Below are 287401 nucleotides of genomic sequence, written 5' to 3' on the forward strand. Positions count from 1 at the left end.
AATATAATTCCCCATGCAACAATGACATTGGGAGGGGGAGAAGAAAAAAAGGAAGAAAAAAAAGAGTAATTAGAGAAGAGCTAGGAAAGAGAGGTGCAAATGGAGGGAGAGTGAGGGCGCGTGTAGAAGGGAATATATCCCTTGCTTGTGGGAGGAGAGAGAGTGGGTCCAGAGCTTTTGGGGGTCCACAAGTAGTGTGCTCTTTCGGTATGTGTTCTTTATCGAGGACCCAAATATTCCCAGCTTCTGTCACTTCACTTCATTCGGACAGAACTGTAGTGGGAAGTGTGTTTGTGTGCATATCTTGCTCTTGTCATTTCTAACTGACACTCAAAATTCTCTAACCTCATCAACTCTACTAATCTAATCTTCCAAATCCCCATGCCATCAACGGCTATGCTTATCTCACTCATTCCCATATACCAACCACTGGCACTAACTGTGGTAGTGAATATTTATTTGTCTATCTGGTCAAGCTGAGCTAAGCAGTGGGGTCACCATATTTAGGGCTGGGCCCACTATTTTGTCACCGACGACGGGCTCTCTAACATATGAGTACTACAACAACATGTCTGCTCACCTCACCTTTTTCTTCCTTCTTATTCACTGTCACTTCCCAAGTAACACTCACATTGTCGCACAACACAACGTACACTGTGCCCCCCCTCTCTTCACCTACACTTCCACTTCCACCTCCTAGTTAGTTAACCCTCTAATTCTTTCTCTGTTCCATGCTGATTATGCATTACTACTGCTAGGGGCACCGAGATTGTTCATCACAAGAGAAGAAGTGATAAGTTCCCAGTTGCTGAAATTTTCTTCTAAATGGGTTTTTCCTCTCTCCACGTCTGCATGGACTCATCAGATCACTGGATGCAGGTTTACCACATGCATATATCAAAATAAAATCTTTTTGCTCTACTTTTCAAACTCTTCTTAACCATATTGATATGCTTATGTGCAAATTTAATTTTAGTGGGGAATAATTAATATTTTGGATATATATCCTATCAGTGTAACACTCACCATTTCTTTCTATATTTTTCTCTTTTTATCATATCATTTTATTTATTATATCTACGCTTTCCCTTTTATCTCTGTTATATTTTTCTCCTTTTGTCTTATATTTTTTATATATTCTATATATACTTTTATCTCTTCTATCTCTGTTCTCTTGATGTCTACTAGTATAGAATAATGAATTCCCTTCAGTTCTCACACTTAACAACACAGCAGTGAATTACAACGGTTTGACGAGAGTTTTAGCTTATCAAAGTTTGTAATTAGAATTATAAAGTAAGCTGCTAGCTAAGCTATATATATAGTGTCACAATTATTTGTTTCTTATTCTTTTAAATTAGAATGTTTTCTTTTTCTACACGAAAGGGGGGAAAGTGGAAAAAATACAAGGGGGAGAGAGAAGGAGTAGAAGAATTAGCAGAAGAATAAAAAGAAAAGGGAAATAGTCCAAAATGAGATAAACATGAGGACACTATGGCAGTACGTAATAACGTAACACAATTTTTTCATATTCATTAATCATTTGTTTGTTTATACAAAATGTCAGGGCACAATTCACGAGGAGTGTGGGGTGGATAATTCTTCTTCACCATCTGGCGAAATGCTTCCATGCTCGAGGCCAATGACAGAGAGTAGGCTAAGACCCCCCCAAGAGCAAGCCCTCAAGTGCCCTAGGTGTGAATCAACACACACCAAGTTCTGCTACTACAACAACTACAGTCTCTCCCAGCCCAGGTACTTCTGCAAGACATGTAGAAGGTACTGGACCCAAGGGGGCACTCTTAGGAACATTCCTGTTGGTGGTGGTTGCAGAAAAAACAAGAAAGTTTCTACCAAGAAACACAATGACCAACACCAACCAGCTGTTAATCAAAACCAACCTCACCCTGGACCCTCTTATCTTCATAATCACAAAGATCTTCAACTTCCCTATCTTGATGTGCAATTTCCCCACCTCAACAATTTACTTGGGACTAATGCTGGGGCACTGCAGGGAAACCCTAGTTTTATGGAGAGTAAGTATAACATGGGCATGCTTGAGAACCCTAGGCCTATTGACTTCATGGAAAGCAGGTTGGATGGTATGAGTATGATTAGGGGTTCCACTAGGAGTTTTGAGCTTCTTGAAAACAGTGATATGAGTGTGGGTGGTGGTGTTGGGTTTGGTGATGTGAGTGGCTACAATGGATTGCCATTGAATTATCAAGGTCTTTCGTCTTCAGCATTTGGAGGCATGTCTCTAGATGGAAGCATTAACAATGTTGGAACTTATATAATGGACTCTTGCCAGCGACTTATGTTGCCCTATGATGGAGGTGACAACACCCTCAATGGTTCAATTGATGTGAAGCCAAACCCTAAGCTGTTGTCCCTTGAATGGCAAGATCAGGGTTGCTCTGATGCTGAAAAATTGTCACTGGGATATCTTAATGGTTCAGGATCATGGACCGCCTATGGATCTTCCACAGCAAACCCTTTGGTCTAGAGCTAATTCATAATTAATCTCACTTATTATCTTATCATGAATTAATCATGCAGATATATGATCAAAGGTGGTGATAATTATGCTCTCTTCAGGCTTGGGTAATATGTTAAATGAGCTAATAATAAAGCCTTTTGATGGAAGGGTTCTTTGTATTTATCTTTGATAGTGTTTCTTTCTGCCAAGTTGGTCTTCGTTTGGTATTGACTTAACAAAAAGAGTGTGAATGGGGAAGCTCCAGTGTCCAAAATGGACTGCTTTGGTGCATTACCTTTAGATTCTTCTTGTCTTTGTGTGCGCAGCAGCTCTCTGAAAGCTTTAGGATTTGTTGTAACTTCGAGGATGATATGGTAGTTCTTTTCATCTTGAAGAAAATGCGCAGCATAGTGCTATATTATATTTATTTTCTATGTTTGTTTTGTAGGGTTCAGTATGCGTCCTTAATTATTCATGTGCTAACTCCTTGTAACTATTAATGGGCGGGACTTCTTTTTGAATTGCATTATGAATATTTAATGAATTTGAATTATTAAGAAATTTTAATTAGGGAACGTATACTATTAAAGTGTCATTGTACGAGTAAAATTAAATTCAAATCATTTAAATAACGTCTTCTATTTGGACTTTTGAGCTTTCAAAAAATGCAGTGAAAATGAAATTTAACTAAAGATGATTAGCTTAACTAACTAAGTTTTTTTTAAAAAAAAAATAGTAAATATTTCATACTAGTGATGGAAAAATCGACAAATATATGTTAATTAAAAAATCATAACTTAAAAAAAGTATAATCATAATTAAAACATTACCTAAACAAAGCCAATTTTTCCTCTTACATATCATCCCTTCTTGTAAGAAGATCTCCATTTTAAAAACTTTCGGGACTTAATTGGTTGTTGTATCTCAGTGCAACTTGAATCTTTGTTGTTGATCATGTCCTGATACATGAGTAATTGCTCTCACTTCATCAAGAAACTCCAAATCCTATCTAATTGATTTTTCCCCATCCAAGGATTAATTAGGTTGTGGTCTGATGACATATGCCCATGTCGCATGATCCATATGTACTAAGTAAATAAATAATATTTTTTTTTACATCATAATATTTTTTTGGTTACGTACTAAATAAAATAGTATGATATTATATATAACTAAATAAATAATAATGTATACTTGTTAATATTATATATTTTAATGATAATTTTGCTAGCTTAATTTGTTCAAAATTAATAATTAATAAATATTCTTTTATAAAAATTTTATTTTTTATTTGTTACTTTAATAACTGAAATGAGATATTATTATCAGTGTAATAATTTTTCATTTCACTAAAAGTCTTGTTAAATTTACTTATACTTCTATGAATAATTTTCTACAATAACCTTTTTAATTTTAGTATCATATAATTTAGAATATAAATATACTTCTATATTATTTACAATTTATTTAAGCCTCAAAAATTCAATTTTATATTGCATTTTCTTTCTTTTATCATATTCATGTTCATTAATGTTATATGGAATATATTTTATTATCTATATTCAAAGGAGGTTATGTGGATTAATGACTCTCATGAGTCATGATTGTCCAAAATATGCCCTAACCTTGAGGTCTTCACTTCAATCCCAAGATATTCATTTTATGAAATTTAGTTTGAATGTTTATTTTTTATTTTCATTTTATGAAAACAGTTTTCATTTTCACAAAATCAAATAGATTCACTCATAACCCAGGATTTTATCAAATAAAATTTCTTTCTTATGCTATTAATCATACACATTTCCTTCTTCTCCTTGGGTTGTAATACAAATTATATCATTCTTTAACAATGAAAAAAAAAGGTATTTGGCAACAAGCATGTAGAGGGAGGAGTTTTTCTATGTGTGCAACTAGGTGAGCGTGAGTAAATCATACGAATCAAGTTGATCCGTATGTTGATATTACATATACGGATCAAGTTGATCTGTAAGACTTATACGAATCACCTAGCATCACCCGAAAATGTTTGATTTGGTGTAGTGCGATGAATCTATGCACACTTGCAACTCTAATGGACTTGTGTGCACTTGCACTCTGACAGATTTCTGCAACACTTGCGGTGGAGGTTTGTGTATGGTCTCAAAAGTTGAAGGACATAATTGGTACAATTGAAAATAGAGGAACCCATATGCATTGCATATAAGAATGTTTATCAGATAAAATTGATTTTTAATCCTTTAAAATATTTCAAAATGTTGGTTTTAATTTCTTAAAAAAAATTAAATGTTTTTAGTTCCCACATTTACTAAAAGTGTGGTTTTAGGAACTAAAAACTTATACATTTTTAAAGGAAATAAAACCAATTCTGAAATATTTTAAGAGACTAAAAATATATTTTACACATGTTTGTTAATGTACACACATTAATTTTTTTTCAAATATAAATGTATAAACAAACTATACAATTAGTGTATTTAAGACAATCATTAGTTATTATTTGCTAACACATATATGCAAAAAATCAAGCGTGTACTTTGATAAATCTCACAAATATTCACTAGTATACATATACATACTTGTTTTTGTTTTGTAGTGTGAAGTGTTAACAAGTTATATTGATATATTTTAAGATAATCTCTAATTATAATTTGATACACATTCATACTAAAAAAATAAGTATGTGTATGTTAGCAAACCCCATTAAATAAATAAGTTTGTTTCATTTAGAAAAAACGTTCATTCAATAAGTAAACATTTGTATAAAATCAGGAAATAGAAATAAGCAAATATATTTTCTGTAATCCTAAAGTTAACTACAAAATTTGCTACCTAAATGTGAGAGATAAACAGACGATTAAAACGTTAGGTCCTTCTATCGAGCAACCTAATGTAATTAGGTATTTTTTTTCTCTATTTAAGATTGTTTCTGTGTTCTATGCTGAGGGCAACTACCCCAAGCCACAATTCCTCGCATGAATGGACTAATTCTAATTAAACCTTGTTCTCGGATCTCTTGTCGAACTTAGCCTAAACAAATTCCATTAAGATTACAACATATTGGAAACTAAATCCCTGTCCTCCGTGTCCAGATATACAGTTCTCTAGCCTGCTCTATTAAGTTCTAAGGATTTAAAACACTTTTCAATGCTAAAAATCTTAACTTTACACACACATGGGTGATCAGTCCACAAGCATATAGGAATTAAATGCAGATAGAAACAATGAACACATAAAAATAACTTTTAATAGGTAGTAAAGAGTTTTACATCAAGGCTAGCAGAAATTCCCAACTAGAGCTTTAGCCTTCCATGACAAGTTATCACCTTTCAACTACAATAGGGGGTTTTAGAAGCAAAATTCAGATTACATGGTGGTTAGGATGTTTCCTCCACCTCTAGGAACCTAGAAATCATTCTAAAACCTAGAATCCTCTTGAAAGCTGAGATCTTTAGTGCTTTCTTGCCCTGTTTTTCCTTTGATGCGTCTCTCATGTATTCCTCTTTCTTCCAAAAGCTCTCTCCTTTTTTCGCCAACTTCAGCTTTTAAGGGTTTTCTGTCCTCAAAGGCTCGTTTAGTGCTAAGCGTGAGTTAGTGAATTTTGGCTTAGCGAACAGGGTGCGCTGAGCGCCAGAAGAGACAGATGACTCGCTGGGCGAATTGATGATGCGCGGAGTGCATGAATGCTTTGCAGATTCTCTTCCAGATTCTCCCAACCCATTAAGCGAGCTGAGTGCCTCGCTTAGCGGATGTTACTCACTAAGCGCATATGCCTCACTTAGCGAGACACCAACTGATTCAACCTTCTTATTTTTCATCTTTTCACCTGAAACTGAAGTTGAACCACATTAATTCACAATATAGGGAATATCTACTAAGCAAAAATTAAGCTAAACATAAAAATATGTACAAACCTACAAAATGAACTATAAATTGGGAAAAAGATAAATTTTTAAAGTTTTTCAATACAAAAGTCAGTCGTAAATGACGACTAACAGCTATCTACGCAGAAGAGATAAGAATAACATAATTGGTCAGGTATACAATGGAAGAACAAATAGTGGAATAGAATATGAAAACTACATATTACAGATGGAAGATAATCCTAATAATGCGAGAAAGCAAGATCTAGAACTAGTGTCATGGATCATCTTCATTATTAGAGATGTGTTTCCATTCGTGTCTTTTCTCATTGTAAGTGGATCAAAATAACTTTTTTCTGGAAAATATTTGAAAATCAGTAGACTATCATTTAAATTTTAGCCAAATATAATAAAAGGCTTACAATTTCTGAAGAAAACTTATTTAAATTTTTAACATAAAATGAGTGGCTATTTTACAACAAAAATTAAATGTTTAAGTACTTTTATGAAGAAAACCTATAAATGATTCATTCTTTCATTCAGTACGTGTATATTTTTTAAATTTAACAATATTCAATCAAGTAAACACAGAGAACTGAATATTATTTACACATCTAATTTATCCAAAAAGCTGAATGAAACAGTAAAACCATTAACCCAAATGTATCATAAACTGCATACACTTTTCCAGCTTGAATTTATCGCTGTAAGAAAGATATAATTACAATTGTCAGCTCACCTGGGCAATATTGTATGAAATCATTCGGAGAAGAGAGAGTGATATATCTTCAGGTCTGTAATCATCAAGTCCCTTTTTTTCTGAGGTAACCTTACCAAAACTTGAAGCAATGGTAGAAGCCGATAGGCCAGTCTATGGTTATTTAATACCGGTAAATACTAAGTCGTGATTGATAGAAAAAAAAATCAAATGACTCATCAATTTGATCCAAAAATTAAGTAAATTTAGAGCATTTTTTTTATATCGGATAAATATCATACAGAATGAGCAACTGCAAAATTTACCTTAGAATAGTCCATGCCACCATAAATGTCCCCAACAAGCATGTCAGTATTACTATTATCTCCTTTCTGACTCAGCTCAAGTAATTCATCAAAGTTGGAACTCATTTTAAGAAACCCTTTGGCAATAGTTTAAATATAGCAGTAGATAAAGAGGAAAAAAATGGAGAATTATCAGAAAACTTACCTCTCACACTTTGTTAACAGCCTTCCCAATCCCCAATAAGTACCACCACCAACATTAGTCCCATTGACCCTCTCATATTTTCCATCCCCATCAACCTGTGTTAACCCAGATTAAAATAATGGATTACCGACAGTTTGTCTTTATAAAACATAAACCAAAGATATCAGCAAGTTAGATAAAAAGAGGAAACTAAACAAATATACCTTGATCATACTAACACCAGATCCAATATTAACTAGAAGATAAGGAAACAAATCATTAGTGTCAATTTGAACAAACTCTTTCTGACCCTCCATGTGTGTAAAAGCTTCACGACGAATTGCCTACTAAGAAGTGGTACAACATCTAATTAGCAATTAGCAATGATCAATATAAGTCAGCAAGAATGAATTAATGGCATAGTCACATGCTCCAAAGTATAGATCTTGTTTATTTTAACAGAGAAGAGCTAAAATAGATCTCAGTCAGATCTTGGTTAACATTAAGAAACATATAATGCAATAATGCAAGAAGGAAACGGAAAAAAAAATAGAGCTGTCAGCTATGACTATATAAAAATTATGTGGAAAATTAAACTTTAGTCATATTTTCCTTCAACAATTCACCAATAAAACAATGCATCAATGAGTATGAATAAACTATATATAATGGTTTTCCCACACTCTAGTGGATTAGTGGAAGTAATAGCATTCCAGTCTTGGCAATTGATTGGCTCTTTTCCTTCTTAAACAAGGGGGAGCACTATAATTTGTCCAAAGAAGAAAAGTAAAAAAAAACATCTTTTTTCTTCAATTATTTATTAGAATAGTGAGTAAGTTGCAATTGGTCATATCTCTATGATATTTTGTAATGAAAGGAAGTAGTACATGAGATAAAGAATTGCACAAATATTTCAACTCGCAAGATGGTCTTTTAACTATCAAGATAATTCTTAAACAAAATACAAGAGAAAACAGATAATTCCAAGAGTTGGATCCACCTTCAGCAAGAAATTTGCTCCTGCTACAAGGCAGTTCATTTCATCTTCTTTGTCAAGACTAAGTCCGAGTCTTTCTTTGAAAAGGTCAGCAAATTTGTGTGCTCCACCACCAGTAGCCTTGTCACAAAATGAAAATCCATTAACAGAGTAGTTCAATGGAATAAACACTGAACAAGAAGTGATGAATTACACAATTATCTATAATAATCGCAACTCTTAAAATTGTGTTATAAACAATATCAGTGAGATATAGAATAAATGGGAGCATTGTTGATGTTGTTATTATACAAAAGGGAAAAGGGACTCAGCTTATTATCATTTTCACAATAACTACTTCCAAATTTGATAGCTAGACATAGATTATGGTGCTTGTGCATGCAAGCATCAAGCTAAAATAAAACAACTAGCATTTTGGATATTTGATATATCCCTTCAACAAAAGAAAAAAAGAACTCAAGCTTCTGAAAATGTAAAAATAGTCAGAGAAAGTTACCTTAATTATGGCATTTGAATCAGTCGTGGCATCAGAATAACGTGATTCCCCTTCTGTAAACAACAAAAAGTCCATAGTCTAGAATTAACAAAGAAACAGAAAAATCACAAAATGATATTCAAAATCAAAACATGCAGTACTGTTTTAGCAATCCAATGTGGTAGTGAAAAGACAGATAAAGCATAAAAGAAGTAAATCGAACAAGACAGTAAATACCACCACAGTGAAGCTGCTTTGAGTTAATGAAGTCTAGGCACTCGTTAATCTTGCTAGTTTCGAACTTCACAAAATGAAGCCTTCCACCAAGAATAGGATAGCTTCTCCTGTTACCATTGGGCGGAAATCCCAGTCGATTATTCACATTTATCATCCTTTTATCATAGGTTGATTGGTCTCGGTGTCTTGAAAAGTACACCAACTTTATAAGAGATCCTGCCCATATATTTTCAATCATAAGTTCCAACCATATTTCAAATACTACCAACCTTTTCCTCTGAAATTAACATGCAAATTAAGAGTCACACGTCATTGAGGGGAAAACCTGCCATTGCTACTATTCAATCCTATTTTCTATATTTGTTTCCCCCTATAATATAACAAAGAAAGTTTTGGGGGGATTATCAAATCCTCCACACAGGATGGGAGATAATCCTGCTCGGAGCAAAGTCGAACTTGGTTCACCAAGTTGTGGAAGACTAGCCCCTTCCGTTAGACCCAACTCCCATTGGTTAACATTATTATTCTTTATATATATTAATTTCAGCATCCAAAAGTTTATATAAAAAAATGGTCATCATCAAGGCCATAAAACATAGTAAGCCTTTGACAAAAAAAAGAAAGGTTGAAGCCAGTGTCATGCTTCCACCACCATAGGAATAATTAATAAAGAAAAAAGGAGCGAGAAAGACGAATTAAGAATCTGAAATTGTTGTTATACCTCCAATGTCAAGAGCGAGGTGAGATATATCATGAGACTGATTGGGTAACAAAATGGTTGGATACTTCTCTTCGAAGTTTCCTTGAATTTCTGCTTTGCTGAGATCCAGCTGAGGCCGTGAACTGGACCGGTGCATTGAACTGTGTTGCCTGTGTGCGCCATCTCTCTCTCTCTCTCTGAGTCTCAAAGTTTCAAGTTTCAACGTCAAATCCAATAATGGAATTCACCAAACCCTCCATTTTGTAGAAAATTCATTCATCTTGACCAAGCTAATCAAACATCGCAAGCTTACGTGCTCAATGCTCCACTGCATCAACAAAGGCGATGCAGATTTCACCCCTCCCAAACCTAATTTAATTTCTGGTAAAAATTAAATAGTAGTTATTTTTAGTTACTAATTAGTAATAACAAATTATACAAGTGAAGTCTTTTGCAGTAACGGATAGTAAATTTGTCTGACTGAATAATGCATGAAACGTGAATATAAAATATAGATTGTTGAGTAATTTGACCCAAATACATGACAGACCAAAATCCACATAAATTATTTCATGTCAGCATGGATGGGGTGGGAGATGGATTTTAGAAAACGAAAAGGAGGACTGGAGGACAACTTTATCTTTTAAATAAAAAGTAATAATTTATTATTTTAATAGTTAAATTTAAATGTACTATTTTTGTTACTTACTTTTTATGACTTATATAATTTATTTAATGTTTATTTTACCTAACATATAAAATATGATTAAAATTAATTTGGGCAAATGCTATTTCATTTCTCATTTGTTATCTTTTTAATTATATAAATTATAGAAAATTTTCTCTTATAAGTGTAAATTTAAATTTTATATACATTCATATTAAATATAAATAAGCTAGTATTGAAATTATAAATAAAATGAAAATAATGAGAATGAGCACATATTCTTTTATGAAATCAAGTAAGGAATTTTTTTTGTGAGTGTTCCATTTCTTGAAATCACGTTAACATTTAAATCGTTAAGGTTATATTAAATAGAGTTGATGGAATGAAAAAAATTTATAAGATAAATTTGGTGAATTTTGCATTTAACACACAATAATGAATAATTTATCTGAAATTACATTAATATTTAAATTATTAGGATTAAATTTATTGTTATAATTTCTTATGACTTAAAGATTTTATTAAATGTTTTATTTTATGTAAAGTATGAGTAAAATGTGTGTCTAAAATTTATTTTTAGACTAATATTTTTTTTCTTATTTATTATCTTCTAATTTATGTACATTATGAAGATTTTCTCTTACATGTATAAATTTAAAATTTCTTTTATATATTGATATCTATATGTCAATTTATTAATATATAAAATTCTATATAAAATAAAAGTTATGGAAATGAACATGAGTTTATGAAATCAGGTAAGAAAATTTTCAATTAATTAATTCACAGGAACGAACAATTGATCAGAAATCACATTAACAACTAAATTATTTTGGTAAAGTTATTTTTAAAATTCATTGTTATAATATTAAAAATAATTTTAATATATATGTATTTATTTATATAAATTTATATAGAAAAAATTATGTTTATCAACATTTTTTTACACAAATTATATTCATTTCTTATTTAAATTGTTGAATATTTTTCTTACGTAAATTTTAAATTTCTTTTATACACTAATACCTATATATGTAAAGTTATTAATATAGAAAGTATTTATAAAATGAAAAATCATGCAAATAGATAACTGCTTAAACAACATGAATCTCGATGTTGCATATCCAAGCAAAGCAAGAAAGCTTTTTTAATCTCATCACTTTTCTAGCGCTGGATTTTGTTTTCCATAGGGGGTCTTTTTCTTTGTTTCGGTGATAAGCATAATAGCTTTTGTCTATTCCTTGTCTGTGTAAATCGTAATGGCCATATGTTCTTACCTTAGTTTCAGTACTTCTTGTACTAAAACTAAGTTTATTAATATATTTTATCTTTGGCCTTTAAAATAAATTGATTTCAGTCATTTCACGATTAAAAATCAAGATTAGGGTTTAACTTATGCACAACCAGCATCATTCGCAACAACTTCAAAGATGCTTATTTGTAGATTTTTGGATAAAGAGTTGATGGATGATGAGAATGTCTAGATAAATTCAACTAATACATTATTAATAGGCTTGGTTTAAAGTGTTTATTAGAACAAACATTATGTAGAAAAATTTACTGATATGGTTGCTGAATTTTTAGTTTGTTGTTTTACTTCACTTAAATTTAACTTTTAATTGATGTCTGCTCATGTTTTTGTATGCTACAAAAATTATAGGCTAAAATATAATTTTTATTTCTCTATTTTTTAAAATACGTTTATTTTTATTTTAATTTTTAATTAAGACATTTTGTTATTCATTTTAAAAAAAATTATATTTTAATCTTTAAGAGGAATTCAAACGATAAATATATACTTTTTATTTTTTTTTTGGCAAATTAAACTTATCAATAATTAAATAATTAAAAAAATTGTCACGTGATTAATAAAAAGAATGTGTCAGTCAGTTAGTGTTAACAAATTACACAATCAACCTTTGAATTGAAGTTGGTTATAGGAATTAAAATAAAGATTTTTTTAAAGTGGAGGGTCATATGTTTCATTTAAAAAATAGAGGGACTAAAATTATATATTTAAAAAAATAGGAAAATAAAAATTGTATTCTAACCAAAATTAAAAATTATTCCCATTGTTATAATTTAGTATCAAAGAATATAATTTTAATTATATTTTCATACAACTAATTAACAAAATGCCAATAATTTGTTTAAATAAGTTATTTATGTCCCCTGCGAATAAGTTATTTATAAGGAGACCTTATTTCTAAAATACAGGTATATATAAACAAAATTTGATATTATAATATCCAAAAGATGTTACAATTTTATATGCTACTGTGTTAAAGCATATAGAAGTAATTATTGTTTGCAGTAGATAGAGGTTCACGATCAACATATTTGAATCAAACATGGAGCACATTGGGAGGAAATTGTCCTTAAAAAGCATATATAAGGAAACACTATCAAGTGACTATCCTAATATATATACTGAATTCGCTTATTGGGTGGAAATTGTTGTTGGCAGTAGGTTCACGATCAACATATTGAATTATGATGGTTGTTTTTCTGCAACCGAAATATGTCGTGAAAATGAAATCTTGAAGATGTTTTATCTTGCTAAATACGTATCTTTATGTGATGAGGTTAAATATGTTGTATTATATAATGTTACATAATTTATATTATCATTTTAGTTAAATAAATGAAAATTTAATATACTTTTTTTAGGAAAAAGCAAAAATTACTGCGGAATATTCTGCCAAATAAGATGCAGCCATGCTGTTTCAACAACTTAGAAGTATAATTTCATTGATTTCTATGATTAAAAATCAATTTCAGCAATCAACTTCTGCACAACTAACATCTTCAACAAATTTAAAGATGCTTATTTCTAGAGACTTGGAATTGAATGAAGAATTGATAGACGATGACAACATCAATTCACATAAAGATCTCTAGAGAAATTCCACTGTTAATTTATTAATAACCATACTTTCAGGTCTTTATTATAAACAGACAATATATCTTTTTTTAATGTGTTATTGACATGCTTGCAGAATTATTATTTTATTGCTTTAGTTTAGTGTCATCTAACTTATATCATACTCTAATAATATTATTTTTTACTAGATCGTAAGAAAATACATTACTTTATTTTTTTATTCACTTTAACAATTATTTCAAGTGTCACTACTTAGTATCAATAAATATATTTTCAATCATATGTGCATAAAACTAATTACAAATAATACAATAAAGTTTTTTAAAACCTATACATGTTTCGTGTGACGTAGGAGTCCAAATACTTATTTCATGTTAGTGTAGGAGTTGGATTATTTTTCATGTCACCATGTGTGGGAGATGGATTTTAGAAAATAAAAAGGATGACAACTTTGTCATTTTAAATATTTTTTTAATTAAATCATTTATATATATACCCCATTTAACTTTGAATATTTTATTTATTTTAAGGAATATTATATAATTTTTGTTCTGTAATATTTTTGAACATGATGGATGTAAAGGGAATTTTAACATGTGGCAACCACCTCCAATAAAGAATAAAAGTTGCATTCACTTGATCAAAATCAAATAAGGTAAAAGATGTGAACTTAGATTAGACTTGTACTTATAAGCATGAAATGTCTTCTATTCTATAAGAGAGTTAGTAAATGAAAGTAATTAGACATGACAACGGGGCGGGTGGAGATCGGATTTTGCTTATCCCGTTTCTGTCCACAACTCCCCATTTTTCCATCGTTGCCCCCAAAATCCAACGAAGATATAAATTTATCCCATCTTTGTCCTCGATAGGGTCGGATTTTCCTTGCCCCGCACTGCCCTTGATATACTTATAAAATTCTATAAAAAATAATTTTTTATAAAATGAAAAATACAATTTTAAATAGCAACCATAACATATTTTTATATTGTACATGATAACATAAAATTCAATCTAATAGTTTTATGTTTTAGTGTATTACATATATGTAATGATATTTTTGTAAATTAACTATTAGCGAAGCGGGTTTGGATAAGGTATTAACAATCTCATCCCTAACCCCAAACCCGACTTTGGCTATAAAGACAAATCTAAACCTGATTCCAATCTTGATCAACTTGAGTTTTTTTCTATCAAAATTGGGCAGAGTGCATGAATTCAGACCCTATTGTCATTCCTAAAAGTAATTATGTAATTGTTGTGGATCATTAGTCACATGGCAAATTCCAAGATGGTCCATAACAATTTTAAAACAAGTAGATAGGCTGATAAAAAAGTATATATATATAGAGAGAGAGAGACAAACAAATAGGTAAATGCAAATAATAGTACAACTTCATGTTTTAGTTTCAATTATTTTTTCAATTGAAATATCAAATATGTCATTTTAAGCATTTCTAAAAATATTGACATAACTTATTGTAAATCACTACAACCTACAATTTATTGGTTGATCCATAAACTCAATCGAGTGAAATTAGGTTACACCACATTGAAAACATGGAGAATCCAATTAGAAGCAAGAATGATTGTACCACTGATTCTCAGTCCAATTGACTAGTCCGAATTGATTTTTATATAGAAAAAAGTGACTTTACATGAGAAAAAAGAAGGTAACTTTAATAAGTAATAACAATCACAAGATATGCCTTATCTTTTAGCATTCTTTCTAAATTTACGTTCTTACTTTTTTTGTATTATTTACATTTTTTAGCACTTCTTTTAGCAAATGATGATTATTTGCAACAATACTAAGAAATAGTTATAGTATTTTTACTATAAAAAAGTTTATCCATATAAAATTAAATCATTTAAATCATTTGCTACTTTTTTTAAGAAACAAATGGTAATAATAAAATATAAATTAATCTGTATAACTTATCACAGATTGGAGATGCTGTTAATATTCATCCTAAAAAAAATTAATTAATTAGCACAAATATGATATTGATTATAATATTCAAAGCAATTGCATGCATGCTACTATATAGCAAGAAATGTTGTACATGGGTTTAAGACAAAATTGTGAAAAGGAAAAATATACACCATTAAGAATTTTGTGATGTCAAAGCATAAGGAAAAAAATCGTATTTAATCGAAAAATATAAAATCATTTTTTAAACATAAAAGATTCTTAAAAATTAATGTCAAAATTAGGAAGAATAACGTTTTCTTGTTGTAATTGACGATAAAATCATTAAACTTTTATGACAATAAAATTAAGTTATAAACACATTATTGGTGCACGATAAATGCTTTTTCTTTTACTAAGACAATAAATGTTTTAGCAGCTTAGTTTTCTTCTTAAACTACTGATGTTTTACAAATTCATTCAATAATGTCACAAACAAGATTTATCTATGATTCCGGGGAAAGAAAATGTAGGAAACCAAAAAACACTGAATAATAATTAAATTTTATAAATCTCTTCAAGATTTTTAAATTTTAAGAAAGAGATTTAAAAAAATAAATAAATCGAAAAAAAATCCTCGTTTTCGTAAAAAAACTGAAAGCAAAACAAAACCCTGCTCCTTAAACCATAAACCCTAAGCAACTGTCTTCAAATCACAGGAGCGGCAGTTTCCCAATGGAACCCCTCCGACTGAAGACCAACTACCGCTGCGTCCCCGCTCTGCAGCAGTTCTACACCGGCGGCCCCTTCGTCGTCTCATCGGACTCCTCCTTCATCGCCTGCGCCTGCGGCGAGTCCATCAAGATCGTCGATTCCGCCACCGCCGCCATCCGCTCCACCCTCGGCGCCGACTCCGAATCCTTCACCGCCTTGGCTCTCAGCCCCGACGACCGCCTCCTCTTCTCCTCCGGCCACTCCCGCCAAATCAAAGTCTGGGACCTGTCCACGCTCAAGTGCGTCCGCTCCTGGAAGGTACCGCACCGTATTATTCCCTTTCACTTCAATGAATAATGTGTTGTGTTTGCTAATGTGCGCGTTTGGTGTAGGGTCACGAGGGTCCGGTTATGTGCATGACGTGTCACCCTTCTGGAGGGTTGCTTGCTACTGGTGGAGCTGATAGAAAGGTTCTTGTGTGGGATGTGGATGGTGGTTACTGCACGCATTACTTTAAAGGTCACGGTGGTGTCGTTTCTTGTGTTATGTTCCATCCCGATCCTGAGAAACAGCTTGTGAGTACTCTGCTTAATGCTTTTATTTAATTGTGTTGTGCTATTGAGCCATTTTACTGTCTGAACCGATTTATATGTTTGTACAAGAGTGAAGTAATGAAGTATTAGTCCCTGTTTGTATAAAATTCACAACAAATACTTAATAAGATAAGAAAATAAGAATATAAAATGAATTAAACTTCTCTCACAAGTTAAAATTAGCTTATGCACTTCAACTTTTATAGAAATGCTCTCATCTAACTTTCTTCAAGAGTTGAGGTGCATAAGTTTATTTTAACACGTGGAAGAAGTTTTTGATTCATTTTATCTTTATTTTCTTCTCTCGTAAGTTTTCATCAAGAAATTTATCTCTTAGATCATAATTTTGGACCACTGTTATATCATTTGTTAAAATCTGAGCTTAATTGAATGATGGCTGGACTTCTTCTCCTGTTTTTCCAATGGAGAAGTCAAATACTTTTTTATGGTGTAAAATGACACAATCCAATGGTGTGAATGTCAAATAAGTGCACTGAACAGAGTGATTGATGATGGCAGGGAAGGGGGGTTAATAACACCCACATAATGGAGTTGATACAATTGTTTGCTTTCAGTCCTTTTAATGCAAATGTGATTTTGTTTATTATCCCTACCCTATTCCTTGTTTTTAACTATTCCCAAGTGTTGATTTCACCTTTCTTCATTGGTGCACTCAGCTTTTTTCTGGCAGCGATGATGGTGGTGATCATGCAACTGTAAGGGTTTGGGATATTTCCAAGACCAAGAAAAAGAACTGCATTGCAACACTAGATAATCATAGCTCAGCAGTGACTTCTTTGGCATTATCTGAAGACGGATGGACACTGCTTAGTGCTGGAAGAGATAAGGCAGGCTCTATAAGTCTCCATCTTATTATTTGTTTTACTTTACCTTTTTAAATGAATATAGTCCACTAAATTGACAAAATGTTGTGCGGATTATTTGCAGGTTGTAACGTTGTGGGACCTTCATGATTATAGCAGCAAGAAGACTGTCATTACAAATGAGGCAGTTGAAGCTGTTTGTGTACTTGGTTCTGGGAGTCCTTTTGCTTCATCTCTGGATTCATATCAGCAAAATTTAAAAAAACGTGATGGTTCCCAAATATTCTATTTCATTACAGTTGGTGAACGAGGCATTGTACGCATATGGAATTCCAAAGGGTAATATATGAAGACTTCTCAATCACCATTATAAATATTTCTAGTTCTATGACATTTTGCATTATTGGTTCGCTTAAGCTTTAATAAAGTGGTTTTAAGATAGTGTAAAAAAGTGATTTATTTTTTAAAGATTTTATGTAAAGCAGAAGTTATTTTTTGTTTGATGACAATTATAAACAATATTTTTATTTATTTTGAAAGATGATATTATTTAAATTCTGATATTTTTCAAAAACTTAAACTTACTAAAAATATTTAAAATGTTTTTTTTTTTCAAAGAAAAGTTATTTTTTTAATGAAAAAACAAACAAGCTCTTAGTTGATTATGAAATAATTTTTGGAAGTTATGCAATGATTTAGGTTAAAAACTTGGAAATTGAATATGTGTTTGCCGCTGGATATTTATTCTTACGGGGGCAGTTGTAAACATTATAACACACTTAAGTTTCTGACTTGTGATGTAAATACTTTATACTGAAAAAAATGAACGGCCTCAATTTCATACCTGCATCAATCAAGATGCAATTTATGCACTACCTCATTAGTTTTTTTTTTTTTTTTTTCCTATTGACAGTGCAGGTTGCATCTTTGAGCAAAAAACTTCAGATGTTACAGCCAACATAGATGAGGATGGCTCACGTAGGGGTTTCACTTCTGCTGTTATGCTTGCCTCAGATCAAGGATTGCTTTGTGTGACTGCAGATCAGCAGTTTCTGTTTTACTCTCTGGAATGCACTGAAGAGTTGTTGCAATTAAATCTAACCAAAAGACTTGTGGGATATAATGAAGAGATTGTTGATATGAAGTTTATTGGGGATGATGAAAAATTCCTTGCTCTGGCTACAAATCTTGAACAGGTATGGCTGTATGGGGATGTGCATTTTTATCTGGAATTAGTAAACTGTTGTGATTCAAGTAGAGTTTGGCTTTTTTAGTAACCTGGTCAATATGAACATATCAATACGAAAAAAAGGCAAGTTTTCTTTACTGTAGGATATTGTTTTTGTTTAGTGCACAATTTTGTAGTGTTTGTTCCTGTCACTTCCCTCAATTTGATTTGTTGTCTTCTTGAAGTAAATGTAACTACTAACAGGTGCTGAATATGATAATTGTTCATGATCCATGTCTCTGTTTATATGGATGGAAAATAGTGATCATGTGGTATGGATTCAAGACTGAGAATATAAGCATTTTTAGATATTTTTTTATAAATATAAAATTTGTGGATGAAATTCCATTTATAGAGATTAAGATTCCATTTATAGAGTTTTTAGAATTTGAGCTGTGATGTGATGACATATGAAAAGCTCATTAGTTTTTTAGTTTGTTTTGTCTTTTGGACAAATGCCATGTTTAGAACTAGAAGGATTAAAATATTTTGTTGGGTGTCCATTTCCGATTTTGTTATTGTCATTAGAGCATTTTGCGATATCTCACAATCTTACATTTAGATAAAACAATAAAACGTATTTTATCCTTTTCCAAATATTATCTAATTGTATCTGAGTGAATCTAATCCAAGTGATTTGACACATAACTGTAAAAGGTAAGAAAAGAACAGGAAAAAAGAACAAAAATGAAATCTTTGTCTTGTCAGCAGTATGTTGCAAAGACTTGCATGATCACGGGAGCAAACAATATGTCTTAATTTTTTGAAACAATGATTATTGAAAAAAAGAAAAATGAAACATTGAATCCTGTTAAGTTGATGAATATAAAATGTTCAGCATTTGATTCTTTAACCTTCAATTTGTTGTGCTTTCCATTCTATAGTCTAGCAAGAGTGATATTTAAAATTTTGGTATTTAATGTGCAAACCTACTGGAGCCTTGCAGGTTCGAGTTTATGACCTTGCATCTATGTCATGTTCGTATGTCTTATCTGGTCACACTGAAATTATTCTATGCCTTGACACCTGTGTATCAAGTTCTGGGAAAACACTGATTGTAACTGGAAGTAAAGACAACAGTGTAAGTTTTCTCCCCTTTGATCTTAAGATTGTTCTAAAGGCTTTAAATTTTCTTTTATGGGAAAAAGTGCTTGAGGTGCTTCAGTTCAATGCTACATAGTTAACAACAGGTGCTCTATTGAGTTCATAATATGTGTGTAGTGCACTATGTTCAAGCATAGGAATTAGTATTTACAAAACAAATGTCTGCTTGCCAAATAGGTTAGGTTATGGGAATCAGAAAGTGCAAACTGCATTGGAGTTGGTATTGGTCACATGGGAGCTGTTGGAGCCATTGCCTTTTCAAAAAGAAAGCAAGATTTCTTTGTTAGTGGCAGTAGGTGAGTCTTGATGTATTTATTTCTCTGTTTATTATTAATTGAAAGAACTTATCTATTTTTTTACTCTCCACAAGTTCCTGTATTTTTTATTCCCTTTATCTGGGTTTTTCTAATGTTCAACCTTTTAGTTGCTAAAATATTTACTATTAATTAAAGTTGTAACAACAAGTGTTATGTCAAGGGTTTTGTATCTATTCTCAAATATCAAATGATAATGTTACAAGGAAGGAAGACAATTAGTAACCTTATCTGTCTTTCAAACTTTTTCTTCTTGTGTTCTCATAATAGCATTTGATTTAACACCAATAAGAAATTTGACTTTTTTTTTATCAGCAAAATTAATATTATATTATAATTAATTCAGTACAAGGGGTACTGATGAATGTACCGATCTTGAGCCAGAAAACAGAAATATGGTATCCTAATACAAGCTATATATCTCAAGAATTAGGAGACCCTATATCTGACAGAATCCTTAGCTCAAAACTACCCAGTGTCCATATACTTATCCCTCCCTGGTTACAAAAACCATCCCTAATATTACTGAACCAGTGGTGAAAAGGTATGTCAAAACCTTTTTCCAGATTTTTTAGCCACGACCAGCACAAGAAAATAGCACCCTCCATCAAATTACTAACATTGAAACTTTCATTTAAAAAGACAATCTTGTTTCTATGCTGCCAAATACTCCAAGTTAATGAAATCCACCAAATATACCAATGTGCATCCTGATACCAGCAGACCTCCCAAAAGCATGTTGGAGGAAGTGTTGTCTCGGATTTTGCGGAAATGCACCCCTGATATTTATCCAGGATATCGATTCCCACCAAAGTGGCAGAATTTTACTGCAACTGAAAAATAGGTGTGCTGCGTCCTCTTCCTTGTTTCTGCAGAATGGGCACGTAGAATCAATACTTTCGATATTTCTCCTGCGTAAGTTCATCTTTGTTGACAATCTGTCCCGAATTAATCTCCAAGCGAAGAAGGAAGCTTTGCTTGGGATCTTTAATTTCCACAGTTCATTAAGTGCTCCATCTTGATTCTCATCTGTGTATCTCTCATAAGCAACATGAACTCAGCCGTAGGGCTTCCATTAACCAATATTGAGATGGAAGCGAATTTGAGGCAGCCTTCAATCCAAGTGATCCATTTAGAGCAAAAACCCATCCTCCTCAGCATGTACAACAAGAATTCCCAACTAACTGAGTCATATGCCTTTTCATAGTCAACTTTGAACACCAGGCATGACTTGTTACACCTGCTTCCTCAACCGCTTCATTAGCAATAAGAACGCTGTGTAACATATGCCTGCCCTCAATGAAGGCAGTTTGTCTTTCATCTATGATTATAAGAAATTTGGCTTAAACTAGTTAGAAAGCAGCATTCAAATCTTTTGGTGTTTTAATTTCTGTCTTCCACTCTTCCTGTTCTGCAACAGTGGTAATTTGATTTTACAGGTTAAAAATGTCATGATTGACCTTTTGTGTGCTGTCGTCTCTTTTAAAGATAGTGGAAGTGGAAACACCAGCAAACTTCCTATGGTTACTAGTATAATTGAATTCACCTCAACTTGTTTCAGCATTGGAATCAATATAAGAAAATTTGTGCTGAATTTAATCTCATGTTGCTTCCCTTTTGTGTTCATTGAATCCTGCAAGGCAGCTGCATTTATGCTTTATTTTATATATTCTGCTAGCCATGGGTCATTTAATTTAACCCAAGCATTACAATTTGGCCTTCCTGTTCATTCTACTCTATGAACTGAATATTGTAATGTTACTGAGTTTATTGTTGAAACTTAAACGCATTGATTTTAAACATGCAGACTTTTAGATAGTATTGTTCAAATTTATTTCTCATCAATCTTTGTCAATGTTTTTTCAGTGATCATACTCTTAAGGTGTGGAGTATGGATGGCCTCTCAGACAATATGACAATGCCAATTAATTTAAAAGCAAAAGCTGTTGTTGCAGCTCATGATAAAGATATAAATTCCGTAGCTGTTGCTCCAAATGATAGTTTAGTATGTAGTGGTTCTCAGGTTGGTAACTATATCTGACTTGCAGCTTTCTTTGGGCTTTTGAATCAAGTAATCTAATTATTTGTAGAAAAAAGGACTGCCACCTTAGTTGTATGTTTCTTGTTTTCATCTGACTTCCGAGTGAAGAAAGAAAAGTCACTAGATACTTCACTGGCCTTCTTTCCTTTGCTTTTCGTTTTATTTTTGGAAAATTAGTGCTTTCACTGTACTTTATCATTATTATTATGTTTTACTTGTATCCCATCAGGATCGTACAGCTTGTGTTTGGAGACTTCCAGATCTAGTATCAGTAGTTGTATTTAAAGGGCATAAAAGAGGAATTTGGTCAGTAGAATTTTCTCCTGTTGATCAATGTGTAGTAACAGCATCTGGTGATAAGACAATAAGGATATGGGCTATATCTGATGGCTCCTGTTTGAAGACATTTGAAGGACACACGTCAAGTGTGTTAAGAGCATTGTTTGTTACTCGTGGAACACAAATTGTTTCTTGTGGTATGAGGCTATCTGTAGCTGATTTTGTTCTTTATAACATTTTGGTTGCATGTTTGATCAACTTAATGTTTCAGGTGCTGATGGTTTAGTAAAGCTGTGGACTGTAAAAACTAATGAATGTGTTGCTACTTATGATCATCATGAAGACAAGGTGCCTGTTGATCCTTTGATATATTTCTTATTTTCCGATGATTTTTCTTTCTACTTAATATCATACTTCTTTTCTACTTTCTAGATGTATATATATGGAAAAACATGGTTTAAATTTGTTGCTTGCTTAATGTTCTCCAAAGGAGTTCTTTTATTATTAATAAGAAGCTTACGTTTTGACCTAATTAGCTTTCAGTCAGTGAATTATATCAGCAGATGCTGACTATACTAAAGCAATCCAAATCGCATTTGAACTGCGCAGGCCTCATAGGCTTTTTGAGCTATTTGCAGAACTTTGCAGGTTAGTGATAATTTATTTTGTTGCCTGCATCTTTTTGGCATACACTTAAACTAATATTTCTGCAGGAAGAGAGAGGCTGAAGATCATATGGACAGAGCACTTAAGGGCTTGGGTAGTGAAGAGCTTCGTATATTATTTAACTATATTCGAGAATGGAATACAAAACCAAAGCTTTGTTATGTTTCTCAGTTCGTGCTTTTCAGAGTTTTCAGCATCTTTCCTCCAACAGATATTGTCCAGGTGCTTTTTTTACCCTTTTAAGTTGAGAGGTTTGGTGCTTCTAATCATGCATTTATTGCATATTATGATGGTTTTTAACTTCTTATGTTTACTGGTTTTGGCATTCTGCTGTCTGTTTTATGGCTGCATATGCTGCCTCAGGTATTTTAGTTAGACTTTGATATTGATTCTGTTATTTGGCCAGATGGTAAGTATTGTTCACTTTAATGCATATAAAAAAATCTTTTAGAAATATATGATAGTTGGCACTAGTCAAATTGTATTGATGTTCTACAAGCTGATATTAAATTGAATTCTGGCGCTAAGATTTTGGCCATGCATTTACTTTTTATTTTTATATTTTTGCAAGGATTTTGGCCTGTGTGTGTGTTAATTAAATTTCATGGGATGGTTTTTGAGGAAAGGAAAACCCCCCATGTTTAACTGACATTTTTTATGGGTCATTTCAGATTAAAGGGATTGGCGAATTTCTTGAAGGTCTTATCCCATATAGTCAGAGGCATTTTGGCAGGATAGACAGACTTGTTAGAAGCACATTTTTGTTAGACTACATTCTATCGGGAATGTCAGTTATTGAACCACAAGTTCAACCGACAGAATCAAAGGCTGAGTTACTGTTGCAGTCTGAAATTGACATTCCAGACAAAGAAAATGGCATCGAGAAGAAAGATCATACTCATGAAATTACCGCTTCAAAGAAAAGGAAATCAAACAAATCAAAACATGGTTCCCATAAGAAAGTTAAGAATGTAGCTTACAACAAGGTCGAATCTATACAATTACAGGCATAGGATTGGTGCTTTCATTATCTCATGTATACATATGTTGATTGATCGATGGAAGAGCTGTATTGATTCATCCAAATTTTGAAATCTTGCTGTCATTTGATAAAATGTAAGCCAAAGTAAGTTTTTTCGGTCCTGCTCATCACGTGATGTAGAAATGATTCTTCAGCTGTCTTAACAAAAGAAAGTTATTGTGATTGAGAGACTGCTGAGGGGCTGCAAGATAGCATGAGAACAACAAACAGTTCTGTAAACTAAGTTGTGGCAATCGTAGCAATTTTGACCCACATAATTGTCAATTCCTTGTTCTTTTAACTTCCTTTTGGTTTGTCTTAAATTTCAAATATAAGCAAAAGCTGTATATTACAAAAGAGATAATATTCATTTCCTTTCTTTTCTGAATGTGTCGTGCGTGTTCTGGACAATATCGTGTTATCAGCTTCATTTGTTGTTTCGCTGTTACTAACTTGGGTAAAAACTTGTGTCGAGCAGTAACGTGGTTCCAGTGCCAGCTAGGCGAAGATTGTAATGGTCACGGTTCGTGTCCTGTTTCATCAACATACACTGGTATAGATGGATGGTATGAGGGAAACTCTATTGGTAAACTTTGTATGCAGATAACAGTTACCATTAGTTGAAATCTTTTAGTAGTTGAAACCTTATGATATTAAAAAATTAAATACAATTCTAGTAATTGAAAACTTGTAATACTAAAATTTTAATATTTTCATTTTTTATGTAATATATTTTCATCTTTGATATGTAAACCTGCAAGCAACTCTTAATATTTGAATTATAAGAGTTTAATTTTAGGATTAATCAAGTTTTTAGTTGTCCAATTTTTTTATATTATAATTTCTTATTCTCAATATTTTTAGTTTTTCATTAATTCTTTATCTCATTTTTTGCTGTTTTAAATTTTTTATTTATTTTTATTACTTAAAAATAAATATAAATATAAAATAAACAAAAGACTAAAAATTGATCAAACAAAGTCAAAAGTCGAAAGCTTCATTCAACCCTCGTAGAAATCGACCCCACCACACCCTTACAACAACAAGGCCCTTTCCACTGCATCATCTACAAACTCCACACCCCACACTGGAAAAACCAACTCCAACAATTCTCAACTAAATACCCAACCACCGTAATCATCGACCCACTTGCAAATTTCCCTCGAAAACGCCACTGTTGGGGTTCCCAAGCAAGTGGTCGTGAACGAACCCAAACCCTTCGATTTTCACAAATTCCAAGAACTGGGCTTGCGGTTCCCGGTAATTGCGAAACCGTTGGCGGCTGACGGCGGCGCCGGCTCTCACGAGCTGCGCTTGGTCTTTGACGACGAGGGGCTCCACACGTTGAGCGTTCCGACGGTGCTGCAAGTTTTTGTGAACCACGGCGGGGTCGTATTCAAGATTTACGTTGCTGGGCAGCGCGTGAATTGCGTAAAGCGCAAGTCTTTGGGTGACATAACCGAAGAGAAGCTGAGAACGTTGAAGGGGTCGCTGCCATTTTCTCGTATGTCGAACTTGGGCGTTGAAGATCAGGATGGCGCCGTTGAGAACGCTGAAATGCCTCCGCAGGGTTTGGTGGTTGAGGGAGGCATTGGGACTTAACCTTTTCAACGTTGATGTGATTAGAGGATGCATTGGTGGATAAGGATCAATGGACAGGATGCACATGAGAAACAAATAATTGGGAGAAGAAGATTTTCAATCATTTCATCACTAGACCTAATGTTTTGATTGATATGCAACATGGGTTAATTATTAATTTGTGTATCACTCTTCATTAAAAAAAACTTATGGTAAGAGAATATAAAATCTTAAAATTATAATAATTTGAAAATACTTTTTTATAATAAATAAAATAAAATAAATAAGTCTTTATATAAATAAAAATATTATTATCAAAATATAAGCATTTAAACTAAATAAATACTAAAAATATATATGAAATTATATGTATAATAATAATTATATATATAATAACTAAGACATATAATATTTGTAATATTTAAAACATAACATATTGTATGTACACATTAGTCTTGATCCTAAAGGTTAAAGTATATATTCATTAATACAATAATAAAACCCTTTAGTAATATATATATATATATATATATATATATATATATATATATATATATATATATATATATATATATATATATATATAATCTTCAAGAATTCATATCATTAAGATTTAGAAAAAATTATTTTACTTATCTTTTGAAATAAGAAATTTATGTTCTTTGTTATTCTTTTTTTTCTTTACCAATTATATTAAAAGAATTTTATCATTTTCTTTCTTTTTCTTAATCATAATTCTAAAAAAAAAATTGTCTATAAGTAATCTAAAATTTATTTAATCGATCTTTCTTTATTTATTATTTTTAATTATAATTATATTTAACCAATTTAATATATTATTATACTAATATTTTTTCAAAATAAAAATAACAATATAATATTTTAAAATAATTTAATCTCTCTTTTATCTTACTAAAAGATATATTTTATTTTCATCAACCTCATAATCCTCCTATGCAGAAACCTCATTTTTATTTTTAAGAACCATATATGCCAGTCTTAATAATCCTTAGGCATCGGTTTTCTTAGGGTCCAGTTTTTGCCTCTCAAGGTTTGTTTGGTGGACAAAGAGAAAAAAAGGAAAAAGAAATCATTAGTTATATTTCTCCCACTAATAAAAATAATAAATTAACAACTAACGTTAGCTTAAAAAAAAAAGCGATGTGTCCACTATCAAAACATTCATGAACAAATTTTGGGATTTATGAATGAACCAACTATAAATTATGAAGAATTAAAAATTGTTGAATATGGATGGTGCGCTCGTCTTCTAGGCGGTGTCTTTCTTGATATAGTACCATCAACTCGGACTAGCTTCAGAATCTGGTTCTGAGCTTTGGTACTACTTTTATGTATAAGCTTTATTCTACTACAAGATTAACAATTACCATGAATTTTCATTCGTCTATGATAAAAAAAAAAGAAAATAATATTTTTGTCATGTCTGCACTTAATTGAACAATTCCACATCCCCCAGGTGGCGGCTATCGTTACTCATTACGGATCTTTAATTTTCTCCGGTCTTCCGGCCACGCTGTAGGCAAGAATATGTTCCATCACGCATTAATACATTAAAAAAAGGCTAACCATATTTTTTTTATTAAATGATTTAACAATTTTTTTTACTGTTAGTGGATAAACAACTATATTTTACTCCACCAAATAATCACCACTTGTCTCTAGTTAAATTCTAGGTTTTTTTTTTTTTTTTTTTTTAATTTGGAAATAAAACATTTGCTCGCATATGTTAACACAAGGGTTTTTTTGGTTGATCACCAAAATGGATTCTTCTATGTAGGCACATTGTAAAGTAAAATCTGTAGTATTTGAGACTAATTTGGACACATCTTGATTGATTAGTTTAAAATTAATTTTATCAAAATCAATTCTACTCAATTTTAAAACAAAAAATATAGAATACCCTTACACTTGAGCTTCATATCTTGATACTTACCCCTACAAAGTCAAGGACGCGTCATATTTTCATTTTAAGATAATAAAGTCCAATTGCAAATTCACCAAAAGAAAAGGAAAAATAAACAAATACATTGCAAACATAGGACTGCAGAAACAAAATTTGTGAAAAATATCATGCTATTCACTTAATTGTTATGGAGAACTTTCTAACATTCCAATCTGCTTTATTATATGCGTATACAGTCAATGATGGACTACTACTAAATACAAACCCAGTAGCAGATAACAAACCATAGCCGGCATTTCAAATATTTACTTCGCATGATGTGAATACTCTCTAGCTATAACTAAGTCCAACCCAAAGTCTAGTGAAGGTGTTCTTCAATGAGCAACTGATTAACAGAATAACAGACAAACAAACAAAGGGTTGTTTTCATCATTCTTTTTATACATGAAAGAAATCATGCAATGGCAGGCTTCTCTCCTGTTGCTGCCTCTCCGCTAGCAGTTGCCTTAGCACGCTTAGCTTCATAGTCTTTAACGGCTGCTTTGATGGCATCTTCAGCAAGCATGCTGCAGTGGAGCTTAACTGGTGGAAGTGAAAGATGCTTTGCAATTTCACTGCACGACATCGATTATTCGCCACATCAAGATCTCATAACAACAGACCAGAACCATCCATCATGAAAACATAACCAAAACTAGAACTATTTGCTATGATGCCTAAAGACGATATGTATATCTGATACAATGCGTCTGATATGATTATTCTAAAACTTTATAGGGTACCATATGTGTAAGATACATATATAAATATGTATAAAAATTCATAAAACATAATAAATACCACTATATAATTGCAATTCTAAAATACAAATAAAAAACATACTTCTTGGATATTACTAAATAAAATAAAAAATTGTATATCATTGTCTTGATAAATCACTTCCTATCGCCTACAAATAGGAATAATATCAATCTCATTCCTTTCTTGAAATTATCCTTAAAGAGGACAATTTCCTTTGTTGATTCATAAAGGGACAGTTTCCTATGTTTCTAATCATAGATGCTTCTATGTCTTGTATGTAGTATTGAATTTTCACAACATTGAAGGCTTGGATACTTCACAGTTTACATATAGGTATCGGTGAAGTATCCAAGAGTATTGGTATCAAATACATATTGGATGCAGATATATGAAGCAAATTAAAGTATTAGTGCTTGATAGACTATCTGGCAGTACTAAACCCCTAAAGCCAGTACATAGGAAAGGACCAAAAAACAAAACAAAAGGTGTAAATAATTCTGAAATAATCTACAGGCAGAGACAAAAGTGACCAACACATTTAAAAACACAACATCTTCAATCATTAACCCATCACTCCACAAAGGTTTTTCTTTTATACAAAACATAAGCTGTGTGTTCTGTTGCCTTACCCAGAAAATTAGCATAACATAAAACAAACATGGATGAATATAATATGAGTTTAATGTCTATGTACTGGTGTTCTCACGGTGTCATCCAATCACATATGACTGTTTGAATTACTTTAAAATAATTATTTTAAAAGTTAACAAACTTGTCATACATGACGGCTTGTGATTGGATGGTTATCTAAAACTTTTTAGGGAATATTAGTGTATAACCCTTCTTCCTCATAGTGAGTATATAAGAGTTACTTTAAAAAAATATAAAACTTTACCCTATCCAGTGTTATATTGGTATCCAATGCATCATCAAATATCATATTATGCGACATTGTATCTTAGAGAAACGCTGCATAAGTGCATAATGTTATGCATACTTACGTATTTTTTATAGTCAGAACTTCCTCCATTTGCTTTCCCTTCACCCACTCAGTAGCTGAATCATCAGAAACACGCTCAATGAGGATAAAATAGAACAAATTGAAAATCAGAAAACAGAGAGCAATGTTTTCATTAGTGATTACCGACGGAGGAAGAAGCAATGGCGGAGCCACAACCGAAAGTCTTGAATCGAGCATCGACGATTTTTCCGGTTTTGTCGTCGACCTTAATCTGGAGCTTCATCACGTCGCCGCACGCCGGCGCCCCCACCAAACCCGTCCCCACGCTCGGGTCGTTCTTGTCTAACGATCCAACGTTCCGGGGGTTGTCGTAGTGATCCACAACCCTCTCGTGGTACAGCCTCGCCGGAACCCTAACGCCCAACGACGTCGTTCCCAAAAGCCTCTTTGCGCCCACTCTCAGCATCTTGATTTGGTTTTCGCCTTCACCCGACACGAGAGTGACGAATGCCACGAAAATTGGAAGGAAAATAATAACAATTCGCTTATTTTTATTGTTTTTATGCTCGAGGGATATAAATAAATTATTAAAAATAAAATTGTGGATGAGGACTAGTAACTAGTAAGCTGGTTTGCGGTTGCATAGAGTTGTGTTGGGCCTATTCTGAATCACCCAATGGGCTAGGCTCTTCCACGTTCCTAATGGCTAAGGTTTTTCTTTGCGCACCCCGATAATTGCTGGTAAGTGGCTGATACAATTTTTTTAAATATTTTTTTCAAAAATATGTTTTACGAACTAATTTAAAATTAATGCTTCAGGCATGAATTGAATCTATGACTTTCATGTTATTAGCATAACACTCTAACCAATTGAACTAATAGGTCAATTATGTTATAAAACAATTAATGTTGTTATATATAACTCTAAAATTTCTAATGTATATTTAATACACATGTAAATTTACATAATAAATTTTGTGACAATTAATTTTGATCTAATAATTAATTTCTTTAGTATATAAATTGTAAAGAAAAATCATAAGTTTAATAAAAATTTATGTATGTAAAAAAATAAATTATTAACATAAATATACTAATGTATTTTTTGACCTTATTACAATTAATTTTAATCTAATAATGTATTTTTTACATATATAAATTTTAAATAAAAAGCATAGGTTTCATAAAAATTTATATATGTAAACAAATTAATTATTATATCAAAATTAATTGTCACAAAATTTATTATGTAAATTTACATGTACATTAAATATACATTAGAAATTTTAGTGTTATATATAGTGACATTAATTATTTTAAAACACAATTGGCCTACTAGTTCAGTTGATTAGAGTATCATGCTAATAAAGCAAAAGTCACATGTTTGATTCCTGTATCAGGCTTACGAATCGTCAATCCGTATTGGACTTACGGATTGTCAATTTGTATTAGACTAACATGCACAATCTGTATGAGTTTTATGAAAGAGCAAAATTGAAATTGTGCATGTTGCGCTGGGTTACCAGCAATTTACTGGTGTGCGAAGAAAAACCCTAATGGCTAATGGGGCGTGATGGGTCCAGAGTTGCAAATGCTTGTTGACAAAGAAGAAAAAATATGTAAATGTTTTTTTTTAAGGGAATGCCTAAAATTTAGTTTGACCCTTTTCTATTTTTATTTTTAAAGAAAATATAAAATAAGAATAAAAATAGTGTTTGCTTACAATTTAGAAAAGGTTTTCTTTGAAAATATTTTCAAAAATAAATTAAACTAACATTTTTAGTTTTTTCTGAAGAAGTGAAAATACAATTATACCTTAGAATACTTTTTTCTTGATACATATTTTTTGAATCTTGAAAATTTTAAAATGACTTTTTTTTTAAAAAAAAAAAATACTCAAACGTCACCTAAAGAATTGCAAATGCTTGTTGACAAAGAAGAAAAAATATGTAAATGTTTTTTTAAGGGAATGCGTGAAATTTAGTTTGAGCGTTTTCTGTTTTTATTTTTAAATAAAATATAAAATAAGAATAAAAACAGTGTTTGTTTACAATTTAGAAAAGGTTTTCTTTGAAAATATTTTAAAAAATAAACCAATATTTTTAGTTTTTTCTGAAGAAGTGAAAACACAATAATACCTTAAAGTGTTTTTTTCTTGATACATATTTTTTTGAATCTTGAAAATTCTAAAATGAAAATTATTTTCAAAAAATAATAATAAAATTACTCAAACCAAACGTCACCTAAATGTTTTGTTAAAGGGATGACTTTATGACTTCTAATACAGAACATCGTGATCAATCAAATGGAAGATACTAGACATATGAAAAATAGTAATGATGATTTTAACAATATAATTAAACAAATAGGATTTGAGAAGACAATGCACCTATGGTAAAATTCTACAACAGATAATAAATTCGAGTGACAATTAGATGTACATGAAGTAAATTAAGGTTTTTTTTTTTTGTTAAGTGATAGAATAGGAAGACACCTTAATACTATTAAACAAGACACCAATAACATGTTATGACTTTATGCAAAAACTCACCTAGAAGAAGTAATTGGGATGTTATATATTCATGATTTTCCAGGTGTATTAAACTTGTATGTTCCATTCGATTTGGTTAACGTATCAAGGTTACAACAAATGAATTTTATATGTTGGTTTCAGAATTATATATTCATTGTGTATATCATCACACCTTAAGGCCATGTCTAGAGAAGTAAACAGTAATGGTCCAGCTCCAGCTGGAATTCATCGTCAAAATTGTTTCTAAAAAAGCTCAAGTATGACTTTCTTTTATCTATAGCTCAATTATGACTAAACCTACTAAATGCTACTATAATTTTAGGCTTCATCGAATTAGAATCCATGTAGTATCTTCGAAAGTGTCTTGCCTTAATATGTGCTTTATCAATTTGCCTCATCTAAATGTTAGATCACTGTATCAACAAGCAAGCGAAAGCATACGTGTACGCTTTTTCCACTGCATTATTACTTCTATCCACTGATTGGTATTTCCTTACATTTATGATGTGCAGCTAGCTTTCTCACTTAACCCTGATATGTTAGTTATTTGCGCGTGGGATACATTTTTACAATGAAAACAGTCAATTTTCAAAATTAAATTAATATTTTACACTTTATCAAATACTACCTCCTTTCCCGTACAAGACTCCTCTACTGTATTATTTGTCTTTTTTTTATTATAAGATTTTCTTCTTAAATTTGATGCATTAATTATTTATATCCTATATTATCTTTAATTAATTATAATATTATTTCTCCAAACATTAATTACTTAATGATGAGAAATAATTAAGTGAAGTGTGAAATAAAACATAATTTTAGAAGAACATTATAAATAATTAATAAATTTAATGTAATTAAATAAATAAAGTATTTTTAAAGAGTGTGAATTAATTGAAAGAGACCAGACAAAGGTAGTAATTATGTACAAGCAAAATCTTCTCAAATATCGAAGATTTAAGTTGGTTAGATTTAATTTTAGTTCAATTATTTGAATCGGTGTATATTTATTAATAGTAATTTTGTTTGAGTTGAATAAAATTATTATAGGTGAGGAAAAAATTTCTTTGAATATTTAAGTACGGGCATACTTAAGATTCAAATTTTATATCACTTTTAAGTTATCAGTATGAAACTATATTAGGTGTGAAACATAATAATTCTATTTGTCTGGAGCAAAGATTGCTTTTTGTAAAATATATTTGTGGTCTTAAAAAATTAAAATCATCCATCAAGTTAAAATAACCCTAACTAATTAATCCAACCCTCAATGGTGTTTTTTATAGTATTTCAGTTCTTATTAAGTCTTCTAATAGTAATCAGAAATATTACTACTACAAAATTAAGACTAAGATATAATTTATAAGTTTCCTATTTTATTTAATTTACAATTTTAGTCTCTTTTTTAAAAAATAGAGATATTTAACTTTTCTATTTTTTAAAATAAGACTCTATCAATTAATTTTAAGACATTGATTGTTAATAATAAAAAATTGTTAACTAAGAGACCCAATTAAAAATATATTTTTAAAGTTAAGAGGAATTAAATCTATATGTTTTAAAAACTTTGAGAAACAATTTTATTAATATAAAATTACAGGAACCTTAATCACGTTTAATATTTTTTTCCTTTAATATGTAAGTCTACTACATAATATTAAAACCAGTGGTGGGTGTGCATATGTATGATGTATATGAAAGCATCTATGGCTCCGTTTCCAACACTCAACCGGTGGCATATGTATCTAACGGATAAAACATGCTCTAGGGCTCCGTTTCTAACACTCAACTAGTGGCATAAGTTTACTAAGTGTAAGTTTGATTTTCTGTTAAAATCACTGTAACACACATTTTATTGCAATCCAAGTATGAAAGGGAATCCAACAGATAAAAATAAAATAAATGTAAAAACAAGAGTGTTGATTTTTTCGTGAAAATATTTTTATCTCAGAGATATTTTTTAACCTAATTTTCAAACATGCTTATTGTGTTTCTCACGTCGTCATTCTTTCAGAGTCCAACAAAGCTCATACCTGGATGAAAATAACCCTTCCCTCGAAACTTTGGACTTGAGTCAAAGCAATCAATAGTAATAACAATTCCCAATTGACATCACATACGCCATTAATCTGAAATATTTGTGTGGAAGCGGAACCAGTTAGTCCCACTTTCCAATTTGAGCATTCATATTTAAAATTATTGGCTGACATCTAGAGACATGTTTAAGTTTATATGGAAAGCACTGCAGAACTTGTTTTTTTTTTATTGAAAAAGTAAATATATTTAATTTTAAAATTTAAATTTAAGTAATACTAAATCATCTTATTATATGTTATGGTAAGTATTGAATAAAAAGTAAAAAAAAAAAATTGTCTTAGAAGTATAAAACATATTTGAAACTTATCATAAAAGGTAGAAGGAAGGTTTATAAGAAGATATAATTGTATGATTAAAAATTATTCTAATCTTAATGTGTTACACTTGCATTCATCCACTAATTTTTGTTCGTGCATGCATGTGTGTATAGTATTCTTTTTCTTAATTATAATGTTTTTATGGTACGAGAAGATTAATAAAACTATTAAAATACTCGAATAAATTATTATAACTATTTTGAGTATGAGTGCATTAGGTAATTGTGCTCATCATCACCTAACTTATATTGTTTTAAAAAGTCACTTTTTCAAGATGTTCATAATTACAGTACAAATTACCATTGTTTTCAATTAGAGATTACATGGAGATCGAGTCCTGTTAGATTAGATACGTTTCCTATTTTTAAAATCATAGTTGATAGAGGAACTTTATTTTTTCCCCTGCTGATAGAGGAACCTTTATGGCTTGGAATTTAGGCCGAAGAGGGGAATTGAATCCCGTATCTTCATATTTGATGGGATTGGAGAACAACGGAATCAAATATATTTTCTCATTTTTTTGAAGACTTTAGTTTGTAATTTTTAAGCATGGATATTGTAAATTATTAGTCAATTATAAATCATGATAGATATCACTTTTAAGGAATTAATGAATCCTCTACAATTACCCGTGGATGAAATCTTAGCCCTTCAATAAGTTCTATTAATATAATATATTTCTATTACAAAATAGATGTTTAAAAGAATTAATGGTGAGATATAGACATTTCAGAATCTCAAGTTAAACTTTTGCTAGTGGAGATGATTTTTTTTTTTTTACTTTTAAATAATTATTATAAAAATTAATAAATTTATTTTATATATATATATATATATATATATATATATATATATTAGTTTATGAAAGGATAATAATATAAATTTTTTTATATTGCTTGGTACATAGATTATTTTCTTAGTTTTTGAAAAAAAAAGCACATAACTGTTATATGATTTTTACTATAATTAAATGATATTGTAAAAGATCTTTATAGTGTCATTACATTTAAATTATTTTTTTTAATCACTTCAATTGAACAATGATATTAAGTAGTTATTTTATTGAGAAGAAAACAAAAGACATAAAAAATGAAATCAGCAAATTTGATTTCAGAACAGCACTTGAGCTACCGCTTATTTTAATTTATTTATTTAATTTTATCCATAAGAATAAAAAATAATATCAAATATTTTTCAATCAATTAAGCTAAATATCTTGATTATATATCTCTTATAAAAATCAATATTTTTCAAAGTTAGAAATATTTATGATATGATAAATTAACTTTTTTTAAGTAGAGTTTATTCTTTTCATACGCTAGGTTTAAGTTGGAGATCTTAATGTTGTGTTTGGTATGAAAGACGAAAATATTTTTGGGAAGACGGAAATAACTGCGCCTGTTTGGTACGAAAGAGAAACCAAAGAGTTAATTTGGGAAATTGTCTTTTTTACCCCTACTTTGTGCTTGCATTCCGGTTAGCAACACAAATCTCTGTTCAATGTACGACGGTGAACGGAGATTCAGCATCTGCGCGACCCTTTAGAACCAAACACACCTTAAAAGAATAATGTGTGTACTGTAAAAAAAAATAAAAAAATGATGTGCGCGCTTACATAAAAAAAGAGTGAAGTAGGTATTACCTTTGTCAGTTGCATTTTTCTTATTACAGAATTTTTTTTACTTGTTAGAAAATTGAAAATCAAACCTAAATCTTCCATAAACAACAGAACCTCACGAAACGTGTGTTCAAGTGACTGGTATCTGCTTTGGAAGTTACTGATTTTTAATCAAAATTAAAAAAAATAAAAAACTGTTTGGCAGGAGATTCCCATTCCATAGATTTATTATGCGATGCGCGTTTTCACAGATACGTATCGGATATTCGTATTTGGAGCTTCGTTTTCAAAGGCTCTCTTTTGTACGGCTTACCTAATTTTGCAGCCAGCAAGAACATCTCATTATCTGACCGAACTTTGGAAGCTTTTGTTGTAATTGTAATTTGAAATTTAAAACATAAAAAATACTATTTTCTGTTATGAGTTTAATTTATGTGCATCATAAATATTTAAGGGTCAATGGTGTTGGCTTTTCAAGTCTACACTAATATGCATTGTTGTTGTGATATATATAACTTTTTCAAGTGGTTACATGATTTTTTTTTAAATCAGTGGAAAAAATAGAGAACAAGAAGAAAAAAACTACATCCTAACAAAGGTAACACTTAAGACATCAACTAACAAAAGATCCCTAAACTTAGGAAGGCAAACATCTCAAGATATAGAGTTGTTTGTGGATGATGATCCACAAAGGGGCAAGCTAATTCGCACACTGGTTCTCCTCTCTGTAGACATGAGAGAAATTGATTGCCAACTGTGATCTATTGATGATGGAACGAATATGGTTGATAATTGCAACCAGTGGCGGAGCCAGAAAAATTATAAAGCCTGGGCAAAAATTTAAACATAGCAAATTCACATTGTATATAATATGTAAATAGTAATCAATCAAAATAAAAGAGACTCGTCATTTTGTCAACAAAAATATAGTTTAAAATAAAAGAGATAAACATAATCTTACAATAGCGGGTTAAATAAAATTACGAGGCAAGTGTCCTTTCCGAGACTTCTTTGCGGTAAATGTTCGAATAATATCAATATCATCAAGTGACTTGAATATCTTCCGCTCGGTGTAACATACCATCAAGTCATTGAACCACACATCGTTGATCTTATTGCGCAATTTAGACTTGATAATCTTCATTGCTGAAAAAGCTCTTTCAACGGATGCTGTCGACACCGGCAATATCAAAGCTAGCTCAATAAGTTTATAAACCAATGGAAATACCAAATGTTTCTCAGTTTGAACCATCTTCATAGCCAAACTTTGAACATCTTCACAAGTGGAAAAAGAAGCATTTCTTCTCACTTGAAGCACATAAGTTTCAAGTTGATCCCTAATTGTTCCTCGGTCATCATCAGAAAAGTCTGCATGATAAATATCAGCAAGACGAGCAAGCTTATCAACATCAAACTTGGAGAAAGAGTTCTTGGGGTCAAGACATGAGAAGCAATCAAGTATAATGTTACTTCCTCCACTAAAGCGGTGATCCATCTCCACACATATTTTATCAATAGCAACATAAAAAATCTCTGCACGGTAATGATGAAGATTAGTGATAGTCCTCCCTTCTGCTCTTGAACGACCCCGAACTGGTATTTCGTCATCCATATTTGGTACCAGAATACTTTTAGCAACACAAAATCCTTGGACATCGGCAAAAAAATTATTTCAGCCATTCTCTCTCATTGTGCCCAACCGAGCTTTGACAACATCAACTAATTCCATGGCATTCACAATATTAAGATCTTTTCTTTGCAATATATTTGAAAGCTCGTTTGTGATACCAAACAACTTTAACATTAACCTCAAAATAAAAGCTTGGCAAATGTGGTTGCATTGGACCCTTCAATATATATGCCCTCCTCACTTGATCTTGAATATCCGGAGCATACTCATTAATTTGTTTCCTATGACCTGGATCACGCACAATCTCATTTGGGTTAAACTCATTAACCACATTAGGTGCCGGTTCTAATTCGGCTTCTTGTTGTACAACATTCACATTCTCAATACTTGCTCTATCAACCAAAAATCTCCTCATCTCTGAAATTAAATGATCTTAAGTTAATACTCAATTAACAATTAAAATCATAAGAATCAAAATTTAAATAAGAATAGTTTTTCAAAATAAAAGTAATCTCTTATGATTTATAAAGAGTAGGAACAAGCATTATATTATATTCAATTAAACACCATTATAGAAACTAATAAAATTAGATAACCAAAAGAAACCTTTATTGTAGATAATTTATCTATCAATAAACAAATTTACAAGTGGTATGATTCCACTGTAAAAGATCTTTTTACTGCTATTATAAATAATACTATATGCTTATAATATTACTAGATACACACTTTAGTTTGACTTATCAATAAAACTTTTATAACCAATGAATCTTGCTGTGTAGTAGCTTAATCTGACACTTAGCAGCACACAAAATGACAAAATATATTATAAAGTAAATATTTTTTATAATAAAATTTATTGAAGTTATCAGTATGATACAATATTATAATTTCACCATATGAGATTTTAGATAAACTTGAAAAATATGGGAGCCATTTTCACAATGTTAGTACTTCTATATAACATAAAATATTTAACCTTTCAAAGACAAACCCAAATTTTTCTTCTTCTCTGTGTCTGCTACTACTAGGCGGTGCAAATAAACCCAAATTTTTCTTCTTCTTCTCTGCTACCTTTGTGTTAATTGTTTCAATTTAAAACCACAATCAGTTGAAATTAAACAATTACTAACCGAAAAAAAAGGGGAAGGCGGTAGTCGGAAAAGAACCAGTAGGTGTCGATGGCGGAAGCTTTAAGGTTTCTACAGTGTTGCTGCGGTGACGAAGCTTTACTTCTTTTGTTTCTGTTACCTATATTTTTGCTCTTTTAATTTTTAACTCTTACAATTGTTTTGCCCTTTCAATTTCTTGCCCTTTCTTTAATATTTTTCTTTTAATTTTCTCCATTTTTATGTTTGTGTAAAATTATTTCATAATTTATATATAAGTATTTATTTATTATAAATTATAAATTTTAGTTATATAAAATAAACATTCACTAAAATACTAGTAATTGATAAATGTACAACTTAGATTTATAGAACAACATCACATGATATTTGCTTTAAGCTCATAGTAAATTTGTGAAAAAGCTGACCAATAATAATGAATTCATGTGATTGGTGTTTCTATAGTTGTTATTACCCTATTGCATGAATTATCGTAATTATTGTTTACAAAGGGTAAATAAATGAAAAGGAAAATTCTACCAAGAAAAAAAAAAAAAGAGTGAAGGATAAGAATACACAGTCCACAAAAAGGGTTATGCCAGCTAGTTCAACTAACTATTTAACATCAATATACTTTTTGTTGAATCTGCGTGCTAAACATGATAGTTGCCCGTTTAATTCATTAATAAAGAAAAATAATAGTACAGCACCAAAAAAAAAAAAGAAAAATATTAGTAACATAAAATTAAAAGGGTTATGCCAGAGCCTGGGCAATTGCCCAGGGTAGCCGGGACTTGAAACCGCCTATGATTGCAACAAAAGGATGTAAATCATTATGGCCCTTAATGATAAGTTGGAGGGCCATCAACAAATCCGATTCACACTGAACATGCCTAAATTCCACGCAAGAAATAACCCAGTGTAGATTGCATGTAACTCAACATTGATGTTTGTTGTAAACCCTTATGAACCTCAGAAGATGTTAATCCATTGGCTTAGAGAGTCTCAAATCAAGCCGCCAAAGCCAGAAGCCCTTGAGTTCCCAAGAGAACTCCCATCAACATTAACCTTCACAAGAGAACCCCTCAGTGGTCATATGACTATTAACTAACTTTTAATCTCCACTAACTTTTCATATATATTATTTTTTTAAAAAATTTATCTAATTTAATTTATATTTTTAAAAAAATTTAACATGTTAAGTTGGGTGGATCAAATTGTCTCAAACAATTTTAACAAACTCAACCCAATCTGACCGTTTTTTAATAAGTCTAAGTTCAAATCACTATAAACTCAACTTAATCTAATTCATGTGAAAGAAGATTACATAGATGGTTGCTAAGGGGTAATAGGAGAGTAAAAAATGAAAAATTATAAATAAAACTATTAAGTAAGATTTACATATCAATAATTTGTTTATAAACATGATTTTTAAGAAAAATAATAACTCATTTCAGTCATGTAATTTATCTCATCTAAGGAAAAACGACTTGGTTCACTATTAGAAATGTTAATATAAATGTAAGAACCGTTATAACTTGGTTCACTATTACAAGATGTTGTCAGTGTGAAAACTGTTTTTATATAAGAACCAATTCTTAACTATTAAAACTTAAAAGATAATTAAGACTCATTTTTATAAAAATATAAAGACACGTGATAATTTGAGACCCATTTGATGTTCTTAAAGCGTTACGTCATTAAAATGAAAAATTACTAAAATTCTTTAAACTGATGTGATTTGGTAACATCCATTTTAAAAAAGTTAAGAACCTGCAATGATGTTTGGGGTTGAAGATGCTCTTATGCTATAAACACTCTTAGTTGTCGCTGCATTGATTGGAAAATTTTAAGTAACTTCAATTAAATTTGAGCAAGTTATTTCGAAATTAATATACCACCAGTGTAAAGTGTCAGAGTAGGTCCAAAAATGAATGCATAAATATTTAATATCACGTCCTCTTAAAAAATATAAACGATTTATTTTAGGAAATAAAATATCTTTTTCATGTATACCTGTGTTTACGTCACACTTCCATTTGCGGTTTTGATTCGTCTTATCGCTACTTCCACTTCGATTTTCATTCAGGAATCAAAACTATATATGCATGAGATTGCTTAATACACATTCTCACATGTCACACAAAAGTCTTCAAATTGCAGCGTGCGTTTCTTTGCGTACTTCCTAGTTCCTAGTTACTCATGCTTTGCTCGTTCACTGCCTCGGAAACTGTTAACTCTCTCTCCTAAAGTGCTTTCAATTACAGTCTTAGAGTGCGTGTCTGAATCTTATTTACCTTAACCTCTTCACTTCTTTATTAGTACTACATCACTTTAATGTAACTGCAATCTTTTTTTCTTGTCAAAAGAAAAAGCTTTTTTGATAACATTTCTCTTTCCATTTAATGTCCAACTTGTCACAAGTATTCTGAACCATTCCCATCATGGTTTCAGTCATGGAATTTCGTTAATCTTGCCACATAAACCCATCTGAGTCTAGCTCTGTTTGTGTTCTGTCTCAAGCGTTTGTGAGTTGTAACTAATGCAGCTTGCAATGATGGGTTTCCGTTAATTTGTTTGTATTGTTCTCAAAGGCTATACCTTTAGAACTTAAATTTCAGTTTGAATGTAACAAGTGTGTCAAACTGCCATGTAACCGGAACGTTTCAGTTGGGGTTGCTCACGTTTGTTCTCTCAGAATGATGATTATATGGAAGGTTTCTGTGGTAAGAAAGTGAAAGAGTTTTTTTTTGGATCTTGGCTTTGTCATGGTTGAACTCTACTCTTCATTTTCAGCTTATAAGAGTGTTTGTTTTTCTGGCTTGGTAACTGAAAACAAAATTCTCTTATACTCTTGAATTCCACCTACCCGGGAGTTTTTTTCATTCTTTTGCTAACTTAACTCATTCTTTGGTCATTCATAACAATATATCTAAAACATTTTCGTTGTAATTACAAATGTGAATTCATCGTCCGGATTCGTTTATTCGTTTTCTGGCCTGATGTGCTTCTACATCCAAAAGATGGACATCCATTTTTTCCTGCTGTCCTATTTAGGAAGATTAAGGCATGTAGGTTTATCTTCTCCCTGCTCAAAGTTTGGTTATGGATACTTTAACTAAGCAACTTTAATCATAATTTTCCTCTAGAGTCCCTTGAAGTGATTCACCATCTTCCATTCATATCTTCTGCTCCATTTTTCTATAAACAAAAACTTAGACCAGTATTCATCCCTTGATATTCTAATACCTTCATGGAAGAAACATTTGTTCCCTTACGTGGGATCAAGAATGACCTCAAAGGAAGACTTGTGTGCTACAAACAAGATTGGACTAGTGGATTCCGGGCAGGCATCAGGTTTGTGGTATAAATTTGCAGATTCTGATATTTCAATCCGACTATGGATAAACTTCTCCATAAGTACTTATAGGAAGAAACTAAGATGGTAAAATGAAATAAATTTATTCTATAAGTTAAAATTAACTAATGCATAAACTAATTTTTGGAAGCTCTTGAATTCCCAAAAAAAATAAATAAATTAGAAGCTCTCCAATTAAGCTTTTCCAAATGCTTATTTTATTTCATGCATAAGCTAATTTTAGCTTATGGGAGATTTTTTTTTCATCCTACCTTCTTATTTTCTTGTCTTATAAGTGCTTATGGAGAAGTTTATTCAAACAAGCTAAGCTGCCTCAAGTTTGGAACCAAAAGCCACCCGCTTCCAAGAAATTACAATATAATACATAACTATTGCTAATGGCGAAGATTTGTCAAACATTTAATTATGATGTTGTGTGATATAGGATCCTGGCCCCAACTACATATATATTTTTTGCTTCAGCAATTCCAGTTATCTCTTTTGGGGAGCAACTAGAGAGAAATACAGGTACAGTACTTTTGTGATTCACAGTGTCCCTTTTGGTACTTTGGTGTTTTTTTGCTAAGAAATGCTTCATTGGCTATACTTTGTAGATGGAACTCTAACTGCAGTGCAGACCCTTGCATCAACCGCACTATGTGGCATTATCCATTCAGTCTTAGGAGGGCAGCCCCTCCTCATACTAGGCGTAGCCGAGCCAACAGTTCTGATGTATACATTCCTGTATGACTTCGCAAAAGGTAGAAAGGATTTGGGGCACAAACTATTCCTGCCTTGGACTGGATGGTATCTCTTTATTTCCTTGAGTGGTTAGTTATTTATTAAAAGGAAATTACTGTTGAATTGAACCAATTTTCTCCACCTTTTGATTTTTAGGGTGTGTGTTTGGACCGCCGTGTTGCTCTTCTTGCTGGCCATTCTTGGTGCATGCTCCATAATCAACAGATTCACACGCCTTGCAGGTGAACTATTTGGTCTGCTAATAGCAATGCTCTTTATGCAGCAGGCTATAAGGGTGAGTATGCACCAAACATGAACAATTTTTCTTAAGTAAAATGAAAATTGGAGATATTTGGATCATATATAGGTGTCCTTTATTTACAATTACCAAAATAAAAACTCCTGTTTAATAATGTCAGTAATCTCTTTCTTAAAGGGACTAGTGGAAGAGTTTGGTGTGCCCCAGTCCCAGAGAGAAGGTACCAATCAGATTGCACTCCAATCCTCTTGGCTGTTTGGCAATGGAATGTTTGCTTTGGTTTTGTCATTTGGCCTGCTGTTTACTGCACTTAGAAGCCGTAAGGCTAGATCCTGGCGATATGGGGCAGGTATTGGTTATACTTCTGAATCCTGATGTTAAGTTTCACCAAGGAATTTTATACATTACAAGATATACTAAAGTTTGTTATGACTTAGATAAACCAGTTTTGTGTCCTTGCGTGCTGGTTCTACAGTCTATTTCCATTTTTTTTACATTAGTTCAAAATTGCCTTTCTGCTGGTTAGTTTTTGCAATATAAGATATTTGTCTGATCAACATATTCCAAATTCTAATAAATATGATTATGTTATAGGATGGTTGCGGGGATTTGTAGCTGATTATGGAGTCCCACTATTGATTCTTGTGTGGACTGCTGTGTCTTATATACCAACCAATAAGGTTCCGATGGGAATCCCTAGGCGACTTTTCAGTCCAAATCCATGGTCTCCTGGTGCACACTCAAATTGGACTGTAATTAAGGTGTGTTTGATTATTTAATGTGGATATCATTCTCACAGTAGATGATAAATAATGTCACTTCAGGGAAAGCCAAGTGGAGAAAATAGGTTATGCAGTGACTGTGTAAAACAGTTTTACACTGTCATCTAATCACAAATTATTATATATGATATGTTTGTTAACTTTTATAATAATTACCTTAAAATTCATACTAATGGTGATTTTTATTGGTTGCTAGTGTAGAAATTTTTATATTTGGTGTGCATAGACATTAAACTCAAGTCAAATTCTAGCTTTCCCCCCTAAAAAGCAGTTCTTTGCTCATTTTTCTTGTATTGGGCAGGAAATGTTGAATGTGCCTCTCATCTATATTATTGGAGCATTTATACCGGCAACTATGATTGCCGTGCTTTACTACTTTGATCACAGTGTTGCATCACAACTTGCCCAGCAGAAGGAGTTCAATCTAAGAAAACCCTCTTCTTATCATTATGACCTTCTCCTCTTGGGCTTCTTGGTATGTTATTTCTCTGAAATATTTTGGAAATTCATTTGCAATACCAGTGGATGCCAAGAGGCAGCCTGGTGTATAGACATCTAGCAAATAATTTCCTTTTAAAATCTTATTTATGTTGTTTGCCAGACCATATTGTGTGGACTTATTGGAATCCCTCCATCCAACGGCGTGATTCCCCAATCTCCAATGCATACTAAAAGCTTAGCTACTCTAAAACATCAGGTAATATAATTTTCTTACATTTGATATTTCTATGGCGCAACTGTTAATCATGAATCCTTTTGGTAGATAAATAATTATTTTTGGCAGTTACCAGATCTAACCATCTCTTTCATTCAGATTTTTGGTTTTATAACCGTCTTGGATCCTGATTTGATTATACATGCTACTGATGAAAAGTAACAATCAGTTTCATTCTGAAACTAAAGTTATCTTAACCTTTCATTATCTCCTCCTGTAGTATCATTTCATTTCACTAGTTTTTCTATATGCAGACAAACTTGTATAGCCCAGTTTGCTAAGTTTTGCTTCATTATAGCTAAGCTAACTGCCAATCACTGCTATTTGTTTTGTTTGGAATAGCTCTTGCGCAATAAGCTTGTATCTGTTGCACGAAAAAGCAAGCAGAAAAATACGAACCTGTGTCAGTTATACCGAAGTATGCAAGAAGCATATGATCAAATGCAGACTCCATTAGCCCGCCAAATACCACCTGCCTTGGTAAGTATAATCCTATGATTCCCAATTGACTTGAATTTGTGATCTCTCTCTCCTTTATCCTATATCTTGTTCTTCAAGCAGGGGCTAAAGGAGCTGAAGGAATCCACCATCCAACTGGCTTCAAGTCATGGATACATTGATTCCCCTGTTGATGAGACTGTTTTCGATGTGGATAACGATGTTGATGACCTTCTGCCAGTTGAAGTTAAAGAACAGCGCCTCAGCAATCTGCTGCAGGCATTGATGGTTGCGGCTTGTGTTGCTGCTATGCCTCTTTTGAAGAAGATACCAACTTCAGTGCTTTGGGGTTACTTTGCTTTTATGGCAATTGAAAGCTTGCCCGGAAATCAGTTTTGGGAGAGAATATTATATCTTTTCACTGCTCCAAGTCGAAGATACAAGTATATCTATGCTCATAGTCAATTATATCATTTTCATGGTCCTAGGATTCATGGATTTAAATATTGTGTAAAATTTCTTCCAACACCAACTTACTAATTTCAGTGCATAAGATGATAAGAAGCATGCATTGTCATTTTGTAGAATTTCACTATCTGCATTTATTTATTTTTACTCAAATAATGATCGAAAGTTGTTGACCTATTGGGATGTGCTTATTCCAAGACTCCTACAACATATATCCATGTTGAGATTAATTAACACGTGTTTGCATGTTCATCTTTAGCATTATCATTACATCTTATAATGTTGAAGATATTGATTCCTTTTTCTTTTGTCTCTTTACTAGAGTGCTGGAGAAACAGCATGCAGCCTTAATTGAGACCGTGCCCTTCAAAACGGTTGCCATGTTTACCTTATTCCAGACAGCTTACTTGCTTCTCTGCTTTGGTCTAACCTGGATACCAATTGCTGGGGTCCTTTTCCCATTGTTAATCATGCTTCTTATCCCAGTACGCCAATATTTCCTTCCCAAGTTTTTTAAAGGAGCCCATCTTCAAGAATTGGATGCTGCAGCATACGAGGAAGCACCTGCTATTAGTTTCAACTTGTCATTCGATGTAGGTAGTTTGAACCATTATCAAACTAGCATAAAAGGTCTTTCTTTTAATTTGTTCCATTTACAAGTGAGAATGCACAAAACATGCTCCAATTTAGTCCTTATCATTAGCCATTAGGTTTGTGCATTGATTTTCTTTTTCAAACAATCATTTTCTGACTTGCAAAATGCCTCTCTTTGGGTACTTGTTGTGTGGAGTACAAACTCAGCCAGCTTAGACCACAAGAGATTCATATTCTGCCTAGAATTATATTACATGTATCTGTCAAAGAATCTCTTGTTCACAGATTAATGTTTATCCACCTCACAGGATTCAGGAAGTCAGACAACAACAGTCAATAATAATAGTGGGGAAATTCTTGACGAAATTATTACAAGGAGTCGTGGGGAGATCTGCCTCAATCAAAAATCAAGGTGTTCAACTCCAAAATCATGTGAAGACACTGTACCTGCTTATGGAAATATCTCAAAGGATTCACAGCTCTCGAGTAACTAAATTCAGAAGGAAAAGCAGCCTAGGATCAAATCATGATCATGGAGGCGATCAAGTTCAAGAAGAGTGCTAGTCCACAGCCAAAATTTCTTGGACAATATTCCAATGGCTTACCTTCAAGCTAATATGGCATCCTTAAGTCTGATGAAAATAGTTTTAAGTAGTTCACTAGAGGTCGTGAACTTGGTTTATGTAACAGAAGTCATTTTATAGATGTTTTTGTCTTTGACTCTTCTTCCTTTCAATATTTAACCATATTGATTACATACCTTAATACAAAATGAGCAGGGGTATTTTCAAGTTCATGGATAGATGGCATTGAATCTAACTGTCTTAGGTTTATTTATGTGTAGTTTATATGTAATGAACCGCAAAAAAAAAAAAAAAAAAGCAATGAAGGGATTCGGAAACAAAGATTCTGATAAATATTTATGTTACTATCTTTGGCTAAATAAAGCATTGCATAGCTGTGAATCATAAACCTTGCTTTTCAGCTGATTTGTTGCCAAATTTACTTGCATATGTTCTGTAACATATGTAAAAGGTTTAATTATAAATTTAGTCCTTACACTTGACACCACCTTTTGTTTGTCCTTACATGAAAAACTCTATTTTAGTCTTTATATGAAAAAAAATTACAAATTGATCCCCACTGTATACTAAAGTTATGATGGGGCTAAGAGTATTTTTCACGTGGGGACCAAAATGTAGAGCCTTTTTACATGGAAGGACCAAGATGAGGTGCAACTCTTTTTCATATAAGGATTAAAATTAAAATAAAAAAACAATGTCGAGTATAGAGACCAAATTCAACACCGTTGTAATTTCAATAAATGGCAGGACTTGATTTGTAAAATCTAAGGTATTTTCAAATAGGGACTAAAATGAAAAGGTGTCAAGTGTAGATATCACATTATTAAACCTATGTAAAACTATAAAACCAAATTGCAGACAACATTTAAATTTTAAAGTGCTTCAAGAAATGTACTTAATTACTTTTTTGTTTTCCCATTCATCATTGTGGTGAAAAGGGTGGTCGTAGGGAATTGGTGGTGAATAATTTCAACCAAGCATTTATTCATTTTTTTTTCACTATATAGCTTACTTTAAAAAGAAATAGAGTGACTTTGATGTCAATATAATATTTATGATAAAGCTTTTCTGAAAAAGTGCTGATTTCAACATAGTGACAATGATGCAAAGAGTTAGACTACGAATGTTAAACGTGCTTTTCGCTAGGCGTTGGCTTTTCCTGGTTGGAAAACTTGCGTAGACAGCATTAGTTTCAAGTTTGTAGTCCAAGTGAACCTCTGGTCCTACATCTGCCATCCAACTCATCCTCAAGTTAAGCCCCTCTCTTAAGTCTTTATAAGCACTATGCATTTCAAAGCTGTAGACAGACTTGCATCCCGTTCTAATTTTCAGAAATGGCTAGAGTACGTTAAATGAAGAGTTAATATGCGTACCTACTTTTGTTTGCATATAGTTGGCACATACGGTTCGAAATATCCTTAAATAATCATGAATACGTGAGGTTATGGCTAAATTAAAGGAGTAATGGGGTAGGTTCATTAAAAATCTACTAGCCAATATTTAATATTATTATCTTTGGGTTAGTGGGTGACCCTCATGCAAATGATTTTATCTCTCCCTTGTCTTCTTATATTATCCTCTATTGGAGCAATCATGTTTAAGCCAATAAGATTATTATGGATGACAAAAACTCTTCCTTCAAGTGACTACATACATAACTCGAATTCCAGGTAACTGATTAAGTTAAAAACCCCCACAGAAGTTGATTTACGCACACTTGGTGCTTGTCTTCTTATATTTTGATCATGTTGGACAGCAAGTGATTATCATTAAAATAGATATTTCATAAATAAACTTTATGATAATGAGTGAATGACTACCATGCCGAAAGGTTGTTTTACTTTTCTTACCAAATGTGAAATTTGCATATCTTTCAATTTATTACAGTCTAAGAACATTGCATGTTCATAAATTTGATCAATTTCTATGTGACACAAAGTTATATTTTTCAATTTAAGTGAAAGAATCAATAGAACTCAACAACATGTCACATTTGATCAAAATCATGGATTCATAATGGCCCCAAAGTTATACAGTAATTTCTCCCTCTTTAATGCCTTCTGACAGTGAATTATGATCACTATGGTTGTCTACTTTGTAATAGACGTGTTTTCATGGGGATACAAAAGATTGTTTCCACGAAGGAGATGAGGGATCGTGGCGCTCTTGAGGACATGATCCATCTAGTTAGATATGGAACATAACTTAGTGGAAATCAAACTCTCGTTGCACTGACCTCTTTGATACGCACTACTATCACCATGCATTATCAAATATACTGAAATTGGGTTCGATCAAATTGTAATGGTATCATTACTCAGTACGAAGATACTATGGGGAGCTCAAGAAAGTGATATAAATGGATGCAGCGGGAACTCGATGTGATTACTTTCTAATAAAGTAGTTAGGAAAATGTCTATTAAAAATTAGAACTTCTAGCACGTTTTAAATTATACTTTTTTTTAGTAGAATTGGAACTGTTCAGAATGATAGGGACAAAAGTACCTGCAAACTCCAACCAAACCAAAACCTAAGCAAGAATCATGAAAATTACAACCATGTAACTAAGCATAATTTAAAACGGGTCAATTAGGTACTTTAAATTTGAAGTATGGATTGATCAATCAAATTATGTAACCGGGTCAATTAGTTACCAATCAGTTGGACCACTGACCCACTATCTTGGTAGGACGGGAGATGGGATTGATAAAACTGCTCTTGACCCCAAGAACCTAGAGTAAAGACCAAAAATATCATTTTGCAATAACTAACACCACCATTCCCACCCCCACCACTCTTATCTCCTTCCCTTTTTTCATTCATTTTACTATTTTCACTTTTCCTTCTTTCCTTTTTCCCTCTCTTCACTCCTTGCCTCACACAACTCTCCTTTATCTCCTTTATGCAGGTATCATTTTCTGTGTTTGTAAATATAATGGAATAATGATTTCATTGTTTATTTTGTACAACAAAATTGTGATTCTATTTTTTGGGGGGATTTTGATAACACAATGAAATCACAATTATGATATATTACATAAGTTGTTAAATAACAAAAATGTGATTTTCTTGTGTTACATAAATTTTGACACAATGAAATCACGATTCTAAAGGATAATTGTCCCTTGTCTTCTGTTGTGCCACAATAAAAAAGATATTGCATATTCCTAATCTTTTTGTGACAAAAGTCTTACATGAAACAATGCAAACTTTCAACCATATAGTATAAAATAGAACTATACTTTTGTTGTGTATTATTTTCAGCATGGTTCCCTTATATATTATACAGTGGAATTTTCATTGTGCATACTTTATTAACTCCCACTTGCACAAAGGACTCATGCATTTTCCACGTAGCGAAAAATTTCATTGCAGACTTTTTTTGCACCACTAGTGTAATGAAATTACGATTCTTTTTTACATTTTGGGAAAGGATGTTTTCAGAAATTTTGGGAGTCAATAGCAATACCAAGGACTAATATGGGGATAACACAATTTTAAGAATCAATTATTATTTTTCTGTCCTTGAAAGGCAAAGTAGGACAGTTGAGTGTTAAAGTTGTCGATGAAACTGTTGGAAAGAAAAAAACATCAGTGTCTTGAGTAACTGGCAATCCATCCGTGTAAAACGTGGTTGGATTTGGGTCACTAATTATTGTACGGAGTACTATGAGGTAGCATTTTAGGTTGAAGCAGAGACGTGATTTAAGTGTTGAATGGTGTGGAACATAGAAGCACGTTGGCGTGAACACGATGATGAGGTCAAAGATAGTGTTGTTTGGAGACTCCATAACGGAGCAATCGATCCGAGAGAATGGATGGGGTGTTCCTCTTGCCAATGCCTATTCTCGCAGGGTAACCTTTTTTCTCCCCCAAACACTCTCTCATGAGATCCATTTTCTAATTAATTAATCATAAATCTCAGAATTAATGGCTTGCATTTGCAGGCTGATATACTTGTTCGTGGTTATGGTGGATACAACACTAAGTGGGCTATGTTCTTACTGGACCATCTCTTCCCTCTGGTATTTGATGCTCACCTAAATAATTTTTTAATCTGTTAGTGGGTGTACATTTGCCCCTATTTTTTAACCTCATATTTGATAATAAAATTAATGAAATAATCTTTGAAATTAATTGGGTCTCACTCATGTTAGACTAGGTTTTGTATGACTTGAAGCCAATGTGAGTTGACATAAGTGGTTAAGAATTTGGTACAAACTGTCACCTTCTCAATGGGTGTGGATTCGAAATCCCTAGAAGTCAGTTTCCTTGCTTAGTGGGCAACCCTCCTCAGGGAGATCGCTTAGTGCCTAGGGGTAGTTAAGTGGTTGCAACTGGGTATAATTACTTGTCGTTCGGGCCTGTGCAATAATCCTCTAGGTGGACATCTATCGCATTTATTCAACACCAAAACAAGGTTTTGTATAACTTGAAGCCAATGTGGGTTGAGATAAGTGGTTAAAAATCTAGTACAAACTCTCACCTTCCCAGTGGGTGTGGATTTGAACTTGCTTTCCTCGCTTGGTGGGAAATCCTCCCTAGGGCCTAGGGAGATCCCTTGATGTCTAGGAACTAGTTGAGTAGTTGCAACAGGGTAAAACTGCTTGCGGTTCGGACCTATACAATAATCCTCTAAGTGAGCTACCTCATTTCTTCAACAAAAAAAGAAGTTTTGTATAACTAGAAGAAATCAAATCCTTTACTTTTTAAATACACTTCATAATTTTGTTGTTGCCAATAGGGTGTCTGCATAAAATTGAAGAATGTAAGGCCAACATTGCTTTGAACAAAAAATTGCATAAGAATTTAATTAAGTTTTTTGAATCTGTAACTTACAAATATAATTTGTTTGTGCATTAAGTGTGAAGGCCAAACTAGAAAGCCAAATGTGATTAAACTGAACTTCTCATTCATTTACATTACAGTTTTGGAACAGTAAGGGGCCAGAGATCACCAGAGCCTCTGATCCCCCACCCTAGAAAAAAAAATCCTTCCCTACCTAGATATAGTGTCTTTGTTTATTTTTTGCAAACTACTCTATTAATCTTGAGTTCTTAGTGTATAGTTGTATGGATGGCTTCATTTCCAGGACTCAACTAAACCACCTATTGCTACCACAATTTTCTTCGGCGCTAATGATGCAGCTTTGTTAGGAAGAACCAGTGAAAGGCAACATGTACCTATTGAAGAATTCAAAGAGAACCTCAGAAAATTTGTTCGACACTTAAAGGTTACATTTTGTTCAATATTTTTATATTTAAACCTGACCAGTTTCCAGATTACCTGTTCAACATTTTAACACCAATTTTATGTGCATTATCTGCAAAAATTATGCTCCATTGGTTGGGTTTGCCTATGACCTTGTTTTATATTTTCCAGCAAATGGCTGGTTGTACACTTGTACTACCTTCCAAGGCAAATATTTTGAATGCTTTCTGGGTATGCTGGTTCAAATGCTCTGTAATGGCCTGGAAAATAAATTAAAAATATCAAGATTTATTTACTAGCTCAATCTCTTTTGGAGTCTTAAGAATTTTTATTTTACATATTGTAAAGTTAAAAAATTATTTTCTTTTGTTTGATAGTCTTCATTACCTAGAATGTTCACCGAACAAAATTTTGATTTCTTTTAAGCATTTCATGTTATTACTCTCTAGTCTTGATCAAATGATTCTGATGATGATCTCCCATCTTGTGCTTTCAAAGACACATGATTTCTTCTAGCTTTGTTGTTTTGCTTCTGGGTTAATTGCTGCATTGAGTTAAGGAGTAGCCTACTGTTAGTTGTCTTAGTACTTTTGTGTTGTTAAAAAAACTGGGCATAACATGAATTTTACTCTTATACCATTATGGGTATGTTAGGATAAACAACTTTAATCAAGCACTTGTTCAGTAAGCTATTATCACATTATAGATTATGTCATAAATTTTACCCTGAAACTTGTTGAAATAAACTAAAAAGAGCTTATAGGAGTCACTAGCCATTTTCATAAGTTCAAATAAGCTCTGTAGAAGCTCTTCCATGTGCCTCCTAAGTGCTAATTATATTATATCTGTTGTTAATTGTAACTGATAATTGGGTTTCAGGAATGCTCACCAACTATGGTAATTGTGCTTATTACTCCACCTCCACTTAGCGAGGAAGGACGCCTGGCTTACGCAAGGTATGATTCCTAATCTACCTTCCTTTATAGACACCGTCTTACTGCACTACTATGTATTTGGCTATTTATGCCACTTATCTTACCAATACCATCAAATGGAATTGTTCCTCCTGTTTGACTTATATGTTCTCTTTTTGGGTATATCCCTATTATAGTCTATAAGATTATAAGGGCAGGTTACTTAATTCCCAATTTTACAAAACCCTCACTTTAGTGGAACATGATTAATGTGAACGACATTTTGCACAATCAAGAACTAAAATGATCAATGTTTACAATCTCAGGGACTAAAGTGGGAGGTTTAGTTTTTTTTTTAAAAAAAATGCAATAATTGCTACATTCACCACAACAATTCTAATTGTTACCATTAGCGCCACTATGGCATCCACTACATTTGATCATTTATCCTCAAGTCATATAAATCTAAAAAGTCCATGGCATCATTGTTGTACTGAATTGCTATACCACCCGCCTGCTCTCACAGTATGCTAGTGATTATCAGTATCTAATTGTGAAAAACTTTGCCGTATTTCGCCATTGATGTGTGATTATTCCTAATCTGATTAAAAGCTTCTGTATTGAAACTTGTGCTACATTACTGTTTCATGTTATTGTTTTTGTATTACCTGGTTATTTTTTTTGGTATCACGCTTGCCAGTCCATGACACTATAATGTTCTGGCACAGCAAGAGAATGTTAGTTTGCATTGGCTTCTAATCATTCAATAGTAGTTAACTTCATGCTTGAGATGCTTTTGTTGGGTCTTGCAGATCCGTAAATGGTGAGAATGCTACCAAAATACCTGAAAGAACAAATGAAGTAACTGGTCAATATGCAAACGCCTGTGTTGAGGTAGCAAAGGAAATGGGCGTGTGGTATATCAATCTATGGTCCAAAATGCAAGAAACGGATGGCTGGCAAACAAAATTTTTGAGGTTTGCCACAACCTATAGAGAAATATTGACTTTGACATAAGTGTGACCCTGTTTTCTTGTTAAATCTTGAATGCATGTTTATTACATTTGACATTATAGGAATCACATTATTCTTTATTTATGCATATTTTATCTGTAGTAAAATCAATTCCAATACCTTTCTTGAAAATTATGGGAGATTCCACCTGACATTGATGTTTTGCTGTATAAGGGATGGGTTGCACCTGACAACAGAAGGAAATGCAGTAGTCTACGAAGAATTGATAAAGGTGTTCGATGAAGCAGGACTTTCTGCTGTTAACATGCCAATGGATTTCCCTCACCACTCAAAAATTGATTCCAAACATCCAGAGAGAGCTTTCCAGCAGCATGTGTGATATCCCATTGTAACTGATACAGGGGATCAATCACTGCAAACCAATATAAGGACAGCAACACAAACTCAAGCAACAACACAGACTCAAGCTACCACAATGGCAGCAACTCAGACTCAAGAGCAGGATGAATATACAGAGACTACAACAGAGCAGAGGGTGCAATTAGTAGCTAGGCCCAAGAGAGCAGTCATCAAACCATCTTACCTGAAAGACTACGTCTGAGGGTGAGATGGGAATTTAGCTTTGTAATTTTAGCTTTGTAATTTTCCTTGCTTGATGCTTGTCTGGTAGTGGGAGACAAGCCGAACTTTGATTCCCTTATTTCCCTTGCAAGCAAAATATCCCAATTCTGTTAGAGACACTTAGTACAAATAGCTATGTGAATAAATCAAGCAAGGCATGAATGAGAATTAGCTTTCCTTGAGTTCTTTTATTCTTTGATTGGAGGCCCTGGTTCCTCGAAAACCAGTTTTACTTATCCTTGCAAACCCGTATCAGTAACACACTGCTTAATTTGGTCTAGTCTTGCAATTTTATTCTACGTTTCTATTTGGTGATCGATTTTCTTCCAGAACTATATTGAGTTTAATGCTTTGATGAAACCATGGTGAAGAAATTTTTTTTAATGACGTGTGATTCACGTAGTTGATCTCATATAATGGGATAAAACTATTGTTGTTGTAATGCTTTAATGAAAACTATGATTGTTATATGATTCATGTGGTTAATCTCATATAATGGTATAAAACTATTGTTGTTGTAATGCTTTAATGAAACTATGGTTGTTGTGATCTTGATCTGGTATTTCTGTATGTGAGGAGTGCTTGGCGATTTCATGCAGCGGATGTGTATTAAAACCCGTATTGCTTAACATGTTACTGTCTAGAGGAGCGGGGGTGTGCAGGTTTAAGGTTTATTTCTCTGTTCTACACGTTTCATTAAAAAAAAGGAAAAAAAATGTATTTTTGTCCCTAAATTTTCAGTCAAACTTAGTTTTAATCCTGTATTTTCAATTTGATGAATAGTTAACCACTGAGAAAGGATAAATTTAGTTTAAACTACTCATAATTTCATTCGCCCAAAAAAATCATTAAAAAAATACTAAAGTTCTGGTTGGACTAGAATAAATTTGACTTTATTTTATTTGTCGAATGAGTGTTATTTTTATTTTTTTATATAATGGTCACACTGTGATTCAAATCCAAATCTATATCTTCGTGTATATCATCTCAACCTCCATCGTTAGACAATCCTAATGAATTAACGAGTGTTAATTTTAATCCATAGACACAAGAAATATTGTTAGGTTAAATAAAAAATTACTTTTACTTGCCTTGCCATTAATAAGGGTATCAAAATAGGCTAATCCATGTCGCCCATAGAGGATAGGTTGAATGGGATGGATTGAGTTGAATAAATCAATACATGATATGAATTACATTTTGAAAAGTGCTTTTTTTATGTACTTCAAAAATCTCAGCCTACACTTTCTTTTATTACGGAAACTTCTATCCGGAAAGAAAGTTTTACATTCTAAACATGATTTAGCAATTGACTGTACTTACAAGAAGGTGAATATTAGAAAGATTTGCTAAATATGTCCTATGTCCAATCATCAGCATCACAATATGAAATTTCTTCTAAAAATTCCTAGAATGAAATTACAGACTGAGGCCAAAACAGACAAAAGGACGGTCCATCTGTATTTATGGTGAAGCAGAAAAACTCAGGCAGAATTCAGCATCTTATACCTTCCATGTAGATTTTGAATCCCCTTTTTTTGCTGACCTAAGCATTTCATGTAATAATCCTGCAGAAAATTTCACAACAGAAATTAAACAAGACAATCAAATCAGAAAGCAATTGATCATGGTTAACTTTCAAGCAATTTACTATAAAAATGTTAAAGGGAAGAAAAAGAAAATACAAAAATATGCAATCCCAGCAAAGGAATTAGCCACTTCAACTATTTGAAACATGTTTCTAACTTTCAATGTCCATCTGCTTATGAGGTGGACAAAACAATAATGTATTGAGATTTGGTGTCAATATTAATAGCTAAAAAGTTCACATCTCATTTATCAAACACCAAGGATGCCAAAGGCCTATACGCTTCCCTTCTCAGATTATTTGTTCATTAGGGTAGTATAATTTCTATTAATTTGGCTTATAATCTTGCATTTATCATGTCTACTACAAAATTACCACTACAAAGATGATTTAAGACTTTTTTGAGAACCATCATCGTTTCGCCATCATAAAATACAGTTTTTTTTAGTAGTGTTAGCAACTTTCTTAATCTTTATAAATAATCTTAAAATGATATTATTTGGAAACACAATAATCAAGCTAACAAGCTATATATGTATATCTTACCCTAAAAAAGCTATATATGTATATCTTACCCTAAAAAAGCTATATATGTATTGGGGAGTTTTTACATCTTAATGTACGATACAAATTAATTATAGAGTAATGATATTTTGACATTTTAATATTTCAAATATCTTATCAATAACTCTTACTTCTCTCTATCTCTTTTTTCGATCACATCGTATCATCTATGATACCTATATTTTTCTCACTCACCCGGTGTCTATTAGCATTGGAGTGTTAAAATATATTTTTTCTTAATTATAATAACAAACACAGCAGTAGAGATTAATTAACGCAATCTTAACTGTGTCCGTCAGACATGTTTCTTTAATCCTTACACAGTTACACAGGTCATTTACTCCCGAGGCAAACATTCTATAATTAATATATATATATACATTTTTTTCCATTTACTTACTATTTAATTTTACCCTTTTATTGTTTTTTTATCTGATGTCATCTTCGAATCCGTGCTTTTCATTACAATGAAAAGATAATTAGATATCACCAAACCACAAAGTTAAGAGAGGAATTAGCTACCATTTTACTAAAACAGAAAATGCTTAAACTAAAACAAAATAATCAATCTCAACATATAGTGTTAATATTTTAGAGTCTGAAAGAAAAGCTGACAAATATTCCATCTTATATTATCACTGTTCAAACTGGTTGAAAACTTGAAATGTATTTTCAAGTACAAGCTGGAATTTAATTTATTGATCATAAAATATAACAATTCTCATTATTTATTTCAATTTATTATTGTTGATACTATTTCCTGTTTTCCTCCCTTTTCTGGATGGTAGAAAATCTCTGTATTTCTCTCTTCCATTGGTGTGAACGTATAATAGTAACAATATGAGAACTGAGTCCAAGCTCTCTATCCCTGCATCATTGTTATATAGGGAAAAAAAACGCCAACACATGAAACAATGAAATAAATCAACATGGTGAGTGTATACTATAATGGTTTCCATTCATGTGGGACATCATTTCCACGAAATCAAGTTCCTTCTTAACTTCAATCCCATTCGTGTGTGCCATCATCTCAGTCTCATGATGCACATCAACATCAACAACATGAACACACTGCATGCCACCCTGATGAGATTGTTTTCCCTCCATAGTAGGAGCACATTGCATTATTTTTTCATCAAAGCCTTTCTCATCCATAGTAGATGCACTTTGCATATCATCTAGCAGGGAATCAATGCTGCACCCCTCTTCAAACAAATTATCATCCAAACAAAAATCTGGGACCTCGTTAAAATCATACCTTGGCACCATCTGGCTATTGAGACAAAATTGATCTGAACACTGGGGCTGAGCTGCTGCTTTGCCATTGCTGTTTGTATTGGCATTAGCATTTTTGGCAGATTTTTTTCGATAGTCTATAGGTGGATTTTTGTCCAAGTTCAAGCTCTTGATGTATTCCTGAAGAAGAGAGCCTCTAGGGTACTTTGAACGACACTTTCTTTTGGAATATTGCCTTCGCTTTGTTGCGTTCCAATGGTTTTTGATTGAGTTCTCAGTTCTTCCAGGCAATTTTTTTGCAATCTCAGCCCACTTATTTCCTATCTCTGCATGAGCTTGGATCAGTATCTTATCCTCTTCTTCAGTCCATGTGTCCTTCTGCAAAATGGCACAAAAGTAGTTTCTTTGCTTTTTTAATACAAGGCACGATGAATTGCAAGAGTATAACATATTTAAGGAGTTTAATAGATATACACTATCTATATATGTGTGTGTGTTTTAATACTGAAACTAATTAAAAATCACCCTTGTATGACTTACAAGGTAGTTATTTTCAAAATCAATAAACTTATCATGAATTATGATATGATGACATGACAAAATAAAAAACCTTTACTAGTGCATGTACTAGTATTTTGTCATATTTAAAAGTACATATCATGGTTTTATGTTATGAGTTAGAGGAATATCTAGATTTCAACAACTGGATCAGGCATTTATCATTGATGTGCTTTTATATATAGACTCAGTACGTACTGAGAACTGTAACATAATATATCTTATATGACAGATAAATTGAAACCTTAATGTCTGGCCTCAAATGGTTATGCCATCGTTCTCTGCATTGTTTCCCTATTCTTCCAGGCAACGCCTGAGCTATATGTGACCACTTCCTCACTCCAAATTGTTCTACCAGTTGAATCAACAATCTGTTAAAGGAGGCAGTCAAAGCACAGATATGTGTTTTGTTCAACCCAAATATGCAAAATTCCATTATGTGAAAAGAAAAATGATGTAACAAGGCTATATAAATAGCCATTAAAAACAATATGTTCAATGGAAAGTATATATTCCATAAAATTATGCACCTGTCTTCATCTGATGTCCATTGCCCCTTCACTATGTTGGACTTCTTCCGGGCCTTGAATGTTCTTCTAGTGCTTGGAGATTCCCTGAGGTTTTTATTCAAGCCAACTCTCTTATAATAATTTGGTGGGGAAATGCATGAGACTTCATCTGGTACAACAAAGTTCAAAGGCTTGGTTTCAAGAGCATTAAAGGTCATATAACTTTGGTTTGCAACCATCAAATCCAGTTGATTCGTCCGAGGGAGGTTCAAACTGTAACCTGCATATTGGAAATTGTTCATAAGATGAGCATGTCCAATACCATTACTCTCAGCTAAGGGCTTGCACTCATAAGCTTCAAAATCAGGAGGTGCAGACTCACATGTTACATTTTGATCAAAGGGATCAAAATTTGGAGTTTGCACCCCAAAAATGGGATTGGATGATGAGGAGCCATTCACATGAAACTGATGATCAATATGATGAAAATCTTGCAAGAAACCCTGCGTGGAAGGAGTTCCAAAAGGAAGCTGATCTTCCATGCTTGGTTTCAAGTAGTTTTCATGCAAATCCATTGGCTGTGACTGTGAGGCACAGTTTTCTGTGAGGTTTGTTTCAATGTCCATGAGAGGAGTAACAGAAACTGAGGGCAACATCTGCGTTTCAAGCCATCTCCGTTTGTGTTCCTTAATAGGAGAGAGAGATTGAGAACGCATTAATTACAGGGCAATTGATATGAAGCATCAAATGGCCAAAGATTGTTTCACATCTAGAAACTTGACCATAAGTTACAGTTCAAGTATAATAATTTTATTGCGGTTACGTTATTTGCATGGTTAACCACATTATTGTGGTCAAACCTTGCTTTGTGACTAGATTTTATGCAGTGGTATGCGAAGGCCGTAGTCCATGCATACTACAAACTAACATCCATTCAGAATTTGACAGTAATTAGTTCATTTGGTTCTTCATTTTGTTTAATAGTGTATGAAATTGGTTTCAATTGTACAGGGATAATGTGCAAACCACTAAATGTCAAAAAGAAAAAAAAGAAAAAAAACACAGATACACCAATCAGACACCTACTAGACAAACTCCTGCATGAAAGTGTTTACAATTTATGGTCAAAAAGGTTTATTTGAGAATGTTCTGAGTACTAAACTACTAATCAGTCATTACTAATTTTAAATATCATTTACTTCAGTCAATGCATAACCTTCACTCAGGAGGAAAGACTAATTATAGTAATTTATGGCCACATTGGATGGCTTGTAAATAGGGGAGCACTTGATTTCAGTCCACTATTAGCTTGATAATCTTAATTTTCTGTTCAATTCGTGCATACTAATATTACCTTTTCCACTCTTTTGCTGGCTTGATGATTAAAGACTACGTACATGTTTGGAATAGATTAATTTTTAGGATTATTTAAAGAAAAAAATTTCTCTAATGTTTTAATTGGAACTTATTTTAATGCAAAATAAACTGATTCAAATATACAATGAAAATTTTGTTTGTGAACCTTTTTCTAACTTGATGAAGGGGAAATAAATCTAGGTCACTTGAAATGCAGTTAGTTAATGATATTTGTGTACAAAATTTACTAGACTTAATATAGAGTTAATTTTGAATTAAGCTTGAAACATTCTCAACAATTGAACACCCACCCCCCACCCCTGCTTTTCTCCCCAATACAAAATATAGTCATACCTGAAAAAGTCTTGTGAAGTAACTGACCCGAGTTAACAACTTCTATTTAATTTAAACGTTGGAACAAAGATAATTAATAGTAAAGGATCATTAAAGAAAATCACCAAAGAAAGATTTAATTTCCCCCAAAATATCTGTTTTTTTCTTTCTATTTGCATGTTATTTCATGTATGAAACAACCCAACAATTTGTCCATTATTTTACTTGAGACACAAAGTAGAGTATTTACAAGTAGGTTTAATTTGTATTTGGAAGAAAATAAAATCCGAACTAATTATTTTAATTGGTTTGGTTTTGTTTAAATTCCAGAAAAAAAAAATTTGTTCAACCCAAATCAAACTAACCTAGTGATGAACGAGTTGGTTTAGTTCGGGTCATTGGATATTCTACCAAAAAAATAAAATAGAAAATCAATTTTAAAAAAAATTAAAAAAATAACACGGCTTTGTCCCAAATTGACAAATGATGATGTCATAAAATGACATAAGCAACATATATTTGAATGTAATTGACTTATATCGGTTGAATAATAGTATAAAGGATAAATAATCACTTTTGCTCCTAAATGTGTAATTCGCTAACAAATACATCCTTAAAATATGAAAATACAAAATTTAGTTCCCGAAAGTGTAAACAGTGCGACAAATATATCCGGCCATTAACTTTCGTCCGTCACTGTTAATAAAATAGCCTACATGGCACAGAATGACGAATTTGTCATTGAAATGATTATCAATGTGACCATGCTGACTACATTGGACAAAAATATCAAAAAGATATCATTTTTGAACATAAATGTCAGCAAATTTTTGTTGGACGAAAATGTCAATAATTTTTTTTTTACCTAAATATCAGTACGTTCCATTGGACAAAAAATGTTAATAAGTTATGATTATTGGACGAAAATGTCAATAATTCTTTATTTGACCTAAATATCAATATGTTTCTATAGGACTAATTTGTTAAACCCGAAATTTCGTTTCATTTAAAGGTAAAATATAATTTTAAGATAAATTTTTGCTATTTTTTATCGTTACAAAACATAACATTATAATAATCACTTAAAAAAATATATTGGTAAACATAATTTAAAATAAACATAATAATAACAATAATATTAGTTATCAATCATAATTTGTCTGTCACAATGGAAATGATCCAAAATAAATATTGTACCAATTTACCAAAATAAAACATTCTAAGAGTGTACCAATCATTACAAATTTTTCCAAATTGTCCTAAAAGATAAATATATCTCATATTTCACTTCTTTGAATCTTGACTATTTCATTAACGGTGACAGAAGAAAGTTAACGATCAAATATATTTATCTCACTTTTTATAATTTCGGGGACTAAATTTTGTATTTTTATCTCTTAGGGACGCATTTGTTAGCGAATTACACATTCAAGAACAAAAATGACAATTTACCTATTCATATTCCCAAAGAATGGGAAGACGAAAAGTCAATAAAATATTAAATGACAAATATGTCTCTATATTGACAATTAGAGATGATCATGTTGGCAATCATTTAAAATGACAAATTCATCTCTCTATATCATATAGACTATTTTATTAACAATGATGGACAGAAACGGTCGGATATATTTGTCGCACTTTTTACACTTTCGGGAACTAAATTTTATATTTTCATCTTTCAAGAACACATTTATCAGCGGATTACATATTTAGAGACAAAAATAACTATTTACCTTAACCTAATATAAATTATAAAAAAAACAAATAATTGCTTGATTAAATCATAAAACTTCATCAATCTATAATAATAGAAAGAAAATAAATTAAATTATCCTACACAAACCTTGATTCTAAATACAAATCCAATGAAATGTAGTTAACTTAACTTGAGTTCGCTTTATTTTGTTAAGCAACCCAATCCTTACTAACTAGGCCCGTTTTGGCTCAATATGTCAAACATGAGTCGGGATGGCAGACCCATCAAATAATTATTTTATAAATGAATAAAAAATTAAAGTTTTTAATAAACATTTGAGATGCCAAACGTTAAAAGAAAAAAAAAAAACTTGAGATGCGAGATTAGGCATCCCTCATTCAAATGTATCCAATAACTTAATTTGCACATTTCGTCCTAATTCTAATCATTCTTTGCTCTGTGATATTTGTCCTTTATCAAAACAAAGGTACATTCCTTTTAAACAACAAATGACAGTGTATTAAAAGAAACTGGATGTGATACTTGATCAAAATTTAAACGTTGATAAAACTTTCTTGTAGCAGAACCATTAGGCATCACTAAGACATGTACAATAAAATTGGGGACCTAACTATTTTAAAACAAAAATAAATAAATAAATAAATAAAAGTAAAGGGTCAAGAACCCTCAATGCCTATCTGAACTATTAAGAAATGTAACTAGCAGGCGTGTCATGCAAATAGCAAAATTTTACGACTGAAAATTAAACTTTCTTTGGCTTAAGTCGCTTCACCCTGGAATACAGGAAAACACTAGCAAGAGCTATAGCAGTCCCTGCAGAGGAATAGCACATAAAATCTAAGCAAGAGATATGTAGGGATATGGTAAAGAAAAAACTTTAAAACACCGTTCTTCAGATTATACCATTTGGAACCAGGAAAAAAAAAAGAAGCAATTTTACCCAATGCGTTAATTGGTGATTGATAGCAGAACACCAAGAGGAAAATCACAAAACCTGCTTACCTGCAGGAGGATTATGTGTGAGGATTCGCTGGATCGTTGTTGGATAGCCTTGGTCTACTGCTTTTGGAATATTTCCTAGCACGCACAATTGCAATTTTGTTTTGTTAGTAAGGAATTTTCAGCATAAATAATCATGTAATCTAGCTTGATGCCATTGCACTCCAAAATCCAGCCCTATTCAATATTCCAGAAAAGAAAATGCGAACTCAAATGACAACATATATTCCTTTCAGATGGTTGTATTTCTTCTCTTCTCTCACCCTTTCATGCAATCATAGTTACAAGCTACCTGATTCAGGTTCATGTAGGTATGCAATTCGTTACTTTTTACATCCTTATTACAAGACTTCTTTTAAAGAAAACTTGGTATGCGACACATGATCGCAATGTTTTCAAAAATCGATGTTAAATTCAATTTTGGCGGCAATGTCAAGGGCTTTAAGCTCTCCACGACTGCATTGCGGTGACAATTGCAGCTGCATCAGCCACATTTGTCCGCAATTTCTCACAATGTTAAGGATCACGACAAAACTGTAACCGCGACACCAATTTAAAACCTTGATGATATGGTAAATTCAGTATACGAAAGGGTTATTAAGAGATAATTCTGTCACTATGGGTGGAATATGACATGCAGTGCAGGAGAGCCTACCAATTGAAAGAGGCCTCGGTAGCAGACGCCAGCGCCACCCCACCAACAATAGGCACAAGGGAACTAACCACCCATACAGTAGGTATCTGTAAGAAAAGATAAGTTACTAATCGATGATTAAGGTTGGAAACAATATAATATAACCATTAAACAATAACCGGCAATCCAGTATTAAACGGATCATAAAATTCGTTGAAAAGAAACAACAGCAACAAATGGTGTTCTAAGTTTTAAGTTCTAAGTTCTAACCTCTCCAAGGAACATAGCAGAAAGGAGCACCGAATAAAAAGGATCCATGGCTTTTATCGTGTGAGTGAAAGACACAGCAACCTGTCCGAGACTCATGTTGGTGAAAAGGTTCCCTAAAGTATGTACCAGAGCCAGTGGTAATATCGCTGCAACCCAAGAAACACAAACAAACATTAACAAACACACACACAAAAAAAAAAAAAAAAAAACGACAAAACAGAAACAGACGAAACAATATTATATGCAACAGTAACACAAACATGAACATACCTGAGCGCCACTAACTTTAGGTCTCTTATAGAAATTAAGACCCCACATGAAAGCTACGAAGAGGGTCCCCACTGCGAACTGAAGGGTGCTTACGGTTAAAGGGAAATGGTAGACCTTTAAGACCTGTTTGTTGTAGATGTTGAAGATGATCCAGAGCCCAAACAGGGCTCCAGGTTCCAGAGTGTTGCCGTCGGAGAACTCGCCGGCGCTTCTCTCCGGCACGGAGGCTGCTCTGGCATGGAGAAAGGGGTGAGAATGAGAGGGAGCGAGTTTGAAAGATAGAGAAGAAGAAGAAAAAGAAGCAAGAGAACATGGTTGACATGGGAATGAAGAGGAAGTGAGAATGACGTTGAGTTTGGAAGTGGAAACAGAGACACAGCGTTTGTGAGGTTTTGGGAGAGAGAGGGAAAACTGTGCTCTGCATTTTGGAGATCGCAACAGAGTCTGAAGGGAGTGATACGGTTCTGTCTCGCTTGAACGCAAGGGTTGACCGTGACGTGTTGTGTTGGACCAGGTTTTTAAGGCTGCGTTTAAAAAATTAATAAAATAATACTAATAAATAAATTATGAAATACTCCTACAAAAGAAGAACAACAACGAGTCATCATGAATCTGGATTCAAATGTGGGATATTCCATTCTAACGATGAACCATTATGGTATCACTTGTCGTTAGTTGTTACTATAATTAATACTATTGTCTTTCTCTTTCTCCTTGTTTGTCTTTTTAACCTTTGGGATTTGGACTTTTTAGCCCAAACTAATTTTATTATATTTTGTCATTTTAGGGGTACTGATCAATCATTATTGTAATTATAATATGGTTAAATTTTTAAAAACATGCTTTGTGTAAGACTAATAGTTAAAAAATAATTTTTGAGTTAAATGTATTAAATTGCATATTATTAGATTCACTTTCCTAATTATTTTAATGACAAATTTGATCCAATCTTATTATAATTCATCACATTGCAGACTTAAAAAAAAAAATCCTATCCAAATTTAATCAAAATTGGCCCAATCAAATAATAAAAAACTAATATAATTATACTTTTTTTAAAAAAGAATTTTACACTGAGAATTCTCACTTGATACATCATAATATATGTAGAGAGAAGAGAAATCAAACTACATCAGTATAACTTTGACAATCATTATACAATTTAATAACTTCAATCGGGTAATGTTTTCTTAAAACTCACCGTTGGATTGAAAGTTTCTTTCATATAGATCAAATACGCAAAATTTCATATTAATCAAAAATCATTTTTACCTCGTTCATATAGATTAAAATCAACGTAACATAATATTTTAAAATACACTAAAATATGAATCATCATATTACCTTTTTATTGTTGTTCAATTTTGACAAAATTTAACGTAGACAATATTGGTAATATATAGATATAATTCGACAGTTGAATCAATAAAAATCAAATTATATAACAAGTTATAAAAATTGTGTAATAATTCTCTCTCTCTCTCTCTCTCTCTCTCTCTCTCTCTCTCTCTCTCTCTCTCTCTCTCTCTCTCTCTCTCTCTCTCTCTCTCTCTCTCTCTCTCTCTCTCTCTCTCTCTCTCTCTATATATATATATATATATATATATATATATATATATATATATATAATGTATCATATGAGAATAGTCATCTTATATGAAAATGAGAATGAATAATCTCAACCATCAGACTAAAATAAAAGGTAAAGATTAAAATATTTTAAATTCAAATTAAAATTTCACTTAATCATAAAATTTACTAAACAGAACATTAAATATCTTAAAGATTTAATCTATGATGTCCTAAAATATCTTAAACCTATTATCATCGTTCATCATGTCCGTTTCCACCATAACTGTTAAGGTGTTAACTCATTGACAAGTGCATCAATTTGTTTCAAGTAGTAAAGTACTCGAAAGTTAGAGTATCAAATCGACATGGACTTTGTTTGTACTTGTGTTGATGTATATCCCAATTTTTTAGCAAGAGTAGAAGAAATGAAGAATTGTAAATGTAAAATTTGAAGAAAGTAAAAAATAAGAAAGATAAGGAATTTAAAATAAAGGATAAAGAGAGGTAGAAGATAAGATAAAGATTTAAAGTAAAAAATGATAAAGATAGAAGATAAAGATGATGATAATGTGTTTGAATACTTAAAGGTAAATTCAAAAATTTAAATATGTTGGGGTCTAGCATGCCTAACTAGCCATGATTCAATGTTAAGGTATTTTTCTATTTAACATTATTCCAATTTTCACCCACATCTACTAAAATACTCAACCCTGATCCCTCACGATAAAGAACCTAATTTATCTATTATCTCTCAAATTCTTTTGCAGAGATAAAAATAAAAATAGTAAATTGCATGAAGTTTGGAGATGTATGCATAAGCAAAACAAGATCACTCTATCCCTAGCAATGAGTTGTTTAGATGCTCTTTCTCAGTTCTTTATAAATTAAACATTTCCCAGTGGCCTAATTCCTAAAGAGATGCATGGATGTCAGACCATACAATACAAATAAAGCACAGGAAAGAAACAACAAAAATTGGCATTGCATTAAATAGATAATCAAGAAAGATTACATTAGAATGACATTTGACTGCTAGGTTCCCAACAATGGGGGTTTAGCATTTCATTATCATGAAAGACTTTACATTTTAGGGGTTGATGTGGATAGAAGAAGAAGATGGATGGATAGAGGAGGAGAAGAGGAAAATGGGCATAAAAAGAAGGTTTCCCCTATTTGAGATGGCTTTGAATGTATTCATTAGAGAGCTATGAGTCTTAGTCTTTCTTCTTTGTTTCCTACTCCTTCTATAGGCCTAATGTAGCTTAAAATTCACGCGACTTCGTGCTAAGTGGAACTTCTGGGCTTAGCGTGACGATGATCACACACTTAGCACATGATTCGTGCTAAGTATGTTTTTGGGCTTCTTCGTGGGTCTTCTTCATGCTAAGCTTGGGCTGACCGTTAAGCGAGGTGATGTGCTGGACTTATCTTGTACGCTAAGCGAGTTGTCCCAATCTTCAACTTTTTCTTCAAGGCTTTTTCTTTACGTTTTTTCATCAATCTTCCTCTAAACACTTGTAATTTTTCTTCTTTTAAATCCTGTTGGTAAAAAATTAACATGATATTAAATTCCTCATTATTTCATTAAAAACAATAGTAAATTAAAGGAATTTTAATCATTATTAGTCAAAATTGACTATCAATTAAACTTAAAATTCACAGTTATCACATGACCGCCACCGCAACACCACCATGATTATCAACTGTCGTCATCGTTGTCACTAATATGACTGTTGTCGTTATCATTGCTGCCACAACCACCATTGTGACCATCGTCATGAACATCGTTGTTGTACCAACATGATTGTTGTCATCACCATCACCACCATCATGGTGGTAGCGACGATGATGGTCATGGCGACAATCATGATAGTGGTAGTGACAACGACAATGGTGTATTTTATAACTTTCAATTGGATAATATTTTCTTAAAACTCACTGTTAGATTGAAAGTTTCTTTTACGTAGATCACATATGTAAAATTTCATATTAATCCAAAATCATTTGCTCCTTCATTCATATAGATTAAAATCTGCTTAATACAAATATTTTAAAATATATTAAAATATAGATTATTTGATTATCTATTATCTTCTTTTTGTTGTTCAATTTTGACAAAATTTGAGATAGACGATCTTGATAATATGTTAATATAATTATTAAAATTATATTGGTATGATATATATATGTGTGTGCGCGCGCATGCGCATTATGCGTGTGGTTGCAAAAATGAATCTTGGGTTGGGTTATTCAATCAATGACTCATAACAAGGCTAAACTAAGCTAATAATCAACTTTCAACTAAGTTACTTCATAATAAACATATGCACAGGGCAATTGATAAATGGGCTCCTTCTTATGGTTAGATGTACCCTTCTTTTGCATTTTTTGGTATATCTTTCCTCATAATCACTTTTGAAAACTAATTTTTATAATATTTTTGTTAATGGGTAAATGTTCCAAAAAAAATCAAAATGTGTTTAATGAATTTGGAAAACTAAATTTCAGAATGTGTTAATGAAATAACTATTTTGGCAGACAAAATTTTAAAATAACATCAACTCATATAATTAGGTATTAACCTTCTTCCAACTCCTTTTTTTTTTCTTCCTAGGATTCTTATTTGCATTGATAAGATATTGTTCTTTAGTACTCATGTTAGTGGAGGAATCTCTAGTGAGTAATGACTCACCACTGTAATGACTTTGTGTGCTAATGATGTCACTTTTTTTGTGTCAAAATTGAAGAAAAACCTACCTCTATGTAGATTTCAATACTTAGGTCAGAATTCAATAAAGTAATAATTAAAGTATATGAATTATGAATATTTAACTAAGGGTGTCATAGGAGTATTAATAGGCAAAAAGAAGTCCAGTGATTCTTTTATCATGAGTTTGTCACATCTCTTAGTGGAATTTGCTAAGAGATGTGATAAAAATATATTTTTTTACATGATGTTTATTATTATAGGTCTATTTGATTGACAACAAAGATTGTGTATTTGATAATTTTTTAGAATTATTCTTGATAATGAATGAAACACTTGGTTAATATGGGAGAGAGGACAAATCATTTTACTTAGTCAAAATTCAAGTAAGGTGATTAATCCTATTTTACCTCCAAAATACTTTTTTTACCATGTTATAGTTGTGTTATTGTAACTTGTAAGGGTTGAATACCCTTGTCCTCTGCATCAATGAATTTTCCTTTGTTGATACCAAAAAATCATGTTATAGTTGTAAAATATTTATAAATTTTATTGATGATTAATTTTTACTAATTTTTTTTAACTAATCATTCAAGTAAAATATCTTCTTTAAATTATATTTTTCCCATGCTCGAAATTTGAATATGAATCCTTGTTTTATTTAGATGAATGTAATGTTAGTGATACAAACAACACCTATTGTAGCTATTAATAAAAGAAAAAAAAATGCATTAGTAACTTGCAACAAGTTGGGTCTCATATCTTTATTTTAGATCATATAGTAAGCGATCTAGAGTGTAGGTCCAAGGCAGACGTTGCGTCACGTTTGAAAATAGAGATTAATAAACATTCACATATTTTTCTATTTCCCCTTTCCCATAATCCCATCAACAAAATATCATATGCTAACCTATTTGCGGCACGTGTATTTTTCATGTCCATACACAACAAAAATGGATAGTGGTTCTTAAGACTTGAGAGTTTCGGATACAATCCATAAACAGCAAGCTGATATACTAATTTTACAGCATAGTACGATCTCCATAATACCCTCAACCACACGCAAGTACTGGTATATCATGGTCGGAAATTGGAATTGATTTCGCATAAATAAAACGAAAGTATGTACCTCAAAATAACAATTTTGCTTATAAAAGTAATAAATATAAGCATAAATAATTAAATTCTTTTATAAAAATGCTATATTAATAAATTAATTAACGAAAGATAAAAAAAATATAAATTTAGTTTCGAATAAAAAAATGAGATAAATATGAATTTGTCCATTTACCCAGATAAATATAATGGCTAATTTGGAAAGTTACATTTCAATTTAACAACTAAAGCCGCGGAAAAGGTTCTTTGCGTTGTGTTGCGTTGCAGTAGTGAGGTACGATGATTTGATTTTGATTTGGATGGTTGCGCCAGAGGAATAATTAATAACACTAATAGGATAGGTTTGTGGGGAAAATTGGAAGCATCGATCGGAAAATGCAATCCTTATCGTTAAGTATGAGTCTGAGGAGTAGTAGTTTAGCGAATTTTCTGTTGCTGAGTTCAGAGACGAGAGTGAGAAGAAGAAGAAGGAGTGTCATCGTAGCGTGTGCTTTGGAGGGAGACAGTGGTAGCAGTAGCACAAGCTCCTTTCTCTCTCGGACCCAAACCTACGCCCTTCTTAAGCAACAATTGCAAGTGGCTGCTAAATCTGAGGTTAGTTAGTTAGTGTCTTGTTTTACCTCTTACTTGTGCACTTTGAAATTGGAGGTAAACATCGTTTTTTGGTTCTACTTAAGGATTACAAGGAAGCAGCTAGAATTCGAGACTCGTTGAAGCAATTTGAGGACGAGGAGCCTGTTTTGCGTCTGAGGAGACTATTGAAGGAAGCAATTGCTGAAGAGAGATTCCAGGTGTCTATTATTATGTTGTCGAGTGCTTAATTAATTGTTTATGCACTCGGGTTGTGCTAATTTAGTGAATGTTTGGATTAAAGCTTGCAAATTCGAGTTTGAGTAAAACTTACGTTTGCAAAAGTATCTCAAGCCTTGTTTCTCCAAAACTCAGACTTGCTTTTGGAGGGTAACCAAGCATAAGCTCAAAGTGGTTTTACTCTCAAATATAATTTTGAAACCATCCCAATGGAAATCCAAACATATGCTTAATTTTTTGTGTGATCGACCTCCATTTTTTCTAATCCAATTTCTTTCTTTTATTAGGTAAATTTCAGACTTTAATAATGACAATGCTCTGTTAGTATAAAAAATTTAGAATGTTGACAAATAAGAAATCATGTCTTGTAGGAAAATTATTGTAAAAGTAAACAAATTTACCATACATGGTGATTTGTGATTAGATGCGTAAAATTACTTTACATGGTTAGTGTATAACTTATTTTCTCTAAATTTCATGCCAGTCTCACCCAATAATTTGGGCCCACTCTCTGTCTAGTGAGACTTGTATGAAATTATTAGAGCATTTCGAGTGCAAGAATTCAGTTTGGGTTAATTCTCCCCTCACAAGAATTCACTTAAAGTTAAGAACCCCATTTTGATTTGAAAAGATTTTCTTTTAATGGTTAAGCAAGTTGCTTGTATAAGTAATTTTTATAAAAACTTATTTGCTCTAATGGTATTATCAAGTAGCTTAACTTCAAGAACCAATAAGCAACTTCGTTAGAGTTGGTTTTACTAGTGCTTTTCATATAATAAATAAGTTGGATTTACTGGTGCTTTTCATATAATAAATAAGTAAATAACGTGTTTCTGTGCTTGAGATGGCTATAGCACCACCTTGCTTGAATTTTGATTTGTCTTACTCATTCCTCTCAATAAGTTAGACAGGACAGATGACAAATTTACATTGCTTTCAGAATTTGTTGGACCACTGTTACGTCTGTGACCCAATTTTTCAAAATCCAATAAACAATTTTCTTTCAAGCTTCAATTCAACCACTAAATGGTGTAATAAGTTCATATCTCAACTTTCATACCTCTACATTCATTTTTCTTTCTAATCCTCTATCAGATCAGCACTCCTCACATCTTTCACCTTGAATTGACAAAACGTGACCTATATTTCTATGTGTGTCTTCTGAGGTATCATTCCCTAATTAATTTTACATTTTGACACCTTTTCCTCTCTCTCTTTCCAGGATGCTGCTAGTTACCGTGATGAGCTAAACAATATTGCCCCACACTCTCTTTTAAAATGTTGCAGCGATGCTACAACATTGGTATGATCCCTACTTTCAGTTAAATACGTTTTATCTCCGAGTGATGTAAGCTATCTCAAGAGAAATACAGTTAACAAGGAAAACAACTTCCCTTTTTTAAACAGTCTTTTAAGTTGATTGCACTGTTAAAAAAATTAGTTTAATACCATGTCTTCAGAAATGGAAATTCTGAGCATCTCTCTTGGAATAATTTGTCTTTGATGATTCTGCCCAAGTTTCAGAATAGCCCCGTTAGCTGTCTGTTGGTGAGAAAGAAAGGTTAGTGGGCTGAGATAGTGTGAATAAATAAGGCAAGTTGCCTATAAATAAATAAAGGGAGAGGTTGAGAGAGAGATTTATCTTATCATTTGAAAGGAAATTGGGGTGTTTGAACACAAGGAGGTGCAGACCCACAAAGATCTGCTTTGCTTTAAACGGAGAAGATTCTCCGTATTCTTTGTAATAGAATAGTAGGTTTCTATCTGCCCTTTTTACTAAATGTGTTCTGATTCTCTTTTCTTCTCTAGTCACTTTATGGTATAAGGCTATTATTGTTGTTGTGGTGACTTTTCTTCTCTGGTAGAAACCAATTTGTCTTCTAATTTGGTTTGCAAAGATCTGTTATAAAACTATAGTTTTTTTACTTCAAACTCTTCAAGGAAAAAAATTACAAATGCGTGTTTCATGAGATATTGGGTACTTTTACACAAAAATATCAGAAATTGTAACATTTAATTGTGACTTATTCAGGGAATCAGGGTTCAAGTTAGGAGTGTATATATAGAGGGCAGAAGTCAGCCTTCAAAGGGGCTATACTTCTTTGCATATAGAATAAGAATTACCAATAACTCAGACCACCCTGTTCAACTTCTTAGAAGGCATTGGATTATAACTGATGCTAATGGGAGAACGGAAAATGTCTGGTGAGTTAATTATTCTTCCCTTTTGCTATATTGTTGTCATGCTTCCAAGTGTTATTATTTTCCTTTTAAACCCATGGGGCACATAGTTAATGACAGAACACAATTACTTTGATTCTGGTAGTTAATCCCACTTAATAAAAAAGACCGTTGTTGTTTTAAACTCAAAATGAAATTCAACATAACTTTTGTATTTTATTTTCCACGTGACAGGGGAATTGGAGTTGTTGGTGAACAGCCATTAATACTTCCTGGAAATAGTTTTGAATACTCTTCAGCATGCCCACTGAACACACCAAATGGTAGAATGGTAAGATTTTTGTTGCAATTTCCTGGGGTAATCAGAATTGATTTGAGTAAGGTGGTACGCTTTTAAGTTATAATATTGTTGGGGATGTTTAGTAATTGATAATAATATTACCTTTCTATCAAATAGAAGCATTAGAGATTCCAATCAAATAGTAATATAATCACGGAAAAGGATAAAAGCACCGGATTTCGTCCTTCCTTTAATTTATGTATTCTCTTAAAAATGTCGATTGATTCGCTTCAATGAAATAAATTTTATACTTAAATTGTCAACATGGCAGAGCTGGATTTCTGTAAAAGATCTCATCAATAAACATACGTAACATTATTAGTTTTAGTGGATGCAATGCTGCCATGATTTCAAACCAAACAACTGTCATTATTTGCATTACCAACAGATCTTACCATGGGAAAAAGAAAGCAAAAGTAAAAGCCTTATTGAAGCCCACGTTTGACCATCTTCAGTGTGGGTGATTGGTTCATGGTTGCATCCAATTTTATAAGGTTTCATGAATACTTTTAATATTACTACAGAATGAGTTGGTATCATGATTTCAGCGATGCAGCACGCATAGGTTTTTCATCAGAGTGAAAATTGATGGAAAATTGTAAACTAAACCCTTTAGATTCAATGGTTGCATTGCTTGTTTTATTTGAGATGCATTTGTGCTTTCAAGGATTTCCAGATGCGCCTCCATCATATCCCACATAAAACAAGGTTTTTGTATCGTAATGCAGGAAGGTGATTATGAGATGATCCATTTTGAAAGAGTAGGCTCACGATCATTCAATGTGGCCATTGCCCCGTTTTCTCTCTCTCTGCTTGGAGATGATGAAGGTTGTGTTATTTGAAATTGAACTGCTGCATCACTTCTGCGACATGTAAATTATTATCATTCTCATCACCATTCCGAAGTATTAAAGCAGGCTATTTGCTTTATTAAGTGTAAAATATCTGAATGTTACGACCAAAAATGATCAGCATACATTTGTATTTTATTGAAATCAAGAAAGAAATCAATATCAATATTTGTAGAAACCAATAGCAGAATTGAATCAATTGATAAGGTAGTTTAACTGCGACGAACACGAGGCTGATGAGGTAAACGCTGCTTTGGGTCGGGCTTGTAGTAGCATTAGAATTTGATAGGTTTTAGGGGAAATTGCACTCACCTTTAGGGGTGTTTATCAGGATCAATTTAACGAATTCAACAATTCAAATCAAACCAATTTAATTAGTTTGAATAAATCAAATCAATTAAAATCCAATTTTAATTGGTTTGGATATCTTATTCACATCTTCCAAATTTGAACAAACTTGAATCAAATCAATTATATATTTTTTATTATTTTTATTATTTTTTAATGCTTAACTTATATATTATTTTCATTGTGTTTCAGTTTGTCTTTATAATTAAGGTCTGTGTTGGCTAGTTTGGCTTATTTTCTTTTTATTATCTCAATATATATAAAAAGATTTACCTTTTTTTTACCGTGCTTGCACTGCACCCTAGTTATATATAGATGGAGTTTTATTATTTAATCAATCAATCATGTGTTATTTTTTATAATTAATGCTATTATTTAGTTGACATAAGTTAATGACATTGAAATATGTTGCTTATATTATTTATGACATTATTTATCAAATTTGAGACATAATCATGTTATTTTTATTTTTTTAACATTGATATTTATTTTATTTTTTGGTCGGATATCAATGACTTGAACTGAATCAATTCATTCATCATTAAGTTGGTTTGGTTAGGGCTGAATCAATTCATTCATCATTAAGTTGGTTTGGTTAGGGTTAGGCAAAAAAAAATCTAAAATATAAATCAAACTGAATCAATTAAAATTAATTGGTTTGAATTTTATTTTCTCTCAGATCCAAACTAAATCGAAAAGTGAATAACCTCACTCGCCTTCCCTTTCATCTCTTTAGATGATGCCCCTCCAATTTTTACAAATAACTCATCACCTCTCCCTTTCATATTCACTCTTTTTCAATCATTAACTCAATCTTATAACTCCAGACATATTCATTCATCACTATTACATCTTATAATTTTCACCAATATATACTTCATCTGAACACTAAATAGTTTAGATGAAATATAAGAGTTGTGTGTCGCTTGAAAAAACAAATAAGGAAAACTAGCTTTCAATGTTTAGTTACGTTAACTTATTTTAAGAAAGTGATGAGTATTTTTACTGTTTTGTGAGTTTATGATAAAATAAGTTTGCAATTTTATATAATCAAAAAACTTTTCAAAAAATTATATAGTGTTAAAACCCGATCAGGTTAGCTTGAACCTACTTATATTCCTGTTTTTTTAATACCTAAGACTCAAACAAATTGAAATAGTCTTGCTTCAATTGATTCCGGTACATATATACCCTCAATTTAAACAAAAGAATGAATATGTGTCTGTATTTCACAAAATAATGTGACTATATATGTTTAAGAAAATAGGGCTTTTGTAATCCTGTGTCAGCTTTTGGGTTAGTATTGTGTTTTTTGGATAGGGCGGAAAATGTATCTAACTTGTACAGCTCAAAGAAGTACTTTTGCATTTTTTTTTAAATAAAATAAAAAACATTAACTAATTTCGTAAAAACATTACATTATCTATTTTTTATTTTAAAAAATATCTCTGATGAATGTTCATTTTCAAAATTCAATATCTTTTATATTCCAAAATTATAATATTAAGCAAGGGTATTTTCGGAACTACACAAATAATATTTTGAAATTATATTTACCAGATGCGCAAGAGAAACTCCAATCCGTCTTTTCTCATTAGGATTCTTAAGTAAGTTTCACATGTACATATAGTTCTTTTTTAACCTTTTTCAACTAAAGCACCCCATAATTACCCAATCCTCCTAATTCAGCATCTCCAAAAAATTTTACTAAATGGCCCCACCAATTACCCCCCACATTCCATTGTCATATGTCTATTTTTGTTTATTTTTTGAAAAATATTTTTTATAAAAAAAATGTTTTAGAAGGTTTTATAAAAAATTCCTCCAGAGTCTTATTAACTTCGATAAAAAAATTAGAAGTTTTAAAATTATGTTAATTTTTTTTAAAATGAAATAATATTAGATTATATTATTTGAATTGTTTAAAATAAACTAAAATACAATGGAACATGTTAAAAATACATTTTATTTTTTTCATCTAAAACTTTTCTTTCTCTTTTTTTTCCCAGTATAAGCATATGAATCGAGACTATTTTTTTATTTTTAATTTCATACCATCATAAAAATATTTTAAAAAATAAAATGGCAAAATTTGTCCTATTTCACTGTATTTTTTTATATTCTATTTCACTCTACTTACAATTAAATTAAATATTTAAACATAACCTAATGATAACAAGGAAATATCTAAACATAATATGATGACAAAAGAATATCTAAAAATAATATAATGACAAAAAAAACTTCTCATCTCTACAATTTTTCATATCTAATATTCTATGCATAGGCAGCATAGCAGAAGCGTGTTTGGCACTTCAAAACCAAACCCTTACCAAAAAATACCATCCTCCAGCTGTGAAGCGTAAACCCCCATATTTGTAGTCACCGCCCTACTACAAGTCAAGCCTGGTCTCACCTGTGGGCCCCCATTCTAGTTATCTCTTAATTTCAACAAATGCTATTTTTATTTCTTTTCATTATATTATAAAAAAAATAAGTTATACACATTTGTTCAAATAGAACTTCTCTAATTGGAAACACTTCTCTAGACACGGTGGCTGCTCTCCTTCATGCATAACAAGTCAATGATTTCATTTCTTCCCCAAATCAGCTTTTGATGATTGCCAACGTGTCCCTAATAATAGTAACAGACATTTTCTCCATTTGAATTATTAGTAATTCACGTTCCATATCATTGGTAGCAAACCTTGATCCTAACTATGATCCAAAATTTGATTAAATTTTTAAAGAAAGTAAAACTGAATTTTGAGATATGTTGGTAAATAAAAAATATATTTTACCTTTTCTTTTTTGCCCACTCATTCCTTTCTCTGGTAGTTAAGCACTTTATTTCTTTTTCAGCAAGACATGACTCATGCTAGGCAAAAACCATTCTTGGAATACATGAAGCATCTTAACTCCAAGCATTCCAATACAAAATCCAAATACAATTGTACCCTGTCCCTGGTCCCTTTTCTCTGTCGTTCTCACTGTCATTAAAAAAGAAATATAGTAAGATTCTTAACCCAAGAAGGGTTCTCAGAAACATGCATGTCTCTTGGGTCATATGACTCATGACTAGTTTAAAATTTGCATGCGAATACGGAGATCAAGGCTGCAATAGGATTTTTGGTTGGATAACAATAAAAGCGATAGAGAAGCTTGTGCTTCAAGCTCACCATTCTTTTCTTTCCATTCTCTCTCTCTCTCTCTAGTCTATAAGACTATTACCTTTAATAGTTTTCTATATACAAAAGCAAAGAAGCAAAGCATCTCTTCTCACTCCTCCACATTGTTTTGCTTTCCCTTGCAAGTTTCAATTCAACCTTTTCTATTACTTAGCTGCCTCTTTTTCCTTTATAGACCGATTAACATACAATTAACATTTGTCGGTTGCATCTTTATGTGCAAAATCCACCCAAAGTTTAGAATCTCCATCTTATCCAATAATTAAACGATTAGTTAATGTGGTTAAAATGGGTCAAGAGTTCAACCTTTTTAGTCCTCCCTGACCCAAAACTTTTGCAGCTGTTCGTAGTTTGATATGCATGAGAAATCCATGTCATGTGTAACTTTCTCATTAGGCCCCACTTTTGATCACAGAGAATAAGAGTGGTCCTTCCCCGTAACTCATTCCAATGTTTCAGTTCTATTTGGTTTAGACGTTTAGTTTAATAGCTTCTTGTTCTCTTAGAGCCATCATTACATTCTTTTTTTTTCATTCTTCAATAGCATTGGTTTTGTAACATTTTCCAAAGGGGAAGCATAACAAGTTAACAACACCATCTCCATCTCCACTTACCTGAGAGAATCTGAAGTAAAACGAAATGAGGTTTGTGACTGGCTCTCCCAAAGGCACGTGGCAACCCATTATGACTGCGGATACAACCACAGAAAGTTACTGGTTGAATTGGAGGGTTTTGGTTTGTGCCATTTTGGTTCTGTTTTCAGCTATCATTTCTTCACTGATTGTATTGAAGTATGAAGTTTCACGGAAGAAAGCAAGAAATGGTGACAAGGAAGGCCTGAATTTGAAAGAAACATCGTCAACTTTGTACGAGGATGAAATTTGGAGGCCTTGTTTGAAAGGAATCCACCCTGTCTGGTTGCTCGGGTTTAGAGTTTTTGCCTTTGTTGTGCTTTTGGTGCTTCTCATACTCACTGCTACCGAGGATGGAGGAAGCATTTTCTACTTTTACACTCAGTGAGTTTTCATTCCCTTTTGAATTTCTCTGTGTCAATATTTGAATTATGTTGAAATGGATTAATGCACATTATATGGATAGGGGTATCTCTGCATTATGTATATCTACAATCCAGTTTCTATAAACTTCTCAACAAACACTAACCAGAAAAAAGAAGAAAGTGACAAGTTAAAATAAATCAAACATGTAAATTGAAATGAATTTATGCATCTTAACTTTTTTTTTCTAGCCTGCGAGAGAAGTTTGATTCCAAACTAGGCCATCGTGTGTGTCTGTTTTAACTTTTAAGAGTCATCCTGCCTTGTTGGTATGGAACACAAATTTGAAAGCTTATTAAACTTTAAACAGAGTTAATTAATCTCAAACCAAAACGAAGCTAGTAGTTGCGCCAGATGAAGGGATTTGTAGGAGTGTAATTAGTCCTCTTCTCTTGGAATTAGTGAGGCTTTTATAAACCTTTTTGTTATCATTGGTTTGTGTGTCTAAGATAACAAGTGTTTTTTTACCTTATTTAAAATGCCAATTGAAGCTGCTACCATTCAAAACCAAAAAGCCTATTTCACCTCTTATTGTATTGATTATTGATTTTTTTGGCATTTGATTATTGATTTTTCTTTCTTTTGTTTTTTGTTGCTTTGAAACAGGTGGACTTTTGCCGCAGTCACCATTTATTTTGGGGTGAATACTTCTACAAAGGGCCTAATACATAATTTTTCGTTAGTTATGTTACTCATGCCTATAATCTATTATGTAATCTCGTACACACTAACATTTGTATGTTTGATGTTGAAGCTGGGATCTTTGCTCTCCATGCATGGATGTTACCAACATCTTAAAAAAGCTAGTGGTGATAAGGTTGGAAATGTAGATGGAGATGCAGAACAAGGAATTTATGATGCTTCTACACCCCCACAGGGTTCTAATCCATCAAACCATGAGAAAGGTTTAGGAGCTCCACAAGAACATCTTGTTCGCCAACCTGCAAGCACCTGGGGTTATATCTTTCAAATATTATTCCAGGTAAAGTTGTCATAGATCACACTGATTGAACTGCAAGGACTATTTCTTTAAATTAAATTAGTGATGAACTCCACTTTGGTATATCATTTTAGCGTGTTTGGAAACTCGTTAAGAAGTAATAAATCACATCAAAGATGTAGAAACTATAACCATGTTAACTTTTAGAAAATGTGGAACCAAGCATTTTTTACCCTTCATTAAACATTTTCAACCTAGCATCAAGTTAATGACAAATGAGATGACACATTTTTATAAAAGTGGGGGGTAGTACAGCTTTTGCCTTTGGCTACCTAAATTAATTTTTGTTTTTTTGTGCACAGATGATTGCAGGCGCTGTAATGCTCACAGATTGTGTGTTTTGGTTCATAATTGTTCCGTTCCTAACCATCAAAGATTACAACATAAATTTGGTAAGTACCATGTATGACTCAGCATATCTGTTAATTTTCTTTTATAACTCGAGCATAGATAGTTGTATTATACATGTGTTCCTTTTCTTACCAAAAAAAGAGGAGACATGATTGAGGGCTAAATCATAAGTCAAATTGTCATGTGGCAGCTAATAATCAGTATGCACACCATCAATGCTGTTTTCCTAATAGGCGATACGGCTTTAAACTCCTTGGTGAGTTTCTAGATTTTATTCCATTTAATTGTCCACTTCCATTGCATATGCACATGCGAATTCTTACCCTTTTTTTTTTTAATCTTCTTCAGAGGTTCCCTTGGTTTCGAATAGGATACTTTTGCATGTGGACAATCACATACGTCCTTTTCCAGTGGATTGTTCATGCTATAGTTAAACTCTGGTAATAACCCTCATTTGTTTTTTTAACACTGAAAAGTATGGAAAACATCATATACATCATTGTCTAATATATGTTAATTTCTTGTCCTGGAAAAACAGGTGGCCATACCCTTTTCTTGATTTGTCATCCCCGTATGCTCCACTATGGTATATAAATTATTATTTCTTTTCCATCTTATTTTATTTATGTTTCCAGTGCCTCTAAGGTATCTGATTCTGATAATTAACTGTTGATATATAGGATATTTTGATGTCTCTTTCTCACTGATTTGTAATTGATTTTTCAGTTACTTTTCCATGGCATTGCTGCATATTCCGTGCTATGGCATATTCGCTTTGATAATGAAGCTGAAGCACAGCGTGTTGTCGACGCGGTACCCTGACTCCTACCTATGTGTCACATAAACGGGCTTCAATTTTCAGAAGAACATCAATTTTCTGGTAGAAAAAAGGAAGAGAAGTAGTAGTAAGAAAATAGTAACAAAAGGATTATATTGAGAAGTTTGGATCCATATATTCAGGTGCACAAATATACATCAAACCAAAGTATATAGTTTTTTTTTTTTTCTTTTTTGGAAGATTAATGGTTGAACAGGCAAGGAGAATTTTGGCCGTTACTTTCTGTCGGCATGTATGTAATAGACCAAGAATTCTAAGAACTACTCTAATCCGAGTGCATTGATTTATTTATTCTAGGATTATCGTTAAGTGGTATTAGCTGGAAGAGCACTCGTGCAAAGGCACGGGTTGTAATTTGCATTAGGAGCAAGTAAAAGAAAAAATGATTTATTAAAAGAGAAAAAGTCAATCCAAGTCATTTGTCTAAATTTAAGGTAAAATCACAGATTTAAATTTTATGGATAAAAAATGATAGAAGCAAATATCTTACTAAAGATAGTTATTTTAGGAAAATGACCCAATAAAAAAAGAGAAAAAGAAGACAATATAGGAGTAACACCATTGAGTAAGATGGTAAAATCACACCTCATTACAAATTGAGAAAGATGATTTTTTTTTTTTTTACTGCAAGCAGCTTAACTCATTTCATAAACAACAAAAGTTTCAATGAAGGAATATCATAAAAAAACTTGACAACTAGCTCGTAATCTAGACCCCTTGCTAGGGTGTGAGCAACTTGATTTGCTTGTTGTCTTACCAAAATCTCAGGAGAATTATGAATCAAATTTAGACTTTTCATTTACTCACTAAAAGGACAAACTCAGTATCGAAGTGAGAAATGTTGGAGAGAATGACATTGTGGAGTTGTTTGTGGTCAATCTCGACGACAATACTGTGGAGGTCCATATCATGGATCCACGTGATGGCATATAAGAGAGAAGCCATCTCAGCTTCATTTGCAGGAAGAAGACCATGGCATAAAGAGGTTCTTGCAATGACAAACGCACCATCATGGTTTCTAACACAAGGTCCTGCACCATATAATCCCCGATTGGGGTAGAGAGAGGCATCTGTGTTGCATTTCAGGAAAACATAAGTGATAATATAAAATATTTAAAATAACAAATTCATTTTAAAATAACATGTCTAAGCTGCTCACAAAAAGGCTCATTTGCATTCCTCAAGTTTTGCATTTCTCCATTTTCTAATATAATTCTGAGATGAATTAAAGGAGATGTTTGTTGGCTTTGTGTTGTTCTCCCACTAAATCGTTCCTGTGCTTCTAGATACACCAAAGTGCAGCAATAAATTTACCTTTTTGACATCATCCAAGGATTTCAGCAACCAGAAGACACAATCCGCAGTTGTTGATTCTGTAAAAACAAGATTAAAATAATAAAAAAGATCATATTCAAAGTAGTAGAATTTATAAAAGTATCACCAAATAAATATTGAATTAATATGCATTTTTAGTTAAGATCATATATATAGTAAAGTATATATTTTAGATCATTGTTAAAAAATAATTATATTTAAAAATAAAATTCAAATATTAAAAATATAAAATAGAAAATAAAATAAAAATTGCTTAAAAATTAAAATTTAGACAAAAAGTACTACCTAATTATTAAAGCGGAACAACTTTTACATTATATGAATATAATAATAGTTTCTACTTAATTGTATAATTAATTATATAATTTAAGTCAAATATAATTTTTTTAATAGAATTCGAACCTTAGACCTTTGATTAAGGAATACAACTAAATCATTCACATTTTTATTAACACTTGCGTAAATTATTGTTGATAAATACAACTAAATCATATGATATGATATATAAATAATATATAATTATTTTTATATATCATTCACATTTTTATTTTATTTTTTTATATATAAACCCAAAATTCACACTTGAAAATTACAAGAGACATTGCCACTCTCATTTTCGTGTTAGAAAAATATTTTCCAACAATTAATCAATGTTTATTTATTAGTTCCATCAAAATCTCTACCAAAAAATAAATAAATTAGGTCCATCAAAACGCACAGTTTTAGTCGCCTCCAATTTCCGTTGGGCTAAAAGCCTAAAACCCTAAACCCAATATATCGCTGAAAGAACAGAGTAACACTATCAGAGCACCCTGCCATGGCGAACACTAGCGATGCTGGCGTCGAGGCCCTACGGCGGCTGAAAGCGACCGAACCACCGTTGTTCCTCGCTCCCAACCCGGCGCTGTCGGAAGCTGCTCGTACTGCGTCGCAATACTTGTTCTCTTCCCTGAATCCATTTTCCCCAAAATCGCCACTGGACCAACTCCTCGTGGACGGTTTCGACGCCGAACAGATATGGCAACAAATCGACCTCCAAACGCAGCCTCTATTATCCACCCTTCGCCGCCGCGTGAAGCAGCTGGTCGAAAATCCCGAAGAGATTTCCCAGCTGAAGGTTCCTTCGGAGGGTGGGAATAAGAAGGAGGAAAATATTCTAGACGAGTGGGAAGAAGAGAGTGACGGTTTTGACGAGGAATTGGATGAGGAAGAGGAAGAAGATGAGGAGGATGAAGAAAAGGAGGGAGAAGGAGAAGAAGATGAAGAAGAAGAAGAAGAAGAAGAGATGGAGGATGAAGAGGAAGAAGAAGAGAATGAGGAAGGTGGTGGCATTGAAGATAAATTCTTGAAAATAGATGAATTGACAAAGTACTTAGAGAAGGAGGAAGAGGATTTCGAGAATGGCGAGGCAGACAGAGAAGGTGAGGAGGAAGACGATGACGAAGGGGAAAGTGATGAGGTGAGTCTTTGCTTAGTTTGGTTTTCATTACCCTTTTTTGGGGTTTTCAAACAGGATCATGAGAATAACCTGGTCTTAATTGTTATTGCTTATTAACTAATTAATTGGTTTCTGACTCATTCTAATTATATTTATCTAGGAAGGTGATTTTGGGATTGGTGATGATGATGATGAAGATGAAGATGAAGAAACAGAGGGCATAGAAAATGCAAGGTGTTTATTCTTGTCCTGTCAGTCTCCCACTAGAGAACAAAAAAAAAAAAGATGTTCATCTATTTTAAGCTTGCAACTTAAGTTATTGCTTATCTCACACTCACTAATCTGTAATTTCACTTACGGGTCAATGAAATAATACAAGCTTTAAATTGCTTCACTTGACTTTAATGATCATGGTTCCATAAATATCTATTGATATCACATGTGTATGTCTTGTTTTTGGATAGAACTTTTTGTGGTGATGTGTGAATAACAATATCAAAGCATTACAAGCAGGAGGTCTAGGCATATGGTAGTTATCATTAAGTCATAAGTTACCCCAACATCAAAAAAAAATTGACCTTTATCATAAATTTATAATTATATTAAGCAAGCAGTAGGGAAAAACAATACAAATGGAGGATATATATATATATATATATATATATATATATATATATCAGTGTTGTTAAATGGCGGCCATGGCGGCGTCATGGCGGATTTAGGTGGCGGATTTGCGAAAAAACGCCACCGAATAGCGGTGGCGTGGCGGGTTTGGGATGGCGGCGCCATGGCGGCTGTGGCGGGGTGGCGGAAATGGCGGGATTTTGCTTGGTTTTTGTCCGCGGTAGGAGTTGGGCCGACCCGATCCAACCCTACCCGGTTATTCATTCAATTAAAAGCGACCCACGCACCTTGATTCAGAATAGCCCCTGTGTCCCTCCCGCACCTCTGCATCCTCCCTCACCCCGCCGCACCCAGCCGCCGCCGCGACAGGCGACACCCGCAGTCCGCACACCCAGCCGCCGCCGCCCGCGACACCCCTTACACGAAGACGAAGGCTGACTTCGTGACGAGCCCCGGCAAGGCACGAGCTCCGGCGACGAACGGCCTTCCTTCTGTCTCGCGAAGAAGACGAAGAAGCCGAAGAAGACAAGCTCGCGGGTCAGCCTTCATGTTTTTTTTTTTAATTTTGTTTTGGGCCTTTTGCTGTTTGACACCCCATTTTTGTTTCTACAGCTTTTTTTTTCCTTTTGCTATTTGACACCCCTTTTTACTGTTAACAGTTCCTTTTTTTTCGTATTTTTTTGTCCGCCATGACATCCGCCATTTTTCGCTACGCCATCCGCCATTTTTATGACGGATTTTTGACTTTCCGCCATGAACCGCCATCCGCCATTAACAACATTGATATATATATATATATATATGAATAGAAGATTGTATATAACATTTAAAAATTAGTGTGACTGAGGGGGTATGTGCCTCTAGGACTTAGTGTGTAGGCCTGTGCCTGTCCTTAGTTGCAGTTGCTGAGGTGAGAATGTTAGAATAGACCTACAAAACTAGATGAGGAATGGATATATTAGAGACAATATAGGAGTAACACCATTGAGTAAGATGGTAAAATCACACCTCATTTGATCATTGTGAGAAGAAGACCAATAGAAGCCCCAATAGAAAGAGTTGATTGGATTGATAGTAGCCTAATAGTTAAAATAGAGGAAAACCAATGAAAACTCAGTGTGAAACCATTTGAAGCATGAGGAAACTGAAGGAGAACAACTAATCTAACTCTATGCCATTTACGCTTAAGTTTTCTAGAAGCAAAGTAGTTTTTGTATTTTTGTCAATAGTAATTGCTGCAGGCTAGCAGGCTATTGTTGTTGTCTGGCCAACTGTATTTGGCTAAGTGATCTTTCCTCTTTCTTTAAGCTTTACAGTATTTATTTAATTATTATAATAATTATTTTGTGGTTTGTTTGTGGTGGTGTATTTGCTTTAAATATTAAGTCCTGTTCTCCTCGGTCATATGTTATGCAATTAGCTGGGTACTTTATAGTTATATTACTCCTTGTAACTTCTTACTAATTTAGATGGTTTTTCTCTATATCTATTTGCTGGGTTCATTTTTTTATTTGTTCCTGTCAGGTATGAAGACTTCTTTGGAGGTAAAAAGGAAAGGGGGTCAAAAAGAAAAGCTCAAGCACTTCAGGAATCTGATTATTCTGATGAAGATGACATGGAATTGGACAAGCAGGTCTCTCTCTCTCTCTTTATATATATATATATATATATATATATGGAGGGATCTAATTACTTAATCAACTATTACACCATTCTATAAGTTGATATAAAATGTGATTTTTATCGATTCAACCATTGAATTATATTTAGATATTACTAAGATTGTCTGTGTCAAATTTTGTCAAAATTGAACAATAAGAAGGTAATCAAATGATCCGATTTTAGTATTTTTTGAAAAGTTTATATTATGTCGATTTTAATCTGTATGAATGAGGTAGCAAATAATTTTGAATTAATATGAAATTTTATACATATGATCTATGTGAAAGGAACTTTCAATCCAACGGTGAATTTTAAGAAAATATTATCCAATTGAAGGTTATTGAATGATGCAATAGTTGGTCAAAGTTACACCGGTGTAATTTGATCCCTCATATATATATATATATATATATATATATATATATATATATATATATATATTTTGAAAACAACTTTCTTATCCTTCTTTTTCCACATGTATGTAGACGAAAGGGACTGCATCTGCCCATGAAAAGCAACTGGAAAAGATTCAGTCCAAGATAGAGCAGATGGAGAAAGCTAACATAGAGCAAAAAGCATGGACTATGCAGGGTGAGGTAATACAGTAGTCCCCCTTTTTTTTTACCTGATTTATTCGTTGGTTGCATTTGTTGGCCCTTTTAGCTAATATGGTGTTGCATTATTAATTGTTGAATTTATAACAGGTAACTGCTGCAAAGAGACCCAAGAATAGTGCATTGGAGGTTGATCTGGACTTTGAGCACAATGTGAGGCCTGCTCCTGTAATCACTGAAGAAGTTACAGCTTCAATTGAGGATATAATCAAGAAAAGGATTATTGAGGTAACTAATATGTTGAACTGATATGGTTTGGACTTCAACGATAATACATAAAGTTATTTACATGAATGGAAGCTGATATATAGATGGCAACCAATTCCTGTAAAAAGTTGGGTGTGTTGAGTTTATTATTTAACTGCTACTACTAAGTTATACATGAGACCACAAGCACCTACAAACATTATTTTGTTTCTAATTTACATTTGTGTTTACTATAGGGGCATTTTAATGATGTTCAAAGGGTTCCTAAATTGCCACCTAAAGGGCCTCGGGAAGTTAAAGAGTTGGTAAGCTTGTTTTACTGAATTAAATCAATTTTAAGGTTCAACTTCATGTCTTGCTATATTTGTATGTAACTAACTTGTATAAGTCATTTCATTTTTGCTATTAATACAGGATGATAATAAAAGCAAGCAGGGTCTTGCAGAAATTTACGAGGTCAGTATTTCTTAGATATATGTTTTGTAACATTGGAAACCTATTATTAATTCCTCAAGGAGTTGTACATTTTTCCCTTTGCTTGTGATATTCCTCAAAGGTTTTTTTTAATGGTTGACAGCAAGAATATGTTCAGAAGACAGATCCCACTTCTGCTCCGTTGTTATTCAAAGATGAACAAAAGAATGAGGTGCAAATCTCGATTGCTTTACTTTGTTTCTATTTATATTACTATTTAGTCTCTCATTTGTTATGTGCTTCATTCCCTTTTGTATTATGCAACGCTATGCAGCCATCCTTTTATATATTTCATTGTACATTGAATCTTGTAACTTGTATTTGTGATCAGGCAAGCATGCTGTTTAAGAGACTCTGTCTGAAGCTGGATGCCCTTTCTCATTTTAACTTTGCTCCAAAACCTGTATGGCATCAACATTCTTATTATCTCTTTTGATAGACAATATATTTGACACTTGAAATTTCTGTCTTCTTATTTGCCTTGAATTGAACTGGACAGGTTATAGAGGACATGTCTATTCAAGCTAATGTGCCTGCTTTGGCAATGGAAGAAGTAAAGAGCTATTTTTTTTTTATCAAATTTATGTTTCTGCTTCTTCCATTTACTGTATTCTGACAATGTATTATGCCTTCCCTGGGTAGATTGCACCTGTGGCTGTTTCAGATGCTGCTATGTTGGCTCCTGAGGAGGTATTTGATGGCAAGGGTGATATTAAGGAAGAAACAGAACTTACAAAGGCAGAAAGGAAAAGAAGGAGAGCTAATAAGAAAAGAAAATTTAAAGGTACCATAAGTTATGCGATAAAAGTCTCTTCCTGGTGACTGGTGTATAACAACATAGACATAGAGATTATGTTGTTCGATACTTCATTACCTGTCTTTATGCAAAGTTGCACACCATATGCATGATTGTTCTAGGAGGAAAGCTACCCAGCATTTCTTTTATACCAGACACTATCTTCATATGCTTTTCATTATTAATTAATAATTAACTAACTTTTATGGTTGCAGCTGTGGCAGTAAAAAGGACGAATAAGAAGGCACAAGAAGGTGCAATTCGTAGACAAGTTAATGGTAATTTCTTTATATATCTTTTTTGCACTAGGTCTAACAAATGTTACAGTAACCTCACTTTTATTTTTGAATGTGCCACAAAAGTCAATTTCTTGTTAGTAACCACATTGTTTAAAAAAAATAAAACTATTAACTATCATGATGTCTTTTCTATTATGAATTCCAAAATGCCATTATCCTGTTATCTCAGGAGTTGGCTGTATACCTTTTTCCTTTATTAATCTTGGCGGGCTTCTATAAAGTTATGGTAGAAGACACATCTATGAGTGGAGCTTGCTTTCTGTCATATCTCCCACCAAATCCTGCATAATATTGAAAGTTAGACATAGTATACCTTAGGTAGATTCAATTGGTTGTACACTGAGTCTTAATTACTTTCAAATTAAGGCTAACTGAAAAAAAAAATGTTTGTGAGAGGGTGGTACCTGGATACGACTCTACCCTTGTCTGGGTACAACTCCTTGTACTAGGTCTTTAGATATGATTAGTTTCCTACACATTGAGGTTAGTTGGCTGCCAACTGTGGAATGAGTAGCCAGATGTAGTCTAAAGAATTTTTCCAATAGATGATATTGTAGCTTCTCACCTTGAATCTCCTTGGATCTTTGCAGGGTAAACAACAATTCAATATTTTATATGATTGTTCACAGAAGCTGCACAACTAACAATAAGTTCAAGGGGAAGCCCATGGCAAAATGAAGTAAAATAGATATAGAAGAGGATTTTTGTTGGAGTCAACCATGATAAATGAGCAATGACATTCATATGCCTGGCAGTGGCAGATGAAAGTAACTTGAATGCACTTTATAGTTTGGCTGTTTTGGTTGTTCCTTGAATTCTTGGTTAATATCAGAACATGGAAAGAAGGGTCACTGTGTATTTACTTTTCCTGCTACTTATTGTTACAAGTTCGTTGCAGCGGTATTTATTTTGTGCTATATTTTGTATTCTTCAATTATATTTGCAGCTGATATGTAGTATTGGTCTGCACCTAACTAATGGCAGATAGTTGAACCTTCAATTCTCCAAACCAACGGGACATAAGAAAATTGTTGGAAAATTTTGCTTTTGATGTTTCTACTTGTAAAACTTTGATGGTAGATCTTGGTTCCCTTGAATACTTGATATGCAAGATACTGTTGTCTAGGGTTGGGCATGGGTTGGTAATGTCTGATTCAGTTTTTTTTTGTTAGGCTTTCTTCTCCTTGGAAGTAAATGTGCCTCTAATTTGCTTTTGTAAAACTTCATTTTCATTCAAATGAGTAGCTTTTACATTTAAGAGGTTTATTATTATTATTATTATTATTATTATTATTATTACTATTATTATTATTATCATGTAGCCAATTCTATTAGAAAGCTAAAAAATATTGAACCAAACGATAAGGTTGGCTATTGTGTCCTTTAACTCCTTGAGTCGTTGTACATTAAATTGTCGTGTTCTGTAAGAATTCTTTTTTTCTCCTTTGAATAACCCCCTCTCCCTACTAAACTGTTAATGAATATTTATAAAAAAAAATTAAAGTTGAGCATCAATGCCTCATTAATGTTTGGTTAAAAATAATTGCTAAAAGGATATGAAGGACTCGCCTTCGAATTAAATTCAGATGTGATAAAATGTGTAGTAGTGTATTACTAAGCAACAAGCCCGGCATGGACTTGAAGCATGGGACTTTCTCCTATGCAGCCTTCTAACCTACAGCAATCAGCTTCTCTGTCAGATAAGTAAAAGATGATAATAGAGAATAGTGCTTTTTATGAGAACAATGTATTTCATAAGAAAGCCCCAGAGCAGAGCTGCTACAAAGGTATAACCTTAACTGAATACAAAACTACCTCAGTGGCTTCCCTCACTAAAAGGAGCTACCCGTAATTCCCCTCACTCTCAATTATTTCTTCTGTAATGTCCTCCGAAATCATAACTAAGCTGGAACGGGTTAACTAGGTCCCGCGGCTTGACATTATTAATCTGCAACGTTCTTCCATTGATAACAGACCAAGTGGCTTAGATTGTCTGCATTAGTTGACTCGTACTATGATATTACCACCACTTAAATATTTTATTTTTTTGGGCTCTGAGCTACTAGAATAGTTGAAATCCAAAGACATAAGCACTTTAAGAATATGCACACTACTAGGTACTGACCACCTAGACCGAAAGCATCATAGCTGAATCCCATATTGCGCAATAAAGATGAAAATTCTTGAGTAACACGTTCAACTAAATTATCGAATTATCACTTCCTCCATAAAAAAGGGCATGAACGCCATTCAACCCCCTTAACTCAAAGTTACCCCACTTCTCTGAGAAAATAAAAATGACAATGCGTACTGGCCACGAGAGGGGTATCACACCTAATAGTAGCTTTTCATTTACTTAAATTTCCTTCAAGCCTCTCAATTGCAGCACTAACCCCACTCTTCACTTCTCTCTGATCTGAGTGTGGATGTGCAGCTGGATTACCTTCGTTAGCCATTTTTACCAGCTTCAGATGGATCCAACCTGCCAAACAATTAATGGAAACAGAATGTCAGTAAATAGCCATACATCCACAATGCATATATGCAAGATAAATTTTAAAAACAATTGAACGAAGAATTTAGATTGTTTCCTTTTACTCACTAACAAGACTACTCAACAAATAATAACAACATTACCAAGAGGAAAGCAAATTGCTGCTCCTAGCACTGCCCTAGTGCCATATTCCTTGCTCGCCATCGGAGTGATCCTGGCACTAACAGAAGGACGGAAAACAAATATATCAACACAATAATTGTGACATTTAACCATATTTTATGTTATCTCAAAAAATTTCACCCTAAAGAACATTAGTTAAAAAGCAGAACAGTTAACTGGTGTCATCATCCGGCCCAGGTAACAATATAGAATGTACAGTAAGTGTATGATTTCTTACTGATTAAACCAAAAGCTGAAGCAGTCGCTGATCCAGCTCCAACATCATTAAAAACATCATGAACACCTCTCTTCTCAGCGAGCAGATTTCGTATGCCATAAAATGCAGCAGTGAACATTCCAAGACGTACCCCTCCAACTATTGAGCCCCGTGTAACTCGAATGAATCGTTTCTCCATTGCATCTCTCATCAATCGATATTGCTCACGTTTGTCTTCAGTGCTCCCAAGTTTCAACATAACTTCTGCATCCTTGCTCTAGTAACATGTGTGAAATTCCTTAAGATCACCACAATTAAATGGGATAATCTAGACAAGCAATGTTTACAATAACATGGTTGGCAAGAAAAAGAACCTATAATCTGCTAAAGAAAAGATAATTCTTGGGAACCACAAATTAAATAAATAACAAGGAATCATATCCTTAGTGCTGGACTTAACTCATCATGGTCATATCTAAGAGTAAGAAAACCAAACCAAACTCACACACCAAATTACAGAATATGCAATTCGGTCCTGTAAAGAAAATGATCTTTACTTATCCTCTTGTCTTTACTTTTAATGACCTTTTCTGTGTTGAACATAGTACACTTTCAAAATTCTATATAAAGCAGAGTTTTGAAGCATATTTTTACTCATAAACTTACAACAGAAGCAGCTGCCTCCTTGCTACCGCCATATAACATGCCAGCAAATACTCCAACAACAGTTGCTGTGCCCCAGTTAACTGTTCCAGCTAGACTTGGAGAATTCTGATTAAGGAAAGTATTAGAATTGCTATGAAGTTAAATGAATCCAGTATGGTGAAGTCCAGCACACACTTGATAGCAACATTTTCAGAGATCCATGAGGGAAAAAGAAAGTTTTCTCGTTAGATCAATGCAAGGTCAATAAGATAAACATTCAATACATTATGAATTATGATATGTACAGATTTCAGGAAACACACTCATTAATTCAATACTCAATAGGTATGTACAGTTAGATAACCAGCATTCCATAAAAAAATAAAATTCAAACGGCATGAGAATTGAGAAGCCTCTGCATCAAACCTACAGAATTGTAAAAGTGATTAGCATTATATTTTGAAACTTGTATGAGATTCATGACTCACCACCTCCTGAAATATGTGTGTATGCTCGCCATTAATCCAAGTTCATATATCATAACAGACACCTGAATTATTTTTTAGAGAGAAACTTATAATGCATCACAGCACATAAAAGGTGAGACCTAAAAAACACCTAGAAAACACAAAAGCAAAAGACTAAGGGTGTTTTTGATTTCCATTTTTCAAAACTGTTTTTAGTTTTTAGAAACTAAAAAATAGAAAAATTTGTTTGATGGGTGAAAACAGTATTTAGTTAGATTAAAATGGAAATAGCTGCTGGGTTTCAACTGTGGCCTCCCGCATACTTGTGTCATTCCATGAGCCTGGCTTGCTGCCAATGCCTGTTTTTTTTTTTTTTCTTTATGTATTTTAATCCGAAACAGAGCTTCACAAAGGCAGAAATACACTATCAACCTAACTCAAACCCAACAAATTATTTTAACTCATCTTTTGTCATTAAGAAGTGAAAAGGGAAACATCTTTCAGCTGTTTCTGTATTTTAGTTTTTAAAACATTTTTTTAGAACAAATTTTAAAACTTAGTAGACTTTACATTATAAATTGACTGATAAGGAGAATTGTTTTAGAAAACAGTTTTTAAAACAGAGAATGAAAAGCAAATCAAACATGCCCTAACAACTTCAACATTGCAATTCCAGATTAGACATATTTTCTTTTGTGCTATAATACCAGATAATGGTATGCTATTAAGTAAGGTATTCTCATATTCATCACTGTTCTATTGGATTTTAACTGTAATAAGCATACAGAGGCTTGATCATCATTTTGTAGTGATGCTTCCGAATAAAAATTCTCTTTCTGTTCTTGTCAAATTGAGTGCTAATTGCTAAATGAACCAGATCATTGCAGCTACCAAATTGATAAGTTGCACAACTATCATATAAACCGAAAAGTCTAGGGTTCATTATTCAAATTCTTTGCATACTGCTATCAACACACCGAATAATGCAACTAAAAATTCCAAGTTAAAATGAAAACGAAAAGCAAAAATAAAGAAGAAGAAGAAAGCAACATAGAGGAGTTTCGTACATATGGAACGGTGGCTTCTGAGTTGTCAGGAACTTCCATGATCGGAGGCACGGCAAAATCAACGGAATGGAAATGGAAGTTGTAGAAGATGCTTGGTTGCCGCTAAATTAGGCAGCGAAAGAAAATCCGAAAGGAAAGGGGAAATCGATGCTCGGTGTGGATGACGGTGGACTCCAACGATTGCACCGCCGAGGAATCGTTTCTTGGGTACTTCTGAGACTGAGACAGAGATTGAGTTGCACGGAGTAGCACTATTCCTTTCAATTTTCCTTTCTCTATTAAAAAATATCTTGATTTTTTTTTTTTTATCAGTGATAATGGAAGATAGTTTCAAAATTTTATAATATAACAATTCACAAATCCTATCCAATTAATTGAATTAAAGTTAGAGTTAGACAAGTTAATTTACACTCTTTTAAAATTAATATGTGACTACAAAAATATACTTTTCCGATTAACTTTTATATATTGTTATTTGGTTTCTACTATGGCATTTTCATGTATTTAAGTGTGACACATCGTCTTTGTATATGTTTATTTTTAATTATGATATGATTGGGTAGGAAAAGAATGTTAGTATACTATTCAGAGGTGTTTGGTAATTTAGATTTTAAGTTCAACATACGATAAATCAAAATTTCAAAGATTATGATTAAAAGCCAACATATTATTTTATTGTTAACTTTTGTTTTCCTATTGCATTTCCAACATTGATTAATTTAAATGCAAAATCAACTACTAAAAAACTGTCATGCATTCTTTTGTAATTTTATTATAAATTAATACATTATTTTAAATAATTCAAATAAAATAAATTATCTTTGTTCACCTATTGACAAATTTAAACATAATTTTATTCCACATAAATGACTATTACCACACTCAATTATTAGAGTAATCTCTAAAAACAAACAAAATTGGTTGTGTGGTAATAACAATGGAAGTTCTCAAGTGATCAATTTAAGTTTGTTTATTGGCTAAAGCTGAACTGTTGGACCACTCGTTTTATGCTTTTCTTAAACATCACAAATTGAAATAAGAAAAATGTTATTTCACAATTCCATTCAATCAAGTTTTAAAAAAAATTAAAAAAATTAACTGCTGATAATAAAATTAAATGAAGTTACAGTTAATTTTAAGTAACAATAAAAAAAGGTTTATATTTTAAATGAATACTCCCTCAATTTATTTTACCTGTCTTTCAAGATTCCAGTAAATATAATAAATTTTCTTTATTATAATAAAATAATTGTTAGATTTTCTATTTTATTATTTTTCTTTTTCATTCCACAACTAAAGATTTAAAGACACAAGTAAGAGTATATATTTGATAAAAGAGTAAATTTTTTTAATGGAAATCATATATATGAGAATAAAAAAAATTTATAAAAAACACAATTTTGTATCTCTCAATAAATTTTGTTTACTCGTAGTGTTTTAACTAGCGTCATTAGGACACTTGTTAGTATTTTTAAAAATATTTTTACCTTTATTTTCTAAAAATTAACAAAATCGTAAAACAATTATAAGCCACCCAAATTTTTATTTTCAAACAGTTAATGGATAGATGAGTATTTTGCTAGGTACTTGCACCCGAAGTCCAACATAATAATTATAATAATAATACATAGACACCTATATATTTTTCTTTTTTCTTTTTTCTATTTCTTGCTTCCTTTCTCTTGTAGGTATCGTCTCTTCCATTAAGTGAATAGATGCCTTACTTGATAGTCAAGGTAGAATGGGGATATGTAAGTGGAAGTATGTTACCCTTCAGTTTAGTCGATAGTGTCATAATACGGAAGGTGAAAGCCAACACAATCTGGAAAATGTTCTATCTGTCAGGAGCTTTTAAACACTCACTTTCACCGCGAGGAAGCAACGCTATTTATTAAGAATAATGATATTTACATAATAGTAATTTTTACACACGTTCACTTTTTTTTCCTGTCACGTTAATTTATTTCTCTCTCTTTTTCTGACATGCATATATACTTTGTTGTATAAATAACCTTAATCATTTATAACACTAGATTCTAAAGCAACCTGCTCCAGTGTTTTACGAACCCACAAAAGCAAACCAGAATTTCAAAAGCGATGAAAATGTCGATTAAAATAAATACATCAATAATCCCTAGTCCCTACTCCAAACATAAAGTGCAAGAAAAGTGAAAACCCCCCCACACAATTCATCTAGATTCCTCACCACCACTCCATCTCAATAAAGCTGCCCCCATAATCACCAACTAAACCAAGCAAGGTATCATTGCACTACTACACTACTCCGATCCCCTCCTTCACTACACTAAAAAAATTTCAAGTTCAATTCCTTCACTAACCATGCCCTCATTACTCTCCGCACTGTACCTCATTCTCTCAGCATACTTAATCCCTTTATGTTTGAGCCACCCCAACACATGCCGCTCATATTGCGGCAACATAACCATCGACTACCCGTTCGCACTCCAATACGGTTGCGGCCACCCCGGCTTCCGCGACCTCCTCTTCTGCATGAACGACGTTCTCATGTTCCACGTGAGCTCCGGCTCCTACAGGGTCCTCGAGATCGACTACGCCTACCAGGCCCTCACGCTCCACGAGCCCCACATGTCCACCTGCGACAACCTCGTCCTCGGAACCCGCGGCAACGGCTTCTCCGTCGAGCCCTGGCGCGCGCCATACATGAACCCTGCCGCCGACAACGTCTTCATGCTCATCGCCTGCTCCCCACGATCCCCCTTGTTCCAGGTCTTGTTCACTATTCATATTCATATGATACAACGATTAATTAAGAGTTGTATAAATAGTTTAATAGTTGGTGTGTTTAATTTGGCCAACAATCCACACTTTTTATTTTCTATTTTATGGTCGGTTTTTTCACTTTAGCCAAGGAATCCTTAGAATTTGTCGTTCCTCTTCACTTTATAAATTCAAGTAATTCATGTTTTATGTAGCAGGGCTTCCCCGGGAAGCACCTCCCCTGCCGCAACGTCTCTGGCATGGGCTGCGAGGACTACTACGCCTGCCCGGCCTGGGAGATGTTGGGCCACAAGAGATTGGGCTCAGCCTCGTTCTTTGGGTCAGGCCCACCCGAGTGCTGTGCTGTTCCGTACGAGGCTATTAGGGGGATTAACCTTACGAAGCTTGAGTGCGAAGGGTATAGCAGTGCCTATAGTGTGGCTCCGCTGAAAGTTGATGGGCCTGGTGGGTGGTCCTATGGGATCCGCGTCAGGTATTCCGTGCAAGGGAATGATGAGTTCTGTGGGGCGTGTGAGGCCACTGCTGGCACGTGTGGATATGGCTCCGATGGGATTAGACAGGTCTGCATGTGTGGAGACTTCAATTCCACGTCAAATTGTGATTCTGGTTCGTCCATTTCCTCATTAATTTGCTCTTTTGTGTTTGAATTTTTTATATTTGGCTATCAACGTTGATATCATATATGCAAGTAACTCGTTCTGTAAATTTTACAGTTGGCGTATCGTCAGGAGCAAGGGTTATATGTACGAGGGTAAAAATATTTTCAGGTATACGTGTCTATTTCATATTCTTTGTTCGGTTACTTGAGTTAGAAGTATATACTAATAAAAGTCTCTTTTCTTTATTTTGAAAAAAAAAATATACAAATATTTTCTTAGATTGTGTGTAAAAAATAACAGAATACGTTACATTTTACTATTTTCTATATAGATATTTGAAATTAAGAAATAAAGGAAAAACATTTGACCATTTAAGAATAATGTAACTTTTTTTGTTATATGTAATTTATGTTAATTGTACAGGATTATTGACGTATGTGCTAGCGTGGGTGACAACCAACCAGATTTCAAAAGTGTGGTATATTATGTGAGACTGGGTCATGAATAATGTATTCCATATTGTAAATGCCATTTTTTTTGCTGAAGAACGTGCTCATACAATGAGAGTGATTGTGAGTGAGTTTTGATTTGTATTCCCTAGCCTATTCCCCCATGAAAGCCTTTCTCAAACATTATTCAAAAGCGTAGGATTCAGGTATTTGATAATTATGGGTTATCTAGCCATATTGTTTATTTACATTAGTTTTCTTCGACCTCATGTTCCGTGATTTCTAGGCAGTGATCATTAAGTAGAGAACTAAACTATATTCAATTTTGTAGATAGCTAGGGACTATAGTTCCACCGCTAGACAAGAGAAGTTTAAGAAATTAGGCTATATATATACCGTCGCATCTTATATAGGATATATATACAAATCTCAAAGTTTACTAAAAGAATAAGATCTCATAATCCATTGTTCTTTATTTTTCTTCACAAAAACAAATTACCGGACACGAATACGCAGACTATGAAAAAAGAAAAAATCAGGGAGCTGGAACCTCATAACCATGGTTCAGTAGCTTCACACACTAATGCTCGGGGAGTAAAGAGGGCAAAATGACAAGGATGCCGAGTTCATTTTTTTTAAGCTCCAAAAACCAAGCTAGTATCACAATTTTCATCAGTCTTTTTTTCGTACATGTAAAATCTGGAGACGTAAATAAACCCAATTCCGGCCTGCTTCATTTCCACACCTCGTGATTTGAAAACATGAACACTTCCACACACATAACTACTTGAGCGGTTTCCTTGTAGCAATAAGAAAATTAATACACCAATCATAGAAAGTAATCAACATATATATATATATATATATAGCACAAAACAGATTCAATTATATACGTACTTAAAACTCAAAATATATAACATAATTATATGAACTCGAACTCGAAATTACTAAGCTAGAATAATCCTTAATTATTTATAAAGAGGAATGACAAAATATTAATAATAATTAAGATGGGAAAAAAACATATTTTTTTGTTTAGATAAATTTGAGAGGGGGAATCTAGGTTTTTCAAATACCTTGAAGGTTTAGAAAGTAATCTTAAAATTTGTATCTTGTTGGATCTCCGTTTGATATGACATTGATTTTTTTTTAATCAACAAATAAGGTATATATTGGTATGACATTGATAGTCAGAGAGAAACAATGATTTAAGATAATTTTTGGGGTAAGATTGAGACACATAAATGTGTATACTAAAATCTTATATCCTTAAACATAGTGTTTATTTTTGGATCCATAAACTGTGCATAATTCCAATGCCCATTTGATACATTTAATAAAAAGGAAAAAAATAATTAATTAGATGATTAAAATAATAAAAATAAGAACTATATATTATAAAAGTGCGCTACATAAATCAAAATAATATGCGACCTGTGGAGTTAGTGGCAGATGATTTAATTTAGTTAAGTTTAGCCTTTCTAACCAGATTAAGCTTAAGGTGTTTGATGTAATTTCTTATATGTTTTCCCCTACCTTTGTTGACTGATATGGCCTCTGTTCATTTCCCCCCTAGATTCTAGACTCCTGGTTGGGTTTGCATGCCCTTGCTCTTTCCATGCAAAAAAAGAAAACCGTGCAGGTCTGCCTGTAAGCTAATTACCAACCATTATCTTTCATCAATCCATAGCCAATCATACAAACAATTTTTTTTGGCCATCTGTCATTTTGTTGTACAAATTGTTATACAAGTATCATTTCTCTTGTCTTATTGATTGAGTAGCAACGTGACTTTGCTGTCTGTGCTTCAAATTCAAAGTTTACTTACTATCAGTCTATCATATACATGTCCAATTCTACCGTCTCACAAGTTTGTTAGGTCTAGTACCATGCACAAATTTTTTCAAATCCTTGGATATAACAATGAATCGGAGTATCAGTACTCTATCACATATACTTTGCAGTTATAATAAAAAAAAATGGAGTATAAAAAATTACAATTACATTTTTTCAATAATTCCTGATATATTCTTTTTTTGGGAAAATTTCTAGTGTTTAAAGTCTAAAAATCTATAGAATATTCCGTACACTTCTTTCTCCTATTTCTATCTATCTAAACTACACTTTTTCCCACTAAAAAAAATCTAACAACTAACATTTGCCAATAAAAAAACTATAATTTTTTTATATTTTTTTATTTCTCATTCTATTATTCTTTTTACCCGTTTTTTCATCTCACTCTGAGTGTTAGTATACTTAGATGCAACTTTTGCATTTGGTTGAAATTAGTTATTTTATGTTTGCTGAAGTAGATTCGTAGAACGAAAACCTGTTTGGCATTTTTGATCCATTTAAGAGGACATGTTTGTACAGGTTACACAGCTTAGGAGCAAAATTCAGGAAGCTCAGCATAAGTATGATGCACTTTTGGCTGAAGTAAAGTCCCTTAGATTATGGGAAGAACTGTATCTCTTGCCATCTAGCTTCCATTCTTTGTTTAGAAAGGATGCTACTGTGTGTAAATACTAAATAGTTTAGTCCAATCTATATAGGTCGCACATTTTGTATGTAGATAGAAGTGAACCATCCACAGGATCAGCCTTTTTTGTATGTATAGAATCCGGTGCATTGAAACTGTCGCACCAGTCCCACAAAGAAAAAGAAAGGGACTCCTAATAATAATATCCTTGCATTTTGTTTGAAATGGTATGTTCTTAAGCATCCCCATTCTTATTTGGCACGAGGTAAATGGAGGGTTTTTTTTTTTCTCACGTTAGATCTATGATATATGGATATGATGGTTAATGGGGCCCAATTTTATTCAAGGGCCAAGGTCCCAGGTCCCAGAGCAGCTTAAATTTTGTATAACTGATAATCCATAAGACATGGGGCTTGCTATTTGCAACTCCCTTTTTTACTCTTTGATATCTCACTATTATTTTGAATTTTTACATAATACCTAAACTATGTTTTCCCTTACACCTCACTTCACTCTCTTTGCCTCACTCTAGCTTGTTCAACCTCATGCCTCCACCCCTTCATCTTGCTCCTCACCCTCTCCAATGATGGATTTAATGTTGTGAGGGCAATATAACACCTACACACACACACGTATGCGATAATTGTTGCATATAATTACATTTGAATTACATTTAACACAAAAATTATCTGCTTTTTCCTTATTTATTTTGTTTAATTTGGTCTTGATTAGTTAGAATTTAGTGTCTTATAGAACTTTAGGCTTGAAAATAAAACTTTAAGCTTTTTTCTTCTAGTTTTGTACCTTTTCAAGGTTTTTGGAACACCAAGAGAGGAAGAGCAAGTTGTCACAACAAATAAGACTTGCCCAGCAAGTGAGGTTGTTCTGAAGAGAACACATGGTAGCTCAAGAATGGAGGAAGAGGATTTAGGTGATCTTCACAACTTGCCCAACAAGTGTAGCTCACCCAGCGAGCAAAGCAAACTAAAGAGAGACTTTTGGAATTCACGAAGAACTCACCCAGGGAGTCTTACTTGCCCAACGAGTATTGCATCCTTTGAAGTGATAAGAAAAGGTCTTTAGGCCTATTATAAAAGGAACATTCCCTTGGGATCAAAGAGAATCAACTTAGGGCACAATAAGAGATGATAATAGAGAGCACTCTAAGCTTCCTCCTTGTTCTTCACCATTTTCTCTCCTTTCACTCTTGCATTTCTCCATTTTGTAAGGTTTCTCATGTTAATGATAGACTAAATCAATCATTGTTGAGGGCTTGGTGCACTAAGCACTCTGAATTATCTTTACTATCTATTCAATGTCATTTTCAATGCTATTGCTTACTTTTTTATATTATTGTCTTGTTATGATTTGATCACCCATATGTATGTTTATATAGTGTGAGAGTCATTGAAAAATGTTATCACTTTTAAGAACTGAAAGCAGCTTCTAATGAACATATGTCTAGGGATAAAATGATATTTATTACCTTTGTTTTAATCCTTGTTGATCCAAATCACTTGGCTTAACTTACTAAGGGATTAGAAGTTAAGCTAAGTTATTTAGGCCTTTCTACTAGAAGAATCTTGATTAGGGTATTTTTTGTGGATTAGGGTAATACTTGAATGAGCATTCAATAGTGAAAAATCACAAATAATGCATCAAGAGTGGTTTAGTAAGGCCAAGCACCCAAAAACTTCACATACTCTGCACTTTCCTTGTTTTTGCCTTCTAAGTGTTTCTGTTTTTCTTGCTTTTGTAGTTGTATCTTGTTTTGACTTATTATTTAATGTTTGTTGATTGTATGATACGTTTAGTTTCAGCACTTTGGTTTCAAAAACCGATTGATCATTTATTTCTATTGCTTAAAATTTAGTTACATAAAACTATTTTACAAAAACGAAGTTCTTGTGGACACGACACTCAGTCTTATCATGTATTTACTACTTGTGCGATTTGATTTACTTGTCAATTGATTAACAGTATGCACGCGCGTGCACATACACATTTTTTATTTTCAAATAAAAACCAATTGCACTTTTAGTCTTCCTATTGTTAAAATTTGATTTTAGTCTCTTTAATTTTTGTGCAAATTTAGCTTTACTATTTTGATTGTGCAATTTTAGTTCATTTATTTACTTTAACTTGATGTTTAATAACAAAAATGTTGATGTGACAGTGCATGATAGCATCAAATTAGCATTCCATTAAACATTGGATGCCAAGTTAACAAGTTGACAAAAACTGCACGATCAAAATAGTAAAGAAGTTAAATTTGCATAAAAAATTAAGGATAAATAGTCATTTTTGTCCCTGAATGTGTAATTCGTAGACAAATGCGTCCCTGAAAGATGAAAATACAAAATTTAGTTCCTAAATGTGTAAAAAGTGCACCAAATATATTTGACTATTCTGCTACCGTTAATAAAATAGTCTACGTGATACAGAGGGACAAATTTGTCACTGAAATACTGTCAACGTGACCATCTCTAACTGCCAGCATAGAGACATATTTGTCATATGATATTTTCTTGACTTTTCGTCTTCCTACTCTATGGGAATATGAAGGGATAAATAGCCACTTTTGTCCCTGAATGACAAATGCATCCTTAAAAGATGAAAAATATAAAATTTAGTCCCTAAAAGTGTAAAAAATGCAACAAATATATTCAACTGTTAACTTTCGTCTGTCACCGTTAATAAAATAAGCAAGATTCGAATAGGTGAAATATGAGATATATTTATCTTTTATGGTAATTTGGAAAAATTTATAATGATTGATACACTGTTACAATGTTTTATTTTGGTAAACTGGTACAATGTTTATTTTGGATAATTTCTATTGTGACAGAAAAATTATGGTTGTTAATCAATATTATCGTTATTTATTATGTTTATTTTAAATTATGTTTACCAATATATTTTTTAAGTGATTATTGTAATTTTATGCTTATAATGATAAAAAATGACAAAAATTTATCCTAAAATTATATTTTACCCTTAAATGAAATGAATTTTTGGGTCTGACAAATTAGTCTAATAGAAACATATTGATATTTAAGTTCAATAAAAAAATTACTAACTTCGTCTAATAATGGTAACTTATTTATATTTTTGGTCCAATGGAACGTACTAACATTTAGGTCAAAAAAAATTATTGACATTTTCCTTCAAAAAAAAAATATTGACATTTTCATTCAACAAAAAAATTACTAACATTTACGTCCAAAAATAATATCTTACTTACATTTTTGTCCAATTTAGTCATCATAGTCACGCTGACAATCATTTCAGTGACAAATTTGTACTTTTGTGTCAAGTTGAGTATTTTATTAACGGTGATAGACGAAAGTTAACGGCTCAATATATTTATCACACTTTTTATACTTTTGAGGACTAAATTTTATATTTTCATCTTTCAGGGATACATTTGTCAGCAAATTATACATTCAGGGACAAAAATAATTATTTATCCAAAAATTAATAAGATCAAAATTTAATTTTGATAATAATAGGAGACTAAAAGTAAGCCTATTAAACAAATAAATTTTATTATAATTAAAATTTATGATACAGAAATATTTTGTGTAAAAAATAGTACATAAATATTTAAATATAAAGAATAGATATTGGACAATTTAAATTGTAGCATAATATTATTTTTTAACTGTTGATAATTAATTTTTTAACTAAAATTCAACTTAAAAATAAAGATAATAGATGATAAATTGAAAGAAATAAAAGATTAAGAAGTTGAAACAAACAAATAATAATATTTAAAATTACTAATAGACAAATTCTTATAAATTAATTGATCCTGATTTGACAGTAAACATCCTATATTTTATTTCATTCATAAATTTATTCTCTTGCCTGTGAGTTTTAATCTCAATTAAAATATTAAGGGGGTTTAACGACTGAAAAATAAGATTCTGAAGAGTTAATTATTTAGTGGGGGCAGTTGCCCCTAGGTTCTCATCAAGGATGTGTCCATACCCCATTGCTCCTCCATGTGAGTTTTTATTTTTCTTTAGTAGCGTTTCACTGATTATTTGTTTGTCGTGTTGTTTAATTCAATTTTAAGGAAAAATAAATAAATTGATCTTAGTTTGTTAGTTTGTTTTAGTTTAGTTTTGTATTTTTTTTTTAAAACTAAATTTGGTTGAAAATCATAGAGTGGTTATAATTTTATTAGAGTAAATAGTGTTTGTGATAATAATGTATACAATTTTTATAACTATTCAACTACAAAGTGTTACCTATATTAAGTTTATTAAATTTTATAATAATTATAAAGTCATACTGTTAATTATATATGATTGATTAATAATATAAAATTCTATACACTATCATGTAAGAAAGTTAAACTCATTTTGATATGCAAAGAAATTAATTTTACAAGATTGGATTGATTCATTTTCATTTTTAACAAATTTTAGATGGGTAAAATTGTGGGAGGTTGATATTATTCTAAAATGTTAGATCAAATGACTTGAAGCTCTAAAATATTATTTTTTCCACCTTGACATTAGTGCTAGTATAAATATACGATACCTTAATTAAGGAATGGAATCCAAAATTTACTCAAACCAACGATTTATAAATAAAATATTTAATAGGATTCATCTATGTATACGGCTTCATTCAAAGGGTTAAGCTGAGATGGGTTAAAACTTAACCTAACAAGTCTATTCTATTTTGTGACCTTTATATTTTAAAGAGATTGTATTTATATAATGAATTTAATTAAAATATGTTGACAATGTTATCCCATCAAAAGAATAATTTTTAATTAATTTACAGTATAAAAAAATTTATATTCTACGTGATTATTAAAGTCTTATTATCCTTATATAATTTCTTTTTATAGAAATTTGTACGATAAACAGAAATAAGAAAAAATAAAAAGTAATATTATAAAAAAATATATAAAAACTTATTTTAGGAATGATATATACTCGATGTTGAAAAATTCCCGCTCCCACAAAGTGCTTTTGAAATTTGAATCGAGAAGTATTTACGTAAATTAATTAATTGATGTTAGCATTTGAGGATGTGCAAGAACTGTTGAGATTTAATGGTTCCTCAAAGCTTGGAACCCAAACTAATGAAAAAGATGTTACATACTTGTATTTTCCATGGTTTCCATTTTGAGATTGTAGAATGAAGTTGTTGTTGCTGCTGAATTCTGCTTATCTGGTGAAGGAATGAACCCAAAGGAATTCATATTCCAATACTCTCCATTCCTGGTCTTGTGAGCAACAGTGCCACCACCCTCTGCACTTGAAATTGCCACTTTTCTCCAGTTGCACCAGATCCTGAGCATTATATACAGCATCACTAAGCATATCACTGTGGAAGTAAAGACAATGGCCACAATGATTACTGCCACTTGTGTGTTTGATAGCTGCATTTTCCCCTGTGCCGTGGATTCGGAGCACGAACTCAAAGGTGGGCCACACAAGCCGTTATTGTTCAGGAATGAGCTTAGTGGGAATCCTGAAAATATTGAAGGAATCTGGCCTTCAAGGTGGTTGTTTGAGAGATTCAGCACGTGCAGGCTTGTGAGTCTGCCAAGTGAAGGAGGAACTTTTCCTTCAAGTTGGTTGAAAGAGAGGTTGAGTCTCTCTAGCTTCATGAGGTTTCCTAGAGATGGTGGAATCTCACCAGTGAAGAGATTTTTACTCAAGTCCAATATCACTTGCAACTCAGCTAGCCCTCCTAGCTCAACTGGTATAGCACCTGTTAACAAGTTTTCTGAGAGCCTGAGCTCATACAGCTTTGTGCATCGCTGAATTGTCGGAGGAATTATGCCAGAGAAGCTGTTTCTTTGCAAATTGAGGACATTGAGGGAAGTGAGGTTTCCAATCTCTTGGGGGATTTCACCAGAGAGATTATTGTGATGGAGAGAAAGCTTGAGTAGTTTTGAGCAGTTACCAAGCTCAGAAGGTATCTTACCACGGAAGTTATTGTATGAGAGATCTAGCTCACCAAGTTCTTGTAAGCTTCCCAACCAATCAGGTATTTTTCCACTCAACCCGTTGTTATTCATCAACATGTGTTCCATTTTCTTGGAGTTTGAGAGTTGAGGTGGCACTTCTCCTGTTAAATTGTTGAATGATAAATCAAGAAAGTTGAGAACAGTAAGGTGGCCAAATTCAGAAGGAATGCTTCCTGTGAGATAATTTTCTCCAAGTCTGAGACGGCTGAGGTTTCTAGAATTGGTTAGAGTGGAAGGGATGGGACCTGAGAAGCTGTTGTTAGTCAGGTCCAGAAGGGTCAGGGAATTTGAACCAGTGAGAGGAAAGAAACTTCCACTGAACTTGTTGTGTGAAAAGTTTATGATTTTGAGGCTTTTGAGGGAAGAGAGTGAATGAGGGATAGGTCCTTCAAAGGAGTTATTGTAAAGGGTAATTTTAGTGAGTTCTGAGAGGTAACTGAAAGTGGGTGGAATGGAACCAGACAACATGTTATCTGCTAAGGCCAATATCTGAAGGCTTTTACAGTATCCCATGCTTGGTGGGATTGGACCAGACAAGTCATTCTGCCTAAGATGAAGAACAACCAAACCCTTGAGCTTACCTATAGTTTCTGGAATTGGCCCTGTGAAGTGATTTCCAAAGAAGTCGACTTCCTTTAAGCTTGTGCAGTTTGTTAACTCCCTTGGTATGGGTCCAGAAATCTGGTTGTCATAGAGGTAAATGGAGCTCAATCTCTGCAGCCTTCCAATCTCCAACGGAATTTTACCTTTGAAGAAGTTACCAAATAGGAAAAGACTTTCCAAGCTACTAATGTTGCCAATTTCAGGAGGTAAAGATCCAACAAAACTGTTGTTGTTGAGCACAAGATCTGTGAGGTTCTGCAGTTTGTCCAAGCTGGAAGGAAGTTCTCCTTCAAAGCTGTTATCAGAAAGGTCCAACTGTTGGATTGAGGAGCAGTTGAGTAACTCCAAGGGAAACTTGCCAGAGAGCATGTTTCTAGCCAAGAAAAGCTGCTGAAGCTTTGAACCTCTGAGGCAGAAGTTACTTGGAATGCTACCTGTCAGAGCATTATCAGACAAAACAAGAGTTTCAAGACTTTGCAATTTTACATTAAGGAGAGGTATTGATCCAGAAAGGTTGTTTTTGGACAAGTCAAGCTTCTGCAACTGAATCAGACTATTAAGCTCAGAAGGAATCTCTCCATGTAGTTTGTTTCCAAGCAAATTCAGGTATGTCAAGTTAGAAAGATGGCTCAAAGCTGTAGGAATTGATCCAGATAAACTGTTATTGACCAGATTCAGAATTTTCAAAGATTTAAGAGACCCCATAGAGGAAGGTAAGTCTCCTTCAAGCATGTTGTTTGATGCTGCAAAGTTTTGGAGCTCTTCGCAGCCTTGAATTTCTTCAGGTATGGGGCCACTAAGGCTGTTCATCTGCAAATCAAGTGATATTAGATGCTTCAATTTACCAATTCCAAAGGGTATGCTTCCATTCAAGTGGCAGTAGCCTAGAGTCAACACTGTCAATTCACTCATATTGGCAACACTAGGTGGAATTTCACCTGTCAACATGTTGTCTCCTATTCTAAGAACTTGCAACTTCCTCAAGTTACCAATCTCTGAAGGAATATTTCCGGAGAGATCATTTGAGTGTAGTTGCAATATTCTTAGATTTTGAAGCTGACCCAGCTCTGAAGGGATGGAGCCAGAAAGTGAATTTGAAGACAAATCAAGTGTTCGAAGAGAAGTGAAGTGACTTAACTCAGCTGAAATGGAACCTGATATTCCTGAACCAGACAGATTCAGGCCTATAATATGTTCCTGATCAACTGCACATGTTATTCCATTCCAGTTGCAGACTTGAGTTGTTGAAGACCAGTTGCTAAGGGCACCAAATGGATCTACAAGTTCTGATTTAATTCTGTGAAGCCAGTAGGAATCTGTTGCATTATTGGCCGTAGTTGCAATAAAGGTAGTACCAAGTATGGACAATAACAGAAAGAAATGGCACATCCAAATGGAACCCATTGCAGATTGTCTGACAGGTATGAGTTTCATTTCCAAGGTTCAGACAAGAACAAATTATTCAAAAGGTATGCTCTAGGACTAGGAGGTACATTCTGTATAGAAGAATAGAAAACAATTTAGAAGGGCTCAAATTTTGATGAAAGTATAAAGTGAAAGTAATAAGAAAAAAAGAATGAGAAATGGAGAAACTAATAATAATAATGAACAATGACACAAGTTCAAGTGCTGGTAGGATGTTAAGATACGGCTTTAATAGTACCATAGTCAGCCCTGCCTATTTTGTTTGATAAGAAAGTTGATCTGGTACGGATATAGGATGTGTGTGTGTGGTAAATGGAGACAGAGAAAACTATAATTTATCTTAAAAATACAGTGATGCCTTTCTAGCTAGTTTCTACCTTTTCAATGAAGAAACCTATAATTTAGCTTAAAAATGTATAGTTATGCCTTTCTAGTTTCTACCTTTTCAGTTTAACCATGGTTTCGGTGCCTTTTCACCCCCGTTTTTTTCTTCTTTCTCTAGGCAACAAATTGAATATTTTAGAATTCTTTAGTAGCTTTTGTGGTAGGCACTTGGGAACTAAAAGGAAACAAGATAATTTAATGGGTTGTGTTCAAAAGAATTAAAGAACAAGAAGAAGAAGATCCCCTAGTGCCCCAGAAAAAAAAGGTGACACAAGTGGGGCCACTTTTGTAATCCTTGAATTTTGTTCACAATGCCGCTATACAAATTTATATTTCATAGTATCTTCAAAATAGTTTTTACTATAAGACAATTAGAGTTTAAGAAAAACATGTTTGAGCATGATTTGACTTTACAAGAGTACCGGTCATTTAAACTTCAAAAATTGTCAACTAAATTGGTACAAACACATTATGGGAATCCGAATACTAAGATCTCCCTCAGGATATTCAAGCATAAGATACGAGAGCATTTGGCATTACTTTCTGCTTGCCGTGATAAGATTCTTCAAGTTTTCTTAAAATGAAAAACCAAACGCCGTAAGATTTCAAGCATGCATGATGGTATATGAGAAAGGTCGTTTTCATAATGATAGATGGGAAAAATGAATGAATATAACTTTTATACATTTAGGCTTTTTCTTTTTCTTTTTCTTTTTTGTTTCCTTTAAGCTTCCTTTTCTGTTTTATTTCCTTAATTTATCCACGGGTAAAAGCCAAGGACAATGTGTTAGGTGTCTCCATTGTCATGTTCCATATGTGCATTTCTATTCTACGATCAAACTATTTAGAGGGTTAAGCATCTTTTTTTTTTTTCTCTCAACCTAAACCACCTACTTTCAAATTTAATATGAGAAGAAAACATAAATGAGAAAACAACCACATTAGTTTTGGTCAATTCCGAATTCCGAGTAGAGACCAGCTTCATTAATTCTTCACCTATGAAGTCCAGAACAAAAGCCAAAACCATGTGAGGTTTGGTGTATAATTATACCGTATAATTTATACACTCGAATTAATGTTGCATTATCCTAATTTGGTTCAATAAAGTTAAGGGAGATAATATTTGCTTCATTGTTTTAGTATTACCGAGATTCCTAATATATAAGCCAAAATACAAGAAGACAAAGTGCCTCAAATCTTATCTTTCATATTCAGCTCCCTACTTGGCTTTCAGTGTTAACTTTATACTATCCACGCCTTTGCCCAGTTTCCCAGGATTCAAGCACAAGCAACCCCCGAAAAAGGAAACATGTTATTTATTGTCCTTAGAAGTTCAATTATTTCATCAAAATGATATTTTTAAGCATGTATTCACGAATTTGATTCCATATTTATCTATATATAAAAAAATATCTATTAACAAAAGAAATTAATCTCTTCAATAAATTTCTATAATTCAAAGGATTAATATCTCAAACTCTTGACTAAAGATATCCTAAGCAACAAAATAACAATCAATTATTTCACGTCACTTCATATTTATTGTAAAAGAGAGTCTCCTTATTTTTCTTTTTTTACAACATTCATCATTTTATCACATATGACAGGGATGGAAAGGCCGAGTGTACAAGAAAAATGTGAAATGGACATTTTTCTTATCTATTTTGGTACCAACCCAACAATAGTGCTTGCTATCAACACGATCTTTTTCTAGATGTGCTACGCTTTTATTCACGCTTCCATACATGCTTCAAACCACTATGTGGTCACTACTACAAAAAGTTTCGGTGCGTACGCTGCGTGCAAAAAAATGTTTTTTTCTTTCGTAACACCGGCACGTTATCGTACAAGTCCTTATTGACATTTCCCTATTAACTTTTTATAACCTTAAAAATGAAAAAGAACCGGATTTAAATTTGTTAGCTACATTGTCATCAAGTCCAAACGCCATATCTAGCCTAGGTATAGAGGAAGAAGAACATTCAATAATGGCATCGCTACAAAGAAATATTTTTCCCTTTCAATGTTTGATTGACGACTTACAACCCAATAAGCGTTTTGCATTCCTTTCTAATAGCTACCTACTCTCAGTTAAAGTCTACTTCCACTTTAATTAAAAGGAATAGTGTCACGAGAAGATTAACTACCCTTGAATAGAAAAATGGACAAGATACTTGGGTGTAAAATCGCAAGAGGTGCAGCCAAAGGGAGAAGGTACATTATTGAAGAGACCAAATATATAAATAAAGATTTATAACAACATCAGGATACAACAAGGCATTGTTTAAAGTAATACTATAATATCAAGATTCTGCATTGGAGTGAGTACGAATATATCGTTGAAATTAAACTTAGAATAATCTCAAATATTCTGACCGTTTTAATTGGAGAGGAAAACAATGCTTACAGACAGAAAAGTGCATAATTATTGGGTTAGTGTTAATATTTGTTTGTTGCACGCAATTATTTGTTCCTCTTTAAGTAAATGAAGTTTTCAAAGCTTTTGCATCACACACAAAATTAATAAGTCATGAGTCATACGTGACAGGGAGGTTTGGTAGAGGAAAAAAAGTGAGCAAGTCCATTAAGATTTAAGAATAATATGGTGCAGATTGCCTCAGCGTTGACTTTTCTATTCTCATACGATTTAATTCTTTAATAATATGTTGACTTTGGTTGGGTTGAGGCTGAATATTTTATTGGAGTTTTGGCACCAAACTATTTGTTGAAGCTGCTTAGACCATGTACCAAGAAAAAGCTGGATAAGTGTTAGGCAGACAAATGTACTAACTTCATCTGTCCTAATTCCCTTTTCCTTATTACAGTATCTTTTGAGTTGTTTTAGGAGAGATCGAAAAGATAAAACTAATCACATAGGGAATTGTAAAAAATAATTACGTTTAACAATTATTTATATATGGCTAAATTTAAATGTTTAATTAGTATTAATGAAATAAAATATAGCAAAATGAAATGGAATAAAGTAACTTTTTTTAGATGAAGTGAGAAAAAAAAAACTAATTCCATCCTATCTCAAATTGAAAGACAAGAAAAAGGAAAATATAAAATAAAATAAAATATATCTTATCAAATCTTATTTTAAATAATCCAAATAAACTAAATGCCATTCTGTTCGACTTTCTTCTCTCAATTCAAGTATATTCTCATGCAACTTATGTGAGGCAAACATGAAACATCTTTCTCTAACATAGCCTTATTAACTTGTACAAAAATAAAATAAAAAAGCCTTATGAACAACAGATTTCTTTGCGTTTGATATAAAATTTGACAATTGAAATGTCTGGATAAAATTTTGCAAAAGTACTTTTAAAAGAGAAAAAAATGAAATGAATTTTTTCATAAGTTAAAGTTATGTATAATTTAATTTATAGAAGTTATCTCATACTAACTTCTCTAAAAGACAATTTATTATAGAAAAAGTTTAATTCATTTTTTTTTATTTTAGAAATATTTTCAGAGAATTTTATTCAAAATAACAAATCACTTCGTTAGAAATATTTTCTCTCCTTTAGTATTTTCACATTAATGAAAATCTTATATTTGTTAACCAAATCCGAGAAACGGACCCCATCATGGCTGATAATTACATACATTATCCATTTTTATAATATATATTTTAAAATAAATTATGTCACTCATTTAAATTATTCTATTGAATTTTTCCTTAGAAAGTGTATTTTATGATATTATAAAAACAAAAAATAATTCATCAATTTTTTTCTAATTTAAAGAAAACTTTTCTCTTTTTAATTTTAGATAATAAGGGAAGATAGAATCCAATTTATTTATTTTTTTTAAGAAATCAAACAGAACCAAGAAAAATTGACCGGAAATAAAAAGTTACTTGCTATTTATAGTCTCTGTCTCCTTTTACATTCTAATTATCCATTATATCCTCTTTTTTTCTTAAAGGAGTACACCCCTAAATACTCATTTTCCTTTCTTGAAATGTTTTTCAAAGTATCATATATGGAAATATATTTCTAGAACTATATATCATAGCTCCAAAAATATAATTCTAGAATAGATATATGTTATTTTAGAAAGACATGTTCGATAATAATAAACTTAAAATCATTGATGTTATAAATTCTTATCTTACATTCTCATGTTTATTAATTTTATTTTCATCTTATCATTAGTATTTTTAAGCTATATCTAAATTCTTACTTTTATTCTACCTTATATTGTTTTTTAAACCCTAATTTTAAACTTCATCTTCATTATATAAATTTCAGTTATCCTTCATAAATTCTTCTAAGTTGTGCATTGTCTTCGGTACAGTATTGACTATGGATTTGATTGTGCATCACCAATTTGTATTCATAACACACATTCTCCTAGGTGTCCAACAATACATTGTCTTTGTCTTCATCTATTGTATATTGGTACACATAGTTTTCTTCATCCACCACATCTTCCTTTTGGTTGATCACTCACATATTATATTCCAATTCAAAAAAGGTACCAAGAACAAATATATATATTTTTTTAAAAATATTTCATGTGTTATATAATTGCTTCATAAAATTTAATCTTAATATATTAGCTATTAGCAAAAAATTTACACTATGAATCAATATATATATATATATATATATATATATATATATATATTAGAGATCACTTAAATGTAACTCTTAAAATAATTAGTTTTAAATTTAAAAGCATGATAACAAGAATATAAAAAACATACTATTAATTAAATTTTAAAGTTAAACTTAATTTACTAAAAGCAAGAACGAGCTTCTTAATGGATCCCGACATTTCATCTACAAAGATTTCAACACTCTTGACAAAGTTTGGTATAATTTTTGGCATAAGATTTCCAAAATCGTATTTTTTTCTATACCATGTGGTGAAGATGAGATTAAAAATTAGGTTTTAAAGAACAATACAAGTAGAATAAAAATAAATTTTAGATAGGATTTGACAAACACTAATGATAGGATGAAAATAAAACTAAAAAACATGAGGAAATAAGATAAACATTAATAACTTCAATGATCTTAAATTTATTATTACTAGAAATGTTTTTCCAAAATAACATATATCTATTTCAGAAATGTATTTTTGAATTTATGATATATAGTTCTAGAAATATATTTCCAAAATGGATATATGATATTTTGGAAAGACACTTATGGAAAGGAAAATGGGTTCTGAGGGCTATACTCTAAGTAAAAAGGATATAAAGGGTAGGGTGTACTTAGCAAAATAGAGGTGTAAATAGTAAGTGTCAAAAAATCAAAGTGAGCCTTTTGATTGTTGGGCTTTCTTAAAAAAAAAACCGAAGAAAACGATTGCATGAACAGTACCTCAATGGAAAAGTGAGGTGAATAATTTTCCTTTCATCAGTAGAGTAAGTGAATACGCTGTCAGTTACAAAACGATGATCGTCTAAAAACCATGAAAAGATGAGTTGATCTTTATCCTTTTTTCTAACATAAGCAAAATGTGAAAACCAAGTGACGTGAATATGCACCTAGTGGGGCATACTGAGCATCTTTGTTTTGAAAATTTAGCCCTCATATCATTCCCTTCAAATCATCATTCCACAACATTAGGTTTATATCATAAGCCAGGCAGACTCTTTTTTCTGCAACATTCAATTCATTCCTAAATATGGGTAAGGTTACATCTAACACTTGTCCACAAATTCTGATGCAATTAAATAATTAATGAGCTTACACATTGGTTATCACTCCTGATCCCGTGAATTCATGCAAATTTCAATTCTCTACTTTAACGAATCTGGGTACAAAGGCAAGACGTAACTAGGACAAACAAATCATACGTGTTCTAACATGTATGCAAAAACAGAACTGCAAACAATATCCCTTCATTTGCTTTTTCTGTATTTAAATCCTCATTTACAAGTTCTAGCAACCACAATTATCAGTATTAGACTAGTTAGAGGATCAGCGCCTAATCAGATTGTCTAGTTTTTATCACACACACAAAAAAGCAACCAAAGACAAAGTACATATAGAAATATTCGGCCCAAAGATGACCCGGGGTCTGTTTTGAACAGTGAGATGATATTGTGAACAAACCTTACATCATCTAGGCATCACTGCTTAGTTGTAGAAGCAGAAGCAGAAGTTAGGAATCTCATGAGGAAGCTTGAGAAAGACCAAATCCAAATCACAATAAGGATACGAAAGGCATTTGTAGTTGTTGACAAAGAACCCCTGGCTACAGGCAGTTTGCTATACCCCTTCTTAACTTGAAATGATATAACTGTTAGAAATTTTGCTGCTCGATGTATTTGGTGCAATCTATATGCCTGCGCATTGAACAATTTATTAGTTTGTTAATATGAATAATCAATTTAGAAGCAAGAATAAGAGTATTTGAAAATTTTCAGCTAATAAGAATATTTGATAATTTTCATTTGATTAAGAGCCAGTGCAAGAGAGAACTAAAGTAATTTAAAATTTAACAAACTCAAAGAATCCGACAATCAAAATGTTTAGTGACACCAATTTTATCAGGCATGCAAAATCCAGGGAGATTAATCAAAGAGGGTATTAGGATTGGTCTTACATGAAAGATAAAAGGAATAGCAACCCATGATGGTGACTTCCAATATCTTGCAATCTGCTCATATTTGAATTGGACCACTATACCAACCAGGTATGGAAAAATAGTTGCAGGAACTACAGGGCCAGTCCATGGCCAGGTCAAACCCATTGTGACCAACGGAATTGCAATACTAACCAGTCTAGGCACAACCAGGGCAATATCAAAAGACATTCGCTGTTCCAATTGTAGGCTCAGAGTATTACTGTTGTTTGCAGAAAGATCCAGTTGTTTGGGTCTCATTAAACGGTCTAGCATAAGAAGAAAAACCGCAACTCCATAATAGAAAGTTGCTTCCGTGAAGAATAATAGGAGGAAAACTGGAGATAAAAAATGAATGGAAGTTCAGAGTTGGGCATTAAGTAAAAAGAAGGAACAAATAAAAGATATTATAAAATATCAATATTTAAAGCAAGCAATGGGACATTCCAGCAAAGGGTGGGTATTAGAATTTGATAAATATGATGGTTGGTAATTATCAACTTATTGTACAGTTTATTAGCTATTTATAGCTGTGCATGGAAAGGAAAAGAGAAGTATTTTTCAGAAAATTAAAATAAAGTACAATTTCAGACAAACATAAACAAGCCAAGTTCACACACGCTAATCGCCTTAGTTTTAACTCCATATATTCTTTCAGTATAGTTCAATTCTTCATTTATATTCAATTGTCCAATGATTCTTACCAACTGTTTTTTACTTATACCATGAAGCAAATGAATGGTTCCTAGTCACTCTACTAACAAGAGATACACTACACCTTATAAATGCTAAATCATGTATATTGCAGGCAAAGAAACACATAAAAAAATATAATTTCTTTAAAAGAAAGTTAGTTACTCACTTGTTAATGATGAGTTTCCAGAAGTTTTAGGGATTACTTCAGGTAAAATAAGTTGAGGATAAAGGAAAGAAGCAACTAGGACATAAGGGACCATAAGCGATGATATGCTGATCCGAGTCCTTTTTGAATTTGATGAAATGACTTCATTATCTCTGTTAAATGGACGGTTACAGAATGAGACAACTGGCTTTCTTCCATTCTTTCCTGATATATGAAAACATGAGTTGCCAATTGGAAAGATGTCTTTAGGAGTTCTTTGGAGACAACTGATTTGTGAGTGATCCTCAGAACCAACAAAAAGCGCAGTCTGCGGTTTCTGGAGCCTTGCTCTTAACTTTGGTACTCCAAGTAGATGCCCATATGATTTGTCTAACCATGACACAAATGCACAAACAGAAATATGTTAACTGAGATCACCTCCAGAAAGTGCATACCAATTATTTCAAAGCTAATAATATATTTAGTTAAGAAATCCAATAGGAATCAATCATATCAAAATAGCTAATTCTTCAAACAATGAAGATTGATGAATCGGTAGTTAACTCAGAAAAATTACGGAAAAACAGTAAATTTCTGAAATAGACCCAACAAACAAGCAGGCTACCTTGATCAGAAATGGTCAGGTGAGCAACACTTTGCTTGTTGACAAACTGCGGTAACCTCAACTGAAAATCGAAGGGAAAAAATGACGTTAGTGGAAAACAAAGTAGTAGTTAAACAATTTCCAATGACAGCATAAAGAAAAAAAAGAAGAAAAAAGATTCTATAGACATTTAACTGTAGAATTAAAACTAGTAAACGGAACGGACGGATCACATTTCACACATTGATTTTACTCACCAATTTTGGGGAAAATAAAGCTAATATAGATTTTCTTGAATCTGCATCATACGATCTTTATATGTGAGCAAACAATATTAACTCGAGTGTTGTAGTTCAAGAAAACAATATTACAGTAGCAATTGAAAAGCTTCATCATAACGGAAAGTGAGTACAAAACAAGTAAAACATACTGCGATAAAAGAACGAGAGAGCGAGGTAGGTACCTTGGGATTTGTGTTGAGTTGGAAGTGACGGAAAGGAGAAGAGGAGCAACCGATTATGGCCGCCATATATTGGTGATTGTAAAAGTCAAAGACTAACACCTATGATCTTCTGTAAGCAAGAAAATGATGAGTGGTGAGTGTGTCTGAGAGAGAGAGATCAGAGATGCTTTCTTTCAATTTGATTTTTTTGGAGTTGGGTAGTTTTTTGGCCATGGCTACCTCATTTATATATGTATGTCCTTCGCGCCATCGCGATGCTACTAGTTTTGCAAATTGTTACTTCCTCCGCAAGCAATATATGTTTAACAACGATGAATAAAATATAGTTGAAAATGAGATCCCACTAAATTATCATGGTGAATATTTCTCATTATATTATCATGAAAAAAAATCATATTTAGCATTTTTATTATTGAAGATGTCTTTTTCCAACTAAATTATTTTTCTATTTTGAAAATGCGACTCATAAATAAAATTAAAGAAAAAGAAAAATATGTTTGAATATTTTTTTGAATAGTATGTTTAAAATCAATATTACAAAAAAATTTCAATACGTTTATAATCAATTATCATGAAAAAGTCTTGTTACTTATGAGGACAAATAAATTTTATTTCCACTTATTCATAAATTAATACTGCTTATAATTTATTAACTTTTGTTTGGACTTTGGGATTGATGTATTTTAACATTTAAATTTAATAACTATATTGAAATACCATGATTAGTATAATTGTATACAATATGTGAATAATTTTAGTTTTGATCTTTAAATTCTTTTTTTAGAAAAATGTTAGACTAAATAAAAAGTTAAAGCTAAAGCTAAAGTGTTTTTTTTATAAATATTTTTAAGCTATTTTTATTTTTATTTTTTATAGTAAGTATTCATGAATATTCATGCATAATGCGGACATTGAAAAAAAAATTGTGAGTACATGTGCAAACATAGAGATAGGGATGAGGTGAATATTTATGTGACAGAGCAAGTAGCAAGGAAGTACTATCCATACTCACCTTGTCTCATTGGCATTCCGAGTAGGGATCACGTAGATATCTTTGTTTCAAAATTTTAGGAATTTGGATTAATTATATAATATATGATTAATCATATTAATTTAAAAATACTTAATTTTCAAATATAAGGGAACTTAGATTTTAAAATACTTAATTTTCAAAAAAATTATTATTACATATTTTAATGATATAAAGGGCATCAATTTATTATAATATTCAAATAAATATATAAAAGAAACAATTATTTTGTACAAAGCACAAATTAAAAGACTACTGATAAGCATGATTTATTTATATTAATCAAATAATGTAAATTTTAAATTTTATTAAAAATTATCCTAGTATAATAAAAAATATTATATATTTATTATGATTTACAAAATATTATATATATTTGTTTGCTAATTTAAAAATATTACTAATATATTAATTTCAATACTTTTGAACTATAAAATGTATTTAAGTATATTTTATATTTATCATGAGTTAAAATAAATTAAAAATTTAGTTTCATAAATATTTTAGAAAATAATAAATTCAATTGCAGACCTCAAAATTGTTATATAGTGACCGAAAATGTATTTGGTCGCTATCATAAAAAAAATAGGCAAAATTGTAAAATTGGTCTCCCACTTTATCTCCAATTATGAATTTAGTCCTCCTATAATTTAATTCACAAATTTAGTCCCCCAATTTTATAAATTCCTGCAAAATTGGTCCTAGAAGCCCGATTTGAACGTTGACCGTTAACCTCAGACATTGACTGTCACGTGTCAATGTCTAAGTGGTTCCCTGTAAAGACTTCATTTTTTGTAGGTAAAGTTTCACTTTTGGTCCCCCAATTTTACTCCAATTTCGATTTTGGTTCCCCTATAGTTTAATTCACACATTTAGTCCCCCAGTTTTATAAATCCCTTTATAAATTGTTCCTGTAAAATTGGTCTTTTGAATGGTTTAGCCATTGGTGCTAGAGACATGGTAGGTCTTGATAAATCTCACACTTCTTTTTCATCGCAAGTTTTTCACTCACTTGTAACCCAGAGAAAAATAACTCTTTGTCTCTCTCTCACTTCCGGGATTGTTCAACTTGGAAAAGTAGCACATGAATTTCAACCTGGGTCTGAAATTTTCAGATCTCTTACTTTAACAGGTTTTGTAATAACCTTTTTTTTTCTTTTTTTTGCTTTCTCATGCGGTATTATGTGTATACGACTGCTTAAGTGACTTATGTATGACAATGATATTTTTGTTTGAAATTTGAAATACAACTTCTCCAGTAATGAAATTTGGTTGAATTTATAAAGGGATTTATAAAACTGGGAGACCAAATGTGCGAATTAAATTATAAGGGAACCAAAATCAAAATTAGAGTAAAACTGGAGGACCAAAAGTACAATTTTACCTACAAAAAATGAAACCTTTACAGGGAACCACTCAGACGTTGACACATGGCATTAACACGTGGCATTGACATGTGACAATCACACGTGGCAGTCAACGTCTGAGGTTAACGGTCAACGTCCAACTCGGGCTTCTAGGACCAATTTTGTAAGGGTTTATAAAACTGGGGGACCAAATTTTTGAATTAAATTATAAGGGGACCAAATCCGAAATTGGAGATAAACTAGGGGACCAAAAGTGCAATTTTGTCTAAAAAATAGAATTCAAAATTTGTTGGTCGCTATCTCCAAGTACAGTTTGGTCACTAGTTCAATTTCTAATTTAATTTTGATTAATAGATATTTCGCAACGGAAATAGTCACCGAAATTTTTTACAACACTTCATTTCGATCGCTAAATCAATCGCTGATGCAAGTTAGTCACGAGAAATAATATCAGTCGCAACTTCGATGGAGCATTGCGGTCCCTAATACGGTCGCTAAATGCCAATTTTCTAGTAATGTTTAATAATAGGGTTAATTAAATTTTTAGTTATTAAATTATTTAAAATTTTGACTTTTAATCCCTAAACAAAAATTTTGACTAAAAAAAAGAAAAAAAAATCTCAAGGGAGCATCGTTATACATATTGTGACTCATAGGAACTATGTTAAAAGTAAGGGATTATTTTTTTTAAAAATGACACATAAGGAATAATTAAAAAAATCTATAAGAACCAAATCAAAATCATGGGACTCATAGGAACAATATTCATATTTTAATCCCAACACATTTATTACCTGAAGTATCATAAAGAAAACATCATAATAACATATTTGGAAAATACGTATTACTTTCTTTAAAAAAAAACAATTTTTTTAACTCTTTTAAAACGACAATATTGGTAGTAGGTTGTATAAAGTTAAATTTATTACCAAGTCATAAAAATTTAAATTTCAACATCTACATATGAAAAGTCATCGCTTTTTTACTTTTTACATGGGTAATTGTTTGTTAGTTAGATGAAATTCGATTGTATTCTGCATCCATTTAACGTACCAATTCATTTATTTGAACGACCTAAAAAGTTATTCTATTGAATAGCCTTTTTGCTTGAGTTTTCAACCCATTCCCTTCAAATTATCATTCCACTATTGTGTTTAACTAAGCATTTGATTCTTTTCTAGATGCGGGTAAGATTACAATTAATCAGATTTACACGTGGTTATCACTCTTGTTCTCGTGAATTCGTGCAGATTTCAATATTCTACTTAAACGTTAAACGAATGTGGGTACAACTTGCAAGCATACACAGAGGCAAGATGTAACTACGACAAAGAAATAGAACTGCAAATAATATCCCTTCAATTGCTTTTTCTGTATTTAAAATCCTCATTCACAAAATCTAGTAACCACAATCAGTATTAGATTAGTTAGAGGATCAGTGCCAAAAAAAGAAAAGTAACCCAAGTACATATAGAAATATTCGGCCCCAAGATAACTTGGGTGTGTTTTGAACAGTGAGATGATATTATGAACAAACCTTACATCATCTAGGCATCTGCATCACTCTTGGTTGAAGAAGCAGAACGTATGAATTTCACGAGGAAGCTTGAGAAAGACCAAATCCAAATCACAAGAAGGATCTGAAGAACGGTTGTGAGTCCTAACCAAGTACTGGGGGTTAAAGGCAGTTTGCTATAGACCTTCTCAGCTTCCGCGAGGTCATATAACAGAAATGTTAGCGAAAGTGTTGCTTTATGTATTTGGTGCAATCTATATACCTGCGCATTTAACAATTTATTAGTTTGTCAATCTGAATCATCAATTGAGAATAAAATATAAGAATTATTTAAATTTTCAGTTGATTAAGAGCCAGTGCAAGAGACAACTAAGGTAATTTTTTTTTTTTTTTTTTAACAAACTGAAAGAATCCAACAATCAAAATGTTTAGTGACAATTGTTAATAAAGAGGGTATCAGGATTGGTCTTACATGAAAGATAAAAGGAATAGCAGGCCATGATGGTGACTTCCAATACAGTGCAAGCATCTCAAATGCGGATTGGACAAATACACCAACCATGTATGGAGCAAGAGTTACAGGAATTACATGGCCATTCCATGGCCAGGTCAAACCCAATGTGACCATTGGAATTGTGATACCAAGCTGTCTAATCATCATGGAAGCAATAGAATAGAAGTATTCCTTTCCCAATTGTAGGCTCAGAGTATCACTTTTGTTTGCAGAAGGATCCAGTTGTTTGGGTCTCATTAAATGGTCTAGTAGAAGAAGAAAAACAGCAACTCCACAATAGAAAATTGCTTCTTGTGAGAATGATAGGAGGAGAGCTGGAGAATGGAGATAAAAAATGAATGGAAGTTCAGAGTTGGGCATTAAGTAAAAGAAGGAATAAAGAAAAGATAATAAAACAACATTTAAAGCAAGCAATGGGACATTCCAGTGTTTGGGGATATTCAGCTCAAAGCTGCCATCACTGTAGCAAGGATAGATCTAACCAATTTACTTGTGGAACAACTCATGCAAGCTCAATTGAAGTTCATTTATGTTTGTTTAAGTCTTACATGTACAAGTTTTAACGGTTTCTTTGACTGACAAAGTTTAAACAGTTTAAACCTACTAATAATCTAGAAAATTCAAACAGTATATATATATATAACTACTAGTTCACTTATGTTTGCAACTTGATTATGCAATTGTTTGTTATTCATTCTTGCCAACTGTTTTGTAATTAAATCATGAAACAAATGAACCTTTTTCCATTCATCAAGGACATGTTGCTTTGAACGGGCTTATCAATGCAAGAAATACACTACACCTTACAAATGCTAAATCATGTATATTGCAGGCTAACCAACATATCACAAAATCGAATATCTTAAAAAGAGAAGTTACTCACCTTTTGATACCGTGCTTCCAAAAATGTTACTGATCATTTTAGGCAAACAGATTAGAGGAAAACAAAAAGAAGCAACAAGGACAACAGGGCCAATAAACCATGATAAGGTGTTCCGAATCCATTCTGAATCTGATGAAATGACTTCATTATCTCTGCTAAATGGACGGTTACAGAATGAGACTGCTGGCTTTCCATCATTTCCAGATATATGAAAACTTGAGTTTCCAATCTGAAAGGTGTCTTTAGTAGCTCTTTGGAGACCACTGATATGTGAATGATCCTCAGAGCCAACAACAAGCGCAGTCTGGGGTGTCTGAAGCCTTGATCTTAACTTTGGTACTCCAAATATATGCCCATATGATTTGTCTAACCATAATATAAATGCACAAACAGAAAAAAGTTAACAGAGGTCAGCTCCAGAAAGTGCATACCAATTTTCCATAGCCTATAATAACATAGATTTATTTAAGAAAGCCAATAGGGACCAATCATATCAAAGTGCTACTTCTTTAAACAATGAAGATTCATGAACAGGTAAGTTCAGAAAAATACGGAAAAATGGAGAAAAATTCAGAGTTAGCCCCAACAAACAAGCAAGCTACCTTTACTTGTCAGGTGAGCAGCATTTTGCTGGTTGACAAACTGCGATAACCTCAACTGAATATCGAAGGAAAAAAATTATGTAAGTGGAAGAATGAAGATACAGTAGTAGTTAAGCAATTTGTAGTGACAGCATAATGAAATAGAACTTATTCCCAAAGAAACAAAGAAAATAATTCTAGAGACACTTAACAGTAGAATTGAAACTAGCAATGGGAAGTCGGAACGGACGGTTTACATTTCACAGATTGATTTTACTCTCACCAACTTTGGGCAAAATAACGCTAATATAGATTTTCTTGAATCGCATCATACGATCTTTACATGTGAAACTGAATTTAACAATGCAAGTTAAAGATTGCATAAAAACTTTAAATCTACAAAGAAAAAGTTAACAGAACCGTGGATCTTGAGAAATTGACAATTAGATGAATTCTGAAAAAGTTTCCGTTGGCCTTCCTAAAGAGAGTAAAGAAACCGAAATTACCAAGAAAACAGTATTAGCAAGAAAAGCTTCATCGTAACGCAAAGTAAGCACAACACTCAATTTTGAGATGAAAGATAGAGATAGAGAGAGCGAGGTGCGTACCTTGGGATTTGTGTTGAGTTGGAAGTAACCGAAAGGAGAGGAAGAGGAGCAATCGATTATGGCAGCCATTGGTGATCGCAAACAAGAAAATGGTGAGTGAGAGAGGCTTTCTTTCAATTTGATTTGTATCGAGTTCGTTACTTTTTCTGGACACCTCATTTATATATGTATAATGTATGTCGTTCGCGCCATCGCGGTGCTTCTAGTTTTGCAAATCGTTACTTCCCCTGCAAGCTATCCACATTCAGCATTCCAATGTAAGAAGAAATATATATATATATATATATATATATATATATATATATATATATATATATATATATATATATCGTTTTCCCCTGAATATATAAGTAAATTTTAATTTGAATTAATTTAATCTTATTTAATGAAATTATTCTTAAAATATATGTTATTTTCAACGAGACTTTGATTCTGCTGTAATACATGTTTAACTTGGATGGAAAAAATATGTTTGAAAATTAGAAATGAATATTTTATTAAACTTATGTTCGATAAGACTGAAATAAGTAAGAATGAAAGTGAAAATGAATAAAAAGATATATCACCTAAAAGATAAGATTGTTCAATATAATTTTGTATTCCATTTCATTAAAAATTATATATTTTATTACTTAGAAGTAATTTCTCTAATTCTCTCCAAAAAAAATCTCTACTTAAATACATACAATTACAAAATATTACATGCAAGTGTTTAATTTCTTGGAAGAAATTGAAATTTTGTTAGCTTTAATGTTTAGATAAATTGAAATTTGATAATTGAAGGAATTTTGAAGAGAGAAAAAACTCAATGAAGGACATCTTTGGTTAATTGTTCAAAAAGTACTTTTGAGTTAATGTAATTTTGAAAAGTAAATTTCATTTCATGACAATATTACCCTCAAAAGTAAGTTTGTAAATTAAAATTTTGTTTGAAAATTCAATTTTGTATAAACAAAAGAGTTACTTTTGCAAAGTTTAAGTTTAACTTAAATTAAGTTTGTAAATTTTAATCCAAACATAGAAAAAGTTTTTAATAGAGGAATCAAAAACTTGTTTTCCCACCTTACATTAAAGTTCTCTAAAATTAAATTGGGCCTCCATCACTCATGAACCCTTGATTATCGCCTCTCAAAACAATTCCTGTGGTTGGCCCTGATTATATATAAGTCCTTAATTCTCTCCTTCTAATGTTGTGTTTGTGAACCGGTTTCAAATAATTGGCACACATTCCAACGTTCTGCTTTGTGAGAAGTAACCTTTTATTACTTTTAAATAAACCTACCTACGTTCGAGGAGTTATGAATGGGAAACAAACACATTATAAGTCATTATATGAAGTTAGTTTTGAATATTTAGAAGCCAATTCTCATTTTAATAAATAGTTGTAAACTTTTTATAATAATAATAAAAAGTTGTGAAGATGTATCAAATGTTATATTGCTTAGTCTTATTTATCTTTCTTAATAAAATTGAATACAATAAAACTTTTTTGTCTCAAATATATCATCTTGTAGTTTTTAATTTTAAAAAATAATTATTTCATAATTTAAAAAAAATGAAAGAGTATGATGATGGAACCTATTTCTTTCAAAACATCAAGGACTATTCAGATAAAAAAAAAAAAACAAACTAAGGACTAATTTATTTATTTTTACCATAGGGACTAAATTTAAATTAGACAACACATACATAGGAATCAATGCATGTTTAAAAAAATAGATTAAAATATATTTTTTATTCCTGTTAGTCCCTGGAAATTTTTAGTTTTTTGTCTTTATAAAAGTATAATATATTACTTATTGTTTGAAACTAAATTTGAATGAATTCTAACCTACATGACATGTGAAACTGAAGAAAGTGAAAGATTGCATAAAAATTGAAAATCCACAGAATGCGGTTGTGATAAAAAGTTGAAAGAACCGGGGATTTTGAGAAATTGACAGTTAGATGAATTCTGAAAATGTTTCAATTAAAAGAGACTAAAACTCGGGTGAAAGAAAACAATGTCATCAAGGAAAGCTTGATCGTCAAGTCAAGTAGCACGCACAACCCACAACACACAAGTCAAAGAGACCGATACTAGTCTTCTTCTTTAGTCTTAAATATTTTTATTTCTAATAAATATTTAATTTTTATGTTTGTTCTCTAATAAATTTTTATTTTACGTTAAGTCTCTAATAAAATGAAACTTTTATTTTTGATCTTTGATATTTTGTATTGGTTCATGGTAGATTAATAAATTTTGTGTTTATTTTCTAATAAATTGATGATTTTTTTTATGAACTAAATTAGTGAATTTTATTTTACTCTTGACTACTAACAAATGAAAAAAAAAATTAAGTAAACACAAAATTTGCCAAGTGTGAAGAATCAAAAACAAATTTATTGTTTATTAGGAATTTAACGCAAAAATTTATTAAAGAACAAAGCATAAAAATTGAATATTTATTAGAAATAAATTTATTTAAGCTTTTTATTTATTTAATTTAGCTATAAAAGAAAAAACGAGAGAGCGAGCTGCGTACCTTGGGATCTGTGGAGTTGAAAGTAACGGAAAGGAGAGAAGAGGAGCAACTGATTATGGCGGTCGTTGATAACTGGAAGAGTTAAGAAAATGGTGAGTGAGTGGTGAGTGTCCGAGAGAGAGACCTTTTGGTTTGCTATTAGAATTTAGACTATGATTTGCTTTCTGGTTTTGTACTTTAGTTTTCGGCTATCTGATTTATTTGAGTGATGATTAACGAGGATAAATAAATTTTTTATTTTTTTATCCATACAAATAAAAAATAGTATCCAAAAGATTATAATAACTCACATCATACATCTTATTCAATCAATTAGACTCTTATCAAATTAATACTCCTTATACTTTAAAAATAATTTTCTTTCTTCACCAAACACGAAAAAAAAATTAATGTCAAGTGGTTTGTAAGTACAGTTTTCAATTTTCTTTTTGAAACGATTTAAATTTGATCACGCCCATCTCACGTACCATTTTCAAGTCTCACCCATGATGCAGGCTTCATAGTCTATTTTAATTTAGTGGTCTTCGTTTTCTAACTCAAGTTGCAAATCTTGAAAAATAATGCCTCGGAGAAACCCCAGACTCTTCCAATTTAAGCTTTACAACATTTTTTATCTTTTTAAATTTTTTACTTCATTGTAATTATTAAATATCATTTATTAAAAGAGCACAAATAACTCAATTTGAGTTCAAATTATTAAACCGAGGTAGGCTATTGACATCCAAAAATCACTTCTATTCATCGTCTGTCCAGTTTTAACAAATATCAAACGCACGCCAGGAGAGGAAAACAACACAAAATAACAGTGTTTGGACTTTGGTAGCTCATGTCTCTGCTGAATTTCTGACTAGTCATTATCTGAATTCAAATAATTTTGTACTCATACTGCGCAAACGCTTGAGCACATTTCATATATTTTCCACCAAAAAATACGAGGAAAAGTGCACCGTGGAACACACATGTTCTCTATTTGGTATCCTTGTTATCCCTAGCAATAGACACGTTGAAACATGTCAAGTATTCCATACTTTCATTAAGAAACAAAATGCCATCAAATTACTAATTTCCAATCAGATACACTAGAAAAATAACAATCAACCGCAGGGAACTCTCCCCCCCCCCCCCCACAAAAACGGGGACACCATCTTCATCGTTCCCTGCCCTGCTGAATACATACTGAACATCAGAAGATAATTAATGCGCCTGCATTTACAAAAGTCAAACGAATCTGGAACCTAGACTGCATATACCTGAAAACACGGCTGAATATAGGAGCACAGTTGATGGATGGATGGAATTCTGATGGAAGACACAAAAGACCGCCTTAAGAAAGTCTCTCTACTACTGATTAACTTGGCATCTAATCAAAAGCTTCAAAACCACCCGGCGTCCATAAGAGTTCCCCACACCTCAGCGTGAGTGAGTTTGACCTCTCTCCCTAAATCTTCCCCCACCATGATTACCATTTTTAGGTCGCTCAAAGTTGTCTGATTTGCCATCATCATATGAGCCAACAGGGTGATACTCATAATGCAAGTTTGGGCCCTGCCTTTCCCGGTTTGTAGGTTGATTATAATGTCTGTTATCTTGGGTTGGTGGCTTTGAATCTCCATGTAATTCATGTCCTCTTCGAAACCGATTATGGTTTACGTTTTTGCCAGACCCAGAAGATGGGCGTTGATCATGCAAAAGATCTGCACTTGTTGGAGCCTGCTCAACTGAGGTAACAGATACCTCATTTGGGGAGTGGTGATGCCTCTTTGATGGAGCACTTTTTCTCTCTCTTTTACCCTCTTGATTCCCAAAATGGGGAACCTCTCCGGCTTTGCTCTTTTCAGAGACTGATTGATCATGGAAAGGTTGGGAGACGTGAGCATTGGAACTCTTGCCACGGTTCACTGGAAGAGATTCCCCATCATGAGTGGGATCCTTTTTGTTAGCTCCAACAACTACTGAGCTAACATTTTGATCACTTGATATGTTTCCTCTGTGATTATTAGATGCTTGAGATTTAGGTTGCCATTGAGACATCAAACGTTCCCCGACAGCTCGATTTTCTTTAGAAGCCACCACACCAACATCAGGTTGACCGTGCTCAGAGGATGAAATACGTGTTTCAACTTTCTCTGCCTCCCCAGAATTTTTTTTGTCATCAACATCACGGTTCCCCCCAGCACCCCTGTGTCCTCTGAAAGGGGCCCGCCTCCCTCTACTTGTTGCTGAATGATCTTTAATAACAGGAACTGAGGCCAAAGCAGCTGTATCATTCCTGTTAGAATTGTTTGAACCATCAATATCACCAGAGTCATTAAAATGCTTTGTTTGCCCTTTCACAAAGCTTACTTCAGACTTCTGATCATGATGATGCTCTGTTTGTCTCTGAACATTTGGTTCAGAGTTTGAATCATGGTCCAGTACATCATGCACATTAGTTGATTCTGTTATATTTCGTTGCCGCCATGATCCATGCGCTTTTCCCTGCTTAGTATGCCTTCCATCTCTGTTTTTAGACTCCATTCCAGAACCCACTTTTCCAACAACTAAATTGGTCTGCTGAATGACCTGGGGGCCCTGTGATGCAGAATCAAGTCTCCCAATGCTATCATCAGTAGGAGCCTGACTGCTTGATGAAGCTACCTGTTGTATGTTTCCTTGCTGAGCCATTTCTCTTGCAACAGGTTTTGGAATATACCTCTCCATTTCTGCCCTCTTATTTTTTAAATTATGCACCTGCTGCTCACTCTTTACAGGATCAACTGCCTCAACTTTACTTTTCTCACTCAATTCATCCATGATCTCACTCTTGCTCTGTGGTTTAACAGGTGCCCACATCACAGCATCAGTCCCATGTGATTTCTCTGCTGGTCTATTGGCCTGCGTATTTCTTGGCATCCTACGAGAATGCTGTGATTTCCACTGGCTATTCATTTTACCATGGGATTCCTCATTTGCTAAATATTTGTGTTGCTCTGAAAACTGATTTGGATCTTTAGACAAGGGTGCTGGCTGAAGTGAGCCCTGATCTAACTCAAAGTCAGAAGCCTTAGACTTATCACTTTCAACTGAACTTTTGGAAAGATTGGATTCTTTTGGTATTGCCGATGGTAGTGCAGCCTGAGATGAACTTTCTTCATGTTTCTGTTTGTTTTTGCCATTCCTGATATTCTTCTTTTTCAGATTTACTGAAGACTCAACCAAAGCAGCTGAATTCATGGGTAAGTCAGAGCCACAGGCTGAACCAACGTCGTTTGTAACACCACCAGAAGATAGAGAAACATCAACCCTTGTCTCATTCTCAACTTTCAAGGCAGTTGAGGTGGTAGAAACAACCTTTTCACTTGATGTTTTCTCCAAAGGAAGATTTTGCTTTTGTTTATAGTTCATTCGCTTCTGCTTCGAGGTGACATAGTTATGCACATTAGTAGCACCAGCATTATTAATATCCTGGTGCAGGGCTACTGCTTGATGATTCAGAACAGGCTCTTTGCCAGAATTCTTAAGTGTCTCCACAATTGGCTCACCAAACAAGACTGGTGATTTTTCCACTTTACTAATGCTGGGGTCATTTATCTGACAGATAGTATTGGCATTACAATTTACGGCTGAACTGACAGGTGCAAATTTGCCTGCTGCAGTTGTAGATTCAGAAGGTTGTAATTCCTCTTGCTTATTCTGGATGGCAGAATTTGTAGCATACTCTTTCTCTGTTGATCCATCTCCTGCTTGAGAACGCCTGTTTAACTCATCCAACTTTGCAAGAGCTTTAGCCTTTTGCTTTCTTATCCTTTCCTCCTCCTCTTCCTGCAGTTGCTTAGTCCGTTGCTTGGCTAACTCTTTCATTTTGGCACGCTGATGAGTATCAAAGTGTATTACGTAAGTATTAAATGCAGATAGTTGAGTAGTAAGCATAGAAAAGGTGTACACATTACCTGTGCATGGCTGTCAGCAGGATCAGACCTGGTCTGAACAGATTCTCCAATGTGCCTGGCTTTATTAAAGGATCCAGACCTATCGTAGGTCTGAACAGGTATTTGATGATCACCCACAAGAACATTAGATGCTTCCAACTGTGCACCAGATGAGGCTGAAGAATCTTCAACCACAGATTTCTTTCGCCAACCATCAGCATCTTGATTGTTTGATCTTCCTTTGTTACGATGGATGCCTCTACCGTGCATTCCATGAGCAGCTTGCCTGTGAATAAGTACTTCAATATTTTTCAACAAGATTAATGAACCATATTTACAGCAGTAGACACCTAGAAGTTATGGTCAAACCTGGATGTGGCTGTTCCACTGAAAGATAAGGATTCAGAATTCTTTTCTGCACCAGCAGCGCCCATTTCATGATGGGCAGGATTTATGATTTCTGTGGCATGGGTTCTTGCTGGAAACACAACATCTGCACCAACTGCATTTTCCACATGGTTTATAGGAGCATTACTGGCATGAATTTTATTCCTTTGCTCCTCTCTAATTCTAGCAGATGAATTATCCCTGGCTTTTGCATTTAAACCCTCTATCTTTTGAATCAGGGTGGCATCTTTTGGAGCAGATGGTTTTAAGGGGATTTCTAGCATATCAGAGGCAACACCATCCAATTTCCTTGCAGAAATATCATCAGATTTTTTTATGTTTCCTGAACTTTCGGGAAATTTTGCCTTCATGACAGAAGAACTAGATATTTGATTTTCTGAAGACCGAGAAGAAACTTCACCACGAGTACTTGTCCTGAAATCCCTTTCCTCATTCTTTCTGTAATTTGATCTCTGCTCATTCTCCCAAACAGTCATTCTTGGTTGACCCCTGCCATCAACATGTGTTGCATTGGTTGTCTCTGAATTCTCCCAATTTGTTGGTTCATTTTTCCCATCTGATTCATGATGCTTAAGAAGAACTCTGTAAGGTCCAGCAGTATCAGGAGGATGACCAGATTCCACTTGCTCTGAGGTCAATTGCTCCCCAGCATTACCATACCCACCAGATCTACCTTGTGAATTGTCAGGTTCAGGGGCATTTTGATTCAAGTACCTATTATAGACAGGGGGTCCAGGAGCCATTCCCATGAAAGGAACATCTCGTTCATTTGAATTGCAATAGCCCATCGGAGGACTGTAATAGCCCTCATAGGCCATTGGACAAGGGAAAAAGCCAGGTCTCATAGGAATGCCTGGACGAATAAAGGCATCGGGCATATGAGGTCTGTAGACATCTCCATTCTTATGGTGCCCTCTTGGTCCAGCTCCAGGAGGGGGACCTGGGGGTGGGTTCGCAAGACCAGTAGGAGGCATATGTGGACGGTAATATGGAAATGGTTCAATTGGAAAGCCACTAGGAGGAACAGGATTTCCAAATGGAGGACCACTAGGAGGACCCCTGAACCAAACACAGCCTTGAGGGTTATTTACGGGAGGACCATGCCAAGCATCATATGGTTGAGGAGGAATACCGGCATTTGGATAAGGCTGGGAATTTCCCTGCCATTTCTCTATGCCTGACCTCACACCTTCCTCGTTATAAGCCAGATTATCTCTCCTCCAAGAATTTACAGTTCCACCCTTAATATTTGCATTTACAGGAACATCATCTGAAATACCAGCAGCACAAAAGATCATCACAGAAGGAAGCAAAACCTATTAAGCAGAAAAGGGCAGAATAAAAATTGAACCAAAACATTAGTGTAAAAGCAAGAGCATGCACACATACCAGTAACAGGGGTCTCATTTATATCTTTCCTGAGTTCATAAGACGAGTCAAGGTGAGCTTGAGAACTGTGGTCTGCCAACGGTTGATAAAAACAAAATTTATTAAAAATTTGAAAAAACCCAGTAGTATACCTTAAGATACTAATGACATTTCTATATTGTATGTTTTAAGGTAACAACACCATATTGCAGTATAACCATTCAAAAACTAACAATAAAATTAATAACAACCATATTTGTCCCACTTTAAAGCCAATGTGGCCATATGACTGTACAAGATGAATCTCATACTTCACTTTTACACAAAACATTCATTTCAACACATAGTGGAAGCTGAAAACTAAAAGTATGTATTCATAAAATATAAGTGAATCCTCTTCCAACCATTCCTAATATCATACATATAGCACTGTTTAGGGAACGTGTAAAGGAATTTTAATTATAAAACCCAAGAATGAAATGTGCTGTCAATAAACCACATATATGTTAAAACCTTTAATCTTCTTGGCATATTAATATAAAGAGGCTCAAAGTGTTTGAAGGGAATAATTGGTATCGTTACAACATAAACAAGAAATCCTAGAACTTCAGTTAAAGCCATTATATTGACAGTAACCACTACTAAACAATAAATGTGTTTAAACAACTATGACCATAAAATGCACACCTATTGTTCATAAAAAACAGATATTCTATTTAAAAAAGAATTCATCATAATAGTTATACAGAGTATGATGATACCTTGCAACTCAGAATTCAGAACTGACTTATCTTTATCAGAACCAAGGGTTGGAAAGTCTCCAGAGCTTAGAGAAAATTCTTCATTCTTGGGTTGTGGAACTCCCTGCATTTTTTTACCAAACTATTATAAGCTGCAGGGCAAGCAATGCATGCAAAATAAAGGCAGCCATAGACAGGTGGACCTAAGAATACAAGGACAAGACATCTATTTTGATAGTATCCCAGAAAACAATGTATATACAATACGTTAGGAATATCTATACCCAGGTCTTAATCAGTAAATCATAGTCATACAAGATAATAGGTACATAAATACCAAATCATACCTACAAATATATGCATTATCACAAAAATTATACTCCACAACAACGTGTGCACCTTCCCCAAACCAACAAAAAGTAGACAAGAAATGGGTTTTGTTTTTCAAGTGCAAAATTCCAGTGACAATAATTGTAAAGGCAAACATCTTAAACACTAGACTAAATCAGCCCATGATCATAGAAACAATACATTTAAAAAATTCTTAAAAACTACATTCAAGTTTCAAGCAGAAGCCTACCAGTTTTTCTGTAGTCCTAGCAGCATTCCAAGCACCTGAATTTTCAGTTGAGGGTTCAGCAAATCGAGACAGCTGTGAGCTACCAGGTCTTGTTTCTGCACTGCGAGGACGCAATGATGTCAGTGAAGACTGATTTGTTGATAGTACCCCAGACGCTGATGAAGGCCGAGAATTTGAGCCCCATGAATTAGCAGTAGGCTCAAGAACCCTATCACTACCAGCAGTAGAAGGCCGTGTGCCACTTCCACCGGATGATGGACGGGCACTGAGGTGACTTGGCGAACTAGTACCACCATCAGTATTTGGGGACAGAGAAGAAGACCCCCATGCATTAGATGTAGAAGATGAAGATCTACTACCCCAGCTGAGTGTACCCCTAATAAAAAAAAGATCACAGGCATCAATAATCTAAGACTAGAAAAACAAATAAAGCAGAAAAATTCATATTATTCAGATCTATAGAATATATACTCACTTGGGAACAATCTCCACATTTGGGTTCAGACCATGATTTTCTAACCTTAAGAAAAATAAGAGGGAAAATTTTCAGATGGTAAACCAATCAGTTAACTGAAAAGAGAAGAGTGTTCAGCCAGAACTTAAATACCTCTGACTGGGTAAGTTGATAGGTTTTGGAACTGCAACTTTCCCTAAAACAGTCATACCACCTCTTCTGGAAGAAGAGGCCCATCTGCAACAGCATAAGCAGATTATCAATTTCAATTTCCTTTTAATCACTTAATAAGTTAATATTTATAACTCATGCACACATTGGGGGGAACTATGGTAATTGATAACAAACTGAGTTATGGCCTAAGTCAGATAATGAGGCAAGATGGGACTTAGAACAACTATTGGATTTGGGCACAACACCTGAAGAAACATATTATTCAAATTCTAAATACTTCATTACAAGAGACAGCAATAGACTGATAGGTAAAAAGGAAGGGGAATTTGCTATGCTGAGTTGGCAAATCAGGTTAGAAGATTAGCAGAATATAGAGAGGAGGAGTGAGCATGTGAGGTCAGCTTTTTTTTTTTTCTCAATTCTTTTTAGAATAACACTCATACACTGGTTTCTGTTCTAGTGTTCTGTCAACTTAACATTGAATCCAAATAGATATATCTTCTAAAAAACAACATGTCACTATATGATTTGCTTTCAAAACTCCAAAGCACAAAATTGGTTTTGGGTACAATGAGACCACAGGACCTGCACACTGCCCAAAATCCTCACCCTTAGTTCATTTTTAGTGGCTTCAAAAGCATACTCAAATTAATACATACCTTCGCTCCCCACTCAACATGCTTGAAGTCATAGCCTAGTTGCCGCCACACGGTCATTCAATCCAATTGAAAGGCCTGATGAGAGAGACAGAGAAACAATTGATAAGACATATTGCAAGGAATTCATACAGGTAAGAATTTAAGATGTATTATAATGCCAACATTAAACCTGTGACTGTTTAATAGAAATACTCTTTCTTAAATTTCAAGGAAGCAGTGGGAGTTATATAAAACTAGTGAGTTTAAAATGTGCAGGCTGGCAGCAGCAAATTCTCAACATCCTATCCCATTGTCGACAGATTATAGTTCTAACTTTAGGATGCCATTCATCCAAAACATCATTCTCAATACATGCATTTCACACAGATACCAAGTTAGGCCCACAAAATATTCAAATGTTAAATTTCAATGGCAGCAAAATCCATTGCTGTCTTCACTATTTTCTTCATTTATTACCAAATCTCACCAGTCCCCAATTGGAGCTGAGCCTATATATAAAAAATGGTAAACATGACACACAGTTCATCTGCTCATGGTTCTCAGCAAGATTATAAACTGACATGAAATAGAATTAGATTCCTCTAAATCACAGGGAACAGTTCAGAGGGTAAGTTAATTTTGTTGGTCATTGAAATAGAGGCAAAACACACGTGTGTATACAACACAAAATGAAATTCTTAAAAATCTTAACCATTGATTTTCCAATCAATGATTATACTATTTCGTTTTACCCAATCAGCCAATCCCATTAAATAATATATATCCTTGCAGTTTGGCCATCCACCTCATGTAGTAATGTTCTATTAAGGGTTTCTATTTCTAATCATATTTTCTACCAATGCATTTAATATCATGCAGCTATATTCAAAGTTCAAATGACTACAAAAAGAGCCTGAACTTCATGCAACGAATCAACTTATATACAAAACAGTATTTCCTTCTGATCATGATCACTCTGTATTTGTTTATAGCACCACTTCACAAACATAGGCACAGCCTTGGCAGTAACAACCATATTGCTATATATACCATAATAATAATACCAAGTATACCAAATAACGACATACTCCAAAAATCGTTAACAGTCAATTCCACCAGAACCAATCATTTGTCAATTCCATATTAGTGATCTTATCATCAAACCAGAGATCCAAAAGCAACACAAACTTTTCAACAGCGAGCGCTCCTCAACAATGCTATCATACGCAAGTTAAGCCCAACAATCACAGACGCACAACATCTTCAAAAATTCAGAAAACAGGCGTTCAATTGAAGTTCAACATATTCCACAAAAATTGCAATGGAAAGGCTTTTGGATCATTTTATTCCACACAAAAAATGTGAGAAATGCAAATAAACGATTATACAAAAAAAAAAAAACACTTTTGCTATAAAACATGCTCTGCACCGGTCCATTTTAATCTCCAACAACAAAAAATAAAAACATATTTATATCAAATCCCACAGCAGTTACAGTTGCAAAAATGGCAGTTCTAATTTCCCCCCTCGAAATACGTTTTTTGTTATCTTCGTTTCCTCGGAATGAATCGCCGATGAATTATAGTTGTAAGAGGAAACGAGAGTGTACCGGATACAACTGGAAAATCCGTCGCCTCGGAGAAACCCTAGAGAAGCAATTGCAGAAAGGTGAGAAGAGAGAAAGGGTAAAAAGGGAATAATAAGCGATGGAAAGTTTGGGGGACTTTGGTGTAAGGTGTGGAGTGAGGTTGAGAGAGGGAGATCTGCGGGTGTTAGAAGCGATGGGTTTCGGATCGGAGAGGAAGAGAAGGGTTCATTCGCCAGAGAGAGAAATAAAAGAGCTGAAAGACGTAACAGTTGAGTTACCTTACCATCCTTCAGAAAATTTGTTTATTCATATATGGAGTAGCCTCACTCTACAAAATTACATTGATTAAGTTTTATTTTACACGTTATACTAAAGTTATACGACATTTATCAAATTTTAATATTTTATTTTATTTTTAAATAATTTAATTTTATTAAAAAAAATAAAAAGTTGTATAATGGAGAAGTATTACACTTTAAACTCCAACAACATGACCAAAGATTAAAAAATTATCAATAAATTATTGATTCAAATTCTACTAAATTCAATCTCCATAAAATACTACTAACCGATAACATAATAATAAAAAAGAATTTTAAAAATTGGTTGAGAAGTGTGTTTATATTTATTATCTTATTATATTTTGTATGAAGTTATTTTCGAGAAAAAAAATGTTAGGAATGATATCATATAGAATTGTTTATCAAATAAGATTTTAATAGCGTCAAATAGAATCAAATCCACAACTATAAAGATTATTATAATTAACTCTGAATTCTCTGTCACCTTGGTTTAAACAATATTTCTTTGAAGTTTGAACTATAGAATGGCATCTGAGGAGTAAATAAAAAATAAAAAATAATTCAATAAAATAATTAGTTGTTCGTTTATCCTAAATAACTCAATAAAATAATTAGTTGTTCGTTTATCCTATATGCATGTTGCTAATTAATATTTGAGTTGCTGAAAATATTTGCTGCGCAAACGCAAATAGTAGATAGTTGGGAAATGCGAAAATGGAAAGAGTTTAAAAAACCTACTGCGTTTACAAAAAAAAAAAATTAAATTGGATAGAAATGTGATTTAAATTACAAAACATTTAATTCAAACTTTTTTTCCGGTGAATTTCAAACTTTCTTTTTAGATCTTACTTTATCGTTAATTTTATTTATGACATGTAAAATGAGTGGTCAAAAAATGTATTTGAGAGTCCTTACAAGTGAAGACATAAAAGTGGATAAGAATAATTTTATTATTCGTGGTCCTATATGCCTTGAGTCGAATTAATCAAACGACTAATATGCTGTTTAAATATTAAGATTCCAAATCAAAATAGACATCATCAAAAAAAGTTTCCAGTTTAACATGAACCGTACTTTAAGAAAGTAGCTCCTCAGTTATCAAGTGAGATTATACCCTAAAAAAGCCATAAAAAATTATCAATCGTATTATTAATTGTTATTTATTTTCAATAAATATCAGATAATTATGATCAATGAATATTTAATAATAGATATGAATATTATTTCTAAGATGGAAATGATGAAAAACGGGAAAAAATATTTGGAAATGGTTTTTAAAATAAAAATATAATTTTATGATAAAAATTAAAAAATATTTTAACTTTCAGTGATTAAATAAAATAAAATAAAAATATTATTTATTTAAAAAATCACTAAAAATATAATCTCATTAAATTATAAATTAGTTTTACTGTTTAGTATATATATATAACAAATCGCTAAAACTCTATTTTTTTTTGTATCATGAGTTTGAGTCTTTTTTAAAAAAGAATAAAAAACAAGAGATTTTCTATACGTATTCTTCTTGCGTGTGTCTTCTTCATTTTTCTAATATGTACTTTACAAAATTTTATATCAAATCATAAAAAAATGTTTTTCTTCTTTAATTAGTTATCTGATATAACAAAATAGTTTATAACCTTTTAGTTAATAATCAAATTCCTTCAATCAACACTTTGTATAGTGAGATATTTATAAATCACCAATAAATAATATTTTATTAACTAAACTAAGATTAAGATTTTTTAAAATTAAAATTTCAAACACAAATATTTCTTATGTTGTTAAAATTTATAGTTTTTTCCAGTAGAAAAAAATTATAGTATTTTTTAGTAATATCGAACTTGTATTTCTAACATGGTGTGAGATGATTTTTTTCTCTTTTGGTGAATGATATATTGATATTATTAAGGAGGACTAAAAGCATCTAGGAAAAACAATAAAGTATTCTCTTAAAATTTGATTTGCTCTTCTTTTTTCCACGGCCTTTTCTTGCCTTATTTGGTCTTGCTTCCCTCTTCCTATTGTTTTTATTTGATTTGTGCTCCATTGTTTTCTCAAATACAAGTATTCTTTTTAAAATTGCAGAGATTTTTTTTAATCCTACTGCTTTTCTTTTTAACTCAAGCAATTCTTGGCCAACTTTTTACATTTCTTGAAAATTTATTTATTTGATCATGAGGTACACAGACAACTCAAAATTTGAAAAATAATTTTTCGGCATATATTTACTTTTAGTAAACATATTTTTAGAGTTATTGAGTATAAGTAAGGGATTTCATGATTACCCATTGTTTGAGCAATTTAAAATAGGTTTCTAAATCATTAAAAATATTTGTTGTTATTTAGATCTTTCAACCACTACCTCACTAGCTTCTATTGAAGTGGTTGAAATTGAAAGTGATTTAATCTCAGATCTTTTCCACAGTTGCGAGCTTCATGTTTTAAATTATTTTTATGATAATAACTTGTTATTTTTCTAGTTTTTTTAAAAAAATTATTCAATTAAATTTAGGGAAACATGTCTTTAGTACTTATTTTAATCGTTCTTGAATTTTTTAATTTACAAAATTTATTTAACTGAGTTTGGTAATATCTGTGAATTGAAAATGAGGAAAGTATTTGAATAATATGACATCGAAAATTCTATTTTTGAAAGTTTTTTTTTTGTATGAATTAAACTTTGAATTTATATTTTTGAGGGATACATATTAGAATTCCTTATCTACCAGTGAAGGTATGGATTTAATTGCTCCTAATTATATTATTACAGGAAAAAAGAGCTGTGTTTAGATGGAACCACAACCACTAGAGCATAACGAGGACTATCAAGTATCAATGAAATAAGTCTACTCTCAATGAAATGATATGGTATAATTGACAATTGTCATATTCTAAATCTACTTTATAATTTATTCTTTAAAATTTTTAATTAGTAACATATTTTATATATTACAATATATTGTAAATTTAAATAGGTTATCGAAATGTACCATCTATGTATACTCTAAGGTACCAAACTTTTCTAAGGTTGTGTACCGTGTATCCATACCCATACTAGAGAGAATTACAAATTAGTTATACTTATCGATTACATTTATACTTATGAATCTGTTGTAAATACTAATAGATTAATTGTGTCTTTGTTTGTTAATATTTGCATTTACCGGTTAGACTTAAGGATATCATTTGCTGAAATTCCATAATCTTAACAATTATATATATAGAGAGAGATCAAATAGGACAAATTATTGACCCACCGATTCAATCATTGATCCACCGATCCAATGTCTCAATCAGATTCCTGACTGGCCGATTTCCACATTGGTTCTATGGTCATGGAAGCACCGGGCTCTGGTGTTTGTACTAGTGGATGGTAAGAGTATGGAGCCTAAGCAAATAGATCTTGCCAACTTTGTTGCATTCATATTGTGAGAATGTAATTAGGAAATAGATCTATGCAAATAGAACTGCCTTAGACAACTTTATTAATATCGAGTGACAGAGACTTTGCAGCCTTTGATTGTGTGGCCACATGAAGGACAGTGACAGTTCAGTTTTGTCCTGGCTACTGGGTCTTGCAGATGTCGGGTTTGGTGTGAAAGATCACTCCTTCATGTTTAGTAAGAGCTAGACCAGAGTTTTAAATGCGAGGGAAGAAGCTTATGGTTGAGTGGCTTTGAACTACAAATTGGGCAGCTTTGATTAGGAACAATTCAAAGAACTAGCATCAACTATGTGATCCGGAGTTTAATTTCTAAATTTATGTATAAAAGAATATCTGTTAGGAGTGATTCATTCTTTTAATGAATCTCGGTAAGAGATTAGTATTTCACTTTCGGCTAAAAAATATCCCAAGATCACAAAAAGAATGCAATGAACTAAGTGTTGCTGCTGCTTCGAACTTTAGCAATTCCAAAGTGTCCCATGACTCACATTCGACAGTCAGATAATTGACAAGATATTTCATTTTTTCTAGCTGTCTTTAAGTCTGTAGAAGGCGTGTTAATTGAAAATTACAACATCATTTTCAGCACGGCAAATGTTGGATGAAGTAATGACAGAACTAAGTAAGAAATGTGCAGTTTGGTTTGATTGCTATATTAAGTTTCTTTCATCTTCTCACCCGTTCTCCAAAACTGTCCCTTCTAAAATCGCCAGAGTAAAAACTTGAACAAGCAACAAGGAAACTTGCATCCTATCTAAGGAAAATTGATACCACAAAATTTCATTATCTCAAACGTTGATATGTGAAACCATATCACCTCTGATTATTAAGATTAACATATAGATAAAGTCCACCTTTATGGTAGAAGTGGCTATCAGACAACCCCAGCTCCCGAACAGCCACATGAATACAGAGGGAGGGGTTCTTATAAGTTCTGTTTCTGTGATGGCTGCTAGGAACCTTGTTTCATTAGGTACATTGCGGACAGACGACTTGACAAATGCATATTATATAGACAGTACACTTAACAATGCCCGGTTGCAGTAAAAATAGATTTTTTTTTTCTTTGGACAAGCATCAATTTGACAGCAAGAAAAAATAAATAAAACAGCATTAAATTTCATCCAACAACCTAACCTTGTTTTCTGTTATTTGGGTTAATCATGGTGCAAGTCTTGATTTGACTTTTTAGTTAGTTCAAGTTATAAAATGTAAAAATAAAAACAATGACAAAATGCCTTCTTTCACTAGTGGTTCTTTGTTCTTATATAAGATTGCTTGCCAGCAAGGTTTGAAAAAGTGAACCACATTACATAATAGCAAACCACATTGTCACAAGAATAGCAAGCCAAAAATAATGCATTTAGGACAACCACTTAACCAGACAGCAGCTTCCCATCTTTGCCCACACTCTTACTTCACTAATAGTTAGTGTCAGTTAGTTTGATACAGTTGCAAAAGGGAAGAAAAAAGATCTTTTCTTTTTCTATAGATTCCAGCACAACAGATTAGACATTTTAAAGTGAGTGTGAGTCAATATATTTTCCATGACATGATCATGTGAAAAAGCTCACACAATCCTATTATTTACAATTTCACACACACACGAGTCTGTTTCAGGATAGTTACATTACATAAACGTAAACATACCAACAGGGTAATCTACTTCTTGAATATTGAGTTCTCGAAGAGGCACTGGCGGATCACCTTGGAACTTAACCGGTAAGTACAAGCTAACGTAATAGCCTTGGTATTGAAGGGGACCTGCTCCAGGGACCATGGTTGTTAACACGGGAATGGTCATTGGAATTCGTGAGAAATTCAGGTTGGCGCCTTCTGCGAACTGGAACAACCTGCCAGATTGTGAAATACGGTTATACATTGGTTTAGGGGTTAGTTAAGTTAGTTTTGCCTAGCAAAGAACACTGCTCTAGCATTTTTTTTTTTTCTTTTTGTCTAGTATTCTTCCATCACTCGAGACAATCCTGTTCGAGCTGGGTAAAATTATCCTGGGTGATGAAGTTCTCCCTCCATGTATTTATCGCAGCATGTTGTTAGCTGCCACTTTTCCCCTTTCTCTTCTTCATTGTGTTTTCCTTTCTTTCTTCCCCAACCTGCAAATATAATTCGAATTACATCTTTATCAACTAGACCAATAAAGTTTTATATAGTTCCATATTTAGTTTGTTTATTTCTAATACATTTGGAATATTCAAACTCATATTTAGTTTGGTTAGTTGTGTTACTTTGTGAACCAAGTAAGTTTAGTTTGGTTTAACAACACCACCGTTAAAACTAAATCAATGTGTTTCATATCCTGCGGTAATGTTGGCATAAAGCCACAAACAAATCAGTTCATTCCGAAAGGAGAAGAAAAATTCAATGGGAAGCCATGGGAACACGATTTTTCGGATCGGCATTCGATCCATGTCAATGTCTAATGTTTCTTCTCTCAGAATTAACGTTTTCTCGCTTTAGGATTCTGTTTCTCTAAAACCTGGTATTTGCATCTCATTTGCACTCCTAATTTAGAAAATATTTCATACTTTTACTTTGCAGCATTTATGAGCATTGAGAAGCATGTCACGGATGACACAAACTTTACATGTGAACTTCCATCAATCTCTTGTGAAAACAATAACTTGACGGTTGAAATCATAATCATTTGGTCGTTTCAACAGAGAAAATCAAAATTACCATGTTTATAATCTTGTAAATTTCATGTTAAGGAATTTGTTAATGTATATACGTTGAGAAATGAAAATAGTATTTGAATATCCTATTCACTAAAAGTCTAAAACAAGGAACTGTTAAAAGTTTTTACAGTGTAAGACCATTAACTCACAAACATTTATATATTTTTTGGTACAGAAACATTTAAATTTTTAATTTTGTATGCTATAGCTAAACACATTAAAAAAACAGTTAGAAGTGGAAACATTTGTTGAGCTGAATGCAAACGGTGAACACCCCCTTCTATTGCATTACAAAGTAAGCACTAAAACATTTTCATTTCCTCAATCATCCCATTTTTTCCACTTAACACAATCAGCCATGTACGTGATCAAATAATTATTTGGTTAGCATGTGAGTTAGATTAGATTTTACTATTTTTCTTGAGACAAATTGTATTTGGTAGTGATCTTTTTGGCTTGAATGGTAAAATTCTGTCAAATAGGTGCAACGCTGGTACAGGACTGTGGGGATAGTGAAATTGGAAGAGTTGTGATTCAGGCTGCTAAAGAGCGAAAATATAAGACCATAAGCATAATTGATGACAAACCAGTAACTCTTGATATCATTGAAGAATTAAAAGCACTTGGTGGAGATATTGTACCAGAAAGTCATACTAAGACTTGGTATGGTAGGGGTCCTAAAGCAGTGGATATTGTCTAGATTTTCTCCCTTGCTCTTGATCCCTATTATTAAGAGTTCCTTTATTTGGAGTTTTCATTGTAAGGAATAGTTCTTTGGCGTAATGAACTCACTTTCTTGGAGGCCAAATATTAAAATTAAACTAATCTCTCATCTTAATTCTTAATATTCTATGCTTGGGATAATTTAACAGCATTTGTTTTTACTGAATTCTTTACTAGTCCGATTTGTAAATGATTATCTTCTCCTTAAGTTAAGTTTTTTCGCCCATGTGAGGTGGGATACCTGAAAAGAAACTCTTGATGTTAAAATCATTGTTTTTCTGAGGTGTATGAATGGTGAATTAAACTTACCTTCTTTTGTGTTGTTCTCTATCTTATAGATGACTATAGATGACGACAGTGACCGAGTTGATAACTATTTATGATGCTCACTAAGGATGATGCTCACTAAGGACGTCGTGTATGAAGTGAAAGTTGGTTGGTTAGTGTCGATTATCTAAGTCCCATATCTAAGATTATTAAAGTTCATTCCTAATATGTGAAATTGTTAATCATCCATCATTTTAGCTGTTTAGAGTGTTCAAACAAGTTGAACATGAATGTATTGTTTTTTCTATTACAATTAATCTCTATCAGAAACTCTGGTAATAATGGAAAAGGAGAGACTTTGGCCCCTCCTCTCCCTCCAAATATTTGAACCAAATAAGATATATTTTTCCCTTTTTCTCTTTTATTTATTTCCCACTAAAGACTATGTTATACTAAATAGTTATAATCATCCAATCGTATTGTCTGTTAAGTCCTACCTATATTTCGAAGTACTGGAGTGACTGAAAAAAAAATTATACCATGCATTTAAAACATTAGTTTGTACCGCTTGTACAATAGATATTGGTAAGCATATTAAGATGAAATGCCAAAACGGAAGCAATAAACTGAATATGAAATTTTGCTCCTCGCATGGAAAACACAAGACCAGTCTTCTCGGAATATGAACTTGTCTCTTCAGTATTACGTCCAGATGGTATTCTTCCCAACAGGAGCTGAGCACTATGTCCTCTCTTAACACAAATCCCAATCTCCAAGAACTAGGGAATAGGGTGCTTATATCAGCACTGTTCTTCTAATGTTCCTCTCAACTGAATATTAAGTAAGAAGCTATTTTTTTCAGCTAAATAAATGTTGAGTTGCTGTCGTCAGATCCACATATTGGTCTTTCAAACTCCAAGACATGCTAAATAAGAGTGTGTTTGTAAAGTTTGCTGCAGTTTTTTATATAATCCAACTTTCAATCTCTGAAGCTTGGTGGCAAAGTTTCGTCTGTGAAATATTCCTTCCTAACAGTCTCTGCAGAGCAAAATCTCACCTGTAAAATAAAATCGGGGGGCAGAAGAAAGTGAAGACAGGGCAGCATAGAGACCTAAATCTAACACAAAATAGTGCTGAAATTAATCTATTATGGTTTTGTTCAACTTCAAAATATGAGCCAACAATCTTACGTTCAATATCACATAAGCCAAGTGTAAAGCATTCTGCTATTTGACGTAACCACATACAATGTAAAGTCAGTTACATGCCGCCACCCCAAAGAAATGAGGGATTGCATGGATGGTCCCTAGCCCCCTGATGATAATTGACGTGGAAATACCTGAGCCTAATGGGAAGGGTCTAAGACATGAACCCTCAACCACAAATTCAGAAGTTGAAAATGCATGGTCAGCTACCACCAGTAGAGATACCCTTCTAAAGGCAAATACCTCCTATTTCTGTGATGTTAGATCCAATTACAATGAACAACACTCCTATTTTTATAACTCAGAACCCAATAAACCAGTTCACATTCCAAGGAAATACACAAAAATGGGTCAGGTCCACCACAAACCCCTATCAGCCCAAGCCCTCCACCTTCACCACAGTCCCTCCCTTTTTCCCCTCAATTTTGAGTTCAACAAATTTGGTTGCGTTATAATTTGAGGTGCCCCATTTACAAAATTCAAGGCATATCAAGTTATCAGCACTCCCTTATAAAGAGAAAAAATAACTTTTTTTTTCTCATATTAATAAATGCACATTCAAATGAGCAACACTTACCAGAGAAGCATATGATTTTAACATGGGCTTGACTAGCTGCCAAATTGGCTTAAAAACAAAAGGTGCATCTACAAATAGGACTTGAGCCAATCGCTTGGGATAGTAATAGTAGAATATATCGAACTGCCAAAAATAAAATATTAGTTTTTGTGATGCTCTTTGTACAGCTTTCTAGTGATGACAATACAAACTTCTTAATGAATGATATTTGGCAGATGGTAAAAAATATTACCAAGAATGTCAAGAATTTAAGATCAGCATTTTCTGTACTGAAACCTCTGAGATCAACTATTGTAAGTATTTGTTCTTTCCCAGTTGGAAACTTACTCAATGCCTTCTCAATTAAGAAAACACAGAGCCTCTCGTCGTCTGCAGGGTCCAGTGCCTGTGACATAATTATTTATCCATATTGTCACAGACAGTTTTCCAAAGGTTATGGAGGAGCTGGTCACATGTGAGGTATATCCACAAACTAATAGATGAAAATGCAGTATGTACTACAGAAAATTTGTAGCAAAATTAGGCAATCAAATTTTAGCTGCATGCAAGTAACAATACTTACATTTTCTCTGATCGATTTCATTTCACATGACATCAAATTTTAGTTGCATGCAAGTAACAATACTTACATTTTCTCTGATTGATTTCATTTCACATGACATAAAAATAACGAGAAATATAAAGTAACAAAGCACAATAAATTATTAATTCCTATAACTTCTATATTTTTGGATTATAAAAAAAAATTCTATAACTTCTACTCTTACTTGAGGAATATGCTTTGATCCAACCACCACGAGCACGGGTTGGCCATTGATATCTAGAAAGTCATGTACATATCCTTTTCCAGTTTGAAGAGCATCTTTCACGACTTCTTCAGTTAATTTAGACACCTCAAAATCTTGACGCCATTTCTTATCGAGTAGAAGGAACAGTAACAAGTTGAGTAGGTGGAAAATTTTGAATGAAAATTAATCTAATTAACTAACATGAACAAGATTGATTATGATCTGTCCGAACTGGACCTAATTGACGTGTTCAAGGTGAACTATTGACTTGAATTGAACTCCGGTGGGTGTTGACCGGGATTCTATATTGACGCTGGTAGATTCCTTAATGACTGAGAGTCTGAGTGTCTTTTTTGCAGGTACACACCCATCCCCCATGGTGTCTCAACCTTGCCAGAGGGTAAGCTGAACTCCAAAGACCTTGAATCTAGGTTTGCTTAGAGCACACCACGGTCAACACTCACCTAAGCTCAGCCCAAGTTAACAATCCACATCGGACACATCAACTAGGTTCATATCAAACTACATGAGCAAGTAGAATAAAAATTGACAAATTCACTTATTTCCTACCACCACAAACAAGCAGAATCTAAACAATGATTATGAATAAAATTCCAGAATGATATAATAATGAAAAGAAGGATACAATGGCTTTAGTCAACTTGTAAATAGCATCATCAACAGAAAACTTGCGATCTTTGAGAAACCACAGTATCATATCTTCGTCATCCCTTCCATTTCTGCCAACAGGGAGACTATGATGTTCTTTTTCAAGCTTTTCCTTCACTGCAAGAACTAACTGCAACTTTTTTTTTAAAAAATTGCTCAGTAATCAACAAGATGATTGAATTGAGGATACTGATATTGAATTTAATTATGTTAACCCGTCAAATAAAAATCGAGCGTTTAACTGTGATTGCGCACTTAAAGGAATAAAAAAAAAAAAGTGCAATGCGGTGGATGGAAAAATTGTTAAAGTTGCTACCTTGCGCGAGTCGAGCTGCGGTTGCGAGTGAACGTTGGAACACCGAACGGCGAAATTGGTCCTAACGGGAAGGTTTGAAAGAGGAAGAGGAACAGCGGTGGTTGGGTACACAGTTCGCATGAGCTCCATTCTGTGTTTTTTTCACGACTCTATCTATTATCGTGTTCCTTCCTACTACGTTAGCGGTGGAGGGATTTCCCAACTTTTACCTTCTCCACCGGCTTTCCTCTATTTTTGACAGCATTGTACCATGAAAGTTCGAGACACTCATAAATTAAATTGATTTATGATAGATAAAAAATTTAAATTTACTTCTCAAGTAAGAAACGTGCTAAATTAATCTGGCAGTTAATCTAATGATAAAATTAATTATTCAATTTCATAAGTTAATATTAAATCGATTCTCAATCGATAAAACTTAATGTTAAATTAATTCAATTTATATTTTTCATTTTTTAAAAATTTATTTATCACATACTTTTAGGGATAAATTTCACTCATTATCTTATTATATATTTTTAGATTATGGAGTTTAAAAAAACTATAAATTACATATATAAGGTTCATTTTACAAATATATTTTCAAATAAATAATATAAATATAGATATTGTACAAAGTTTTATTTATTAGTATATAGTGTTAAATAAAATTAAAAAAATATAAAATACTGAACCAAACTGATATGACATAAAAGTATAACTTATTTTCAAAAATGCATTAAGTCTAACTTTTAAAAGTGGAACCTGTCAAAAATGAATTTCAAATAGCACGTAATTTTAGTCGTGTTGAAGTAAAGAAAAAAAAAATGTTATTATAAAGGTAAAGCAACATTTTTATTTATAATCTACTTTCCTTTTTTCATTTCTTTTAAACCAAAAAACTTTATATATTTCTTTTCTCATCTATCTGATTTCACTCCATTTATTTCTGTGGCTGGTCTCGTATTTACGTGGCCCATTTTCTTCGAGGCATTTATCTCACTTCGTAGTGGTGCCTCTTCTATGAATTCTCCCCCTCAAAACGATGGCGTCATTCTTGTTTGCGCACAACTTGATAGAAATCTTGTTGACGAAGTTTCTGTATCGTTGCTGTTGTCAGTGGCGTGTGGAAGGAGGTTCTGCAGCTTGAGGTCTAAAGAGAGAGAGGATGTCAACGCTGTTGAGGAGGAGTAGATTTTGCAGCTTAAGGTCTGAATAGAGATTTGGGCAGTTGGATTTCTGGTGCGGTGAGTATTTGGTCGAGGTTGGGGTGGCGGCGTGGTGGTCATGCATCGTTGCAGCTTGAGGTTTGAAGAGAGAGAGAGAGAGAGGAGGAAGAAGCATAGAGAAGAACAGAAGGTGGAAGATGAAAAGAAAATAACTTAGTTGTTAATACTTTTATTTTATTAACCACATCAATTTTAGATAGACAAGAATTATTTTAAATCAATTTTAAAAAATAAAAAATTAAAATGAATTTTTAAAAAGATAAAAGATTAACATAAATCAAAAAATAAGATAAATAACTAAATAGATTATTTGGCCAAAAATAAATGTAACACATGTTTAAATATTCAGCCGACATTTTCTACCCTATGCAACAAGTTAACAGTTCATTGAAAGAAATTTAAAGCATTCAAGACTCTGTAATTAATGTTCTTTATGCTTTAAAGAAAATTCATTCCACCATTTCAACTTTGCGTTCAAGTGTTAACTATTTTTCTATGTATTTGGTTTTGATGTTCTAGTTTTCTCAGTCAATTGAGTCCTATATGCTCTGATCAAATGGGCCATGAAATGACAATACAGATTTCAGATGTCCAATTTTTTGTTGACAAAAAAATGACCAAGTTTGGATGTGGATTCTATGCACTTAAAATGTTGCCGAGAAGCGTGCTAAGGTGGAAACTTTAGAGCAAAGGCGGAGGCAGAGAAGACAAAACATGAGAAGTCAGGTCAGTGTAGCATGGACAATGACACTGAAACTGAATAACCTGCAAATGGATTCCACTTGCCTGCATGTTCTTCAAGGGGTGGTGGGGTTTTCAAGTGTGCATGGTGCTTTTTAAGACAGTAAACAACAAAGGCAAAGTTACAGAACAGGAGAATGTGTAAGAATTTTACCATACGAAAATTGACCTTCCACAGTATAGATAATCACCCTTGCCCATGTTTATATAGATCGTATATACACAAGTAATATCATGAATCATGGCACCTGATACTCCTGCATACCACAGTGGAAGAAGAAGCTGCAAACTTAACATAGTAATAGGATGAAATTGTGAATGTGTGTAGGTCAACTGAATATATTCAGGTTGGATTGTGTTAGTCTAGTTTAAATAATTAACTCAAACCAATTTTTTAAAAAGATTTTAAACTAACTCAACCAAAAACCCAAATAAGAATTAGATCATAGCTTATGCATAGAATCTTTAGTGTTAAGAAGATATATTAAGTGGAATTATTTTCTGGCATGAAAAACAGAATGGGACCAGTAGGTCGATTAAGTTGAGGTTCAATTCTCAAGGAGATGATCTAGTTGAGCAGGTGCCCAATCTCAATAATGTTTTAAGAGACATCAGAATGTGTTTTTTACAACTTGAATCAGTGCAATTGTGTGTCTCTCTTAGTCTCTTCATGGCCTAGTTTGTGAAAACGTATTCTTAGTTAAATTCTATGTATTTGATAGGATGGGAAGAAATAGATAATAAAAGGTTCAAATTTCTCGTAAGACCAGGGTTCAGGGGTTAGTTCAATTCTTCATGACACATGAGGTACCACACTCCTTTCCCCATCTCCCTCCCCTGATTTACAAAAAAGTATGGCAAGGGGAACTTCACTAACTAGGAAAATTGAAATTATATGCAACAAGCAACCATTACAATAAAAGAGAAACATTCATAACCTGCTCTTTTCAACACACGCTATGTTATCGGGAGTGTGACCTACCAAATAAGGTAAGACCCACATCCTTTAATAATGAGACCCTTGTGAATTTCACTAAATAAAATTACGCATGTATAAGAGTGGATTACTAGCATTCCTTTCACAAAAAGTCATTATCTATGTTTAGTTATAGATTATAATTAAGTGTCTTCAACTACGATCAACATACTACAAAACGTAAGTTTCTATGATTTTCTATATGCCATGTAACATTGCGTTAAAGCTAACTCTAACTAATCTAGAGACTAAAGGAGTCAGCAGCAAGTGAAAGCTATCCTTCATTATCCTAGTCCCAGGATCCACTAGGAGACCCATAAAAATCAAGAAAAAGAGAAAAAAAAAGGGAAGAACAATGAGCAAAGGAAATATCAGTTAAAGTAACTGAGAATGTTTATAGCAATTATACCACAATATTGGATCTTACTTAAAGTCTTTTGAACATGCAAGATTCTTCGTACTTATATATTTGATGTTCAAACATTAATTTATACAAGCAAGTCATTATTAATATCAAATGTTAACATTGTACAAGCACTGAATCATTGACAAATATTCATAATGTCACATATATTTTCAACTTCTCAAGCCATATCCTTAATTTCAGAAATTCCCCAAATAAGACTTGATAACTTTTAGGTACACAAATATTTTGTTTCAGGTTATATTAATTGAAAAATGAAAATGCAACCGCAAATACATGACAATCCCTCAACTACTTTTCCTTAATATTGCACAATTGACACGAAAACTTTGGGGATAAAAGTTTCCTATTGGTGTGTGGTTTTAAAAATTTTAGGTGAGCCAAGTAAATAAACATTGATTTCAAAAACCTTCAATATCTCGTCGTTCTTCCAAAATGAATTTATGCAATGGAAAGATACAAGAACACTGGAATATTATTAGTTAGATCAACGTCTTACATGAGTATAAGACGGCAAAGATGAGCCAGGAACAGAAGCCCCTCCTGCTTGGCATTGGTAGCTTAACTTGACTAAAATAAACAATCAATAAAAGCAATAGAAGTACAGCAAAGAGAAAAGTTGGAGAAGACATGACCTTGACATTCTTTAAAGTTGAAATAAGAACATGGAATTTGTGGCTTGTACTATTTAACCACAGAAATTTCCCTTCAATCAATGCAGCTCCTAAGGTCCATGAAATGTCACCTGGACCAAATACCATTTCAACATCACCAAGACACAGACCATATTCAATCAATGATGCCATATAAGCCACCTGCAAACAAAATTGTCCAGCATAATTTGGATTGTCTGAAACATTGCTCAAACCAGACCATAAATTTGAACATATTTGCTTGCCTGACTCCCAAACCATAGTTAAGTTGGTTCTTGGGCTTAACTTTAGCTTGTTGATAGGGGTGGGTAAACGGGTTCACGTCCATGGGCCGGCCCGCAGGGCCTGTGGTCCGCGTGGACTATGTACCAAATTTTTTTAAAAATCCATGGCTATATAGGATTTTAGGCCTGTCCCGCATAATCTGCGGGTTATGCGGGTTTGGCCCGCGGGATCCGTGGGTTGGCCCGCAAACCCGCAACCACCAGTTAAGCTCAACCACAACCTAATTAATCTTAAAAGCCCAGTCCAAAATTTATTTGCATTTATGTTAAAATTTATTTGATTGTTTTAAAACTTTTGTAATTGAGTATTTGTTAGAGATTTATTAAGAAATTTTTAAAAATATATATATAATTGAGTGTAATTGGTTATTTTTTTAAGAGAAAAAAATATATTTATTTTAAAATTGCATTTAAAAAAAAAAAAATAGGCCCGCAAGGTCCGCAGGACGGGGGCGGACCAATATTTTAAATCCGTGTAAGAGTGCGGGGCGGGCTACGCGGGCGGGCCGGCCCACTTACTCACCCGTACTTGTTGTAGACAAAAAAGAAGCTAGATAAAGCATGAAACTTGATTGGGTGTGCAACAGCTGTTAAATTAAGTATACCAGTTCCTGCAAGGTACACAATGAAATAGAGTAAGTTCCTAGCAGCCCATAATAAACAGAACCTATAACAACACCTTCCTCTTCCATGTTCCTTAAGCTATCTAGGAGATAGGGCGGTGCACATGTATGGTAAAGAAAAAGTGGACGCAAGCCAATTGTAGTCACATTATCAACATTTTAGGAATGAACTTTTTGATATGATTAAAGATGGGATGGGGTGAAGTTTCCTTACTGCTTGATCTATTTTTTATGTTGATGATTTTACAAGGGTGAGTTTTGGAGAACAGGTGAGAGGTTGAGAAGATGAAAGTAACTTCATATAGCCACTTGGCAAAAACAAAACTGCACATTTTTTACTTAAGCCAGTGATAAGTGATACATCCAACATTTGCTTTGCTGAAATTATTATAATTTTCAATTCACATATATATTCTACAGAAAAAAATATTAAAAACAAGTAAGGCATGAATAAAAAAAATAAAAACCTACAATGCAAACAAATGATTATACCCTTACCAATACCAGAAAATGAACTAGCTTGACAATTTTTGCTAACGTTCAGATGTGACACTTTGGAATCACTCAAGTTCATAGCAGCAGCAATAGCTAGTTCTTTGCATTGCTCCCTATCAAGTTCTCCGGTAAGACGTAAAGAATAATGTTCACTTTCCTGGTGTTGGCTGCGATTTTTCTGATAAATGGAAGCCAATCCAGAGCAAGAAAGGCACGTATAGTTTTGTGCAAAAGTTGATACCAGACAAGGATGTCTGAGCTCAGTTCTTTCCACACTTTGATTGTTCCTGAGCATGAGAAACTGTCCTATCAAACGCATCATTTAAGCCAAATGCAGGCAATGAGTATGCCAAAATCCGAGGTTCTGTTGAGCTGAGCTTCAATCTCATCATGTGCACATCATCCCCAGCACCATCTATCTCTACCACAACCTGCAACGATGAGCCACCCAAATCAACAAGTCCCAAAGTGGGAGACCCTGGGTAGCTATCGAACATGCCCATTTTGTGGTTCAAAGCCACCCAACCATAATAAGCTTCCTCCCTCCCACTCAAAAACCTTATCCAGCTCTTGCTAAACATAAAGTTATGATCTTTCACAACAGCCTCGACGTCCCCCAAGACCCGGCTCGCCTCCTCCCTGGGGAGCCTCCTCAACTCAGCAGTAGCCAAGACAAAAACAGGAGTTTTCCCTTGCATTTCTCGCGGCACCAGATGCTCTGCCCACACAATCAAAGGCTCCAAAGCCTTCCTCACTCCCAAAGAATCATTAAAATGTTGTGTAACCCAGGTTCCGTTTGCATACAGTGATATTCACAATAACTTTTCCAAAGTGAACTACTCCTGGTTGCATTATCAGGATAGGAGTGAAGCAACACTGGCAAATTCCCTTTGCTTATTCCCTTTACCCCTACCATCCACTCATACACATTCACACGTGTTCCAGTGCCTCCACAATCCACAACCACGGTGTAATACGACGACGCATTGAGTTTCCCAAAATCAACCCAGAAACAATAGCAGCATAACCAAAATGACTAATGCAAATTTTATGAGCCATTTGTGTTTGGCGGTTCGTTTGTATTTCGAAGGGGATTTGGGAACTTCCATCAGAGAAATGATGTAATAATCATAGGAAGCCCCTTTTTTTAATGAATTCCAATATCAGGGTCGAGGAAAACCCGTATTTCACAAACAATGCCAATAGAAGATGAGTTTAGTTTACCTTAGGCTATAAAGTTATTGTAATTTGATCCGTAATTATCTGATGGATAACTCATCAACTGCTACTGAAAGGACTGAGGAGGAGTCTGAACTCTCAAGATCGGGGTTGATTAGGAGACTCCGCAAATTTCAAATAAATTTCTTTGGTGAATGGTGATTGCTTCGGTAACTTTAATTGATATCGGCATTTTTTTTTTCATTCTGATTTAATAAAAGATTATTATTTATACATTAAAATCACATCAAAATTTAATTTTAGTAGTATTTCGTAACTAATAACCCAATGATTCATTCATGATTCAACTATTAGAACTGACTTAACGGTGTGTCTGGATTAATTCACGGTCAAAAACAATCAATTATTTTTTTTGGTGAAGAAAAAGTGACAAATAATTATCTATATTCTTTTATGGTTTCGTCGAATTGATTGTTATAAGTATGATGAAATTTGTTTTCATTAAAATTTAAGGATGTACCGGATTAAATTTTTGAAAGACTATTTCAATATAAAAGATCACGTGGAAATTATATTTATGTTTATCAAACCAATCCAATTTGTTGAATTTTGAATTGAGTCACAAGTTGTTTTAATATGTGAACTTGTTGATTCATTGATTCCGTTAATTTGTATTAAATTATTATTAATATATGTAATATATAATATATACTTTTAAAATTTTTAAAAATCAAATAATATTAATTATTGATTACATAGACTTCTCAACCAGTAAGTAAACATGAATGCATCCTTAACCTTCTAAAAAGATTTCAAATCTATTTACAAAGAGTAGGTCTCATAATGTCTCATTAATTTTGATAGAATAAAGTGTTTGAAACTCATTCTCACCATGTTTATTGAAACTCCTTATGTTGAATATGAAATATTTAGTTTTCTATTCCCATGGATAAATAGATAGGTAGGAGTTAGTAAATAGGGGTGTGTCAATATTATAAAATTTTCTTTTTAATAAAAAATCTAACAAGAAATAATTGTGTTTGATTTATTTTATAAAAAATTTATCTTATAAAAAATATTACGTTCTAAAAAAGAATAGACAAAATTAAATGTATATGTTGATCTAACTCAATCCAAACCACAAATGAATTGGTTTGAATTGAGTTTTATTTATTTTTTCTTAAAAAATCAACCAAAATCAATTCGTTCAAATTTGATTGGGTTGAGTTATAAATTCGATCAAACCCAACTCAAACTAGCTTACACCCCTACCTATAACAGAATGATGAAGGACATCAATGCACTACAAAAAAGAAGTGCTTTAAAATTTCCCCTATAAGTTGTCTTTGTATACTTAATTTTTTTTCTTTTTTCTTAAAAAAGTTACAACACAATCTATGAAACAAAGGCTCAGTCATTTTCATTTACATTCAACCTTAACCTTCAGCAATTTTCTGCCTTCTTTCCATTTTTATCCTCAGACAACTATCTATATTGTTCAATTTACATCTTTCTTCATGATGTTGGTTTTTTTTTCTTTCTATTAACGAATTTAGTTTGCACTTGATTTTCAAACTACTTACTTTCTTTAGCAGTATATAGGAACCTGTAATTGGAATTTGGAAGGGACAGTCACTTTCTTATCTTATTACTTGTTTAATGGAAAGTAGGAACCATAGTGGTGAATAAGTTAATCGGTTCTGTCAATAAGGAAAAAGTCGCGAACAAATATATTCTAATTTGGATAATTGCTAAATGATGAAAGTATATATGCACTTGGTTTTGCAAGATATAGGAAAGATGTAAAGAAAGAATAAGGCATCCGCGCACTCAGAAATTTGTTATGCTTTTCCTGAAAACCAGAACAGTTAAAATGGTCTACAAACTATCTTCTAAAAAGAAGTCCAGATTTTGGAGATGCATTCAAATCTTAATCAATTTAAGAGCTGAAGTGAATTCCACATAAGATAAATTTTTTTGCTCTCATTTTGATTAATTGAAATTCAAATTTATGTTGACAAATAGCACATGTGCATCTTAACATGGGGTTAAGGGACTCTAGTTCCTAAAGGCTCCAGAAATACACTAGCTTTAGGATACAAGCCAGCCTCTTTGAGAGTCATTCTCATTTGATCAACGCCATAAGCTCTTCTTGGAAAGTTTGATATCAATCAGCAGTTTCCAATCCCTGGCAAACCTAATGAATCAATGTATGAGAAAATGGACTGGATTTTGTTTGTGTAAAGGAAAGTATGCTCTCTTCTTTCACCGTTTGGAAACCTTATGAGTATCTGCAACAGAAAATTTTGACACACAATTAAGTTCAACACAAGTTAAACTTTGACATGATATTAACTTTGTTGTATAGGACTCAAGTATATGAACCTGTGTGGGCTGAGACTCGCTTCCTTTACTAGCAACTCCCTTGTCTCCCTTTTCTTTATTGAACTCATTCACTTTGCTGTTCTGTTTAGTGACATTCATCGAATTGTTAATCAATTTCCCATAATTTCTGTTGTTGTGAGCTTCCGCCAGCTTCTGAACTCTCTCCTCTCTCTTAGAGGTAAATTATTGGGTTTGTCTTTTTTCTATTTTTAGCAATGAATGTTAGTTAAGCATTTTGAGAGTATATATTTAGATTTTAGATTAAGCTTAAATTAGTAGTTAAAAATATGAAGAGTGGAGAGGTATACACCTTGTCAATTTGTAAAGCTGCAAGATATGCAGCATCTTGTTCTTCTCTGAGCCTACGGTCAGCTCGGATCTTTTCTTCCTGCTTAGCCCTCTCCTCTATCCGCAAGTCCACCCCAGCAAACAAAATTCACGTCAAGAAACTGGATCACCGGCTCCAAACACAGCGTTTCCTTGCAGAAAACGGGTGGTCAGGCGAGTGGAGGTATATGAACAAGAACTTGTGATCTTACTCAGCTAACTTCATGGATTCGACGAAACGGAAAGCATAGAAGAAAGGGTGTTTGGTGCCAAATTGCTACTCAAAACTCTCTAGAAAACTCCATTCATCTTGAACTACTACTTGACCATGTGGTTGTGGAACATGATGGTCTTGAGGCTGCAAAGGAATATTTGTGTGCTGATTTCTTCTTCTTCCTCTTCCTATAAAGCCCATTCCATCCCCCATTGCTCTTGAAATCCCTCCCATTATGCTTCGAGGAAGACTTGCCATCCTTCGAACAATCCCGTGATCCCTCACTGTTGATGGCATTTCTTTCTGTGTCTACTTTCCACACTAGTCCCTCCAAATTATTCTTGAAGCAACTGCATGCTTTAATTTCGGGTGTTCTAATGTAACATGGTTAAGATGATGAGAATTTGTAGAATCCAAGATGTATGATTATCAAAATGTTAAAGGGAATCAAGTTTACCATGCAATGCCTTTCTTTGAAATCTTGTTCTATGGAAAAGACACGGGAGGATTGTCCAAGAATGTTTAGATGCCGCACTTGTTTTTCTTTTAGATAAAGTATAAAGAGGATTCTTTGCTTAAGGCCGAATCCGCCGTTCATTTTGTAGTTCTGCATCAAATTAATGCTCTTTTTGTGTAAAACAACTAGGAGAAATTATTACATAACTCTGGACTGATATCTGTCTTTATAATCTCAATCAATTTTTACAAGATATATAATCAAATTTTCATTTTACAAGACAGAGTTAATAGGATTCAGTTATGCATCGCGTGAGACTTAACTAGGTTGAAACCATAATAATTCTAGAGCATATAATAATTTCTCAACCGTTGAGGTGTATTCATGTAGATGGGGGATTATGATGAATATGGGATCAAACCTATTCATTTCCTACGTTGCTTTTGAATTTTCATTATTCCGAGACAAAAGTAAAGTAGCCAAGTAGTAGAGGACCGTATTTATATGCCCAATGAAAATTGAACTTTATTCAGGTAGTGTTGAGTATCACTTCGGACTGACAAAACCCAACCTCTGACTAGATTTCACACAAAATTGGTAATTTCTCGCTTCTGTGCATAACAACTCGAAAGAAGGATAGAAGAATATTTTACACGTTCATTGCCTGAAAATTCATAGGGCTAAAGTGCTATACTGCTCAAGCATCTTAGAAAAATATGTTACCCTCTTTATTTTTTCCTTTTTTGGATCACATCACTTGTTAGAATGTTGAAGTAGTGCATGTGCTAACAGATATGGCAACAGATGATGACCTCTTCCTTTTGGACCACACATAGGGTTAAAAGCCTAATCAAATCTATGTGAAGTATGCTAACCTCCATAAGCAGCCCAACACAATTAACTGTCAGTCTAACAACAGAGCCTGCAAAATCAAGGCCCAAGTTACTAGCAAAGCAAGCTAACCTGTCCGCAATTCTGTTTATTGTTACCTACATAAAAATGTAGGGTTGGAGGAGCATCTTAAAAATATGTTTTATCTAAGTTTTTACTTCCTAATTTTTTTTCAAATTCAGTTTTTAGGTCTTTAAATTTTTGTTTGATTGATTAAGATCCTTTAATTTTTTTCATTAAGGTTTTTAGTCCTCAAATTTTTGTTTGACCGATTAAGATCTCTCAACTTTTTCATTAAAACTTTTAGTTTCTAAATTTTTGAAAAATTATATTTTTAGTTCTTGAAATCTCATTAAATAAATAAAAATAATGAGTTCATGATAACTGCGAAATTTAGGTTTAATTGATAGTCAAATTAGACAAGAATGATTAGATTTCATCTACGTTATTGTTGTTTTTAATATAATAATGACAATTTTAATGTCATTTTAATTCTTAACTAGGGAAAACTTTCTTTATAGTCATTTCTTCCCTCCTTATCCATTCCTATTTTTCTTTCATTTCCATCAACCCCTAAAGTGTAAAGCCTTTCATGTTATGAGAGGCTAAACCCCGTTGTTGGGGGCCTAATGACCAAACCCTTGTAATGTAATTCTTTCCTACTATCTATTTAATGCAATTTTAGTTTTTATTGTTATTTTTTGTGCTTATTGTTATTGATTGTGGTCTGATCATCCATACTCATGCATCTGTTTAGCACGTAGACATTGGAAATGTTTATTTTTAAATAACTAAGAAAGAACATCTGAATGAAATCATGCCTAGAAATAGAATGAGTTTGTTTAACTTATTTATGCATCTTTATTCTTAATGCAATTTATTGTTTTATCTTTGAAAAGGAATTTGGAAGAGAAAATAGATAAATTAGACTATTTCAGTTGAGGAATCCAGGGTTAAAGTATTAGAGTAGTTGTGAGTAAAAACTGAGATAATATTAGATAGAAAAAAATTATTAATATTACATCTCAAGTAGTTTGATATGCTAGGCTCCAACATATTTGCATTCTGAATTCATCTTTCACATCCAAAAGTTGTTATCTTTTCTACTCTGTCTATTACTTAAAAATTAGGTTTACACCAAAGTAAATACAAACAAAGTTTCTGTAAACTCGACACCCAAACTTCCGTTTTAAACTTTACTACTTATGATAATTTAGTGCATTTACTAATGAATTAACAGTTCAAATTTTATTTAGAGACTAAAATCTAAAATTTAAGTTTAGGAACTAAATGTCTTAATGAAAAAAAAAAAACCTTAACCTGTCAAATAAAAAATTTAAAAATTAAAAACTTAATTAACCCTAAAAATATGTATGTTGCTCTAGTCTTTTCCCAATATTCCTTTGACTTAAAAACAAGATATTCAATTCAACATGATGGCTCTGGGATTTGTGTTTTGTTTATATGGTTCATAGGATAGGAGGATCGCTCCGGGTTTAAGAACACTTGAATGACTTCTCTGTCACCCCATCACAAAGATGATATGCACCCATCACACCTTTTGTGATGTCCTACAATTTTGTTTAATACTAATAGATATGTATTATTATATGGTAAATGTTAATCAGTGTGTCCAGAATATTAGTTAAAAAAATTAAAATATAAATATTTTTATTAAAAGGTAAAAATTATATTATTTATGATCATTTTTATACTTTCTTATAATTTACACAATAATTATTTTTCACTTTCCACTTTTAGTTGTTTAATCAATATATCCAAAGGGTATTGGTTAGTGAGACCTTTCGTATATAATCAAAGATTACATTAATACTTCATTGTGACAACCAAAGCTTTATACAAAAATCCGTGTATCAAAAAACATTACACAAAGTCCAAATATTTTTAAGCACGTTTACCATAAATTCCTTGTGTTAGTTTTTTTTCTTTTTTGGTGAAAAGTTCCTTTTAGTTAGTTCCCACACAGAATTGGTAGGTTTAAATTCGGTAGAATTAAATTCAATGTGGTACATTGAATGAGCTGAAAGTAATTACAGATGTTCCCTCTCAAATTAATAGGTAGGTTTAGATTCGACAGAATTAAATTCAGGATGTGGTACATTGAATGAGCTAAAAACATTTTTAATTAGAGAAATTTTAATAATATACTTCCTTCTCTGTAGAATATAAATAACAATTTTTTTTCTCAAATATAATTAAAATTCTAATTAATTTTATCTTATTTAATGAAATTATCTTTAAAATATTTTTTGACTAATAAAGTTAAATACTTTTTTATATTTGATATCAAATTCTAATGAAAAATAATTTTAAAAAATATTTTTTAATTAAGATTTATACCATTTAATGATGATAACTAAGTTCTTTAATAAGTCTGAAATATATGTATTTTTTTTCTTCTTATAATCACATCAGAGGGATTATTTTTTTATGTTGGATGAAATTTATTAGAACTTATTACTATGGAGTATAAATTTTTATAAGTCTCACTAGCTTATTGAAAATGTGTTAGATATTATAGTTAGAACTCTCCTTAAGTGTATTATTAATTAAAATTGATTAAAAATTATAAAATTAAAAGATTATATTTTTTCTATTTTGTGTCTTTCTTTCTTCTTCTTTTTTTTCCTTCTAATTTTAATACTTCTAACGTGATATGTCTTTGTTATGATTATAATGTTAATGATATCCAAACATAATAGTGGACATTTTCAGAAGAAGAAAAATTCACAAATCTATGAATAGTTGAAAAATATAGTACTATTATTTTATGCAGACGTAGAAATACCACATTAGTGAAATTAGTTATGACTTTTACATAAATTTCACGTCGTATTTGCCTATAATTTTATATTTTCGATAGAATATCAGTAAATAATTCATTACAAATTTAAAAATTATTTTGTATCACATTTACAATTTTACGACACACACATACAACATAGGGCCTACATCTAGTTATCCATAAAATTTGTGTCTGAATTTCATAATACGTCGGTTAATTGACAGTGATTGAAACTCCACTTCTTGTTTTCATATAATTAATCTGAAAGCTATATTTTATTAGTCCTCATATCCTTTGCATTTTTTCCCCATGGAATCATTACTTGTGGCTCTATAATCTAATTTGTCAAATGTGCTGACAAAAGACCTCTCTAGTCTCTAGTGTTATCGTCACTTGAATAGTTTTGACTCGTTTATGTGAACATTCACAAGTTGGGTTGGTGCGTGTTTCCCCTAGATATTGCCTTTTGTAACCGTGTGACATCCACAAGGTGCTGAACTATATATATATATATATACTTTAACCATTTATTTATTTTAGTATATACGTGTTTCTAGCAATATTTTTTTTCTTCTTATGAAAATGAGATATTTCTACATGCAAAAGCTATAAGATTAATTCTGAAGAAAGTAAAGTCCTATATTAATTAAGAGACATGTCCTTTCTCCACAAATACAATTTTATTTACATAGTTTGAAATCGAATCCCTGTTGTACGCTTAAGAGTTCAAACTACTAACCATTTATGTTACATATCATGGATGTCTCTAGCCATATTAATAATTCTACTTAGCTTCAAAAGTTCATATTTATGGTGTCATTCAGAAAAAAGGTTCTAAAAACTTTGATCTTTGGATTTTGTCTTCACAACGGAAACAGTAAAAGATTATATGCGAAGGCACAACATCACATGGCTTCCACATTGAGACCGAATGAGACCCATCAATATCATCATCTTCAACCCACTATGAGCTTAGTGGGTTATCTGTATATGGATTATCTTATACAGCCTCACTTGCTTTTAAGAGGCTACACTCATTCCCTTCCTATAACTCTTGCCGCATGCTTTGAATATATTTTAGGTAGTCACTTTGCTTATGTTCCTATGGCTGCCATGCATGCACCTCCACTTGGCAATCAGGAAAAATTCCCTTGATAATATATTTCTTTTTTCATTTTAGTCCTTATATTACTTTTTTTTATTGAATTCCTGTAATTTCTTTTCATGTTATTTTTATTTTAGTCTATGTAATATATCTATTTTCCATTTTTATCCTTTGAATATATGAATATTTTACTTTTAGTTTCTACCAATATTTAATAACAATTATTTTTAAAAAATAAAATATAATAGAGACTAAACGAAATTATGTCACAGGATTAAACCAAAATAGTAAAGACAAAAAATATATTTTTATAAGGTCCATTTTAAAAAAATATTATAGACAAAAATTATAATTAAGCAAAAAAAAAATCACTATTCACCTATTAGTCACATACATATAGACGATTTTAAAACTAAATAATCTTTGTGCAATTTAATAAATTTATATTTTTTTGTCAATCTAATTATTAAATTATAATTATTTATAACTTTAGTTTGGGCTAAATCTTATAAAAAAATAACAATAAAAATATGATAAAATGCTTTATATTTTATGTATTTCAAAATTTCATATAAAATTAACTTGATATATACTAATAAAGTATTATAATTTGAATTAATTTAAATATATAAACATAATTTATATAATAAAATTTTCAATCTAATTATATTAGAATATATTTATCTAATAAAAAAACACCAATAGATCAAATCTTCACTTATATGATACAATCGACGACCTAAGAATATCTTGTGTTAGTTTAACAATAACAACAAAGTATGTATGCACAAGTCTTCAAGCTGGATCCAGGTTGAATCCTAGTCAAAAGAGAAGGGAGTTTATTTGTAAGAACTTTGTTGCTGAAATCAATTTAATTATTTTAGAGTAAAAGTTATATATATATATATATGCAACTAGAGTAAAAGTTATACCTAAAATATGGAGTTTTGTTGTCTTTATAGGTCTCATTTGATAAGATAAATCATGATAGAGATCATCTTTCTTTTTTTATTGATAGAATAGTTATCTTCTAGCATAGAGCTAGTAAAATGGGTAAGATCACTCGTTGGACGACTTGTCCAAACTTCTTCAATAAAATATAGGAATTGAATTAAATTTTGAGTTTGAATTAAATGCAGGTATTTTTAATTAGTTGATTCAATCATGGTCCCACTTGGTTTTAGTATGCAAAACCTATACCACAACCTGAAAAAATAAATCACTGAATTTGGGCTTCATTTTAGATGGAGTCTATTAGACCTTATTAAGCCAGATCCATAATAATAATAATAATAATAATAATAATAATAATAATAATAATAATAATAAAATCAATATTCAGAACAGTTTATCAATATATGTAACAAAATACAAGTGAAGATGAATTTCAGTGCCCTTTGTGACGAATATGAGCTCCACTACTTCTGATATCTAATTATACGTCTTTCTTTCTCGTGTATTTTTTAAAAATTGCTCATCAGATGCTGATTCCTTTTAAAAGCACGCTAGGCCGTGGCAGCCTTTAGCAAAATCCAGCGAACCGATTCTATGTATATTGCTTATGCCATAAAATCACACTTTTACGATAAGAACTATGAACTTCTAGGAATGCATGCAATTGAAATTTGTAAAGTTCTTTGCGGGAATCTGTTTAATATTGAGACTCACTTTTCGAAAGGCCATGACCAATTAATTAAAAAGTTTATATATTAAATCTCCTTGGATTGTAGGTTCTATTTCTGTGGACCAATATTCATGCTGACTAGTGCAGCGCTTCTCGAGTATTTATCTCCACAAGTTTGGTGAGAGAGAGTGAGTGGGCATTTGTTAAAAGAAGAGAGAAAATAAAAGAATAGTGAGAAACTGTAAGTGGGAAGCATCACGTACCATTGCCCTGTCACAACCCTAAAAAGATCACCAGAGTGCATGGGCCCATACTTTTGTGCTTCGTTATACAACAACACACAGTCACAAACTTGCTAATTAGTGGCCATAACTCACAGCCCAAGAGAATTTTTACTACGTTGCTATGCTAGATATATAGGAATTTTTTTCTATTCCGTTTGCATAATTAGTCATATGCTACATACATATATGGTAATTATTTATCTGATCAAAACTTTAACCGGTAGTAACATGCTGCCCTCGATCGAAGGCAAGTCATGTAAACGATTCTTATTGTCCTTGAACACTTTTGATGGTTGTGGTTTTTGTAACTATAAAAGTAAAAAAGTAGGCTTGTTTAAGTTTAAATTTAGCATTGCTTTTAAATAGAGAATGTTTGATTATGGCAAACTTTTCCAAATTTTTAAAAAATAGATTGTCAACGAACTATATTCGGATATTTGTTCATTGTGAGAACTACGTAACTTTGATTTTTCTATTCCATTCAAGAATGTGTACGGGTAAGGAAGATCTTGTCAGGTTAAAAAATGTTTTCATAATTTCCTTATATTAAAAATAATCAAATGAATTTAAATAAAAAATATTCCCCTATATGATAAATAAAAATATATTAAAAAAATTTAATCATACAAATTTAAAAGAGTGTGTAAAGAGTATTTATGGAGAAGCAAAACATATATTTTGAAAATTTTATTGAAACTAATTATAATAATAATTTTGATTTCTAAGAAACATGTGTATAACATTCTGCATATATATATATATATATATATATATATATATATATATATATATAAAATGTTTATAACTAATTATCAAATGAATTTTAACCATTTTCAAGAATATATGATATACTAAGAATACACAATTCACATAAATCAAGATTCTCAGGTTTGAAAAAATGTTTTCTTCAACCAAACATCCCATTACATTGAATAATTTTTTCCCCACATTATTGTATTCTCTCGTAATTGTATATAAAACAGAGGATGTCTGTGTTAATGAGAAGGAAAGACAAGTCCTGAATATTAGACGCCCGTTATGTTCAAGCAATAGTGACTAGCTTCTACATTTTTTGGGGGGATTTGACGTGAAAACAAGCCATAACTGTACGTAGTTAACGGGTAACCAGAAACATCCTTATATTATTATACAAATTATAAAAAAAGTATAATAATTAAAAAAGAGAAAGAAAGATATCAAATATATTTTAAATAAATTCAGGAGGGTGTTAGAATAGTTCGTTCTATAAAAAAAAAAGGGACAATATTTTCTATTATTAAGTTATTCACTCATTTTCTTCTTTTGCTCGTTACAATTTACAGAATTACCAAAATGGAGTTTGGTACATAAGTTTAAATTTCAAAGGACAAATCTAACAACACACGATACTCTTCAATTACTCTCATCAATTGTCATTTGTCGGCACACAGAAGTTATTGACTCCTTTGACCATCAATTGACATCAATTAACGATGTTCCTTACGTCAAAATCTTGGTCATTGGAAAGTGAAAGAAGGTAACGTTGTTTTCACTGAAAAAAGAATTACATTGTTTTTTATAAATTGCTTTTTCACCCTATTTATTTTATTTTATATTTTCTCTCTCTTTCCCCTCTCTTTATTGTCAAGAGTTTATACGAATTTTTAGTGAAAATAACATTAAGCTGAAATGCATATATTAAATGAGTTTGAAACTCAAATTCGTTTCGGTTATAGTTTTTACTGTACTGTGATAATAATAATGTTAAAGGCTTGATTACTTATTATCTCATTCATCTTACTCTAACTACATAAATCTCTGATGTATATTTACAAAAGTGAATAATTTATTTTTAGGATTTTAACTATAAATGTGCTTGAGACAGAGTATTAGATGTCGTGAATGGGAATTAGCCTAAACATGAACCTTTTGGTGTGTTAGAACAAAGAGAGTAATAGGATAATTGTAGTAACAAACCTAATTATCCACATACGATACAAAGAGTCAAAAAGGAGTTAGGACTAATAATAATAAGTTGTGATTGTTGTTTCCACACTCACCATTGATGAATCATAATAGCCTGTTGCCAATGGATATAAATATAAATTATTAGGCATGGCCCATTAAAGTTGCTTTGGTGTCTGGTGCATCTTACACCGGAGGTAGCTCCATAATCTTAAAGTCAATTTTCTCTTGGGCCGTATCAAACGCAATTAATAATATGAGCAGAGGAAAGTAAAAGCAGATATCCCCAGGGAAGGGCGAAATAATATATGCCGTGGGGTTGGAACACAAATAGGATGACAGCACAAAAATGAAAGCACACACTAGTACTGGTGCAATGCAACCATGGGAAAAGAAACCACGATGAAAGTTGATTTGAAGTAAATATTGAACACATGAATCCCAAAATAAGTGTAATATTTGAAACAAATATATTTCAAAATAAGTGTTGTAATTGACTTTTCCATATAGCATTAATTATTTTTTTCATCAATATCCCTTATAAATGTCACTTTAGTTTTTGAATGTAATATTAATATTATTCACTTTCATCTATTTAATAAGATTAATTTTACAAAACTATTATTCCCTCTGAACTAATAAGCAAAAAACTGATCTTATGTTAGACTTAAATATAAGTAAAATTAACAAATTTTATTTTATTTAATATTATCATTGTTAAAATACTCTTCATTTAATCATAATTCTCTTTTCAATGACTTTTTTTATTCATGATAGGAAGTTTCCATAAAGAATATTTTAGAAATAATTTTATTTTTTTACCAGAGAATAATAAAATTAAATGATGCCAACTAATTTTTTTTAATTATTATAAAATTAGTTATTTTTCTTATATATGAGTTTAAAGTGAGTATTTATTTATTTATTTATTAATCTTTTTATTTTGTGTAAAACAACTTAAGAAAATATTTGTTTTGGAACCTAGGGAGTAATTTTTATTAAAAAATAATTTAAAATATATTTAAACCCATAATAGAGTACATTAGTGATTTTTTTAATAAAAAATAAATAATATCCTAATGACATTTATCAAAGTTAAATTGAGACCAGGGTTATTTAATTACTTACGTAGGAGAATTTATATATTATTACTCTAAAGTAGTTTATTTATTAAATTAACGTAATCAAATCAGGGTACGAAACTGTCTGTTTATTTACAGTTTTAATAATTTAGATTTTTTGCCATTATGCAGTTAACTTAAGCGGAAGAATTTTCAGTTCAACTCAATAAGAACAAAAACGCTAAACGACAACTTCAGTTTTTTTTTTATTAGATTCAAACAAAAGTTATTGCAGTTTGTAGAAGATTCATATTCCAACGTAATTGCTTCGGTTTATATTCCTATTCTGATTAATTGCGTGACTATAATGCTACACTATTTATTTGGTACAAAATCGGAGAGAGAGGAATAAAACAAGAAGAATCCATGATGCAACATGCATCACATACAATAAATCTTGGTAAAGTTTTTATTTTTTCTGTGTTTAATTATTCCAGTGTCTGTCTACAGAGTCCTTTGTTGTTTTGAGAGGTAAAAGGTAAACTTGGAAAATGCAACCCCACCTATCTGTGGCCTGGGTCTATTTTGTGTGCTGGTGCTAGTTTTGATGGTGTGGGTGCATAAAATTAAAATCACTACTATATTCTCTCTCTCTCTCTCTCTCTTTCTGGTTAGGACCAGTAAGAGTTGTTGTTGTTTATAATTTGAAAACGTCAAGGCAGCCAACAAACTAGGGGGGTTGTTCTTCATCTGTTTTGTATGGACATGAAGAAGGGATATTCAGTTTCCTTGACAAAACAACAACATAAGAAAGAGCCATTTTTTGCAGTTCATCACACAAGAAAACAACACCAATGCATCCAAGCAAATCATGATGCCACAGAAGAAACAAGCTCACAGCAAAATCAATATTCCCTCAAATTGGCTCTTTCTTCCACTTCCCAAAATACTACTCTACTACTGCCTGCTTTTGTTACTTTGCTGCTACTTGTTACCTCAATTGGCACAGCATTCTCTCACCCCACCATTGTCTCCAATTCTTCTTCACCTTTGCCACCAGCACTCTCTCACTCCAATGCTAATAACCAAACTTTGAGACCTGCTGCAGTGCTGCAAAAGTTGAGGAGAATCAGAACTCATCTCGACAAGATCAACAAGCCTGCTGTTAAAACAATCAAGGCATTTTCCTTTGCTTTGCTTTCTGTGACAATGACGCCACCACTGCATTTTCCTTCTACTGATTCAGTGATATATGTTTCTGTTCCCTTTCTTGCAGAGTCCAGATGGGGATTTGATTGATTGTGTTTTGTCTCATCAGCAACCTGCGTTTGATCATCCTCAGCTCAAAGGGCAAAGACCATTGGTAATTAACTTCATCCAACTCATATACCAAGGAAAATGAATGGCTTTCCTTTGAATTACACAGATATATCCACATTCCTCAGAATTGTGGAATTCCAAAGTAGCCACTACCAATCTTTTAGTCTAAAGGTTTTATTTTGGGGATTGAATTTTATTTGAGAGACTGAGAAAGTAAGAGGCTTAAGGTTTTCAGGATCCACCAGAAAGGCCAAAGGGACACACCAATGGAGAAACAGTCGTAGAGAGCTTTCAGCTTTGGACTGATTCTGGTGAAGCATGCCCTGAAGGAACTGTTCCAATCAGAAGAACAACTGAACAAGATTTTCTACGAGCAAGCTCTGTTAGAAGATTTGGAAGAAAACCAAGAAATGTACGGAGGGACTCAACAGGCATTGGTCATGAGGTTAGTGGTTACAAATGTAATTTGTTGAATGTAGAACAAGTTGAACTTTCATTTCCAATTCAATCTTTTCCCTGCATTGTTTACCTTTCTCACAATGCATTCATTTGAAAGGAAAATATCTGCGCTTATTTTTTTTCTTCAGCATTTTGCATTCATTTTCATCCTTTTCCTTGTCAGAAAGAAAAGAACAACCCTGCTTTTCCTTATCCATCAAAATTCAACATGAATTGCAAAAACATAAGACATTGAAGGGACACCACTTAGAAATGTTTGCCTCCTATGTGCACTAAAAAGTAACATCGAAATCATTTTTCCCATGAGGAGACTCTTGAATCCCCCTGTTGGATGCTACATGCACAAATTTTTTTCCAGCAGAAGCTAAAAATTGAAATAAATATTTGAAAAAATAAAAGGCCTGAGAACAGTGTAGGAAAAGTCATTCTCATGCATGCATATGTGTATGTTTAATGATAATTTTGATTTTTGACACACATCATGTTGCAGCATGCAGTTGTTTCTGTAAATGGAGATCAATACTTTGGAGCAAAAGCAAGCATAAACGTGTGGACGCCTAGCGTAACTGATCCATACGAATTCAGTTTGTCACAGATATGGGTTATTGCTGGATCGTTTGGTAATGATCTAAATACCATAGAAGCTGGATGGCAGGCATGTCCAATGTCCATATATACTTGTCCAAAAATTCACATTCATCTATTTTTTTTAGTACTAAATATTGTGAAGGTGTTGAAGAAAGTACTAGGATTACACTTCTCATTATTATTTGCTTTAGTTTTTAGTCCATCAATTTCTAGCTAAATAACAAGCATACTTTCCTTCAGGTAAGCCCTGAGCTATATGGAGACAACTATCCTAGGTTCTTCACTTATTGGACAGTAAGTAGTGCATGTCTCTTTCTTCTTCCTTTGTTTCCTTGTACCCTCTTTTCTTTCACATCTTACAACATGTGCTATTTGATAGACGGATGCATATCAAGCAACAGGATGCTACAACTTACTATGTTCAGGATTTGTCCAAACCAACAACAGAATAGCAATAGGGGCTGCAATCTCACCAAGATCCATCTATAATGGCAGACAATTTGATATTGGATTAATGGTTTGGAAGGTGAGTCTTCTTTTTTTTGCCAAAGCAATTCAACACCTAAAGTCAACCAAAAAGAAAACACCAATTAAGGAGAAAAAAAGGGTATTTTAACACAAAAGGCTCAATGGTTTGGAAGGTGATTTGTTGTTAATTTAAGCTTTTATGCTTTTCAAACCTTTATTTGCTATTTTTCACAACTTGTTTACATTGACAAAAAAAGGTTAAACATGCATAATCCAATTAAGAATTAAGAAAATCGTATCTAAGTGAAGCAATAATTCGTTTACTTTTTGTTTTTTCTTTGCCCTTTTTCTTTTGAATTTTTCTGCATGTTATTGTTATTCAAATGGAAGATTCCCTTGCTTTCCTTGAACGAGTGTCCTTCATGGGGTCGACTCTTCCTTTCCTTCCTTTATTAAAGCAATATTTCGCGGCTCACGCTTTTCTTTTTTATTTTGGTTTTCCTCTAACTGGCATCTCGAGCCTAGATAAGAGGGAAAAAAATTGTCTTGCCGCTTACTAATATTTTTCTCAGTTTCATTCTCCTCCAATAATATCATTAATAATGGTAATCAACCACTTCATAATAGTACTAAGACATGCATTAATTAATTAACCCAGAAGGGGAAAAACTTTGGTGTTTGCATTTATGCCAACACATTAATGTTGCTTTAGACAGTTGTAGTCGAGCTGTAACATACTATCATGTATTTTTCCTTTTGCTTTAAGAATTCTTAGATACCATACCATAATGAAATTCTAATGTGTATAGGACCCAAAGCATGGACATTGGTGGCTGGAGTTTGGGTCGGGGCTACTAGTTGGGTACTGGCCAGCATACTTGTTCAGTCACTTGAGAAACCATGCAAGCATGGTGCAATTTGGAGGGGAAATTGTGAATTCTCGTTCAAGGGGCTACCACACTGGCACTCAAATGGGTAGTGGCCATTTTGCTGGAGAAGGGTTTAGAAAAGCAGCATATTTTAGAAACTTACAAGTTGTTGATTGGGACAATAATTTGCTTCCTCTATCAAATATTCACCAGTTGGCTGACCATTCCAATTGCTATGACATAAGGGTGGGATCAAACAATGTTTGGGGAACTTACTTTTATTATGGAGGTCCTGGAAGGAATGTGAGATGTCCATGAAGATATATATAATATATTGGCTCCTATTATAAATAAATAAATATATTTTTTATTTATTTTCTCCCACTTTTTTTTTAAATTTTCTTGTGGGGACTTTGCTTTCATCAGAAGCTTCAGAGTTTGGCTATATTTGTTAATTTTGGCATAATTTTGATTTTGGCTAACAGGTTAGAGACAATTTGTTCTGTTACTAACATGATGTAAATCTACGAAAAATATCTTGTCAGTTTATAGCATTAAATCTAGGGGTTTTGTGTTTCTTCAATTCCTATTTCTTTCCCCGTTGCAATTCAAAGAAACTTTAACCTTGCGGATGGTGTAGTTGACTTTAATTGGTCAATAAACCTGTAATGCATCTTGTCTTGCCTAGATGGAACCATAATTTTCCATGCTTCCTAAAGAAAATCCAGTGTAAGGTAGTACATATTTTACTGCTAATGCATCCGTTAAATGTGGCCTTGCATGTGGGGGGAACTACAAAGAAGCAAGTTGCAAACAAATCTTAAAAGACTAAATGCTTTGAACCTTCTATATCTTAATGAACCTAAAGATATCTTAACCAAAATGAACCTTCTATATCTTCTTGGTAAATAAAAAGTGAATATTTTAATGTGGATGGAGTGACCGCAATTAATTTTGCACCGTAAATAAAATAAAGAAGAAGAATGATTTGAATACAGTGAAACCCAAGACCAACTAACGGTGAACAATCGTTTTCCCTACCAAGCTTGTGTTTTTCCACGAGTAATTAAAGCTTAAATACTACATATTGGGAAACACAATACAATGCATAATAAAACATTTTTCTTTGAATTTTGAGTCGGCGATAATTAATCTATGTAACAATATCCAGTTTCTTACAGAACCACACAAAATAAATATACTAAATAACACCTTTTTGAAAGCTAACAGTCAATGTCATAACTGCATCATTTTATTAAATCTTAGACCATCCGAAACTAGACAAAGAAGAAAAAAGAAGGGAGCACATGGGTCTTGAGAAAAATAAGTTGCTGGTGTTACTAGCATAGCACATTAGGCATTAGCATCATATATAGTGTCCTAATGGATGTTGGTGGCACTGTGAAGTGACACAAGATATGCATCTTTTCAAAAGAATAATAATATATATTTAGAAGGGTAGGATTGTAAGGCAATAACTGACGCTTCCTTGCGTGACAACAAAGCGATCCCCACCACATTCGATTAAAGAACAAAGGACAGTGATCATGGTCTACACAGGACTCCAGAAGCGTATGATAGAAGAGTGCATGTAAGTATACAAGGAAATGAAAGAATACCTTTTATTAGGAGCTAGGGGTTATGCTGGCTCAAACTGGAAAGGCTTATGAAAAGATGATTCGCATATGAAGCAAGAGAAGGACATGCACTCTCTTTTCCTCAACCAAACAATACCACTTTCTTCTAGGATGTAATGTCAGCAATTAAACGCAACAGTAAAGCAAGCAACAAGAGCTACTTTAATTTCTTAATTTCTTAGAGGGAAAGTATGTATATTGCAACAAAACAACTAGTAACGGTACATGTTAGATTCAAAATTGTCTGGCGCAGTGGTAGTGTCCCTTTCCGTATAGTTATGTTAATGGATAAATCATTATTTTGATTATGTAAATCGATTGACAATTTAGTCATAACAAAAAATTTAATTTAATTTTCTAAGTGTGTAAAAAAATGCGATAATTATTTTTGTGTATAACTTTATGAGAAATTATCCCTTAAACTTTATAATTTAATGTTAAATTAATTTTTGAAAAATATAAATTAATATCAAATTGATATTTAAATATCATAATTTAATAATAAAATGATTTCACAAACTTAACAATAAAATAAAATTATCACATTTTTTACACATTTAAAAAGATTAAATTAAAATTTTAATTTTTTGAAAGACTAAAACGATCTGTACATTTAGGTACTAAAACGATAATTTACGCATTATAAAATAACTAACATAATAGGTTTATGATAAATATAATGTGAGTAAAACATGACATCTGTTGTCTTAGTCACTATCAATCTTTGTGTTTCTCGTGAGCATTTATCCGGAGAGGGTTAATATTAATAAGATAAGAGCTATTCTGGATACATTTTGAGCTTGATCTCGTGGTTCAAAGCCCACAGTAACTACTACTTAACCATCTTAAATGTAATTTACGCGTTATATAAGACATTTTATGTTTATGGGAATATTTCTAGGACTCAAATTACGTATCTCGTATAAGACTTGAGTGTTGAAGTGTATATAAGTGTTTGTAGGTTTTATTTCTCACTAGAAGTGGTTGCCACTCGATGGAGTCCTCTAAGTGCCCACCATGTTCAAAAGTAACAAAATTTCTACAAAGTGTACGTGTAATCACTAATTTATCAGCGTTTCCTTTTTAAACATACGAATGCTTCGGTTGTCTAAAGTAATAATGGTATTTACGCTATATATGTATACTTGAGGTACAGCTTCGTTAGCACAGAAAAGAATACAATCTAAAACAAACAAAACACACAAGGTGGGGGTATACCCCAACTACCACAGTTCATTCCTAGGGAAGAAAAGTAAACGTCAAAGAGGCTCCAACTGCGATAAGGGAGACATGGCTGCAAAAATATGTCCAAGGTGAGCTAACCTAGTTAGTCAGCAAATGCATGAGCTACTAGATTACTTATGGCACGTACGTACAACATATAAATATATAATTACTAACATAAAAGCAAAAAACTTTAATTTAAAGAAACAATTAGCGTTCTGGAAATTAATATTAGTTAATGGAATACTATCATTTATATATTTAGTTATTGTAGTATTTTTATTTATATTTAATTATAAATTTTGAAAGAAACTAAAAATGTAACAAAAAGTGTTTGAAGTGACATGGCAATGCCAGCTTATAGAGACAGGTACATCATGCATGTTTGATATAGGTATGGCGCGATTATTTTAGAGTGGTCCTTACTTCTTAACTTTTGGACACTTGTTGGTATTAAGATTATTTGTTATAGCAACCAAATTCCTCTCACTTTTGTACTTAATTATACAACTAATAATGTGGTAATAAATTTTTGTCTGACATAAGTCAATACTTTTGTTGGTTATGCATGAAGAAAACGAAGCACACGCATAAGATATATAAGATTGAAAGCTTGTTACCAACGAGGATATAAATTTCTAAAGAGTTGGATGGGTAAAGGAAAGCAAGAAACTTCAAGAAACAAAATAAAGATTTTAACCGCATAGTGATAATAGAAGTTATTCAAAACCAAAATTTAAAAGGAGGGATAAAGAAACAGGTCATCAAAGGTGATGAATAAATCTACTTGGACAATCAAGAGTGTCTTTTTTTTAACCCTAATTAGAATATTTAACTCTCCAATGAAATTTAGAAGTATATCAGAAACTTTAGTTTAACTATAAAATTAATTTTCGATTCCAGACTTAGTCATATTTAAGTTATTTTATGCAAATTTTATGTATGTTATCAACTGAATTGTACTTATTAGATAAATAATAATTAAGAATGTCTAACATTATATTTGGAAAATTATTTAAAAAGTTTAAAAAATTGAAAAATGTCTATCATAAGATTAACAAGGAGATTAATCAAGTGTCAAATTTTCTACTTGGACATAAAATTTAAAAAACTTATAAGTAAATGAGATCGAATTAATGAAATAGTCAAATTTAAAAAAATCATTTAGATTAATCAAGTGTCAAATCAAATAAAGCATTAAAAACTCAATATCTTTAACTTTTTCAACAAGAAATCATAAATATTCAAGTACTAACAAGGAGGTCGACGTATATTAACCAAACACCAAATAATAATTATGCAAATACTTAATTAAAGAATAAAAGTATAAAATAGCAATTAATATTTTTTAAACAAAAAGTAGTTTGTCTACTAACTGGCCCATTAACCCACGGACTCAAACCCGTATAACTAACGGGTTAAACAAATGATCTGTAAACCCAAGCCCATATATAGCTAGTTCTATATATAAAGAAGCCATAACGGTTATCGGTGATTAATGAAGTAGTATATGTTACAAATTTAATTTTCAATAATAACCTTATCATCTAACTATTATATGATGAATGCTTTATTTCACTAGTTTTATAGATTAAAGCTTATAGTTTAAATTAAATCGAATTCAATTATTTTCATTTCTACTTTAACAGATAATTACATGTTTAATATACAAGAGAAATAGAGACGAAAATAAGTTATATACTTATGTACAGTCTATATACAAAGTTTGTGAAGAATGGAGGGCGTAAAGTAGTGACTAGTGGGTACATACTTGTCTGTCAAATACTGCATTTTCATCGAGTTTTTTTTTTTCTCTCCATAAAACAATATCAAGTTTTTGCTCCATTAATTAAACACAGATTGTGTTTAAAAAGTCTATTTAAAGCAGGCCTCGTTATGTTATATCAGCCCAATAAGTACGGGTATCCGTCGACCCAATTAACAGCAACCTCTTATGCTGACCTATAGTATTCCTAAAGAGCATTGCTAAATAGTGCGAAAAGATTTGGTACGAAAATATGGCGAAAAGCATCTAAATACTTGATTGGTTGATCAATAAGTTAAAAATATATAATATGCAGGATTTTATGAAAATCATGGTGGTTGTTCTACTTAAACTGTTTTCTACTGTGACGAATTCATCACTAATTAGCTTAATCCATTCCTGAATCCCCTTACAACCTTATTAGTTATTACGTCCTGCCCTGCTTATTCCATGGTACCATCTAATGCAACCAATAAACTAAATGTCATCTTTCTTAATATTTACAGACAATAAATCATTTTATGCCACTGATCCTAAGAACAGACAAAACATAAAAAAGGATTTTCTATACTACAGGAACATTGACACATTAGCACAGTTGGGGCAAGTCCAATTTATATCTAAGCCTAAAGTGCATTTTAGGATGAGACTATTTTTTATAACTTAATTGAAGTTTATTATTAAGGCTTTTTAAGGTGTAAAATTACTTACTAAATTACCATAATCAAATTGATTTGATTTTTTTTCTTTCAATTGATAATAAATTTAATCATTTAATATTTTTATACATTATTTCTTTTAAGTGATATTTAGCTATTTTTTAATTTTGAAAAGCTTAATCATACTTAAATAACAAGAATTGTTGACAACGTTTCATACACATTATATTATATTATATTATATATATATATATATATATATATATATATATATAATGAGTAATTATTATTTATGAACATCAATATGTTGGTTGCTTTGAATTATTCCGATGTTTGCAATATTAAATAAAAATTTATATTTTAGTTAAAATTAATTGAATAATAAAAGTAAAATCAACTAAAGAAATAAAAAAATATTTTTTTAAGGAAAAAAATACTTACCAATCAAGAGAAAGAGATATGTTATAGTAAGTGCATGTGTGCATTCACTCATGTTTGCGTCATTTAGAATCTAGTTGCTGCAATTTATGCGTTTTTTGTTATTGGACTATAGGTTTTACTAGTTGATATACATTAAGAACATTGTTCCAAACACACACAAAGATGAAGGATTATTTTTATAGGATAAAAACATTTATCTCAACATTATTTAAATGCTAATTTCTATTTTTTTAAGTAACAAATATTAATAATTAACTATCTTTTGAGAGACTTTTTTTTTGTCCATAATTTTTAGGTTCTCAAGTAAAGGATTTACTTATCTCACGCTCGGGTCAATCTTGATCAGGGCAGAGGAATGCAAAGCAAACAATAAATACACACAAAATAAATAAATAAAATCCCACGCTTCAGGATCAAGCAGAGGAATGCATGGAATTCTAAGAAAAGTTCATGATTTCTATTTTATTTTCTTTGTGCAAGATATAATAATAAAGACAATTTTTTTTGTCATTCGACCATTATGCATTGTTCTGCTGCTAATTCGAAACTATCTCATTAATTTCTATTTGTCGCGAGTAATTTATTCATCATGCCTGTTGTATATGACCAGTGATCAACTATGTGACTAGAAAATATCAGCGAAGATCCTGCCAGAAGAATTAAAAGCTAAAAAAACTTTGGATTGTTCATAAATTCGGTAAAGGAAACTGGATCCAAGAAACACATAGCAACTCATAATGTCAAATACTTTGGAATATGTTGGTTTAACCCAAACAGGGATCACCTGTGTTATTAGACCTTGAAAGGAAAAAGGACCAATATTTGCTTTTGGTAATGTTTGTGTAAAGAAGCCACAGTGGATTTTTGGAGGAGGGGAAACAAATATATATCAAAAGGAACAAATGAAGAGTTTATTTATGAGTATAATTCCAGCAAAGCAACAGTGAAAACAAAAAATAGTAGCATAGAACTGACAAGGCATGATCAAGCACAAAATTTTGTGATCCAACAAAAATACCACCTTACTTCCTAAATGCATGCATCGTTCAAATTATGAACAATGACATCTTTGAAAGGAGACGAAATAGCAATGCTTAACTTTTAAAAGATTATTACTTATGCATAGAAAAGTTGGATGTTCATAAGAAAAAAGAAAAAAAGTACTGGGAGAACTAATAGGGAATGAGATTTGGTAGCCTTTCTTAGTAGGTGCAGGATGAATAGGGATGGGTGTATGGAATCAGTTCTGTGAATCGGAGGAAGCATGAGTTTTTTTTTTTTTTTTTTAACTTCATATAATTATATTATATTAAATTTTTGAGTTTGACTGGTTAAGTCCTTAGATATAACAAACTTTATTCGTGAATTGACGAATTATTCATTTATTCAGCCTAAGTTCAATATATAAATATTATTAATTTGTTATATGGATCTTTAATTTAGATTGTTATTGTTTATTTTGTTATGTTTAAAATGTTTATATATTTTAGTGTGATAGACTTTAGTTTAAAAATGAAATCAAATTTTTTAATTTTAATTTTAAAAATTTGTCACTTTTTTAAAAAAATTTAAAAAAACATTTTTTTTTAAAATTAATATTTACATTTATACATGAGGTTTTACGGGTCAAATATGAACCTTAAAAAAATCCATTTATTTATAAACTAAACTTATCTCATTCGACTAAAATGTTAGCTTATATGTTGAATCTTAAACGGGCCAAAGTGATCCATATATTCACACATAAGGATGATGCCTTACTCTTTGAGTTAGTTGGGAATGAGATTTTCTGTGCATCTCTTTGGCTCCTTAACTTGAAGATTTTTTAATAGTGCTCCTGGTATTGTTTCATTAATATATTATTATATTTGGTTAAAAAAAAACTGGAAGAATTAATTAACAAGCCAACCTTTAAACAATGCTAATCCTTTAATTAAATTAGATATACATTTAGAAAACAATGATACTTTTATAAAATAACATTTAAGCGTGTCAGATATTTTTTTGGACATAACACTTATTAAACACGTCACACACATTAAACATCATATCCCTTTCACGGTGTCACAATTAAAAAATATATGCTACTTTTTTTTTTTTCTTGAACAACTATCACACGCCTTAGACACCTCTTAGAACATAGTTTTGACACGGTCAAGAAAGTGAATTAACACCTACTATTATTAAACAGTAAATACTTTTCAAACTTTCCTATCATTAAAAAAATAACAAAAAAAAATTAATCATAAATATTGTTAGGCTCATAGCATTTTTTGTGAGACTCATTTTCACAAGAATTAACTGATTGTTTTAACTTTTAAGAGATTTAATTCATTTTCTCATGTTGGGATTTTATTTTATTTTTTGTAAAGATATTGTGAAATCATCTCTCCTGATACTTTATCTATGTAGTATGAAGGTCATTATTATATATGTGTGGTGTTTCAATCTGCAACCTCTTCGTGAGAAATTTATCCTTATATGTAGTGATAGAAATTACAGTATAATCAGCTTTCCAAGTCATTTGACTCGCTGGTGGAGTTTACCAAGTTTGCTCGCTGAAATCTCAGTTGGGCTATCCCTGATATGAGTCTTATCTCTCACTGGAAAAATCCTCAGTAAAAATGGAGGTTAGGATTATACTTTACTTGTGTGATCACTATAGAAAGTTGGATGCAAAATAATTAAATTTTAATGTTGGAAAACTTTATGGCTAAGTATTTCCATTGTGTCTGTCTATTATTTCCCTCTCACAACGACAAAGGATATTTAACTGTGATTTCCACATCTACGAGAGTATTAAATTGAAGTATTTGTTGAATTGAAAGGAGAATTTTAACCGTTAAAAATTATTTTTAGATGAAGCGGAGATCAGCCTCAGCCCATGCCCACATATTCAATCAATAATTATGGTTAGTGTCAGACATAGAATTTAAGGCTTAAATAAGACGAGTTTGCTTGGTCGCTACTGAAAGTCAGTCATCCCTCCACACAACTATGATGATAATTTAATAGATTTTTTCTTAATTCCTGGACAAGATAAGAATTATCAGTTCATCACCCTATGATGCTATGACACCTCACCCCGACCCTCTAATTTATTTTGCTCGCATATTATCGGAATGTTTTCTTGCGATAAAATTTATCCCTTTTGGACCATACATGGCATGTGAAAATTGACTCGCATCAGCGGCAATACCTTTTATGGCTGTAGTAGTGACTATCTACATTTCTCTAAGCTCAAGCAAAAATGATAACTTAAATCTGAGTATTGTACGAGGTGAGGATTCTCATGAACTTTTAAAGACATGGACAATGCTATTTTGTGAAATAAGGGCATGCAAGTAAAGCTTTTTTTTTTTTTTACGTGTCACGGAAGGAAAAATAAAATCAAAACTATATATTACTTAGTGATCATTCATTGTCATTTTCATTATTTGATGGAAGCTCGCATATGTAATTTGTTTTTTTTTCTTTGTAAAGCAATAGATGAAAGATCCCATATATATCCTGTAAGAGGGGGGCCAGACAGCCACTGTCTGCGCTACGCATTAATCTACATGTGCAGCTGGTGAGCCCTATTTTGATCAAGGGAAAAAAAAAGTTATATACTTTTCTTCTTTTCTTTTAGCCTCAAACACTTTGCATTTGGTCTGTGTGGTGACATGATGGTAATGAGTTGTCAACTATTTAAAGCAAAGCCAGTTGCTATGCGGTGTAATTAATTGGAAGGGTTATATGTGGAAAGTGTGCTTGTGATTGTTCATTGCTTGCCCATAAGTGTTGTTCTAGACTTGAATGCAATGCAGAATGCTCCTACTACTACTACTTCACATGGTGCGGGCCTATAGTTAGTTGAACGAAGACAAGCCAACTCTCACTTTTTTTTTCCAAAATCAGCAACAATCATAATGGAAGCGAAAGAGGGCTCAAAAAGTACCTAATGATAGTCCACCTTTCTGCTCAACCTGACTGACATATCCCACTTTTACTCTTTGGCTTTCAGAGTTACACGACACACTATTGCCCTATTTTGAAGAATTGATGGGAGCAACCGCTTATGGAAAGCTCCCCATTTGATTTTATGCCATATATGGATATGAATGTAGGCCCCCCCCCTCACATACATAACAAGTGTAATTAAAATGGAATCGTGTCAATCAATTAAGCTTCTTCTGTACACTCATTTCATTTTACCTTATCTCAATCGGGATACTCAAAAGCACCTTTACAATTCCCACATTACACTAACGTTAATGACTTGTACTAACTAATTAATTAACCAATCAAAATATCTAACATGGTCTAAAATCCTGAAAATATAGTAATTAATATATTCTAGGGCTTGAATATTCTTCAATTCAGGATTGGTTCCTTGGAGGGTGGTAGCCAGCTGCTGAGGAAGAGGAATAAGCAAGTGATGATGAGGAATGGGAGCTAGATTGTAGGAGCAACAACTGAGCAGGGGTGACTGAGGAGGAGGAATAGGAAGAAGCCTCGGTTGAATAGGGCTTGGGCTTGGGCTTGGGCTTGTGGGGCTCAGCACTTGTTGGAGGGTCGTGACGAATTTCTCTCAATAATGCAGCAACATCTTTCATTGTGGGTCGATCCTCTGCACGATTACTTGTGCACAAGAGAGCAATACCAAGTGCTTGTAGCATCTCTTGTATTTGCGTGTCTGGATGGCCTTGTAGCTTGGAATCAAGAACCTCGACTGGGTCCTTCTTGCTCTTGAGGTGCTCCCTCACCCACTGAATAACATGTTGTTGTCCATCCGGGAATGATGGATCCACTGGCCTTTTCCCCGTTATTATCTCCAGTAGGACCACTCCAAAGCTGTACACGTCGCTCTTCTCTGTGATCTTAAGCATGCAAGCATACTCTGCAAGATTCCAACCCAAAAACAAAACATTACATTATACCCTCCACATGTTGAGAAGTAGACAGAGAGGTAAGAGACATTTGTTGTCTGTAAAGTAGCTCAAGAACGATTAATCATGTTAGTTTGGCCGCATTGCGTTTGTGACTCGTGATCATTTGGCTTTTCTGCCGGCACTATCATGTCTTTTGCTTGTCCAAAGAGAAAGATTATGTGTAATTATTATATGCATGCAGGTAAGTTGTAACTTGTGTCACCAAGTACATCAGATGTACAATTAATCAAACCCAAAAAGCAACAAATCAATGAAAGCCTTCAGCATAGCGCTGGCCGTACGGTCCCCACCCTATGTTCCATGAACAAAAATTCTCCCAATATCACCATAATAACAATACCTTCAATTTCAAATTTCTATCACATTTCAAATTTCAAATATCATCTCATTAAAATTAATAATAAGTATAAGGTTTATAAGTATAAGGTTGGTTGAGTAGTTAAAAGAAAAAAAACATTTTGTAAGTTTAAATTCCTTTGGCTAACAAATATTAATAAATTATTAATGTATAGCTTATTTTATCCGAGTTTCACTACAATTTTAACTAAATCATAAAATTAAAATCTCTTATAAGATAAACTTGTGACTTAGGTCAATTAATAAATTTGACAAACAGGTTTCATGTAAACATAGAAATAATGGTATGTTTTATTTAAGTGAATAATTTTTTTTTACTAAAACAGAAGAGAAAATTGACTTACCGGGAGCAATGTAGCCGTAGGAGCCTGCAAACTGTGGGTTAACGGAAAAGGAAGCGTGATCCTCTTCGACGAAGCGAGCGAAACCAAAATCAGCCAAACAGGGTTCATATCTGTCTCCCAACAAAATGTTCTGCGCCTTAACATCCCGGTGCAAGATAGCAGGCACGCAATCGTGGTGTAAGTAAGCCACACCTTCAGCCACGCCCAATGCTATCCTGAGCCGCGTCTCCCAATCAATTAATCCTGTGCACCCCTCGTGTAAGAGAGTATCCAAGTTACCGTTCGGTAAGTAATCGTAAAACAGTAACTTGGTTCTTCTGTTGGCCCCCCAGCCCAGGAGGCGCACGATGTTCCGGTGGCGGATTCGCGCCAGCGTGGCAATCTCCGACGAGAACGCCGCCGCGGAGAATTTCTCCGACAAACGGAACTTCTTGACCGCGATGGCGAGTCCCGTGGCGGGCAAGTCGACCCTGTAAACGACGCCGGATCGGCCGTGGCCGATGACGTTGCCAGCAGAGAGACATTTCGCTACGTCAGAGATAGACAGATCGAGTTTCTGGTACAGCGTTACTTCCCAAGGTGGAGCCATGTCCGCGTTGCTGTCCTTTCCATCCACCTCCACGTCGCTTTCGCGGTCCCCTCGTCGTTTCGCTGCCACCACCACGTACAGCGCCGCCATCAGCAGCACGAACGCTGTGCAAAGCAGAACCACCATCGCCACGTGCGCCATCCTCGCCCGCCGCCCCGACTTCCCTCTGCCGCCGCACTCGTTGCCGGAGAAGCACAGCTCTGGGTTCCCCGCCAGCACGCTCAGCGGCAGCTTCGCGAAGAACGGCGTGTCCGGAATGCGTCCCGTGAATTTGTTGTACGAGATGTTCAGCACCACGAGATTTTGCAGGCCCGCCAGATATTGGAGGTTTCCGCTGAGAACGTTGTGAGATATGTCCAATATGCCGAGCTTCGTCAAACTGGAAAACTCCTGAGGGATCTCGCCGGAGAGCTGGTTCAGGCTCAGATTCAGAGCGATTTCCAGCGCCGGAATGTTGCCGATGCTGCTGGGGATTTCGCCGGAGATATTGTTGCTGCTGAGATCCAGCAATTGTAGCTTGGAGCATGAACCGAGTTGACTCGGAATTGAGCCGGAGATTCGATTCTTCGCGAGAACGAGCTTGGAGAGTGCCGCGAGTTCGCCGAGGGTAGGATTTAGGGTACCTTCGATCATGTTATCGGACGCATCGAGAAACTGAAGCGAATTAAGCCGGCTCAAACTCTCCGGCAAGTTTCCGGCGAGGAAGTTGGAATGTACGTCGAGAAAAGCGAGATTCCGGCAGCCGGAGATCTCCACCGGGATAACTCCGGAAATGCGATTGTTCCCTAGGTCTAGGAAATTCAAATTATTGAGATTCCCAATCTGCGAGGGAATGCTCCCGGTGATGTTGTTGTCGTTGGCTCGGAATCGAATTAGGGAGGAACAATTCCCAATCTCAGAAGGGATTTTCCCCGAGAGATTGTTGGAGAGAAGCAAGAGCTTGTTGAGGTTCTTGAGCTGGAATATCCCCTTGGGTATGGGACCCATTAATCCATTCTGCGACAGATCAATAGCCTCTAGGTTTTGACAATTGGAAAGCGAAGAGGGAATGCTACCTTGCAGCTTGTTGTGCCATAAGAACAACAGTGTTAGATTCGCAAGGTTTCCCAATTCGGAGGGTATAGTACCCGTGATGAGATTGTTGTCGAGTTCCACATGCGTGAGTTGCTGGCACTTGCCCAATTCTCCAGGAATCTCCCCTGAAATCTGGTTCACACTTAGTTGAAGCTCTTGCAGTGATGTCAAGTTCCCGAATGTTTTGGGTATGCTTCCGGTTAGTGAGTTCATTGACACGTCAATCACTGACAACATCTCGCAGTTTCCAATCTCTGGAGGGATGGTGCCAACTAGGTTGTTCTGCCACAGGAGAAGGTTTTCGAGGTTCTTAAGGTTTCCCAACTTGCTTGGTATGGATCCAGTGAGGGAGTTCTCGTAAAGATATATGTTTTGGAGCCCTGTGCAGTACCCAAGTTCAGGTGGTATTTCACCTGAGAGTAGGGAAGTGTAAATGGCAATGGTTTCAAGGTTCTTCAAAAGGCCAAGAGTTGGAGGTAGAGAACCTGAAAGGCTAGTTTCAGCAAGACCCAACATGACCAAACTGGAACAATTGCCAATTTCTTGTGGTAAAAGGCCTTCCAGGTTCTTGTTTCCACCTGCTCTTATCACTTGAAGGCTCTTAAGGTTCCCGATGGTGCCGGGAATTTTGCCGCCGAGTTGATTGTCGTAGAGGATAAGCTTCTGCAACTTCGTGAGGTTCCCAATTGCAACTGGAATGGACCCCACGAGGTCGTTGGAGTTGAGATGGAGTTCCTCGAGTTTGGGCAAGTAACATAGCTCACTTGGGATTTCACCACTCAAGGCATTGTCACTCAAGTCCAAGTAGCCGAGTTCCACAAGTTCACCTATTTCTTTCGGGATTGAACCAGTGAGGTTGGTTCCGGTGAAGATCAAACTGGTTAAGGAAAGCAATGAGGTGAAATTAGTGGGGAGTCTTCCAAGCAAATCCACATACCTCAGATCCAATTGTACTACTTCGTTCTTGAAGTTGCAACTCACCCCATACCAGCTACATGGGGTGTCTTGAACTGGGTCCCAGTTACTCAATACCTCCAAGGATCCATTCAGGGTTCTCTTCCATGATAGAAGAGCTTCCCCTTGTTGGTTCACTGCAGCAGCTAGCAAAAAATGGAATGGAAGTAGAAGAAGGGAAATGCATAAGAAGAAGAGGGTCCATGGATTTACAGGCATTACAACTATGCTACGAACTCCAATGAAAGAACACGCAGAAAGGTTTGAGCCTAGGGAGGAACAACGGGAAGGAACCAAATCATGTCTTGTGGGTTACTGTGTTTATAAAAAAAAATTGAGTTATTATATACAAATTAAAATAACCCAGAATCTCCGGATCCAAGAAACAGCTAGGCCATGATGTTTCTGCGAGGAGAAATGGAATTTTAGATGGTTGTGTATATAAGTATTTGTTTATGTTGAAGTGGAGTGCAAGAGTGGTTGGGGAGAAGGATTATAACAGTTTTTAAAATTTTAAGAGAATGAGTAACATAACTGAGAAGAGATGGGTTGGGTGGGTGAGTGCCTTACTTTCTAAATTTTGTTTCAATATCAACCGTTTATCTTATGATGTAACCTTGTTATAAAATAAGCTCTCATTTTCCCTTAAATTTTTTCGTAACATGGATGAGACGAATTGTATCCTAAAATATGGGCAGGCGCATTTTGTCTGCTACGACACATTCTGCGTATGGCCAACTAGTTTTGAGTCTGACTCTCCATTTTGTATTGATAGGCATTTGTAGTTAGATCTAAATATAAGCCTAATTAGATTTTAAGAGCAAACCTTTTAGGCTTATGCGATTGATGATCTTGTAACATCTTAATGATGGCCCCAAAGAAAAACATACGGTTTTCATATGATAACGACAGATTTGATACTCATTCTTTAAACAGGAATTACTCTAGAGTTTTATACGTAACGTCATGTTAAAGTTAATATTTCAGAATTTTTATCTAATCTCATCAGACATTCTTAAATCACTATATTTCTCACTTTTCTTTCACGTACCAATTTGTTTTTCCATTACTTTTTATAAAAAAAAAAAAAAAACTTTCAAATTATACAAAAAAAAAAAAAAATTAAAAATATCTTTCATTCCCGCCGGAGGTCTTGAGTGCTAGTGCCAACATTGGTTAAATAGAACTTACACGGTACATCATATGTACTTTTTTTTTTTTTTGCTTAAATATATATTTTTATTTTTAATATATATTCCAATTTTGTGTTTGGTTTCTAATAAATTTTTTTCTTTGCGATAGGTCCCTGACATTTGAAAACTTTTGTAATAAGTTTTTGTCGTTAATTAGAAAGGTTCCGTTAGATGTCGACGTGATCGTTAACTTGACACGTCAACCGACCACATGTGATGTTATGTGTTCTCCAAGTCTGAGTTGAGATTTCAGGTAAGAAATGATTTTTTTTTAAATAATTAGCAAATACATAAAATGTCGTGATCGCGATTGTGAATCTTACACTGTTGGCATCGGTGGCATCCCAAATGTGGAGGGTGCGACCATTGGAGGTAGAGCAAATCTCATGGAAATTAAAGATGCCTTCAGAGTGGTCAATGTGGTTGAGGAGGGTTGGGGTGGCTTAACGGATTTTGTCGTGGGAGAACTTGACGCACGACATAATGCTTTCATGGCTAGTTAGGGGTTTCAAGTGGCGACACGACTTGAAGGTTTGGCTATTGCCACTGCTCGTGGTTGTTCTCATTGCTACCACCATATTCAATGGCAGACCACTGCACCTTTACCAAAGTCATGAGGTTGACACTACGATGGTCACTCGTGAAAAGGGAAGGTTAGCGATGGAAAATTAGGGATTCTCTATGAGCATATTAAAAGCTCAACTCCATTGGAAACAAAATTATTCTCGTCTCCTCCAGGCTGTCAATATTGACCACTAAAGACTATGATACTGCAAATTGATCAACAACAACTTCGTCGACCATCAGAAACCCCAACTTGAACTTAATGGCATGGGTTGTGCTGCTGTCAGACAAAACAATCTCATGACTCTCTATGATACTCTGTTCACTCAAGTAAGAATAAATATGAGGGTTAAGGTTTTGGATGAGACGAATGGAAGAAGGGAATGGGGACAAAGTGGTGACAAGTTTATGATAGTAGTGTGGTTTGTGTTGGTGGTGGTGACTCGTGTTTGTTGAGGAGAAGATCAACCTTAAACTCATTGTATTTGCTAATTATTTTTTTTAAAAGAAAAAAGTTCATTTCTTACCTAGAACCTTAACTTAGACTTGGAGAACACATAACAACATAGGTGATTGGTCGACGTGTCAAGTTAATGATCACATTGACATCTAACAGAATTCTTTTAACGATAATGGCCTATTATAAAAGTTTTCAAATGTCAAGGATCTATCAATTTTTTATATTGGAAATCAAATACAAAATTTAAATATATATTAAAAATAAAAAACATATTTAAATTTTTTTTCCATCTATTTTGAATTAGGGGGCAAATGGTGGCACCAAGCCATAGCGGTGCATTAATCAAGATAAAGTTATGCCTTCTTTTGCTACAGCACAGTAAGGAGAGTCCGCATTGCAAATAATTTATTACTAAAATCATCTTTTCCCCGATTTTGAAAAACAGTGAAATTTTGTAGCAGAACATTGAAAGGAAAATGAAACTTTCGAATAAAGGGTCTGTATCTGCTATGGATCTCAATCAGATTTGAATTTTTATTTACAAAATATATTTTTGGGGTGGACTTGGGTGTTGCACTCTTGTGATTCAGTTTCTGCTCTAATTTAACCTGTCAAGCATAATTAACTTTGGATCTGAACCAGACATAAAAAATAAAAAAAAATCACACCATGAGGGGATTCTCATTTCTCATGAAATGAATACAAAACCTGCTCCATTTTGCAAAATTTGTTCATACATGATGCGATCTATGACACCGTCCATTTGTCATGAGAACCTCGTATTATTTAAAATCAATAGTATCGCTCAAAATTTGGTACTTACCCATGAGTATTGACCATACTAATCAAAATCATCCTGAACGTGCAAGAACCTTATATATCCATTCATCTTTAAACTAATTTGAATCCCATTTATTAACTAAGGCTTAATTCCACTTTCCTTTTTTTCCAAGTACTAAAAAACATACAAGCTGGCACGTGATGTCGCGTGACAAGAGGGGACTTGTAGAACAAGAATGAATTGAATTTTGGATTTTGGTTGACACTTGGCGATTCAGTGATATACAGAATTACAGATATACTGCATGCCCTCGTGATGATGCTGGGGATCTTGAATATTATACTCAAATTATTTGACAAGTGCGTCCATTGGGAATCTAGGCACGAGCTAGATGATAGCAGGGGCACATGAGAGAGAATTCTAGCAGTTAAAAGGCCAAAGCCAGCTTTGGCGTACGACAGCTTTATGTAAAATTACACATAAATAAAATCTTTTTTAATTTTAATTTTATTTTGTTGATATAAACAAGGACCTTTTAAGATGTGGATGCCAAACGCCGACAGGTACATATAGTCCACATCTTAACTTTCATTTTCGTTCTTTGTGTGTAATTGTGCATCATTAACCTCTAACTAGGTTACTCCTTACTAGTGCACCTAATTTTTGTGACACTTGCTTAAAACTACAACCTCTAAGATTTGGTGAGTTTTTTTTAGGGTGAGGGCAAATAAAATGATTGAGGGGGGTGATGATACAGCTAAGTAAGGAAGCAAAATGGGGTTCCATTTATTGCACTAGGAATAAGCAGTAACTGTTTGGTTGGATAGTATATGGGTTTGATTCTTTTGTCGCATAAGATGGGACCTTTCTCAACTGCTTGCTTTTTGGCTTGGGACCTAAAATTCGCACAGGATTGTACGTCCCAGCGATGTATGATCAGTCATTCTCACGCTCCCGTCGAAAGTGTAACGGTTTTAGTTTTACTTACGGCTAGAATTATACTTCCTCCATTTCTAGATTATATTATACGGTATTTTAGCACAAGTTTACGCTGGTCGCAGGAGGAAGTTTGATAAAATAAAACCTATATTATAATACTGTGTATAATATGTAACATGGGTACAAAGTCAAGACTAAATTATCTATTTATTCGTTTTGTTATTCTTTAGTACCACGTTGGATAGTCCACGTGACACTAAAATTAACCTCACTAACAACGTTATTTTAAAATTTAACGAAAACACTAATATGTAAAATGAATACAATCTCAAGAACTAAATTGTCTATTTACTCAAATAAAATCATTTCAGTTCATTAATTGAAGGTGTGGAAAAGTAGAGACTAGAGAGCGAAAATAGAATTTAAAAATTATTATGGCTTGTGTCCTTTAATTTAATTTAGGTTAAATTATCTTTTTATTCTTTAATTTTATTTTATTTTTCAGTTTAATTTTTTATCTTTTAAAAAAATTATTTTAATCTTTTATCTTTTTAAACTTATTCAAATTAATTAATTCTTCCACGGGACTGGCTAGGTGGACTCTGATTTGTTCCATCCACCAGGGATTTGGAGCGGATCCGGATCTGGGTTTGCAAAGGGAGAAAAAAAATTAAGGAGAAGGAAAATTTGAGAAATCCATTTTGTGAATTTTTTAGGTTTTTAGCCGTCAATATTTTTAAAATATTAACGGCAGTTGATTTTGAGCGGACAAAAAATAATTTTGAATCAGTTTAAAAAGTTAAAGAATTAAAATAATTTTTTTAAAAGATAAAAGAAAAAATAATCAAGAAGAAAAAGGTCATTTATCCTTTAATTTAATAATGAAGTGCGGTGTGTGCGTGTCCAAAAACATACCATTTCGTCTTATGGCGTTTCAGAAGAGAAATTATTCTATGCAGGGTTACACATCATTGGTTGATGTGGTATCCTTTTCCATTTAAAGATCGCAAGCACCTTTAGTCACTTTGCTTTTGTTGTTTTACAATGCTTTATGTATTTTTTTTTGTGATTATCTTTTTCGAAATTTGTTAGATTCCATTTTCGTGAAGAATAACACACAGCAAGTCAATTGAAGAAACTTAAATCGGTAGACTTCTAGTGCTAGTGATCATGTTCTTCTTTAATCCAAATAATTATTGTTAAGCTTACAGAGAACTTAAGAGAAGATAAATGATTATTATAGAATAATGAATATCAAGATATGATTGTATGATAGTGATATGTGATGTTATAAAAAGCGACAGATAACAGGAAAAACATAAATACATGAAAATGTTTAAACTAAAATAAATATTTGATCTTTTGTGGTTTAGTTTTAGTTTAGTTTCATGTTTTGGAAATTTTATTTTAATTTTTTATGTTTTTGAATAGTTTTAAAGTAATATTTGTTGTAAATGACTAAACGTGACCTAACAAAAATAGATACATATATTTTTTTAAACGGTTATTTTCGATCTTAATGTTTTTTTTAGAAAAATTCAATACAATTATCAAATAGTTATAAAAATAATGACAAATAAGTTACATTTTCATATTTCAATTCTAATAGTTAAATAAATAAAGATAAGGTTGGCTTGATGATCCAACAAAAAAGAAAGAGAGAAAAATACCATGAATTCAAATTACTCGCATATTAATCATTAATATAGATAAGAAAAAAAAATAGGCACCAAATGTTCCACAAAACACTAAGCTCCCAAAGTTGGACACTACATAATTCATTGTTGCAAGCAAGAAATAATTTACCTAAAAACATGATCAACTAAATCTAACCCAACTATATTTGAGTAGATTGAATTGGATCATTGTGTTAAGTTCCATTGGATTTATTTTTGTTATCCAAATAAAATTGAATTGAATATCCGATTAATAAGTTTCTAACCTAATTAATGTAACCCAACTCAACCTATACACTATATTAATAATAATAATAATAATATAATTATTATAGTATTGTTTGGGACATGTATTATGCCACTTTATCTAATTTCAAATGTAACACGCACGCACATGTATATAATCAATGAGTTCCGTGAAACTTAATTCCCATATCACATAAATCAGGGCAGTTTCTAATAATGGGATTTAGTTTCAAAAGCTAATAATTATGAAAAGCACTTGAAATTAACTTATAACCTTATTTAAACATTTACCCAGAGTAAACAGATCTAATCTGTAATAATTTGCTATCTTAATATTCAGCAAAAGAAAAAAAAATTTGCTATCGTAGGAGCTAGCGAGAGCATGTCCCATCATACAGAAAACTATGTATGTTACCATATACGATATAATTTTTTTTTTTTGAAGGACCCTATACGATATAATTAAGCATAATTGAATAATTAAATAGTCTAAAACAAATCTAGCTTTGCTTAGAACTCTACATTATGAGATCAACTCTCTGGAGTTTCACCCTCCGATAGCTTCTCTCATCAAGGAGGTTCAATGGCTTCCCCCCAAGCTTGGCACCATCAAATGCAACACGGATGGTTTGCAAATGAATCTCCGGGGCACGCTGGTTCTGGCACGTTCACGAGTTTCTATGATATTCCAATAATTTGAGAGATTTTGATACTCTTGATTTTTTAATCAATTAAATTATATGTGATTTTTTCATTAATTATTTTTTTATCTTTTAAACTAATACTTGATTATTTTTTTTTAAATTTTAAAATTAAAAATATGATTAAAAATAACTTTAAAAGTCTTAATCCTAAAATATTTTTAGTTACTTTCAATACTTATTATAAAACATATGCTTAAGATATAAGAAATTTTTAAATCCTAAACTCCAAAAGATTTTTTAATAAAAAATGTTACAAATAACTAAAAAGATATTAGGATTCAAACTTCTAAAATTATCTTTAATCATATTTTTTAATTTTAAAAGGTTATAATTTTAAAGTTTTAAAAATAATATTCTTTGGAAAAAACTAATTAATGAAAAGATGAAATATAATTTAATTGATTAATTAAAAAATTAACCTATCAAAACCTCTAAATTATTGGAGTTACCACATAAACTCTTTATATATATATATATATATATATATATATATATATATATATATATATATATATATATATATATATATATATATATATATATATATATATATATATATATGTTGACTATTTTATTTAAAGAACAAAGCAAGGTGTTAGAATCGAGATACTTTAGGACAATAATTGAATTTCGAATATTAAACGAAACGGGGAAAAAAATCCAATAAATGGTATATATCCCAAATTAACCCAGTCAGGAGTGAGCTAGCTAGTGAAATAAGAACCTTCAAAAGTGGAAGCTATTACAAAACCAAAACAGATGTTTATTAGTATAATATAGTGTAGTGTTTTTTGTGAAAATTAATTAAAAAAAAACAATACTTTTAGAAAGCCATTCAATCTTTAATGGTTTTTCGTCTCTTTTGTTAAGTTTATTAAATGGTAGGGTCTGCCCAGTCTACTTTCATTTCCCTTGTTCTTTGGAATGTTCTTCTCTTGTTTCAAGATCAATGACTTAATATTAACCTTTATTTCTTCTTTCGGCTGTAAAGTTTTAAATGGACCATTAATTAACTAAAAAAAATTACGAGACAAAAAGAATTACGAGAGCAAATAAAATTGTTTATGCATGGCCTGCAGCATTTGAAGATTGATTCTTGCTTCAGCATGACAGCTACGAAGCTTTAAGCTATAGTTCACTCACATTTATTATTAAGAAATGTTTTTAACATATATTGCATATATGGACTTGAATGTGTCAAACTTATTTGCAAAGCTAAATGTGACAAGATAAGGTGGATTATTAATTAACAAATTCACGGGTCAAAAAGATTGATATGAAGGCAGATGAAACTGTTTATGCATGGCCTGCGCTTTCTCTTTTTAAAAGCAGCCCAATTGAAGGTTCGTTGAGTCATTGTTACTTACTTCACACAGGACTCTGAGTCAGAGCAAATTATATAAATTGAAATTAGGGATTCAAATATATAGATATAAAAGAAATAAAATACAAAAATATAAGATTTTACTTAATACTTTTTTATAGAAAAAAATTAACATGAATTAAAAAAATGAGAGGATAAAAGTACATGCTGAACATAATATAGGTCCGCCAATGCTTCCCAGCATGAGAGCTGACGAAGCTTCAAGCAATCGTTCAATATTCATTTTATTGGGATGAGTTAAGTTTCAAACTAATTATAGCCAGAAACCCTGCATATGTCATAACAAAATCTTGCAAAGGTTCGTGTGTGTGTGTATATATAAAAGTTGTAAGTGATATTAGTAGCATACCATCAAGATCCGACAACTTTATAAGCTTCAAACATATCTTTAATTAGTTGATATAGTTAGATTCTAAGATGAATTAAGTTAATTAGCAATTGTATTTTCTTAATTTTTCGGTGTCAGGAACCAATTACATTTACTTCAACATGACTTACGCACATGTCATTAAATGTTTTTGTAGAAAATTATAAAGAGAAATTAAAGGAATAAAAATTCAAATAGGACCACAGAACCGAATTGTGATATTTATGGCTTCATTACATTAAGATATAATTTTAATTTATTAAAAATCAGGACAGGCTGATGATTTCAATTACCATAATTTATTGTGTGCAAATATATTATGAATTTTGTAATTTTTTAGCATTATATATTTTGAATAATATATTAATTTTACTAATTTTATTACTTATTATAAAATGAAAGAATACTTTCATACCCATTTTAGATTAAATAAATATTATTTGACCTACAAAATTATTCCAATTTAAATATAAAATAAAAAATATTAGTAAGAAATTTAGTTCTGCTTCCATCTTGTTTTCACATATTTTAATTTTATAAAATTAAAATTAATAAGATTAAGAAAAGAATATAACATTAATTTTATACGGTAATCTTACATGTAACAAGTTATTTTTAAAGTAATTTTAATCAATCTTTAGTTTATTACAGTATATATGACATCAATAGTAAATAAAGCAACTACTTGTATAAAAAAAATTAATTAATATTTTGACATGGTCATGTTTGTTCAACATAATATTAATTCGTATTTTACAATAGAATAGTCATGCTTTCTATATTTTGAAGAGTTTAATTAAAGTCCGTTTTTAAGATGAATTTTAAATAACGAAAAATAGACAAATTATTATATTAAAATATAAAATTTTAATAAATATTTTTTTCAGCAGAATATTTTTAATTTTAGTTGTTTAAAAATGATTTTCAGGAATGATGTTATATTGTTTAAAAGATATATTTAAAGAACAAACAAAAAAAAAATATAGCACTTATCCCAATTAAGTCATACCACACAGCCACACACTCAAATTCCATGGGCATTAGAACTTCACAATATACGTTTCTTTCATATGGCCAATCATTATCAACCAATTTTGGTGTCGGACGACACAAAATTAGAAATTGTAAACAGAAAAGAGTAATGCATAAGCAACAGACAAAGGAGGAAAGATTAACGTGCAGAAGCCAGATGCTGATGGCTGAGTGAAATTGGATGTGTAATATTTTCCAATTCCATAGCCAGACTATCTAGCTTAAAGTCTATATATAAGTATTCCAATAAAGCCGGAGTACAAGATTAAATGATCGAGAAAGTATAAGATTAGGGTTAATAGTATATGGTGAATCATATACGTGTGTCTGCAGGAAGCATGTAGTTATTGACTTATTGATTTCAAGAACATGGTTTGGTTTAAATCTTTCGCTTATTAATTATTCTAGGGCATTCTGATCATTTTAGGAACTCATTCAAACCATACAATCTAAAGCCAAAATTAATACAGTACAAATATATACAATCAACCCATACATCCTCACCATTATGCCTTCATCTAACGGTTAGTGTTGCTTGAGGCTGCTAAGTCATTCAATTGTGTTGGACTAGATTGCCTTTTGTTGATTTGTTTGGGGTTTAGTAGCCAGGGAATAATCAGATTTGAAAGGAAAAAAAATAAAAGTCTTTCAGATTAGCTTTTGCTATGTACACCTATCTATTTTTTAAATACACTTCTTTTTTTCTCATTTTCATACGTCAATTTACTTAAATATTCTTTCCCTTTCAAACATTTCCCTCTCTCTCCCACACTCCTCATTTCATAGCAACAACACACTCTCTCTCTCTCTCTTTCATTACACTCCTTTCTTTCATTGCGTTCCCTTTATTCCCTTTCAATCACTTGCTATGATGTTAGGGCTTCTTCATCCTTTAATTTCCAATGTAGTTTATTTCCTCCTCATAAAAAAATTAGTTCCAATGCAGTATATTTACACTCCTAACAATAAAAGGAGAATGGATTCTCCACATGTTTATGCTCCCAATATCCTCAAACATCTTAGTAACATGAATTGGATTTTTTTTACAGAAAACAAAGTTAAAAAAATAATCTACAAAGTACTAGCTACCTTAAACACTTTTTAAAAAAACTTTGGTAATCTGAATCACAATAAAAAAAAAAATTTATAGTAAAAACTGTCACAAAAGAGGAGAAGTGAACACATCAAAATAGCGTGTGTCATGATAATATTAAGAAGCAAGGGCGTGTGAGACTGATAATTGAGACAATCGTGGGCAACTTGAGTCGACTTATTGTTTTTGTGTGGTTGTAATTGGTATATTTTTTTTATCTTAGGTCAAAAATCATGTATGTCTCCCAACCCACTGAGTTAGAAACAAATTCTGCTCGCGGTGCGTAACTACCGTTGTCCTAAGAAAATTTCATACACAATGGGCATCATGTACAAGTTCTCTCGTTAAATAAATCATTTTTTTTTTCTCATATGAATGCAACGGGACCATACATCACTGTGTCAAACCTTAGGGTTTAATTGATACCTTGGATGAATATCAATATGATAATAATTTTCTTTGTACACGTGCCACAATCTAAAAAATATAGTTTTCAAAGTATTTTTTGTTATTAAAATTAAAATTTTACTTTGGTAATTAATCTACTTTATAAAGATTTTTATTAAAAACTAATATATATATATATATATATATATATATAGATTAAATTTTTCATTTTAATTTAAAAACAATATCAAAAATAGTTTAAAAAAACTGCATCTAAAATTTTATTCTTTACATTATTTAATACTTGGATGTGGAGGCAAAATCATCAAATTGGGTCCCTTTTACAAATTAATTACCAAAATGGGTCTATTTCATTTTTATTTACCAAGGGGGTCTGTTATTTTACTACAAAGCGCCTATCTGAGGAGCGCGTTCCACCAGAACGCGACACGTGGCTTGACTGGACAGGACGATGTGACAGGGGTGGTCGTGCCTGCCTGCCAGGCGCTACCAGTAGTGCCTCCCTGCCAGGCGCTACCAGTAGTGCCTCCCTGCCAGGCGCTACCAGTAGTGGTAGGGCCCCAGGCGCGACCACTAGTGGTAGCCTGGCAGACACTTCCACTAGTGGTGGGCCCCTGACACGTCCTTGTATAAAACCATCTGCCCTCCGTTACATTTTCACACAAAAATCTTGAAGCTGATTTGGAAACCTTGAAGTTGAGTTGAAACGTGTTGAAGCGCTTTATACCGATTAGAAATTTTGTTCAAAACTAGTAAATATTTTTTATCTTCAATACATTATAGCATTAATTAATATTTATTTTGTTGATGATAATAATGATTATATTTTGTAGGTGCATAAACAAATTGACACGAACTATAAAATGAAATAGTAATTTTGTTTATATTTTTTGTGTGATAATTAGTAATTTTTGGTAACTTAATAATTTATTTTTTGGTTATAATTATGTTATATTTGTTTGTTGATGACAATAATTATTTATTGTAGTAGTTTTTATGTCTAGCACATTATTATTATTATTAGTTAAGCTCATAATTATTGATGTTGTTGGTATATTTTTTTAATAGCCAAAATTTATACATAGACATTAAAAATAAATGCCGATTGTTTTGCGTTATGAGTGTGTAGGAAATTGTTGTGACAGTAATTTCATTTATTTAGAGTAATTTGTTGTTGTTAATTTATTTTAGGTTAATAATTTATGTTATGTTAATATATTTTTTATATTATTGTTTGTTGACGACATTAATTATTTATTGTAGGTATATTTTTGAAAAATGAATTCAATTATTACACTCATCTATTTAAATGGTAAGATGTACGAAACTGATGATGATATCACATTCGAAGGCCCTAAAAAAGCTATTCAAATAAAGTGTGGTATTAGTTTTGAGAGTTTAAAAAAAAGGATACACAACAAGGTAAAATTACAAAAACATGAAAGTATATCTACTATCACTTGTAGATTTTTAGTTGCAGGTAAATATATTGCACTGCAAATTTGTGACGATGAAGATGTTGAAACAATGATTCAAAGTTTTGAACAACAACAAGAAATGTCTGTCATAGAATTATGTGTTGGTATGGAATTTGATACCAAAAGCGCAGTAAAAAATGCATTACAACAATATGTAATGAAAGTGCATCAAAGTTTCAAAGTTGTTGAATCTAAATCGCAGAAATATGTCGTCTGTTGTGGAAATAGAAGCGATGACATCCTATGCCCTTTTTATATGAGGGCAATTTTATAAAAAAAAACTGATACATGGAAAGTTACGCAATGGGGAGGACCATACAGTTGCTTGAATATGAGTATAACTCAAGACCATGATAAATTGGATTCTGATTTGATTGCCACTTGTGTACTAGGTATGATTATAAATTTTCATTGTTATTTATCCTTTTTTTGTGTTTGTTGTTGTGGTGTACAATAATTTTTCATACTTATTTTTATAGGGATGATCAAAGAAGATCCGTCACTCAAGATTTCTTTGATTCAAGAGAGGATCAATGGAATGTTTAATTACAACATTTCGTACAGGAAAGCGTGGAAGGCAAAGCAAAAGGCAATAACAATTGAATATGGCGACTGAGATGAGTCTTATGCCGTTCTTCCGTCATGGCTGAAACACATGCAAAATCATTCGCCAGGATCGTATTATCAAATTTGTGATGATGATTTTGTTGCCAAAAATCATTCGACTGGGATGAGTCTTATTAAGTTACCAAAAATTACTAATTATCACACAAAAAATATAAACAAAATTACTATTTCATTTTATAGTTCGTGTCAATTTGTTTATGCACCTACAAAATATAATCATTATTATCATCAACAAAATAAATATTAATTAATACTATAATGTATTGAAGATAAAAAATATTTACTAGTTTTGAACAAAATTTCTAACCGGTATAAAGTGCTTCAACACGTTTCAACTCAGCTTCAAGGTTTCCAAATCAGCTTCAAGATTTTTGTGTGAAAATGAAACGGAGGACAGATGATTTTATAGGGAACAGGGACGTGCCAGGGGCCCCACCACTAGTGGAAGTGCCTGCTAGGCTACCACTAGTGGTCGCGCCTGGCTCCCTACCACTACTGGTAGCGCCTGGCAGGGAGGCACTACTGGTAGCGCCTGGCAGGCAGACACGACCACCCCTGTCACATCGTCCTGTCCAGTCAAGCCACGTGTCGCGTTCTGGTGGAACGCGCTCCTCAGGTAGGCGCTTTGTAGTAAAATAACAGACCCCCTTGGTAAATAAAAATGAAACAGACCCATTTTGATAATTAATTTGTAAAAGGGACCCAATTTGATGATTTTGCCTGGATGTGGATAAAAGAAAAGGAGCTGTGTTTTTCAACCTCTTTTTATGATTGGATGCAGCAACCAACATTGGCATTGCATCAGGCCAAATAATCATGTGTGCTGGCTTGCGAAGGCAGGTATGTTTTCTCTGCTGGAGTCAGACTTCAAATGAATCATTATCGATAATATGGCATACAGTGCTGGCTCGTGAAGGAAATATTGTGAATCTGAGTGGAATGAAGTCATCAAGTTTGGCATTGATATAGATTTGTCACTGTGTATGTTGGTTTGTGAATGCACCAACAACAATTGTTATGCTGGCACTAAGTTTTTGTAGCCACACTTGTTGCGATCTTCTTCCTTTTCATGCTCTGCGATGTAAGTCATCAGAGTTTGCTTTAGGTGGGAGAATAATAAAATCATAAGAATAGCCTTCCGGAAAGTAGGTTCTGGAAAGAAGGTAGTTCCGGAATGAGGGTATTTTGAGAAAGCAAATTTGAATGGGGAGTGTATTAGAAAAAAGGAGAGTGGAAATAACAATTATCAAACGAAATAAATAAATAAATAAAATAATAAGGAAAATAAAAGAGGAGAAAAGATGACAAAATTTAAGGACTTAGGGGGCCACTTTTTTTGTTGAAGGAACTTAGGTGGCCCACTTAAGATCTTAAGAAAAAAGGTAAATAATAATTTATTTACGTTTGTAAGATTTTGTAGACATATGCCTGCTCACACAAACACAAACATTTCCAAAATTAATAAATAAAACTTTTTCAAATACTTTTGTTTTACTAAAAATGTAAACTGAATTAATTATTGCAAACGCAAATGAAGCTAATAATAATTAAAATATTAATATTATAGGAAGCTACAAAAATGTCTTTGTAAGTCAATATACCTTTCAAATTGTCTTTTTTGACATAAAATCTATTAAGATTGTAGGAAAATCTAACAACAACAACAATTACTAAAATACTAATTTCATTTTCTCGCAATAAAAAAATTAGAAAAAGAAAGAATGTTACAAATATAATATATAACATTAATATGCATTCAAATTTATATTTTATATATTAATATAGATAGAACATTGAAAAATTAATGACATAGAATATTTCATATGTCTTCTCATGATGTCATTTTAATATGTACTTTTTTATTGTCTTCACAGTTAAATAACTATATGAGTTTCCTTTATAATTAAATAACATATTAGAACACCAAAGAAAATATCAACACATAAAAGTCATAAAAAAATGACAGCATGGTCAGTGAATGATGTAATCTGCACCGCAGACGTAACCTGTTTGCATGGGAAGTCAATTTGCAAGAGGAGACGATGAATCTGATTAATACTCTTGGTCTCTAAATGTGGAGATGAAGGGAAAACTAAAGCAGAGAAAAAAGAGTTACGTGACAAAATTATTCCAAAAAAATTAATTGTTAATTATATTTTTGGGTAAATTATAATTTCAAATTACTAGTTACTACTGTTGCGGTACAAAGGCCCACTTTTCAGTTACATTCATTATATATATATATATATATATAATGTGTGCAATCAAGGCAGATGCTAATGAAAAGAGTGACCAATGTTGGGCTGACCTTGCGAGGGTGACGGTCCAGGTTCACAATTTATTGTAGATATACTAAAAAAAGGCAATTGCTATATACACATCCATTTATGCTAAGTACACTCCCATACGCCCTTTAATATTTAATTATCCATTATATTTTTTTCCCTCGAAGGGGTACACTACTTGGAATGCTCTTTTCTTTTCCGTAGATGTCTTTCTGGAATAATATATATCTATTTCGAGAAATGGCTTTGCATGAAGATGTTTAACTGGTAATAAGAGATCAATGTCAAAGGACTTAGACAAAAAAATAGTGATGTGGGATAGTTTGAGAACTAGTGTAAGCTGCTAAATAGTAAATATTAGTAATAGTTAACCATGATAAGGTTTTTGTTGGTAAATTTGAGGGGAATAAACACTAGAAAAATCTTCACCAATGAGTCTCAAGCACACCACATAATTGAACTTAACACTATAGTTTAATCCAAAATTTTAATGTTCAGGTTTGTGGGTTTTTCCTTACTTTATGTTATTTAATTTTTTTATTTTTATTCTATGTGAAACTTTGAGACAAATTTCATGTACCGAATTAATAAAAAAGGTTCAAAATCATGTATGAAAATGGAAAATGACTAATTTATCATGAATTAAATAAGAAAATTATTTTAAAAATTAGAAGACTAATTTAAAAACAAAAAAAGAAAATAAAGTGTTGATAAATTTGAGGGGAGTAAACACTAAAAAAATCTTCACTAATGAGTTTGGGTATACCACATAAGTGAATTTGATATTATATTTTAATTTAAAAAATTTAATGCTTAAAGTTTATGGGTTTTTTCTCAATTATATGTTACTTAATTTTTTTTTATATAATATGAAACAAATGAGACAAATTTCATGTATTGAATCAATAAAGAAAAAAAATTAAAATTATGTCTGAAAATTAAAAAGGATTAATTTGTCATGAATTAAATAAAAAATCAATTTAAAAATAAAATAAAATAAAGTAGCATTTGTATATTTTATTTTACTTGAACAAAACAAATGAGTCTGAAAACGAATGCAAGCAAAACTGGCGGGCCGCTAAATTACCTTCCATATTCAAAAACCTGAAACTGAAGAAAGATCCCGATTGGGAGCGAAGAAAGATGGAGTCCCCAATCTCAATCTGCGACACTGAGATCCCTCTTCAAATGCAGAGCATCGATGCTTTCACCGCTTCTTACGTCAAATCCCTCCATTCCCTCAGAGCCACAGCGCAAGAAACCGCTCGATGTCAAGGTACTTTACTTCAATACAACAGATTAGGGTTTCGACTACAAACCCTCTATACTTCACTACTTTCGTCTTATCACTCTCTTTCTTTCTTTCTTTCCAGTTCAACTAGACGAGGTTAAATCTAAACTCAGAGAGACCGAGGATGATTTCGTCAAAGCACTTGCGGGTTTCTTTTTAATTTTAATTTCGCATTTCGGTTTCAATTCCTTTCGAGTTTCAAATAATCGCGCTTTGGTTTCGACGTTGCAGTCAAGACCCGCAAAGAGGCCAAGCGAATGGCTTTGATGGATGCTATTGCTTCTGCAAAGGCTAGAGTTGAAGACCTCAATGCATCTATTCAGGAGCAGCGAACCAAAAAGCAAGAATATGCTGCATTTATATCTCAACAATCTCTCGGTAATACTCCTCCTTCTCTAAGTTAATGAATTATCTTACCTTCTCCATAATTATTTAATGTAATTACTGCAGAAATGTGGAGGTAGTTAGGATTGCCTTTATTATATAGAAACAAAATTATATTATGTAAACGGCGAACCTTGCCGGTGGTTCTGCAATTGTCATCACAGTCAGACATGTTTGTAGCTTTTTATTTTTTCAAGTCTACACGTTTATTTTCTTTGCAGGGCTTATCTGTTGTGATGACTTAAATTGATTTGAAATTATGAGTAAAATATGCACACAATATATGTGCATGTTTGGTTTAAACTTTACAAACTTGAGTTTGGGGAGCTCCAAATTCTGTTTGGAGAGAAAACTCATTTTGGTGACATGTTTGGTTACCCTCAAAAGTATGTTTGCACATGAAAATTTTACCTGGAAACTCAGTTTTGTAAAAGTAAGGTTTGCAAAAGTAACCCATGCCGTAGGTCTACAACACTGAGTTTCCAGGTAAAATTTTCACGTCCAAACATACTTTTGAGGGTAACCAAACATGTCACCAAAATGAGTTTACTCTTCAAACTGAGTTTGGAGCTCCCCAATTGGAAAAGTAAACATAGCCTATGTGGAGTGGAACCAAGTTGTCCATAATCACAAGTGTCAAAATAAACTTTTTGCTGATATAGAAAATCTATAAGATTACTTGGTTTTGCTTTTCACAAGGCTATGCCTCTGATTTTTTAGGATCATGGAAGCATTAAAGTAGCCAATTGCCATCTTGCATTAGCATTAAAATTACATTTATTGAGGTTGTCATGCCTATACACTAACATTGTTTTTGAATAGTTATGTCAACATGTAGCCTATGTTCTGTTTCCTTTTCTTGAAGCAAAGAACTTCCAGGACAGGGACTATCATGCAATCTTTGATATGATTTTTTAATATTTTAAGTTGCACATGTGGTAAAAAAAATTTTGAAGGATGTTTTATGAATGTCTTGACATTTGTGCTTCATTGCCTTTGCAGGATATATTTCGGAATTGTGTTTGTCTTTTCCCTTGTATCTATTTGCATTGTTCTACCTACTAAAATTCAATATTTGCACCATGAGAGATATTATGAACAATTCTAAGCTATTTTTTCCTTTTCCCTCTTCTCTTTTCTTCTATAAAAAGCTTTGGCAGCATCTGAAGGGAAGTTAAATGAAAGCATTGAACAGAATGATGAAACACAGGCCATTTCCTGGTACAATAGGGTCCTTGGTTTTCATGTAAAAGGCGGACGTGGTAATTGACATTCATCCTTTGCACAATGATTTCTTTTCTTCTCAAAATTGATATCCTCACCAGTTCTTATGCTCTTCAGGGGTAAAATTCACATTCAAGAATATAAATATGAACAATCCAGATGAGGAGTACTTTTTTACTATCTTCCATGAAAATGATACATACTCATGTAAGCATCATATCTGGTTTTATTTATATGAACTTAAAAGTATATTGATATACTCCATGAAATCTGAATTTTATCCTTTATCTTTCAGTGTTAAGCTGTGAACATTCCCTCAGGGACACCAAAGAGTTGATCCATGAATTAAACAAGACAAATGATCTATTTAAATTTGTCAGAATAATGAGGAAAAAGTTCCAAGAAGTTGTGGCACAAGGTACAACAATGGTCCTTCCATTCTTTTACATGAGTGCATTCATGTGATGCGAGAGTTCTGTATGTTGCAGGCTGAATTTAGCACTTCAATTGCAAAATAAGTTAATTAGTCCTTTGTCCAGTCTGATTATTTTTTTGAAAATTGAAATCAATAAGCCTTTGCCAATTATGCTGGTTTATCTGTGGCCGTTGTTGTAGACTTGACAACCTTTGTCTGGAGAAAGAATTTTACTCGGACCGCATAGTTATTAAGAAGGATCTATGATATATATCTATACCCGTGATCATCTCCTTAACCATTTCAACAAATTGTCTTGTTTTTGGAACATTGATGAAAAGGGTGCTTCTTATGAATATTATTTTTTAAAATTACATCAACACAGGGAATTTAGTTGTGACAAAAGATGAACATGAAGAATCTGCCTTTAACTCTGCTTCTGCTCCAGTTTTATCAATGTCATCTGTTAGAAGTGATTTTCTAGGCAAGGAAAATGAGCATCAAGCTGAACCTATAGAAGGCAATAAACAGTTCAAAAAACAAAATGTTCATAGAAGGCTAAAATCATCAGTTTTATCTCCTGGATCTGCATCATCTGTTCGCCAGTCTCCTCGTTTGAAGGTATGAGTTGATCAATTGTTGTACTTGTTGAAATAAAATTCATGTCTCAGCGCACAGTATTATCCCAAGATCATTCTCTTCACAGAAGATGTTCCCCAGTTGTAGTTGGCCATTGTACCTTCAATATGAATGATTAAGAAGTCCCTTTATATCATTTTTTTAATCTATTATTGGTGCGATTGATGAATCTTAGCCTAGAGAAAGACGATAACGGTTAGACTAACTACTTGGCTCAGACTATCTAAGACAACTATTTTGTCCATGATATGGGCATTGTAGATGCTGAGAATTTTATATTAGTAATTGAATTGTGCATTAAGTATTAAAATTGTATGATTGTTATTGTTTGAATTAGCTCGAGTGAGTGTTATTGACTTTGGTCCCATTTGTTTTTTGAACTGAACTGGATTTTGCCTATAACTTGTAACACTGACTGAAAAGAGAACATTCTCTCTCTAATGTTCTGGTCAGACAGAAAAGTGAAGAGCACCAACTGTTAGTGTACGGTGAAAGGTGAATTTTTACCCCCTTTGTTATGTAGCGCAGTTGTGGAGCTTTTCCTCTTTTTAATCTGGCATCTGGTCCTTAATTACATGTTTAATTGTGCCGCATAGTTGCATTTCTTTGGATCTTTCATTATGGATGTGATGAAAAATTAAACATGCAAAAAAATAGTAATATGCTTTACATTCTCAGTTACACTTATGTCCCTGTTTGAGGGTTTTATCTCCAATGCTTTTTTGGGTCCTGTGGTGCATTAGATGTAATATAGGGGGTTGCTATATTCTGTATTTTGACATCATTTAATCATTAATAACTTTTGGTGGCTAGTTTTCTAGACAAAAAAAATTGGATATAATGCTTGCATATATCTATGTATGCATACAACAACAGCTAATGCTGATGACTCATATGCAGGCTAGGAAATAAAGTCGAGGGGAGGATGCTAGCCACCTCATTTGTTGATACAAGCTGAGGTCTCTGAAGTGCTCCTGTAGGGATAACTCATGACTCAGGTCGCTAAGAGCTAACAAATTGACACAATTCCAGACATTTCTGCATTCTAGTTCTAGATGTCTGAATCTGTACATATTGATCAGATGATCTCCACAAAATGGGTGAAACATGAAACTAAATTGGGAGACAGGAAATTTGTTGTAAGTTCTAAAAAATCTTGTATTGTCTATGGCTATTTAAATTGTTTGCCTTGTTGCTAAATTAGTCAAAATTACTCAATTAAATAAACATTAGTCATTATGATGTTGACATCTTTTATTAGCAATGTAAGTGAAGCAATGTATTAGAATGGTTCTTCATGATCTTTTATTTTTTTTCCTTGTGTTAACAAATTTCAATTTAACCATTCATTGTATCAAACTTTTGAGGTTGAGTCTAGGTGCAACAATAACATTGCTACGTGACCTGAATATTCCTGATCCTAGTTGTTGATATTGTCCCTCATACAAGACTAAGGGCTCGTTTATCTTAAAAGTTACGTAGAACTAATTTTGATACGTGTTTAAATTAATCTCAAATCACAATTATTACATTTGAATGCATGTCAATGAGAAATTGATTTGGCACTAAGGTTGTGCACGTCTACATTTTACCATCCTTAGACGGTTAGTTAGAACCCAAAGAAGCAAGAACTTTGTAATGAACTTCTAGATGAAGTAAAGTTTGAAAACTCAAGATGCTAGTTGTGTGACCTCATGTTGTGAAAGGTAGCCTTGTGTTCTTATATTTACTTTTTAGAGCAGATCAATTCTCACTTTCACGTTATACTTTGGTCTAAACAGGGGAAATAAATTTCATATATGCTAATTGCTAGAAACTGAAGGAAAATATGATTAATATATAATTTTGTATTTGTGAATGTGGTTTAAGATTTGAAAACGTAGTCTTTGATAATGAAAAAATTGTAGATTTTTCTAAAGAAAGTTTGTGATTACTTATTTAAAATGACTTCTTGAAAATTTAAATTAAGTAAATGATATGGCATAACAATGATGTTTTGATAAATACAATAAGTAAAATGATAGCTATCTAGAAAATAAATATCCCTAATATTTTACAATAATAAATAAATATGGTATAACAATGATAAATAAATACAATAATATTTATTAGGATATTTTTTTTTTCACCATCGATTCTCCACTATTTATTTTTTTGAAAAAGGGGTTCTCCTCTATTTAGTAGTTTGTACAATAAATCATCGTAAAGTCACATAGTGAAGGGTGTTCCTCTATAAACCCCCTTGATTATGGTGTTGTTTTGGGCTACCTTACAGAATTCTCTAATGGCTGCTACTTAACGTAAATTAGATAATTTACATACATATATATAGGCACACACACACATGGTGTAGAAGAAGACTACTAGGAGGGGAAGAAACATGTTCAATTTGTTGCTTGACGTAGCCGTTTGTGAAGCAAGGCATGGGTGTCGTTCCATAGCTTTCTGGCTTCTGATTCGTCATTTGCTAGACTTGAGCAGTTACTCTCGTTACAATCTGTAAAATATTTCCCACTCATTCCATCTGTTTGTCCGCTTAGAGCAACATAACACGTCGTTGATGCACCCTGTGAACACGCATTAACGTAATTACTATTACTCAATGGAAAATGATCCGATTATTACAGAGACATTCTTTATGCTTTCTTTGAGTGAATTATCCCATTTTAACGTCAAGCAGATTTAATCCATAGTTTTATTATAATTGTCAAACCCTCTCTGCCTTGTTGGTCGTGTTATCATCATTTGAATTAAACATGTATCGCGTGTTGTTTATTTTAAATTTTAGGGGAATTGATTTTGAATTGTTGAATATTAGTAACCGAGATGAGTGTTTAAGTTAATCTGACTTACAAATTTTATTTTAGAATGTGTGCTACGACATGTGAAACTGATTTTGTGTTCTAACCAAATGAGCACTAAAATATTTACAAACCTGTGATATCGATTTCAGTAGCTTCGACGCAATGAAAAAAAGGGAATCTGCATGAAAATTTTACGGATATTTAGTTGTTTCAACCTTAAAAAAAAAAAGACATAGGATACCTCTTACCAAATTATTTAAGCTTTGTATTTACCCGTTATTAAGCCCTTATGGGCTCTAATAATTCCCGTCTTCACAATGCCTGGATGCACTGCATTAATAGTTACATTTGCATTCCTTTCCTGTAATCATCTCCCAATTTCCAACAATATTTTAGCCACATATACAAAATTTTACTTTAATATCGTGATGATCATGATTCACCACAAATAATTTAAAAAAAAAATACAATAATAGAAAATTTGGGGAGTTAAGTTAATTATTTCTCATTCTCTAACCTTCAGCTGTCTGGCTACCTCCTTCACATGCAGAATTGTGGCCAATTTTGACTGAGCATATGCGCGTGTGCCATTGTAACTGTATTCGTTATTTAAAAGAGAATTGCGCTAATTAGTATCCAAATTTAATGCAATCAAATTTGTACTTAGTTTTGCAGAGAAATTAGGGACCGAGTGGTACGGTAATTTTACTTTTTTCCACAGAGCATGTCGTTGAAAGAAAAACAAGATCTTTTCACCCAGCTATGAATCACAGAAGAAACGTTTATAATTCTTCCTTGAATGCCTGTCTTCTTTGCTGTATCTATTATTTTCTCTAGTAGCATTTTCGTTAGCAAAAAATGTCCTGCAATTAAAGAAGAAAAAATAAGGAATCATTTTTCTTTTCCGCTTCATATTAAACTTCCATTTTAATTTTTTGTTTGCTTTTCGTTATTATTTTTAACGCAGAAAAGAGTTTCCATTATTTGAAATAGACCTTTTTACAATTTATGAGCTAAGTGTCCTCTTTTGTTTTAAACTGAAAAGAGCCACCATACTTGTATATTCTGAATGAATATTAGAATTATGTGTTTAAAAGCATTTCTTCCTAATTACAATGAGTGAAAACTATTTTTTTATATATATATATTATCCATAAATAGGTCTTTTAATTTGAAGACTTGTGCAAATGTAAAGTGTCATCCACTCTTAATGTTGGTAATGAGACTGTTTTAGCCTATTTTTAACTATGCTCGACTTTGCTTCTTTAATTTGTTCGTCTCATGATTAAGAACTGCAAGAAAAAGGTAAAGAATGGGAAAAGTACCTAAGTAATTTGTAGCAAATGTCATTTCAATTTTCTCTTCGGAGAACTCCAAGTTTTGAGAGTACATTCCTGCATTGTTTCTGTGAAATAAATATATTCCAACTTTTAGCACTTCGTGAATATACATGTTTTCACTTTTTTTTACCGAATGAAAAGCAGGAAGAATATGATAAGAATAAAACTTACATGAGAATATTAAGGGGCAGTTCCAAAGCTAAAAACTCTGAACAAAATCTCTGTACAGAAGCAAAAGAGCTAAGATCAATCTCCAACAGAATAACCTCAGCATGAGGACTCTCCTTTTGGATTTTCTCTCTCACTTCCTTGGCCTTTCTCAAGTCCCTGGCACCAATCACAACCCTCACTCCTCTCTTTGCTAACACTCTAGCTGTTTCAGCTCCAATACCAGAAGTCGCACCTTCAATTAAAAATTCAACAACTAATTACAACTTCATTAGTTAATTATGCCAATCCCACATTATATTTCACTCACTAATTATCAAATACTTTATAGAGTGTATAGTGTGTTCACAATATTCTTGGAGAGTCATCAAGTGGTGGTCTTCTCACGTGTGTATGAACCAATAAAAGAACAATGTACAAAAGAAACACCATCACAGGTGGTGTTCTCACGTGTGAAAGCCTACAGAGTAAAAACTCTTTGAAACTCGAACTTCCCCAATGCCACAAGATTAATGAGTTTTAAAACCACAGGTGAAAGCTTAGCTGGTAAATCACTATCATATTTAATAAAATCCACGGTAGAAAAAAAGGGATAGCGATTTCTGACACAGACAAAACAAATGGAGATTGAGCAAGTACAAATGAAGATGCCTGTGACAGTTTATGACTGTATATCACAAAGAAAGTGAAAAGAAGAAACTCTTCAAAAGAATATTCAAAATTAAGTGATGGATAACACCACACTCGTGCTGATCAGCTTCTGGAAGATCAGAGGGTAATGCTGTTGATTTGATACACAACAATATCAATGGAACTGAAACCATGATATGTAACCTTGTTCATGATATTATTATTATAGGGTAACTTACCAGTGATGAGAGCGGTTAGATTTGAAGGGAGCAAGGAACAGCAATCTTCAGTGACTTGCTCAGCTGTTGAATTTGAGCCGAAACCACTTGGCCCAGCAAGGCCTGCTAAGTATCGAAGTGTTGCCTTCATGGATTGCCCTGCTTTAGAATCTCATAAGGACAAAGCATTTGTGGTGGAACTCAAAACCACATAAGCTATATATATAGACTATAGGCCAGCACATACACAACACAACCAATATGGTAAGTCATTGATAATATAATGGAATGTTCTCCTTGGTTATTCCCTCCTAACCAAAATGTATGTTTTGAGTTTAATTTATTGATCCCAATAAAAGTGATTCAAAAAGAATTTTTAATCTTTTATTTGAGCATTATAAGTAAAAAATATTAACAAAGAAAAGTCCACTAAAACTGATCAATAGAAATTAATCACTACTTACAAGTGAAATCGGAGTTCATCCATATTTATAACTTAGATAAAAGGAAAATCATTTATAACATATATATATATATATATATATATATATATATATATAACTATTTAATAATTTTTTTCCTTTAATCTCATATTTTATTTTATTTTTAAAATACATTAAACATATAATGGAATTCATTTATTTATTTTTATCTTGTTTAACACGTGTGTGAGACGTCATAAACTTAGACCGTGGACCATGACAGCAAAAATGATCGCCAATTATTAATTTATTAACGAAGTTGTTTACCAGAAGCTCAGCTCAGACCTTTCTTTCTACAATGGTTAGTGAAACATAGTTGAGTTAGTGCATTCAATGGTACTCAGTTCCTTCCTATTAGAGTGCCCACTAATTTTCAAGTAACATAATTGATTGATTGAGAGTTAAGACCACCCATGTCGGATGGCCCACAAACTATGTGATTTGAACCTACTAAGACGGTTGATATAAATTAATTATATCAGCACGTATTCTATTGATGATCCCTATTTGCAATTCATTTGGATATTTTTCCCTTTACTTTTCCAGTCTTCATTTCTCATAATTACTGCTGTCCTTATTAAGTGGCTTGCATTTTCCAGTGGGGTGTGGACTTTGCTGTTTTTTGGTAAAACTTTCGAGTTGGTAATAATGCATAATTAAGAGTAACAATATGAATCATTAATTATGTGAAGATTATTTCTGAAGTAAAACCGAATTCTTACGTGTAAATGAATGATGTTTGGTACCTGTGTTGTGCCTCCTCTTTTTTTTTTTTTTTCTTTTGTTTTGCGCAAGGGTTCTTCCTTTTAACTTTCACTTTTCTCATGGTAATCAATTTGTGAATGTGTGGATTCATAATTTTCTGTACTTTTTAATTTCCATCTAAAACGATCATCTTATCCCGCTTTGCCATCTTTCGAAGGATTGAAACAAAGTTTTTTTTTTCTTCAGTGGAGGAGGTTCCATTCTTTTAACCCCTACACACATCGCATCACTGCCAGAAAATAGGTAGTTACCTTAGTGACAGCAAAGTTGTCTCTAAAATCCTTACAAATGTTGGTAATTAATAATTAATAGCTAAAAGGGTTAGCAGTTAAGAAGAGTTTCTATCATTTACTTGTGCCTTCCATAAATATATATATAGTGAAAATAATAGTGATATATGTTACATATAGCTAAATAAATAGTCATTTATAGTAAGAGTAATAAAATTAAACTATGGCTAAGTTTTTTTTGTTTCTTCTATATATGCTGAAAGAATGTTGTCTTAAGGGAAGAAAGACCATATATATCATCTGATGCTTTATACAATTGAAAGGACAAATAGTACTAGACAACAAGATCCCTCTATTGCTCAGCAAGATACGTGATCTGCTTTGCCTAACATCTTTTTGAAAGTCCGTTTATATTATTACAGAAATAGGTTTTAGTTCAACAAAATCAAAATATCACTGTCATGTCCACGCTGATTTTTTTTCTTCCTTTCCCTTATATTGGGTTACAATTATTATTTCCAAATTTCAACCTTAAGATACTGTTGGTATATATCCGGTGTGCGGTGCGACATAAATATAGATTGTTGCACCAAAAGTCATCACCTTTTGCACGAGCTAATTATATTTTCTACTTCTTACGATACGTTAACATCAAGAAATACAAAGAAAAAGGTATAAAAAAATGTGTTTTCAAATTCGCATCTTTAGGTTGGAAACATGTCGCAAATATTATAAGCTATATATGCTACTTGTTCAAGATAATTAAAATTCATTTTATATTATAATAACCCCTTTTATCATTACTAAAACGTAACGAGGAAATACATTTAATTAATATATATGATAAATTAAACTAATAAATGATCAATTAAATTAATTTTTTGGTTTAATTTTCAACTCATGTTTAAAATTATTGTCCTTTTGTTATTAGTTTTGTATGTTTATTAAAAATATTTGAAAGAAAGAAAAACTATTAATAGTGTCCGCTTTTTTGTATTTATTTATTTATTTATATTTTCAAACAGATCACGTCTCTATTAAAAAATGAAAAAAAATCCTTATATCATTTTGTACTATAGTCTGTTATTAATTATTTTAAAAAATTATTTTTGACTTTGTAGAAATGATGGTAATTAACAAATTATTAAGTAACTACATTGAGACTTTACTTAAAAGTATTCTGCTATTGCTTTATTGCTCAAGGCATGCACAGCTTGTAAAATAGAGGTATATTCTTAATTATTGTATATTTAACATTACTTATTATAGATATATTAAAGTAGTTTTTCGAATTATATAAGTTGTAAATTAAATTTGTTACACACACTATGTATGTTCGTAGTAGCTAAAATTTATTTATGTATAAGGATCACATGCCTATTGAGTTTTTTTTTCCCTCTAAACAAAAAATTTGACTCTGGCCATGTATATAATATATAAAATTAATCGTCACAGTCACCGAAATGTTTAGGATACGCCAACTCGCCAAGGTATCCAATCGCGTTGGCCAACGTTATCAATGATTTGTAGAAAAAATGGTGCAACTTTTCAGGAAAAGGGAATGAATATTTTCTCTCTTTATTAATTGCCAAATTGATAATTAATTCACCATATAGAAATCAAGTGGCAAAACTCATGCACTGATGCACGTCAATATTGTTTTGTTTAACGTTTTCTAGAATGACCCCTACGTATCTTTTCTACACAAAAAATATTGGCACCCATCGCCAAATATTGTTTGATTTTTACGGTAGGTTATAAATATATAAATACAGATAAGATTAATATTTTTTTTTAAATATGATTTATTTTAAATTTAAAAATTAATTAAAATTTAGACTTTGAATCAATTAATTAAGAGATATAAATCGTTATTATTTGTACAATATGATAAATGACCCCTACAACTACATCTAAGATCATTAGTTTGACCAAGAAAATGATAATAAATTATAATATCTTTAAAATTAATCGTTCCTTTTTTTTTTTCTTGATGATGCTTGCATGCACTGACGAAGAAAGAAAGAAATAGGTATGAATGTATCATATATATATCCTAACACGTGTGCATCTAGAAAAACCAATGATAATAGCTACAGCTACGGCATGCATATTGAGGATTTGAATTTAGAAGAAATGAAAAGAGAGAGAGGGATATATATATATATATATATATATATATGTTGTGTGTAGTGTATAGACAAAGATGCTTTTGATGCGTGCACAGCTTGCGATTCACGTCTGTGTTTTATGGCACATAGAGAGGTCCAATTATCTCTTTATCCCATCCATGGCTCTTAGAGAATGATGGGCGGTGTTGGAGGTTTGACGGGGTAAAAGCAAGGCATTGAGAGCGACCCTTCAACGAGGGAATGGAGAAGTGCATAAGGGTCCCATTCTGTCTCCCAACTTGCCAACACCATCTTATCACCTGCGACAACTCTTTCAATCTCAATTCCTAGTTTCACACGTGATCATCTCCATTCCCTTCATGGCAATTGCATGCGCCTACAAATTAATCAAAGTCTCTTCAGTAAAAGTCTGACCAATATATATCAATTATCATCACTAAATACAAAGTACTGTTCCAAATCCACATATATGTGGCATGAAAAATATACTACATGCATTATGCATATCTGACATACATGCTTGGATGACACAAAAGGCTCCTTCCCATTATTCAAAAGCCAAAGTGGGTCATTATACTTGTGTACCTTCTTTTGCTAAGAAAATAAGATCACAAGTTGTGGAGTTTTGTTAATTAAAGGCTGAAATATGAGCTGCCATCTTTTTTTACTGATCTGATTTTCTTCTGGTTGTGATTAGCTAGTTGTTTCGAAATATTATATATATATATATATATATATACTCACATATTTTGATTCAACATAAAAACAAATATATCTTCGTTAATTCTATCCCTTGTACTTAATCAAGCATTAACATAAGATAGTAATGTGTCGTTGTTGTTCTGAGTGGAACTAGTTAAATAATTTTTAGTAAAATTTTGGGTTTTCTTATGGATGAATAAAGAATCATGATTGAAAGATTCTATTAAAGGTGGTTAACTTGATTTGTAACGAAAATTAATTATCAATAAAATTAGTAAAAATTTTGTATTAATGTTATGATGATAAAAAAAATTAGAATAATTCATCATAAATCAAATATATAATTGATTCAAATAAAATTAGGCTTGAATTTTTTATGTTTAATTTTGAATTCAAGTATTGTGAATAGAAAAAAATATAAAATTAAAATATATAACCTCCCACAAGATGCCTCAAGGTGAATCCTAGCTAGTGAGTTAGAAAATTATTATCTTCTATACATTTTTATTCATAAAATGGGAATTATAACAAATTACAGTAAAGTGATACCATAATAATATTTGGACACTTTAACATTATTAGCATTCCTGTCATATCTTTCATTTCTCTTGATTTTTCTTTTCTTATTAAATTATATTATCAATCATATCAATTATTTATTTTTTCTCTTTTTCCATCTCTCTCAAAATGTTTAGAGAGATAAAACTGAAAAAAGTATACATCTTATAGGCAATATAATTTGACATAAAAAGAAAAATAGAGAAAAACATTAGATTTAAAAAAAAAAATGAGTGTTCATGTTTCGTGGGTCTAGAAATTAATTACCCGAAGTCTTATGTTTGTATTTTGTTGAACAAAATTTAAACAACAATATAGAAAAAGAAAACTGATTTGACATCCAAATCACGCGTATCTCTGTATTAAGGTTGCACAAATTCGTACAATGGAGACTTTTCCAAAGCAAAATTCAATAATTGAATAATCAACATATAATTAATTAGTTACCCTCAAAAGATTCAAAATATCATCCGATATATATTCTGAAAAATGAATGAGTAGTGCTCAATGTATAAATAAAATTTGTAGTGCTCATATACAATTTTTTTTTATTAATTCTGTGGCTTAATCTTCAAGGTAATAAATAAAATAATCTTAAAGACATGTCACCTACAAAATTATGAATATTTTTGCAACGTAATTAGTTTGAAAATTTATTTCACGCAGCTGACCAATACAATACTCTAGAGTCTATAGCCATACTCTAGCTCGTTTGTTGAAAAGGTGAGTTTTTTTTTTTTTTCTAATTCACTGACGTATCATAAACTCGTAATTTAAATTAAACACTTTAATATGTTGTCTCACTTTGACACTTTCTAATTTTTATATTAAGTTAAGTTTCAGGTTTTCCTTCTCCACTGGAATGAGCATTCTAATTGTGCATCCAATAATTACAAATGGTAATATTATTAATCATTCTAGAGCACTACTATATGTTATAAATTAGTTTGTCTATTTGTTTAGGGAAATAAATTTGTTTGTCTTATCTACTATGTATCACAAATTTAGTTAAACTTATTGTTAACATATAATTTTAACATAACTAAAAAACTGAGCAACGTTTCACTTAAAAGCACATTAATTATCAAATAAAATTTATTTAATATCATGTATAAGTTTAATTTTCATACATGCACTATCATTATAAAATAAATATTGTAAAAAAATCATTACAAAAAATGACATTATCATTCAATTAAAATTTTCATCTATAATTGAAAGTGCATTCTAATTCTAATTAAATTCATACCATATTCCAATTATATATCTTCTTTATGTTAATTTGATGAGAAATGCTAGCCACAATGTAAAATACACTCTTTTGAACTCATTTTCTTTAATTGGTAAAAATTGATTGAAAATTATAAAAAAAAAAATCATGGATCAGATATCTTATTATGTAAATGATTTTATCTCATGATTATTTAGTTTCCAATAAATTTTAATCAATAATAAAATATGTTAGGAGGAATGTGTATTAGGCCAGGAAGTATATTATTAGCGCTCCTCTTATTTTACTTAATGGAAAGAGGAGTTACAGTCATATTTATGAAAAAACTAAACAGGTTAAATCAAAACAAAAAATTAAGAGAATAGTTTATCTAGTGGTCAAATTAAGTTGATACGATTATTTCCATTATTAGTCGTTAGCTGGTTATATAATTAGTCTATAACCTCTTTTCCCTAGAGTCTATAACCTACTTGATCTAGAGATAGTGCAAGACCTTTCACATTTGAGAATTTGCACAGCAGAACATTTAATTTCTCTTTCTAAAATGATAGAAATATTAAATCCACCACACATATAGGGTTGTCTTGTCTTCCTCCATGATTATATAGAACTAAGGACATATTAAAGTCCTAATTGTCTTGATTACACGTTTCAAATCATCAACAGCTCCACTTTATGGATGTTAAAGATTTATACCTTCGAGCTTATGTAAAACCACATCCCACCAAATATAGCCAATAGAAGAAGAACATTTTCTTATACAAAATATGTTTTTAATCTTAGCTGGCTATTCTTAATGATAACCGTGGGAACGCATAAAAGAAGAATAAATCTAGACAAAATACAAGTGACGCGTGCAATGTTACCTTTGACGGAAAGAACAATATATGGCATGTTTGATTTGATATTTGAAGAATTGATTTTGTATTAAAAGTTAATTTTAGATATATTTTCATATATTTTGTTTCATGTTGGAGAAAATTTTAAAATTGATTTTAAGTCCAAAAATAATTTATACCTTTGGATTCAAAATTTTATATTAAATTTTACTTTTAACTTGATTTGATAATAAAACATTTAAATATTAATCATATCACTCAAAATCAATTTTAATTAAAATCAATCCATCCTAATACACACAGTACCTCTAAACGACCATAGGATCCTAGCATCACAACCTTGTCCGCTACAATAATAGCCAGAATTTCACACCTGAATATGGATGGATGCCTTCTACAAATTTAACAATGCCGACAAACCCTAAAACTTTTCCTCCCGTCAATCATAATTCATAACTGCTCGTGTTTTTCTTTTCATCCATATAGTAACATTAATGAAAAGATTACTGAAAATAGAGAATGTATTTGGTTATGCATCATCATTTTGATATGTGTTAGCCTCACGTGTGATACACCAATAAGACTATGACAAGTTGGACCCATATCACACGAGTCAATCACGGAACAAATGGATGTGGTGGGCACACCAAGACTAGTTTTTTGCCTTCTAATTATACCCCCACATAGATCATTAACTATAATATAATAAATATTAACTTAATAATCTATAGCGTATGAGCAATGTTTCCTATGGCATGGAACGCTTATATGGTAAGATTTGAAGAAAAGGTAGTTTGTCTTTATCGTCATATGCAGCAAGTATAAACAAAAAGAATATGTTCGCACAATCCAAGGAGAAAATGTTGATTGTAGTTGCTAGGAGTTAATTGAGGATAATGGTTAATGGGCAATGGCATATACCTCCACCTTAGTAACACAATAATAATAATAATAATAATAATAATAATTAAAGAATAACAAATGGTTCTTAAAAACCCATGATTACGTGAGTTGTTCCATAAGAAGATTGAATGGTGGGTATAGTGGGCATGTGAATTGCAAACAATATTTTCCGGGACAATATCATATGTTTGCCATTGCCGAAGTGGGTTTTACTGTGGAATATGGAGAGTGTATGAAGAAAACAAGGAGGAGAGCCATCTAACCCAAAAAGAATGCCTAAAATATCTAAAATCATATTTATCGTGATCTGCTTTTTTTTCTAATCTTGAGTTTTTTATTATCATGTTATAAGTGTAAAATTGTCATCAACTTTTTCTCTGGATCTTTTTTCCATTATATTTTTCAATCTATAAGATTCAAATGAGATACTTTACTTAAGAAATCTAAACCCAAATTCACTCGTACCTTCATAGTGATTTTAAATTATAAGTACGAAAGCATTTTCCTAGAGACATTTAAGAGAACAAAGAAAAAATAGCAAACAGTTATACATTGATCAACAGGGGATAATTTTTGTATCTAACTATTTATTTTAATTTATTGTGCAAAGACCTTCCAATCAAAAATAGCAAATTATAACTAAATAAAAAAAATGAAGACGAGGTGTGTGAAAGAGAGAAAAAACAAAAAATTGACAACGATTGCAAATCAAAGGCATTGAAAGCAAGAAACAAGGAGTCAGTGGCAATTCTTATTGATTTTTTTTCTTTGTTACCGATTCTCATAGAGGAAGAACATTTTTGTTACAATTGTTATTATTTTTTTTTTTTTACCAATTTTCTTTTGTTTCAAGTTGCATTACAATTGTATGTCACAATACTTAAGTTACTCCAACTGATCAAGTTGTATTTTTATTTATATTTATTGTAGTATATGCAATAATGATTTCCCTCAAAGTATCATGCTTCCTTAGATATTTTATAGGCGTTCAAAATTTGTTTTGGATGTGTTGAAAACTAATTTTTTACCCATGCAATAGCACGGAAATTTACTCTTATTTTAGTACCTTCCTAATATTTATAAATGCATTTAATCATTATCATTTTACATTATTAATTTTATTTATATATCTTTTTTTTACCATATTTATATATCTCAATATTATTTAGGTGTTCAATTTATTATTCAAATCTTTTTTATGCTATAATTATGCGTGAGTTCAACGGAATTACTTAATTTATTTAAGAGTATTTCACTTGAATAAGAAACATTGAATCAGTGAAAATAACAAAATCGACCTTAAGTTATTGTTAGTCTTTGTGTGGGTTAATATATATAAGTTTGTTAATTGGACCAATACCTATGGATTACTTGTTAGATTTCTAATATCAGAATTTTTTATAGTCACTATATATAATAAATTATATATATTAATCTTTACTTCTTATCCATTTTTTAATAGCTTTTTCAACTAAAGAAACAATAAAGACTCTATACTGCTTGACCATTTAATTATTGAAGCATTTTTCATGTATGTTATAAAGAACGAGTGCTTTACACTGTTGCATATAATGGTCAATTGTTTTTTTTTTCTTTTTTGAAAAAGTCCAACCCATTTGATTAACGCGGTATTAACAATTACAAAATTTACATTATTGGTTTTCTCCAATAGATTAATTGACTCGAAACTATTTTAACTTGCTACTATGAAAGTTTGGAATGTTCTATTGCCCATGAAATATTAAAAAAAAAAAAAACAAAGGTGGAGTGATCTCATGCATGAAAACATTTACCATCCATATGCATAGTCTCATAGGCAACTCATTCAACTTTGAACACGATCGAGAACCAACACGAAGGCAAGATTATCCGCACTAATAATAACTTTTTTAAAACCAAAAGAATAAAATATGGAAACGAGATAATATGACGTAACAAAATTCATCTTATCACTAACATAGTTAACTCGGTTTGTCCTTCTCACCTCCTCCACTTACAACACTGCCTCCCCCGCCTTCATATGCCGTACTTAAGAAATGATCATTGGATGATTAGTGATAGATTTGCATGTGTTTGAAATTTGTATGAATTATTTTACATGCATTCAATTTTTTTTCTCTGCCACGTGAAATTTCAATACTTAGAATTGATTGTTGGAAATTTTCAATAAACCTTATAAAAATATCAAATAAGCATCAAAACACGTTAAGTCAAGGACGTTTTAAGGAATACCTGAATCCATAGAGCTTGATTAATACGCAACGAAATCTTACGGTAGTTACGAACAATTAGTTTAATGACCTTCCTCAACCAAATCACCTTCTTCCTTATGAGACCTTTGTTTTCTCTTTGGATGGGGAGAAGAGAAACTTTTTGTTAATCTGGTGAGGAGTATAACCATGCCTTATGTTTTAAATTTATTAGGGTTCTCATTATCCTTTAATGGATCAAACTAATTTCCGCTTATTAAGCTCATATCAATTATTCGTTGACAATGTAATGAACTCACTTAAATATATCATTTTATATTTTATATTAAACCCATTTAAATATAAATAACGTAGTCCATATTAATTAATTAGAAATTATAAAATTCCTAACACTGATATGAAAAGGATCAATCTCTCCAAAATTTCAATGCCTTATACGATGTTTTCAAAATTTAGGTCATAAAAACCGAATAGGAACATTAATGATTTGGGAGCATGTCTCTTAGAGCAAACCTAAAAAAAAAAACAATCTACATATATAGTTGTATCATAGTAATTACCACTCAAAGATAGAGTTGTACTTCATTCGGCACATTGAGGACAGTTCCAACAATGTAATTCGATCCCTCCTCCAGGCGATTCAGGTCTTCCAGTCGCTCTTGTTCTTTCTCGCCATTGCTCCTCCTCCACTTTCTTCTCCTTCTGCAGGTTTTTTCTACTTATTTATTTTTGCTGGTGAATTTCAGAACCTGCATGCAGAGACGTACATTCTTTGAATGACTACGCACAGTCAAAGAAAAATGCGACCCTTGGATTTAAAGTTATTTTTTAAAATACGCCCTGCCTCACGATCTTTCTCCGACAGAAACCTCCCACGGAATTGAAGGATTCACAATGAATCCTTGAAGGTGATATAACTTAATCACCGTTCAACTTATTGCCTCCATGATAATTGTTGCACATGCATAACTTTTCCACTCAATTTATACAACAATTATCTACTTTTTTTCCCCCTCATTTATTGCTTAGTTTGATCTCAGATAAGATTTAATGCTTTTATTGAATTTTATTCCTTGTAGATAAGTTTTTGTTTGGGCCACTATTTGATTATGATTCGGGTTGGGGGTGTGGGGTGAAATGGTGTAAAGATATTATAAGATATTGATATTGCACGTGTGATCAATATATTCTATGCTGTTAAAATATTATACATAATTATGATATTATTTTATTATATATTATGATGTAATTGTTTTGCTGAAATTTTACTCCCGATTACTTAGACACACTTATTTTTGAAATAATAATCATGAAAAAAATTTATCAAATAAAATGATCATGAAAATGTTAAAATTGAAAAAAATGTGCTAATTAGGTCACTTTTAAGGCAAAAAAAAGAGGCGAGTGGAAATAAAACCACACTGAACATTCTAATTATGTTGGCATCCTCGATGATAAAATGCCACACACATCAAGCTAAGAAATCTTATTAATAAAAAAGATAGGATAACAGAAAATCACGGGGAGTGGACAAAAATCAAACCCATGGAAAGACAAACTATTTGAATCTATATATAGTTTGTAAAATCATATTTATTCTTATTAAATTCTGTAGCTATCAAACAAGGGACCGAATCCCACCAATAGAAACCATGAGAAATAGAGGCTTTGGTGGCAAGAAGGTCTGCACCAGTATTAACTTCTCTAAAGATGTGACCTGCCAAAAAGTTCATAGAAGAAGTAAAGTTTATACAATTGCACCATCCATTAATAGATCAAGGAACTAAAACCGGGTTTTTGAAAGGTTGCACAACCATGGAGAAGTCGCATTCAAGTCAGATTGATGCATCCTTTATTGCTGCTGGTTTCAATTAGGGTGTTATGTGTCTAATTTATTATATTATATGAGAGCAAAAGTGTATAACTTAAATATAATTTTGTTGTTCTTGTTTAATCCACAATCTTGTTCTCTTAATTATAAAATAGGGACATTTGGTGTTTATATTTTAATTTTTTTTTTAATTTTGGTTCAATATTTAATTTTATCTATTGTTTTATTTCTTTTATTTTGGTACAATTGAATATTAGACTTAACATATTCATAAGGTATAATCAATAAATGATTTAATTAATTAAAATACAATAAATAAAAGAAATAAATATAGACAAAATTAAGTATTGGATTAAAATTATAATTTTTTTAAAATAAAGAAATCAAATGTCTCTATTTTAAAACAAGAGAACCAAAAATTCAAATTTGACAAAATTGGAGGACTGAAGCTATATTTAAGTCAAAAGTGTAATTTAAATGATATTTTAAGGGAATAAAATATTTTATCCTTAATAATATGATTTTGTAGCTTTGTTTTTAAAGACGCTTTGAATTAAAGTATGACTACATTGTAATTTTAAATATTTATGTATCATGACTTTTAATTAAAGTACTTTGTTATTTTAACCAAATTTAAATCAATAGTAAATATACTTTTATATTTTTTTAACTTTTAAAGAGGCAAATCTATCATGATTATATTTATACTACCATTATAGAAACAAACGAAGGGAATAAAACCGCCCAACTCTATATGTTGAGGATCTAATTTGTACAATTGAAAGTCAAGAAATCAAAATCAAACAATTACTATATCTAATATAAAGGTTAAAATTGTAATTATATTTTGGCTTAAATATGTTTTTATCCTTAATAAATACTTAATTTTTGGATTTTTTCTTAATATTTTTTTTTGCCTTAAACTCCTAATAAAATTTATCAGCAAACATAAAATTTAATAATTTATTATAGATTAAAAAATGTGTCAATAACAAAAAAATAAAATTGTTATTTGACCAGATATTTAACGTAAAATAAAAATTTATTAAAGAACAAATAAAAAATCGCGTATTTATTAAGGATGAAGAATATATTTAAGTCTTACTATTTTTTTTAGGGTGTGTTACTTGAATGATTGAGCCTATTTTACATTTTAGATTGATGATTTCAGAAGCCAAAAAGAGGATGCAGAAGCCACTCGGAGGTGCAGGAAGCAACATCGTAGAAACATTTATAAACCCATGAAATTCGTAATTGGGCCGAATCCCATTATCGTCCATTCCAAGAGAGAAGCAACTAAGTGCAGTACATTATGGAATTCAGAAATTGCAGATTCAATTCAACGGTTGAGTGTTGATTCATTGTACTTGTACTAGCAGCAGCAATTTGTTTCGTGAACACTTGCAGCTTCGGTTTCTTAATTCATCTTCGCTAGGGTTTTTGAAGTTGACGATGGCTTCCCCTCCTCATTTCGACGACGTAAGCCCCAACATTTTTCACCCCTCGCCACTTGCTTTCTCACGCGCAATTTGCTTAACATTTTCCATTTCTTCTCAAACGCAGGACTTTGATTTTGGAGGCGGTTTTAGCGGAACGCAATCAGGTGTTGCTTTTTGTTTTCAAACGCACGTTGTAATTGTTGCGCAAATTGCGATGGTTCCATTGTTCTGATGTAGATACTATAGGTAATAAGAGGCCATCTCCCGACTATGACGAGGATGAATATGAAAATGATCCTTTTGGACACAAGAAGGTAATCGATAACCAATTCTTCATGCTTGTTCTATCGGATGTTCGAGACTTCATTTTCTGAAAATCTAAAACTGCAATATGTGCTGTTTGCGTTCAGGCCAAATCAAAAGCTGAAGAAGCGGCTTCTGGTGTGACCACAGGAATGATTTTGTCTCTTCGTGAAAGGTATTTCTAAGTACACCTGGTGTGGAATGTAGTTATTATACTCTCTTAAAATTGCGTTGAACTGTTTGCGCCTAAAAATTTTCTGACTTTGTTTTTTGCAGTCTTCAGAACTGTAAGGACATGCTTGCTACATGCCAAGTATGTTTTCCTTTAACAAATTGCTAAAAAAAATTGAACTACTGTTACTGTTATTAAGGGAAGCGTACTTTAGTTATAGTTTTTCTATAAACTCTATGATTATGAATGATGTGGATAGAAGAATGCCCATATACACTCTTCTGTTTATTTTAGAGATTAGAGATAATTCACATAGCAGACCCTAAGCTGTTGGAGTTGAGTATCTTACCGGCCTGGCCCAAAGTTTTGCATATAGGTTGATTTGTATCTTTTTGTTTCCTAAAAACGTTTCCTGGATCACTGTATATTCCAGAATGAACTTGAGGCTGCAAAATCTGAGATTCAGAAGTGGCATTCTTCATTTCAAAATGAACCTTTTATATCTGCTGGGACCACTCCAGGTTAGTTTATGCTTGTTAAGCAAGTGGCATATGTATTTGTTGTTCATGAAATGATTTTTTTAATAGTTGTTTGCTGTGTTTTAAATATATAGCTAAGTAATTATTTATGCTTTCTACTTTCTAGCACCGAAATCGGTGATTAATTATCTTCAAGCTCTGAAATCATCTGAAGAGTCTTTAAGAGAGCAGGTTCAGGATTTAGTTTTTCATTTTCCTGCTTCAAAACAATTCAATATACGTTGATCATATTTTGTTGACCCCATTCTCTTGTCTATTGGTTATCAGCTTGAAAAAGCAAAGAAAAAGGAAGCTGCATTCATTGTCACATTTGCCAAACGGGAACAAGAGATAGCAGAGTTGAAGGTTGGTAATAATATTCTGAAACTAAGGTTTTTATTCTTTATAGCAGTTGTGCGTGTTATTTTAATTATTTTGTGTTATAATACCAGACTATATTCCCTTTTTCCCTTAGAAATAATATATTTTTCTTGAGATCTCCAATGCTTCTTTAGCTGAAGTTGCTGCAAAGCTCTATAAAGCCTTGAATCATGAAGGGTTTTATATCACCTAACAGTTATTCACCTGGTTGGAAGTTAGAAAGCATTTGCACCACTCAAAATTGAACTTTTCTTTAGAAATATGTGCTTTGGTTTCATTCTGTTTAGTAGTGATATGTCGGTTACCATGGTTGTCAAAAAATGGTTTGATGGAAAGAGAAAAAAAAAGTAACAACAGAATATGAATGCTACTGTGAGATTGGAAAGGTGGAGTGATCTTGATTCCAGCAGACTCATTTATGCTTGGATCATGTTCAGCTATCTTGTCTAGTCATAGAATTGTTATGATCTTACAATCCTGCTGAACCCACCTTAGCCACAAAATGCACTTGAATGAACAGCCAAATTTTTAAGAGGACCCATACCAAACCCTGAAGATGGCAGCGGAAAACTAACCAAAACTAGAAATCCAAATTCTTGTAGCTGCTTGGCTGTTGTGACCTTAGCTGCAACTGAAATCTACAATTAAGGTAGTTTTTGGCTAAGGTTTTTTCTTTTAGCCTTTCTTATCCTTCAAAGGAAAAGTTGAGTCAAGAACTTGAGAAAAACTCTTAAAAATTAAGAAGTTTAATTTTTTTGTATAATAAGAAAAGGGTGGAAAGTACATTTCAAAAACATAGTATCCAATAGTGGTCATGATAGTGGTGGAGCAGCAGTGTGCTGCTATGCAAGCATTATTGCGTCTCAGGTTTGTGATGCGGCTAAAATTCTGGCACAATGGAGTGGCAGCAATCCGCTCCTATGGTGGTTACTTGTTGGTAATACTAAGATGTCATTTTCTCTTTGCCCTATTAGGGTTTTGGGACTTATAAGCCAAGCCACTGCCGCTGATTTTACTAATCCCCCAACTTTTTTTATGTTGTTGCTATTGTTATCATCATCATCATCATCAACTCTCACCATCGCACACATGTTGAAGTTGGTATTCTTTTTTACTTAATATATATATATATATATATATATATATATATATATATATTCTTGCGAGGGCGAGTCCTGGTGCAGCGGTAAAGTTGTGCCTTGGTGACTTGTTGGTCATGGGTTCGAATCCGGAAACAGCCTCTTTGCATATGCAAGGGTAAGGCTGCGTACAATATCCCTCCCCCATACCTTCGCATAGCGAAGAGCCTCCGGGTAATGGAGTACGAAGTTTTTTTTATATATATTCTTGAAAGCATTTATTAGAGAAATAAAATAAAATACTATTTATTCTATTTAAAATATATATTTCTAAAATTATATATGCATCATTATGATATTTTTTTTACAAAAAATTACTATTAAATAGTTTTTGTGACAATCTAATAATTATTTTATTGATTTTTCAAAAGTTTTGTCACCATAATGATGAATACGATGATATTTTAAGTTTCTAAAGAACTAATTTATTGTAGATTAAATTTTGAGAAACTATTTTGCTGATAAAACTGATTGAGGGCGAGCCCTGGTGCAGCGGTAAAGTTGTGCCTTGGTGACTTGTTGGTCATGGGTTCGAATCCGGAAACAGCCTCTTTGCATATGCAAGGGTAAGACTGCGTACAATATCCCTCCCCCATACCTTCGCATAGCGAAGAGCCTCTGGGCAATGGGGTACGAAGTTTTTTATTTTGCTGATAAAACTCTTAAAGACTAATATACTGGAATTTTAAACAAAACTAGTTCAGTACCAAGATTTTGAAAGATTATTCTAATGACTTGTAACTTTAAAAAATTAACTTAAGTTTGCTTCAAATATTACGTAACATTTATTTTTAAAATTATTGAAAGTTTCTAATAAACATTAAATATTTTGGTTCAATCATAAATTCATAATAATACCAGTGAGCCATGTTGGTTCAATGATTGGTATGATTTTTAAAACCTTGGTATGAAAGTCAAGAAAAGCTTGAAATTGATCCATTCTGTTTGGACCATTTTATTTAACCTTGTCATATGATTATGAGTCTTATCTTGATTAGAAGATTCAAAGCCAATTGCAATTTACAGATTTTAATAGTTTATATAATTATATTTTTAAATTTTATTTAGTATTGTTATTTCTAGTTTTAATTTTATCTTGTTCATGTGGCTTTCTAAACTTTTCCAGTCTGCTGTACGGGACCTGAAATCTCAATTCAACCCAGCTTCTATGCAGGTATTGTTTATAATTGAGTGTTTTTAGTGTATCTCTAAAAATAATTTTTTTCAGTGATCATTCTTCATTCTTCATCAATTAATTTCAGAAAGCACTATAATTTTCCAACTTCTTTGAGCCGTTTAAATATTGTTGTACTGATTCCTTGCTTTTGTTTCTTAGATTTTTATTGGATTTTATGTTGTGCATGTCTCATCTTTTAGCAGAAATGTTTATGCTATGTTATCAAGTGCTGAATAGAGATTTCAAGTTTGCAGCATGGATGATGGTCTAACATCGTCTGTTTATTCGCAAAGTTCTTTGTAACCCAATTGATTTAGTTCAGTTAAAATTTCAGTTTAAACCAAGAAAGATTTATATTTTTCCTCCTTGAAAATAGAGAGATAATTCCTCAAGAAGTTTTCCTCGAGTTGAGCTTTTATTATGTTCTGTAGTAAATAAAACCTGCAATGTTTAGTTGGTTGTAATTCTGCAAACTCCTTTGTTTTATATCTCCCCTTATCTTTTAGACCATTTGGCTTTTGCTACTATATGGTACAAGAACTGGGTTGTTAAAATATTTTGTACATGGTAAAAGCTTGTTTATAATGCTAAATTATCCTGGAGGCCACTGTTAGCTGTAGACTGTTCAGGTTTTTTGGGATCTTGACTGCCCACTTATTTAGATAATGTATATCAACTGAAAAAGGGTGGGTAGTGGAAAAATCACACTACTTGCCAGTTGCCAGTGTGCTTTTTAGTTAAATTTGTTTAATAGATTTGTAATGACCCTGCTACTGACTCTGGGGACTGATCCTGCTGGGATATTCTTTGCTAACGTCTGAATTCAATAGTTGTCACAGAAAATAATATACTGACATTGAATTTGATAAAGGTTGCTCTGTTGTACTTTTACAACTTAATATATGTTCATAGCCGCATGTGTATTGGTTGAAACTTTAAAATAAATGTTGCTGTGCAAATTCCAAATCAATTTAGCTGTATGTTGCATTTCATTTCTGTTTTTGGTTCTCCCTGAAATGGTAGTACTGTATTTCCTTTTGCAATTTAATTTGCAGGCTAGGAGGTTGTTACTAGATCCAGCAGTTCATGAAGAGTTCACACGATTGAAGGTTTGTTATTAAACTGTTTTTTATTTTTATTGACTTAAGTTTGGTCTTCTGAAACTTAAGGAACTGATGATTATGTGTCATATAACTCATGTTGTCTTAGGTAAATGTCAGTCGAGGTTGTTGTCGTAGATTTATCTCCTCAGAGATATAGATAGTGAAGAATTGACTTGTCTTCCTCTATTATGAACAATGCTCTGTTTATTTCATAATTGTAATTCCATCCTTTGTTCATTGAAGAATTTATGAAGACATTTTACTACCTTGGATGTAACAAAATGAAATGGAACCATTAGTTTTAAATGGAAGAGGGTAAAAAAGCTTCCTAGTTTTAGAATGTGATTCAAATACAAAGCATAGAGACAGAGAGGATATTTACATTGGTGATGATTCAGTCAAGTGTTTCTTACAAGAGTTTTCATCTGAACATAGAATTTAGTTGAAGAAAAGGATAAAAAAGTAAAGGAGTTGCAAGATAACATTGCTGCTGTAAACTTTACTCCCCAAAGCAAGATGGGGAAGATGCTGATGGCTAAATGTAGAACCCTACAGGAGGAAAATGAGGAGATTGGGAATCAAGCTTCTGAGGGCAAGGTAATGTTCTATTATTTGCTTTATGCTTCTGTTACTTTTTTTAACCTTTTACCTCATTCGCCTGGGAGCTGATTTTCTCCTACTACCCTAATTCCAAACAATGTTATAAGATACAATGTGTGGGTGTGTGTCAGTGTAGAGAAAATTCAGTATGATGTTTTTTAATACATATATGTTGAGCTGATGGAAATTTTTTATATGGTATTTGATGTCTGGAAGTAATGTTACATGAGTTAAACTATTAACCCAACTTCAAAGCTTATAGTAACCTAATTTATTGGTCATTACTTTGGTTGTTGCTGATATTTTCTTTGTTCTTCCTGTTTTTTTTCTTGGTGTGTAGATGCACGAATTAGCAATGAAACTTTCAGTGCAGAAATACCAAAATGCAGAACTCAGATGTCAATTTGAAGGTTGTTTGTTGAGTCAGTGATTTCATCTGATTATCTTTTGGCATTTTAATGCCTTGATCTTTTAAACTAGCTTCTCAATTATTGCTAGTTTCCTGTGTCACTCTGTCAGATTCATTAAAGAAGTTCATATAATCAGATTAATATTCATTCCAAAATACAAGCAAGATAATAAAAAAATATTAGTGTGTGGACTTCAAAACTAGAATTTGAAGTACTAGAGATATTGTTATAGGTGAATGTGCTGAACTTGGGACATTTCAACATGTTAAATGCTTGTTAAGAAGGAATCTTTGATATTCGATCCATAAAATTGGAGTAGAGGGGATTTGAAGTTATGCAACTGGTGATCTGTTATTTTTTCTGCTAGCGTTTGCAATTTAATCTTAGTCCTTAAAATTGACTACAGGGTTGCAAAAGCATATGGATGGTTTGACAAATGATGTGGATAGATCCAATGAAATGGTTTTCTCTTATCCCTACCTTCACCTTTTAATGTTATTTTTCTCTGCATGTTTGCTTCGCCTTATGCTTTATTTGTTTCTTACCAACAATGTGAGAAATGGAGGTTAGTGGTCTTGGGGGAAAAAACCATTTTCCGGACCTGAACAAAAACTTGAGTTAGGCAAAGGCTTATATGGCATTCACGAATCACAAATGCTGATTTTTGGGACTACAACCAAATAAAATTTGTATATTTCTGTGTTTATATCAAATTACATTTTAAGAAATGTATGTAAAGTGTAAACATGTTATCAAATCTTTTAAAATCTTCCGCCATTATTTCAGATTTGTATTTTCTTATAGAAGTTGTTTCTCATTCGTTATATTTTCCGCCAAGTACACATTTATGTTTTTTGGGATTTTGTAATGTTGAATTTCTTGTTCACGTGTTTAAGGCAACAGGGTGAGTAGTCAACTCCAATGGGTTTTACTGCAGGTGTTAATGTTGCAAGATAAATTAGAAGAGAAGGATCAGGAGATCCAAAGACTAAAAGATGAATTACAACCAAAAAGCCTCGTCGTGGAGGACGAGAAAACAGATCCAGCATCTAATAGGAATTATGATGAAACGATACCTACTGAAGCCGCTAAGTAGTATAACTTTAGACTTGAGAAGTTTGAGTAAAATAGTCAAATTTGTCCATGAAAAGAATGACGGGGATGTTTTGATCTCTAAAAGGAAAATGATCATTTCAATCTTCATCCCTCAAGCTTGTAAACATAGAGCACTTTAGTCCTTTCATCCAATAGATGAGTTTTGGGGGATCGAATCAGGTAAAGTGAATATTTTTAGGAATAAGTTGTGTTTATTCTAAAAGTTTTTGTACCGTCAATCATTTCTTTACTATTCACTATATATATATATATAATATTTCCAATTATCATTCGAATTATTTTCTTGGCAAATGTGCAATTGTGAATATGGGGAATGATTTTGCCACCGCTCGGTAATACCAACGCTCCTGTGATGTGTGGAAAGTTGAATTACACGGTGAGTGATGATCAAACTTAATAAGCAGTATATATACTGGCAGTTTTTATAGTATTATTTAATTATAATTCGTCAGCATAATGAATTTATCAATTTTTGAAATAAATATTTTTGAAAAAGTTATACTTAATTACAAATTTTACCATCCAATTATTATATTTTATGAATTTCATATTTGGAAATTTTATTACTTATATTTTTAATTTTTGCATATTTTACTGATATTATGCTTACTAATTCATGGGAGTTAATTTTGTTTTGTTGTTAACATGATGGTAGAATTAGTAAAAAATGAAAAATAAACTTCAGTGCTATAATGTGCAAAAATTAAAACCTTGTTATAAAATTTGTGAAAATAAAATTGAATTATAAAATTTACAAAATAATGATACTTGATGATAAACTATGCCATTAAGTTAAAAATTATAACAATTTTCTAATTAATTAATGATATAAGAAAATTATACTAACAATAAATAGAAATGGAGCTCAACAAATTTGGTAACTTGAAGAGAGGCAAAGGGAAAATGTTATTATAAATCGATAATGCAAAAGTAAAGGATAAGCATAACAGGGGCAAAAGTGATAGACGTATGCGGTGAATGAAGGGTTACGTGTTTCAAAAAGAGAACAAAGCGGAAAACAGAGCTTGTGAGCTTGCCACGTCACAAACTACGGGAGAGTTATTATTATGGATGAACACAAATTCCGAGCTCAGTATTATTTCTTCAGACGGTTAAATCTCTCTTTAAGAAAGTTTTATAATTTCAACTACTTCATATTCTATACAACTATTTATATTTTTATTTGTTTATAATATTATATATATCATTAAAATATTTTTAAAATTTAATTAATTATTATCTTTAATGTTCATGAAATATTTTTCCTTAAAAATATGAAACCCAAAATTGGATCATTATTATAGTGGACTTTGAGGAGAATCTTGCTCGAGGGGTAACGGATTTTTAGCGTTCGTTAAAAAACAGTTTATAAAAATATTTCTTATATTAAAGTTATAAAATTTATTTAATATTCTGTAGCAAAAAAAAGTTATTTAATATTTAATTGTTCAATATACAATTATTTTTAATTAATATCTTTCAAGCACTGTGTTAGATACGTGCCTATCTAAGTTTTTCTCCACACCGTAGTCCTTGAAATTAAATTTTGTATTTTTCAAAGAGAGTTTTCACTGATTGCCTCCAAACTGGTATGTTATGTTTGAAAAATATAAATTTTATGTATAATTATTAACTGTTTTTAATGTTATTTTAATTAAAATTATATTTATTTTTACATAATTAATGTTAATTTTTAATTTCGATTTTTTTACAAATAATATTAAAAATATTTGTAAAAATTGCACCTAAATTTTATTTATGTAAAGTTAACATCAACTAAAAGAAGGACAAAACTTACATACAATTCTACATTGTTATATCCAATTAGAATTAGAGTTTCTGTCAATGTATATCTTTTATTTTGCTTAGGATGTTCATGTAATTTTATCCTTGTCATAGTTAGCTTGACGAGGAAATTGTGAGACATCATAAAAGTTTATTTTCTTCTCTCTTTCAAATGCCAAATAACATAAGGATGTCAATTGTCAATGCATTTTTATCCTTTGCATGTGAAACTAGCTTGATGAGGAATTGTGAGAGATCATAAATGTTTTTTTTCCACCTATTTAATATAAAACATCACATGTTAATAATGTGTAAGGGTTCATGCACGTGAAATGAAACAGCTACGTTGAGACAAATTATTGGTTAAGCATATTTTAATAAAAATACTCAAAGCAAATTATGGTAAATAAAGCATATCAGTACGAGAGTACCCTTGCGTAATATGGTTTAGTACCTCAAGATTTAATGGCTACTTGGGATGCAGAGTCCAATTTGAACCCAGCTCTGCCCAACGTGATCCTAACCAGAAACAGAACCAAAATCTATGCGACACTGTGACCAACAATATATAATTACATGGCTTAATAGCTAAGGTAAGACCATTGATCAACTTACAAAATCGATCTCTCATTATAAAAATCTTTCTAATCGTTTACCTCGTCGTTAAAGTCCTTCTCCACATTAAAACTGTTGAAGTCATCATATTCGTTTTTTTAAAAAAAAAAAAATTATTATTTGACTGGTTGAGATTATGAATCTTATCTAGCTTAATTAGCATGTTTCTCTCAAAAAAAGTTAGCATGCATGTTGTCGAAAAACTTCTGCTAATAAGACCCTTTTACCGTTTTACGTATCATATAATAACTTTCAAAAAATGAGACAAACCACCACCAATGGCACATACTGTCTGTGATTCTTTTTAGAAATTTTTTTTATAAGATATTTTTTAAAAATTTTTAGATGTATTAATTATTTTTTTATATATATTTTTACTTAATTATTTTTTCTTTAAATATTAATAAAAAATAATTAAGTAAATAAAAAGATAAAAAAAATAATTTAAAAATAATAATATAGTTAATTAACAAATTTAATATGATTAATTAAATTAATTTTTTTTAAAAAAATTAATTAATTAATTAAAAGAGTCTTAGAGAGAAATATTCATTAATCTTTATATGGGTTTGCGGATTCAATGTTCAAACATGAATTTTGTGAAGTTTCTAGGAGACTCTTCAGGAAGTGTGGAGAAAGCAAAGCATGCCATAAAACGGGTTTAATGGGATCTCATTTATTAGGACGAAGCAGCGACTGAAAAGACTTTTGATTAAATATCAAATCCGTACTTTTATCTATTCATAATAAAATTTATTTTTTAAAATTTATTTGTTCATTTTACAATTTAAAAAGTATTAGTTAAAATTTTCAAACATTTGAATAAAAAGTTACTAAAACGAGTATTCAACTTAATTTTTTTAAAAAAAACTTTTTTTTTTTCATTTTCTACTAAATTTTATTTTTTTTATTCTAGTTAATTCTTGATTTGAAAAGTACCTTTTTTTTAATATAGTATTTGTATTAGAAACACCAGGTTAGATGCTCTAACAACAAACTTTGTTAAACATTTTTTATTTTTAAGTAACTTATATCGATAGCTGTGTTATGGCAGATGCTTTAATAAACAAGAAGTACTTTAATCATAATGACGTAAAACAATGTTGTGAGTGAATTGACTCAACTATCTTGTTAATCAGTTTGGTGGGTAAATTATAGTTAATCATTTTGGTGAATGAATAATTATTTTTATGATAATGAATAACGAAATAAACATCTTTCCATTCTAAACAAATTAACAACTTAATTATTAAATCAAATCAAAATTCATAGATTAACACAATAATATAAAATTTTAATACATGCATACGTAAAAAATGATATATTTAATAAAAAAATATATTTAATTTTTATTCGTTATAAATTTTTTTTAGAACAATAATATTTACACACCGTGAGTATAATTAACTTTGAATCCAATGAATTAGGTAACATATGTTATATCTTACTCAAGATTTTAAAAAAAATGAAACTTGGAAAAGAGCTCACTGTAAAAAGAAAAGTATAAGAGATTTAATTGGTGTAATTAAAATGTGAAGACAAAAACCATGTAAGACTTAAATAAAAAGAAACCTTAAATTAAAAAAAGGTTGCATTTGCACAGCTTAATTTCTTCCTTTATTATCAAGTCACTTCTCAATGCCTCTCTCACACTCTCCTTCCCCTTCCATGGCGCCAAGCCTAACCGCCAAGCAAGAAGCGGCGCTTCTCAACGCTAATCCACACTTATCCATAAAACTCCAATCCTCAACTTTCTTCGCTAACAACCACCCAATCCTCACCCAAGTCCCACCTAACATAACAACAACCACTCCACCGCCCCACGATGCTTCCACCACCCCCGCCGGATGCTTCGTCGGTTTCTCCGCCGACGAGGCACGCAGCCGGCACGTGATCTCCCTCGGCAAACTGAGGGGTATCAGATTCACGAGCATTTTCCGCTTCAAGCTCTGGTGGAGCACCCACTGGTCCGGCAGCAACGGCCGCGACGTGGAGAACGAAACCCAAATGATGATCCTCCAAAACGACGCCGTCGAGGGCCGACCCTACGTCCTCCTCCTCCCACTCCTCGAAGGACCCTTCCGAGCCTCGCTCCAACCCGGCCTCCACGACGACGTGGACATCTGCATGGAGAGCGGCTCCGCACGTGTCACCAAGTCACGCTTCCGAACCTCCGTCTACATGCACGTGCACGACGATCCTTTTACTCTAATCGACGAAGCGCTGAAAGTAATCCGAGTCTATCTGGGAACGTTTAGGTATTCTTTTTTTTTTTTTTTTTTGTAAGTTTTTACAAGCAATCTTTTTTTCTTAATCGTCCAATCGTTCTTATATCTCTTTGTGGAAAATTGAGGTTAATGGAAGAGAAAACCGTGCCGGGGATTATTGACAAGTTCGGGTGGTGCACGTGGGACGCGTTTTACCTTAACGTGCACCCGGAGGGGGTGCGGGAAGGAATTAAGGGCCTGGTGGAGGGAGGGTGTCCTCCGGGGTTGGTACTGATCGACGACGGTTGGCAAACATTTTGCCGTGACGACGAAACCGTGAGCGACGGGGGGAGTTTAAATTGCTCTGTGCCGGGGGAGCAGATGCTGAATAGGTTGATAAAATTTGAAGAGAATGGCAAGTTTAAGGAGTATAAGTGTGGGAGGGAGGGTAATAAGGGTATGGGTGCGTTTGTGAGGGAGTTGAAGGAGGAATTTAGTGGGTTGGAGTATGTATATGTGTGGCATGCGTTTTGTGGGTACTGGGGAGGGGTTAGGCCTAAGGTGCCGGGGATGCCGGAGGCCACGGTGGTTCCGACCAAGTTGTCTCCCGGAGCGGAGATGACTATGACGGACCAGGCGGTGGTGAAGATCATGGAGATTGGGGTGGGGTTGGTGCCACCGCATCGGGCGCATGAGTTGTACGAGGGGCTTCACTCTCATCTGGAATCGGTGGGAATTGATGGTGTCAAGATTGATGTCACGCATGTAAGTGTTTTTTTTTTTTTAATTTCTCCCAATCCTAAACTGCATTAATTGTTCAAACTTCGTACGTAGCTATAGATGAATTCATACCTTCATAGCATATACTTCCGTATTTAGTCAATTAATTTGGCAGGACACGTCATAGTATTATTTTTAATTTCACCGTTGTAAAAAATATTAATAAGTCTTTTTTTTTGTTACTATTAATCATAATATTGCACTTCAATTAAGTTTGAATTCCAGAAATGATAATAGGGACTTTCCCTACATTTATACGTAATCTATATTGAGAGGTGAAAGGATCGAGGTAATTTTCACGGAAAAAATTATCTGTATTGGAAAAAAAATTAAGAGAAAAATTTAAATTTTTCTTAAATTTACAGGTGTCAGCTGGATCACGATCCAGTCAAGTTGGATCATCCGTTAGACTATTTAAAAAATATGAGAGTTAAATATTTTTCTAGTTACCATAAAGTAATGTTTATTCTTAGTTTTAAAAATACATTGTTATCTTTAGTTTTTTATTTATGAAAATATAACATATATGGTTTTTATTTTATAAATGAGAAACTAATAATAGGTGTTTTTTTTTTGTGAAGGATAAAAACATGTCCTGGATGTTTTCATGAACGCAGGATAAAAAAAAGATGACAATCTATCTTTCAGAGACTAAATAAATATTGTGTTCTTTGTAGGATTAAAACTATATTTAGTCAAAATATAAAATCACACAATGTGAATGTCTTTTATATATATCTAATTACAATACAAATAATACAAACTGGCATGTATAATAAATTTATAATAATTATCTTAAAATTTATTATATATATATATATATATATATATATATATATATATATATATATATATATATATATATATATATATATATTTCGTTAGTTGGTAGTGTAATAATTTTTGCACAATGTCAGCTTATTAAACTCAATTAAAAATTATAAATTTGAAATGTAAGAGGTACATCATTGTAAGCTCATTAAACTCAATTAAAAATTATAAAATTCGAAATGTAAGATGTACATCATCTCAAAAGTAAGAATTTTTTTAAGGACTCAATAGTTAGATTTTAGAAAAATTAAATAATTAGAATCGAGATTCAAAAGTCATTAATTAAACAAGTATTTACTATCCATATTTAATATGGTTAAGTCTAGTGTAAATTTCTACACTCAATATCTAACACGATTGTTTCGAGTTCATTCATGTTTAAATTAACTCAGCATATCCATCAATTTAACGCAGCCTAACTCGACATATATTTTTTTTACTTGAGATAGATCGAGTTAATTGAGTGAAGTCAATCCATAATTACGTCCACTTGTATTTAATTTTTAATAAAATATAAATCTTAAGTCACATATATAGCTTAAATGATTGCATAATATATGCTAGTTACATATTATTTGAAATATATGCTAGTTACATATTATTTGAAATATAAACTGATTAAACATTAATTTAAATGAATCAAAAAATAAATGATTTAATAACTGATCACTTGTTTTGAAAAAATTGTTCTTGGATATAAATTGAAAAATAAGTAATTTTAGTATTTGAAGATAAAATTAATAGTGGATTTATCATATATTGTACAAACACATATAACAAATTATCAATGTGTTAGAATATCAATCATATTTTTTTAAAAGGAATCAATCATGCATATACGTTAGATGACTTACTTTATGCATTTTCACTTTAGAGAACCAAATCCAATTTAATTGTCTTATTTGGATAGAATTTTTAAAGTTACACACTAATTTTTAATAACAAAAAATATTTATGTACACTCATACTTCCATGGACACCAAAAATATAGAAATAGAAAAGAGAGGCTTGTAAATATAACAAATGTAGAAGAGATAGAGTGACAATTGCATATACATATAACTTTTTTTTTCACCTTTTCTTTTTTAGGTCTCAAATAGACAGATGTTTATGGATGATTTTAGTTTATATATATATATATATGTATATGTATATGTATATGTATATGTATTTGTGTTGCAGTAAAAGTAAAAATGGTCATCAATATATTCAGAGTAGTAATCAGTACTTTAATTTGCATATATGGCAGATTCTAGAGATGCTATCGGAGGAATATGGTGGTCGTGTCGAACTCGCTAAAGCATATTACAAAGCACTCACTGCTTCCGTGAGGAAGCATTTCAAAGGCAATGGTGTCATTTCAAGCATGCAGCAGTGCAATGATTTCATGTTCCTTGGTACGGAAACCATATCACTTGGACGAGTCGGTAAGTCTTCAATTATAACGCATAGACATATAAATTAGTAAAAAACTTTCATCACACAACACACTATTATAGTATTATTACTACAACAAATGCTCATAGCTAGATATTCATTCCATAAATGTGAGTTGTGGTACATTCATGCAGGTGATGATTTTTGGTGCACGGACCCAGCTGGAGATCCAAACGGTACCTATTGGCTGCAAGGGTGTCACATGGTGCACTGTGCTTACAACAGCTTGTGGATGGGAAATTTCATACACCCAGATTGGGACATGTTCCAATCTGATCATGCTTGTGCCGAATTCCACGCTGCTTCTAGAGCCATTTCTGGTGGACCAATTTATGTAAGCGACTCTGTTGGAAAACACAACTTCAAGTTGCTTAAGAAGCTTGTTCTACCTGATGGCTCCATTTTGCGGTGTCAACATTATGCACTTCCCACCCGAGACTGCTTATTTGTAGATCCTTTACATGATGGGAAAACAATGCTCAAAATTTGGAACCTCAATAAAGTAAGACTCACACATCATAATAACTAGGGCTATGTAAAATTTGGATTTTTTTAAATTTCAAACCGATCCATTTTATAAAACCAGTTTGGTTAATTGAATGTTTTTATAAAGTGGATCAGTTCAAGTTTTTTTTATTAGAAACAGTTTGGATCTTTAAATTTGGTTTGGTTCAATGTGATTATCCATTTTCTTACCTATATATGAATTGGTTATCCTAAAGAACTGAATTGGATTGAATCAAACCTCTTTTTAAAAACAGTTTGATTTTTTTTTTCAAAAAGATCCGTTCGGTTTTGAATCAATTGGGTTTGGTTTGGTTTGATTTTTTTCACATCCCTAGTAATAACATGTGTGCCTCTTTTCATATTATTGGTATCAATTTCATAGCAATGTGTATAGCATTACTCTTACTAGTGTTTCTTTTTCTGCTGACAGTGTTCCGGGGTTTTGGGTCTGTTCAATTGCCAAGGAGGAGGTTGGTGCCCTGTTACTAGGCGAAACAAGAGTAGCTCTGACTATTCACACTCCGTGACTTGCTTTGCAAGTCCTCAAGACATTGAATGGGGCAAAGGGAAGCACCCAGTTTGCATCAAAGGGGTGGACGTATTTGCTGTGTACATGTTTAAGGACGACAAGTTGAAGCTGCTGAAGTACACAGAGAGTGTAGAAGTTTCTCTTGAGCCTTTTAGTTGTGAGCTTTTGACCGTTTCTCCAGTGGTGATCTTACCCAGAAAATCAATCCAATTTGCCCCAATTGGATTGGTAAACATGCTCAACTCTGGGGGCTCTATTATGTCATTGGAATTTGATCAACAGGAAAATTTGGCGAGGATTGGGGTGAGAGGACATGGGGAAATGAGGGTATTTGCATCAGAGAAGCCAGAGAGTGTCAAGATTGATGGAGAATCTGTGGAATTTGATTATGTTGATAGAACCGTGAGGCTCCAAGTCTCGTGGCCTTGTTCTTCGAGGTTGTCCGTAGTCGAGTATTTGTTCTGAATCATGATTTGGTGTCCGAGAGAGCCGTGTAATGTTCACATAAACTGACTTAAGTGCATTAAGCAAATCCACCTTAAATAATAGTGCATAACTTTGTTTTATTTTTTTGAAGAAAAAAAAATAATGCTAATGCACGTTAAACAATAGTAGGTTTGTCCTGACATGGGTTTCACACGGAATAATAGATTTTTATTTTATTTTTATAATCATGCTACAAATATTTATTGATGTTGTTAAAGATTAATTTTTATCAATAAATCGGATTGAGCACTTTTAACAAAATATTCTTTCTCAATTATGTTTTCTGTCTTCAAAGACTTAAATTCAAAATCTTTTTTAAGCAAATTATATTTAGTTTAACTTATATATCAATATTTAAAAACTTTATGTAATTGTGTTAAATACTTAAAGAATAATATTGCCGTTCATAATGATCTTATTTGGTTCGAATATAATGATCTCCGCTAAAAAATAAATGTATTTTAAACAAATAAAAATGTAAACATATTTTGCATAAAAATAAACATAATTTAATTAAAATAATACATTTGATTATCTTAAGCAAACAATATAATTTTCTTTAACAAATTTTAAACTAACAGTTACATTTATAAAATAAATTTTTAACTATTTTGTGAGACAAAAATCCTTTCAAAGTCACAGTTAAGGTGTTTTCTCCAGGATTTAATTTCAAACCAACCGCAATTAACAAGACGAGAACCTTTTATGAGTTCATCTTAATAGATACAAACTTAATATCTATTAAACACTTCAAAGATCCAAATGATCCATCACTAAACACCCATTCAACAAATCAGATCTTAAGGATTTTACAACAACCAAGATACTTTGATCAAAATCTCAATGAAGTTAAAAAATTCTCAGTTCTTTTTTATCCAAGAGGATATACATACTGGGATTATATAGATGCCTGGAACAAAGTATTTTGGCATCAGAACAATAAGTTCAAACATTCATGGCTTATCTATTTCAAGACCAACACGGTTTATAATTTTTTAAATTGGTTTCTCCAATGGTGAGACTTTTTTGGTCTGATATCCGAGATCTTTCTGGAGCAAGTTCAACAAGTCTTTGCCCAATTCCAAAAAATGTATAACTCATGAATCACGAATTCCAACAAACTTAAAATATTTCTTCAATTTTGCTTTATCCTAGATTTTCTCTTGGCAGTACAGGTATAGTAAGACTGAAGGCAACAAGCAATGCCCATCACTTCAGCGACATGTTTTTGTCAAGTGGTGAAATCAATTTGACTCATCCAAAACTGAGTCAGAGTAGATTAAACTTTGGTTCAAAATCCACTCGACGGAGTTATTAAAAGCAGGTGATCCTAAGACTTCTTTATTCCTCAACTAGAAGTCTCAATTAGTTGTTTTTCTGGCAAGTTCCAGCTCCAAAGAAAATTTGACTAAAAACTTGAAAGAAGTTTTGCAATTGCTCCAATAAAATGAAGAAGAATGATCTTCCTCAAAGAAAGAAGACACTAATTCTTCAAGAGATGATGATGTTTTTTTACCAAAACGAGGATGACTGTTTTGGTATTTCTTTAAATGATGATTAATTTGAAATTACCGTTTATGTATAAATAGTTTCGATCACATAACTGATATTGTAGCTACAGTAGAAATTTTCGTCTATATAAGGAATCCTCAAATCCATTGTGAGGCACCATTTCAGACACAATCTTAGTCATGTTTAGAGAGAGAAGCTCTAAATCTATTTGTAAGATTTTCTTTCATTAATAAAATTTCAAGTTTTTCCTTCCATTTCTCTTCTTCTTGACTGATCTTGTGCGACTTTGCCGCCACTTCAATTTCTTCTCTCCTCCCCCCTTATAGATTCTGTTTGGCTCTGTTGTTGTTTATGTTTTCTTTAATGTTGCTTTCGCTTTAATTTCTTGTATATTTAACTGTTTTCTTGTTTTTTATTTCTTTTATTCATCATCATTTCTATTCTATTTGTACTCTTACTTTTCATTTGTCCGTTTGATCTCGAGTTTGCTGACCACTGGTATCAGGGCCTTAATATATATATAATCCGGGCTGACGCTTAGGTACGTTTGTTATGAATATTTTTTGTTCCCCTAATGACTTCGGAATTCATGTTCTAAATGCAGACAAAGTAGATTGTGTAGTTTGTTGGTAATTTGGTATAATTGGTTGTCAGTATAAAGATTTTGAACATTTCCTGTTGTTGGAATAAAAAACTCATGATCAACATACATAGTGCTCGGCAAAACATCAGCAATTTCGAATTTTCTTTTCAATGTCTTCTCCATAAGTGGCTACAGAATCTCATGATGCAAAGTCTAACTAATGCACGTTCCACTGAAAAAAAAAACAAGAGAACTGATCATATTCAAAAGAGAAGATAGTTGTGGAAGAAGGAATATTCCTATGATATTTTTAAGTTTCTGAAACGCAAGTTCAGTAAATTAATCATATAATGAGTCTTATGACTCGAGTTCATGAACTCAACTTCGCTTTATATGCATTCTCAATTCCTTTATTCGAAGAGGATGGTTATGCTTATGCCATGTGTATATATGACACGTGAGATTTTTACTCATTAAACTAATAAAGCATTCTTAGTAGCTAGTTAGTTGACAGGACATAGTCAACTCAATGGAGCCGTGATTGCGTAGTGTCGTTTGTGACCAATTTCACCTGTCCACCTCCAACTTTCTTCCTTCCTTTTCTCTTTGCTTCTCCACATTCTTTCCAGTTTTATGTGTTTGTTGGCCATTATTAGTTTGCCTTGTATGTAGAAGATTTTTAGTAGACTTGTCAACTTATATAATAATAAACTGTCAAGTCACATTTACTTTATACGAGAATCTAAAATGAATTTCGTTTATAAACAAATTACATAATTTAATTAACTTGTATTACTCTATTTAAGAATTATTCAAATATCTTTTCAACACCAAATAAAGTTGAGACGCACTGTGGAATAATTAACGCTTTGCCATGTTGGATCTCAACGTGTGATTATGTGATATGAAACGTATAAGGCATGTGCAACTTGACAATGACCATGATCATGGTTATAAGAAACACCAAATTAATCAAAGGGCTTGTTATAGATGTTTAAGTTTTGTTTTTTTAGCATTATGTATGTGAATTAATTGATGTAAAGTTGTTTCAGTTTAACAAATAACATCAAATCAAATTTTAATATAATAAGCATGTAATTTTGTTAAATACTAAAAAAGAAATTTTTGCTGTAGACAATAATTCAAAAAATTATTGTCTAACATAGTGGACCACTGGTTGGACTTGGGAGAGGAGATAGTCACCTGTCTTGATTGCAGCAAACTTGAGGCTCAAACCAATTGAAATTAGGGGGGTTTGGTTCAAAATTCTTACCATGACTGAAGTTGCAGTACTGATCCGTGGCCATAATAAAATTGGTCCCTGGTCTGTGCGCCTCCATTCTGCTGCTTTCTGAGGGCTGATTTCGTGGACCCTAAATCTGCCAGAGGTTCAGGCCCTTTGTTCTCTAGGAATGCAGTTGTCTTATCCCTTTCACCATAATTCCTGAGAGTGGAAAGAGAAAGATGGGTGGGTTATTAAAGAGACAATAACAAAAGCATGAGCTCTCATTTGATGCCTTAAGCTGGACCTCACTTGACCAACTTCGTAAAAAATCTGAATTTGTTTACACTTAACATTTTAATTTTATTATCTTATAATCATGGAAAATGAGATTGACTCAAATTTTATGTCACAAACAGATTACATCTTCAGGTCATTTTGACATATGCCTCATGATGTCAAAGTAAATCTTTTAAAATATCATTTTGTTTTGTGTTAGCATATTATATTATTTAATATATTTTGTATAATAATAAATAAGAATGAAAAAGTGTATTTGGACCCTAAAAATATCCACAAAACTATCTACAAGGGAAGAAGAAAATTACCTACATATTGGAGCTAGGTATAAGGGTGAGTATTTACTCACAAATTTACGCAAGTATAGGTACATATACAAATATTATAGTATCCATCTTGTCCTATCCCATACATGTCATATATATTTATTTATAATTATAATGTGTTACATTAGTAAATAATATATATTATATATATGATTTTATGTGAAAAAATAATTATGCATTTTTGTTAATGTTGTGACTAATAGTCTAACACTCACAGAGACATAGAATAGTGGAGTGGAACCCTAAATATAATTTTTTCATTTATGACTAATTTTTGTGTGACTAATCTTCTATTGATAGTTTTAATTATTATTTTTTATAGTCTAATTCTTAACCTTATTATCATGTTCTAGTTTGTATTGGTATTAGTGGACCATAACAATATATAGACTTAGGAGATAAACGTATGGAAAAATTGATTTTGCTGGTGAAGTCAAATATTCTATCGGTGTTTTTTTTAATAATTTATAATATATAATTATAAGCTAATTAGTTTTAATTTATTCTTTTTGGATGAGTCTTAGAAAGTATCGTCATCACATGATGTCCAAATTTAATTAAAGTTTATGTTAAGTGATTAGAATATTATAAACTTTAAGAATCGCTATGTCCAAGATGTCTGATTATCTTTCTAATGTTATTTATTTATGACTTGAGTTTGGATGAATTAATGTTATGTTTGATTATTTTTAATATTATGTGTGGATGCTTTTAAAGTTATATTTTCTAAATTTAAGAATGCATTTTTACTTTACTTGTAGTAATTGTTTTAATTAACTTCTTTTTATTGATTTATTAACTTTATACAAAAGTAAAGTGCAGGTCTTGAATATGGGTATATAGGTACCCAGTGGGTATGGAGGTGGGGATTAAAGATGTTACCTGCGCGGATATGTATCCGGATATGAAGATTTTTTTTAAAATATAAGTATGGGACAAATACTATAGGACCCTAGATCCTACCCATTGTCATCCCTAACAATAACTACTTGTTGGACCAGCGGGTTCAATAACTTAAGAGGGATAGGCTTAGAATGCAGAAGAAGCAGCAATCAATTTAATAATATTTTTTAAACATGCAAGACAAAATTGATTCCAACAAAATAAATGAGATAAGGGAAGAGAGAATGCAAACACAATTTTATACTGGTTCGGCAAAGTCCGTGCCTAAGTCCAGTACTTAAGCAATCCACTTGAGATTTTCCTTTCTCTTTGTAAATTCCTTTACAATTTCTGAACCACACAGGGACAACTCATCCCTTATGTTCAGGAATTCTTACAACTTAAGAGATCATCGGTCCCTTAATCAATCTCTTTGTATAAGAAGAAAGAAGAGGAATTCTCTCTTGAAGAGAAAGATATTACAATTAAAGTCCATGGATGAACTCTTAATGAATTTGCAAGTGTTTGCCCGAGAGTTTCTTTTGAGAGAATATTTGACAATGAAGTTCTATTGCAATCTCTCTCATTTCCTTTTGAGAGGATAAAACATTTTGAACGAGCAAAACTCTCTCATCAAAATTCGTGTCCAAGTCACCTATTTATAGGCCTTTGATGGCCATTCACAAATCCAATCAAAAGATGTGACTATTGGCAGATTTTCTGAAAACTCTCAACTGGTAATCGATTACAATATTTATGTAATCGATTACACAGTTATAATTTGAAGGGTCATGACTTTTGAATTTGAATTTCAGGAGTTTCGTTGCTAGTAATTGATTACAAACATATGGTAATCGATTACATGCTCAAAATTCAAATTTAAAACCCTTTTCAACAGCTCTTTTTCATTCTTCCCTTCTGGTAATCGATTACACTTCTTGGTAATTGATTACCAGAGCCTTGCATGACTTTGAAACCCTTTGTTTTGAGGCAAGACTTGATCTTTAGTGAATCTTAAAACAAAGATTTGTTTGTTGAAGCAATCTTGAATTAATCTTGAAGCAAATGCTTATCCTTTGAAGCGGTCTTGTTTGATTCTTCTTTGGCATCATCAAAATTCATGTATTCATACATTCACACTACTAATCAAAGACCATTACTTCAATGGATTAGTATCATAAGTGGTCCATAATGGACCTTGATTTTACACCATTAGATTAATCTTACATCAGTAGGTCGTTCCACTTTGGATCCCTTATCTCCTCTCAACAACTTTCATTGGCTACTAACAGCAATGTCTGGCAACAACTTTTACCATTTTTACCTTGCCACCTCCACTCTTTTCTTCGAAGATATATCCAATTCTGGTGCCGATGCGAATCTCACAAATCTAAAACCCTTGGATCTTTTACCCTTTCAATCATTGATAGAACATGAATGGTTTGTCAAATCCAAGATAGAACAACTCAAAATGCAAACAAATCATAACAAAATCCAAAAAATGCAAAGAAATTAGCACGAGATTGACAAAACACAAACAAATTAGAATGTAATTGAGAAACACGAACAAATTAGAATGGGATTGAGAAACGCAAACAAATCATAACGAAATCAAATCTCTCTCCTTCACCATTGATGAAAGAGATGTATAGAAGGATGATAACAATGAGGATGTCATGTGGGAATCGATCTCAATGAAGATTTGGCAAATAAAGGCATCACCATTGCGTCGGTTGGCAAGGTGGATACCCTTGCCAAATGTGGAGAGGAAAAAGGGGGGGCTTGGAGATGGGGCGGTGGCCGATGCATTTGATTACAGTGGTCGACTAACTAGGAAAGGGATTGTGGACAGGAAGAAGATGTGGGGAAGAGTAATCTAGTACTGAAGATGTATGATATGGCCTTGAAGGTCAAATGAATCTAACGATCACAAAACCTGGTACACTGTGGACCACTTCACAAGTGTTCCGCGTTAGCCTTTACGTTGATCGAAAGTATATTTAACTCATATTTTACAATTGTCATGTATCAAAACTTTTGATGTTATCATTAAAAAAATTGATGTTGCATTATATTAAGAGTAATTTGTTGAAAGTATTATATTTTTCATACTTCTATTATAATTAGACAATTATTGTAGTTTTTTTTATAATCCATTTTTCTCTTAAATTTTCTAACACGTGCACATTCTCAAATATACACATGCCTATTATCATTATAGCCTAAGAGGTGTTTCATCCCTAACCGTCAAAGTTGGGATAATATTGTCATTGCCCAGGAGGTGTTTCATTTTATTCGATATAAATAAGGTGCTAAGGGGTGGATTGCCATAAAATTAGACGTAGAGAAAGCTTATGATCGTCTTAGTTGGGTGTTTATTAAAGATACCTTGTTGGATATAGGTTGTCATGGTAATTTCATTGATATGATTTGGCATTGCATTTCCTCCTCTAGAATGAGAATGTTATGGAATTGTGATGTCCTTTTGATGAGTTTAGGCCGGGCAGAGGACTCAAACAGGGGATCATATCTCCCCTTACTTGTTTGTGCTTTGTATTGAGAGATTATTTCATTTGATCCAGATTGTTGTTGATGCTAATAAGTGGAAACCCATTCAGATTGCTCATTAGGCTCCCAAATTATCTCATTTAGCTTTTGCAGATGACTTACTTATTTTTGCTAAAGCAACGAAGGAGTAAGCTGATATTATTTCCCAAGCCATTGATTTATTCTGTAGAAGTTCACGTCAAAAGGTTAGTAATGACAAGACTGATTTTTTTCTCTAATAATGTTGGTTGACCTAATTAGTCAAAAATTGTGCTACAATGTATTGAAGATTTGGGAAAATACTTAGGAATTCTCATTCTGCATTCAAGAGTCACTAGGAATTCCTTTCAATTTATCTTGGATAAAGTAAGTCAAAAGTTGTCCAATTGGAAAGCTAGATAATTATCCTTTGTGGGTCGCCTTACTTTGATTAAGTCAGCATTACAGGTTTTCCCAACATATGTTATGCAATCTGCTCATCTTTATGTATCTATCTATGATGAAGTAGATAAAAAATGCAAGAGATTTCTTTGGGGTGATACAGAGAATCAAAGGAGAATTCACACTATGGCTTGGAGGAATTTGTTCAAACCTAAGAATGTTGGAGAGTTAGGGTTGAGGATGGCTAAAGATGTGAACCGTGCATTTATAATGAAGTGTGGGTGGGAGCTTTGTACCAAAAGAGATTTCTTGTGGGTGCAAATTATTTGTTCCAAGTACGACTATGGTGAATCTATTTTTCCTCACATAGATCAAAATAGGACAAGGTCTAATTTATGGAAAGGTATATGCAACAATTGATTGCAAAATTTTCTATCTTGGAATATAGGGAATTGTGAGATTGCCAGCTTTTCGGAGAGTGCTTGGGTGTGTTGATGGATTGACAAGTGCACCAATTTGTCCCAAGTAGTAAAGTTAAAATAGAAGTTTAAGTATTGTATCCACATGGACTTTGTTTGAACTTATGTAGATGAATGTTTGATTAAAAAATAGATTTGGAAAGGTTGTAGAAAAACAGTAATTTAAATTGATAGAAAATTAAATCAAACAAGAGAAAAAATTAAACAAGAATTCAAATTAAAAAATAAAATATTAGAGAACCCAATAATATTGTAGAAGTAAATTCAGAAGATTAGAATGTTGGGAACTTAGCCTACCAGAACTACTCTTTGATAATAATGTTAATAATTTTTCTATATTTATAATTATTCCAATTTATATCTACATCTACTAGTATACTCTAACTTTGGTCTCCCGCATGAAAGAGTCTAATTTATCTATTTTCTCTCCCAAATCCCTTTGCAGAGCTAAAATAGTAAATTGCATTAAGAATAGAGATGTATAACATGCTAGACAAAAATCAACCTATCTCTAGTTATGACTTTATTTAAATACTCTTTCTCAGTTCTATTAGAAAATAACGTTTGTCAATGTTATCCCTAAAACTTACCATGCAAATGGGTGATCAAGTCACAAACAATAATATTAAGCACAAGAAATGATAATGCAAAAGTAATATTATTAAATAGGTAGGAAGATAAATTATATCAAGAGTAGTTGGTGTCAAGTTCCTAACAAAGGGTATTTAGTCTCTCATTGTCATAAAGGCTTTACAATTGCAAGAGAGAAATATTTAGTAAAGGGGGAAAAGATAAGAAAGGAAATAGAGGGAAAGAATGACTCTCAATGCTTGTTTCTTCTTCTTCTAGTACTCTTTGTCTTCTATAAGGAATTGTATTTTCTTGAAATTCTTGTGTGTGTTTTTCTTCTCCTTTCTTCTTCTTTTATAGATGCATATTAGCTTAGTGCTAACCGAGCTTCTCTTGCTAAGCTCGCTTTTAGTTTCCTGAATTAGTATGTTTTTTTTAATTAGTCTAATTTTCTTAATTAGTCCTATTTTTCTTAATTAACATGTTTTCCTTAATTAGTTCTATTTTTTCTTAATTATCCTGATTTTCTGAATTAGTCATGCTTTTTGTAATTATCCTGTTTTTTTTTTCTTTATTTTACTCACAAAACATCATAATTTCATCAGTTTCAATATTCTCTGCACAAAAACTTAAATGATGTAAATTAATAATTATTTGCTCAAAGAAGAAGAATCATGAAGAAAAAAAAAATACAAATTCTCATATAATTTAACCCTAAAATATACTCATAATTAATAGTTATAAGAATGTTTGCTATTGGTAAGCTCACTAATGTTCTTCAAAGTGTTATCCCGGTAAGTTAGCTCTTAAAATTGTTTCAAATTTACACAATGATGATGGAGATTGAAATTTCCAATTGTTGAATTCCTTTTTTCCACAGAGATGTTCTGAATACTATCACAGTTGTCCCTCCCCCTAATGAGCAAAGGGGGGCTGACACGTTGTCCTAGCTAGGGTATACTTATGGCAATTTCTCTATTGGTTTTGCTTATGACAATATTAATTATAACATTCTTGTCTTGCCTAGTTTGTTGTTTTTGGCTATCTAGCATTGGGAAGGTCCGAAGAGAACTCAGGTTTTACGGTGGAAAATGGCCTCTAATGCACTTTTAACGAATGATCAGAGGCTTGCTAGGCACTTGAACATGGATGCAACTTGCTTGAGGTGTAAGGGGATTTATGAAAATATTGATCATATTTTTCGATTTTGCCTAACTAGCAAGGTTGTTTGGTATTTTCTTTTTCCGGCGTCCAAGCATAAGGAATTTTTTCACAAAGATACCAACGCGTGGATGTTGCAGAATATCAAGGGTACAAATTTAGTAAAAGGGAGAAGCTGGTGTCTTATTTTCGGTATTTCTATTGATATCATTTGGCAAAATAGGAACCAATCCATTTTTGAAGGGCTTATTTCCCATCCTTCTGATAGGGTCAAACATATTTTGGCTAAAGTAGAGGTTGTTCACGAAATCTTGAAGCAGTCTATGAAGTTCAATAGTCCTGGAAGGATAGTGAAGCATAAAGGTGGGGTTCGTTGGAATTCGCCCCCTCATGGCTAAGTCAAACTGAACTGTGATGCCTCAATATGCGAAAAAAGTTGTTGCTTTAGTGGTGCTGTCATTTTTGCCTTTGCTGCAAATATTGGCTTTTGCTCGGTGTTACATGCTTAGTTATGGGCAATCTATATTGGGATTGGTATAGCGTGGAATCGTGGGCACGAGAGGTTCTTGATCGAGTCTGATTCTCAAATTGTGATTACATTACTGATTAATGGTTGTGCTTTGTCCCACACATGTTTTAGCTTGGTGCAAAGTATTCTTTCCTTTAATTAAGTAGGAGGACAATTGGAGTGGGCTCATATCTTGAGAGAATCGAATCAAGTTGCAGATAAACTAGCTAGCTATGGGATGTCTATCTCTTAGCCTTCACAAGTTTTTGATCGTGTTGTTCCTTTAATTCTTGTAGCATTTATGGCTAATGTAAATGCAATTTTTTTCCCTTGTGAGTTTAATTGGTCGTTGATGGGTGTTTTGCCCCGTCCATTCACCAAAAAAAAAATAAAAAAATACACATAAGCTCTCTTTTATAATCTAGGTGTTGGGCTAGTGAAGAAAAAAGAAAGCAAGAGAGTAGATGGAAAAAAAAAATGGTGAGCTCACACCATACAAAAAACAATGATACTTGACTACAGTCAAATTTATTTTATATTATTTCTTTCGTCTTAAAATGATTGATGTTTAAGATTTTTTCACACAAAAAAAATATTCCAAGAGAATTATTATAAAATAATTTTATTAAAATATCATTATTTTCTCTCTTTCTTTCAATAAATATATTATTAAGTATTTCAAGATACCATTATTTGTTATAGGACAAAATTGAAATAGATATTTAAATATTTCAACGTGATAACTAAGTTAATTTGAAATTTTTTTCAAATGCTAAAACTATAGTTATTTTGGGATGGAGGGATTAAAATAGATGATAAATAATGATATATTTAAAAAAGATCAAATAAACTTTAGAAATTGTCTTATTATTTTTATAAGTTTTTCCAAACTTATTTACTCACATATTATAAATTATAAATTAAAATATACAATCATGAGCATCTTACTTTTCTCACTATGTATTTCAATATGACATTCTTAACATTACTCAATTTCTTCTTTTCTTTATGGTTCACTTTACACACTATTCTTGTCACTAACCAAAAAAATCTTAATCATATTGCCTTCATTTATATTTATATGTATATTTAATTTTGTTAATTGTTTACTCTAATTACACATACATCCGATTTTTTATTATTTTTTTCATCTTACACAAAATCTCCTAACTTTTTCACCCCCTCTTCCCCAACCATAGTTAGTTCCGTTTGTTTTTGTGATCACATGATTATCATGTGATTTTGGGAAAAAAAAAATTATCCCCCAAAAGCCCCCATCTTCTTCGTTGAGTTTGGCACGTAATCAAGCTTTTTCTCTTCCAAAAACAATAAAACAAGACTTTCACAATCTTAGAAAAACAAATCAACATTTTTATATAAAAAAAATAAGAATTCATCGTAAGCAAACTAACAATGCATCTGTTTTACAATGATGAGTTTATTAAGAGAGAGAAGTATTTTTTTCTCAACCTCGAGATCCATCCAAGGGTCCAAAAAAACTGATGGAGAAGCCTAAGTAAGAGAAGTTTCGAAGGAGGATCCTTTTTTATATACCTTCTCACTACTACTCAAGTCAAATAATATTTTTTTCCTGTGATAGCAGTAGTACCACACAGTCAATTCATGGCAAGTATAGATTTACTGTTTTCAAGAACCAGCATCGGAAAGCTGTGAATTTCCTGGTAAATCCAACTCAGGATTTTTTTATTACTGTGATAAATAATACTACACTACTGTCTCATAAACTCTCTTCTACCATTCATTCTCACTTCACAACCATTCCCCTTCCCTCGTACCACAACCCTCCTCATTTAATTTTTAGGAAATGTATTATTATGAAGTGACTTTTATTCCTTACTTTGATTCCGCCATGCTTTCTTTAATATTATCTTCTTTGTCCATTGCCACTTATGTCCACCAAATTCCGCAAAAAGTTTCAGAAGATTTTGAAGACTGGATTCAAATTCTAAGGCTCCCTCTTTCACACTTGTTCTGAATTTCAGGCTTTCTAATTAATTCAAACTTTTTCCGTTTCACAACCGATTCCTTTAAATTACCATTCAGAGGAATAACGGTTTTGGTTCGGGATTTCATCAGCATCACCGCCCCGAACCGTTATCTTTTAACATCTCTACCGAACACTTGTCGCAAGAGCTCTTTATTGCAACCATAGTTTATCAGAGGGTGAGTAACCATAGTTTATCAGAGAGTGAGTTGTTTCAGAAACAATATAAATATAGACCAGACCCTGTTCACTCCAAGGTGTTATCTTTATCTCACAACTTGTGTGTTCTGTCTTGTTTTGATTTCAGATTTCTAGTGCTTTTGTGTTTTTGTTGGAAGATGGCTAAACTTGCAGTTCCACCTTTGCTTTCTCTGAGGCACTTCCTGGTGCTATCAATTGCTTTGAATGTGAGTTTGATTCTGAGGACTGTGTATTATGAGAGTGAAAAAGGAAGCAAAGGGTTTTGTTTGAACAAAAAAATGATGGCAGATGCAGATTCTGATAGAGAGGGGCATCTTATCCACAAATCACGTTTGGCCATGTCCTCTACTTCGTCTCTCGTTAATTCTACTCGTGCAGATCATCCAGGAGGAAGGGAAACAGTGATCAACTTGGACCAGTAAGTGCAACCTATGATTAATGTTGTTTTTTTTTTTTTGTTTCCTTGGTCATGTCGAAATGTCTGCATTAAGGTAGCTAATTTAAGTGTTGTTTGGGTGCGCAAAGCAACTTTTTAAGATTTTTTTGCATTAATACCCTTTTGAGAATTCCTTTTGATCTTCACATTCACAGTAAACATCTTTTCTTTTTGGAGGGAGAGGATGAGTTAATTTCCCGGTGACAAAACAAAAGCATTGAGAATTAAGATTAGGGTGATGTCACTGGTTTTTCCTTTTTCTTTTGTTCTTCTTCAGCAAAATCTTCGGCTAAAAAATATTAAGTTCAGTATTGAAAACTTAAAAATATTTCTTAATACTCTAAATAGAGATAAATAGTCTTCCATTTTATTTTATTTTATGATTAAAATTTAAAAGTCTTGGTTTTCGTCTTCTTTTGTGGGTGTGAGAGAGAGATTTTCCGATTCTGTTTCTGTTTCTCACAGTGCCCGATTGCTTACGTCGTGAGTCTGTGCTTTGCTTCCTGCTCTAGTTCCTGGGAAAGACAGGGACTAGTCATAGTCTTTACTCTAAATGATTTTTTTATTTTTATAAAAATGTCAGTGACATATATATAAATAACTAAAGAAAATATTTTATTAAGGAAACACCTTTCCATTTAAGTTGCATTTAAGAACAATGCTCCGGTCCAATGAATTTATTACAAAAATAAATAAATAAGAATGTTTGTATATTCAGTTTAGTTTGAATTAGAATGTATCATAAATGCAGTACAGTCATTAAATTTAACTATAAATATATTGTTATTTAATTAATAAAAAATATTTGAATATATTTTATATTTAATACATTTTTTACTTTTTATTATTTAAAAGTATAAATATTTTATATTTCTAACACAACAATTTTTAAATTTTTAATTTTAATTTCAAGATTTGAATTTTATAATAAAAACAATATTGCACAAGGGGAATCGAGGCTAGTAAAAGGTCAGTCTCTCACATGTATTAAACCATTGATATAAAGTTAAAATATTATAAACATATACTACTAATAAATAGAGATAAAAATATAAAAAAATTATTTTTATTATAATTTGATAATCTGAGCTAAATCAATATAATTTTAATCAGATTGATGTAATTTGAATTAGTCATAATTTTCAAAATCTAAACTAAATCAATCTCATTAAATACGATTGATTCAAATTTAGTTTTATTCTAGATTTTTAAAAAATAGTTTTATTCTAAATTTAGACTATTCTAACTCATAAACACCCATGTTTGCTCTACTTGCCTTTTTTTTATTAAAAAAAAAAACATATTTGCTCTACTTGTTGGGATTTGATCAGCTATGAAGATTGACCCTGATCAGAGCATAGCACCCATTGTTTGTGTTTTGTCATCTCTCTGTTCCCGAGTTGGAGGGTCGGAAGTTTGTTGGGGGGATTTATTTTTATTAAAAATGATATTTTGATTGTTTTCTGTTAATAACAAGAAATAAATAACAAAATAACACATTTTTTTATAACACTGATAAATATATTAATTAAAATAAGGTAAAACACAAACCACACTCATTTCCTTTTTTTTTATTTATCTTAACTAGTTAATTTGTTATAGAATATTTATTTATTGATTATAGTACTGCTCAAATTTGACTAGGATTTGGAAATAATAATTAATCAGTTTTTGACAATTGTAGCAAATTAAATATACTAGAAACAGCCTCGTGCGGATAATGTCTTTGCAGCACTAGACACAACACTAGTGCTGTGCTATATGGAGTCTAACGTAGCACCATGGGAGGTTCTAGTAGTATTTTTGTTTGACCAACAACATTATGATTATTATTACGTTGGTCAAGGTAGTCGTGGACCTCAAACTACTAAAAGCCTACGCATCGTAACCGAGGCTTTTAAGAGCACAAGAAGGGTATAGAATAGCAATATATTATGGACTGGCATAACATAATAGTTCTTGGAAGAAGAATTCAGTTGGTGGGGGCCATGTGCCTGATGCGCACACAGCAAACCCTTTTGGTGGCCTTTGCTATGAGTGAAAGTGCGCCTTGGGTTGTGAATTGTGATGAGAGAGATCTTTACAACTTTTGGCCGCCCCAATTGTGAAACACTCAAATGTTAATGTTTATATGCTTTTTATATGTGTCTTCTTTTCTGTGTTTCTTTTTTCTTTTCCCTGTGTCTGTGTCCATATGGGTCGTCTGGATCAACTACTTCGTGGGCCCTATGTAAATGGAAGTCCATGTCTAACGTATTTTTTCTTTCCTTACCTTAGCATACCATGTCACAGCCCATTGATCTGATGTTAAATGTAAATTGCAATCATCTACCTATCTATCTATCTATCTATTTATAATCTATAATCTACCATCTTCTATCCTTCTTTCTAATCCAATAGATCCTTGGACCCAGCATTTTTTTCTCTTATCTTTTCTTTTCCTTTCCAATACCTTACCTCATCCATAATCCATGCAGCCATTAACTCAACGATGTTTCTTCTACGAGTTCATCGATCACTCCTCCTTTCTTTTCTTACCTGCCCCACTGTGCTTTCACTTTCACCGTTTCGCAATCTACCCAGCTTATTTTCCACATATACTTTTCTAGGGCCAAGTAAAGATTGTTCTAGGCCATTCATTCATAGCACCACGTTGTTTCAGATTCCGGATATCAGATCATGCCCTACATCTACATGGGTCGATTATATTATATTTGGCACTTTACAAGAACGAAATGACACAGATACAGCATGCTACATGCTGGATGGAATAAAACAAAACACGGTGCAATCATATGCCAACTTTATTTGTAATAATAGAAAATGATGATGAGCATAATATAATAATGAAAAATGTTAGTAATTCTTATATTTTTTATTCTTTTCCCTTCACAGCCATGAATTTTAAATATAATTAATGATGAACCTGTTTCCTATTTGGACATTTTGTTTAGCTAGATTAGAGATGTTAATTGAATTTAAATGTTGATGGTATGCAGTGGAGACCCAACAATATATGAAAGATTTTGGAGACAAGTGGGTGACAAGACCACAATCATAATTCCAGGATGGCAATCCTTGAGTTATTTTTCTGATGGCTCAAACATTTGCTGGTTTTTAGAGACCGAATTTGCAAGGGAAGTAGTGAGGTTGCACAAAGTGGTGGGTAACGCTGTGACAGAAGGTCGCCATATTGTTGTTGGGACAGGTTCCTCTCAGCTAATTCTGGCTGCCCTTTATGCTCTGTCCTCGCCTGATGCTGCTGAACCAATCAGCGTGGTATCTGCCGCACCCTATTATTCGGTGAGTCATGCATGATCCAAAAGTATGCTATTTCTACACTTGAACTTTTTTATTTTGTTTTAAAGGAATTCTCTAATGTGCTCACTAACCAAAGTAATAATATGTAATAAAAAAGGACTCGGCATTTAATATTTTTAAAAGGTTAAAAAGTATTTCTTTTGTTTGAATAGGTAGTATATAGGGTTTGAGAGAATTACTAACATTGTATGGTTACAACTGGTTAGTAGAAAAGTAAATAATTATGTTGCTTAAATATGTGTTTAAAGATTTAATATCTAGGCCAGTCTGTATTGAATAAAATAAGAGAGATCAATTTCTTAAATAGATTTCCGTAATAGTTTCTGAAATCAATCTTTTACTTTCGGCTAAGAGATATTTTGCGTCTTACAAAAGAAAAAGTGTTTGATTTAGAATTTACTAGTATTTCATTATTGAAGTTGTTTTCTTTTAAAGGAATTCTCTCATGTGCTCATTACCGAATCTGCCTCCACTTTTGGTCCTTCTCGTTGTTTGTCTTCATCAATGTCTTTCCCTCTCTCGCATGAGCCTGAACCTGATCACATGAAGACTTGTGGTAAACAGTCAAATGTGCTGAACTGAAAGAGAGTAAAATTTAGCTACCAGACTGTCAAAGATATTTTGAATCCAAACTATGACGGTCATTCTTGCAATCTATAAACTATAAAGTACCTAAAAATTTTGCACCCCCTGAATTTTTAATAAAAAAAGGTTTATATGACTGGCAAGTGGCAAATTTAGATGCGTTTAATATTTGGGGACAACATAAAAGCGTTCAATATTTCTTTTACTTATAATTAGGGGAATGATTATGTATTGATTATCACCATTCAAAATTATTCTTTCTGATTTTGTACATGCACTTGCAGAAGAGTAACTAAATTTTCCTAACCAATCTTTATAAACATTCAATAAAGGTAGTATATTAAATATTTTCATGTTTTTAACATCTCACTTAAATACTTCCATTTTGTTTTTGTTTATACTTCTTTTATTAAATATAAGGATAATTATCAGCTAGGAAGATACAGCAAAACTCCTCGGAGAATCCTAAGAGTGTACTACTTCTATATTAAAAGAAATTTTTTTACCTTGTTTTTAGTTTGATCACTTCATGGTTTAATGCTGAATTGAATTACTTGCAGTCTTACCCATCAATGGCAGATTACCAGAAATCAGGACTTTATAAATGGGCTGGTGATGCAGAGAATTTTGACAAAGAGGGTCCTTATATTGAGCTTGTTACTTCTCCCAATAACCCTGATGGACATAGAAGGAAAGCAATGGTCAACCGAAGCCAGGGACAATTCATTCATGACCTTGCCTATTATTGGCCTCAATACACTCCAATATCATCCCCTTCAGATCATGATCTCACTCTTTTCACTGTCTCAAAAACCACTGGTCATGCAGGAATGCGCATAGGGTAAGTTAATAACAATACTTTTTCGGCCTCAATTGTTCATCTGGAGTAGTCCTTTTATAAGTTAACTCAATAACATAAAAGAAGATAATTAAGAATAGCCATTTGGGCATGATTAGGATCTGGTGGAAATTAGGGTGACAATGATAAGTTCCACCACTCATTTAAGATGTAAAGATCTGATATAGTCTTACATAATTTTTCAATCATGTTTTTTGTTTTTATGGCAAATGTTAGTGTGTTAGAAAGGGATTCAAATCCATGACCTTTCCCTTCTCCCTTAACCATCCAACCCATCTTATGTCTCTCATTTTTCAATCTTGTGTGTTATTGCATCATTAAAATATGTTTCATTTAAGCCTTTTGACTATGATAACATTAATCCAATAATGCTCATCTTAGAAATTGAACAGTTTAATGACGAAGTAAAACATGATACATGCTTGAATTTACCATAGTGCATAAGATTTTATCAAAACTTAGCTGAAACGTGATAGATTGATTGCATAATAAATTTCTTATAAGTTTTTGCATATACTTTGTAGGTGGGCTATTGTCAAAGATAAAGAGGTAGCAAAGAAAATGACTAAATTCATAGAGATAAGTACAATCGGTGTCTCGAAGGATTCTCAACTCAGAGCTGCCAAGGTTTTAAAGGCAGTGTCTGACAGCTGCGAACAAGAAAACTCCCAAGATGGGGAATCATTTTTCACGCACAGCTATAACATAATGGCCCAAAGATGGAAGCAACTGAGAGCAGTAGTTGAGGCCGGTGATTTGTTCACTTTGCCACAATTTTCTCCTGCATTCTGCACCTTCTTTGGTCAGGAGACGGAGCCTCAACCAGGTAAATTAACAAATTTGATTCAGAAACTGTCTCATCTCCATGTATGGATGTGATTTTTTATTCCTTTGTTAATCATATTGTACCTACCTTGCAGCTTTCATATGGTTGAAGTGTGAAGGAGATATAGAGGACTGCGAAAGCTTGCTTCGAGAACACAAAATTGTAGCAAGAAGTGGGAGACACTTTGGGGCTAGCCCAAAATACGTAAGAATTAGCATGCTGGATACTGATGAAACTTTTATACAGTTAATAGATAGACTATCAGCCATACAACAAGGAAAATGAAAAATTTATCCCTGATGTATATGTATAACAAATAAAAGGTCATAGTTCATATATAATATTCGGCCGTGCAATATTCTCTGATCCATTCATATATAAGAATATTGTTTTCTCCTTAACATATATACGGGCCTTGGGGTTAAAAAATGGGATGCTTAACCGGTTCTAAAGAATCAAAACCATCCTAACAACATATGGTAGTTATCAGCACAACAGAAGACTACATTTTCTGTGTCACGCTATGGATTTAAAATCAATGATGGGTGAGGCAGCTGATTGGATAATTTAAAACTTATTTTGAAGTTCGAAGATATATAAAACTTTAGTCTGGTTATTCGACCAAATATTTTAAGTGAACAATGATGAGTTTGTTGTGTATTCTTTAACCGTAATAAATTGCTCTTTGATATAAAGTTTATCATATAAAATATATGCAAGCTCTATTATTTTAGGTTTTTGATAATTTTGTGAAAACTTGATCTCAACTAAAATTGAAATTGAAGTGTAGTACACTTGACATATAAAGTAATAGAAATTGGAAAGCAAATGCATTGCATTGAATTTAAACTCTATTGCATAACACACACTGGTTTTACTACGTACCAACAAGGCTAACACTTGGCATCACAATCCACAATACTATTAGGGTGGACTAGAACGTTGGAATTGGAAGGATTATGAAAAGAGAGAGAGAGAGAGAGAGAGGGGTGGTGATGAGAACTTAAAGAAGAGGAAGGTGGTGACACGTGGAGAGGGTGATCAACACTTGGGAGGAGGGTTGCATGGGAAGAGGTAGATGTCGTTTGATAGTGGGGGGAAAGTTGTGTGAACAGTGAACTAATGGATACAATGTTATTCTACTTTGCTCATCCATCGGTGCATGCAAATTCAGCGCATTATACCGTCCTTTGATGAAAAAAGTATATGCAATGCATCCTCATCCATTTCAAATCAGAGGTTAAAACATATACTATGTAGTTACTAGTTAGTAATTTGTGCTGCTTGTGGTTTCGCCTTTCCGTATTTTTACCCAAGACTTAGTGTTCGATTCACGTCATATTGTTCTAATATTCCCCCCCTTTTTTTAGGAATTCCTTCCAATATTCCTGAATTCGAAGGTGAGAATTTATTTTCGAATATGTTATATTTGCAGGAATATTATTTTTTCATTTTCAAGTAAATTCTATTCTCGTGTGAAAGAATGAGTACGTGATATAAAAACTATTATTCTCACTATATTACTATATTCTTTTTTATACTTTTTTAATTAATTAAATTTCAATTTTTTTTATATAATTACTGGATACTAACCAAACCTTTATGTGGGAATAACATTCTTAGGCGAAATATTAGCAGGAATGTGATTTTTGGGAATACAAAATTATGCCATGAAACAAATGTCTCTTAGACTCAAATCTTTCATTAATAAAAATTAATAATTAATAAATAATAGGTTAAATTTTAATTTTGATTTTTTTATAATTTTAAATTCATAATTTTAGTTTTCTTATTTTTAAATCGAGATATTTAATCTTTTTTATTTTTAAGATATTTCACCATTTGATCATCTAAAATCAAACATTGACTTTGACTTTGATACGCAGTAGTGTTGACATAATAATAATGTAGACCATTGATATAATGTTTATGTGATAAAAAGATAAATAAAATAAAAAATAAAAAATCTTGATAATTATTGAACTCAAAACATTTTATTTAAAATAAAGTAATAAACCACTAAAATATTTGTTTTGTTTAGTTAACTTTATAAATATTATTTTTTATGTATGTTAGTAAAGAATTATTAATTTTTTTCCAATTATAAAAATTTATAAATTAAAAAAAATATTTAATATATAAATATTTTTAGTATTTATTTTATATGTTTTTATTTTGAATAATTTATATATTTTTATTTTTATTTTACCAATTTAAAATTAAATTTCATTAATTAATATATAAATTATTTTTTAAATTGATTTAATATACATATTATCTTTACTCTAATTATATGACTCAACACAATTACATCAATTAATATGTAAATGATACAAATTACGTAAATTTATATATAAATTATTTTTATTCTAATTATATAAATTAAAATTTAATATTTATTTTTTTAGAAAACTTACATGTTAATATAAAAGCTATAACTATTTATTTTTTTAGTCTGAGAATATTCTTTTCTGCATTCACGTGTATAAAAAAGTTCAGAGAGGAAACTATATAAGAAATAAAGAGACTGTAGGCCCAACTTTTGAATAATAAATGTCGAGTGTTTTGATCCACTTAATTCTTTAGTTATTGGTACCAGCCCAGATGCAAAATTTAAGCTCATAATTTTGAACCTATATGTCCAAACCAAGTTTTCCTTAACAAGTGCAAGCCACGTTGAAATGACCCTTTTCTTATGTCAGAATATAATGGATGTTTGGTTTCACGAATGTAATTTTTTACATTTCAGATAAAATATTTAGAAATTAATAGTTATAGCTTTTATATTTCAAACGGCCCAAAATTTATTAGAGCATATTAGCCCATTAATAAAGCATCAAGGCGATGCACACATGAAACACCAAAACAAGATGAAAAAAATATTAAATATCAATCTCTCAAGAATTATAAAAGGCAGGAAAAGTGTATTAATCAGTGATCACACCACTCACAAGAATGTGGAATATAAGAGTGAGTTTGATAACATATTTCAGTTATTTTTTATTTTTTATTTTGGCAAAATTGTATTTTTAATTTCGCTAGTTATCTTCAATTTCAATTTTGGTCCCCTTTAAAATTGTTGACTAATTTTGTGCTCCTATTTTATCCAATCACGCAATCTTGGTTCCCTAGTCGAGAATTAAACGTTGACTGTTACAAATGAATGTTTACTGTCACGTGTCATGTTCTAATTGGATGATGACTGCCACATGTCATGATCTAATTGGATGTCAACTCCATGAAAGATGAAATGCATTGTTGTTGTCAGTGGCCAATCAGATAATAACACGTGGTAGTCATCATCCAATAAGAACGTGACACGTGACAGTCATCAACATTCAATTTTGGACTGGGGATCAATATTGCGTGAATGAATAAAATAGGAGGATAAAATTTGTCAATAATTTTAAAGGGAGATCAAAATCGAAATTAGAGACAAATTGAGGGACCAAATTTATAATTTTGTCTGTTTTTTTTATTAGTTAAAAAAAATTATTTGACGTTTAAATAAACAATTTTTAATAGTTTTTATCATTTTTTAATAAGATAACTTTTTAACTAAGTTAATAGTTAATTTCTTAGCTTTCAGTTAGTAGTTAGTTTTTTAAGTAGTTTTGTGAAATGTAACATAAAACTAGAACAAGTATGGTAAATATGAATCATTATCATTATAAAAGTTAAACAGTTTAAATTATAATAATAATTAAATAATAAAGCTAAAATTATAGAGTTAACTTATAATATAATTCTTAATTTTTTTATTATTAATTTTTATATATCATTTAAATTAAAATATAATTATATCTTAATATATAATTTATTTTAAAATGTATAAATAAATCAAAATTTCAAAAAAAAATTGTGGCGGTTGAGTTTCTTCTGACCTCATCATAAAGTCTGATAGATATGAAATTGAGTTTTAAAAATTTTAAACCTACCCCTTTTAATATGAACGTGCCTTACCTTAGTGAAGGGGAGTAGAGATATCCTAACTGCCCCGTTGTCATGCCTTGATTGAACAACAGCTTCTCTTTGCACACACAAATCCTTCCTTCACTTTCAACTATTATCAAACTACTCTCCCATTTCAGCCGCACAAACCCTCCCGGTTAATAAAGACTTGATACAAAAGTGGGAAAAAGTGCATCATACAGAGATGCTGATTAATTGCTCTGTTATAAATTATTGGAAGACTGGTTGCATTGATGATATAAGCAGGACTGTTTGATTCTTAGAGGCAGAGAAAAAGAAAAAAAATAGTTTGACTAAATAAGTGACTGATAAGAACTGTACCATATGAATGCTCTCGGCGTCCCCCCTCCTCCTACAATATAAATGTATTCCATTTTCATTTATAGTAAATCAGAAATTAAGCATCAGTTTCTTACAAATTAAAAAATGATTTTGATTTAAAATAATCTAGTAGTTATGCTTTAGAGATTTGTTTTATTAAAAAAACATAAACTAATTTGTTTATTTAGCACGTAAAAGCCATTTTTTAAAAACAATTTATTTTTATGAAAAACTATTCATAATAGTTTCTGACTTTAATCATTTTTGGATTTCTTTAAACTTCTGATTATTTTTAAAAATTGAAACAATTGTATGAAAAACTTCTAAAAGAGATTTTTTTTTTATTAAAAAAAAGTGATTTTTACAAACAAACAAAAAAGTGTAACCAAACGGGTATTATAATTGGCATATATGAATTTCCTTAAATCAAGTTTCAGCCATTTTAAAATAAAAATAATCAAAAAAACTTAGATACGTTTGTGTAAATTAAATTAATAAATTTCATTAGCAATCATAACATTATAGAAAGCTTTATAATTGCTCCAATTAACCTAAGGATGGAAAAGTTTCATAATTGCAATAGCAAGTAGCAAGTAGCAACTATCATGTCATTTAAATGTGTATACCATGTGCTAGTAGATAGAATTACTCAATTTCCTTATATAGACCTCCTTTTTTTTTTTTAGTCTAGATTTATTCCTGATTTTAGTCTAGATTTATTCCTGATTGAGAAGATTTTCTATTTTTGAATGACCTAATATATTATGTTGATAGTTTAAAAATCTGGTTCGACCTAGTTAGTCGGATTAGTTCAATTGGGATCCGATAACATAATCTAACTGGTTTGATTATTGGATTGATCATATATTTACTTCAGGATGACCCGACCAAACCTAATTAATTTGAGATAAATCTGATGATTCAGACCGGTTTATAAAACCCGTTTCATGTAAAAAAAAAAAAATTCTAAAACATTCCAAAAAAAAATCTGGGACTTGTGTAATTGTGTTACTGAATTATTATTTGTGAACTTGTGTTATTAACTTTAATACTTCAATTATTATTTTAGATTTTTGAGTATAAATGAATTTTTCTTAATCAAATAATGTTAGTTATACATTTATATATAATAGATACATGTATTATTTTAAATTTTTTAATATATATATCGGGTCAAACCGGATCAACTACTGATCCACCTATTGATCCACTGACTCATTATCTCAACCGAATCAATAATGAGACCGGATTTTATAACTTTAATTATGTCCGTTGGACTTTGTCCATCTTCGACATTATTGAGGTAAGTTAAACTTCAATGATGAACAGCCCTCTTATATAAACAAGGCGATATGCAGAGGATTCATATTATTTGATCTTTACATCTGCATAGCTTAATTATGCATTTTGCCAGGATGATTTATTTGTTTACACTTATGTTCATATATATATAGATGCTTCAATGACTTGGACAATTATATATGTTTTACGCATAACACATGTTGCACTTGACAATTTAGACAGAGCAGGGCAAAAGTGAAGGAGGCCTTCTCAATGAAATGGAGTTTTACTTTGAAGGTAGACATTAATCAAGCCGCATATAGATTTCACATACATATATTTGAAATGAATTACAAGGGCATGAAGAACTTGGCAATGACAAATATTGATGGTAAAATGAACATGACAAGTGTAATAAAACTCAGTCATGATAAGTTACTATCAAGACTCACAGTCACCTTATGAATGATGACCAATTTCATTAGCAGTTTTGAGTTATGCTTTTCAGACCTTGGAATATTTTTGGTACACACAATTGAAATGGACACATCATATGTGCACGTATACTTGTCTCAACGACTGTCTGTAGATACTATTAGGGTGACAATAGACTCGTTTGTCTCTCTTGACCATAATGTGACGAATGACGAAAGTACATTAGTACATGTTTGGGTCTGTGAGAGAGTGAGAGAGTGAGAGAGAGAAACCACATAACGCGAAAGATACAAGTCCCTGGACCCATTGTGGGCATTTCTTAGGTGCACGAGGACATAAAGAATTTGTTGTGGGGGCTTAAATAGGGATAGGACCCCTCCCACATGCTTGTCCTTTCTAATAACCTCACCCTGCCAATTTTCACCTGCTCTTTGCTTCTTTTCCACGTCTTAGTGCAGAGAGTGAAGAAGATTGATGGGCTTGATGGATTCTGAAATTATAACTATTGCATTCATTCAGAGAAACAACGAGTTCAGAAAGCCATACTCACTTTTTTCTCTGAGCCACAACAGTGTATATATCACACCCCTTAATTTTCCTTTGGTTATTTATTCGCCACAGAAATTATTATTTAGTTTTGTTAGTTCCAACGCCAATATGCTATAATTAATCTAATCTTATTTATACCCATTAAAAGGGACTTGACGGTGTAAGGGGGAGATATTCTGAGTGAAAGTTGATCAGTGATTAGATTTGGTTCATCAAAAATTCCAAGAAAGAAAAGGTTAAGGCCTTGGTGATCTCGAGGAGGAAAGCGGGGTCAGGGTGACTCTTACAGTCATAGTCATATATTATAGAGTGAGAAAAGAAAGAGAAGGTTATGAATTGGAGGTCTTAATATGGATGTGACTCTCTCGCTCGTGTCCCTCATATTCTTCTTTCAAGCACAAGAGAGGGTGGGGGGAGGAGGAGGGTGGCTTCTGACTTTTCTTGATTTTAATGAGTGTAACAGTGTCTGTGTGCTGTGTGCTGAGAGAGGGTGTAAATAAAGTGACTGACATAACTGAAGGGAGAAACAGAAGATGTTTTCAGCATTTAGCTCTGTACTTACCACTGAGACTGCAAAAACACATGAATATTATTCATAATTTAGAGAGAGAGAAATAAATAATCCAAAGGGTTGTTTCAATTCTCATGATTTCAATTGAAGTTCTACTCTTTCTTTCTTTTTTCTTATCTTTGAAAAAACTATACAATTAGGCTTACTTTCAACTTGAATATTTATAATTACACGTATATAGGATAAAATGAATGACCCGCTAGCTTTCTTGGTAGGATGAAAGGTTTCGTTGCTTTTCTTCAGGGAACTGAATCGATAGTGGAAATAAAAAACCCTAACCCTATATATGCCTAACTATTTTTTTTTGCTCGGATTAAGTTTATTTTATTTTTTTAATGCTGCAACTTCTGGGATTCTGATCTTACCAGGATCGGATCAGAATTTTACCTGCCAAATTGCAAACTAACATTTGCCTAGATAAAAACAATCCAATGAAGATGTATGAAGGCTATTAATGTTTTCCAATTTTTATATCTACATAACATTTTTATATCTATATATACAGTTACCATATAAAATAATTTATATTAATTCGAATGCATGCAAGTTGTTGTCAATGTAGCTGCAGTATATGAGAGAGAGGGAGAGGGGGTCGCATTCATACTGTTTCACAGTATTGTCTGGAGGTGGTGTTGGTTGTTGATAGCAACAGTTTCGAAGGGCAAGCCTGCAGGGTACATATATCTTCGAAGGATATAGAGAGCGAGAGAGAGAAAGAAAAGCTGAAAACCCTAAGGATGAATGAACTACTACTGTTACTTTATGTATTGGATCCAACAAGGACAGCGACTGTGGCTCACTATTTCAGATATTTTATGACTAAAGAAAAGTGGGGATGGAGCTAAGCCTCAGTCTCACGGGAAGAAAATGTTTTAGACCGAGATATTCATCATCTCACCTTTTTTTCAGTACATGATGAAAACTACAATTCAAACTAGCTTAGATTACAGCAGAGACACAAGTTCAGAAAAACACTGCTCGTTTTTCCTGTTAGTTGAGTTCATCGAACACCATACCCGATGCTCAATGTATCTCTCCAAAATTCTAAAAGATATATATGGCTGGCTAGCAACATGATGATGTGTTGGATTATGATCAGGAAGACATACTTTTTACATGAAAACTACATACAACACGACATGATAGCTGAACTGAAGCTTAATATCTTGTCTTTGTGTCTGTGGCTGTAACATTTATTATATATATATTGCAAGTAATTAACTCGATTCCCTCAAAAGTCTTGACTTTATTAATACTTAGGGAAATTACTAAGGCAAGGAAAATTATAATTTTAAGTGAACTATTCAACGGCCTAGAGGTTGGTGAAGTAAACTCACAACCGATAGTTGTTTAAGAATTCGAATCTAGGTTAGAATCACCTATTAAACCGGGTAATTATTAATTAGATGTAAAAACACAAATAATTAAAATGGTGGTCCACAAATAAGACTAGAAAAAACAGGCAGGAATATATAGCCTGAGTTGGACCAAGAGTCTAAACCATAGAGTTATTAGGCTTTACAACTAACTAATGTTACTGCTTACTTATTTTTAATCATAAATAAACATTATGACCGAGAGAAACATGTCAATTCAACTTCACATTGCACATGCTGCCTAGAGTTGCATCAATACACAATAAGAGGTCTAGTAGCCACATACATTACTATGCATGTTCTACCAACTTATTTTAGGGTCTAAAGAAAAAGACTACCTAACTCCCTGGCTACAGTTTTAAACAATACAAAGTCATCAAAGGCAACAAATAAAATTAAAGAGACACGGTAGAGAGCTAGAGTCATGCACATAGCTAGAACTAGAAGAGTCCAACTAAGGCTACACAGCTAGCCAATAGTCCATAATAGATACATATAATAACACCACGCCATCAGAATATTGCAGGCCACGCCTCCAAAAGCATAAACCCTAGAAGGGTTAATACTGCAAACTTAATTCACAAATTACCTCCTCCTGCTCCTGCTCCCTCACTGATATCCTCCGAGGAGGTATCAGTCCAAGGAAGAGCATAAGGAAAGGAAAAAGCAGTAGCAGCAGATTGGTGGCGATAAAACCCACTTGCTTCGTTACCAAATCTTGCACTAAACTGCCTTTGGGGTACTTGGTGAAATGAAGCAAGTCCTGGTGGCACAGAAAGAGAGGTTGGAGTGATGTCAGTGTAAGAATAGCGTAGCAGATCAGCGTTTGCAGCATCAAGCTCCTTTTGGAGCCTTTGGACTTGTCTCTGCAGGAATGAGATGGCTCCTACACAGCCATAAACTGGGTCCCTCACGCGTGCCTCTGCCTCATAGGCGAGGGAGTTCACTGCATCCTCCCTCTGGTGAGGGAGAAGCTCGTTGAGGAGCTTCGTCACGTTGCTGGCTCCAAAGATTTTGTGGACGTTTGCGAACTTTTGAGGCTCTTCTGGTGGAAAGTAAGGTGCAAAGATGCATCCTGGCATGCATTTCCTCCTCAAGAACTTGCAGGCAGCACATGGAGAGTTGTAAGAGCTGGATGATGCCATTTTTCCCTGCACTAGAAAGATTGGCATGATGAAACCAATTAAACAAACTTCATATCTATCCCACAAGTTCTTCTGTAAGCAGTTCTAGATTCAAACTTCTTAATTATCAAAGATGAAACTGGATCTGATGCAAGTTCAGTTGCACCTCTTAATATATATTCCACTTTTTTATTTTTTATTTTCTAATTAGGCCTTAATATATTTAACTATTCTTTGTTCTCGGATCTTCATTATTATGGCTGCAGAATAATGCATATATCAGTGATACTATAGTAGTCAGAAAAAGCTTTCCTGGGGACTTACAATTGGAATAGTATTAGCCCTATATATCATTAGTGATACCTTTTATTCATCTCTCCTAAATCTCCCAAGACAACCAACCCTTAACTCCCACGCTCTTCCTTTACATACATACATACATGCAACTAGATTATATATGCTGGCTAGCATAAATTCAAGGATTCGTTGTGGCTTTCAAGTATAATATTATATATGATTATCTTTATCCTTGCTTATTATTTCCTTTTCTGAAAAAGATGTGTTTTCCTTCTTTCCTCTTTTTCCTTTTCTTTTTCTGTTCATGACAAAAAAATCAGTAAAGAATTCTTAATTTTAAGCATGTTATCTACAAAGTGTTGCTCTGAATTTCTCCTTAAGTTTATGGATTTGTTTTCTTTTTCTGCTACATTTTTTCTTTATCTCAGGAAACATCATGTTTAATGTTTAAACACACTGCGGAGAAAAGAACACTTCATCTGTATAAATCTTAATTTCTACTGCTGAAGAATTAATTGAGCTGCATGACGTGGTAGGAAGTCATAATTTCCTCCTGAAAATATTAAATAAGTCGAGAAAGCTAGGGATCTGGTTTCTGCAACAAGCCATGATAATATTTCATGACTGCATATCAAAAAACCATAAAAATGGAAAAGCCCTAAAAAAGCATCGTTTTACTTTTACTTGAAAGAAACAGAAACAGAGAAAGAACTATATATGCATAAAGAAAAGGAGAGTAGAGAAGAAAGCAACAAACAAACATGATTGTTACCTGTTTTTGATGTAGGTTTCTTTGGTATAAGATGAACTAAAAGGGAAGTACCTTTTTCCCTTGTTGGAGGTCCTTGAGAAGCTGTTCTCTTTTTCTCTCTCTCGACAAAGTAGCCTAAGCCAACGAGAGGTATAAGCCTCAGATTTGTTAAAGGATGGAGCACTCCTAAAGAGGAAACCCTAATTGAAAGTGAGTCACAAGGGGAGAGTGACAAACAGAGAGAGAGAGAGAGAGAGAGAGAGACTGATGAAAAGCTGATAATTAAGTGGTAAAAGGTGATAGTAGTAGAGGGGGGAAGGCAAATAGCTTGAGTGGATGGAGAAGGAATGGATGCAAAAGACAAAGGTAATAAATGGAGTTAGACTAGAAAGAATAACTATGACCTTGCATCCAATAATAATATCTATCAGGAATGTGGGTGGGGATGTCTTACTCTTACATTCTCCATCCTACTCCAATTCATGCACTGAAACGGATTTGTAATTTTGGGAAAACATCAAACCTCTTTTTTTTTTTAACACAGGTAAAGGGCATTCACTAAAAGACCCTAAATGGTATTTGAAAATCAAATGAATAGGAAGGGTTAATATAGATTACTCCCTAAAAAAGAGTAAAATAAAAGGGAGGAGTGGTGTCACATATTATTGAGGAAGATCAAATTGATAATTATTAACACCGTGACCAACAAATTTTCAAGCCTGTAGAAAATTGTTTAGTGGTTTGCTTTACTATCTTGTTGTACAAGGCCACAAAGGGTAACAACGATGCGTGTGTGTACGTACAATCATTTTCGGAGCAGGGAGAAGAGATGGTTGAACTTTTGTGTATCAATAGATCATAATCTTCGCTATACTCTAAACAATGATATGATGCAGTTGTTATTATATTTGCAAAATCAGCATGATATATACATATGGTAAAATTTTAAGTACACTGCACCCCAACTGCCCTCAGTATCTAATTACACAATGACAGAAAGTAGCTTATTTCCACATTTACTACAGTAGCTGGGTAGATTTTGACCGAGGATAAAGTTTCAGAATATATAGTAGAGAGTTACGTTCATTTCTACTTTTACTTATATTATTATTATATGTAGGTTTTGACTATATATGTGTTATGTTAAGTATGATAAAAACATATCGGATAGAGAGAAACAGAAACAATCAGGAGTTTATTTATTTTTCAAACCTTAAAGAAGCTAACTAAAATTGGATATTTTTCTAAAGAATTTATAATCATTTTAAAGTAACCATATATATAATTGGTTTCTATACAGTAATATGTGATAACTTAATTTTTTTATTCATGTGATAACTCAATTAATAAAGCGTTTAAATTAATTTTAGTATCTATATACTTGGAGCCAGCGAATATGTGTATAAAAAATTATGGATGTGCATGTTTCATCATCATTCCAAAAATGAAAGAAGTCCGTAACTAAGGAACCTCATTTACGTTGGTGGTCGAATATGGAGAAAACATGACACTAAAGAAGCTGCTCCTGTCTATTTAAGGCGCTGTTGTCTGTAGGCATAGTGAAGCCAGAGTTGAAGCTCTAAGTCAAATTTCATTGACTGCGGCTACTCGTTTCAGCTTCATGTCCTAGCTAGTTGTTACAGATGTTAGGGTCACGAATCACGATTTCGTATATAGGATTAAATTACACCCGTATTATATCACTTATACTTTTTCTGTCTTATAACAAGTGTCATCATAATTTGTCCTTAGACTAAAAAAATTAATAAGAAAAATAATTTTACAAAATTAATTTTATTATTATTAATTTTAATTTTCTATTATTAACATTATTAAGAGTATAAATGAAAAAAAGAAATTAATACTTTTCCTCATCTTATAATAATTATCATGCAAGAAAAAAAATTCTAAAATAATTATTTTTTAATTTTTAATATAAAATTAATTACTTCTTTTACTTCTATCATTTATGATATTAGTGGTGGATGATTGAATCTATAATAATAATGAGATTAATTTTATAGAATTATCATTTTTTTATTTATTATTTTCTTGATACGGAGGGAGTATAACATTAAAAAATTAAAATATCACTTATTTATGGCTTATTTTTTCTTATATAATAATTGTTATGGGATATGAGAATATAAATTAATACATCATCGATAACTTTATGAAAAATATAATATTTATCAATTTAATCATCAAATTACATGTTAGTTTAATTAATTGTTTGTATTAAATTTTATCGAAATTAAATAATAATAAAAAAGTAATTAAGTTATTCATATTTTAAAAATATATATTAGATCCATTTTATTTTATATGAATGAAATATCAAATACTAATATTATATTAATGTAAAACTTTATGAATATAATCTTTATGATGACACCAACGGTGGATTCAAAGATAAAATTATCCAACTATAAATTACTGAATGATATGATGCCAGGATATTATGCCAGTATAGAATTTGATATCTCTTTATATACGTGGTGTATTGATAAATTGGGTTTAGAATGTCTAAGAAATCAGTTTTTGCCCTATATTTTGTACTGTTTTGTTTACTTTTATTGACAAAAATCGCACTTTATTATAAGTTTATGTTAGGCAGGTACTGAGGAAGTTTGATGTGAAAAAAAGTTGAAAAGCTCAAATATTAATTATGAAGCCAAACTGTCAACCCATGAAGAGCAAGGTCATGTTGGATCCAGCACAGCCTTATTGATGCCCCAGGTGAATCCTCAAGGACATCATAGTTGTGATGCAAATCTCCCAAGAGAAGTATCAATGTCTCTTTTCCGAACACAACCGTATTGTTTATCAGTACAGTCGTCCTGGTCAAGGGAGCAAAGATATGAATTTGAATTTTAAATTTGGTCGCCCAAATAGCATGGTCTTGACATTTTGTTATAAATGGAAAATCATAAGCCTCAATTTAGGTTATCTTTTGTGTTGTTCTGAAATAGGGAGTGCTAAATGAAAGAGTATCTATGTAAGGAACTTTTGGCCTAAGTAGAATGTAAGGGACACCATCAGGGTTAAATTTCTGCTTTCCTGTAACCATAGTTGTTGGCTGATTTCTTAGAGCTAAGATTGTGATATAACATTACCTGTGTATAGTATCGCAGCTCTACTTATAATTGAATAATTCCTTTTGTTATTCAGTCAATTGTATTTTTTCACTATATTAATTTTTATTTTAGAATTGATCATTAACCTTTAATTAATAACTTTCTACAGAGTCAAATAATTGTGAGAGTTGTGAAAAAATATTTAAATTAAATTGACCTGTACAGATTGAAACTTTACATAAATTTCTTATAATTAATTCGTTTTTTCTTATAACACATTCAAAAAAATATAATCCACTATTTACACCTCTAATTAGGTAGCTCTAGTTAATTTTTTATAAATGAAAATGAAATTTAACCCTAATATTCAGTTAGGACCTAATTAGATGGGAGGACCTAAATCTTTTCGACTGATTAAAAAAAGACGGGAGGACCTAATTGAAATAAAATAAAAATTCAGAGACTCAGTTAAAAGAGAAAAAAAAAAGGACCTACTTAAACTCAAACTGAACAATAGATAAAAGTGAAAATCTTGTTTTCCGCGTGATCATTTGATACGTAAATTAAGATTAAAAGAAAAATCGGTTATATATCCGAAAATTTTATATTTAATAGGTATTGTAGTATCGCATGCCCGCCTATTCTTGTTTCTTATTCCACGTGCCAAAAAAATGAAAAATGTTCAACTCATACCCTTCAATTTTTACATGACCCTACACTCATTCCTTTCATAGCAAAAAAATGGGAGGAAAGTTAATAAAATTTCTTTCTCATTCTTTTTTATCATAAAATATAGGTATAACCGAATAAGAGCAGTGTAAAAATTTTTAATGTGGAAAATATATTAGTATTTCTCAAAAAATATGCCCTCCTATTCCCAATGGGCCGGTAGTTCAAAATTTCCTTGACTTGGCCAATCAACAGCATGAAAGCCAGAGAACCACTTGGTTATGTTTGGATAAATTAAAAATTAGGCACTAAACAACCTATGCTAATTCTAAGCATCGTACTCAAGTTCAAAGGAGCCTTTTCCTTTTTCATATGGCCACTTTCCCATTCCTTCCACTGGCTACTTAAAGCCCCATAAATAAAATCTTTGATAATTCATTATTATATGGAAAAACTCAATATAATACCCGTGCTGTAATTAATTAATTAGCTAGGGTGATAGGTATATTGCCGCGAAATGAGAAGCTAATTAATAGCATTTATAATATATGATTTCTTAAATGAGGGGTGTATTTTAAATTTGCGAGTCCTACACTTTCGTATAAATTTAAAAACTTTACACAAAAATTTATTTTAATGCTAAAGTTGTTAAAATAAGTGTTTAACTTGAGTCACATTAAATTTTACAACTGAAAAAGGATTTTTTAATTAGTAAGAATGAATTACTTAAGCAATATATTATCAAGTTATTTATTCTAATGATAAAAACTTATTAAGTAATGTTATTTAATTTTAAGTGATTCATGAAGCACTCATATTGAAGATGCTCTAAGCCATTATTGTTCATGAATTATTTAACTTTTTATTAAATACAAGAGAGAAAAATATCATATTTATGACTTAAACAACTTGTTAATAGAAATTGATACCCATTGGAAAATAAATTAATTGAGTTGTTTAAGATTAAAGTAACATAAATTGAGTTGTTTATATCAACCATTTGGAGATGCCAAAAAAAAAAAACTCGTTTTGTTGGCTATATTTTATGTTGAAAATTATTCAAGATAATTCCTTCTGTTACATTTTGATATTACACCTACCTTGGTACGTACGATTCGTAGAGTCTTGAATTTCTTAAGCTATTAATGTAAAAGAGCAACCAATGGTTTATGAATTCTTTTTATATAAAAAAATGGTTTTTAATTCATTGGCATGTATCTGCATGTACTTGAAACTTTCAGGTTGATGTATATGGGTTTGAGTACCCCTTATACAATTTTTTTGATGAATTTCCTTTGCTTTTGATAAAAAAAGCACAAGAGAAAACACCTGTTTTATATTCAAGTATATTTTGATTTGTTACAAAATATGATTGGATTACATTTATAGTCAAGTATATTGCTTTTAGTTTTAATTTAAATTAAATTAATTTTAAATTTTTACTATTTCCTGATAAAAACACTACTAATAGCTAGTAATAAGTATCATAAAGTGAAGAAAATGCCCCAACAAATAAATTCAATATGAATTAGTGATTATGCTTCCTTCAATATAGAACTCCCTACCATTCTTAATTCATTGCTCCTAGCTATGAGCATATTAATCTTTGCGTGAAGCTTTTGTTTCCTAATACTGTTTTTTTTTCATACCTCATATAGCCGAAAGATTGACCATTAATCACTAATTCATCATAAGCCGAACAAAATATTAAAAAAAGGAATAACAGAAAAACGTTACATTACATAAAGGCAAGGCCAATTTTTATTTTTATTTATTTTTATTAAAAGGCAAGTGCACAATATAACATTGTAAAAGTTTAGTGACTAAAGATATTTATTCTTATTTTTTTATCCATATGAATTAAAGACTGATATTGAGAGTTTATAACAATTTATACATCTTATTTAATCAATTGAGTTAGACTGACTTATTAAAGAAATTTATTCTTTTCATAAAGAAAAATCTTCAACTTAATTAGAAAGTGTGCATGATATTAAATGAGTTATAAGGTATTTGTAGGACACCAAGGAGCATTTTTGCTCACTTACAAGTCTGATTACCTTGAGGTGACAGACTATTTTAATTATGATTATGGTGATTGTCCATATGACCCTAAATTCACATCAGGATATGTTTTTAATGTTGGCGTAGGGTGTTGTTTTATGGAGAAGTGTCATTGAGACACTTACAACTACTTGATCAACATGGAAGCAGAATATGTGTTGTTACGAAGTCACTCGTCAGACCAAATGGTTGAGATATAAAGTTAGATCTGTTGTTAAGGGTATATAAAAAAAATATTGATTATAAATAGATTTTTTCTTTAATATTTATAGAAGACTTTTTTTTACCGTGCTCACTCTGGTGTAGATATTCTCAATTTAGACTCTCTATTGTCTCCTTGAAAGACATATTTCACACACTACTCTTGCAAGTAAAAATTTATTTCTTTTAATCATCTTCTTTCATCTTTAATCTTATAAGAAGTGTCGACGGAACTACATTCTTTAACAAGTCTCTTTTAACATTTTTCTCTTATTAATTAAAATTCATTTAAAAAGTATAAAATCATAGGTGAGATTTATTAAAAAAAAAAAAAAGAACAAGTCTTATACTATTTTATAATTTTCTGACAAATTTAACTTTGGGCAATAATAAAAAAGTATGGTAAAAAAATGTTGGTAACATTTTTCTTAACTATCTATCTATTTTAATTTAAAAGTAAACTTATATGACACAGATTAAATTATTCATTATACATATAAAATACACTCACTCCTGATGATCCTTAATGAGGCAATTCGGTCAAATTCACACAGACAAATATAATAATTAATTCAGTTGATTCTATTGATTTTTTTAAAACTATGTACCATTTTCATTCTTATTAATAATCATTTACTTATTAAATTATTATAAATAATGTAAAAATATTTAATTCTAAAAATACTATGCATCAATATCAATAAAAAAACTAATAATTAAAGTACTTAATAATGACAACTAGTAAAAAAAATTACTAATTACTTCATGGAAATTGTAAAATGTCTTCCTATTAAAAGGAAACATTAATTATTTCTAAAGGGTGGCTTATATTAAGAATGTGAGAGAGTAATTTATATATTTAAAATATTTATTTATTATATATTTAATCATGTATTTTTTATAATAGACAATTACACCTGAAGCCGACTAATAGTGTGTTTGGATAATATCAAGAATTAATTTACTCCTTAAAATGATCGTGATACCATAAAAAAATAAAAACAATTATTTATTATATTTTATCTTCACTATAAAAATATAATTAATTATTTTTCATTATAATTCTAATCCAAACACACTAAAAGAAGAAAGAGATTGTAGGAAGTGGTCCAGTAGTGTTGTATCTGCACTTAGTCCTTATCACTTTCCCAACCCTTTGCTGTTATCGCTTTCAGCTCCCATGCTCCCCTAGCCACATCTTCGAAGAGTCCTTCCCCGACGATTTGGACCCATGTGTTGCAGTTGCAGAGGCTAACCATGGGACGACACTCATTTTCTTCTGCTACCACGGCTTGATTTGGAAGACTGCATGCACTGCCACTACTTGTGATGCGCTTGTCCCATAACAGGCATTATTTTTCATCTCAAAATCAATAATAGAACTTCATCTTTTTCCTTTTATTTATCATTTAATAAGGTTATACTTATAATACATAGATTAAAAAACATAATTATTTTTCTCATTTATTTGTACTTTTCCTCTGCCATTTTTTGTACTTTTGTAATATGTCATTTCTCTCTCATTTATTATAATTGTTGGCTATTTGGTATGAACAGTTACTCATGATTTGAGGAATAAAAAGAAAGAATAGAAAATAAGATGATTTTTTTAAGGTTTTTAATAAATAAAAAAATGTTCCATTAAAAAAATTAAAAGGAAATGTTGATAACTTTTTTTTTTTGTTAATTTTGGCAAGTAAAAATTTATACCAAATAGGATATTAATGGAATACAATACTTAATTATTTTTTTCTCTGTTTCTATGTGTTTTCCAGCCTTTTTGGAAGTGATGAGAATGCTTAGCTGAACAAGGATGAAAACTTATCTGATCTTTTGGTGGAGATCATTCGTAAGAGATCTAATTTTAGTGGATGTGAGTTTCACACTAAAAAAAATCCCATCTTTGTGTCCTAATTATTATAGTTCATGTGAGCATCATAATTTTTTCTTAACCTGTGGAGTTAGTCGAAAGATAAGTAAAATCTGATTAAGAATTATTTTTATTAAGAATCGAACTCAGATAAAACTCAAACAATTCAACCTTAACTTCAACATATTATTCATTTGTATTCAATTACTTGATTTGTTTTTATTTGTAAACTTGTTAAATTTGTGCAAAAGAAAGCTTATCTACAACAATATGGACATAATAGTATGTTTATAACATTATTTAACCCTCTCTTTCCATTTCATTCAAACCAAACAGAACAATCAAGTATACGTTACCCGATCTCTTACATGCTAACATGCACACAATATCTATGTTAATCTTCGGAGACGTGCCCTATTATGCTTTTTACCCGTACAAAAGTTGCATGGCTATATTATGTTTATCATTTAGCAACATATGAATATGAGAGAAGTACTATGTAATTTTGTATGGGAAACCCTGCACCTGTATAGCAATTTAATTTGATCCTCTTGAATGTGTTGCAATGAAAGTTCAGAGGAATTATGGGATTGCACGACACGACATATCACCACTGTTCCTTCCTTTTCATATATTCCTGGGAGAGATTATGACTTTAGATGAACATTTTCGATGTAACAAAAACAGGGTTTGTGTGTACACGTAAGAATAGGAACACGTTATCTTTATATCTTCGGAATAGTATTGATATTCCTCTTTTTCACCAACACACTGTTATCTCCTCACTATACAAGCATGTGAGACTGAGGACAAACATTGAGCCCAGGCAACCATGCATCCCACGGATAATTAATAGGTACGTACGCTGTAACGTTTTCATATCCCACTCCTTGTGGTTTGCATTATTCTTGTTATTCCATTTTCAAGTTAACGAACGGGAATAAGAAAAAACAAAAGGCTCATATTAAATCATTCAATAGATCCAAATCGTCAGGTTATTGTAATTAAACAAAATTGATTGACTTTAAGAATTAATTAGATGTATACGTTAAAGTAGATCATCCCAAGAATTATAATAAATTTATTTATCTATCTATCTATCTGTTTGAGAAAAAGATTTTGATTGAGAAAAAGGAAGAATACACTTCAACTAATAATCACTACAACAAAATATATTTTTTGCAACATTCGAAAAATGTTGTCAAAACATAAATAAATATTTTACTAAATATTGTGTATACTTTATGTTGTTAAAGACTTTCAATAATATTTTTTCATAATAATAACAACATTTATAAAAATATCACTAAATATATTTATTAACTTTTTTTTATACTAATAACATTTATAAAAATGTTGTTAAAGGCTTTTAGTAACATTTATTCAAAACAAAGACAACATTCTAAAAATGTTGTTGATATATATCTTTTGTAACATTCAACAAATATTACTCATTAGTTTCTTTTAAAATATAATCAAATGTCATTTTTTGATATTTTAAAATTTATAATTTTAAATATATAATTTATAATTTTTTATTAGATATTAGGTAATTTTTCTAACACAATAAATAAATTGTATGATGAAAAAAAAATATTATAATATTTTCCTAAAACTTGTAAAATAAAGGATCTACTAATTAGAAAATAAATGTATGCATACAACTAGAGCACATGGAAACATGTGAAAATCAAAGTGAATGGAATCTAGTACTTTGCGTCAAAGTTATATTGTTTTCAAAAGAAAGAGTTGTATATAAAAATAAAATACGGAAATTACAAAACTCTAATTAATATAATATGAAGAAAACAATGATCCTTATAGGCCACTAAAGCATTATACAATAATTAGATAATGTATAATTTTTTTTCTATTACTATAATTAAATTATTTATCTCAATCTGGCGTATTCGAGTTCACATAATTACATAACAAATACATAACAAACAAACCACACTAAAAAAGACAAGATACTTGGCTAGAGTAACATACAAGTAATGTAGCGAAACTAATTTAAAAAAAATATATCAATCGTAATAAAATTACCTTTCAGAAAAGTCCAATTGATATAAAAAAACTACTCAACTCATATTTGTCAATTAAACTTTAACACAAATTAACAAATATATATATATATATATATATGTGTGTGTGTGTGTGTGACGATTACTAAACTCATTAGAATCATATAATTATTAGATTTTCGAGGAAAATGTAATATTATTAATTCAGCCCAGTTTTTATAAAATAATATTCACCGATGAAAAAGTCAAACAAAAGAATGGTTTCACAAATTGAGTAAAACAACTTCAACTCTTTTTTCAACATATCTTCATGGGAAATAGTAAATGTTCCCCCTCGTTCAAACTATCATATTGTAGTTGGAAAAATAAAACCAAAAGGTATTTCTCTTTTGGAAAGAGTGAGATATTGGTGTGAAGCCTCAGCCTGCAACTTGAAGTTGTTGTAAATTCTGAATATTTCAAAAGATTTCAAGTCTCATATTGGATGGTTTAACATATGTTCAAGGATAGAGATACTAACATGCTTTAATAGAGTTAAAACAAGTTTAAAACAGGGGAAATGCTAATTAACTTTCGCACCATATAGCATTACTCTTCAAACAGTAATGGGCTTGCGTGTGCATGAGATCAGCCAACCTGGATTTGATGTAGTGTAAATTGTCTGATTTCTCTAATCTCTACCCTTGCACCCCACTAATGGGACCTTTAGTTATTGTCTTTAACTTGGAACAATTTCCATTTTAATGCCATTTATGCCATAGATTAATCTTGTGAGAATGTATTATACTAATTAATTTGGAAGAATGATTAGTGCTAGCTAGATAGCTTCTATATTTCTAGCTTAGGCTAGCTAAGCCAACCAGAACGTGTGAAGTTTCCCATAGCTAGGCTGCGAAGTTTTCAATTGAACATGATTCTGATTCCTGTTTTCAGAGAAGAATCCCATGCGTCCCATTAATTCACTGCCGTGCAAATTGTCAACAACTCCAGCCACTCCAATCACAATTTAGCAACAGCTGAGTTATACTTTTGCCCTTGACTCCAGTATATGTGAACTCTGAAATTAGAGGTGTATTTACGTAAACAATTTAACTAGTTAAGAATTCATTTAATAACACCCTATCACGTGAGGAATTGTTATAAATTTGAGAAGGAAACTTATTAAAATAAACTAAAAGGAGTTTAATAATCTACACACACAAAAAAAAAAAACTTATTGAATCATATAATTACATAGATTTGCATGAAAAGTATAAGTGTATCTGAACATTCATCAGATGGTTGGAGCATGTCCTACCCTACATGTGAAATCTAAGCGCGAGAGATTAGTCCCTCCCGACCCACCCATGTGCCACCCTCGAGTAGTTAAAATCCAGATTAATACCATATGCTTGGTGTTGATTCAGTGATAATTCCAATATATATGTTTCTTATTTTATCCATAGGCAAATACTTGTGGATAGAATATTTTGAAAATTTTGATTGCTGGTTCGTCAAAGACTACATTTAGAATCGGAAATTATTAAGTAATCTCGGATTAGTATATATATATATATATATATATTGGGAAATCAGAAAGCAAGTTGTGCGAGCCTGGAAAGGTAAGTAGGTAACGTCTGAGACATTTTTCCCAAATTACTGGGAAGTAGGAACCATTGTCTTTTGATATCAAGATTTCATGTTTATGGTCACAAAGCTCAGAACTCAGAAGCAGGAACATTAAATCCGTACACAACTAAAACGGGATAACAGCAGCATTTATTTCTCTTAGCTGATAAAGTCTCTATCATATAGTAATAGTACTAGCTAATGTGTGGCTTCTAGCTGCCAAGCCCAATAAATTAAAAATGGAAAGTCACTCAACTCACTGCCAATAGCCCTGAATTATTTATATATAGCTCATGAGAGCAAGGGTAATTCATGTTGATATAAATTGTAATAAGTAATCACTTCTAGTAAAATGAAAAACTATAAAAGCTAGAGTAAAATGATTAGAGCATGTTTGTGTATCCGTTTCAAACGAACATTGATTAGCAAAAGTATCAACACCTTTCCTTTTGCATTCAATTTGCGTTGGACCGCTGGACTCAGAATTCATGTGGCAGCAAAGTTGGAAGAAAAATCAAACATGCACTAAATAGTTAACGTTAAGAAGCTTACCAGGCCCACAGAATCTTTCTGTAGCTTGCAAACAGAGCGCGACAACCTGATCGAGGGCATTTTGCGATACAGGACACGTGAGGCCAGCAGAATAGCTAGAAGACACGACATGTTTGAGGGATACCGTAGTAGAACTTACAAGATCTAATCATGTAAAGGACACTGAATACTCTCTCTTGTGATTGGACATGGGGGCTATCTTTCAATTGAGAAAATAGCTAAATATGCAGTAACCACATGCACACAAGTCTTAGTATAAAAAATGCGAATTGAACAACATAGTGCACACTCCTATCAATTAATCTTGGTAGTAAAGAAAACTGCTGTACTATTCATGTGGTTATCTGTTGATAAAAAGAAAAGAAAAAAAAAACATTTTTTTTGGATGAATCCAAATAATCTCCTAGTTGAGAGTTAGAGATTAATTCCTTGAAATACTAGTATTTATTTAAAAGACTAATCTTTCACGATAGATATGGACTTGGGGATCAACCATACAATACCATGCTAAAAAATACCCTTCTCTTTTGCTTTGGGAGAAGTTCAACCTGACATTAAGTAAGAATAGTTATAGTTAATAGAAAACAATTGCACGTTAAAGTTGAGACTTGATGGGCACAAAATGACAAGGACTCGCAAAAGCAAACAAGTTGAAACAAACAAACTCCTCCGCCATCCTCTATTTTTGTCACAAGATAGGACTCCAGAAAAACAGGGCAACAATTATATGGCACACCCTGTGTGCAATTTACAGGTAGGGGGAAGAGAGAGAGAGCATCTAATGGCTCATTATTTGATCTGAATTTTTTATTTCATATAATTCATCATGAACCAAAATTGTATATGTAATTTTCATCAAAGAAAAATGGAAAGGAGGAGAAATATTTTAAAGAAAAAAGACAAAAATGCAGTGGATGCTTGGTGTAGAAGAATGAAAGAACAAGGAGTAGTAATATTGACAGTATTGTGGAAGAAGTGTTCCTGGAATCTCCGACATGTCGAAGCTGGGCACCCTATCATGCGTAGTCTTCATTCGTCCCAGCAAATACAATAATTAAACCATTTATGAAACCTTCCCACCTTTGTTGTTGTCGTTTTCTGTTCCGGGTGTCCCAATGAATAGATACCAATAGCAGGATAATTGGCTCAAAATTCAAGATAATTCAGAGAGACAGCACTAAAAAAATTCATTCAATTCTAGGATGCAAATCAGAATAAGAAATGCCCTATTTGACGTAATTTTACAGGATTATTTTCGTCCAAAGAGAAGTAAAAAAATTATGACAAAAATAGAGGTTACAAGACAATTCTATTATAGTGCATCAATTACTTGTTTGTAATTAGAGATATATAAGATTGGTTTGGTAATAAAAGAAGAAGAAAAGGAAGAAAAAAGTATAGGTTCTATTTTTTTTAACAAAAATTAACGATTAATATTTGTTCATAAAAAATAAAAGAATTGTATGTAACTTTTATAACTGTTGATGGTGATTCATGGCTTTCATGCCCTGTTCCCACTTAGTAATAATGTAATAGTTTATGACCCTTCATCATCCTTTATCATCTCTGCCGGGTTGAACAAGACTTGCTCAGTCAAGATTTGCATATTCTTGGTATAAGTTCTTGATATTAAATTTGACTACTTTCAATTGGGGAGTAGAAAGTAGGGCATGACAATGTTTGAATTTATTGGGCCACAAGGGTGCTAACTTGATATTCACTCTATCTTTACCAAAGGACTAAGTATTTGTATAAACATCATACAAGGCGCGATAGTTATATAGTCAAGGTCTTCCAAGAAGATAACATGTATCCGTTGGAACAACATCACACCGTACATGGTCTTGATATTTCCTGCCCATTGAAAAAGACACAAGACAACATCACAAACTTTTACTTCACTTTCCTTGTTGAACCATTGCAACTTGTATGAATGTGGATGTTTTTATGTTGGCAACATCAACTTGTCCTCCATGTAGTTTGATACTACATTCTCACAACTTTCGTTGTCTATGATGAAATAGCATACTTTGCCTTTGGTAGCAAAAAAGTTGTGAATAGCATACTTTGCCTTTAGTTAGTGTTGTGTTGTGTGTGAGCTTCACTTAAATACCAATGATTCACCATATTAGCAAGAGTGAACTCTTAACCATGCATAGGCTATTCTTCATCAAATATTGGCTCTTTATCTTCTTCAGAAGATATCTCACGAACTTCTTCAACGATAGTGATAGTTGTACGATTTGCACAATTAGAAGTTACGTGGCAAAATTCTTGGCACTTGAAACACTTTGGTACTTTTAAGATTAATCTCTTTGGTGACATTAGGAGAGGTTGAGTTGATGGGCTAGACAAGTTTTCGATGAGGGAAAGAGGTTGTATGAAGATTGTTAAGTTAAGAAGTTGCTTCTCCATCAATTTTAATAGCCAGATAGTTGAGGGATCAACTTATTTGTGGCATCATTCTCTCATTGACGATCACAAACTTAATGTCGAGGGAAATCTGGTTTTGGTGGCTTGGTCAGGGACAAACAAGGGCATTTACGGATCGTGTGGCGTCTCCAAGAACACCAATGCCGAACTTCAAGCTATTATTTATCACGGAATTAGTGTGGCCTGGCTGCAATCTCAAACTCATCCAAGAAGGAGGTTTCTTCTTCCCACCCTTATTATCTTATTGTCCACAAGATTCGGAGTTACTTACAGTTCGATTGGCACCTTCGTTTTCAACATTCTCTCCGAGATGCTGATTGGCTAGCAAAAAAAGGAGCTTTAGAAGACCATCATCTTTGTATCCTTGATCAATGTCCGCCAGATCTCAATACACGGTTTCTTGCTCATGCCCTAGGAACCTTCTTCCCCAAAGTTAGTTAGTTCTTTTTTTTTTCATAATATATAAAAATTAACTGACATAAAATTATTCTCTATGTCTCAAATTCAAGTCTTAAATATATAATTATATTAAATATTTGAAAGAAAAAATTTACTATTCATAAAAAATATTAATATTTTTGGTTTAGATAAAAAAAAATACTATTGATAGAGATAAAAGAAAATTAATGAGGGAAAAAATGATGATCAATCCAATGAGATCAAGTTACACCAACAATTTTATGTTCTTTTTACCAACAATTTTATGTTCTTTTTACCACATTGTGACTTCACAGAATTATCTATAGTGCTTTATCCTGGTCACGTACACTTGTATATTGTATTTTGGTCACTCGGTTATATATATATATATATATATATAGAGAGAGAGAGAGAGAGAGAGAGAGAGAGAGCAAAATATACACATGTTGATCCCCTCCATGTAAACTTTGGTGCCTCGAAGTTAATTTTTTATCATTGAGTCTTCATCCTTTCATTCTTCCACTTGCATGGATAACATAATTATTAATAATAACTAAGAATTTAATTAAAATATTTGGATTATACTACATAATTTTTCAAAAATGAAATAGTAACAAGAAAACAACAACATTTCGCACCTTCCTCACTTTCTTTAATATCCTCATCATACAGGAAAAAGATACAAGAACCAAATTAAAGTGATGTATCCATTTGACCAAATGAAAGTATGCACAAATGAGAATATTCAAAATCAACTAAATTGACCATGACAGACTAAAACGAAACTAAGTGTAAGCCAGGGACCAAATAAAAGAAAATGACTTAAACAAAAATAGTTTACGAGAGAGACCAAAACAATGTTTTACACTATATTACATTTGCACAATGTATTGATTATATTTGCATTCTCAACAGCTGCATGTGGTACTGTTTAGTAATGATCTCCCCCATAAACGGAATAAAGATAACAATACAAACATGCTGTGCAAGAACTTGCTCTGTTCTATCAACAACAAGATGATGGATGCACTTCTGGTTTCTCTTCTTCCATTTCATCTGTAATGTCCCTGCAGCAAAGAGAGTACATTTCTGCTTTAAAAAAAGGAGCCAAATGATTATTAAATTCACTTCAAACGGCTAAGAAGAAACTTGTGTTATAGCATAGTGAGCTCCATTATCCAGAAAAAACTTCCATTCAAACTGACTCTAGAATATCTATCAAGCTAGATGGTGTCACATAGGTATCGGTCTCAAGGAACAACCCACGTTTATCCACTGAAAAAGGAACTTACAAACCAAATGGGTTTATATTCAGCTTCAAAACAATATATAATCATTACCTCATATGGGCAGTGACGTTTGGAAACTTGGAATTAGCCTTTCCACCTTCATCAGGATCAGAATCATAATCTTCACCATCCCATTTGCGAAGTTTAGGTCTTCTATCCATGTCCTCTTCTGCCTGAATACATAATAAAATCAACAAAAAGAAGAGAATTGCAAAGGAACAATAACTGCAACTGTTATTAAGTACTGACCTCTTCCGGAAGTTGTAAGGTAGGTGGTGTTGTCTGAAAAGGTACACCGGGAGCATGGGGAAGTTGAGAAATCTGTTCTAGTAGTGTGTTCCTTGAAATTTAATGGGGGGAAAACCCATGTAAGTCACTGCTTAATCCAGAGAAATGATAGGAAATCTCTGAATATTTTACACATGAGACAAGGGAAATATAAATTCTGACTAAGGTTCAGTCCTGGGCCTCCTGGCTTCTGCCACAGACAGAGGTACAATTTCCAGAAACCCATAGGAAATATTTTATATCTAGACAATACAATATGTCTTCACAACCAATATGAAAATAACAATTCAGTTATTATGAAATATAGCTTGTCTATGCAACTACTAGTAAGTTTCTGAAAACGTCATCATTTGTAGAAAGGATGTGACATGGATGCAGCAAAATGTAATGCATTTAAGGAATTACTGTCTTAACAATTTATGACCATTATTTTTCCATATAATTAAGAGAAATAATAAAATTGAAATGAGAATCATCGATTTAACTCAACCAGATGAAATTAATAGTATAAACACCTTATTTTTTCCATATCCTTGGGTGTGTTTAGGTTCTCCATGTTGCTTGGATCGACATAGAGAGTATAATCTGGGCCAAAATATTCATAATATTCATTATAAGGCAACTTATTATCAGGCTCCACTCCTACTGCCACTGCTGTCTAAAACAAAGAAAAAGCATGTAACCAAATAAGTAAATTAAACAAGTACCAAGTCACATTATAATCCAGACTAAAAGAGAAAGAAGCAGACCTCATAACACCAACAACGGGCAACATTCCGAATTGTATATCCACCCCCACCCAAGACCATTAAAGGAACATTGAACGATCTAAGAAAACGAAGGCAATCTGCATGACCTCTCACAGACAAGTTGAAGCAACCCAACCTGTCCCCAGACAATGAATCAGCTCCACATTGTAGAACAACTGCCTCTGGTTGATAGACCTCCATGACTTTTTGAATGATGGTTCGAAACAGACTACGGAAACTCTCATCATCCATTCCGTCATTTAATGGGACATTGACTGCATAATTCTTTCCTGATCCCACCCCAATGTCCTTGACGTGTCCTGTGCCAGGGAAAAAGTCCCCAAACTTATGGAAAGACACTGTCATCACTCTATCAGTGGTGTAAAAGGCCTCCTCAACACCATCACCATGGTGAACATCAATGTCAACATACAGCACGCGCTGCCCAGTAACATACAACAGATAGTGAGAAAATCAATTCAGCAAAGGAAGAAACTATCAATAAATTCAGCAAGTTCTATCCATGTTTGGTATAACAGCGAGTTTTATGTTGGCTACCGAAGGTCTAACACAACCCTCCACCTTAACCCAGGCTTAGGACTGGCTATGAAGAAACATAAAACAGTAACTTATATTACAAGCAATAGAGTTTCTGTATAAGTACTGTACTATCTGAGAAATTAAGGTCAGCACAACCCAAGCTTAATAAACGAGGTAAATACACAAGATCATAAGAACAGCCAAGGATATAATTGGTTTGGCCGAGCATGTACTTGTACCTCGTCCCAAATAACGCAACCAATGCAATTAAGCTATTAATGGGATTTAAATAGCAATTAATGACAATATACATTATATAAAGGGGTACACTGCACAAGTAAAACCTAATTCAATTCCTAATCTAAAACCCTAACTTTCCCTGCTGACTTGAGTGTCAAAGTTTCACTACAAGTACCACCCCGCCACCAGATTTTAATTGAGCAACCAGAGCAGGAGGGACAACACCATACACACCACCGCACCTCAGCGGAAGAGTACCACAGATTTTTGCAGGTACAAGAAAAAACATATATTTGATTTTTACACAAAGAAGAACCATTAAAAATTGTAAAGACGTGCACTGTTGAAGAACTTGAAACAAGGAACAATCCACTCTTAACTCTTAACATGTCTAACAGGCATGAGATTGCAGCTTAACAATAAATTAAGCCATCTGAATTTTTGTGTATTATGCACTGGTGGCACTTGGCACAGTAGCTGTGGAATCAAAATCAGAATGAAAACATAAATTCTACTGTTTGATTGGGAATGAAATGAAATTCCATTGAATTCCTGTTTGTTCTGTTGGCATATGAAACCAAAAACGGAATCGCGTTTGGGGAGCGCCAAGGCTATTTTGGCCAACACTGTCCAAGACCAAGAGTATGAAAAAAGAAACACACTACAAACATAGTAATCAATCACCATTCCCACATGACAAAGGCACAAAACAAAATGTTATTCTCACATAGTTTTTTTAGATAACTTCTGGAAGATGTATTAGGATAAGACAGCACATATAAGTCGTACTCTATGTTTACCTAAGAGACACGGACACGGACACGGACACGGACACGACACCGACACGGGGACACCTGTAATGTCCACAATATAGAACGTAGTACGAGTGTCGTGTTGGTATCGGACACTGACACGGATGCGTGTCGAACATCGGACATGGCAAGGGACTGGGGTGTCCGTGCTTCATTGATGTTTACTAAGTTTTAAAGGGTGGCCTTCAAGGCATGCTCAAGGAACTAAAAGGAAAAAAATATTTATGATGAAGATCATAGAAGAGCATCAAAAAAGTCACGGACAATGAATTTTGTGCATCCCAATAAAAAACTTTCTTTTCCTTAACCAATGACCCAAGGCTTGCATTTGCCTATTTTAAAAAGGAACAAATTAACACACAACAAAAAAAGGGATGAAGAAATACGCGAAGAAAAGTGTTACCCTGTGAACTTTGAGGAGTTCGAGGATACCGAGGACAATGTCGTTGACGTAGCAGAATCCAGAGGCCTCGGACTTCTTGGCGTGGTGGAGGCCGCCGGCCCAATTGATGGCGATGTCGGCGTCGGCGCGGTTGAGTTTGACGGCGGCGCCGAGGGAGCCGCCGGCGGAGGCCTGGCAGAAGGGGAAGAGGCCGTCGAAGACGGGGCAGTCCTCGCCGACGTTGAAGCGCTTGAGGTGGCGGGAGAAGGCGGAATCGGCGAGGGTCTCGGGGGAGACGGAGGAGAGAAAGTCGACGTAGTCGTCGGAGTGGAAGCGGCGGATGTCGGCGGGGGAGGCCGGGAAGGGACGGTTGATCTCCATGCGGCGGTGGAGGGAGTAGTGGACGATGAGGTTGTGCGCCATGCGGATTCGGTGCGGCTTCATTGGGTGCCCCTGACCGTAGTAGTAATCGCCGATCGTGGGCTCGTAGAAGTACGTCACTCTTCGCTTCTTGGCGTCTGAACCCGTTGATGGCAGCGAAGCACCACCTTCTATGATGCTGCTGTTGTTGCTACTCTCCTCTTCCATTCCCATACGATGATGATGTCTCTATGACTCTATGTGCTATGTCTTCTCTCTTTCGCTAATTATTGTAATTTGTAAAGTACCCAAAACCAAACCCTCCTTACCTTCTCTCTATTTCTAGTGGGCGGGGAAGGCTTATCTACTTTAAAATGTTATATGAACCTGCAATATGTTATTTCATACTTAGAAACAATATATATTATAGGAATCAAAAAATAATAATATTTTACATATTTATGTGTTGCTAGTTTTTTTGTCTAGATTTGATGCATTCATTATTCAAGGATTTCATTTCACATGCACATTTTTAATATAATAATTTCACTAGGATTTACTTACTACTCGTTTCGTGAGTAGTACTAAGAAAAGGGTTTTTAAGGATAACTATTAGAACAAAATAATAAATGTTTTTTTTTTGGCGTTGTTGAGTAAAATTAGAATTTTATTTTGATGATCCATGCTGTTTTTTAATGTGAGTTTTTAATGCACACGCTGTTAAAAACAAACGATGATTTTAATTGGAAAAGTAATACTAAAGAATACATGTAAATGTAACACCTGTGGAAAATTGTCTCTTCTGACTGTGAGTGAGTTGTGACTTTAAAAAATAAAAGTTAATTCAGTAAAATTTGAGGGTGAGGTTAAGTTTTTCTTGATTAAGGGGATGGGTTTGGAAATATAAATATACATTCTTAAGTCAATCCCACCTCCAT

At 32.4% G+C, this 287401-nt stretch overlaps 26 protein-coding genes, 2 long non-coding RNA genes, 1 other non-coding gene and 4 pseudogenes across 52 annotated transcripts; 14 read left to right on the forward strand and 19 right to left on the reverse strand.

Annotated features, from left to right (window-relative positions):
• The first annotated feature begins 526 nt into the window (after positions 1–526).
• LOC100815061 (dof zinc finger protein DOF5.6) lies at positions 527–3023 on the forward strand. Its single transcript, XM_003525455.5, has 2 exons — positions 527–879; positions 1568–3023. Exons 1-2 carry the CDS (start codon positions 826–828, stop codon positions 2504–2506), a joined length of 993 nt encoding a protein of 330 aa, XP_003525503.1. The 5' UTR covers positions 527–825; the 3' UTR covers positions 2507–3023.
• A 2680-nt stretch (positions 3024–5703) lies between these two features.
• LOC106798701 (pantothenate kinase 2) lies at positions 5704–10458 on the reverse strand. The gene is made up of 9 exons (XM_041015902.1): positions 9956–10458; positions 9235–9450; positions 9019–9071; positions 8526–8642; positions 7750–7869; positions 7547–7641; positions 7363–7428; positions 7079–7210; positions 5704–6308 (listed from the first exon to the last, which is right to left on the reverse strand). The coding sequence occupies exons 1-8, from the start codon at positions 10089–10091 to the stop codon at positions 7099–7101; spliced, it is 915 nt and encodes a 304-aa protein (XP_040871836.1). The 5' UTR covers positions 10092–10458; the 3' UTR covers positions 5704–6308; positions 7079–7098.
• A 5581-nt stretch (positions 10459–16039) lies between these two features.
• On the forward strand, positions 16040–24454 carry LOC100807385 (transducin beta-like protein 3; annotated as a pseudogene). Its single transcript, XR_001388244.3, has 13 exons — positions 16040–16429; positions 16504–16686; positions 17382–17552; positions 17653–17867; positions 18442–18724; positions 19703–19837; positions 20038–20156; positions 22041–22197; positions 22445–22691; positions 22766–22919; positions 22972–23142; positions 23208–23382; positions 23832–24454. The product of XR_001388244.3 is annotated as a transducin beta-like protein 3 (transcript).
• Positions 24455–24568: 114 nt separating this feature from the next.
• LOC100815594 (inositol-tetrakisphosphate 1-kinase 1-like) lies at positions 24569–25978 on the forward strand (annotated as a pseudogene).
• A 1860-nt stretch (positions 25979–27838) lies between these two features.
• Positions 27839–30037, reverse strand: LOC100812566 (iron-sulfur cluster assembly protein 1). The gene is made up of 3 exons (XM_003525378.5): positions 29632–30037; positions 29489–29543; positions 27839–28300 (listed from the first exon to the last, which is right to left on the reverse strand). Exons 1-3 carry the CDS (start codon positions 29912–29914, stop codon positions 28141–28143), a joined length of 498 nt encoding a protein of 165 aa, XP_003525426.1. The 5' UTR covers positions 29915–30037; the 3' UTR covers positions 27839–28140.
• Positions 30038–36885: 6848 nt separating this feature from the next.
• LOC102661232 (uncharacterized) lies at positions 36886–38058 on the reverse strand (annotated as a pseudogene).
• A 2733-nt stretch (positions 38059–40791) lies between these two features.
• On the forward strand, positions 40792–47024 carry LOC100815420 (probable boron transporter 2). The gene is made up of 12 exons (XM_003525384.5): positions 40792–42109; positions 42556–42638; positions 42725–42917; positions 43008–43146; positions 43288–43459; positions 43705–43871; positions 44194–44367; positions 44494–44589; positions 44950–45087; positions 45169–45488; positions 45836–46106; positions 46416–47024. The coding sequence occupies exons 1-12, from the start codon at positions 42006–42008 to the stop codon at positions 46599–46601; spliced, it is 2043 nt and encodes a 680-aa protein (XP_003525432.1). The 5' UTR covers positions 40792–42005; the 3' UTR covers positions 46602–47024.
• A 3018-nt stretch (positions 47025–50042) lies between these two features.
• On the forward strand, positions 50043–54598 carry LOC100819686 (GDSL esterase/lipase At5g62930). The gene is made up of 6 exons (XM_003525392.5): positions 50043–50546; positions 50639–50716; positions 51784–51924; positions 52782–52858; positions 53629–53793; positions 54005–54598. The coding sequence occupies exons 1-6, from the start codon at positions 50445–50447 to the stop codon at positions 54168–54170; spliced, it is 729 nt and encodes a 242-aa protein (XP_003525440.1). The 5' UTR covers positions 50043–50444; the 3' UTR covers positions 54171–54598.
• Positions 54599–57488: 2890 nt separating this feature from the next.
• Positions 57489–59583, reverse strand: LOC100816653 (transcription factor MYB98). Its single transcript, XM_003525458.4, has 3 exons — positions 58889–59583; positions 58603–58729; positions 57489–58178 (listed from the first exon to the last, which is right to left on the reverse strand). The coding sequence occupies exons 1-3, from the start codon at positions 59581–59583 to the stop codon at positions 57489–57491; spliced, it is 1512 nt and encodes a 503-aa protein (XP_003525506.1).
• Positions 59584–62486: 2903 nt separating this feature from the next.
• LOC100817189 (uncharacterized) lies at positions 62487–64903 on the reverse strand. Of its 2 annotated transcripts, XR_005891723.1 has the most exons (4): positions 64450–64903; positions 63931–64325; positions 63279–63353; positions 62487–63089 (listed from the first exon to the last, which is right to left on the reverse strand). It is a non-coding gene; the product is annotated as an uncharacterized lncRNA (long non-coding RNA). The 2 variants fall into 2 exon arrangements; XR_005891722.1 differs by having other exon boundaries at positions 63931–64903.
• A 5144-nt stretch (positions 64904–70047) lies between these two features.
• Positions 70048–74208, forward strand: LOC100784413 (protein ApaG). 2 transcript variants are annotated; one of them, XM_003525411.5, is made up of 6 exons: positions 70049–70438; positions 70522–70635; positions 71877–71957; positions 72687–72859; positions 73070–73166; positions 73904–74208. In XM_003525411.5, the coding sequence occupies exons 1-6, from the start codon at positions 70220–70222 to the stop codon at positions 74015–74017; spliced, it is 798 nt and encodes a 265-aa protein (XP_003525459.1). In that variant the 5' UTR covers positions 70049–70219; the 3' UTR covers positions 74018–74208. The 2 variants fall into 2 exon arrangements, with proteins under 2 accessions (XP_014630934.1, XP_003525459.1); XM_014775448.3 differs by lacking the exon at positions 71877–71957 and having other exon boundaries at positions 70048–70438.
• Positions 74209–77367: 3159 nt separating this feature from the next.
• LOC100787604 (uncharacterized) lies at positions 77368–81203 on the forward strand. The gene is made up of 8 exons (XM_003525416.5): positions 77368–78578; positions 79224–79257; positions 79372–79599; positions 79920–80009; positions 80159–80224; positions 80317–80408; positions 80507–80554; positions 80695–81203. Exons 1-8 carry the CDS (start codon positions 78202–78204, stop codon positions 80810–80812), a joined length of 1053 nt encoding a protein of 350 aa, XP_003525464.1. The 5' UTR covers positions 77368–78201; the 3' UTR covers positions 80813–81203.
• Positions 81204–81467: 264 nt separating this feature from the next.
• Positions 81468–86627, reverse strand: LOC106798702 (uncharacterized). Its single transcript, XM_014775449.3, has 3 exons — positions 86491–86627; positions 82121–82179; positions 81468–81876 (listed from the first exon to the last, which is right to left on the reverse strand). Exons 1-3 carry the CDS (start codon positions 86510–86512, stop codon positions 81613–81615), a joined length of 345 nt encoding a protein of 114 aa, XP_014630935.1. The 5' UTR covers positions 86513–86627; the 3' UTR covers positions 81468–81612.
• LOC100817724 (U3 small nucleolar ribonucleoprotein protein MPP10) lies at positions 82875–89294 on the forward strand. Its single transcript, XM_006579506.4, has 13 exons — positions 82875–83600; positions 83740–83813; positions 85728–85836; positions 86351–86461; positions 86570–86707; positions 86923–86991; positions 87101–87142; positions 87264–87332; positions 87492–87563; positions 87660–87713; positions 87803–87944; positions 88172–88234; positions 88846–89294. Exons 1-13 carry the CDS (start codon positions 82959–82961, stop codon positions 88848–88850), a joined length of 1590 nt encoding a protein of 529 aa, XP_006579569.1. The 5' UTR covers positions 82875–82958; the 3' UTR covers positions 88851–89294.
• Positions 89295–89973: 679 nt separating this feature from the next.
• Positions 89974–93617, reverse strand: LOC100794994 (uncharacterized; annotated as a pseudogene). The gene is made up of 5 exons (XR_136557.4): positions 93308–93617; positions 91795–91899; positions 91150–91405; positions 90893–90969; positions 89974–90737 (listed from the first exon to the last, which is right to left on the reverse strand). The product of XR_136557.4 is annotated as an uncharacterized protein (transcript).
• A 1878-nt stretch (positions 93618–95495) lies between these two features.
• On the forward strand, positions 95496–97365 carry LOC100818252 (uncharacterized). Of its 2 annotated transcripts, none has more exons than XM_006579507.4 (4): positions 95496–96055; positions 96262–96673; positions 96781–96834; positions 97090–97365. In XM_006579507.4, exons 1-4 carry the CDS (start codon positions 95648–95650, stop codon positions 97155–97157), a joined length of 942 nt encoding a protein of 313 aa, XP_006579570.1. In that variant the 5' UTR covers positions 95496–95647; the 3' UTR covers positions 97158–97365. The 2 variants fall into 2 exon arrangements, with proteins under 2 accessions (XP_006579570.1, XP_006579571.1); XM_006579508.4 differs by having other exon boundaries at positions 95499–96055; positions 96265–96673.
• Positions 97366–104647: 7282 nt separating this feature from the next.
• Positions 104648–108000, reverse strand: LOC100818792 (LRR receptor-like serine/threonine-protein kinase GSO1). The gene has a single exon (XM_014775450.3). The coding sequence runs from the start codon at positions 107627–107629 to the stop codon at positions 104711–104713; it is 2919 nt and encodes a 972-aa protein (XP_014630936.1). The 5' UTR covers positions 107630–108000; the 3' UTR covers positions 104648–104710.
• Positions 108001–113745: 5745 nt separating this feature from the next.
• On the reverse strand, positions 113746–116682 carry LOC100819330 (uncharacterized). Its single transcript, XM_006580585.4, has 5 exons — positions 116501–116682; positions 116059–116119; positions 115455–115823; positions 114575–114930; positions 113746–114314 (listed from the first exon to the last, which is right to left on the reverse strand). The coding sequence occupies exons 1-5, from the start codon at positions 116564–116566 to the stop codon at positions 114099–114101; spliced, it is 1068 nt and encodes a 355-aa protein (XP_006580648.2). The 5' UTR covers positions 116567–116682; the 3' UTR covers positions 113746–114098.
• A 3568-nt stretch (positions 116683–120250) lies between these two features.
• On the reverse strand, positions 120251–125659 carry LOC100819863 (uncharacterized). Its single transcript, XM_006579509.4, has 6 exons — positions 125525–125659; positions 123000–123226; positions 122413–122467; positions 121811–122176; positions 120886–121241; positions 120251–120675 (listed from the first exon to the last, which is right to left on the reverse strand). The coding sequence occupies exons 2-6, from the start codon at positions 123156–123158 to the stop codon at positions 120445–120447; spliced, it is 1167 nt and encodes a 388-aa protein (XP_006579572.1). The 5' UTR covers positions 123159–123226; positions 125525–125659; the 3' UTR covers positions 120251–120444.
• Positions 125660–126355: 696 nt separating this feature from the next.
• On the reverse strand, positions 126356–135675 carry LOC100809882 (protein MODIFIER OF SNC1 1). Of its 6 annotated transcripts, none has more exons than XR_001388245.3 (11): positions 135404–135675; positions 133816–133890; positions 133136–133219; positions 133004–133048; positions 132529–132904; positions 131970–132072; positions 131230–131301; positions 129802–131110; positions 129454–129718; positions 126775–129373; positions 126356–126512 (listed from the first exon to the last, which is right to left on the reverse strand). XR_001388245.3 is itself a non-coding variant. In XM_006579510.4 (10 exons), the coding sequence occupies exons 2-10, from the start codon at positions 133845–133847 to the stop codon at positions 126935–126937; spliced, it is 4725 nt and encodes a 1574-aa protein (XP_006579573.1). In that variant the 5' UTR covers positions 133848–133890; positions 135404–135675; the 3' UTR covers positions 126536–126934. The 6 variants fall into 6 exon arrangements, 2 of the variants coding, with proteins under 2 accessions (XP_006579573.1, XP_006579574.1); XR_414182.4 differs by having other exon boundaries at positions 126356–126686; XR_414183.4 differs by having other exon boundaries at positions 126356–126689.
• Positions 135676–143340: 7665 nt separating this feature from the next.
• Positions 143341–153127, reverse strand: LOC100816130 (phosphatidylinositol transfer protein CSR1). Of its 3 annotated transcripts, XM_041015905.1 has the most exons (9): positions 151781–153127; positions 150222–151270; positions 148477–148579; positions 146374–146601; positions 146035–146193; positions 145368–145514; positions 144833–144985; positions 144601–144723; positions 143341–143875 (listed from the first exon to the last, which is right to left on the reverse strand). In XM_041015905.1, exons 4-9 carry the CDS (start codon positions 146500–146502, stop codon positions 143798–143800), a joined length of 789 nt encoding a protein of 262 aa, XP_040871839.1. In that variant the 5' UTR covers positions 146503–146601; positions 148477–148579; positions 150222–151270; positions 151781–153127; the 3' UTR covers positions 143341–143797. The 3 variants fall into 3 exon arrangements, with proteins under 3 accessions (XP_040871839.1, XP_003525505.1, XP_006579575.1); XM_003525457.4 differs by lacking the exons at positions 148477–148579; positions 150222–151270; positions 151781–153127 and having other exon boundaries at positions 146035–146187; positions 146374–146722; XM_006579512.3 differs by lacking the exons at positions 148477–148579; positions 150222–151270; positions 151781–153127 and having other exon boundaries at positions 146374–146718.
• On the reverse strand, positions 145643–145880 carry MIR5776 (microRNA MIR5776). The gene has a single exon (NR_126634.1). It is a non-coding gene; the product is annotated as a microRNA MIR5776 (primary transcript).
• LOC100820393 (probable apyrase 7) lies at positions 150210–152475 on the reverse strand. The gene is made up of 4 exons (XM_041015801.1): positions 152080–152475; positions 151821–151955; positions 150468–150537; positions 150210–150292 (listed from the first exon to the last, which is right to left on the reverse strand). The coding sequence occupies exons 1-4, from the start codon at positions 152473–152475 to the stop codon at positions 150210–150212; spliced, it is 684 nt and encodes a 227-aa protein (XP_040871735.1).
• Positions 153128–154785: 1658 nt separating the features above from the next.
• LOC100775484 (uncharacterized) lies at positions 154786–156464 on the reverse strand. Of its 2 annotated transcripts, XR_414185.4 has the most exons (4): positions 156340–156464; positions 155652–156256; positions 155342–155544; positions 154786–155247 (listed from the first exon to the last, which is right to left on the reverse strand). It is a non-coding gene; the product is annotated as an uncharacterized lncRNA (long non-coding RNA). The 2 variants fall into 2 exon arrangements; XR_414184.4 differs by having other exon boundaries at positions 155652–156426.
• Positions 156465–166425: 9961 nt separating this feature from the next.
• On the forward strand, positions 166426–170132 carry LOC100782442 (uncharacterized). Its single transcript, XM_003525476.5, has 7 exons — positions 166426–167233; positions 167331–167417; positions 167610–167819; positions 168324–168488; positions 168662–168715; positions 168801–168947; positions 169699–170132. Exons 1-7 carry the CDS (start codon positions 166814–166816, stop codon positions 170074–170076), a joined length of 1461 nt encoding a protein of 486 aa, XP_003525524.1. The 5' UTR covers positions 166426–166813; the 3' UTR covers positions 170077–170132.
• Positions 170133–179643: 9511 nt separating this feature from the next.
• Positions 179644–186638, reverse strand: LOC100305445 (receptor-like protein kinase). 2 transcript variants are annotated; one of them, NM_001248568.2, is made up of 4 exons: positions 186593–186638; positions 186366–186457; positions 181120–183814; positions 179652–180366 (listed from the first exon to the last, which is right to left on the reverse strand). In NM_001248568.2, the coding sequence occupies exons 1-4, from the start codon at positions 186636–186638 to the stop codon at positions 179846–179848; spliced, it is 3354 nt and encodes a 1117-aa protein (NP_001235497.2). In that variant the 3' UTR covers positions 179652–179845. The 2 variants fall into 2 exon arrangements, with proteins under 2 accessions (XP_040871097.1, NP_001235497.2); XM_041015163.1 differs by lacking the exons at positions 186366–186457; positions 186593–186638 and having other exon boundaries at positions 179644–180366; positions 181120–184380.
• A 13388-nt stretch (positions 186639–200026) lies between these two features.
• Positions 200027–204172, forward strand: LOC100776032 (kinetochore protein SPC25 homolog). 3 transcript variants are annotated; one of them, XM_041015906.1, is made up of 9 exons: positions 200030–200249; positions 200347–200412; positions 200496–200642; positions 201800–201910; positions 201990–202079; positions 202168–202290; positions 202673–202908; positions 203380–203421; positions 203827–203958. In XM_041015906.1, exons 1-8 carry the CDS (start codon positions 200117–200119, stop codon positions 203389–203391), a joined length of 918 nt encoding a protein of 305 aa, XP_040871840.1. In that variant the 5' UTR covers positions 200030–200116; the 3' UTR covers positions 203392–203421; positions 203827–203958. The 3 variants fall into 3 exon arrangements, with proteins under 3 accessions (XP_014630937.1, XP_040871840.1, XP_006579576.1); XM_014775451.3 differs by lacking the exon at positions 203380–203421 and having other exon boundaries at positions 200027–200249; positions 203827–204172; XM_006579513.3 differs by lacking the exons at positions 203380–203421; positions 203827–203958 and having other exon boundaries at positions 202673–202914.
• Positions 204173–205016: 844 nt separating this feature from the next.
• LOC100776567 (short-chain dehydrogenase TIC 32 B, chloroplastic) lies at positions 205017–208502 on the reverse strand. 3 transcript variants are annotated; one of them, XM_014775452.3, is made up of 8 exons: positions 208108–208472; positions 207242–207494; positions 207056–207135; positions 206440–206593; positions 206248–206326; positions 206004–206091; positions 205862–205908; positions 205017–205493 (listed from the first exon to the last, which is right to left on the reverse strand). In XM_014775452.3, exons 1-8 carry the CDS (start codon positions 208235–208237, stop codon positions 205311–205313), a joined length of 1014 nt encoding a protein of 337 aa, XP_014630938.1. In that variant the 5' UTR covers positions 208238–208472; the 3' UTR covers positions 205017–205310. The 3 variants fall into 3 exon arrangements, 2 of the variants coding, with proteins under 2 accessions (XP_014630938.1, XP_003525515.1); XM_003525467.5 differs by having other exon boundaries at positions 207242–207473; positions 208108–208417; XR_001388246.3 differs by having other exon boundaries at positions 205409–205493; positions 205979–206091; positions 208108–208502.
• A 12656-nt stretch (positions 208503–221158) lies between these two features.
• On the forward strand, positions 221159–228482 carry LOC100796750 (FKBP12-interacting protein of 37 kDa). Of its 2 annotated transcripts, none has more exons than XM_014775453.2 (14): positions 221159–221448; positions 221533–221572; positions 221655–221722; positions 221819–221886; positions 221988–222024; positions 222317–222404; positions 222529–222593; positions 222690–222767; positions 225048–225095; positions 226154–226207; positions 226637–226798; positions 227142–227211; positions 227618–227673; positions 228108–228482. In XM_014775453.2, the coding sequence occupies exons 1-14, from the start codon at positions 221422–221424 to the stop codon at positions 228117–228119; spliced, it is 873 nt and encodes a 290-aa protein (XP_014630939.1). In that variant the 5' UTR covers positions 221159–221421; the 3' UTR covers positions 228120–228482. The 2 variants fall into 2 exon arrangements, with proteins under 2 accessions (XP_014630939.1, XP_003525542.1); XM_003525494.5 differs by having other exon boundaries at positions 228149–228482.
• A 3841-nt stretch (positions 228483–232323) lies between these two features.
• On the forward strand, positions 232324–237584 carry LOC100798883 (galactinol--sucrose galactosyltransferase). Its single transcript, XM_003525498.5, has 5 exons — positions 232324–232985; positions 233081–233699; positions 235795–235972; positions 236117–236484; positions 236920–237584. The coding sequence occupies exons 1-5, from the start codon at positions 232366–232368 to the stop codon at positions 237481–237483; spliced, it is 2349 nt and encodes a 782-aa protein (XP_003525546.1). The 5' UTR covers positions 232324–232365; the 3' UTR covers positions 237484–237584.
• Positions 237585–249484: 11900 nt separating this feature from the next.
• Positions 249485–256578, forward strand: LOC100777098 (tryptophan aminotransferase-related protein 2). 2 transcript variants are annotated; one of them, XM_026128638.2, is made up of 7 exons: positions 249485–249657; positions 249979–250159; positions 250288–250599; positions 253617–253920; positions 255084–255364; positions 255907–256208; positions 256303–256578. In XM_026128638.2, the coding sequence occupies exons 3-7, from the start codon at positions 250319–250321 to the stop codon at positions 256491–256493; spliced, it is 1359 nt and encodes a 452-aa protein (XP_025984423.1). In that variant the 5' UTR covers positions 249485–249657; positions 249979–250159; positions 250288–250318; the 3' UTR covers positions 256494–256578. The 2 variants fall into 2 exon arrangements, with proteins under 2 accessions (XP_025984423.1, XP_003525516.1); XM_003525468.5 differs by lacking the exon at positions 249485–249657 and having other exon boundaries at positions 249704–250159.
• An 8341-nt stretch (positions 256579–264919) lies between these two features.
• On the reverse strand, positions 264920–267333 carry LBD21 (LBD domain-containing transcription factor). 4 transcript variants are annotated; one of them, XM_006579518.2, is made up of 2 exons: positions 266958–267333; positions 264920–265864 (listed from the first exon to the last, which is right to left on the reverse strand). In XM_006579518.2, the coding sequence occupies exon 2, from the start codon at positions 265856–265858 to the stop codon at positions 265292–265294; it is 567 nt and encodes a 188-aa protein (XP_006579581.1). In that variant the 5' UTR covers positions 265859–265864; positions 266958–267333; the 3' UTR covers positions 264920–265291. The 4 variants fall into 4 exon arrangements, with proteins under 4 accessions (XP_006579581.1, XP_006579580.1, XP_006579579.1 ...); XM_006579517.2 differs by having other exon boundaries at positions 264920–265869; XM_006579516.2 differs by having other exon boundaries at positions 266907–267333.
• A 15163-nt stretch (positions 267334–282496) lies between these two features.
• On the reverse strand, positions 282497–286859 carry HDA7 (histone deacetylase). Its single transcript, XM_003525508.5, has 6 exons — positions 286125–286859; positions 284130–284570; positions 283896–284038; positions 283342–283432; positions 283144–283265; positions 282497–282870 (listed from the first exon to the last, which is right to left on the reverse strand). Exons 1-6 carry the CDS (start codon positions 286695–286697, stop codon positions 282810–282812), a joined length of 1431 nt encoding a protein of 476 aa, XP_003525556.1. The 5' UTR covers positions 286698–286859; the 3' UTR covers positions 282497–282809.
• Positions 286860–287401: the final 542 nt, after the last annotated feature.

The sequence above is a fragment of the Glycine max genome, chromosome 5, assembly GCF_000004515.6.
Source record: "Glycine max cultivar Williams 82 chromosome 5, Glycine_max_v4.0, whole genome shotgun sequence".
Taxonomy (NCBI): Eukaryota; Viridiplantae; Streptophyta; class Magnoliopsida; order Fabales; family Fabaceae; genus Glycine; species Glycine max.

Coding starts and splice junctions, on each gene's coding strand:
- LOC100776032 (XM_014775451.3), top strand. CDS start 200,117: ATGGAGTCCCCAATCTCAATCTGCGACACTGAGATCCCTCTTCAAATG. Junction 202,080..202,167: donor TGAAAATGATACATACTCAT/GTAAGCATCATA, acceptor TTTATCTTTCAG/TGTTAAGCTGTGAACATTCC. Junction 202,291..202,672: donor CCAAGAAGTTGTGGCACAAG/GTACAACAATGG, acceptor ACATCAACACAG/GGAATTTAGTTGTGACAAAA.
- LOC100819330 (XM_006580585.4), bottom strand. CDS start 116,566: ATGGCGGCCATAATCGGTTGCTCCTCTTCTCCTTTCCGTCACTTCCAA. Junction 116,120..116,500: donor AACTCAACACAAATCCCAAG/GTACCTACCTCG, acceptor TTCGATTTTCAG/TTGAGGTTACCGCAGTTTGT. Junction 114,315..114,574: donor CTATTCCTTTTATCTTTCAT/GTAAGACCAATC, acceptor TTCAATGCGCAG/GCATATAGATTGCACCAAAT.
- LOC100815420 (XM_003525384.5), top strand. CDS start 42,006: ATGGAAGAAACATTTGTTCCCTTACGTGGGATCAAGAATGACCTCAAA. Junction 43,872..44,193: donor CAAATTGGACTGTAATTAAG/GTGTGTTTGATT, acceptor TGTATTGGGCAG/GAAATGTTGAATGTGCCTCT. Junction 45,088..45,168: donor GCCAAATACCACCTGCCTTG/GTAAGTATAATC, acceptor TTCTTCAAGCAG/GGGCTAAAGGAGCTGAAGGA.
- LOC100777098 (XM_026128638.2), top strand. CDS start 250,319: ATGGCTAAACTTGCAGTTCCACCTTTGCTTTCTCTGAGGCACTTCCTG. Junction 253,921..255,083: donor CTGCCGCACCCTATTATTCG/GTGAGTCATGCA, acceptor AATTACTTGCAG/TCTTACCCATCAATGGCAGA. Junction 256,209..256,302: donor GGAGACGGAGCCTCAACCAG/GTAAATTAACAA, acceptor CCTACCTTGCAG/CTTTCATATGGTTGAAGTGT.
- LOC100818252 (XM_006579507.4), top strand. CDS start 95,648: ATGCCCTCATTACTCTCCGCACTGTACCTCATTCTCTCAGCATACTTA. Junction 96,056..96,261: donor CACGATCCCCCTTGTTCCAG/GTCTTGTTCACT, acceptor TGTTTTATGTAG/CAGGGCTTCCCCGGGAAGCA. Junction 96,835..97,089: donor GAGGGTAAAAATATTTTCAG/GTATACGTGTCT, acceptor TTAATTGTACAG/GATTATTGACGTATGTGCTA.
- LOC100819863 (XM_006579509.4), bottom strand. CDS start 123,158: ATGAGGTGTCCAGAAAAAGTAACGAACTCGATACAAATCAAATTGAAA. Junction 122,177..122,412: donor TGCTCACCTGACAAGTAAAG/GTAGCTTGCTTG, acceptor TATTATGGTTAG/ACAAATCATATGGGCATATA. Junction 121,242..121,810: donor TGGAAGCACGGTATCAAAAG/GTGAGTAACTTC, acceptor TCCATTCTCCAG/CTCTCCTCCTATCATTCTCA.
- LOC100812566 (XM_003525378.5), bottom strand. CDS start 29,914: ATGCTGAGAGTGGGCGCAAAGAGGCTTTTGGGAACGACGTCGTTGGGC. Junction 29,544..29,631: donor CATTGCTTCTTCCTCCGTCG/GTAATCACTAAT, acceptor CTGATGATTCAG/CTACTGAGTGGGTGAAGGGA. Junction 28,301..29,488: donor GTTCTGACTATAAAAAATAC/GTAAGTATGCAT, acceptor GATGTCGTGCAG/TGAAATTGCAAAGCATCTTT.
- LOC100776567 (XM_014775452.3), bottom strand. CDS start 208,237: ATGAAGGCAACACTTCGATACTTAGCAGGCCTTGCTGGGCCAAGTGGT. Junction 207,495..208,107: donor TCTAACCGCTCTCATCACTG/GTAAGTTACCCT, acceptor AGTTGTAATTAG/TTGTTGAATTTTTAATTGAA. Junction 205,909..206,003: donor CCATAAGGGCTTAATAACGG/GTAAATACAAAG, acceptor ATTTTCATGCAG/ATTCCCTTTTTTTCATTGCG.
- LOC100305445 (XM_041015163.1), bottom strand. CDS start 183,955: ATGCCTGTAAATCCATGGACCCTCTTCTTCTTATGCATTTCCCTTCTT. Junction 180,367..181,119: donor CTACGGCTACATTGCTCCCG/GTAAGTCAATTT, acceptor GGAATCTTGCAG/AGTATGCTTGCATGCTTAAG.
- LOC100820393 (XM_041015801.1), bottom strand. CDS start 152,475: ATGCAAGGGAAAACTCCTGTTTTTGTCTTGGCTACTGCTGAGTTGAGG. Junction 151,956..152,079: donor ATGATGCGTTTGATAGGACA/GTTTCTCATGCT, acceptor TCCATTTATCAG/AAAAATCGCAGCCAACACCA. Junction 150,293..150,467: donor TGAAATGGTATTTGGTCCAG/GTGACATTTCAT, acceptor TGTTTATTTTAG/TCAAGTTAAGCTACCAATGC.
- LOC100817724 (XM_006579506.4), top strand. CDS start 82,959: ATGGCGAACACTAGCGATGCTGGCGTCGAGGCCCTACGGCGGCTGAAA. Junction 83,601..83,739: donor ACGAAGGGGAAAGTGATGAG/GTGAGTCTTTGC, acceptor ATATTTATCTAG/GAAGGTGATTTTGGGATTGG. Junction 87,564..87,659: donor TTAACTTTGCTCCAAAACCT/GTATGGCATCAA, acceptor TGAACTGGACAG/GTTATAGAGGACATGTCTAT.
- LOC106798702 (XM_014775449.3), bottom strand. CDS start 86,512: ATGCAACCAACGAATAAATCAG. Junction 82,180..86,490: donor GCAACCAACGAATAAATCAG/GTAAAAAAAAAG, acceptor TTGTTTTTACAG/AATCAACAACTGCGGATTGT. Junction 81,877..82,120: donor CCTTGGATGATGTCAAAAAG/GTAAATTTATTG, acceptor AATGCAACACAG/ATGCCTCTCTCTACCCCAAT.
- LOC100796750 (XM_003525494.5), top strand. CDS start 221,422: ATGGCTTCCCCTCCTCATTTCGACGAC. Junction 221,723..221,818: donor ATCCTTTTGGACACAAGAAG/GTAATCGATAAC, acceptor GTTTGCGTTCAG/GCCAAATCAAAAGCTGAAGA. Junction 226,208..226,636: donor AAGAGTTCACACGATTGAAG/GTTTGTTATTAA, acceptor ATCTGAACATAG/AATTTAGTTGAAGAAAAGGA.
- LBD21 (XM_006579518.2), bottom strand. CDS start 265,858: ATGGCATCATCCAGCTCTTACAACTCTCCATGTGCTGCCTGCAAGTTC.
- HDA7 (XM_003525508.5), bottom strand. CDS start 286,697: ATGGGAATGGAAGAGGAGAGTAGCAACAACAGCAGCATCATAGAAGGT. Junction 284,039..284,129: donor CCCGTTGTTGGTGTTATGAG/GTCTGCTTCTTT, acceptor TCTTTGTTTTAG/ACAGCAGTGGCAGTAGGAGT. Junction 283,433..283,895: donor AAGGATATGGAAAAAATAAG/GTGTTTATACTA, acceptor TTAAATTTCAAG/GAACACACTACTAGAACAGA.
- LOC100784413 (XM_003525411.5), top strand. CDS start 70,220: ATGCAATCCTTATCGTTAAGTATGAGTCTGAGGAGTAGTAGTTTAGCG. Junction 70,636..71,876: donor TTGCTGAAGAGAGATTCCAG/GTGTCTATTATT, acceptor CTCTCTTTCCAG/GATGCTGCTAGTTACCGTGA. Junction 73,167..73,903: donor ACACACCAAATGGTAGAATG/GTAAGATTTTTG, acceptor ATCGTAATGCAG/GAAGGTGATTATGAGATGAT.
- LOC100816130 (XM_041015905.1), bottom strand. CDS start 146,502: ATGGAGCTCATGCGAACTGTGTACCCAACCACCGCTGTTCCTCTTCCT. Junction 146,194..146,373: donor CGCAGCTCGACTCGCGCAAG/GTAGCAACTTTA, acceptor TTAAAAAAAAAG/TTGCAGTTAGTTCTTGCAGT. Junction 145,515..146,034: donor ACAAGTTGACTAAAGCCATT/GTATCCTTCTTT, acceptor CTACTCGATAAG/AAATGGCGTCAAGATTTTGA.
- LOC100798883 (XM_003525498.5), top strand. CDS start 232,366: ATGCCTCTCTCACACTCTCCTTCCCCTTCCATGGCGCCAAGCCTAACC. Junction 232,986..233,080: donor GTCTATCTGGGAACGTTTAG/GTATTCTTTTTT, acceptor TGGAAAATTGAG/GTTAATGGAAGAGAAAACCG. Junction 236,485..236,919: donor AAATTTGGAACCTCAATAAA/GTAAGACTCACA, acceptor TTCTGCTGACAG/TGTTCCGGGGTTTTGGGTCT.
- LOC100815061 (XM_003525455.5), top strand. CDS start 826: ATGGGTTTTTCCTCTCTCCACGTCTGCATGGACTCATCAGATCACTGG. Junction 880..1,567: donor CATCAGATCACTGGATGCAG/GTTTACCACATG, acceptor ACAAAATGTCAG/GGCACAATTCACGAGGAGTG.
- LOC100816653 (XM_003525458.4), bottom strand. CDS start 59,583: ATGCGTTCTCAATCTCTCTCTCCTATTAAGGAACACAAACGGAGATGG. Junction 58,730..58,888: donor TGGACATCAGATGAAGACAG/GTGCATAATTTT, acceptor CTCCTTTAACAG/ATTGTTGATTCAACTGGTAG. Junction 58,179..58,602: donor ATTTGAGGCCAGACATTAAG/GTTTCAATTTAT, acceptor GCCATTTTGCAG/AAGGACACATGGACTGAAGA.
- LOC100818792 (XM_014775450.3), bottom strand. CDS start 107,629: ATGAAACTCATACCTGTCAGACAATCTGCAATGGGTTCCATTTGGATG.
- LOC100819686 (XM_003525392.5), top strand. CDS start 50,445: ATGATGAGGTCAAAGATAGTGTTGTTTGGAGACTCCATAACGGAGCAA. Junction 50,717..51,783: donor TGGACCATCTCTTCCCTCTG/GTATTTGATGCT, acceptor CTTCATTTCCAG/GACTCAACTAAACCACCTAT. Junction 53,794..54,004: donor TGGCAAACAAAATTTTTGAG/GTTTGCCACAAC, acceptor TTGCTGTATAAG/GGATGGGTTGCACCTGACAA.
- LOC100809882 (XM_006579510.4), bottom strand. CDS start 133,847: ATGACTTCAAGCATGTTGAGTGGGGAGCGAAG. Junction 133,220..133,815: donor ATGTTGAGTGGGGAGCGAAG/GTATGTATTAAT, acceptor ATGCTGTTGCAG/ATGGGCCTCTTCTTCCAGAA. Junction 129,719..129,801: donor AGTGGAACAGCCACATCCAG/GTTTGACCATAA, acceptor ACTTATTCACAG/GCAAGCTGCTCATGGAATGC.
- LOC100787604 (XM_003525416.5), top strand. CDS start 78,202: ATGAGGTTTGTGACTGGCTCTCCCAAAGGCACGTGGCAACCCATTATG. Junction 78,579..79,223: donor ATTTTCTACTTTTACACTCA/GTGAGTTTTCAT, acceptor GCTTTGAAACAG/GTGGACTTTTGCCGCAGTCA. Junction 79,600..79,919: donor TCTTTCAAATATTATTCCAG/GTAAAGTTGTCA, acceptor TTTTGTGCACAG/ATGATTGCAGGCGCTGTAAT.
- LOC100782442 (XM_003525476.5), top strand. CDS start 166,814: ATGGACATGAAGAAGGGATATTCAGTTTCCTTGACAAAACAACAACAT. Junction 167,234..167,330: donor CTGCTGTTAAAACAATCAAG/GCATTTTCCTTT, acceptor CCTTTCTTGCAG/AGTCCAGATGGGGATTTGAT. Junction 167,820..168,323: donor CAACAGGCATTGGTCATGAG/GTTAGTGGTTAC, acceptor ATCATGTTGCAG/CATGCAGTTGTTTCTGTAAA.
- LOC106798701 (XM_041015902.1), bottom strand. CDS start 10,091: ATGCACCGGTCCAGTTCACGGCCTCAGCTGGATCTCAGCAAAGCAGAA. Junction 7,642..7,749: donor CTGGTGTTAGTATGATCAAG/GTATATTTGTTT, acceptor GGGTTAACACAG/GTTGATGGGGATGGAAAATA. Junction 7,211..7,362: donor GTGGCATGGACTATTCTAAG/GTAAATTTTGCA, acceptor AAATAACCATAG/ACTGGCCTATCGGCTTCTAC.